Source organism: Scyliorhinus torazame, chromosome 7 (assembly GCF_047496885.1).
Source record: "Scyliorhinus torazame isolate Kashiwa2021f chromosome 7, sScyTor2.1, whole genome shotgun sequence".
In the NCBI taxonomy this organism is placed as follows: domain Eukaryota; kingdom Metazoa; phylum Chordata; class Chondrichthyes; order Carcharhiniformes; family Scyliorhinidae; genus Scyliorhinus; species Scyliorhinus torazame.
The window spans coordinates 219,855,310-220,143,667 of NC_092713.1; the positions used below are offsets into that span (position 1 = coordinate 219,855,310).

At 46.6% G+C, this 288,358-nt stretch overlaps 1 protein-coding gene and 1 long non-coding RNA gene across 3 annotated transcripts; one reads left to right on the plus strand and one right to left on the minus strand.

Annotated features, from left to right (window-relative positions):
* Positions 1–5,381: 5,381 nt before the first annotated feature.
* On the minus strand, positions 5,382–151,512 carry cpeb4b (cytoplasmic polyadenylation element binding protein 4b). Of its 2 annotated transcripts, XM_072512078.1 has the most exons (10): positions 150,202–151,512; positions 104,649–104,739; positions 79,568–79,618; positions 67,275–67,298; positions 33,209–33,382; positions 32,777–32,866; positions 23,930–24,048; positions 23,222–23,336; positions 12,803–12,984; positions 5,382–9,673 (listed from the first exon to the last, which is right to left on the minus strand). In XM_072512078.1, exons 1-10 carry the CDS (start codon positions 151,336–151,338, stop codon positions 9,446–9,448), a joined length of 2,211 nt encoding a protein of 736 aa, XP_072368179.1. In that variant the 5' UTR covers positions 151,339–151,512; the 3' UTR covers positions 5,382–9,445. The 2 variants fall into 2 exon arrangements, with proteins under 2 accessions (XP_072368179.1, XP_072368180.1); XM_072512079.1 differs by lacking the exon at positions 67,275–67,298.
* On the plus strand, positions 149,816–160,465 carry LOC140426849 (uncharacterized). Its single transcript, XR_011948311.1, has 4 exons — positions 149,816–149,930; positions 153,296–153,410; positions 154,075–154,108; positions 160,366–160,465. It is a non-coding gene; the product is annotated as an uncharacterized lncRNA (long non-coding RNA).
* Positions 160,466–288,358: the final 127,893 nt, after the last annotated feature.

Genomic DNA, 288,358 nt, shown 5'->3' on the forward strand with positions numbered 1-288,358 from the left:
GGTGCACCCTATGGCCACCGACCATGGAGTGGCGATGGTGGGCACCAGCTCCCCCGATTTCTACCCTCTGACGAGGCCGCATCTTGAAGTCAGCACACGGGACAGGGCGGCACTGCTGTGCATGTGCCGACAAGTGAGCTGGGGCCCTCCGGCCCCAGAGGCATCAAAGGCCATAGTAAGAGGTAGGCAGCTGGCTGTCTACACCTCTGATGTGTATCCTGGGGAGACACCTAGACATAGTGGTAAAGCTAGGAGGGCCAAGCACGTTGAGGAGCACGGAGGGCAGTGGGGGAGGGGCAGCACCATCAGGATAGTGGGGTATTGTAAAACATATTAAACACCTTTTTGCATAACCATTATGACACCTATGTCACTTTCTTCTGCAATGCAGGCTGACCTCAGATTCCTTGGCCCCTTTCTCCAGGCATCTCCCCCTCCGTGGCACCCACCCTCTGGCCGTGAACATGTCCCTGGAGCTGTGTCCCATCCCCTGGGTGCGCAGATGTTGGCTGCTGTGTTTGTGGTGTTGCCTTCCAGAGTGCTCAAGCAGTGTCCAGGTATCAAGGGATTGATGACTGGAATGCTAGGCAATGACACCTACATGGCTGGCCAACCCATGGGAATGCACTTGGGATGTGTGAAATGCTCACATAACCAGGATTAACCATGATTGCCAATTCCCCATTAGCAGTAGTTTTCAGCTGCATGGCCAGAAACCTCGGCTGTTGGTGAGGCTGACGGGCAGGAACAAGGGATATCCTGGAACAGGTAAAGGATTTTGAGGTTGGCATGGTGGTGCTGTAAGCGGTTGCCTCACCAGCACCCCCCCCCCCCCACCTATGGCGGCCCACCTCTGCAGAGGGTTCCCACAACCCCCACCGAGCACTGGGGTGGCAGGCCCAGCACCCCCGAGCTCTTTCCGTGAGCACCGACCTCCGCTCCCCACGCAAGCCTTTCCGTCAGGTTCACGTTTTTCAGGATTACTAATCGGCGCCAGCATGAACACTTGCTGGGGTGGCCGCTAAACCACAGGAGGCCATTGGATATGGGGTGGCTCTTGTTAATTGTATGGAAATTGGGTTTATTGGGCGATAATTGGTTTCTCGCCACGGTACGGCAAGATCCTGACTTTGCCTACAGGAGCGGGTCGGTTGCATTGAAAACTTTTTTGAGCCTGGCGCGGTTCTCGTTTTTGGCCTCTCTTGCTATTTGCCAGATTTGTTTTGCTTGAGGCCTGAGAATCGCACCCATTCTCATCCCAATATACCCCTGTTGAGCATGTTCCCACTTCTTAAAGTCGGTTTGCTAATGAGGCTGCTCTATGTTTAAACATAAACAAGAAATATGTTTAGTTTCCAGCCTGCAAGTGAACAATTAGAAAAAAGTCATTTCTACAGTTTAAAATCCTATTAAATAATTTATTGAAATTAAAAAGTTAAGACAGGAGCCACAAATGCAAAGGAGAAACAGATGAACAAGTACCAAGGTATGGTGCTATAGGAGGGAGGAATTTGGGTTTACTGTCATGTTTCTGGAGGTGACCAAGGAAAAAAAAACCCAAAGTAAAAAAATACAGTGGGCAAAATCAGTTTTCCCTTACTCCTTTGTACTTCTAATTTGTTGGCTGCAGTTACAAAAACCTGGCAGCAGGTATCTTCCTGCTGTGGATGCGTTTATCGGAATGAGGCCAAAAGTAATTAATATGTATTATGTATCTTAAAACTGTTCTTTTCCAATCTCATTCATGAAAAAAATAACTATGGTAAATCAAAAATTCTCACATGAAGCCAACATCTCCAATCTATATGAAGTTATATTTTGTAATTTCTGAAAAAAGATCAATTTACAATTGACCTATTAACAGTTCTCTTACCATCTGGGACATTCCTTGTTTTATAATCAAGTATAAAACATGCCATGTCTTAGTAATTTAGGGTCTACAGATTGCCTAAAAACAATCACACTTGAAAGCTGGGGTCATTACATTTCACCATTTTCTTTAATGAACAAACATATGTTTGCCACTAATGTCTCCTTCAGAGCCTGAACCAGCACAGAACACTTCATTCATCATTTTAAGATAAATTAATTTAAATGAGATCAATTACCTCTTTAAATAACCAATTTACACAGCATATTCAGTTACTTTGAAAGACTGGAAGCATTTTTGTCAATAGTTGAACTGGCAGTACCTACTACCCTGGTGACATCTGTATTGACTGAAAGCAAAGTGCAGAGTACGGTCTTCAAATACTACTAAATTTAATTATCTTAGATATAAAAGAACTCCATGATTCATTTAAACGTCAAATGAATTGGGAAATAGCTCTATGCTATAATGCAATTGCCATGTATTTAAATGAATGTTTCATTTTGTTTTCTCTGATGTGCTGCAAATTTGAACATTTAGCGATGACATGAAAAAAAGCTCTTGGCCTACATGCTTATCTACCACCCTGCAAACGTGATTAATTAATATTAAAACCTACAAGAACTCAACAAGCCACAATTAGGAGGAACTTGAAGTTCCAGGGGCAGGATTCTCCGAACCCCCGCCGGGTCGGAGAAACGCCGGGGGCTGGCGTGAATCCCGCCTCCGCCGTGTCCCGAAGTCTCCGTCACCAGAGATTCGGCGGGGGCGGGAATCGCGCCGCGCCGGTCGGCGGGCCCACCCTCACCGATTCTCCGGCCCGCGATGGGCCGAAGTCCCGCTGCTGGAATGCCTGTCCCGCCAGTGTGGATTAAACCACCTTTTGAACGGCGGGACAACGCAGCGCGGGCAGGCTCCGGGGGGGGCACAGTGGCCTGGCTCATGATCGGGGCCCACCAATCCGCGGGCGGGCCTATGCCGTGGGGGTACTCTTTTTCTTCCACCTTCATGGTCTTCACTATGGCGGAGGCAGAAGAGACCCCCTCCCTTACGCGGGGATGACGTCAGCAGCCACTGACGCTCCCGCGCGGACGGCAAAGACCTTTCGGCCCCGGCTGGCGTAGCGCCAAAGGCCTTTCCCTCCAGCTGGTGGAGCGGAAACCGCTCCGGCGCGGGCCTAGCCCCTCAAGGTGATGGTTTGGCCGTCTCCACACCTTTGGGGCGGCCCGACGCCGGAGTGGTTCCCGCCACTCCATCACGCCAGGACCCCAACCCCCCCCCCCCCCCGGGTAGGGGAGAATCCCGACCCAGATTTATGAAATATCTTGGAGGAAGAGTTGAATAGCAATTAAAAGAATTTTATTTAGCCTTAAGGTAGTATGTGCACACCAGTTTACAAATTGAATGACAATGTTCTCATTTACAGAGAACTCGCATAATTTAAATTATAAACTTTACTACTGCATGTACTAGTTACATAAATATTTTTGGATCAAGTTTTATACAATTCCTTTATTTAAAAAATGCCAAAAAGAATTAATGAGTCGATGAGAAAAATAAATTCAGCACTACAGGGCATGGTTTAAAAGTGGAAGTCTGCCACAAATTATTTTCATAACTTAAGGGAATGGATAATTAAAGGATAAATCAAAGAATATGGGAAAAGCAGGAGAGTGAATAGGACTAGATTGTCATATGGAAAACATATACTGATTGTTGATGTGGCAAATGTTTTATTTCTGTAACACTCCACAGGGAAGCAATGGCGTAGTGGTATTGTCACTGGAGTGACCTGGGTTTTTTTCACTTATGGTGAAATTTAAATTTAATAAAAATTGGGGTTAAATGTTTAATGATGATCAGAAAACCATTGTTGAAAAAACCTCACCTGGTTCATTAATATTCCTTTCTTAGGGAAGGCAATCTGTCGTCCTTACCTGGTCAGGCATATATGTGACTCTAGACCCACAGCAATATGTGGCGGCACAGTAGCTTCACAGCTCCAGGGTCCCAGGTTTGATTCCCAGCTTGGGTCACTGTTTGTGCAGTCTGCACATTCTCCCCGTGCCTGCGTGGGTTTCCTCCAGGTGCTCCGGTTTCCTCCCCCAGTCCAAATATGTGCAGGTTAGGTGGATTGGCCATGTTAAATTGCCCTGAGTGTCCAAAAAGGTTGGTTGGGGTTACTGGGATAGGGTGGAGGTGTGGACTTGGGTAGGGTGCTCTTTCCAAGGCCTGATGCAGACTCGAGGGCTGAATGGCTTCCTTCCGCACTGTATATTCTATGAATTTGGTTGACTCTTAAATGCCCTCAGGGATGGACAATAAATGCCGACCCACATCTCATGAATGAGAAAAAAATTCATTCAATCTGAACAGTACTAATAGATGCCAAATGTAATTTTGTGAAATGGACCTAATGCACTGACAGTTTTAGTTCTTGAAATTGGTGTCCAACATGTATCTTGTGTATTTTCAAAAGCTCTTCAGTACTACAAAAAAAAAAAAGGTTTGATTTTAAAAGAACATTACAACCGAGATTTATTCTACATTGAACGCCATGGAAAGTACTGGCCCAAATCTTCCGGTTGCCAGATAGCCACGACCCTCTGCAAATGCCTCCGACTCAGCAACTGTCTGAAGTCTCCAACTCTTACCTATGTACTTACCTGAATAGTTACCCAGCAAATTTTAAGACAGATTAAAACCTAGCCTAACCTCTGGGTCACGACACACCGGACTGGACAACCGCCCCCCTCCCACCCGATGACACCCTCAACCACCCACCCATACCAACTAATCCCGACCAGCTGCCACAATACCCACCTGCCACCTTGCCCACCACCCCCAACCCACCTCCCAATTTACCCCATCACCCTACCCACTTAGTTCACCCACTCAATCAAACTGGGCATTTCAAATTGCCATATGGCAGCTAGTGCTATAAAAAGGCAATATGCTCTTATTGGTCCTCCCCCACCCCATGATTCTACTCTGCCTCGACAGAGCTCTCAAGAGGTACACTGCTCTGCATTTCTGGAAAAGTTGGGCTCGGAAGGTCCCAGAAGAAATGTGGAGCAATGTAAAGTTGAGGGAATTTTCAAGCCGAGCAGCAATCCAATGATGAATCCTGCTCCTCGGAAAATCCAAGCCATTATTTGGTGCTAAGACACTACATACATCTCCATTTGGCAGTTCTCTAATTCTACTTTTATACTTGGGCTGAAACCTAGTTATTTTTGAAGTGCAAAGAAACGTGCTACAATTAAGGTCTTGTGTAAACAAGCCCCTTCTGTTGCAATAATTCATATTAAACTTATCTTTAAGGTTGGTCTTGGAGACAAGAGTCAGGCAGGAACACTAAGACGACCTTCAATAAAAACAAGAGTACTGTATTGGGTACATTTCAAGATGCAGTACACAGAGCAGTATAGGCAATGGTTAGCTATATATTCAAAGCAAATAAATAAGTGAAAAATAAGTTGCAGACCAATGTTAGTATAAAGCTCAGACATTTACAGTACATTGAAACACTTTAATCATTCAACATTTCACATTACAAATATTTTAAAATGATTGAGCGTTATAAATAGTTGGCATAAAACGTTAACAACATTATGTTTTACTACCACTTCAACAAACAAGCTGTAGAAAGGGGCATTTTTGTATCAAATAATTTAATAGAGGGGTACATAAAATATCAACTCAAAAAAGTGAACAAATATTAATAAAAATGAGTTTCCTTTATTTAAAATTGTTAATCATCACTACAACCTCCCCAAACACAGTGAAAAGCACGAAGAATTCAGCCACAGAGACACACCACTGATGGCTGACTTCCACAAATAACGATTTTTTCTTTATGAATATTTGCCATACAGTGTTGAATACATAAGCTTTCAATAAAAACTAGACATTTTAAAATATTAAAAAAGCTGCACATTCAAAAAATATTACAACATAAAAAATCTGAATGGTCAAAATGATAAAAAACTAATTGTACATTTCAATTTAAAATACCAAAAAATAAAATGCTGGACAGGATATTGACCCAATTATTATAATGCTGCTGAGAAAAGTAGTCTATGCTACTTTTTAAAGTAAGGTAACAAAAATAAGCAAACAAGCACATTTTTCCTTTAGTCCATATCTAAAAATAACTTCAATTATTTATATTAGTACAAAGATCATATTCTGAATTTACAAATATCAGTAAGATAAAAGGGAATATAATAACAGTAGAAAATGACATTGTGGACAACATATTAATCTGAATGTTTGCAATTAAAAAAAAAATCGCATTAAAGGTTTACACTGTAAAGTTTTTTCAGAAGTTAGAAAAAAAAGTATTGCACATAACAATATGACATTAACTTTCCACAATTTACCACATTCAAGTCTTCTGTAACTTTGTAAGAAATTCTTAAAATCCAGACACAAAGAATAAATTATCAAGTCCTTCCAATGGCATTCATAAAATCCTTTCCTTCTTGAACCACAAGATCAGATTTAAAATCATGCATTCTGCAGAGGTCTGTGTATGAGGATATATCTGCCATGCTATGGGCAAGTGAGAAATGAAATGTAACCTTTGTAAACAACTTTACAACACACAATAAACAAGTAAGTTTTGAAGTTTACATTTTGTTTTTTTTTTTGTTTACATGCATGCTTTTATTTTCTTAATCATTTCAACCTTGCACACTATTATTATCTAGAATTGAGGTAACTCGATGGCAGTTCAACCTGGTTTTGTCCATTAAAAACAGGTAAATCTTTTTTTTAAACCATCAAACACCTAAGAATCCATATGTCAAAGTTTACTGCTAATTGTTCTGTGTGCGTTTTGTATTGTAATTGTGCCAGGTCAGCTACTGTACCATAGATACAGGAACTGCGAGAAAAAGTCTATATGAATATTTTCAAAGAATATTCGCTGAAAATACAGTGCACTATTGGAAGAAACTAGAATCCACATTTAAACAATGGGGATTGGGCGGAGATTGCAACCAGGTTCTAATATCTACTGTATCATTACTTCAGACTTATGATCAACAACAACACCTGGAGCTGGGAGGGTTAGACTTTCTATGACTATAGGTTTTTCTGACTCTGCAGTTTTAACAGCATTGCTGATCCCTAACATTCATGATATTCAAAGTTCTCTTTGCCTTCAAATGTTAAAGGAAAAAAAACAGAAAAGAAAATGAAAACAAAACTGATTGCTTCAACTCGTTTCTTTGCACAATTAAGTTAACTATATGTGCAAATCTTTGAACAAACATAGAAAAACTATTCATCTCTCTTTAGATTATGAAAAATCGAGGTATTGCAAAAGAGATGCCATCAGTGAAAAAGTGATCTTAAAAATATTAACTGTTGGAAAAAACAAGATATACAAAAGTAGTGCATAACAAATGTTGATATATGTATATAAAAAGAAAAGGGGAACTAAAAAGCCAGCTAGAGAAACAACATACCAAAAGGTTCAAAGGCAGATTATGCTACGTAAAAAGGGAGTTAACTAGTAGAAAAGTTATCTTTCAGTGTCAAATTTCAAAAATGTTAATTCACTACACCTACAAACATCAGAATTGGGCAGGAATGGCACAACAGCACACCAGTACACCAAGAAAGGATGATAACCAACACTTTCTATAGCTTAAAGATTGCCACTAAGAATTACATATTCGTTACTTAACAGTAAATCCCTGACGAGCTAAAAGGTAAGCACCCTCACAACTCTCTGCTGCTGTTAGTTTGTCACCACTGTGGTCAAAACATAGATCAAATTTAAACTCTTTAAACTTGATCATTTAACAGCAAATGTCTCCATTTTGACTAGGGTTAATTCTTTAAACCCTCTTACTTCAAAGGAATAGTTACACTGCTATTATCAGTGTGTTACTTGTGGGTCACAAGTCAGCAGTTAGCAGTGAATAATCCAGTCTTTGGTTTGCAGGAGTTGGAAGATGCTATGCACGGTATCAGAAAAAAAATAGCAAGAGTAAGGAGCAATAACCTTTCACAAATATAATTTTTAAAAAACGCACACGAATGCATAACCACCTTTGGCTGAATCACGCAATAATCACAAGGAGAAAATTCCTTCAATGTAGTCCAGCACCTACATTGCCATTGCAAGGGCTGTACCACTTAAAGCCAACCTGCATAGTATACACTTATAGTGTTGTGACACCACATGCTAACCTACAGTAACACAGAAACATGCACCTTGGCACTCTCAAAAACAAATTTCGGTGTTTTGTTTGCTCTATGCCATTTACATTTTCAAAATGTAACTTTTCAAGAAATCTGTAGGCAGAATATAAGTACTGCAGATAATGGAAAAATGTATGAATATATAGTGCATGCAAAACAGGTGTACAAGTAAACATTCAATCATTCATACTATTCCACGTAAAAAATAAAATAAAAAAATCTTAGGCAGCTGAAGCCATAGCCTGTGCTACATCTAGTTGTGTTGCATTGTAGCCTTTTTCTTTGTTATTTTTAATTCCCATTTTACTGGAAAAGAAATGGCATTTTATCATACCATCTAAACAGCAGCAAGGCTCCTATTGTCTCTTGCAATTAAATAGCATCACTAAAAATAAAAAAATATAAATCAAGGCTACAATTGAGGTATTACTTTTTGTGTGTCAAAATGGAGAGCAAAAGCTGACACATGACAATATATTAGTAGATCAAGTCGACTTTGTAAATAGCAACATCAAAAAAATAAAGGTATAAAATCTCTTCCAGCAAGGAAAATGCCTCTCTACAATTAGATTTGTGTCAATCTCAACAACTTTGGTAAACTTTTTGGGGCAGTAGATCTTCGAATTGTGGTTTTTCCATTTCTGAAATAAGTGCACACTTCAACCATAGCAGCAATCTAAACCCCCACTATTTTATATTGTTTATTTTGGGGTGGTGGTAAACAAATGGGGAAGCACCAAAAGCATTTACCCCCACATACTTGTTAGTAAAGCCTGTAGTGTGTTAGAAACTACTTTTTAAAACCACACTGACACAGTTTTGAAACAAAAAACATTTGGGTTTCATATTGTTTGAGGGCAAATCCAAGTTTTCTTACTTCATACAGTGCTATTCCCCTACTTTAGATATAATTTAATTGAAAACCCAAACACAGAAGGGCTTGCAGTATAACTTCACATTAATTTTAGATTCTGTCTATACAACTACTAATGGTGCTTAAACTGGTTCCCTATCACACAATTTCCTCAACATGACATTTTTTATCAAGTACGGCATCAAGCTGTGCAAGTACATGACCCAGAAATATCAATCATGTACACTGACTGAATCTGTATTATTCCATTAAGATAAGGATCAAATATCCAGTGTTATCACAAGTCAGCCGATGTTTACAGAAAACATTGAAACTAGAATTTAGCTCAACCAAATTGTTTTGAAGTGAAGTTTTGAGACATACATTTTGAAATCTGGGATGAGGCAGTAGAAGAATGCACTTATTTATTTTTCTTAGCTAGTCTGGTGTCTGCAGCCCTAGAACACTCTTATCATGCCACTAGAATTATGTTTAATTATCTCTTAGTTCCAACGAAAGGGAACCTGGCGTGGACGGTCTCCTCCTTCTTTCACGAGTGGCTTGTGGAACTCTCTCCCAGCACGAGAATGTATGGCAGCCCAGCAGTATTCACAGTAATACTGCAAACATGTGACATTGGCACAGAAGAATGGTGCAAATTTCCCACCACAACGGGTACCCTGGCATTCATCACACAACTGATCATCAAGGACATATGGCTTCACTTCCACCTAAAAATTAACACAAGACTTCCATTACTCATTGATGAGATAAATAGTACACAAGCAAAAACATAACAAGCTTCGAGGCTGTTACATGTAATCTTTGAAACTATTTCCAGATCAGCACAACATTCTGCTCATAAGAAATAAAAGGTTGCATCATATCCTGTTATTTTCATCAATTAAAATGAGGAAGAAAAATAACTAAAAGTTCTTATATTTACATAATCAGAAAGTGCAGGTCTCAAAAGTGATTTATATTTCGGAATAAAAAACAGAAAATGCTGTAAACACTCGGCAGGTCAGGAGAGGGAAATAGAGTTAATGGGCTGGATTTTCAGACTCAGCCTAGGCACAGGATCAGAGGAGGGTGGGGGTTGAAAATAAAGTCACTGGCCACGAGCTGGTTTCCCATTGCTGTTCCTACCATTTAGAAGTGGTGGGATCGGGATCGGCATGGCTGTCTGCCCCCATGTAGCAGACAGCAGATTAGGCTCCTTAAGGGTCTTGTTGTCCAACTAAAGCAGGTCAATTGAAAATTTCCGGATAGCCTTCAGACTCCTGCACTAGTGGGGGCACTTTAACTGCTTGAAGGGCACCTGGCGGCCACCAGAGCCAGCACTCTGGGCAGGTATGTGACCTCCCTGTCCTTCTGTGTGCGACAGCAGCCACATGTCTCCCCATACAAGGCTTCTTCCCATACATCACCATCCCCCAAGCCACCGCACAGCAGTAGCCTTGCATCAAGAACCATTTTTTAAATTAATGTTTGAAACAAAAGGTACTTCCAACCGCGATTATTCAGCTACCATCACAGCCAGTTCCTCTCAAGCTGTAAGGCTTGTCCCTCCAGCTTTGCCAGCCCGCCCAATGCCTTTAATTGTCTCCATGAAAATGGGGGGAAAAAAACAATGAGTGACTGTTTCATTCAGAGTGCAGCTTCAGGACCTGGCAACAGTCCTGACTTCTGTTTTCTGCTTCCACAGAGAAAATACAATCCAATGATTCAGGTCGATGCCTTTTACCAGGGGTAGTACTGATGCAAGGTCATTGACCTGAAACGATGGAAATAATTCAGCCACCCTCGTTGGGTGTGATCCAGACGACATTTAAATGAGCCATTATGCTCCTTTAAATACCCAGACATTTGCATCCGGGAGTTAACGGTCGTGCCTGCGAAATCTCAGTCAGTCGCAGTTTAGCACGGGTCTCCATCAACGTGGACCAGGCATGACATCACCTCGGGAGAGGGGGGGGGTGTAATCCCAGGCCATTGGAGCCCCCCCCTCGTCTTAAGTGGTCGGGACGTGTCAGGTCGGCACCGCGAGGGGTCAGGCCTGGGGGGCCTTGCCCATGAGAGGGGGGGTTTGAGGGGACAACAACAAAAGGTTGGGGGTGTGGGGTCTTGAAAACAGGTGGGTGGTCTTGTATCACGTTTATTTATGTAGACAAATATTACTGCCGATGTTCAGAGCAAAATCCCAGAAACAAAGGAAATGACCAACAATCTGTTTTTGGTTGTCTTGATTAAGGGAAGAATGACACCTATCAGCACTTGGAACAAAAGGTAGAAATTGAAACAGATGAAATTTCAGCAATTATTCAAGTACCACTATTATCTTTCAATATTTACTGTAATCTTAAATGGTGTGAAGTGTGAAAAAATTTCAAAATATTTTCAAAGCCAAATAATGACAGTCTAGGACCAAAATATAGGTAGCAACACCAACATTTTTCCCACAGCTAAAAAATGAACTAAGAATTTTATAGCAGAAATAACAGATCAAATTTTAGATTTTTATTTAAAAGTATAAAAGCAAGATTAAAATAAGGAAAAAAAAATTGAGTAAAAGTTGGGGCAAATCCTAAATTTTGTGTGATAGCATAAAAAAGGCAATAACAAGCCAGCAGCCCATTTTATAGATCCATTTCCATTGTCGCACAATGGTGAGCATAGCTGCTTCACAGCACCAGGGACTCTGATTTGATTTGCGGCTTGGGTCACTGTCTGTGCAGAGTCTGCATGTTCTCCTCGTGTCTGCGTGGGTTTCCTCCTGGTGCTCCGGTTTCCTCCCACAAGTCCCGAAAGATGTCCTTGTTAGGTGATTTAGACATTCGGAATTTTCTCTCAGTATACCTGAACAGGCGCCGGAGTGTGGCGACTAGGGATTTTCACAGTAACTTCATTGCAGTGTTAATGTAAACCTACTTGTAAAAATAATAATAATAATTGGACTCGCATCGGCTGATTGTTTGGAGGGGGGGGGGGGGGGGGGGGAAACTTTAATACAGTTATGGATCCATGGCTGGATCGGTCAAGTTCGAGGACAGGGAAGATGTCAGCAGCTGCGAGGGGACTAAAGGGGTTTATGGAACAGATGGGAGGGGTAGATCCGTGGAGGTTTGGGCGGCCGAGAACAAAAGAGTACTCATCTTTTTCCCATATACATAAAGTGTACTCCCAGATTGACTTTCATGTTATGGATAGGACGTTGTTGACAGGGGTGGTGGATGTTGAGTACCTGGCGATAGTGGTGTCGGGATCATGCTCCGCACTGGGTGGACTTACAGGTGAGTAAGAATGGGGGGCCAGCGCCCGCACTGGAGGGTGGAGGAAGAGCTGGTGGAGGGCCAAGGAGCCCCAATTGGGCTGTTTGAAGTGGTGGAGGGGCTTGAGGTGATGCAGCCGGGCAAGGCCCCGGGGCCCGATGGGTATCCAGTGGAGTTTTATAAAACGTTTTAAGGAGTGCTGGGGCCCCTGCTGGTGAGGGCATTCAATAATGCTAGGGAGCGAGGGGTGCTCCCCCCAACAATGTCATACGCCTCAATTTCACACAGCCTGAAGCAGGATAAGGACCCGGAACAATGCGGGTTGTACAAGCCAATCTCACTTCTAAATGTGGACCCGCGGGGAACCGTGTACATAAGCCACGTTGGCTGGGTTTCGTTGTTGGTTGGGTGGGTGTTATTTGTTCTGTTTTTTTTTCCCTCTTGAAAATTGTTGTTAAAAACTATATATGCCTTAATAAATATTTGTTCAAAATAAAATTAATAATAATCTTTATTGTGACACTAATAAAGATAATTAATTATTCTTCGAACATGTGTATATAAAAATATGCACTGATCAACACTTACCCGTTTATCAATGTCTCCATGCTGTAACTGGACAAAGCGAGCACTGATAGCAGCAATATAGCTTTGTTGGTTTGAAAAAGCCACACGCCCTGCACCTTTTGGGTACTTCAGCTCAGGATCTGTGTCAATGCCAGCATAGCATACTCCACCATAGAGCCTATCCATGATCATCGCCAGCTCCACTGCACACAAAAATTGTGATAAGTAAGCTAAACAGTTACAAATGTTAGTGTACCAGTGCACTTGTACAAAAGAATGAATTTAAAATTAAGAATTAAAATTATTATGCCAATCTTACTTTGTGACCTGAATTTTTTTAATGAGGTACCATTTAAGCCTAATATCAGCTATGGATCAATTTAGTGAAATCTTGTCTTTGGGGGTGGGGAGGAAATAGGATTCTTCATGTCGGGTCCTGGATGGTAAGTCTACCTAGGGTATTCAATTCTGAATATTTATCACAATGCAACCTGATTTTATCCTCCTTGGACACCCACACAGGCATGATTTTGTGTACAAGTTACCTGATATCAAACAGGCAAAATAATTCTTACATATTTTCCCCCAGCCTCAGGTCACTCAGGCTAATCCCAGCATCTTGCCTGACAAATTAACATAACTGTCATACTGACAGCAATATAAAGAGCATCCTATCCCGGTTAGTGAACAGAAAACTAGATCTATGAATTACAACTTACCAGTGCTTCAGTGTTGAATACACAAACAGATTTTGCAGTTAAATGACAGATATTGAATTCTGTAAAGTGAGATTCTGCAGAAACTTTGCATTTGCAACACAGAAGGAAACATCCAGTCCCATCTTTACAGTGCTGGTCCTTTCCCCAAAATAATGGTAGCTTGTTTTTTTTCTCTCCCCATATCTTTCACTCCTTCAAATATTTATCCACTTCTCATATTCTAAAGAAACGCATTCCTTGCTTTAATCTGTGCAAAGAAATTTCTTCTAAACTTTTTCTCAATCCAGTTGTGGATATTTTAAATTGCTGAACACTTATCACTGACTCCCCTCCTCACCAGAAGGAACAACCTTTCCCTGTTCACTTGATCTGACCAAAATCCTTCATAATAATCTAAAAATCACAACATAAATGACCTCTTAGCTGTCTCTAAGACAGTACAAGGATCTCAATATTATCCTTGTAAGTACAGTGGGAAGCAGCCCAGAGAGGGTTTACTGAACTACACCTGGAATGTGCAGGTTGACTTGAGGAAAGGTTGGGCAGACTATGCTTGTATCTGCTGGAGTTTAGAAAAGTAGGGAGGCAACCTAATTGAAACATACAAGATCCTGAGGGGTGTTGACAGGGAGGACATGGAAAGGGTGTTTCCCCTTGTGGAGAATCTAGAACCAGGCGTCACTGTTTAAAAATAAGGGGCCACCTATTTAGGACAGATCAAAAAACAGTGGAAACAGAGTTGTTAAATATTATTAGAGCAGAATGAGATAGATTCTTGATAAGCAAGGGGGTGAAGGACTATCAGGGGTGGAAAGGAATGTGAAGTTGAGGTGACAAGCAGATCATCCATGATCTTACTGAATGGTGGAGGGGCTCGAGGGGACTACTCCTGTTCCTAGATTGTATGTCAGTGCCCCACCTCTGGCACCATCCAAGGAAGATGATGGTAGGCTAGAGTTGGGAGTCCAAGGGGAGGGCGATGGGTTTGGGGGTGGGAGATGCTCTCTGTTGAACCCACAGGGCCCCCACCCTGTTCTCCAAAAGATCCCTCAGGGTAACTTGCTGGACTGCACACTCTTGGGTTGGGCCTCTCCTGCTGCTGGTTAATTTCTAACATCGGCAGGAGGCCTCACTGGGCATTAATTGCTCTCTCAAGAATCTCAATTGGCCCACTTGAGGGAGGGCAGGCCACCAACACCACCTCCATCGTTGGTATTACTGTGCTGGGGCAGAAGTGGATGGGAAGGCAGCAGATAAGCCTCCTGCTGAATTTGACAAGCCCCTGCACTACCTTACGCGTCAAGTCCAGCCCCATGTGTGGCCTAACTATCGACTTGCGCAAATCTCATTTGACCCAACTTGTTTATAATGTATGAGTTCCCTAAAATTCCATCCATCTCATTCAGCCTTTCAGAAATTTTTTCTGTTCCTATTTCCCATTTGTGCGCATCTAGGTTCCTTTGAAAGCTGCTGGGCTATTAGTAGTTAGGATGTGGAACTTGCTACTAGGGGAAGTGGTTGAGACAGAGTAAAGAAATTTATTCTCATTTCTGTATTAGATTTATTACAAACTACTTTGTATTTATGGCCATTGGGTTATGTGCTCCATCACTGCTGGCCACACTTTGTTGCCCAGGCCCCAAGCACTGGAATATCCTCCCTACACCTCTACAACTCACTTTCCTCCTTGAAGATAGTCCTTAAAATCTACTACTTTGATCAAGTTTGTGGTCATCTGACCAAATGTCTCACATAGCTTAATAAATATACATTTTTGTATATTGTTAAAAATCTATTAGACATCCTTCAAGACTGCACTAAAAAAAGTTCCAAGCTGTTCAACATTAGCAGTAATCTCTCCGTTCTCGTACCATCCTTGCAAATCTTTTTAGCATTTTCTCAAATGCTCCTATGCATTATTTCTAATGTGGAAACTAAAATTGTGCTCAATACTCTTAAGTGAGGCCTGGCCAAGCTCTTAAATACATTTAATATCACTCCACTACTTGTAAATTCTATACCCCTAGAAATGAATGTGTGTTTTGTTAGCATTTTTGATTCTTTGTTGACCTATGGCACGATTTTTTATTATTTGTTTAGCCGAATCCCTAGATCCCTTTGCTCTCAAACCTGTATAGCCTGGTGTAGGAGAGGTTTGTTTTTCTTACTATGTCCTTCACTTCATCTTAAACTATTTTAATGTTCAGTTGCCACTTAACTGCTCAGCCTGTAAATTTTCTCATGTTGTCACTGTAACTTTTCAAGGAGTTATGTATTTGAATACTTTGGCCTCTCTATTTATCCATATATAGTTTTCTATGAAAATACACGCATTCTTTGTTTTCCTGTGGGAATGCCATATTATTGGGAATATGACATCCTTAAAAAGTAAAGCCCCTCTGACATTTATGCATCAAAAAACCAAGGTGGATCCCGGCTCTGGGTCACTGGGTGTGAAGTTTGTACATTTTCCCAGTGTTTGCGTGGGTTTCGCCCCCACAACTCAAAGATGTACAGGCTAGGTGGATTGGCCACGCTAAATTGCCCCTTAATTGGAATAAATGAATTGGCTCCACTAAAATATTTTTTAAAAGGTGAAATTGGAACTATTTCAGTGTGTTTGGTAGCCAAGTACATTACATGGTAATGATAAATGATAATGCACAAGAAATGTAACCAGTTAAACAATGTGCCTTTTATTATAATAAACGAGGAACATAAAGGATTCTCCAGCCAGGTTGTCACTATATTGCTCTTAGTTATGACAAGAACCACAGACAGCTGCGTAATTATTTGATACAGGACAGAAGAGTTATGGGTGCCACTTTGATGTCAGGTGTAGCACTAGAGCACTAAGTGTTCTTGTGACCCCCCTTGGTTATCATTTTGATTACTTCTGGTTACTTTCGAGTGGAGGCATCTGAATGAGAACAAAGTGTGCAGGCAACAATTTGGTTTATACAGAACCTTTAACAAAAAATGAGCCAAGAGACTTCACTGAGAAATCAGACAAAAATGGATGCTGACCAAAGTAAAGATTGAGGGTTTATAAAAAAAATGTTTTTTTCCAAGGGTAAAGTAACACCCTGAAGAGGGAGATGGAGGAAGACAGGTGGAAGTAGTTTTGAGGGAGAATTGCAGTTTAGGGTTAGTACACGCCAGCCAATGGTGGGCAGAGGGATAGGAGAGGGTCTTCCCTCTCAATCCGTTTGCTGTTAAAATCCTTATCCAACATCTGTCACCTACATATTCGAAAATTCAAATGCTTTATTAGCCAATCTCCCATCCTCTTTTTAATGAACTGCTGTTTACAGAAAGTGCTGTCCCATGCACTATCACACGTTACATTCTACGTCCTTACTGACCAACATTGGCCTCAAATTGAACATTTTGATTCTCGTGTTTAAATCTAGCCATGACCTTCAAGCCTCCCAGGCATCTTGTTCAGACTCTGGCCTCTCACTTTCCTCTCAGCGTGGGTGGTTATGCCTTGGATCTTATAAGCCCTCTGCTCTGGAATTCTCTCTCTAAACCTCTCCACTTCTCTCAAATGAAACCGTCCTTAAAATTCATCTTTTTGATCAAACTTTTAATTATCTCTTCTTATTTCTCCTTCGGCCAGTCGTTTTTTCAGCTAATCATCATCTGATAAGCATCTTGATAGGTTTTTGTACTTCAAATATTGTGTACAAGTGTAAGTTGTTGCTCAAAGCTCTCATTTGTCATTACCATTTAATTTTTTTTTTCCAAATTAAGGTGCAATTTAGTGTGGCCAATCCACCTACCCTGCACATCTTTGGGTTGTAGGGGCTGAGACCCACAGGAGAGAATGTGCAAACTCCACATGGACAGTGACCCGCCAGGATTGAACCAGGATCCTTGGTGTCATGAGGCATCTTTTACGATTCATATCCCATATTGCTATAGCAGTAATTACGTAGCAGAAACTGGTTTTTAAACTTTGACTCCAGATTTGATTTTCTTATCGAGCTGTGTGACAGGAGCACATTACAGCAATTTCCATGTAACCTCACAATTTTCCATTTATTTACATTAATGAACGGAAGATGTGGGGGAACACCCAATTGCTAAATGCGTACTTTGACAGACAGTTCCACAGAAATCAGCATTTACCAATTATGTTTTCGCATTCGATAATTTTAATAAAAGTAAAAGATGTGATCAAGAGCACTGCAAAACACTTTGTGGCATTCAAGAATCCTTAACCTCAAAAATCAATTAAATAAAAGTAACAGAATCCAACAGGGAAGATGCTTTTTAACGATTAAGATCTTGCCTGTCAGTAATTCTAAACTCAAACAACATTCTATAGCCATAGTCAAATCGAAAGGCAATTATTTTACTTCAGAATAGTAAGTCTGATATCAGTTAATTTAACTGAGCAGCATATATAGTTTTCTTCTGATAAGATACCACAGGGTCACAGCCAAAGGAGAACAGCAAGTGGAAGGAGGAGAGAATAAGATCAGTTACTTGTGCATTGTTTGGGGGAGGGGACACTACAGGAGGAAGCTCCAGGTCACCAGGGAGGCTATGGCCGAGGTCTGCAATTTTTGGTCTGCAGGAATAACAGGCATTCAGCATCTGCAATGCATTACCAGGAGTATTGGAGGTCACGACTACTTGCAGCTTTTCCACCACTAAGCCCATATAGGAATACACAGCGGATGTCTCCCAAAATACTTCATTTTTCATTTGAAGGATAAGGTTTTCTTTTCTGCACAATTAAATAACCACAAACTGCAAGTTATAGCAAAAGTGAATATGTTTTATTCAAGTATGTCACGTGTTGTGCAGGTCCATTTGCCTGGATTGTATCACAAGTATCTCTGTGTTTGTGCAACTGCCTTACAAAGCAGTCTCCTACTTCAAGAAGTTATTACTGGTGAGCTACACACCTCTAACATTACACAATGACACAGAATAGTTACTAGTTAGTGTCAATCAAGCTCTTCTGTGTTACTCAAGAAACTTCACTGCTGGCAGCCAACTTCCAATAACGCATAGAACAGTGGGTATCAATGATTCCTGAAATCTAGTCCTTGCGGTTGCCTACATCCATTCTTAAAGTGAGCTGAAGTGAATGCAACTCAGTATGTTCGGCATAGGACTTTCAGTTTCAGTGGGAGCATTCATATTAGGAACCTCGCTAGGCTATGTGGATGACTTCACTATAATTGCCACTGTGGTGGTCGACAGCAGTATAGACAAATACCTGTGATATTTATCTGGGGCAAGCCAGGGCATATCTGGGTGTTGGTTACAATCATCTCCAACAAGGGAGTCCAATCCCATGACATTCAATGGCATCATCATCACCAAATGATCATTTTATCAATATCCTGGGGTTGCCATTGACCTGAAATTCAATCAGGCCAGACACATGAATGCCACGCTTACTAGAGCACGCCAGAGACAGGACATTCTGTGGGGAATGTCTCACCTACTGATCTAACCAAAGTACCTCTGCCACCTACAAAGCACAAGCCAGAAGTGTGATGAAATATTTTCCACTTGCCTAGAAGAGAACGGATACAATAACTCTCAAGAATCTTGACACGTCAGGACAAAGCAGTCCACTTTGTCAGTGGCCCAACCAGCATCTCAAACATTTCCTCCACCATTGTCATATTGAGGCTTTGTAGGGTGCAGTGCAGCAACTAGCCAAAGCTTGCTTGATAACTGCTCCCAACTCCCAACCTCTGCCCTCATGAAAGAAAAGAGGGTAAGCTCATGGGAACACCATCACTTCAAGTTCCTCTCCAAGTCTCCTGGGGGCTGGTTTAGCAGTGGGCTAAGACAGCTGGCTTGTAATGCAGAACAAGACCAGCAGCGCGGGTTCAATTCCCGTTCCAGCCTCCCTGAACAGGCGCCGGAATGTGGCGACTAGGGCCTTTTCACAGTAACTTCATTGAAGCCTACTTATGACAATAAGCGATTATTATTATAAGTCTTGGCATGGATATATATTGCCATTCCTTCATCACCACCGGGGCAAAGTCTTTGAACTCCCTACACAATAGCATTGTGGGAATAACTTCATCATACGGACTGCAGCTGTTCAATAAAAAGGCTCAGCACTACATTTTCAAGGACAACTAGGGATGAATAATAAACCGCTGGCCTAGTCAGGGATACTCATCCTGGGAATGAATTATTACAAAACACCCCTGCACAACCATACAATATAATCGGCCAGAATTTCACAAAGTGGCAATCATCATCTGGGGTGGGGAGGAAAGAGAAAACATGCCCCATTTTACAATACTAGCTCCTGCATGGCAAGTTTTAATGCCCAGTGTCAATATTAGTAAATGGATGAACATGTGAATGGATGAATGTTGTGGATGGACGAGGGTGGGTGGGGCAGAGTCAGGTTGGGTCAGGAGGGGTAGTCAGGGTAGGGGCTAGTCAGATCATGTCGGGCAAGAATCGACAGGTGGTTAGGGAAGTAGTTAGGTCAGGAGAGGTGGAGTCAACACGAGTGATCAGGGGCGAGATTCTCCGACCCCCCGCCGGGTCGGAGAATCGCCGGGGGCTGGCGTGAACCCCGCCCCCGCCGGTTGCCAAATTCTCCCCCACCGGATATTCGGCGGGGGCGGGAATCGGGCCGCGCCGGTTGGCGGGCCCCCCCCCGCCGATTCTCCGGCCCGGATGGGCCGAAGTCCCGCTGCTGGAATGCCTGTCCCGCCGGCGTGGATCAAACCACCTCTCTTACCGGCGGGACAAGGCAGCGCGGGCGGGCTCCAGGGTCCTGGGGGGGGGTCGCGGGGCGATCTGGCCCCGGGGGGTGCCCCCACGGTGGCCTGGCCCGCGATCGGGGCCCACTGATCCGCGGACGGGCCTGTGCCGTGGGGACACTCTTTTCCTTCCGCCTTCGCCGCGGTCTCCACCATGGCGGAGGCGGAAGAGACCCCCTCCACTGCGTATGCGCGGGGATGCCGTGAGCGGCCGCTAACGCTCCTGCGCATGCGCCGCCCGGCAATGTCAGTTTCGCGCCAGCTGGCGGGGCACCAAAGGCCTTTCCCGCCAGCTGGTGGGGCGGAAATCAGTCTGGCGCGGGCCTAGCCCCTCAAGATGCGGAGGATTCCGCACCTTTGGGGCGGAGGATTCCGCACCTTTGGGACGGTGTGATGCCGGACTGATTTGCGCCGTTTTTGGTGCCTGTCGGCGAACATCGCGCCGATTACGGAGAATTTCGCCCCAGAGGTCAACTCCATACTTAACCAGGAGTTAGACTAGGAATTTTCAGTCTTACAATGAGTAAATATTCAGCTAAGTCCCGCTGAACTGTCTGAAATCTCGGAATCCAGCTCAGACTCAGACATTCGTGAATGGTCCAGGGAGCAGGGGAATTTCCCGTTGGAAGTTCAAACTTCTTGGGCAACTTCCATGGAAGTCAGCACGTTAGGATATCTGCAAGGACCAGGTGTGCATCTTGGGTCATATGACAGTCTGCAACAATCCAGAGCCCAGAAGGTCTGAGCCAATATGCAAGGGGATAGATAAGCAATTGCTCAATAGTCCCAACCAGCCAAGCATGGAAAGCAAAGCTAAAATTGCACCCCTGCAAAAGTCTGGAGAACCAGTCAGCCAAAAGTCAGCATTTCTGCTCTGTACCAGTTGGCCCATCTTTGACCACTAAATAGGACTTTGTCATCAACCTCAGAATGGATTTTCCTTGCCATATGTTTATTTGTGCTTCAAATGGGGCTAAAGTTTGCATCACTGGTGAACTGAAGAATAAATGTCCCCATCTGAGAACTTTCATCCTCTCTCTCATGGCCTCCAACATGACCCTTCCGTGTGCATCTGAAAATCAAGGGTCGCCATCCCAGACCTAGCAGGGGTGGATGGGATATCGTTGATACAGTCAGCGAAGTATGGTCAGAAGCCCAATCCAGTATAAGGAAAGGTTCAAAGACCAGATACATTTTAGCCAAGTGAGTGCTACCTCCAACCTCAGGCCAGGTTTCTGGGTGTTCAACCTCCAGCAGACACACATGAGGATGAGCATCATGGCACCTGCTTCTCCTGAACATGGGAGGAATATGTGCACTAACATTCTTGTTCATCCTGTGGCCGGTTTCCTCCCACACTCCAAAGATGTGCAGGTTAAGTAGATTGGCCATGCTAAATTGCCCCTTAGTATCCAAACAGTTAGGTGGGGTTACAGGGATAGGGTGGAGGCATGGGCTTAAGTAGGTTGCTCTTTTCAACGGTCGGTGCAGACTCCATGGGCCTAATAGCCTCCTTCTGCATTGTAGGGATTCTATGACTGGCCTCGCCCCGTCCGCATGACGCTGTGAGATATGCCTCCAGCATTTTTTTTAACTAAGTGCCGCAAAGTATGGAGAGAAAAGATGGCTATGCAGATGCTGAGCTGCACAGCAGTTTTCTCACTTCGTCCACTACTTAAGAAGAAAAGGAATTTTTCATCCATAGTAACTTGTTTATAAGGAATGAGCTGTATAATATCTAGGTGAAATCCATCCACTATTCTAGGCTGCCATCTCAGATTATACTCAAGTGCTTAAACATAAGCGAGCAGTAGAGATTGCGGCAATGTGATTGGGCCTGTAGAAATTTCTTCCTGCAATACATTCATGTTCCCATGATGGTATAATTTGCATAACTTTAATTTCTCACTTCTGTTTCCTTAGTTTGCATAACCTTGCTATAATTTCCCTGTTAGTGCAGTATTGATTTTTACATAGAAATTTAATTAACAACTTCCTTTATGATCAGTACAGTTAATTTACATTAATATTTAGGGCTTACCTTTGTGCTCTTCACAACTTCTTGAAGACATTCTATGAGGTGTTCAGAGTTGTTGACTCAACATCAAAATTCAGTCATATACTGATATGTTTATTGCATCACTTACATATCTGGGGAGTGTTCTATCTCATTAGAATGCTCAAGTTTATCCAGAACAAAGTTTAATACTCAAGGTTTTAGCTGTTAAATTGGGCTTTTTCTAAAATCCATTGAGCCATTTTAATTTCAAATTGCACATTCCACAGTTAAATTAACATTTGTAAATGTATAGCAATTAAATATCTCATTAGTTCCTTGAAAATATTAAAGCATTATTAAAGCAAATGGCTGTTATTTTACTAATGAAATTGCATTCTCAGGAAAGGCCCATTCTGTAGTTCAAGTACAAAGAAAGTGGACACTTGTTATTTTATGAACACAGGGAAATTCCAGCCTCGGTTTCTGTATATTGCATTCACATCCATCATGCCAACCTTATCCTTCAAAGTAGCCCTGTGACAAATTCCAAAAACATATCTTTGGAGCGGCGAGTCTGATAGTTGTGGGACTGAGGGAATAGCATAATCCCACTTTGGTCCTCAGAACTAAACTACACAAGTGGGGTTGAACAAAATTATTTTACATTGTCTATGTAGCCATGTTTATATCTGTAATACATTAAAGTCTGATGTTTGTTTGCACTTTCTCTCATTTTCATTATAATTTCTGGCCACATTAATAACAAACTGCCCATATCACGTTGTAATAAGACCCTTCACTTTAAAATACAAATGAAATAGATCTGTATACCATGGTCCAATTGTCCTCAATTCTCTAATTCAATTCCACATGCAGAATGCGATGTGGAATTGACAAGTTCTAAATAATAATGCAGAACACATTTTATAAAATAGGGGTATTTTATGATCTTTTGACTTACCGGCTCTCAGAGGCCTGGGGACACCACCTACAAAAATAGTCTTCCTTGGATCGAGTGGCTGAGAACCATCCATTACAAAATCACTATCATTGAGATTCCATGGTCGTATTTGAACCTGTGTTTTAAAATACGTAAATTTAGAATTCCTGAATGATAAAGCTGATTTAATGGTTTATTCATTAATTTCAGATGACACAAAATATAATTTTGTTCTCATTAATGTGGTTTTCACTGCTGTTGGATTTTTGACCTGAATGCCGCTCTGTTGAAAAATCCAAATAATCCACTGAAGTGCTGGAGTTTGAGCAAAATCTCCAAATGGCAGTCCAATACTATAGCTGGAGTTCAGCCTTTTCATATTTTTAATGAACTGATTGCACTAACTACAGCTTGTAATTTTGCTTCATTTACCCTCCTCTGTACTTAACAATTTTTATGCAATGCTATTATTAAAGAACTGAAACAAATAGGTGGTTGAGTTTTATGGTTCAGGAATACCAGTTTCTAACCAAGGAAAAAGAAAATTCACCCAAAAGTTCAAGTGAAAAAAAAAAGGTGTTTTCCAAGAGGCTCAAATCTGCATTTGTACAGCATTAAAGCCACAGTTCCTGATATACCAGAACCACCAAAAAACGCCACCCGAATTTCTGCATAATTGCTATCAACTATATAACATTTTGACTTATTAGGAAATGTGTATCTACTCACTGGTTTATCCTTGATGGTTGGACTTGACACGCAGAGGTAAAGCTTTCCATCCTCTTCAATGCAAGCATCAATTAAAGCTTGCACAGAACCTTCCTCCTGAAACAGCAGAAATGCATAGCCTACAAAATAAGGCACAAAAGTTAATTAAGTTAACTAGTTTTGTCCATCTCTCTAGCGTCTTATCTTTACAATTATTGGAACAAGTTACTGTACAAAGCTATAAATTTAGAATTTGGAGCACTGCTGCATTAACACGAAACTAATAAAATATACGACAGCATGAATTTCATTATCTTGCCCAATACATTTTCCGCAGTAATTTGCTTTTATCCTCTGCGATTCTCTCTTCCTTATTTTTTTTTTCATACTTCAGCTTTAATTTTATTCTAGCCTTTTACCAACGTATAATCCTATCCTATCTTTTTCCTTCACCTTGTTTAAATGAATTTATCTTGTTCCTCATGCCTCCTTAATGTCATTGTCATAAATTGGATTTAAAGACCAGCAAAATGATCATGACACTATAAATATGTGAAAACAGAAATTCTGAAAGAAAGTTTTGATATATGTCTTTCAAATATCATGGTAGATGATAGTTAACTTAAAATGTTACTTGCAATATGAAATTCTGGAACTATTAACTTGAACTAGAACTGCAATATATTTCCAAGTCAGGATGGTACGTGACTTGGAGGAGAACGTGACGTGGTGGTGGTCCGAAACCATGGCTTCTCTTCTCTTCATACGTGGCAGAGGTTACAGGTTTGGGAGGTGCCATCAAAGAAGTCTTGGCAAGCTGCTGCAGTGCATTTTGTTGATGGTATACACTGCAGCCATGGTGTGCTGTCAACGGAAGGAATGAATGAATGTTTAAGGTGGTGAATAGGGTCCGAATCATGTGGGTTTCTTTGTCCTGGGTGGTGAACTTCTTCGATGTTGTTGGAGTTGCACCCATCCAGGCAAGTGGAGAGCATTCTATTACATTTGTGACTTATACCTTCCAAATGACGGAAGGCTTCCTGGAATCAGGGGGAAAGTTACTCACTGCAGAATACCATATCTCTGACCTGCTCTTTTGGTTCAGTCAAGTTTTGAACAATGGTGACCCCAGAATTCTGATTTAGGAGGATTTAGTGATAACAACTGTAACATCAAAGGAAGGTTGATTAGACTCTCTCTTGTTGGAACAGTTCATTGCCTGACCATTGGATAGTGCAAATTAATGACAAATATATGAGCTTGTGGCAGTGAATGAAAGTGATAGCTTTCGTCTTCCCGAAATTTAATTGCAGATTATGGCTTATCCGGGATGAGAGTTGGACAACAATAGAGTCATAGATGTTTACAGCATGGAAACAGGCCCTTCGGCCCAGCTTGTCCATGCTGCCCAGTTTCTATCACTAAGCTGGTCCCACTTGTCCGCATTTGGCCCATATCCCTCTATACCCATACCCACCCTGTCAAACTGCTTTTTAAAAGGACAAAATTGTACCCGCCCCTACCACTGCCTCTGGCAGTCCGTTCCAGATGCTCATCATCCTGTGTGAGAAGAAACTTCCCCTCTGGTCTCTTTTCTCTCTCCTCTCACCTTAAACCTATGCCCTCTAGTTCTAGACTCCTTTGCCCTTGGGAAAAGATGTTGACTTATCAATGCTCCTCATTATTTTATGGACCTCGATAAGATCACCGTTAAGCCTCCTACACTCCAGGGAAAAATAGTTCCAGCCTATCCAGCCTCTCCTTATAACTCAGACCATCAAGTCCTGGTAGCATCCTTGTAAATCTCTTCTGCACTCTTTCCCATTACAGAAGTAGTGTTCACCGGTCTGTAGTTCCCAAGCTTATCCCTACAGCCCCTCTTAAACAAGGGCACAACATTTGCTAGCCTCCAATCTTCAGGCACCTCTCCTGTGGCTGTCGATGATTCAAACATCTCAGCCAGGGGTCTGTCAATTTCCTCCTAGCCTCCCACAACGTCCTGGGATACATTTAATCAGGTCCCAGGGATTTATCTATCTTGATGCACTTCAATACCTCCGGCACCTCCTTCTCTGTAATATGTACATTCCTCAAGACATCACTTATTATTTCCCCAATTTCCCTAACATTCGTGTCTTTCTCAACAGTAAACACGGACTAGAAATATTCATTAAAGACCTCTCCGCACATGGATGACCTTGTTTATCCTTAAGAGGCCTTACCCTCTCCCGAGTCACTCTTTTGCCGTTTATGTTTACAGATACATAATAATAATAACTCATTGAAGCCTACTTGTGACAATAAGCGATTATTATTATGTATCTGTAAAAGCTCTTTGGATTTCCCTTTGCCTTATCTGCCAAGACAATCTCATGTCCTCTTTTTGCCCTCCTAATTCCGCTCTTAATTCTACTCTGACAAGCCCTATACTCTTCAAGCGATCCACATGATCCCAGCTGCCTGTGCATGTCATATGCCTCCTTCTTCCTTTTGACCATGGCCTCAATATCCCGAGTCATCCAGGATTCCCTACTTCTACCAGCCTTACCCTTCACTCTAAGAGGAATGTACTTACCCTGAATCCGAGTGAACACCCTTTTGAAAGACTCCCACTTACCAGCTGTCCCTTTGCCTGTAAACAGGCACGCCCAAGCAACTGTTGAAAGTTCCCACCTAATACCCACAAAATTGGCCTTGCCCCAATTGAGAATTTTAACTTTTGGGCCAGAACTATCATTCTCCATAGCTATCTTAAAACTAATGGAATTATGGTCACTGGTCCCAAAGTGATCCCTCACTAACACTTCCGTCACCTGCCCTTCCTTATTCCTAAAGAGGTGGTCACATTTTGCCCCGTCACTAGTCAGGCCATTCACATATTTAATGAGGAATTCTTTCTGAATAAACTCAACAAATTTCTCTCCACCCAAACCCCTAGTGCTATGGCTGTCCCAGTTAATGTTGGGAAAGTTAAAGTTCCTTACTATTACCACCCTATTTTTGCAGCACCTAATCTGTAATATCCTTATGAATTTGCTTCTCGATTTCCCGCTGACTATTTGGGGGCCTCTTCTTATTTTTCAGTTCTACCCATATAGACTCAGTGGGCGAACCCTTGGATATATCATCTCTCTGTACTGCCGTGTTGTTGTCTCTAATCAAAAACACAACTTCCCCTCCTCTCCTATCTCCTGGTCTATCTTTCCTATAGCACCTGTACCCCGGAACATTGAGCTGCCAGTCCTGCCCCTCCTTTAGCCATGTTTTAGTAAGAGCTATAATATCCCTGTCCCATGAACTTATCAATGCCCGGAGTTCATCTGCCTTGTCCGTTAGGCCTCTTGCATTGAAAAAGATGCAGTTCAATCTGTTTCTCTGCCTTCCACTTTTCTCCTCACTAGCTTTTGTTTCTATCCCTTCTTTACTACCCTCTGACTTCCTGCACTGATTCCCACCCCCCTGCCACATTAGTTTAAACCTTCCCTTACAGAGGGCAGCACGGTGGTGCAGTGGGTTAGCCTTGCTTCCTCACGGAGCCGAGGTCCTAGTTTCGATCCCGGCTCTGGGCCACTGTCAGTGTGGAGTTTGCACATTCTCCTCGTGTTTGTGTGGGTTTCGCCCCCACAACCCAAAAGATGTGCAGGCTAGGTGGATTGGCCATGCTAAATTGCCCCTTAATTAGAAAAAAAGTATTGGAAAAAAAGAATTGGATACTCTAAATTTATTTTTTTTAAAAACTTCCCTTACACTGCTGGCAAACAACCCCCTAGGACATTGGTTCCAGACCTGCCCATGTGTAGACCATCCAATTGTGATGGTCCCACCTCTTCCAGAACCGGTTCCAATGTCCCAAAAATCGGAATCCCTCATTCCTGTGCCATCTTTCAAGCCACGCATTCAGCCTGTCTATCCTGTCATTCCTACTCTGACTAGCACATGGCATTGGTAGCAATCCCGAGATTACTATCTTTGAGATCCTACTTTTTAGATTAGCTCCTAACTCCCTAAATTCAGCATGTAGGACCACATCCCATTTTTTACCTAAATCGTTGGTGCCTATATGCACCACGACAGCTGGCTCTTCATCTCCCCCTTTAGAATGTCCTGCAGTTGCTCTGAGACATCCAGGACCCTTGCAATATACCAATCTGGAGTCTCGTTTGAGTCTGCAGAAATGCCCATCTACTCCCCTTACAATCAAATCCCCTATCACTATAGCTCTACCACTCTTTTTCCTGCCCTCCTGCGCAACAGAGCCAGCCTTGGTGCCATGAACCTGGCTAATGCTGCCGTCCCCTGGTGAGCCATCTCCCCCAACAATATCCAAAATGGTATACCTGTTTTGGAGGGAGATGACCGCAGGGGACTCCTGCACAGCCTTTCTATTCTTCCTCTGCCTGTTGGTCACCCATTCCCTATCTCCCTCAGTACTGTTTATCTACAGTGTGACCAACTCGCTAAATGTGCTATCCATTACTTCCTCAGCATTGTGGATGCTCCAAAGTGAGTGCATCCACAGCTGGACACACGTCTTGCACGTGAAGGAGCCAGGGACAGTGGACATGTCCCTGAACTCCAACATCGCAGAAGAGGAGCATGACACAGGTCTGGAAAAAAATAGCAATTTGATTATGTAGCAATAGAGGATGACAGCTGTGGTAAAGATGTGGAGCTGTTATGTTATTGTACATGGGAAATTGTATATGGCCCATTGTCACACCTCCAGAGAGCAGGTCCATTTCAACAGGATGAATTTTAGGTCGCATTCCTTAATGGTAGTGGCATTCAGTTAAGTCTTCAAAGGCGGGCAGCACGGTGATGCAGTGGTTAGCACTGCTGCCTCACAGCGCTGAGGTCCCAGATTCGATCCCGGCCCTGGATCACTGTCTGTGTGGAGTTTGTACATTCTCCCCGTGTTTGCATGGGTTTCACCCCCACAACCCAAAGATGTGCAGGGTAGGTGGGTTGGCCACGATTAATTGCCCCTTAATTGGGAAAAAAATGGATTGGGTTCTCTAAATTTCTAAACAAAAAAAAAAGTCTTCAAAGGACTGATCAGGTGGCACAGTGGTTAGCACTGCTGCCTCACGGCTCGGAGGACCCGGGTTCGATCCCGGGTCACTGTCTGTGTGGAGTTTGCACATTCTCCCAGTGTCTGCGTGGGTTTCAGCTGCACAACCCAAAGATATGCAGGGTAGGTGGATTGGCAAGCCTAAATTGCCCCTTAATTGGGAAAAAAAGAATTGGGCACTTTAAATTTGCACAAAAAATAAAATAAATTTTTTCACAGTGCGTCCTCTAGATGCATTGTGAAACTGGAGGAACACTGGCGTCATCATGAGCATCAAAATTGAAGTTGAAAATGTTAGGAAAACATAGGCAGCCTATCAGGGATTTATATTTGTATTGGTAAACATTAGAAATAAGGTTATAGTTTAAAGTGGGTTTAATTTAATGCTTCTGTGCCTGAAAGGGTAAACCCTGTAGTTAGATTCAAGCTGGACAAAGGCATTTGTATGTGTGGGGGTTGGTTCAACTATGTTTCTATTATGCTTAGAGGGGGCTACGGCATGATGAATAAAGAAATAAACCAGCAGTGGTTGCTTAGCAACTGGGGACTTGTAAGGTAGAGAAGCTTTTAACTTTTAGTTCAGTTAATTTGATTGCAGTTAAGATAGGTAGTGAGAGAGAAGGCAGCTCGCACAGCTCTGCTAGGAGGAGTTGGTTTAGAAGGCTAGAGAAGGAACATCGCTCTCAGCTTTGCCAGAAGAAAAGCCATATTATGGAATAATGGTTAAGAAAGCAGATGCCAGATATCTAAGGTCCAGCTAGTTAAAGAACTAGGGAAATGTAGCAAAGTGTCCAAGTAGTCTGAAGTTAAGTGAACAGAGGCCGGTATTGTTCAGAAGAATTCAAGGAAGACTAAGCAGTATTCTGTGTTAAAGAGATAATTGCAGTAACCAGAATTAAAGTTCAAAGGATGCAATTTTAATACAGTTTGGAATTTTTTTTTAGAAAATATTTTATTGAAGCATTTGTAATTTTCACAGTTTAACACATTAACATTTCTTAAACCGCGTGGGCCAACACACGCAAAAAACCTAAAAACATGTCCCCTACTGCCCACGCCCTATTCCCTAATTACCCGTATACGGAGTTCCCTGTCCTTATCTAACACTGCCATGCCTCCTATTTTCTTCCCCACCCCGCCCTTTTCCCCCTCCCCTTACTGCTGACGTTCAATTTTTTTTGAAGAAGTCGATGAACGGTTGCCATCTCTGGGCGAACCCAAGTTGATCCTCTCAAGGCGAACTTAGATTTTTTCCAGGCGGAGAAACCCTGCCATATCGCTGACCTACAAACTTCACTTAGGGTGCTCAGAGTCCCTCCATACCAGCAAAATCTGTCTCTGGGCCACCAAGGAGGAGAAGGCCAGGACTGATCCACATTAGCATATCATGGTGCAATCACACACACACACTGATGGACAGGTAGTTGGACCAACCAACACAAACACTACATCGCAGCTCACCCCCCCACTTTGCTCCCGTGAACCAGCCTTACCAGCTAGACTAGCAGGTCACGCCCCTGGTTCTAGGATTCTACCAGCTGATGGAACTTTATCCCCCAACTCTTAACACAAGTTTTCAAAACAATAGCACCAAGCACAGAAAGCAAACAAACCATCCACTTAAGGTCCAGGCTTAACTGCCCACCTGTCCAGGCTTAACTGCCCACCCCTCCTCCTTTACAACATCTCATCAATCCCATCACCTTCAAACAGAGCCCCAAACAATGGAAGGGAAAACAAGCAGGATAAATGGAAAGACAGAAAGAATTATGCATGCAAAAACTGTCTTTCCTTCCTAGAACATCTCAATTTGAGATCTTTTCTTCACCCCCCCTCCATTTTCTTTTCTTCGTTTTTTTTTTAACAACACAAAAAAAAGGAAGAAACTGTACCTTGGTACATACACTAAAAGGTCAAAGTTAGATAGCTCAGAGAAATCCTTCTCTTCCCGGTCATCATAACTCAAATTACAGTGCACCACAGAACTTTTTGATTTAAATCACTATCGACCAGTTTTTTTCTTTTTTTTTTTAAAAAAAAAGTCCTTATGGGTCCCCCAGGTTGTTGTCTTTCATAAAGACCACCACTTCTTCCGGCGAGCCAAAATATAGTTCACGGTCCTCGTAGGTTATCAAAAGACGGGCTGGGTAGAGAAGTCCAAATTTTATTCCCTTCGCATACAGGGCCGCTTTAACTTTATTAAAACTCGCCCTCCTCTTAGCAAGCTCTGCTCCCAAGTCTTGGTAAACCCGGATCTCGGCTTCTTCCCATACTAACCGTTTTGTCTGCCTAGCCCATCTCATGATGGGTTCTTTGTCCAGGAATCGATGCAGCCTCACCACCATCGCTCTCGGAGGCTCACGACCCTGGAGCTTGCGCATAAGTGCCCTGTGAGCCCGGTCCGCCTCCAACGGCCTGTCGAACGCCTCTGCCCCAATCATTTTCTCAAACATCTTCACAACATATACACCGGCATCCGATCCTTCCTTTCCCTCTGGCAGACCGACGGTCCGAACGTTCTGCCTACGGAGACGATTCTCCAGGTCTTCCACCTTTTCCAGCAGCCGCTTTTGCCGATCCTGTAAAATGCCAATTTGCAGTGCCATCCCAGTGGACTGCTCCTCTTGTTCCATCGCCTGCTCCTGTAGCTTTTGGATCGACTGTCCCTGGACCTCCATCCGGTCGACAGCCTCCTTAAATCGAGGCTACCACCTTGGTCAGGTCCTCCGCACATTCCGTACGGTGCCGGGCAAACTTCTCATCCAGGTATGTAACCAACTGATCCATCGACCATTGAGCCGGCGGGGCCGGACCTCGCTTCTCTGCCATTGCAGCCACCAAGCTCAGATCCTCACTTCCAACCAGCTTTTGATTCCTTCTTTTGCGATTACTTTCTGAGCGTAGTCCCATAGGATAGGGGTCGCCTTCTCCTCCTCCTCATTTTTATCCACTTATGTTAGAAAAAATTTCAGCGAAAATCCAGCTTAAAAGCCGTTAAAAAAACCTACCAAGAGCGGGAGCTGCTAAATGTGCGACTGTTCACAGCATAGTCGCCACCCGAAGTCTACAGTTTGGAATTTGAGAGCTAAAGCAATTGTGAACAGTTTGCAAAGCAGTTCTTTGGGAATCAACCTACATCACTGATTCTTAACCCCACCATCCACACAGCCTTCACCTCAATCAAGTGCTAACTCCCACTTTTAATCTTGGGAGCTAGCCCCAATAAACATACAGCCTGCCACATCCTCAGCGTGCAAGCAATATTTCACATAAATATTCTTTCAAGTTGAAACTACTGACTTAAAGCAGAATGCTAACATAGTTCTTAGTGTTACCTTAATTACTCATGTAATTTTTTTTTTCTTTTTATAAATTTAGAGTACCCAATTCCTTTTTTCCAATGAAGGGGCAATTTAGCATGGCCAATCCACCTAGTCTGCACATCTTTAGGTTGTGGGGGCGAAACCCACGCAAACACGGGGAGAATGCGCAAACTCCACACGGACAGTGACCCAGAGCTGGGATCGAACCTGGGACCTCGGCGCCATGAGGCAGCAGGGCTATACTCATTTAATTTTAGCAAGATTTAAACATTAAAACTGACTCAAGTATCCTTGATATTTATTTTGGTAATCATCAGCTCCTTTCCATTATGCACAATAAAAGTTAAAATAAAAATGTACTGTGCATTTTTAAAGACAATGAAGCTTAAGACAGTACAGTTTAAATGTGACCTTTCCCCCCCCTCTACCAACAGACCAAAAGTAATATCAGATTCTGGATCGAATTTGGCTTACCCTTTGGTGGAAAGTATGACTTGCTTTCTGCTTTATGAGGCCAGTCAACAACCAGAGAACCAAACCGACGAAAGCTTGCTGTGATTTCATCTGTTTGAACAAAAATATGCTTAGTGTCTCCTAGCTACATGGATCACTTTTCTGCAAGACACACATAAAATACATTCCACATCTGTGGCCCTGGAAGAGAATAAATTGCAACAAAGACAGACTCAGATTTCTTGACCCAGAGACCACTATGCATAATACTCCTTGCACTTCATTGTGCAATATAACACGTCTTGAGATTTTATGGACTTTGTAGATGATCAGTTGAATATTACTTGATTTAACGTTGAATAAAGCTGGTGTGCCCAAATATTAACTTGTCATATTTATAGGTTTAAAAAATATTTTGGAACAAACTAATTTTATTTTAAAAAGCACCACTACCTTCATCAATATCAGGTGGTAGGCCACCAACAAATACTTTACGGGAATATCGTTCTACTCGTTCGCCATTTTGATGAGGAAAACAATGAGGAGAACTTAAGCCACCATGAAGACTTTGATCACCACGTCCATCATCAAGGAAACCATCTTCAACAGGAAAAAGTGATGAATGACCTAGAAGAAACACAAATATTAAGCTATTAAACACTTGTTTCTTTTAAGGAAGTAGTTTCCAGAATATTTTTCTTACCAGTTACCCTTCTAAAATGGATGCATAATCAATGGCTCTTTTTAATATAACAAGTTTGCAATATAATCTCTTTTTGTGCATAGCATATCAAAATTTGCAAATTTTCTTTGCAGTTGGTTCACACTGAATCTTGCATAGATTTGCAAGCACAAGTTAAGGCGACAGAAGAATTATAAAATAAAAATAGACAATGTTGACTGCTATCGCAAGTGTCTCTGCATCTAAATTCTAAAATTAAATAGGTTAATGTTTCTTGTAAAAATTTGCCAGAACCCATATTTAATTTTGAGTTTTGTCAAGTCAAATAGATAAGTTATTAACCACTTGGTGTATAACTTAACAATGCAAGTTAAGCATATTTAGAATAGACTTGGAATAGTTGATAATATGGTAAAGAATAAGATACAAGGTACAAGCAAACATTAAGAATACTAAACTGAAGGAGGGCCAACTTCAGCAAGTTGAAAAAGGGTCTGACCAAGGTGGGCTGCAATCCATTCCAACAGTTAAAAACAATAATTCAACAATGGGAAATCTTCAAAGAGCACATAGTTCAGTAGAGAGTAGATGCATTCCACGAAGGGCAAGGGAAAGAAAGACACCCAAAGCCAAATCTCTCTGCATGACTGAAATGATGGAGGTTAAAATGAAACTGAAATAGACTGTTTTTGACAATTGTAAGGTTCATAACAGAGTAGAAAACAAAGGTGAATATAAAAAGTACAGTGGGAATCTATTAAGAAAAGAGTAAGTGGGGGAAGAGAAAGCATTAGAATAGACTAACAGCTCATATGAAAGGGAACCCAAAAGTCTTTGAAGGTAAAAGGGACCAAACATAAATTATTTGTGTAAGGCAGAGGATATGGCTGAGGTACTAAATTAATACTCTGTATCTATCTTCATTATAGAAGATGCTGTAATGTGGCTGTAAAAGAGACAGTAGTAATTTTGGATATAATAAAAAATAAAAAGGATGTAGTTAAAAGGTTGGCAGTGGTTAAAAGTAAAAAGATCACAAACTCTACGGGGTGCTTTCTAGTTAACTGAAGGAAGTGAGGATGGAACTTGTGGAGGTTCTCGCCACAATCTTTCAATTCTGCTTGGAAATGAGGGTGGTGCTCGAGAACTGGAGGGTTGCAAATGTTACACATCTGTTTAAAAAGGAGGAAAGAGATCAACCCAACAACTACAGGCCAGTCAGCCTAACGTCGGTGATGGAGAAACTTTTAGATAAATAAGTTGGTATTTGGAAGAGTATGGACAAATAAATGAAAGGCAGCACATATCTTGTAAATGCTAATAGTGCTTGACTAACTTGATAAGAGCAAGTTGATGAAATAAGATAGGTTGATGAGGATAGAATAGTTGATGTTACATCTATGGATTTTCAAAAGGAATTTTACAGAATAATACTTATTAGAAAGATTAAAGTCCATGGGATTAGACAGTGAGAGAGCATGGATACCAAATTAGCCAAGAAACAGAAAACAAAGGGCAGCAATTACTGGTTGCTTTTCAGACTGAAGGGAAAAAACAGTAATCATAGAATCATTGAATTTACAATGCAGAAGGAGGCCATTCGGCGCATCGAGTGTGTACCAGCCCTTGGAAAGAGCACCTTACTTAATCCCACACCTCTATTCTATCCCTGTAATCCAGTAACCTCACCTAACCTTTTGGACACAAAGGGGAAATTGATCACTGCCAATCCACCTAACCTGCACATCTTTGGACTGTGGAGGAAACCGGAGTACCCGGAGGAAACCCACGCAAACACGGGGAGAAAGTGCAAACTCCACACAGTCACCAGAGGCCAGAAATTAACCAGCGTCCCTGGAGCTGTGAAGCAGCAGCGCTAACCACTGTGCCACCCCAGAGATTGATATTAGGACGACTGATCTTTTTGAGATATATTAATCACCTGCATTTGGGTATTCAAGACACAAGTTTTCAGATGATATGAAACTTGGAAATGTAAAGAAAATGAGGATATCAGTTGGACCCAAGATCATTGAAATGGGACCATACACAACAAATTTAGTGCAAGGAAGTGTTAGAATAAACAAGTAGAAATAATGTAAACTAAATGGTACAATTTTAAAAGGAGTGCAGAACAGATAAATCTGGGGGGTTTATGGACATACATTTTTGAATGGTGGGAAGGCTACTGAAACAGCTCAAGTTATTCTTGGCTTTTTAATAGAGGAAGAGGGTGTGAATGCAAGGAAGTTATGCAAACTCTTTAGAAAACACTGGTTAGGCCTCAGCTACAGTACGTTTTCAATTCCAGCAACCATAGTTTAGGAAGAATGTCAAGGCTTCGGAGAAAGTGCAGAAAAGATTTACTAGAATGGTACCAGGGATGAGGAACTTCAGTTGTGTAGAACTGGAGAAGCTGGGTTCGTTCTGCTTAGAGCAGATTAATTTAAGATAGGATTTAATACAGGTGTTCAAAATCATGAATGGTTTTGATTAGGGTCAATAAGTAAAAACTGTTTGCAGTAATAGAAGAATCAGTAACCAGGGAACACAGACTAAAGGTGGCTGGCAAATGAATCAGAAATGACGCAAGGAGACATTTTTGGAACAGTGTATTATTGTGACCTAGAATACACTGCTTGAAAATGTTGTAGAAGCAGGCACAATACTAACATTCAAAACAGTTGGATAAATAATTTGAGAGAAAAGCTACCCAGAGCTATAGGGAAAGTGCAGGAACGTGGGAAAAATCGGATAAGCTCTACCAAAGAGACAGCACAGGCTTGATGAGCCAAATGTCCTCCATCCATTTTTCATCATTCTGTCGTTCTATGTTGCAAAGATTTTCTTGATGATGCTAATGAGTTCTATTTGAAGAAGCAGAACACTGATTTTTTAAAAAACCAATGGACTTTCCTAATGCCAGGGAAAAGTTTAATGTAGGCAATCCATTTGAAAATATTTAGGTTATACTACGAACATGGATGGAGGCCATCGTAGGTTCGTAAAATATGGATGACCTGAAATACTCAAAAGGTTTTAATTAACATATTTACCACTTTCTAAAAATTCTATGCTGACCAGATTACATTTACTTGTTTTGAGCAATGGAGTTCAATACAGACAAGTGTGGGGTGTTTCATTTTGGAAAGTCAAATCAAGGTAGGACTTTCACTGTGAATGGTAGGACCTTAAGGAGTATCATGGAACAGAGGGACCTTGGAAGTTCAGGTGCACGGTTCTATAAAGGTGGAATCAAGGGTAGATAGGGCAGTGAAGAAGGCTTTTGGCATACTGGCTTCATCAGTCAGGGCATTGAGTATAGAAGTTGGGAAGTCATGTTGCAGTTGTACTGGACGTTGGTGAGGCCGCATCTGGAGTATTGTGTTCAGTTTTGGTCGTCTTGCTATGGGAAAGATATCAGGAAACTGGAGAGAGTGCAGAAGAGATTTACGAGGATGTTGCCAGGACTTAAGGAACTGAGTTATAGGGAGAAATTGGACAGGGTAGGACCTTTTTCTTTCGAGTGTAGGAGACGGAGGAGTAATCTTATGGAGGTGTACAAGATCATGAGGCATGGAGAGGGTGAATACACTCAGTCTTTTTCCAGGGTTGGGCAATCGAGAACTAGAGGGCATAGGTTTAAGTTGAGAGGGGAAAGAATTAATGGGAATCTGAGGAGCAACTTTTTTTTTTTTTTTAAAACACAGAGGTATGTGGAATGAGCTGCCGGAGGAACTGGCTGAGGCAGCGACATTGACAACCCTTAAAAGGCATTTGGACAGATACATCGGCCGAAGGGCCTGTCTCCATGTCATAGATTCTATTCTATGAGAAGGTGGCGGTGAGGTTTCCTGTATTTATTGTGGTGAGAATTTGCACTCGGGCTTTTGGGTTGATATTAAGTATCATTGGGCAGTTTTGTCGCAGAGTGGCTAGTGTCCTTGTCTCAGAACCAGAGGTTCTGGGTTCAAGTTCTGCTCCAGGACTTGATAACCACAGGGGGTGATCATCAACCTGTAACACTTTCAATACGCTTATAGCAGGCAAGCAGGAAGAGCTGGAGAATTTTCTGGCCAACCATTTTAGACGTGGAATGATGCCCCTCAAGCTATTGCCTCTGGCAACAGGCTAGTGACCTGTTCCAGACATCAGCAATTGATTTGTCTGCCTCATGCAGTTATGTGGGAAGAGAATAAGAAGAATTAAATATCACAATGGCAGCACTACAAATTACTTGTGATAGTATTTAGGGATTGACAGAGTAATCATCAACAGGTTGTTTCCCTGACTGGTGAATCTAGAACATAAAGGTACAGCATCAGGATCAGGACCGAGATGAGGAGCAATTTCTTCACTCAACCATGCTGGATGCATTATGAAACTTTGGAACTCTCTACTCAGAAGATAGTCGACGCTCCATTGTGGAATATATTTGAGGTTGAGACAGACATATTTTTGGGGTCTTAGGAAATCAAGCGGTATGGGAAGCAGGTGGTAAAGTGGAGTTGAGGCAGAGGATCACCCACAATAGAATTAATAGAAGGGTAGGTTCACTGGGCCACTTGGTCTACTCCTGCTATTTTTAAAATTAATTCATGAATGTGGGCTTCTCCGGCTAGGTCAGGATTTATTGCCCACCCCTAATTGCCCTCGAGGTGGTGGTGGTGAGCGGTCTTCTGGAACCGCTGCAGACCTTGTGGTGTAGGTACACCCATAGTGCTGTTAGGGAGGGAGCTCTGGGATTTTGCCCATCAACAGAACGGAATAGCGATATATTTCCAAGTCAGGATGGTGAGTGGCTTGGAGGGGAACTTCCAGGTGGTGGTGTTTCCATGTATCTGCTGCCCTTTCCCTGTAGGATGGTAGTAGTCACGGGTTCGGAAAGTGGTCTTAGGAGTCTTGGGGAGTTTGTGCAATGTATCTTCTTGAGGGTACACACTGCTGCTGTGAGTCAAGGTGGCAAGAGTGCATGTTTGGGGAAAGGATGTCAATCAAGTGGGTTACTTTGTCTTAGTGTTGTTGGAGGTGCATTCATCCAGGTAAGTGGGGAGTATTCCATCATACTCCTGACTGGTGCTTTGTAGAATGTGGCCAGGTTTTAGGGAGTCAGGTGGCAAGTTATTCACCACAGGATTTCTAGCCTCTGACCTGTGCTTGTAGCCACATCAGTGATATGGTTAGTCAATTGAGTTTTGGGACAATGACAACCTCTAAGATATTGATAGTGGGAGGGATTCAGTATTGGTAATGCCTCTGAATGTCATGGGGTGATGGGGTGATGGCAAGATTCCCTCTTGTTGGAGATGCCCCGCCCGGAATCCCATTGACTACAGTTTTGCTCGGGTTCCTTGCCATACTGTGTCAAATTCTGCCTTGATGTCATGGGCCGTCACTTTCACCTCATCTCTGGAGTTCATCTCTTTTGTCTACGTTTGAACAAAGGCTGTAATCAGGTCAGGGTCTGAGTGATCTTGGTGGAACCCAAACTGCACGTCACTGAGCTGATTATTGCTCAGCAAGCGCCGCTTGATAGCACTCAATGATTCCGTCCATCATTTTACTGATGATTGAGGGTAGACTGATAGGGCATTTTCCATATTACCAGGTAGATGCCAGTGTTATAAGCTATACTGGAACAGCTTGGCTAGGGGACCCAAGTCTTCAGTACTATTGCCAGAATATTGTCAGGGCCCATTGCCTTTGCATTATCCAACACCTTCAATCAATTCTGATATCATGTGGAGTGAATCAAATTGGCTGAAGTCTGGCATCTATGATGCTGGGGGCCTCCAGAGGAGGCAGAGATGGATCATCCAGTCGGCACTTCCAGCTGAAGATCGTTGCAAGTGCCTTATGTTTTTCACTGGTGTGCTGGGCTCACCCCTCATTGAAGATGGGATTATATGTGGAGCATTCTCCCCCATTATTTAATTGTTCCCCTAAACCGAATACCCCTTCCTTCAATCATATATCATAAAAATTAGCAATTGCTGCTTCACGGAACCAACTGTTGTGGGTGTATTCCATCTTTAAACTCCCTATAAAAGCCCGCCATCTGAAATATTTCATTTAATCCTTTGTGACTTTTCATTTTAGACATCTCATCTCGTGAAAGCAGTCAGTTTCTATATAGTCTATCCCATCTCCATTATTTTATACACCACAATCAAACCATCTAATAACGCACTAGTTCAAATAAAAACAATCCTTGTGAAAACATTTGCTCTCAACTCCCCATCCTCTTTTGACCAAACATTTGTTTGTTGTTTCGAATCTCTTTATTATTGGTTCATCGTCTGTTACTCTGCTGTGAGGCACCATGCAACAATTTTATGCATTAATGCTTCTATATGAAAGTTATTCTTATGAAATTACTTTCTGAAAAAACTTCCTGGAATCCCACTTTGCAATGTTAATGATTTAAGATAACAGTGGTTTACAGCCTTCAAGAACAGAACATAATATTAGCAGTCACAGCTGCTGAATATAGGATCAATGATTTTGATCTAGGAGAAAATTATAAGCTGGGGATTCACGTCTATTGAGGAACTGTCTATTTATAGTTCAAATTCTTGTGGGATACAGAGAACTGGTTCATACATAAATATATTTGCTTAAAATTATGTATGGCATTGTCCGCCTGGCTAAATTTGACTGGGATTTGTAAAAACATATTCATTCCAGGAATAGAATCCCTACAGTGCAGATGGCCATTCAGCCCATTGAGTCTGCACTGACCCTCCGAAAGAGCACCCAACCTACTCCCATGCCCCCACCCCAACCACCCTTATGGACACCAAGGGCAATTTAGCATGGCCAATCCACCTAACCTGCACATCTTTGGATTGTGGGAGGAAACCAGGACACCCGGAGGAAACCCACGCAGACACGGAGAATGCCACCAGAGGTCGGAATTGAACCCGGGTCCCTGGTGCGGTGAGACAGCAGTGCTAACCACTGTCACCCACTGAGCATTGCTGCCACAACCATCCGTGATTGCCCTCAAGAAAGTGGTAAAAAGTAGTTTTCTTGAACTGCTAAAGTCCATGGTCCACCACAGTGCTGTAAGGAAGGGGAGTTCCAGTTTTTTGACCCAGTGACCGTGAAGGAAAGGAGATATAGTTTGTAGTCAGGATGGTGTTGGCTTGGAAAGAAATTGTAGATGGTGGTGTTTCCTCATGACTGCTGCCCTTGTGTTTCTAGATGGTAGTGGTCACAGGTTTAAGTGCTGTCAAAGGAGTTAGCGTGAGTTTCTGTAGTGCATCAGGCCTTTAATCGCTGCTCCTTTGTCCTGGTAGGGAATGTGGTAGTCAGGGAGCCTATCAAGTAGGTCATCCTTTCCTGGATGGATTCCAACTTCTTGACTGTAATTGGAGCTACACTTATCCAAACAACTTGAGCCTTGCAGATGGTGGACAGACGTTTGGAAGTCAGGAGAAGAGTTATAATAATCTTAATTAGTGTCACAAGTAGACTTACATTAACACTGCAATGAAGTTACTGTGAAAATCCCCTAGTCGCCACATTCCAGAGCCTGTTCAGATACACTGAGGGAGAATTCAGAATGTCCAATTCACCTAATAAGCACGTCTTTCGGGACTTGTGGGAGGAAACCGGAGCACCCGGATGAATTCCACGCAGACACGGGGAGAACGTGCAGGCTACACAGACAGAGACCCAAGCCGGGAATCAAACCTGGGACCCTGCCTTATATTCACTGCAGTACAGAAGATTGAGGTGGAATCAAAGTAAGGTCTTTTAAATAATTGAGGGATTCAGAAAAGGGAGCATCAATACTAAAATTGGTCAAACAGAAAATGGGAAAAACTGGGGGGGGGGGGGGGGGGGGTGGGGGGGGCAGGAATGGTGTGAAGATTACTTTCTCGCACCATTTCCTCCTGGTCCATTGCATTCCTCAAATTAGAACTTTCTCTCACCATTTCCTACTGGTCCATTGCATTCCTCAAATTATAACATGTTTGCTTACATGCATTGTAGATTTTTAAAATGTGATATGGACCTGAGCCTATAAATATATGCACCAGAAATTAAGTGGGGGGGGGGGGGGCGGGGGGGGGGCGCTTTAACCCAGCGTTCGGTTCATCCCGCAGCATTCAATACGGTCTTGGTCTTTAACTCTCTGCCCATTCCCCATATTCTGTATTCCCCGAGACCAAACTCTATCCCTGCCTTAAATGTATTCAATGATGGAGCGTCCACAACCCTCTGGGCTCACAACCCTTTGAATGAAGTAATTTCCTCTCGTCTCCATTCTAAATGATTGATGCCTTATCCTGTGACTGTGCCCCATACTTTAGATTCCCTAACCAGCAGAAATGACATCTCAGCGTCTACTCTATCAGCAGAACCTTGTACGTTTCAATTAGATCACCTCTCATTCTTCTAAACGGCAATGTAAATGGATCAAATTTGCCTTAGGTCAACCCCTTCATCCCAGAGACCAATTTACTGAACCGTTGCCATACTACCTCCAGTGCAATCTTTTTTTAAATGAGGATGCCAGAACTGCACAGCACTCCAGATGTGATCTCACCAAAGTCCTGCACAGCTCAGCAGGATTTCTTTATTCCTGTAATCCAATCCCGTTGCAATAAAGGCCAATATGCCATTAAACATTTTAATTGCTTGCTGTACCTGCATGTTAATTCCAAGCATTCCCTGAGTGCACTCGTCTCTCTATACATGTATATGTGCAAATTTCTCACCTTTAAAAAAAATTAGTTCTTCTATTCTTTCAAAGTGATTAACTTCACATTTCCCTATATTATAATCTATCTGCTATCTTGTTGCCCATTCACTTAACCGGTCTTCGCAGCCTTTGTCCTCCCGGTCTCTGCATCCAAGTCATTAATATAGATTGTGAATAGCTGAGGCTCCAGCACCGACCCTTGTGGTATCCCATTACTCAATTCCAATTTACACACACACATATACACTGCTTCCTATCGGTTAACCAATACTCTATCCATGCTAACATATTACCTCCAACTCCATGCACACTTACTTGCCTATTAACGCTTTGTGCAACACCATACCGAAAACCTAGTTACATACTCAAAAAACTTCAGCAAATTTGGAAATAGGATTTCCCTTTGGTAAAACCATGTTGACTAGCTCATACTATGCTTTTCTAACATTGCACAGTTTACACTGATAGAAGACAAAGGTAGTTTTAAGGGATTCATATTTGCATTGGTAAACCTTAGAAATAAAGTATAGTTTTAAGTGGGTTTAATTTAATTTTTCTGTACCTGAAGGGTAAAACCTATAGCTTGATTCATGCTCAACAAAGGCGTTTGTATGCGTGGGTTGGTTCTGTTCAAACTGTGTTTCTATCGTACTTCGAGAGGGTTACGACATGAAGAGTAAATAATTGGCCCAGCAGAGGTATGTGGTGTTGCTTAGCAACTGGGGCCTTGTAAGGTAGAGAAGCTTTTCAGTTTTAGTTGAATTTGTAGGTAGTTGGGAGTGAACATCTCTCAACTCTGCCAGAAGAATGGCTGGACAGGACAGGATCTGCAAAGAGGCAGGCTTCCTAAAGTACAAGTTACAGTCCAGAGAATTGGGACAGAGTGTTGGTGACTGGAGTTAAGAGAGCAGAGATCAAGGTATGGTTCAGAAAAATTTGAGGTAGAGTAAACAAAGTATTTTGAGTTAAAGAGATAATCACAGTAACTAGGTTTAAAGTGGGACTGCAGACTTCAGAGGTAGGTAAAACATCTGATGTCCGTTTAATAGTTTGGGAATCAAGTGTTAAAGCATTTGTGAGCAGTTTGCACAACAGTCAAGACAATGAAATTCTAAAGAGCTTGGTGTAAAATTCTGGACTGGATTCACTGTTAGAAGTGTCATTTGGAAAACCTGGTCTGGATTTCGTAAAGCAAACTGCGAAGATAAAGCATACTTATGAGAGAAGATCTTAAAGCAAGTTTTTAGGAGTGGAGTTCGGAAACCCTCATGTGACAATCATTTGGGGGGGGGGGGGGGGGGGGGGGGGGGAGAAATCTGAGGGGACATCCAAAAACATTCACTTTGGGTTCGGAGTGGAAAGTGTACTTGCCCAGTCATCTTGTGTGCTTAAAGGGGGCTATGTTAAAGAAACACCATTGTAGAATAAGATGTACTTTGTAATCTGTGTAATTGTTATACTAGTGGGGCGGGGGGGGCATATTGTGTTACAACAGTCAATTTTTTCATGTTTAATAAATGCTTTTGTCATGTTGTTATAACTAATTAGGGGTCCCTTGAGTCTGTTCCTCCAGATTTTATTTTGAAAAAGTTAAAGTTATGGTCTTTTGAGAGTGCCATTTTGGGATCTTTCCTTCCAGGTCTATCAACTGGAATTATAACAATACTTCCTTAATAGGTTACAGCATTTTCCCAATAACTGATGTTAAGCTGACTGGTCTACAGTTCCCTTTTAGGTTCTCCCTCATTTTTTGAAAAGTGGAGCAATATTTGCCAACTTACAATCTGATGGGACCATTCCTGAATCTAACAAATTCTGAAAAATCACAGCCAATGCATTCATTATCTCGACAGCTTTCTCCTTTAGAATACTAATATGCAGGCCATTAGGTCTCTGTGATTTGATATAATTTAGCCCCTTACCTTTTTCTCCGTTGATATTAATTTTCCCAATTTCCTCCCTCATTATTGCCCCCAGTTTACTATTATTTTTGGAATGAAGCTAGTCTTCGACTGAAGACAGACAAAATAGGTGTTCAATGCCTCCGCCACTTCCTCATTCCATTCTCCGGTCTCTGATCCTAACTGACCAAAGTTATCTCTTCCCTTTTATACACTTATAAAAGCTCTTGCAAACTGCTTTTATATTACTGGCTGGTTTAGTCTAATATTTGTTTCACCTTATCAACTATTTGGTTGCTCTTTGGTGGTTTCTAAAACAGTCCCAATCCTCAACCATTTTGCTTTTTTTGCAACTTTGCAAACCTCTTCTTTTAACCTAATACTATCACGAACTTCCTGAGTGAACCACAGATTGGTCTTTCTCACCTTGTTTTCCAGAGAATGTATTTTGGTTTAACATTTTGACCAGATCCCTTCCCTCAAAAGTCCTCATGTCATCCTTTACTAGCAGGGTTACAATTCCTCCTCTGCCATTTTGTCTGCGTTTCCAAAATATCGTGTACTCTGGAATATTTTTCTCAACTTTGGTTATCTTGTAACACTGTCTTAGTAATGATGTTTATATCAAAATCTTTTGTGGCCCCAGTTTATATATTTTATTACAGGTGCACTTAGATCAGAAACTTTTAATTTCAATTCTATTCACTCAATGGCCTCATTCATTGATGTTTATTAAATTTTAAGTCATAATGAATAAAAGTCTGAAAAATAGCTTAAGAGCCCAGCAATAATTTAATAAACTTGCATTTGGTAAAGAAAGAAAGGAAAAGGAAGAGGAAGATTTTTTTTAGCTATGAACATACAAACTAGTAGAAGTAGTTAATTCGGCCTCTTGAGCCTTCTCAACTATTCAATAAGATCATGGCTGATCTGCTTGTATGGAGTTCCACATTCTCCATCGACCCCAACAATCTTTGTTTTCTTTGCCCAACAAGAATCTATCTACCTCTACCTTAAAAATATTCAGTTATCATGCTTCCTTCTAAGGCAGTGAATTCCAAAGTCACACAATTCTCAAAATAATACTCTCCATCTCAGTCCTATAAGGGCGACCCCCAAGTTTAAAACAGTGCCCCCCTAGTCTAGACTCACCCACAGGAGGAAACATCCTTTCAAAGTCCATCTTGTCAATATTATTCAGGATCTTGTACACTTCAATCAAGTCACACTTCACTCTTCTAAACTCTAGTGGAAACAAGCCCAGCCTTTTCAACTCATCAGAAGACAACCTGCTCATTCCTGAAAATAGTCTAGGAAAGGCTGCCAAGCTACATAAAAATCCATCAGTGCAGCCTCTTGAAGTGTACTTTATTCTCTCTTCAGCGTAAGATCACATATCCAATTAGTAAAAGAGGGCAGAGTAGACTGCTTCCAATTTAATAGAATAATGCATCTAGCCAATAATGTTGAAAAGACGAGTGCATCTGTCAGAATTTTGGTAAGAGAGATGCCATTTGGTTTGACTGTGACCCTGATTGGCTGGTAGGGAATCTGTTAAATTTGAAAAAATACACTTTGAAAAAACAAATTAAAACTAATTAATTAACTAGGTAGAGGAGTAACTAAACCCGAGGGCAGAGATTAGTATTTAGCATTTAACTTTACAGTAAAAATCTAGCACCAGGGCTATATAGTTAATTGTAACTTAATCTAATAACAATTTAAGTATTTGTTTTAAATTGATTAACTAGTGCTTAAATGTCACTCAGTGGGGTGCAGTGCTCTAACTGTGAGACGTAGGGCAGCACAGTGGCGCTGTGGTAGCACTGCAGTCTCGCGGCGGCGAGGTGGATTGGCCCCGCTAAATTGCCCCTTAATTGGAAAAATGAATTGGGTTTTCTAAATTTATAAAAAATTTTAAAAACCAAAAAACTGAGATGTGGCAGATCTGTGACACTTCCAGCATTCTGGTCGACTACGTCTGCAGCAAGTGTAACCAATGGCAGCTCCTCACAGACTGCGTGGTTCGATTGGAGCAGCAATTGGATGCACTTAGGAGCATGCAGGAATCCCCTGTGGCTGTGCCCCCTCTCTAGGTGCAGGCAGACAGATGGGTGACTGCTAAAAAGGGCAGGCAGTCAGTGCAGGAATCCCCTGTGGCTGTCTCCCTCTCTAACAGGTGTACCGTTTTGGATACTGTTTGGGGGGGGGGGGGGGGGGATAGCCTATCAGGATGATACATTGCCTCTCTGGTGCCTGGGTCAAGGAAGTCTCTGAACGAACACAGGACATCCTGAAGGGGAAAGATGAACAGCCAGAAGTCGTAGGACACATAGGTACTAACGACATAGGCAGGAAGAGTGATGAGGTCCTGCAGGAGGAGTCCAGGGAGCAAGACAGTAAGCTAAAAAGCAGGACCTCTAGGGTTGTAATCTCAGGATTACTCCCTGTGCCACGTGCCAGTGAGGCTAGAAATAGGAGTATAGTGCAGCTAAACACGTGGCTAAACTGGTGGTATAGGAGCGAGGGTTTCAGATTTTGGGACCATTGGGATCTCTTCTGGAGCAGGTGGGACCTGTACAAGAAGGATGGGTTGCATCTAAACTGGAGGGGTACCAATATCCTGACTGGGAAGTTTTTTAGCGTTACTTGGGAGGATTTAAACTAGTATGGCAGGGGGGTGGGAACCAGAATGTTAGCTCAGAAAGTGTAATAACTGAAAGGGAACTAGAGAACCAAAATAAGAGAACAACATCGCCCTCAGGCAGAGCAAAAAAGGTGTCAAGTGTGAGAAGGGAGATGGTCAATGCAGGACTGATGGTGTTGACCCTAAATGCACACAGTATACAGAACAAGGTAAATGAGCTTGTTGCGCACATTGAAATTGGCCAATACGATGTTGTGGACATCACGAAACGTGGCTGCAAGGGGATCAGGTCTGGGATCTAAATATCCATGGATATATCTGTCCTATCGAAAGGACATGCAGTTGGGCAAAGGGGGTGGGGTTGCATTGTTAGTCAGGAATGAAGTTAAATCGATAGCAAAGAGTGATATAGGGTTAGACGGTATAGAATCTCTGTGGGTAGAGTTGAGGAATTGCAACGATAAAAAGACCCTGATGGGAGTTATGTACAGGCCCCCTAACAGTCAGGGTGTGGGGCAGAAAATATATCAGGAGATAGAAAAGGCTTGTAAAAAAGGCAATATTACAATAATCACGGGGGACTTCAATATGCAACTGGACTTGGAAATCAGGTTGGCAGTGGATCCCAAGAAAAGGAACTTGTGGAATGTCGAAGATATGTTTTTTTGGAGCAGCTTGTGACAGAGCCTACTCGGGAACAGGCAATTCTGGATTTGGTGATGTGTAATGAGGCAGACTTAATTAGGGAACTTAAGGTGAAGGAACCATTAGGGAGCAGTGACCACAATATGATAGAATTTACCCTGCCGTTTGAGAGGGAGAAACTGCAATCAGATGTAACGGTATTACAATTAAATAAGGGTAACTACAAAGGCATGAGGGAGGAGCTGGCCAGAGTCGATTGGAAAGAGCCTAGCAGGGAAGACAGTGGAACAGCGCAGGAGTTTTGGGGGTTATTCGGGAGGCACAACAGAAATTCATCCCAAGGAGGAGGAAGGAGGAAACATGCTAAGGGGAGGACAAGGCATCCATGGCTGATGAGGCAAGTCAAGCACAGCATAAAAGCAAAAGAAAAAGCAGACAAAGTAGCGAGGGTTAGTGGGAAGCGAGAGGATTGGGAAGCCTTTAAAAGGGAACAGAGGACAACTAAAAAAGCAATAAGGGGGGAGAAGACGAAATGTGTGTGCAAAGTAGCGAGTAATATAAAGGAAGATAGGAAGAGTTAATATATAAAAGGTAAAGAGGCTAAAATAGACATTGGAGCACTGGGAAATTTGGCTGGAGAAGTAGTAATAGGAAATAAAGAAATGGCAGAGGAACTGAATAGTTACTTTGCACCAGTCTTCACAGGGAAGACACCAGTGGGATGCCAGAGCTCCAGGAGAATCAGGGGGCAGAGGTGAGTGCAGTGACCATCACGAAGGAGAAGGTTCTGGGAAACGGAAAGGTCTGAAGGTGGATAAATCACCTGGACCAGATGGACTAGACCCCAGGGTTCCAAAAGACATAGTCGAGGAGATTGTGGAGGCATTGATGGTGATCTTTCAGGAATCACTGGAGGCAGGAAGGGTCACAGAGGACTGGAAAGTGGCTAATGTAACACCGCTGTTTAAGAAAGGAGGGGGGCAGAAGGCGGGAAATTATAGGCTGGTTAGCCTGATTTCAGTCATTGGCAAGATTTTTAGAGTCCATTATTAAAGATGAAATCGCAGAGTACTTGGAAGTGCATGATAAAATAGGGCTGAGTCAGCAAGGTTTCGTCAAGGGGAGGTCATGTCTGACAAATATGTTAAGAGTTCTTTGAGGAAATAACAAGGAAAGTAGACAAAGGAGAACCAGTGGCATGATTTATTTAGATTTCCAGAAGGCCTTTGCCAAGGTGCCGCATTGGAGATTGTTAAATGTTACGAGCCCATAGTGTTAAGGGTTAGGGTTAGGGCATGGATAGAGGATTGACTGACTGGCAGAAGGTAGAGAGTGGGGATAAAGCGGTCTTTTTCAGGATGGCAGTCGGTGACTAGTGGTGTGCCTCAGGGGTCTGTGCTGGGCCACAGCTTTTCACAATATACATTAATGATCTGGAACAAGGCACTGTTGCTAAGTTTGCAGATGACACAAAGATCTGGAGAGGATCAGGTAGTATTGAGGAAGAAGGGGGGCGGCAGAAGGACTTGGACAGGCTAGGAGAGTGGGCAAAGAAGTGGCAGATGGAATACAAAGTGGAAAAGTGTGAGGTTATGCACTTTGGAAGGAGAAATGGAGGCATGGACTATTTTCTAAATGGGGAAAATGCTTAGGAAATCAGAAGCACAAAGGGACTTGGGAGTCCTCGTTCATGATTCCCTTAAGGTTAATGTGTAGGTTCAGTTGGCAGCTCGGAAGGCAAATGCAATGTTAGCATTCATGTCGAGAGAGATAGAATACACGACCAGGGATGTACTTCTGAGGCTGCATAAGTCTCTGGTCAGACCACATTTGCAGTATTGTGAGCCGTTTTGGGCCCCATATCTAAGGAAGGACGTACTGGCCTTGGAAAGGATCCAGTGGAGGTTCACAATAATGATCCTAGGAATGAAGAGCTTGTCGTACGAGGAACAGTTGAAGACTCTGGGTCTGTACTCGTTGGAATTTAAAAGGATGAGGGGGGAACTTATTGAAACTTACAGGATACTGCGAGGCCTGGATAGAGTGGACATGGAGAGGATGTTTCCACTTGTAGGAAAAACTAGAAGCAGAGGACACAATCTCAGACTAAAGGGAAGATCCTTTAAAACAGAAATGAGGAGGAATTTCTTCACCAGAGGGTGGTGAATCTGTGGAACTCTTTGCTGCAGAAGGCTGTGTGTGTTTAAGACAGAGATAGATAGGTTCTTGATTAATTAGGGATCAGGGGTTGTGGGGAGAAGGCAGGAGAATGGGGATGAGAAAAATATCAGCCATGATTGAATGGCGGAGCAGACCCGATGGGCCGAGTGGCCTAATTCTGCTCTGCTCCCATGACTTATGGTCTGAAAGGAGATGGTTCAATGTTACTACTAAAAATATGTAAGTGATGTCATGATTTTTGTCCAAAACCAAGGCAATTTAGGATATAGCCAGCACATAGGAATTAGAGGGACTGGGGTAATATAGCATTTATCACAGGTTGGATCAAAATTTGGATACATTTTAGATAAGTTAACTTTGGATAAATGGATACGATGTAAGATTTTAAATTGTACCATCCATTTCTTACACATACAGAATAGGAATGTACACGAGAGAACAGACTTCCAGCTACGTTCTGATAAAACTGAAGCAAAATCCTGCTGCAGATTTGAGGTAGAAAGCAAAGGGTAATTTAGTGAAAAGATTAGAGAATATAATATGGAAAAGAACCTCCGAACAAAAGAATTTAGTTCTAATATATTTATCGCTGACTTGGGGGAAATAAAGAAAACTAAGTGTGCAGGGCAGATCATATTTCAGCAAGAAAGAGAGCACAAGTGAAAGGGCGATAGAGAACACAAGTGAAAGGGCGATAGAGCGCACGAGCAGGAAAGAAAACGAGTGAGCGCAAGCAAGCGAGAAAGAAAGAGCTTGAGCGAAAGAAAGAGGGCTAAGGCTTTAATTAGTATCTTGACATTCACATTTAGAAGGGAAAATGGCCAGTATGAACTGCAATGCAGAGGATCCTTATCCATCTTTAAAAGAGACAATAACGAAGAAGGTGGTGATAAGAATTTATTTCCTAAAATTCCATTGGAAATCCATCAGGCCCTGGTGACTTATTACTTTGCATGAATTTAATTGCCTTTAGTAATTTACATTTGTAATGGATAAAGAAATAGACAAGTTGCAAAAAAGGTTGTGTTTGGGGGAAACGGAGTAGATTTTAACAAAATAAGGCAGGATCAGGCCACGGTAGACTGGAAAGAGTTACTTGTGGGGAAATCTACAGAAGAGCACTGGGGGGCATTCAAAGATGAAATGGAGAGGGTACAGGCCAATATGTTCCCTCTAGAGTAATAGGAAGGTGTAACAAACCCAGAGAACCATGAGTGGCCAGAGACATTCAGGATATGATGAGAAGGAGAAGAGAGGCTTTTAACAAGTATAAGGGGAGAAGGCCTGCCGAGGCATTAGTGGAGTACAGAAAGTGCAGGATAGAGTTTAAGAAATCAATTAGGAGATTAAAGAGGGGATATGAGAAAGCTCTGGCTGGTGTCATGTGAGAGTACCTTTAAGATATGGGTGTTTATCAGTGATGTCAGAGTGTGGGTGGAGCTGGGCTGTCTATGAGCATTTTACTTTCATTTTAGGCTGTTTGCTGGAGGGTGTGTTTCAGTTTTGTTTTCAGAGCTGGATAGCTGCAGTCACAGCCAGAAGCGGTATTAGTCTTTCTCTCTGCAATCTAAAGATTGTAAATCGATCCTTTGGTGATTGAAAATTAATAACTGCTCTCAATAGTGACTTTAACCTGATGTGCTTCTGTTTAAAGGTTGTTTTTTTAAAGTCTTATGGATGTTAAAAGGACAGCTTAAGAATTATTTAATGTTGTATTCTTTGGGGGCTGTATTTGAATTAATGGTTGCTAAGATGTTCATTGCATGTTTTAAAAAGGTTAACTTGAGTTCATAGAATAAACACTGTATTGCTTCAAAAAATGCTTTTCCATTTCTGTTGTACCACACCTGTACAGTGGGCCATGTGCTCCCCATACCACAATCTATTAAAAGTTGTGGGTCAGGTGAACTCCATGATACACTTTGGGGTTCTTTAAACCCTGGCCATAACAAATTGGGGGCTCGAGGGGGATAAAAGTCTATCCATTGGATTGGCTTAGTGAACTTAAAGACAGTGAGGGGTGAGCAAATTGTGGTTCCTTTTCAGGTGTGGTATTCTAGTTTAATTGCGGAGTGTGTTGTGGACAATGGCTCTTTCAGAGGCTCTGAAGTTTTTGGGGATGGAGATGGTCACACGCAGTACCTTACGGACAGAGACTAAAAGCAGACTGTTAGATTTGGCAAAAACATTGCAGTTAACATTACCTGACAAAATGCGAAAAGATGAGGTAATTACGACGGTGGCTAAGCATTTAAAGTTGCCTGAGATACAGTTTGACTCATTGGAAATGGCAAAAATGTAGTTACAAATTAAAAAATGGAACATGAGAAAAAATTAAAGCAGCTTGAATACGAAAGAGGAAAATTAAAGAGTGGAAAATGAAAAAGAAAGCGAAAGAGAGAGAACGGAAAAAGAAAGAGAGAGAGATGGAGAGGAAAAAGAAAAGGAGAGAGAAGAAAGGAGAAAAGAAAGAATAGCCCTAGCAGAACAAAAAGAAAGAGAAAGGGAGATACAGTACAGGGAAAAAGATAAAGTGAGAGAGTTTGAACTTCAGAAAATGGCCATGAAACATGACAGTCAGTTAAAATTGGCAGACGTAAAGGGAAACGTACAGTTGGATGATAGTGATGAGGATAGTGAGAAAGAGCGCCAAAGTCGAAGGCTTGGTGGGGATCTATTTAAATATGTCTAAGCATTGCCAAAGTTTGATGAGAAGGAGGTAGAAGCCTTTTTTATTTCATTTGAGAAGGTGGATAAACAAATGAAATGGCCACAGGACATGTGGGTATTACTGATTCAAACACAGCTGATCGGTAGGGCTAGGGAAATGTTTGCATCACTACCGGAGGAGGTATCTGGGACGTATGAGGAGGTGAAAAAAATCCATCTTAGGTGCATATGAACTAGTGCCTGAAGCCTACAGACAAGGGTTTAGAAATTTAAGGAAATAATTTGGTCAAACATACATGGGGTTTGAAAGGCTCAGAGTAATTTTGATAGGTGGATAAGGGCTTTGAAAATAGACCAAAACGTATGAAGCTCTCAGAGAAAATATACTTTTGGTTTAAAAATTCAATTCCTGATGTAGTGAGAACATATGTGGAAGAGCAGAGGGTTAAAACTGCGAGATTAGCAACAGAAATGGCAAGATGATCATGAATTAGTTCATAAATCAAAGCTTGGTTTCCGACATCAGTTTCAGCCTGTGGGGAACTGGGGACATGAGAAATACTCAAGTGGTAAAAGTAAAGGTGATCTGATGGGAGATAATAAGGAGTGTACCTTAGACTAAAAAAGAAATCCAGGATGGTGGAAAATAAATGAAAAACTTCAAATGTTTTCACTGTAATAAACTAGGCCATGTAAAGTCACAGTGTTGGTGGTTGAAGAAAAGCACTGGGAAGGCTAATGTGGTAAAACAGGATAAGACAGTGGGGTTTGTTAAAGTGGTAAAGGAAAGCCCAAATGAAGCGAAGGAGGTGCAAAAGATTGTACAGCTTGATCAAGAGGTGATTGATAAGAAGGTGCCAGATCTGTTTAAAGAATTTACTTGTGTAGGTAAAGTTTACTCATGTGTATCGTGAGGAGCAAGTAAAGAAGTCACAATTTTAAGAGATACGGGAGCTAGTCAATCTTTAATGGTAAGAGATGAGCAGTTATGTAGTTTGGGAAGAATATTGCCAGAAAAGGTGGTAATATGTGGAATTCAGGGTGAGTGGAGTAGTGTTCCATTATATAAGGTACGGTTGGAAAGTCCAGTGAAGAGTTGTGAAGTGGTAGTAGGAGTAATAGAGAAACTATCTTGTCCAGGAATACAGTTTATCTTGGGTAATGATATAGCTGGATCGCAGGTGTGAGTGATACCTACTGTGGTTGATCAGCCAGTGGAAAATCAAGACAACTGAAACGTTGAAGGACGAATATCCTGGGATTTTTCCGGATTGTGTAGTAACAAGGTCGCAAAGTCACAGGTTAAGACAAGAGGAGAAATCAAAGAGTGAAGATGACGTTTAAGTGCAATTATCAGAAACGATTTTTGATCAGATTGTTGAAAAAGAACAAGAGCACGTGGAGGATGCGGCGGATAGAGGATGAGGCGGATATTTTTAGTTCAGGAAAATTGACGGAGTTACAACAGAAAGATATAGAAATAAAACTGATGTATCAGAAAGCATACACAGAAGAGGAATCTGAGTGTATACCAGAGTGTTATTACCGTAAAAGTGATGTCTTGATGAGAAAATGGAGACGTTTACATATGCAGGCGGATGAAAAGTGGGCAGAAGTTCATCAAGTAGTATTGCCGGTAGGGTATAGAAAGGAGGTGTTGTGAGTTGCACATGAGGTACCAGTGGGAGGTCATTTGGGAATAAGGAAAACTCAAGCTAAAATCCAGAAACATTTTTATTGGCCTGGACTACATAAAGATGTAGTTAAATTTTGTCAATCATGTCACACATGTCAAGTGATGGGGAAACCTCAAGCAGTGATAAAACCAGCACTCTTAATACCCATTCCAGCATTTGAGGAACCTTTTACAAGAGTCCTAATCGATTGTGTAGGACCGTTTCCTAAAACAAAAAGTGGGAATCAATATCTTTTGATGATAATGGATGTGTCTACTCCATTCCATTGTGCAATATCACAGCTAAAAGGATTGTGGAGGAGTTACTTAAATTCTTTACTAGATATGGACTACCCACAGAAATACAATCGGATCAAGGATCAAATTTTACCTCAAGGTTATTCAAAGACGTTATGGATAGCTTAGGAATAAAACAATTTAAATCAACTGCGTACTATCCAGAATCGCAGGAAGCGTTAGAAAGGTGGCATCAGACATTAAAGACAATGTTGAGGGCGTATTGTCAAGATTATCCAGGAGGATTAGGTAAAGGAATTCCATTCGTACTGTTTGCAATGAGATGCACCTAATGAGTCAACCAAATTTAGTCCTTTTGAACAAATTTTTGGTCACGAGGTAAGAGGACCACTTAAATTGATTAGGGAAAAATTGGTGAGTGAGAAATCGGAACTTCCATTATTGGACTAAGTGTCATATTTTAGGGAACGATTAAATAGAGCAGGTGAATTGGCTAGACAGCATTTAAAAGGTGCACAACATGTGATGAAACGGGAAGCGGACAAGAAATCCAAAGTTCGTAGTTTTGCCTGTGGAGATAAAGTTTCAGTCTTGTTACCAGTGGTAGGTGAACCTTTAAAAGCAAGGTTTTGTGTACCTTATCAGACTGAAAGGAAATTAAGTGAGGTGAATTATGTGGTAAAACACCAGATAGAAGGAAGACTCGCCGAGTGTGTCATGTGAATATGCTTAAAATGTACTTTGAAAGGGAAGGAGAGAAAAAGGAGGAGGTTTTAATGATTCTAACTCAAAGTGACGAACCAAAGCCAGATGACTGTGAATTTGACATACCTCAAATTACATTGGAAAATGAGGATGGTCTTAAAAATTGGGATAAATTGGTGAGTTACCTTCCAGAGGAAAAACGGACATACCTGAAAGAGTTATTGATATCATGTGGGCAAGTGTGTAGAGATAAATTGGGAAGTACTAAAATGGCTATGCATGATGTAGATGTTGGAAATGCTGTTCCAATCAAACAACATCCATATAGACTTAACCCTTTAAAATTGGCACAGGTTGACAAAGAGATTGAGAGTATGCTTAAAATGGTATAATTGAAGTGGGTTGCAGCCAATGGAGCTCACCCACCGTGATGGTGCCTAAACCAGACGGTAACCAACGGTTGTGTGTGGACTATAGAAAGGCTAATGCAGTTACAAGAATGGACTCTTATCCTTTCCCACGTTTGGAGGATTGCATTGACAAAAGTGGGACAATCAGCTTTTATTTCCAAACTGGATTTACTTAAAGGTTACTGGCAGGTACCTTTATCCGAAAGGGCGAAGGAGATTTCAGGTTTTGTGACTCCAGATGTATATACCAATTCAAGGTGATGCCATCTGCCATGAAAAATGCCCCAACCATATTTCAACGGTTAACTAACAAAGTTGTTTCAGGGTTACCCAATTGTGCGGTACACATAGACGAGCTGGTAATTTTCAGCCAGACATGGAAAGAACATTTAAAACATCTGATGGAGTATTCGATCGACTTCAGGTGGTGTGTTTGATGATAAACCTAGCCAAAAGTGAATTTGGAAAAGCCCAAGTCACTTTCCTTGGCCATACAATCGGACAGGACCGAATGGTCACATGGGATGTGAAACCAACAGTGATTGAGGAGTTTCAATACCCTCGGCACGAAGGGAAATAATGCGATTTCTTGGCATGAGTGGATTTGATCGAACATTTGTGAAAAGGTTTTGTAGCGTGATTGCTCCACTGACGGACTTGCTCAAGAAGCTTAACACATTCCAGTGGCCAGCGTAGTTTCAACAGGCATTTGACTGCCTGAAAGCTGTGATAACCAATGCTCCTGTGTTGGAGAATTACAAGGGATTCTGTGATAAGATTAAACTAAAGTATCTGACTTTAAAGAGAAATGCCGAGACGTAGAGAAATGGATGGATTGTGCAGAGACCTTCTTGCTCAAAGAGACTGTCAATCAAGAAGGACTTCAGTTGGAGGAAGAACAACGAAAAAAATGGACTGTATTATTATACCTGTTTGCGTGTTGTTTTTTTGAAATGATAAAGTATATTTACTGTGTGCATTTCTTAAAGGATGGTGAAAAGGTGAAAAATGAAACCTTCTTGAAGTTGATAGTTTTTTTTTTTCTTGGGGGGAGGTGTCATGTGAGAGTACCTTTAAGAAATGGGTGTTTATCAATGATGTCAGAGTGTGGTTGGAGCTGGGCTGTCTATCAGCTTTTTACTTTCGTTTTAGGCTGTTTACTGAAAGGTGTGTTTTAATTTCGTTTTCAGAGCTGGATAGCTGCAGTCACAGCCAGAAGGGGTATTAGTCTTTCTCTCTGTAATCTAAAGACTGTAAATCGATCCTTTGGTGATTGAAAACTAATAACTGCTTTCAGTAGTGACTTTAACCTGATGTGCTTCTGTTTAAAGGTTTTTTTTAAAAAAAGTCTTATGGATGTTAAAAGGACAGCTTAAGGATTACTTAGTGTTGTATTCTTTGGGGGTTGTATTTGAATTAATGGTTGCTAAGATGTTCACTGTATGTTTTAAAAAGGTTAACTTGAGTTCATAGAATAAACATTGTTTTGTTTTTAAAAATACTTTTCCATTTCTGCTGTACCACACCTGTAGAGTGGGGCGTGTCCTCCCAATATCACAATCTATTAAAAGTTGTGGGTCAGGTGAACTCCATGATACACTTTGGGGTTCTCTAAACCCTGGCCCATAACACTGGTAAAAGTAGATAAAATCCCAAGTTATTCTATAAGTACATCAATGGGAAGAGTATAACCAGGCAAAGAGTAGGGCCCATTAAGGACCAAGGGGGAAATCTGTGGGTGGAACCAGAGGACATTGATATGGTGTTGAACAAATATTTCATCTCTGTTTTCACCCAAGAGAATGAGGAGGTAGTTATGGAACTCGGGGAGAAAGATTGTGAGGTTCTTGAGCAAATTGTCATAGGGAGTGACAAGTGCCTTGGGTTACAGGAAGATATAGACAGGAAAGTGGCAGATGGAATTTAACCCTGAAAAGTGTGAGGTGATACACTTTGTAAGGAGTAATTTGACAAGGAAGTATGCTATGAAAGGTCTGACACTGGGACGTTCCGAAGAACAAAGGGATCTTGGCGTGTTTGTCTACAGATCTCTGAAGGCAGAAGGACAGTTTAATAGGGTGGTGAAAAAGGCATATGGGACACTTGCTTTTATCAATCAGGGCATAGATTATAAAAGCAGGGAGGTTATGATGGAGCTGTGGTGAGGCCACAGCTGGAGTACTATGTGCAATTCTGGTCACCACTTTATAGGAAGGATGTAATTGCACGGAGGGGGTTGAGAGACGATTCACCAGAATGTTGCCTGGGATGGAACATTCAAGTTCTAAAGAGAGGTTGGATAGACTTTTGTTTTCTCTGGAGCAGAGAAGACTGAGGAGTGACCTGATTGAGGTGTACAAGATTATGAGGGGCATGGACAGAGTGAATAGGTAGTAGCTGTTCCCCTTAGTTGAAGGGTCAGTTACAAGGGAACACAAGTTCAAAGTGAGGGGTGGGAGGTTTAGCGGGGATTTGAAGAAAACGTTTTTACCCAGAGAGTGGTGACGGTCTGGAATGCACTGTCTGGGAGGGTGGAGGCAGGATGCCTCACATCCTTTAAAAAGTACTTGGTGTGGGTTCTGTTGGATGTTATTGTTGAAAAGTGTTAAAATTAGAAATGCCTCAATAAAATATTTTCTAAACAAAAGTATTTGGATGAGTAATCGACATGCCATAACATTCAAGGCTATGGGCCAAGTGCTGGCAAGTGGGATTAGGTGGGCAGGTCAGGGCCTTCCATACACGGTGCAGGCTCGATGGGCTGAAGGGCCTCTTCTGCACTGCAGTATTCTGTGATTTCAATTTGGTAATGGGGCATTTCTAACTGATATTGTGAAGTAAACCTGGATCTGAAAGGGAATCAGAGATATAGAGAGGAATAAAAAAAAGTTTCAATTGACCTCCTGTAATCGACAGGGATTACATTGGTGGGAGTGGCGATTTCAGTAATTAAAAAAATATTTTATTAAGGCATTTATGGTTTTAAAACAATAAACAATACAAATACAAATGTAAACATAGTTCAGTGCGTAACACTCTCCCATCTCCCACTGTTCCCGCCTACTCTAGACACAAAATAGCCTAACTCCCCCCTACCCCCCCCCTTATTGAATCTACTGACAGTTTAATTTTCTCCGAAGAAGTTGATAAACGGCTGCCACATTCGAACAAACCCTAATGTTAATCCTCTCAGGGCGAACTTAATTTTCTCAAGTCTAAGAAACCCAGCCATGTCACAAACCCAAACCCCTGATTTCGGGGGTTTCAAGTCCCTCCACACTAGCAATATCCGTCTCCAGGTTACCAAGGAGGCAAAGGGCAAAACGCAGGCTCTATCGCCCCCTCGACTCCCGGATCTTCCGACACTCCAAAAATCGCCACCTCTGGACTCGGCGCTACACTCGTTTTTAGCACCGTGGACATGACATCCGCAAATCCCTGCCAGTGTCCCCCGAGCTTCGGGCATCCTCCCACAGACCCGCCTCTACCTCTCCTCCCAGCTCATCTTCCCATTTACGCTTTAGTTCGCCTATCTGGGTTTCCCCCACACTCCAGAAGTTCTTTATAGATTTCCGAATCCTTCCCCTCCCCCATTCTAAAAGCGATCTTGTTCTGTATGCCCTGTGGCAGTAGAAGCAGAAAGATTGAAACCTGCCTTTGCGCAAAATCCCTTATCCGCAGATATCAAAACCCATTCCCTCCCGGCAATTCAAACTCTTCCTCCAAATCCTCGAAACATGGAAAGCTCCCCATCAATAAATAGATCCCCCAGCCTCTCAATCCCTTCTCTCTGCCACCTCTGAAACCCACCATCGAGCCTCCCCGGGACAAACCGGGTGGTTGCCACAAATTGGAGCCCACGTCGACGCTCCCTCCACTCCCACATGCTTCCACCACTGCCCCCAAATTCTCAGAGCCGCCACTACCACTGGGCTTGTGGAGTGCTGGGCCGGTGAGAACGGCAGAGAAGCAGTTACCAATGCCCCCAAACTTGTGCCCTTACATGCTGCCGCATCCACCCGCTCCCACACCGACCCCTCCCCCACTACCCACTTCCTAATCATGGCTATATTTGCTCCCCAGTAGTAGTTCCTAAAGTTCGGCAGATCCAGCCCCCCCCCCCCCGTGTGGTTCCGCTCGAACAGCACTTTCTTTACTCGCGGGGTTTTACCCACCCACACAAACCCAGATATCAGCCTATTCACCCGCTTAAAAAGGCCTTTGGTATAAAAATAGGGAGGCACTGGAAACCAAACAGAAATCTCGGAAGGACCGCCATTTTTAAGGTCTGTACTTTCCCCGCCAGTGACAACGGGAGCATGTCCCACCTCCGAAAGTCCTCCTTCATTTGTTCAACTAACCGGGTCAAATTTAATTTATGTAAGTGCTCCCATCCCCGTGCCACCTGAATTCGTAAGTAACGAAAACTCCCTCCCACCACTTTAAACGGCAGCCGTGGTCTCCTCTTCTGCCCCCTCGCCTGGATCACAAAAACCTCACTTTTACCCATATTCAATTTGTACCCCGAGAACCAACCAAATTCCCCTAAGATCCGCATAATCGCCCCCATCCCCACTAATGGGTTAGAAATATATAGGAGTAGGTCGTCCGCATATAACGAGACCCTGTGTTCCACCCCCCCCCCCCCCCCCCCCCCCACTAGCCCCATCCAGTCCTTTGATGCTCTCAGCGCCATCGCCAATTGCTCTATAGCCAAGGTAAACAACAGTGGGGAGAGAGCACATCCTTGCCTTGTCCAGCAGTGCAGTCTAAAGTAGTCTGAACTCACCCGGTTCGTCCGCACACTCGCCACTGGTGCCTGGTACAGCAGCTGAACCCAGTCAATAAAGCCCTGCCCAAACCCAAACCACCCAAGGACCTCCCACAAATAATTCCATTCCACCTGGTCGACGCCTTTCCCGCGTCCATAGCGACCACTAACCCAGCCTCCCTCCCTTCGGAGGGGATCATGATCACATTTAGGAGCCTTCTAACGTTGGCCATTAGCTGACTGCCTTTCGTTGGCATTAGCTGACTGCCTTTAACAAACCCCGTCTGGTCTTCCCCTATCAACCTCGAAATACAATCCTTTATCCTGGAGGCCACAATTTTGGCCAGCAATTTGGCATCGACATTCAGTAAGGAGATTGGTCTGTACTGTATGACCCACAAAACTCTGGGTCCTTCCCCCGCTTCAGGGTCAATGAGATCGAAGCCTGCGACATTGCTGGGGGAAGGACACCTCGCTCGCTTGCCTCATTAAATGCCCTCATCAGCTGCAGGCCCAGCATCCCAGAAAACATTTTGTAAAATTCCACAGGGTAGCTGTCCTGTCCCTTGCCCGACTGCATGGTCTCTAATCCTGCTATTACTTCTACAATCCCGATCGGGGCTCCCAGCCCCTCCACTAACCCTTCCTCCACCTTCGGAAACTCCAACCCTTCCAAAAACTGCCTCATCCCCTCCACCGCAGTTGGGGGTTCCGACTCACGGTCAACAATAAAACTCCTTGAACACCCCATTCACACCTGCTGGGTCCAAGACCGTGTTCCCCCCTCTGTCCTTCACTCTTCCCATCTCCCTGGCCGCCTCCCTCTTCCTTAGCTGGTGTGCTAACATCCTACTGGCCTTCTCCCCATACTCATAAACCGCCCCCCTCACCTTCTTCAACTGCCCCACCAGCTTCCCTGTGGATAACAGACCAAATTCCACCTGCAGCTTCTGCTGCTCCTTCAACAATCCCGCCTCCGGGGCTTCAGCATTCCTTCGGTCCACCTAGAACACTTCCCCATCCAGCCTATCCACTCCACTTTCTCCCGATGAGCCCGTATCAAAATTAACGCCCCCCTAACCACTGCCTTCAGCGCTTCCCAAACCGTTGCGGTCGAAACTTCCCCCGTATCATTTATCTCCAAATAGTTCTGGATGGCCTCCCTCACCCGCCCGCGCACCCCCCTCATCCGCTAACAGCCCTACATCCAATCCCCATTGTGGGCGCTGCCCCCCCCGCCTTGCTCACCCGTAAATCCACCCAGTGTGGGGCATGGTCCGGCACAACAATCGCTGAATACTCGGTATCCAACATCGCCGCCAATAAAGCTCTGTTCAAAATGAAAGTCGTCCCAATTTGGTGCATAAATATTCACTAGTACCACCGGCATCCCCTCCAGCTTCCCACTCACCATGATATCCTCCCCCCCCCCACGACTCCGCCACTATATTCCCTACCTCAATTGACACCCACTTATTGATCAAGATCGCAAGCCCCCTAGTTTTAGAGTCTAGCCCCGAATGAAATACCTGACCGACCCAACCCTTCCTCAGCCTAGTCTGATCCACTACCCCAAACGCGCGAACCCTCCTGGACGGCCCATTCAGCCCTCTTACGTTCCATGTGATCAGCCTGGTCGCACCCCCCTCCTGCATGTGCTCAGCCTGGTCCCTCCCGTCAGCAGAACAATTCCCCCCCCCCGCCCCATCAACAAACCCAACCCCCCATATCAAACTAGTCACCTGCTCACCCCCACTGCACTATCATGAGCTAGCCCACCCAGCTAGCCTCTGCCCATGGCGCCAAGCATCCTGCCCCCTATTGTTCTCCCTCCGCCCCACTCACACATATGCAAAACATCACAATCCCCAGCAAACACAGAAGAAAATTCCACCCACCATCCCCCCCACAAGAACAAAGTTAATCCGCAGACAAAACTGAGCAGCTGCCCCAAAAATTGTTACAAAAACACTACATACAGCCCATAAAGAAAAGAAATGTTAGCAGCATAGGCACAGAATTACTCGTCTCCAAGTTCAATGTCCTCCATCAGTTGCCAGTCCCCTGTCCTTAACAAAGTTCATTGCCATCCGGCGATCCAAAATACAGTTCTTGACCCTCGTAAGTGACCCACAAACGAGCTAGGTACAACATGCCGTACTTCACCCCCTTCTTGAAGAGGGCCAATTTAACTTTGTTAAAGCTCGCCCTTCTTTTGGCCAGTTCCGCACCCAAGTCCTGGTAAATGCGCAGCTCGTTATTTTCCTATTTACAGCTCCTTGTCTGCCTGGCCCACCTCAAGATCTGTTCCTTATCCAGGAACCGATGCATTCGTACCACCAACGCCCTCGGCGGCTCATTCATCCGCGGCTTCCTCGCAAGCGCTCTCTGCGTCCTGTCCACTTCCAAGGGTCGAGCAAAGGCACCTTCGCCCAGCAGCTTCTCGAACATACACGCCATGGATGCCCATGCATCCGATCTCTCTATGCCCTCTGGGAGGCCAACGATCAGCCATGAGACGGATCACTGCCAGCCTCCCAGACGTTCTCGATCCACTGCAGTTTGCCTATCACCGCAACCTCCACAGCAGATGCTATCTCCCTGGATCTACAATCAACACTCGACGACCTCCAAGGACACCTATGCAAGACTGCTGTTCATCGACTACAGCTCCACCTTCAACACCATTATCCCGACAAGACTTATAACCAAACTCTGCAATCCTGGACTTGACCCCTCCCTGTGTAGCAGGATCCTTGACTTCCTCACCAATAGACCGCAATCCGTCAGATAGGCAACAGCATCTCCTCCACAAGAGTTCTCAACACCGGGGCCCCGCAAGGATGTGCGCTCAGTCCTCTACTGTATTCCCTATACACACATGACTGTGTGGCAAGATTTAACTCCAGCTCAATCTATAAATTTGCAGACGATACGACTGTGGTGGGCAGCACGGTAGCATTCTGGATAGCACAATTGCTTCACAGCTCCAGGGTCCCCGGTTCGATTCCGGCTTGGGTCACTGTCTGTGCAGAGTCTGCACATCCACCCCGTGTGTGCGTGGGTTTCCTCCAGGTGCTCCGGTTTCCTCCTACAGTCCAAAGATGTGCAGGTTAGGTGGATTGGCCATGATAAATTGCCCTTAGTGTTGGGTGGGGCTACTGGGTTATGGGGATAGGGTGGAGGTGTGGACCTTTGGTAGGGTGCTCTTTCCAAGAGCCGGTGCAGACTCTATGTAAATTCTATGTATCTCAAATAACGACGAATCAGACTTCAGGAGGGAGATAAATAACTTGGTTGCTTGGTGTACCGAACAACATCTCTCTAAATGTCGGAAAGACCAAGGAACTGATCATCGGCTTCAGGAAGCGTAGCACGACACACACTCCTGTCTGCATCAATGGCTCCGAAGTGGAGATGGTCGATAGCTGCAAGTTCCTGGGGGTCACCATCACCAACAGTCTGTCCTGGTCCACTCACGTTGATGCAACAGTCAAGAAAGCCCAACGATGTCTCTACTTCCTACGGAAGCTAAAGAAATTTGGCATGCCTGCTTCGACTCTCACAAACGTCTACAGATGTGTGATAGAGAGCATCCTATCCGGCTGCATCACAGCTTGGTATGGCAACTGCTCGGTCCAAGATCGTAAGAAACTGCAGAGTGTTGTGAACTCAGCCCAACACATCACACAAGCTTGCCACCCCCAAATTGATTCTGTATACACCTCCCGCTGCCTCAGGAAAGCAGACAGCATTATCAGAGACCCCTCCAACCCAGGCATTTCCTTCTTCCAGACCCTTCCATCAGGCAGAAGTTACAGAAGTTTGAAGATCTGCACATCCAGACATAGGAACAGCATCGTCCCCACAGCTACAAGACTCCTTAACGACTCCCCATCAGACTGATCTGTTCCCTGTAAGAACACTACTCACGACGCCCTATGCTGCTAAAGCTCATGTATGTGCTTTGCTTGACCCCTTGTTCCGCACTTTAACCAATCACTGTTTGTCGATGTACCATTTGTCAATGCTCTCTGTTGATTATTCTTTGTCTACTCTGTACGTACGGTACGTTCCCTCGGCCGCAGAAAAATACTTTTCACTGCACTTCGGTACATGTGACAATAAATCAAATCAAATCAAATCCTCAAATCCTGCCTGCTCTCCAGATCCTCCACCTACTCCTGCAGCCTTTTCTGGTAGTCCCTCCATCTCAGATCCATCTCCACTGCCATCGCGGTTAGCTGGTCCTCGTGCTCAGCCACCTGCTCTTCAACCTTCTGGATCGCCAGTCCCTGGGCTTCCAACTTTGCTCCAACCGATCAATCCCAGTCTTAAATTGGGTCCAGGTACTTGCTTGGCTAAGCTCTCCTGAAAGAATTTCACCAACTGCTCAGTTGACCACTGGGCCAGCAATCCCAGCTCCAGAGCCTCCGCCATGTTTTCCTGTGCTGCAGATTCCACACTCTTCTTTGCAGACCACTTCTGGTCCACGACTCCATAAGCTGGTGGGGGATTCCTCTTCACCTCACCAGTCTCCTAATTTACCGATCAAATCCCCCATAAGTCGGGGGAAAATGTTCCAAAAGTCCACCACAAGCGGGAGCTACCAAATAAGCGACCTCTCACTCCATGGCTGCCACCGGAAGTCGTGGCCATTTCAGTAATAAGCAGAGGAAGCAGACAGTCAAATCTTGTGAACTAGGAGTCAAGCAGTTCTTTTGCCATGCTCACAGAATGCATGATGTACAATTTTTGTTTCCTTTGTCCCTTCCTGTTGCATCCACATCGCTGTACACACCGATGCCTCACGTTTTCCCTTTGGATTTCTGAATCTTCTTTTGCCCGAACCCCCCCGTCCCACCTTTAGAAAGTCCTGTCCACAAACATGGTTATACTGTTGGACAGCCTAGCTCAGGTGTAGTCCATCACAATTCATAATTGAGTAGTTCACTCTTCCCAGAGTACTGATACCATGGAAGAGCAAGCTATTCCATTGGAATGGGCAGAGAAATGCATATTTATACACCTACAGTTCAGGATACAAGGTACTGCAATAATTGCAGCGAGACTGTGATCCTGGGTTGGATTCTCGGGCTCCCCAGCCACGTGTTTCTTGGCAGCATGCCATCCGCCGCAGGATTCTCCACTCCCGCCGCTTCTCAATGGGATTTCCCATTAAATCCACCCCACATCGCTGAGAAACATGCAGGCTGGGCTGCCGGCGGAATCAGGGAATCACAACAACCGGAGAATTCCAAGCCCTATTTCAAAAGTTTTAAAAATGACAGTTATGTCAGTGAATTATAAAGGCTATTGGATACCATAGATTAATCATTTCCAAATCAAGGTGTTCCTTATTTTCTTTTTAAAAAAAAATAGAATCATAATTTGACTTTCTTTGTAACATCATTCTAAGAGTGAAAGGTTTGGTGCAAGCTAGACATTAAACCTAAGGAATGAAAATGAAAGCCCTCCGATATGTCTTTGGAGTTATTTTTTAAGAGCATTTAATGAGGACTAATTTTATTCCTTTGGCAGCAGTTATTGACAAAAAGTGGACACTGTCCATCACTGGACGTTCTGGATGGATGGCAATGAACGGAGGCGGAGGAATTATGGCAATCACTAAATTTTAATCAAGAAAATTACAACTGATTAAATGTATGCTCCTTATTTTCTAGCAATGGCCAACACAAACTCGCCTAGAGTTCAAGAATTAGAGGACACATAACATTTTACAAAGTTACAGGCATGTCCTAACTGAAAAACTAAATATGCAATTCTAATTGATTTATATTTTCCTTAAAATGTTGAAAAAGCTTTCTATGCTTTGTGTGAAGTGGTAAAACGTGAGATTGTGATAGATCATACACTTGCAGTGCATAAAGGCCAACTTGCACACAAAAGTAACAATGGTAATTTGCTTTGTGAAATGATCCTCTGCAAAAGTGATGAAAAAAGTTACTATCTAAGCAGAGCTATTTTAAAGAATAGCAACTTGAAAAGCCAGCCCCAAAAGATGAAGGGCGGGATTCTCCGGTCACCAACAGTGAAATCTCATTCGGCGATCAGCTGCAGAATCAACTGCGCCGAAATCGGGAGCGGCGCCGCTTTCATGATGCTCCTCCCCCTCCAAAGCGACATACTCTAGGGAGTACGCTGCACTCTGTATCGATGGCCTCAGGACATTGCCTGACGTCCTCCCCCAACCGGCCGAGTTCCCAGTGGTGTGCATCTCTCATGCTATTATTTGTCAGGAACTCGGTGTTGCGGCTGTGGACTTAGTCCGTAGGGATCCCGAGGCGGCCAAAGGGGGGGCACTATTTGGCAGGTCGGGTCAACGCGCAGCCAACGCGGCTGCTGCAGGCCACTGCCGTGCACATGCGCGGCCAGGGACCAGGCAATTCTCTGGCCGTATCGACAGCTAGAGCCGGGTGCTCTACGCAAACGCCAGCGTAGGACATCGGAGATTCCAGTCCGAAGTCTTTTGGAGGCGTGTTTTCATGCACAGATGAACAACAAGTTTTCCCCCCCTCATATTGGTCCTAATCCCACATGCTGCTTGGACGCTTCGTTAAATATTAACTAGGATAATCTACCTGCAAAATAATCACTGAAAGCGATTGAAAATAATAATACACAGAACATAATAAATTTTCTTGAAGTAGCGAACAGCTTATTGGAATTTTAAACGAAGTAAAAGCTATCTATTATACTTGTTTAATTAAACATGTCACATAGGGTTCCAACATTTTAAAAACACACCATCCAGACTCACACCAAACTAAAAATGACAAGCTTTTATTGGAAATAGCTCCAGAAGCATATTAAACAAACCAAGGTGAAACTGGGTAGCAAGTTACAGTGCTCCAAAGTCTTTGCTGTATTATCAAGTGGAATTCTAACCCAACATTTATTAAATATCATTTTGTAGTAAATAGGCCAGAGGAAATTGAGGACATCTTTACTCATCTTAAAAAAGTTATATGGAGGCAGAGAATGAAATATTATAAATGTATAATGAAAGCATCCAAGCAACTAAATTCAACATCAAAATAAAATTCTGAATATGCTTGAAGTTATGTCACACATTTCCCACTGAAGCTCCTCAAAGTCTTTCACGCAAGGAGTTATTTTGTGTTTTGAAATATTACGACTTGTGGATGAAAAAAATGTCATGACTAAGTTACCGGTCCAGTAACTGTGCTGAAGTACTATACTATGAATACATTATAGTAATTTAGTTTCATAGTTTTACCTCGCCTTCGCCCATATGTCCTTGCTGCATGTAAACAGAAAGAAAACACTTTTCAATCATAGATAAATTTATTTCTTCCATCACACCCATGTAGAAAAAGCACTGCAGAAACTGAGTTATAGCATGGTTTAAATTAGTTTCATTCTCTGCCTTCAAAGGGCAAAGGAATGGGTGCAACTTAATGGATGTTGTTTTAGCGAAAAAGGACCTCATATTAATACAGAAAACCCTGAACATCAGCCATCTATTGTGCTGAAAAGGATGTAATACCAAGTTACCAATAATTTCATCACACATCCGGATACTAGATAACCATTCTATTTCAAGAGGGAGGTAAAAGGAAAAAGAGATAAATTCTACAGTTGATTAAATGGGGATGACTAATGTGCAATTACTTATAGCAAATCCCTCCTTTTGTTTTAGACTTGCTATGCAAAACAGTAAATTAGACTGATAGCTGTAAAAATGCAAAACTCATTCATACTGGTCACCCAAAGTAAACTAGTGCACAAGTTTCAGTCCGATCTAGCAAATCAAAAGAAAATGACATGAAACAGCCACTTATTTGCTGAAACGTACAGTACTTAAAAGTAAAATACTCTAGGATATGGACATTGCTAGTTTCCTAGGATGGTGATGGTGGGACACTGTAGTCCATGTGATGAAGATGCTCCCTCAATATTGTTAGTTTGTTATTTCGTGAGTTCCAGGATTTTAACCTAATGATGATGGGGCAGTTTAATAAGGATGTGTATGACTTGGAGGGAAAATTGCAGATTTAGGAGGTGCTGAAGTCCTCGTCAGTTGCTGCAGTGCATGTAGGTAATAAAAAACTGCAACCACAGTAAGCTAGTGGCAGATGGGAGCAAATTTTTAAGTCAGTGGATGGGATGCCGATCAAATGGCCTTTGTCCTGAATAATGCCAAATTTAACGGCACCCATTCAGATAAATGGAGGATACAGTAATTCATCACATCCCCTACCTTATTCCTTGTAGGGTGTGGGGAAGGGGAAATCAGGTGAGATAAATCACCACAGAACACCTACAATCTGATCTGCTCTACTAGCCACAGTTTGGCAGCAAATTACAGAGCATGTCTGATTAATGCTGTACATTATTCTATTTTAAACAGTGACCTGAAAATCTCAAAAACAGCCAATCGATCCTATAATCAAACTTGAACATGTTGATGTCCTTGAACGTGCACACTGTACAGCAGTAATCTCAGCTACCTCTTATGTTCATACAGGAGATCTCAATTAATCTCACAAGGATTTAAAAGCAGTGCAGTAAAAATGTTATACCAGACCATCAATTAGAGGATGCCATGAAACTAAATTTTAATTCCTGGACGTAAAACTTTTGCCTCAAATGAAAACTTGGTGCAATGAGGAGAAAGTTTAAAAATATACAAAGCTGTACAAGCAAAGCTGGTATAAAATGAATGGGTATTTGTGGCCTCAGCTCAAACTGGTTTGATGGAATAATTCAATTTAAAGCTAATACTGTCCTGCAATGATTATGAATGGTTAAATAACCATTTACTATAAATTTGTACATCTTTGTTATCTTTGCAGGCTTATTTGTAAGTTGCAAGATGGAGGAGACAACTTTCAATTTGCAAAGATTTTCAGGGGGTCATCATATACTTCAAATATCAACAAAATAAATTAAATTTTCTTTGAAATCCATTCTCCATTAAAAGTGTGGATTTGTCCGCTACATAACTTGATATTCAAGAGCAGATGGGAGAGATGGGGGACATGTTATTGGACTAGTGATCCAGATGTTGGGGTACAGGTTCAAATCCCACCAAGGCAGCTACCAAAATCAATTAATAAAGTATAGACCTGAAAGCTAGTCTCGACAATGGTGACCATGAAACTATCATCGATTATTGTAAAGATACAACTGGCTCACTATTGTCCTTTGATATTCGGCAATCTGCAGTTCTTACCCCTGGCCTACATGCGACTCCACACCCACAGCAATGTGGTTGACTCTTAAATGCCCTCTGAAATGGTTTAGCAAGCCACTCAGTTCAAGGACAATAAGGGATGGTTAACCCTACTGCCTCAGTGCAAGGGACACGGGTTCAGTTCTGGCCTTGGGGGAACTATCTGTGTGGGTTTGCTGCGGGTGCGCTGGTTTTCCCCCTCAGTCCAAAGATGTGCAGGTTAGGAGGGTTAGCCATGCTAAATTACCCCTTAGCGTCCAAAGATGTGCAGGTTCGGTGGGGTTTTGGGGATAGGATGGGAGCGGGAATTGGACCTAGATGGGCTGTGGACTGGATAGGCTGAATGGCCTCCTTCTGCACTGTAGGGATTCTATGGTTATATGCACGTCCAACAGACCTTGCCACCAACACACGCACATCCCATGAATAAATGCAAGAATTTTTACTAATCAAACTTTGGAACAATTGGTGAAAAAAGATCCTCCTATTCCATGTGGGAATAGAGTAGACACAGTTTAGTAAACTAATTGACTGTTTGGGAAACTAATGCGTAGGAAAAAAACATTCCCACCAGTAAATCACAATAATGGGAAAGCTCCAATAATTAAGAAAAATAAAGGATAAAGGCTCCCAGAAAGAAATCAAAAATACTTTACGGAATTAGAGGTTTACACCTCATAATTATTCAATTAATGGTATTGACTATCTGCTGGAGCAATCTAAAACAACAGCAAGTCTCCTATCAGTATACAATAGTGAAAGGGTGGTAAAAAGAGGAGTGGAGCCAATTCGGGAACAAAGAGGATTTATTCATGGAGGCAGGAGGCATGAAATGAATAATTCGCACCAGTCTTACTGATGCTGAACAGATCATGGTGAAAGATGAAGTAATTCAGACACTTCTGAGGGTTTAAAATTGATTAAGCAGTGGTATTGAATAGGCTGCCTCTGGTTAATAATTGACAAAGCACCAGGACAAGATGGGATGCATCCAAGGTTACAGAGGGCAGCGTGTGGAAATTTCAGAGGCACTGCCTATAATTTTCCTGTCTACTATAGACTCAGGGTAGTGCTAGAGGACTGGAGAATTGCAAATGGCACTTCCTTATTCAAAAAGGGTGTAAAGACAAGACGACCAGCAATTACAAGCTAGTCAGTTTAACCTCAGTGGTGGGGAAACATTAGAAACAATAAAGAAAGCCAGCACAGATTTGTTAAGGGAAAATCATGTTTAACTAGCTTGGGAGTTCATGTGATGAGGTAACAAGGAGGCTGATTAAGAGAATGTTATTGATGTGTTGCAAATAGACTCCCAGAAAGTATTTGATATGTAGCACAACAGCCTTGTAAGCAAACTTACAGTTCCAGAAATAGAAGGACCCAATTTTAAAGATTTCTGATGATACAAAACTTGGAAAGCATTGTGAACTATGAGGAGGATAGTGTAGAATTTCAAAAGGAAAGAGGCAAACTAGTGGAATGGTTGGACAAGAGGCAGATGAAATGCAATGCACATAAGTATGGTATGGTTCATTTTGTTAGGAAGAACACAGAGGGTCAATATAAAAAAGGGTCCACGTCTAAAGGGGGTGGAGGAACAGAGGGACCGATGTGAAAGAAGAGGTAATTCAGACATGTGCAGAAGTTATTGAAGGTGGCAGGACAAATTGAGCTTGCAGTTAATTAAGCGTACAGTGCCCTTGGTTTAATTAATAGGGGCATGGATTATAAAAGCAAGGTTATGTTAAACTTGTATAGAACACTGGTTTAGCCTCAACTGGAGTACTGTGTCCAGTTCTTACACTTTAGGAAAGACGTGAATTCAGAAGCGATTCATGTGATTAGTTACAGGAATTAGGAACTTCAGTTATGTAAATAGATTGGAGAAGTTAGGACTGCTTCCCTTGAGATTGGGAGGTATTCAAAATAATAAGGGTATCTGGTCAGGGTAGATAGGGGAAAAATGTTCCATTGGTAAAAAAAATAGAGAACAGGAGGGAACAGATTTAAAGTAATTGGTAAAAGCAGCAATGTCATAGAGTAATGGATGTTCACAGCATGGAAACAGGCCCATCGGCCCAGTTGGTCACGAGGAAAAGCTCTCATACGGTGAGTGGTTAGGATCTGGAATGCGTTGCCTGAATGCGAGGTAGAGGCAGGTTCAATTGAGGCATTCAAGAGAGAATTGAGCAATTATCTGAAAAGAACAAATGTGCAGGGCTACAGGGAGAAGGCGGGAGAGTGGCACAGTTTGCTCCTATGGAGAGCCAGCACAGACAAAGACTAAATGGCCCCCTTCGGTGCTATAACATTCTGGTGATTCTGCAATTCCACTAACCTACATTCTCCCTGTTGCCCTCTGTTCAAATACTGATCCAAATGTTCCCATAATAGATAGTGGTCTCCCTCAATTATTTCCTGTGGCAAAGCACTTCATGCCCTGGAAGTCACTACATGAAAATTTTCTGAGAATTTCTCTTCTCACAAATTTAAATTGATGGTTCCTGGTCAATAACTTCTGAAATTGAGGAAATAATCTTTCCTCATTGACTGTGAAAACATTTATAAATCTCATTTTTCCTTGCAACTATAAATTACCATTTTTGGCATCATTCTGATAAATCTACAATGTTAACGGAGTGCACCAGAAAGACAGTGGGAGGTTATAATTTGGACAGAGTATGAACGTAAAAGGGGATCAGTGCTTCTTTTAAGAACTGCACTGGTTTGTGCAAAATTAAGACAGCAGCAGAGCTCATCAGGACAACAGAGCAGCAGACACCAGACAAACAAAAAAGTAAAAAACTCAGGTGATGTCGGGGGGTGGGAGGGAAGAAAGGAGGAGGAGGAAAAGGAAGAGGAGGAGGAGAAGAAGAAGGAATGCCCAGAACTAGGGGTCATAGATTGAGGAGAGGGGTAAACCTTTTAGGACTGAGGTGAGGAGAAATTTGGATTTCGGCGGGAGCGGTGCGCAAGGGACTTCTGGGAGGTAAGTTTTTACTTTAAAAACACTTACCTGGTCCCGTTTCTGTTCTTCTTTTCTGTTTTATTTTTTAATTTATTTTTTAATATAAGGCGGGAACCGGAAGTTCGACCCGCGGACTTCTGGGAAGGCCCCCCCCCACCCCAACCCCAACCAATAAATTCTGGTGGAGAGGAAACCCGAGACACTACACCTAATAAGAAGACCCATTGGTGTGAGGTAAGTGCCATATTATTATTATATTTTTAGAATTAATTTATTTATTGACCAGATCTTGGTTGGAGGTTAGAGGGATGGCAGGGAAGGTAGTGCAATGTTCCTCCTGCAGGATGTTTGAGGTGAGGGATGCCGTTAGTGTCCCTGCTGATTTTACCTGCAGGATGTTTGAGGTGAGGGATGCCGTTAGTGTCCCTGCTGCTTTTACCTGCAGGAAGTGCAGCCATCTCCAGCTCCTCCAAGACCAAGTTAGGGAACTGGAGCTGGAGTTGGAAGAACTTCGGATCATTCGGGAGGCAGAGGGGGTTATAGATAGCAGCTTCAGGGAATTAGTTACACCAAAGATTGGAGATAGATGGGTAACTGTAAGAGGGGCTGGGAAGAAGCAGTCAGTGCAGGGATCCCCTGCGGTCGTTCCCCTGACTAACAAGTATACCGCTTTGGATACTTGTGGGGGGGGACGACTTACCAGGGGTAAGCCATGGGGTACGGGCCTCTGGCACGGAGTCTGTCCCTGTTGCTCAGAAGGGAAGGGGGGAGATGAGCAGAGCATTAGTAATTGGGGACTCGATAGTCAGGGGCACAGATAGGAGATTTTGTGGGAGCGAGAGAGACTCACGTTTGGTATGTTGCCTCCCAAGTGCAAGGGTACGTGATGTCTCGGATCATGTTTTCCAGGTCCTTAAGGGGGAGAGGGAACAGCCCCAAGTCGTGGTCCACATTGGCACTAACGACATAGGTAGGAAAGGGGACAAGGATGTCAGGCAGGCTTTCAGGGAGCTAGGATGGAAGCTCAGAACGAGAACAAACAGCGTTGTTATCTCTGGGTTGTTGCCCGTGCCACGTGATAATGAGATGAGGAATAGGGAGAGAGAGCAATTAAACACGTGGCTACAGGGATGGTGCAGGCGGGAGGGATTCAGATTTCTGGATAACTGGGGCTCTTTCTGGGGAAGGTGGGACCTCTACAGACAGGATGGTCTACATCTGAACCGGAGGGGCACAAATATCCTGGGGGGGGGGGCGGGGGGAGATTTGTTAGTGCTCTTTGGGGGGCGGGGGTTTAAACTAATACAGCAGGGGCATGGGAACCTGGATTGTAGTTTTAGGGTACGAGAGATTGAGAGTATAGAGGTCAGGAGCACAGAATTGACTTCGCAGGAGGGGGCCAGTGTTCAGGTAGGTGGTTTGAAGTGTGTCTACTTCAATGCCAGGAGAATACGAAATAAGGTAGGGGAACTGGCAGCATGGGTTGGTACCTGGGACTTCGATGTTGTGGCCATTTCGGAGACATGGATAGAGCAGGGACAGGAATGGTTGTTGCAGGTTCCGGGGTTTAGGTGTTTTAGTAAGCTCAGAGAAGGAGGCAAAAGAGGGGGAGGTGTGGCGCTGCTAGTCAAGAGCAGTATTACGGTGGCGGAGAGGATGCTAGATGGGGACTCTTCTTCCGAGGTAGTATGGGCTGAGGTTAGAAACAGGAAAGGAGAGGTCACCCTGTTGGGAGTTTTCTATAGGCCTCCAAATAGTTCTAGGGATGTAGAGGAAAGGATGGAGAAGATGATTCTGGATGAGAGCGAAAGTAACAGGGTAGTTATTATGGGAGACTTTAACTTTCCAAATATTGACTGGAAAAGATATAGTTTGAGTACATTAGATGGGTCGTTTTTTTGTACAATTTGTGCAGGAGGGTTTCCTGACACAATATGTTGACAGGCCAACAAGAGGAGGGGCCACATTGGATTTGGTTTTGGGTAATGAACCAGGCCAGGTGTTAGATTTGGAGGTACGTGAGCACTTTGGGGACAGTGACCACAACTCGGTGACATTTACGTTAGTGATGGAAAGGGATAAGTATACCCCGCAGGGCAAGAGTTATAGCTGGGGGAAGGGCAATTATGATGCCATTAAACATGACTTGGTTGGGGGGGGGGGGGGGGGAATAGGTTGGAGAAGTAGGCTGCAAGTGTTGGGCACACTGGATATGTGGATATGCAGGGAGGAAGGCGTCGAGCGAGGGAACCGTGGTTTACCAAAGAAGTGGAATCTCTTGTTAAGAGGAAGAAGGAGGCCTATGTGAAGATGAGGAGTGAAGTTTCAGTTGGGGCGCTTGATAGTTACAAGGTAGCGAGGAAGGATCTAAAGAGAGAGCTAAGACGAGCAAGGAGGGGACATGAGAAGTATTTGGCAGGTAGGATCAAGGAAAACCCAAAAGCTTTCTATAGGTATGTCAGGAGTAGGGCCAGTCAAGGACAGGGATGGGAAGTTGTGTGTGGAGTCTGAAGAGATAGGCGAGATACTAAATGAATATTTTTCGTCAGTATTCACTCAGGAAAAAGAGAATGTTGTGGATGAGAATGCTGAGACCCAGGTTATTAGAATAGATGGCATTGAGGTACGTAGGGAAGAGGTGTTGGCAATTCTGGACAGGCTGAAAATAGATAAGTCCCCGGGGCCTGATGGGATTTATCCTAGGATTCTCTGGGAAGCCAGGGAAGAGATTGCTGGGCCTTTGGCTTTGATTTTTATGTCATCATTGGCTACAGGAATAGTGTCAGAGGACTGGAGGATAGCAAATGTGGTCCCTTTGTTCAAGAAGGAGAGTAGAGACAACCCCGGCAACTATAGACCGGTGAGCCTCACATCTGTTGTGGGTAAAGTCTTGGAGGGGATTATAAGAGACAAGATTTATAATCATCTAGATAGGAATAATATGATTAGGGATAGTCAGCATGGCTTTGTGAAGGGTAGGTCATGCCTCACAAACCTTATCGAGTTCTTTGAGAAGGTGACTGAACAGGTAGACGAGGGTAGAGCAGTTGATGTGGTGTATATGGATTTCAGTAAAGCGTTTAATAAGGTTCCCCACGGTAGGCTATTGCAGAAAATACGGAGGCTGGGGATTGAGGGTGATTTAGAGATGTGGATCAGAAATTGGCTAGCTGAAAGAAGACAGAGGGTGGTGATTGATGGGAAATGTTCAGAATGGAGTTCAGTTACAAGTGGCGTACCACAAGGATCTGTTCTGGGGCCGTTGCTGTTTGTCATTTTTATCAATGACCTAGAGGAGGGCGCAGAAGGGTGGGTGAGTAAATTTGCAGACGACACTAAAGTCGGTGGTGTTGTCGACAGTGCGGAAGGATGTAGCAGGTTACAGAGGGACATAGATAAGCTGCAGAGCTGGGCTGAGAGGTGGCAAATGTCGAGAAGTGTGAGGTGATTCACTTTGGAAGGAATAACAGGAATGCGGAATATTTGGCTAATGGTAAAGTTCTTGGAAGTGTGGATGAGCAGAGGGATCTAGGTGTCCATGTACATAGATCCCTGAAAGTTGCCACCCAGGTTGATAGGGTTGTGAAGAAGGCCTATGGAGTGTTGGCCTTTATTGGTAGAGGGATTGAGTTCCGGAGTCATGAGGTCCTGTTGCATCTGTACAAAACTCTGGTACGGCCGCATTTGGAATATTGCGTACAGTTCTGGTCACCGCATCATAGGAAGGACGTGGAAGCTTTGGAGTGGGTGCAGAGGAGATTTACCAGGATGTTGCCTGGTATGGAGGGAAAATCTTATGAGGAAAGGCTGGTGGACTTGAGGTTGTTTTCGTTAGAGAGAAGGTGAAGAGGAGACTTAATAGAGGCATACAAAATGATCAGGGGGTTAGATTGGGTGGACAGTGAGAGCCTTCTCCCACGGATGGAAATGGCTAGCACGAGGGGACATAGCCTTAAACTGAGGGGTAATGGACAGAGGTCAGAGGTAGGTTCTTTACGCAAAGAATGGTGAGGCCGTCGAATGCCCTACCTGCAACAGTAGCGAACTCGTCAACATTGAGGGCATTTAAAAGTTTATTGGATAAGCATATGGATGATAATGGCATAGTGTAGGTTAGATGGCTTTTGTTTTTTGACTTCCCATGTCGGTGCAACATTGTGGGCCGAAGGGCCTGTACTGCGCTGTATCGTTCTATGTTCTAAATTTCTTCACCCAAACAGTGGTGAATCTGTGGAATTCACTAGCACAGAAAAGTAGTTGAGGCCAAAATAGTGTAACTATAAGGAGTTAGATATAGCTCTTGGAGTTAAAAGGATCAAGGAATATGGGGAAGGCTAGATCAGGGTACTGAACTTGATGATCAGCCATGATCATAATGAATGGTGGAGCAGGCTCGAAGGGCCGAATGGCCTCCTCCTCCTTCTATTTTCTATGTATAGTCTTTATGTAATAGATTATATATAGTTATGAATGCCCTAACTGTGATCCAACTATTGCCTTGTGTCTCATCGCTACTTTTTTAGGCTGTCCTCTCCGTTCTCATTTCTAAAACTCAACAGCAATTCAGTTTTTAACGACTTTTTAAAATCTGCACACATTTAACGAGTTGCTTATTTGGCCTCCGTTTACCCATAGCTTTTAATATCTTTCCAAAGTGTAAACTCACTTTGCATATTACTCAAAATTTAATACCAAGAATTACAGAATACAAAAGACTCCAAATATCACTGCTATACACGGAGCTGATTGACGACTAGTTACAAGGATTATTGTACCAGAATACGTAAACATTTGCATTGAAACCATCAACCAGGCCGGGACAGATGGGGTTTAACGCCATTAATAAAGTGGAACACGGAATATTTTTAAAATTCTATTTAAGTTTACAATTCTGGATGCTGGATAGCACTTCATTATGAAACCCCAAAATTAATAACTCACTCCTTTCAACAGGCAACCCAACTTCAATAAGGTTCCATTCAGGTCATAACATGAAATGACAAAAAAAAACATGATGCCATCTTCTGCTGTGGAAATAGATTATGCACATCCATCAAAAGCAATTTCATGCGGATTATGACCTTTAATCTGCAAATTAAAAAATGAGCTGGAGCACGATTGAGCTTTGATTAACTAGGCATCTTAGATTTAGTGTAAATGTCTCTTCTCTGATGAAAATTCATTGAAAATTTCATGATAATTTTATTACACAAACGTATATTATTTTAGGATAACTGAGGTCATGTGATTATCCAAATTGAAGGAGTGAGCAGAGTTTTCTGATGATCATACTTCAAAAAGATTAACTCATTAACAGGAGAATTATTAATTTGTGTAAATCGATTTACATTTCTTATAATGACTCGTACTTAATTAATTAATCTGCAGCACCATTGCTTACCCTAGTTTAGATCATTTGTGGACACTTCCATTGCAAGCAACTACCACCAATCATTAATTCTAGCTTGTCTTTCCCTTTATTTTCTTCTAAAGAACCACACTATTTGTTGCATTCAGCAAACCCCTGAAAATGTTTTCCACTTCATAACATGTTTTAACCTTCCATCTTCTAGAGTTCTGAAGAGGAGTCATATATGACTCAAATTCGATTTCTCTCTCCACAGGTACTGCCAGACCTGCTGAGTATTTCTAGCATTTTTTATTTACTTTCCAACCATTAAGCAGTCTCCACAGCACAATAGGCATTTTAAAATAAATGAGACCAGATTAGCAACATATGAAGCTAGAAATAGGAATTATGGGTGCGCAATGTGCCAACATAATTCATGCTTGAAGATTCAGAGCCTAAATGCATCAGACATCCATCTGACAAAATAAATGTTGTTAACTTGTGTCAATATACCTCAGTTGTGTATCAACAGAATCCTATATGTATTACGCTATCCAGTAAATTCAAAATGGAGAGTTTATTCCCATAGGTGCTTTGTCAGCCGGTTTTATTCTGCACACTGTACCCACGGACACACTCAGCCATAAAGTTTCTTTTCAAATGCTACTTTTAGTGAATGGTGTTTTACATTTTTTTGTGCAGCTGCTATTCATCACAGAATAAGGCCTGCTTGGTACCTTCCAAGCTGCTGCATCATGCACACTAACGCAATTTAGTGAGAACATTACAACCCCCCCCCCATCTTCAAAAAGACATTTGTGACGTGACAACAAAAATGAGGAAAATAACTTCAGCTATCAGGAAAAGTTGTGTCAATTCAGCCTTTGTGATATAAAACCTTACTAACTACTAATGGGGCATTCTGAATTTTAAGAAATATTTGGCTGTCCTGCTACAGGAAATTTAAATCATGGATTCTATTACATACTACATATAAAATATTATAACTAATATTTGGCACTCAACTACAAACTACTAAAGAGATTAGTTGAAGGAAATGAATGCATCATGTTTTATAAAATCTTATGAACTGAGAAATTGATTTATAGCCTTACCCGTCAAACTAATTTGTTGTACCATGTATTTTATGGTTTTATTCATTTCATCTTGCACTGAATAAAGAAAAGAATCAGCTACCTTGACAGGCTAGAGAAACTGGGCCTGAACTGAGGAGAGGACGAGAAATTTGATAGAGGTGCTCAAATCATGAAGGGTTCATAGGTTGAAGGATTACAGATGTGGAAGTAGATTAAGCACCTTTTACAATGGAATTGAATATATACTTGGAAGGGGAGATATTTGTCAGACTGTAGGGAATGTGCCGAGGAGTGGGGCTAATTTGATGGCTCTTACCAAATGGCTTGTGTCCTACATCATTCTATGTTTCTATTCCAGAATGAGAAAAGGCCAGCCAAATAGGCCAGTCTATAAATGTTTGGTTAATCATTTCTCTTATAGTATATTTTAAGAATGAGTTATAGTTCAAATACGGATAAGGATTTTAAATACTTATTTTATGATAATTTACTTATCCAATTTTTATATATGCAGGTCATTCTACACTATACACTTCAGGTGCAGTTTATGCCTATTTGGCAGTAATGCAAGGCTACAACTGTCAAACTTGTTCTCGGTTTACAATTTCTAATTATTCAGATGCGTGCTGCAATGGATCCTTAAGGTTATAAAATTTTACTTTATAGATGTTACATAAATAAAAAGGATTATTAGTTGTTTTGTTGGCACAGATTTTATATGAATGCCTACAGAAAGTGAAGGGTGGCATTCCGACTTCTGCTCAGAACAGAAACCAACTGGGCTGAGATATTCACTGCTTAGAATTCTAGTGTATCGCACCATAGTGATACGATGCTGGTTGGGCCTGTAATTCCTCAACTGGCGTGTTCCCAATTTCACATTAGGAAATGATTTTGTGTATTTATGACAAATACTCACCATTAATAGGAAGAGGACTGTCCGATCCAGGATGTGCGTAATTTAGACGACCTATATGAAAATAAAACAAAGTTATAGGAAGTTATGAACGGACCAGCCAGTTTTGGGTTACCCTTTCTAGAAAGCATCCTAGATTACGAACACAGATTTTGTTCTGAACTGCTAGTGCAATCCCTGGAGATTTACTAGTGCACAATAATTTGACAATTGTTTACAGCATATTAAAATCTGAAAAGACCATTTCTTTTGTAAGGTTGTCATCAGTATCACCTTAGAATTAAGCCCTTTATAAAGTATCTGATCTATTTAGATTATATATTGCTATTCACATCATGTTGCATATTGTTATCCAATACATTTACAGTTATTGTTGTGCTGGATTTGATTAAAATTTCTAACTTTTGACCTTCTAACTTTTGATCAACCTTTTGCTAAAGTATTCCTGTACAGCTAGCACTACTCTGTAAATATATATATATATTCTGGACCAAGAACATATTGCACAAACAACTGTCAGGTTTGTTCAGATAAGAAATAGTATGTATAGCTTTTTCCATTCACAAGATCTGGGTGTCGCTGGCTATGCTCCAAGGTGGTGATGATGATCCCTCTTCTTAATTTGCTGCAGCTGATGCAGTGCAGGTACTACTACAGTACTATTGGGTAGGGAGCAATGTTCCCTTGAAACTGTACAGCAACCCAAAACATGGTGCGCCAGAGTTAGAAGAGTAGATTTTAAGATGGTGGATGGGTCCGAAATCCTAGATGCTATGAAGCTTGTTGTTAGAACTGCAAAACAAGTGAAGAGTTTTCCATCACACCCATTATTTGTGCCTTTTGGACAGTATAGTGTCTTTGGGGAGTCAGGATGCATTTCAGCTACCATAGATTGCCCTTACTCTGATCCGCTCTTGTAGCTACAGTATGAAGGGGGCTAGTCCAGTTAAGTTTCTGGTTAACGGTGACCGAAGAAGTTGATGGTGAGGGAATTGATGATGGGAATACGATTGAAAGCAGAGAATTGAGGATAGTCATTGCTTGGCACAAAGTATTTGTCGTTTATCTGCCCAAGACTGAACGCATACGGTTTGATGCATGCAGACACCGATTGCTTCATTATCCAGGAACTGCGAAAGGGACAGAACACAAAAAAATGAATCACCCTTTCACGCTCCAAAGTTTATTGCCCCTGTGGTGAAATCTGTGGTCAAAGTCTGCAGTTTTGAGACAGATCTTAATTGAAAAGGGTTATCATGATAAAGAGATATTAGAAATTTGGGTTCAGAAATGGGGACAATCTAAAGGTTTAAACAGATTGAAGGAAAATGCTGTTCACCCGAACACAAAGGGAGATGTCCATACCTGGTTGAGTCACATGCTCCCATTCAGACTTAAACTTGTTAGGAATACATAATGTAATTCACCAAACATCATTCGGGACATTCCTGCAAGACCAGCCATTATCCATTAGCAGAGTCTGATGACCTAATGATCTACCAATGGAAAGTAATTGCATATGAATGGCCGTGCTCTAGCCTTTTGTATAAATGGGAATAGGCTATCAGCCAAATAACGAGAATAGATTCAAGTTTGACTACCTCGAGAAGAAGCTTTGTTTGAAGGGCTGGGCGGAGCTTAGGAACAGGTCCTGGAAACTGCAGAGAGAGAGAAAGATTTGGAAAAGGTATCTGGAAGAGATGCCCTAACAAAAGAAAAATTGCTTCCTAAATGGAAGTGTTGCCTTTGGCTGGATGTGTAAGTGGAGCAAGGGTTATATTTTAATACCAAGTGTTGTTTAATAGGGCATCCTATGTTAAAGTAAAGAAACTGTATATAATCTGCTAGTGTTAGAACTGTGAAGTTTGAATATTTAAATATTCTATTCTTCTGTTTTAATAAAGTTCTATTAATAAAATAACAAAGCTCTATTTCATATATTATCACTCCTGGAACAAATCTATCTTTTCTGCACAGTCTTAAAACCTAAAAACATTACGCAGCTGGCTCTGTATCTTAACCTTTGTTGAGAGCTGACCAGATGCCCGTAACAAGGAAAACTAAAAAGGGAAAGTGAAAGAAGAAAACTGACTAGTCCAGTTTCCTGGGAAACAAAGACTGAAATTGAGATTGGAAACCAAAATTTCTGGGGAGACTAGACCTGGTTGAAAGCTATAAAAGGACTCAACCATCCTAGCACAATAGAAGTAGAGAAGTGCACTGATGCAGTACAGGCAAGCTGAAAAGTCAGAGGCTAGATCCAGAAGCTGAGAATAAGCAAAGATCTAGTTTCTGCAGTTTCTGTTACATAAAGATAACATTGTTATCCAAACCAAGTTAAAAAGTTCTGCAGAACATGCTATGTTTGATGAAGACCGCGCCCATGGAATTCGGGTTGGTTGTGCGTTGCTGTCAGGCGGGGGATCAGGCCAAGTCCTAGAAGAGGAGGAGCTGAAACTCATCATGAGGAAGACAGAATTGTGAAGGACTTTGCCACTGAGATTGACAACAGAAAGGCTCAGTGGATTGCTGAGCCAATTCAGATCTTCTATGTATCTGCTACGGAATGTGTAATTTAGTTTACAATCAACCAGCATTTGCCTCTCAATTCAACTTGTGTTAATTATGGGTTTCAGCATATCGGAGATTTTCCAAGATATCATGTTTGATATAGCAAAAAAAAAAAAAAAAAAAAAAAAATTTTAAATAAAAAATCTCATTTAAACCACCAAATCTTGTGGTTTCATTCTTTACATATCTGAGACTTCAGATTTTTTTGAAAAAAGTTATTGGTTTCAGCCAAGATAATAAGAAAATTGGGGATCATAACACCCCTAGACTAGGATGCAATCATCTACTAAGTTTTGGTTCAGTCCAGCAGTGGGTGGGCTCAGTGTATAAAATGTACAGGAACAATCAGCCAATATTCCGCTCACCTAATATTAAAATACAATTCTTCATACGTTTTGGGATGCTGAACAATATTCTTATTGTAGACCACCTTCCAAGAACTGGTGAAAAGCATTCCTTCATATCATAATAAAAGTCAAAATGTTGGGTATGTCAATATTTCAGAGGCAAGATCTCTGAAGAATGATCCCAGATTTAATTGCTGACAATTAGGGTAGCAATCAAGGTGGCATAATTAACCACAGTTTGGGAGACAGAGTTTGTGATGACTTCTCCAGTCACGCCAGCTAGTAAGGCATATTCATGGCTTCAGATGATAATAGAATATAACTTGGGATGTGATGCACACCCAACTAGCCTTACAGGTAGTAAACTACATGGCTCACAAATTCCTCATAGGCACTTGGGCAAAGTACACCAGAGAGTGACTACAGTATGTGGAATCACATCCTACTGCCTAAATCAGCAATTTTGGAAAAGGAGAGGGAAGAAAAGTGAAGACAGACAGTCTAAAATTCACAGACAGAATAGATCTGTGACGCAAAGCTATTTAGGATTATTTATTTCTCCTCTGGCCTCTGCCCACTCCTTCCACCTCATGTTTACATATCAACTCTGAAGAAGAATAACCCATTATGCTTAAACAAATATTCAGCAACATATATCTTTTTAGTTCACATCATTACGCACTAAAATGCTGTTAATTGGAAATAGAGGAAAAGCAAATAAAAAAAAACTTCTTTTTTGGTCAACTCATACAATAAGCTTAAGTTACCAAGATTACTAGATTTGTTTTGAAGTAAGACTGTAGAGAAAAAAAGTTTAGTTATTCTCTCCAGAAGTTGTATGTTTGAAATCATATCATTAAACCACTTCAAGTCCAATCAAGTGTAAAAACTCAGCTGATTCAACTCATTGAAGCAAATCTCTGAATAAAACATTCATTAGTTATTTCAAACCATCCCAGGTTATTTCAACAAAGCATGCTGGCATGATACTGATCTCAAATCAATGATCTATTATTCATATAAAGAACAGTTTCAATAGTAGAGTGATCTATTTCTTCTTTTCATTTTAACAATAAAGTTTTGTCTACTCTAAATATTCAGAAGCATTATTTTTCCTCCCTGGACTTGTCCCTAATGATTTTTTTTTTTCAACCTTTCCTGAATATTAGGTTCATATTAGTATACAAGTTCCAATCACTGTGCATAGTCCAAGAGCGCATTCTCAATTCATGAAGCTGCATTTGTCCATGGGGAATATCACAGTAGATTCTGATCGAGGTTTCACCTGGTATTCATACACATGAATTTTCCAGCATGGCAGTAGCAGATGTATTAAACATCATAAAACAAAGTAGAATGATCGGTAAATCTTTCTTCAATGTGATAGTTTATTTAATGTGACAGTGTAAATCAACTTGCATAATAAGCCAATCAATTACAAATACAATGTCATGAAACATGGGGTGGCATGGTGGCTAGCACTGCTGCCTCATAGCACGAGGGTTAGATTCTGGCCTTGGGTGACTGTGTGGAGTTTGCATGTTCTCTAGTGTCTACGTGGGTTCCCTCCAGGTACTCAGGTTTCCTCCCGCAGTCCAAAGATGTGCAGGTTAGGAAGAGTTACGGTGGATAGGGTGGGGAAGTGGACTTAGGTTGGGTGCTCTTTCTGAGGGTCAGTGCAGACTCGATGGGTTGAATGGCCTCCTTCTGTACTGTAGGAATTCTATGGAAACTCAATGACCAGGAGATTAATTTGACCTGGCTGCCCTTGCTTTTTAGGTTTACTCTAATCCCATTCCCTGCATTGATTTTTATTCTTTCAAATATGATCTCACCCTTTTAGGACAGTCTGCCTCAATATTAACTTGTGGCAAAACAGTTTCTATTCTAATAACCTTTTTGTAAATAAAATATCTCACTAGCCCCTGCTTGTGATAATCTCAAGGCTACAGGCTCACTTTTTTTCGGGATGTGATCCACTGGAGAAGCTAGCAAATTCCCCTAAAGGTGGTGGTGAGCCACATTCTTGAATCACTGCAGTTAGTGTGGTGTAGTGGAATGGCGTTCCAGGATTTTGGCCCTGTAACAGTGAAGGAACAATGATATAGTTTATGCCAGGATGGTATATGGTTTTGAAGGGAACAGTTGGAGGTGTTCCCACCCTCTTCTGCCCTTGTCCTTCTAGTGGTAGAGGTCGTGGGTTTGGAAGGTGGAAAACTTATGCAGTGCTTCTTGTAGATGGTACACACTGTTGCCACTGTATGCTGGTGGTGAGGGAGTGAATGTTTAATGTTGCAGATGGGGTGCCAAGCAGACTACTTTGCCCCGAATGGTTTCATGCCTCGTGTTCTTGGAGCTGCACTCATCAGGCATGTGAAGAGTAAAGGAATATACCGTTTTTAGGATATACGTTCCTGAAAACCACTACTTAAGTCAAAATATGTTTTCCCAGTCGCATGTATGTAACATCAGGAGGTACGTGTCCAACCTTAGATTTTCAGCCTTAATATGTAACACAAATACCCATACCAGCCTCTCCGAACAGGCGCCAGATTGTGGCGACTAGGGGCTTTTCACAGTAACTTCATTGAAGCCTACTCATGACAATAAGCAATTTTCATTTCATTTTTTTCAAATATGAAATGCACCTTATTTAGAAGTCAAAAATAAACAAGTCACAAAACAATTAACACTCACCATCAAGATGGGAAGGAGTTAATTGAGATTGAAGGAGGGGGGGGGGGGTTCTTCTGTTTCGTTTGTTGGCACCTGTACACCTTGAACAGCTTGGCGAATTGCAGGTTTGAAGAATGCTCAAATGGATTGTTGCACTTTGTGCTTTTGCTTGGTACAATTTCCTGTAGCAGTGGATGACCCTCTTAATCTCTGCTGATCTTCAGACTTCTATAAGAAGGATCATTATCTTTGAAAAATTTTAGTCCTCCTTCGATGAGGTTGAAAGCTTCAGAAAACTGTCGCAATATTAGTTGCTCGATGATGCTTCTTCCTCATCACCTGATGGAGCTTACTCCTGCTAAAGGTGCAACAGCTCCTTGTTGGTCAGTTCTTCCACCGTGGGATTCAGGCACCTTCTCAATATTATATTGGTCCACTTGAAAAGAAGTCCTACCTGGTTGATCATATTCACTATGTCTTGCTCAATAGATTCAATTAGCTCATTGAAACCTGAAGTCATTAACGGCTTCAGGGAAGACTTTGCACCTTTTTCCAACGATTTTGCCTCCTCCGAAGCATTAGCAATGTTAGTTGCATATAATCAGATGTCCTCCTTGGTGAGCTGTGTAAAAGTGCCAAGTAGATAGCAAACCTTGAATGTGGCAATAACACCTTAATCTATTGGTTGGATCAAGGATGTCACATCTTCAGGGAGGTATTCTACAGACTTCTATGGAGAGGGAGTTGAGGTTCAAAGAATGTTCTGGGACATTGTTACTTGTCAAAAGTAACAAAAGCTTTATGAAAGATGTTTTCTGGGCACAATATTTCTTGGCAGCTGAATAAAAATGCACTGAAAACCACTTGAAACACAAGTTCATTGGCACTCAGGGTTTCTTATTCGACGGCCAAATTATTGGAAGATGTCCCCTGCCGTAACTCTTTGCTCTTGGACTTTGAGTGGTCACCACAAACAGAGGTTGAGCAGAGTCACCTTCTGCATTGTCATTCAATAACAAAGTCAATCAATCTTAAGTTGGCTTGAATCCTGGTGCAGTTTTTGCAGTTTAAATAAATGTCCTGCCGGGCAGTCTCTTCCAAAAGAAATAAAAAGGGCCCATCTAATTCACTTTGAAGATGTGCTGTGGTGTGTCGCCTCCCCTAGTGATGTCCTTCAATTCGGCAAGGTAATTACTGGGCACTATGTTGTCCGCACACTCCGCTGAAACACTCATCCTGATTTGCGCACACCATACCATCCCTCAAATGTGTCAAATCAACCATAGCTTGCAATGCAAATTTTGATAGTAGTACAACTCTGACCTTCTGGCTATTTCAGGCTAATTAAACCCAACCTATCCTTGCATCATCAGCCTGTTAACAGGCATGTTCCATGATCCACACTCTCGATCATTCTATATTTGCGAATATGTTGCATCTAGTACAGATAATCTTCGTGGCTATAAGAACAAGAGCACTTTGGGCCACTAGCCTTTACCTTATCTTTATTCTTCTTGTTGGTGTACACAGTTATTAGTGTAAGCTCAAGTGAACTCGCATGTCATCATGTCACAGCACTTTTAATTTTGTTCCAAAGTAATGATATGCCTCTTTGTTTTTTGGAGGGAGTCCTGATCGCTTAATGCACCTTTACGAGCCATCTTGCAGGCTTTTCTCACATATTATAGGGTAAAATAATGAAGCAAATTAAAGCAACACCCACTAACATACCAGATTACTTACCTTGAACAATTTGCACATATTCAGAATTTTACAGATTCAGTGTCAGTAACAAAGTTGAACATAGTCATTCTCACTGCAACAGGTTTGGTAGACATGCAACCTGGTGCTATTGGTCAGGTTACTGCTGTTCCACACACTTGCTCAGCTTGGACATAACAGCTATAGCTTTTGCTAAGGACAAGTTGCTTTTAGTATCATGGAACAGATTGCTGCTGATTCCAAGGACTAGATATGTGATGCTATCATAAACCTTCAGCGTCACATTGTCAATGTTGGTTGATGGCTATTTGGCAACATCTTGAGCCATAAAATTGGTCTTCCCAAGTGCTGAAACAAGCACTTTGAGGGAGTGTCTCCATCCATTTACTGCCGAAGATGTTCCTCTACACAGAATGCTGGTGCAGCATGATCGATGTAGAGCAACACTTTGAAGATTTTACACACTTTCACCTTGGATCGCCAGTGGACAAGGCTGAACAGCTTTACGTTGGCTATGTAGGCACCTTTTGTAAATGAAGTGAAGGCATGTGACAGCAAAGAAAAGGATATGCCCAAGAATTCTGGCACCAGAGGGCAACCCTGTTGTTTGATCCCACTGCAGATCTTAAAGGGTTCCGATATTCCTTGCATAAAGGACTAGATTTGTAGTGAAGAGTGTATGGAATATAACATTTGATGAGAATGATGTACATAGTTTCCCAGAAATTTAAAAACTAGGATATTTAAACTATAATCCATTGGGCAACTGGATGAACACCTGGGTGACAAGCAAGCAAAACAAGGTATGCGCAGCTGCATATTTGAGCCAGTTGGAATTAAGGAGATTAGGAAGCTAGTGAGAAGGACAAGACAAATAATTTGCTGATCTAGTTCATCTAAAATAGGCCCTTTTCATCCCAATAAAGATAGTTAAATTGTGGTCCAACTGCTTTATAATGTACTTTGCTTCCATTTTGGCTTACTGTGAACCTCTAGGCATTACAAGCTGGACAGATTGCTCCCGAGTCGAGCAGGGACCGAGTTCCTTGTGAGGTACTTTGCTGGTGCTGTCAGGAGGACTTTAACCTTACTCAGTGGTGTGGGAACCAAGAGGAAACATTAGAGAGGAATACCAGGATGGGAGGGAGTGAAAGCACTAGTACAGTAAGTTAATAGGTAAAGTCAGAGTAAGGAAGAAAGTAATGATATCCAAGTCAGGCTTACTATGCATGTTTGTGAATGCACAAATAAGATTGTGGAGTTGCAGGTGCAGATTGGGTTGTGGAAATATGATGTTGTGGCGATAACAGAAACCTAGCTCAAGGGCAGGACAGGGCGATGTTAAATATTCCTGGGTACGAGGTGTTCAGAAATTATAGGAAAGGAGGAGAGATGTGGTATTGGTTAAGGATAGCATTACTGGAGAATGGCAGGACAGGCTCAAAGGGCTGAATGGCCTCCTCCTGTTCCTATGTCTCTAAATCCAAAGTTCCCTGAATGATATAGGGGATAGAAATTAAGATAAGGAAGAAAAAGTGCACTTATGACAGTCCTGGAGAAAGATAATGTCCGAGAGGACGAAAGGACAGAATCAACTTGGCTAGAGCGGAGGAACAAAAAGGGTCCAATTACATTGCTTGTGTAGTCTATAGACCACCAGCTAATGAGGAGGATGTCAGTGGGGGAACATTTAAAAGACAGGTGATCTAATGTTTAGGACGATGTTAGGAAAGGGTAATAGGAAATTCAAAGCAAAAATATTAACTGGGGGAGAGCAGATATAAATGGAGCAAGAATGGAGCTGTGCCAGTTAGCCTGACATGGAAGGTTGGCAGGAAAAACTGTAGCCGAACAATGGGCTACCTTCAAACTGGAACTGGTCCAGACACAGTCAAGGTATATTAAAAAGGGAAAGGTAGGGCAAGCAACCCTGGTTAGACCCCACTGTGAGCAGTTCTGAGCACCGCATCTTAAGGAGGATATTTTGGCCTTGGAGAGTGCAATGTAGGTTTACAAAAATGAAACCTGGACTACAGGGGTTAAGTTATGAGGATAGGTTACACAGATTAGGTCTGTTTTCGCTAGAATTTAGAAGGTTAAGGGCTAATCTGATCGAAGTTAGTCAAGATATTAACATGAATATAAACACTGGTTGAAGATTCTCAAACAAGGGGGCACAGTCAAAAAATTAGGGCTAGGCCAGTCAGGAGAGCTGTTAGGAAGCACTTCTTCACTCAAAGGGCGGTAGAGGTTTGGAGCTCTCGCCCACAAACAGCTAGAATAGTTGTTAATTTTAAATTGGAGACAGATTTTTGTTAAGCAAAGATATTAATGGGCCAAAGGCAGGTATATGTAGTTAGCCCACAAATCAGTCTTGATCTCATTAAATGGCGGGACAGGCTCAAAGGGCTGAATGGCCTACTCCTGTTCCTATGTTTCTAAATCCAAAGTTCCCTGAATGATACAGGGGATAGAAATTAAGATAAGGAAGAAAAAGTGCACTTATGACAGGTGGCACATAGAAAATACAGTTGAGAACCAATAGGAAGGCAGACGGTTCAGAGGGGAGGTGAAAAAGCACAGAAGTAAAGACGGATTATGAGAAAATACTGGCAGTCAACATAAAGGGGAATCCCAAAGTCTTCTATCATGTAAGGATCCTCCTGTTTAAAACCTGGTTTCCCCCAGGTATTCCCTTATTTTCTGTTATTTTGGCTTATATAATTTTTGTACCTGGACAAAGATTTGCCTATGCCTTTAAGATGGGCTTCACCTTTAATTTACAAATAAAGGGAATCCAGTTGGATGTGCTGACATCGGTGATGACTCATCTTGATGAACTTGCCTGTTGGTCAATGAGCTGTTTACTTTGCCAGGCTTTTAGCTAATAGTCTGTCTCATTGGTGTTTACCAGCCATTCTGGAATGTTCTGCCAAAAACAGGAAGGCTGCATCTGGAGTTTTTAGTTTCAGTTTGAACTCAGAGCTGAAGGAAGTTCTTTGGAGATTTCTTTCTCCCTAAAAAGGGTAGAACTCTCACACACCTCAGCTGGGGATTACCCCAGGTAAACGGTGCAGCCAGCTTTTCCTCTCTATCCAGCCTGAATGTTTAGTTCTGATCAAGAAGCTGGAGGGTAAAAGCCCTGATCTCTCTCTTACCTAATGGACTGTGTGTAAAGGTTTATAGTAAACACCTTTCGCTCTCTACAATCAGATTGACCTGCAAGGAAGGTCAGTCCAGCTAAAGCTGCACGAAGGGCCAGTTGTTTAAAGAACCCTCTTTAACATCTCATATGGGGAACTCAGTTTTACTCAGTAAAGCTCGGGGACATTCTGGTGGAGTTGGAAACAATAAAAATTGCACAAGCCTGAGGTGGATCTTCTGAATGATGGCCCAGGTCAATAAAAGTGAAGGTGACTCCCCAGAGGGAATCCCACAGATTCAGACCGAATGTTCCAGCCCGAAGATCCCAGTTAGCCACCCAACCGGTTGTTCTCAATCACTTTGTATCCTGGAAGGACACTCAGCTAAAAAGGTAACTTCAACGTTCAAAATAAGGACACTTTGCTTGTGTTTAGGTGGAGGGTGGGACAGTAAAAGCGGGGGGTAGTGGATTAGCTGGCCATGATGTTATTTTGATTATTGCTTGCCTTATCTCTATTCTTGTTATAAACAGTTGTTGTGTTTCACTTACAAATCTGGTGCCTGTAAGTCATTGGAGCAGTCAAGGGCCAAAGATCTTGGAAATTTTATCCAAATTATAGGTTAATTCACTTGGGACTCTGGGGTCTGTGGGGCAGGAATTGACCTTGAACTGGCCCAGGGTTTTGCAACAATAGGCACATAAATAATGAAAGGCTGGTACGAGTAGTAGGGACAATTGGGGACCCAAAAAGGGAATTTACACATGGAGGCTGGGGGCATGGCTGAGGTATTAAATTAATACTTTGCATTTGCCTTTATCAAGGAGGTAGAGTTGCTGAGCAGGACCTGGCAACAGATGAGGAAACGTTGTCCCTGGAAGGGTTCAAAATTGACAAGGAGGAAGAAACGTTGAATAGACTTTTCAATACTACAAGTTGACAGGGTATCAGGACCAGATGAGATGCATCTAATGGTATAGTAGGAAGACGGAATGGAATTTGCAGGGGTGTTGGCCAATACTTTGAACTGTACCTTGGTACAAGCGACAATAAATCTCAATCTAATCTAATCTTCCAGTCTTTCCAGACTCCGGGAGTGGGGTGCTGCCAGAGGTATGAATGTTCAAATGTTACAAATTAAGTTTGTACGGATAGCCCCAGCAGTTAGAGGCCAGTTTAAAATAAGTGGTGGGCAAGCAGGATAGAATTAGAAAAAAGTGGGTTGATTTGGAAGAGCCAGCAAGGATTTCTAAATGGGAAATATTGCTCAACCAACTTGGAAGTTTTTGGAGGTAACAGAAATGGTCGATGGAGGTAAAGCTGTTGATGTGATGTACATGGACTTTCAGAAGGTATTCGATACAGTGCAACACAGCAGGTTTGAAAAAAAGGGTCCAGCTCATGGAATAAACGGGACAGTAGCAATGTAGATACAAAACTATGATGTATATTAATGATCTAAATTTTGGTGCGCAGGGGACAATTTCAAAGTTTGCAGATGACACAAAACTTGGATGTATTGTAAACTGTGAAGAGAATATAAAACTTCAAAAGGACATACAGTGGTGGTTTGGGCAGAGATATGGAAGATGAATTTCAATACGGAGAAGTGGGGGGGTGATGCATTTTGGTAGGAAGAATATGGAGAGACAATATAAAATAAGGGGTACAATAGCATAGATCATTGAAAGTGGCGGAACAGGTGGGGAGAGCAGTTAATAAAGCATATAGTATTCTGGGATTTATTAATAGGAGCAAGGAGGTTATGCTGAGTTTACAGAAGATACTAGTTAGACCTCAGCTGGAATAGTGGGTATAGTTCTGGGTACCATACTATAGGAAGGATGTGAACGTATTGCAAAGAGTGCAGAAGTGGTTTACAAGAATGTTTCCAGGGTTGAGAAACTTCAGTTATCAGTGGGCTAAGTCAGCTGGCTTATAATGCAGAACAAGACCAGCACTGCGGGTTCAATTCCTGTTCCAGCCTCCCCGAACAGACGCCGGAATATGGCGACTAGGGGCTTTCCACAGTAACTTCATTGAAGCCGACTTGTGACAATAAGCGATTATTATTATTACGAGGCTAGATTGGAGGGATTGGGACTATTCTCCTTGGCGAGAAGAAGGCTACGAGGAGATTTGACAGAGATGTTCAAAATCATGAGGGGGCTGGACAGAGTACATAAGAACATAAGAACTAGGAGCAGGAGTAGGCCATCTGGCCCCTCGAGCCTGCTCCACCATTCAATGAGATCATGGCTGATCTTTTGTGGACTCAGCTCCACTTTCCGGCCCGAACACCATAACCCTTGATCCCTTTATTCTTCAAAAAACTATCTATCTTTATCTTAAAAACATTTAATGAAGGAGCCTCTACTGCTTCACTGGGCAAGGAATTCCATAGATTCACAACCCTTTGGGTGAAGAAGTTCCTCCTAAACGCAGTCCTAAATCTACTTCCCCTTATTTTGAGGCTATGCCCCCTAGTTCTTCTTTCACCAGCCAGTGGAAACAACCTGCCCACATCTATCCTATCTATTCCCTTCATAATTTTATGTTTCTCTAAGATCCCCCCTCATCCTTCTAAATTCCAACGCGTACAGTCCCAGTCTACTCAACCTCTCCTCGTAATCCAACCCCTTCAGCTCTGGGATTAACCTAGTGAATCTCCTCTGCACACCCTCCAGTGCCAGTACGTCCTTTCTCAAGTAAGGAGACCAAAACTGAACACAATACTCCAGGTGTGGCCTCACTAACACCTTATACAATTGCAGCATAACCTCCCTAGTCTTAAACTCCATCCCTCTAGCAATGAAGGACAAAATTCCATTTGCCTTCTTAATCACTTGTTGCACCTGTAAACCAACTTTTTGTGACTTATGCACTAGCACACCCAGGTCTCTGCACAGCAGCATGTTTTAATATTTTATCATTTAAATAATCCCTTTTGCTGTTATTCCTACCAAAATGGATAACCTCACATTTGTCAACATTGTATTCCATCTGCCAGACCCTAGCCCATTCACTTAGCCTATCCAAATCCCTCTGCAAACTTCCAGTATCCTCTGCACTTTTTGCTTTACCACTTATCTTAGTGTCGTCTGCAAACTTGGACACATTGCCCTTGGTCCCCAACTCCAAATCATCTAAGTAAATTGTGAACAGTTGTGGGCCCAACACTGATCCCGAGGGACACCACTAGCTAGTAGGCAAGGAGAAGCGGTTTTCGCTCATAAAAGGATCAAGAACAGATGACAGATTTAAAGCGATTTTCAAAGTAGCAAATGTGATGCGAGAAAAAATCTTTTCACACAATGAGTGGTTAGGGTCTGCAATGCATTGCCTGGAAGTGCGGTGGAGGCAGGTTCAATCAAGGCATTCAAGAACACATCAGGCGATGCCTTGAATAAAAACAATGTGCGGGTGTACAGCGGAATGGGAATTGCACTAAGTTCCGATGCTCGTTTGGAGAGCCAGTGCAGACATGATGGGCCAAATGGCCTTCTTCTGCACCGTAACAATTCTGTGACTCTAATCTCGCAAGGTACTCACCTAGGTAATGAACTTGCCTGGTTCTATTATCCAGAAAAATATTCTGCCTTCTCGTTGCTGGTCATGCAACATACTAATTAAGAAAACAATATGCAATGCATTTTGAGCACTTCCCACATTTTGTATTCCAGTTCAATAGTCCTCCTTCCCATTTTTGATAATTACAACTTTTACCATTGGAAACTTCACCAACAATTTGATCCTGGAGCTTTGTGCAAAGGGCAATCTGTGGTGCTTTCTTGAATGAGGAACATTTATATTTTTTAAATGATTGAAATAGTAACACCAATTAAAATGTTCCTTCTGTCGCTGTAATAATGTATTAGCTAATAAAACCACCTGACTTGTAATTTTTAGAGACACTGAAGTTAACTGCACGACAGTAGCAATTTAACTCATTGTATCTGCGCTTACTAAAATTTCTTCTTTCTATTGTGGTAATGGTGCCTCTTGCCAATCTTACTACTCCCCATCCTTTCCCAATGTCCACGTCCTACCAAAAGATCATGAAAACTAATTTGGCAGGGGGGGGTGGGGTGGAAATCAGGACAGTAAGCCAGCAAGTGTAGAGACAGGATGAGCATGGTACCAGGGTCAGATTGGCTAAGAGGAAGGGTAGGCTGGGGAGATCGAGCTCAGTGGGCCTGGAGGTCTGGAGTGTATCTGCTTCAGTGCATGGAGTATAACAGGTAAGACAGATGCACTTAAAGCCTTGATTCACGCGCAGAGCTTGGATGTGGTTGCTGTAACGGAGACTTGGTTAAAAAAGGGACAGGACTGGCAGCTAACTATTCCAGGATATAGGTATTTTAGGGGAGACAGTTGGGAAGGTAAAAAAGAGGTGGGGGAGTTGCAATGATGGTTAAAGAACATATTGCAGCTGGACAGAGGGAGGACACCATGGAAGAATCAAGTAACGAGGCACTGTGGGTAGAAGTCAGAAACAGGAAGGGGGCAGTCACTCTGATGGCAGTGTACTACAGGCCTCCCAACAGCCCACAGGAAGTTGAAGAACAGATATACAAGCAGATTCTGGATAGATGTATAAATAATATGGTTTTTGTAGTGGGAGACTTTAATTTTCCTCATATTGACTGGAAATCCCTTAGGGCTAGGGGTCTGGATGGTGAGGAATTTGTTAAGTGTGTCCAAGAGCATTTTTTGGAACAATGTGGATAGTCCGACGAGAGAGGGGGCTAATATTGGACCTAGTACTAGGGACTGAGCCCGGCCAGGTAATCAAAGTTGCAGTGGGAGAACATGTGGCGAACAGTGACCACAATTCCGTAAGCTTTCGGATATTCATGGAAGAGGACGAGTGTTGTCCTAGGGTTAAGATGCTAAATTGGGGGAAGGCTAACTACAACAAAATTAGGCAGGACTTGGAGGCTGTTGTTTGGGAGAGGCTGTTTGAGGATAAATCCACATTTGGCATGTGGGAGTCTTTTAAGGAGCAGTTGATGGGAGTGCATGTGCCGGTAAAAAGGAAGGACAGGAAAGGAACGATTCGGGAACCATGGATGACCAGGGAAATTGAGAATCTTGTCAAAAAGAAAAAAGATGCATATGTGAGGTACAGGCAACTAAAAACAGATAAAGCACTTGAGGAATACAAGGAAAGTAGAAAAGAGCTCAAGCAAGGAGTTAGGAAGGCAAAAAGGGCTCACGAAATGTCCTTGGCAAACAGGATTAAGGAGAATCCCAAGGCATTTTTTACATATATTAGGAACAAGAGGGTAGCTATAGAAAGAATTGGTCCACTCAAGGACAAAGGAGGGAAATGTAGAACCAGAGGAAGTAGGTGAGGTTCTTAATGAGTATCTTGCATCGGTATTCACAAAGGAGAGGGACACGTTGATTGGTGGGTCTCAGAGGGATGTGTAAGCACTTTAGAACAGGTCGTTATTACGAGGAAGTGTTAGGTGTTAGGTTAAAAAGCATTAAGGTAGACAAATCCCCAGGGCCAGATGGCATCTATCCCAGATTACTGAGGGAGACAAGAGATGAAATCGCTGGGCAGAAATCTTTGTGTCCTCACTGGCCACAGGTGAGATCCCAGAGGATTGGACGATAGCCAATGTTGTACCATTATTTAAGAGGAGTTGTAAGGATAATCCGGGTAATGATAGGCCAGTGAGCTTGACGTCAGTGATAGTGAAATTGTTGGAAAAGATTCTCAGAGCTAGGATCGATGCACATTTGGAAGTGAATGGTATTATTAGCGACAGACAGCATTGTTTTGTACGAGGGAGGTCATGTTTCACTAATTTGATTGAATTTTTTTGAGGTGACGACAAAAATTATGTTGTCTACATGGACTTTAGTAAAGCATTTGATAAGGTCCCTCATGGCAGGCTGATGCAAAAGATTAGATCACATGATCCTCGTGCTCCTCGAGTGCGATGTGGGAGTTCAGGGACACGTCCACTGTCCCTGGCTCCTTCACATGTAAGAAGTGTGTCCAGTTGCAGCTCCTGTTAGACCGCTTGACGGCTCTGGAGCTGCGGATGGACTCACTTTGGAGCATCCGCGATGCTGAGGACGTCGTGGATAGCACGTTTAGCGAGTTGGTCACACCGCAGGTGAAAGGTACTGAGGGAGATAGAAAATGGGTGACCAAAAGACAGAGCAAGAGTAGGAAGGCAGTGCAGGTGTCCTCTGTGGTCATCTCCCTGCAAAATAGATAGACCGCTTTGGATACTGTTGAGGGAGATGGCTCACCAGGGGAAGGCAGCAGCAGGCAGGTTCATGGCACCGTGGCTGGCTCTGCTGCGCAGCTGGGCAGGAAGAAGAATGGCAGGGCTATAGTGATAGGGGACTCAATTGTAAGGGGAATAGACAGGCGGTTCTGCGGACGCAATCGAGACTCCAGGATGGTATGTTGCCTCCCTGGTGCAAGGGTCAAGGATGTCTCGGAGCGGCTGCAGGACATTCTGTGTTGGGGGGGGGGGGGGAAGAGTGAACAGCCAGCTGTCGTGGTGAACATAGGCACCAACGATATAGGTAAAAAACAGGACGAGGTCCTACAAGCTGAATTTAGGGAGCTGGGAGTTAAACTAAAAAGTAGGACCTCAAAGGTAGTAATTTCAGGATTGCTACCAGTGCCACGAGCTAGTCAGAGTAGGAATATCAGGATAGAGAGGATGAATGCGTGGCTCGAGAGATGGTGCAAGAGGGAGGGATTCAAATTCCTGGGACATTGGAACCGGTTCTGGGGGAGGTGGGACCAGTACAAACCGGACGGTCTGCACCTGGGCAGGACTGGAACCGAAGTCCTGCAGGGGGGGGGGGGTTTGCTAGAGCTGTTGGGGAGAGTTTAAACTAATGTGGCAGGGGGATGGGAACCGATGCAGGAAGTTGGAAGGTAGTAAAACAGGACAGAAATAAAAGGCAGTAAGGGGGAAAGTGTAAGGCAGAGAAGCCATAGTCAAAAATCAAAAAGGGCGACAGTACAAGATACAGTGACTGAGGGGAGCTCAGTGAATAGGACCAGGAATACTAAAAGAAATAAAACGGGAAGTGAAAACATGAATGGTAAGCGACACGGCAGGTTGTTACATGAAGATATGGGTTCAACGACAAGGAAAATTAGGAGAAAGGTTAAGAGGAAATATAACTTAGGAGAGGTTACTGATCGAGGTGTTAAGATTCAGAACAGAGGTAAAAAAGCCAACATAAGTGTACTTTACCTGAATGCTCGTCGTATTCGGAATAAGGTAAATGAGTTGATGGCGCAAATCATCGTGAATGACTATGATTTAGTGGCCATTACTGAAACATGGTTAAAGGATGGTCACGACTGGGAGTTAAATATCCGAGGGTATCAAACTTTTCGGAAGGACAGAGTGGATGGTAAGGGAGGTGGTGTAGCTCTGTTATTTAAGGATGGCATCCGGGCAACAGTAAGGGATGACATCGGTGCTATGGAGGATAAGGTTGACTCCATTTGGGTGAAAATCAGGAATAGTAAGGCAAAAAAGTCACTGATAGGAGTAATCTATAGGCCACCAAATAGTAACATTATGGTGGGGCAGGCAATAAACAAAGAAATAACAGATGCATGTAGAAATGGTACAGCAGTTATCATGGGGGATTTTAATCTACATGTTGATTGGTTTAACCAGGTCGGTCAAGACAGCCTTGAGGAGGAGTTTATAGAATGTATCCGCGATAGTTTCCTAGAACAGTATGTAATGGAACCTACGAGGGAACAAGCGGTCCTAGATCTGGTCCTGTGTAATGAGACAGGATTGATTCAGGATCTCATAGTTAGGGATCCTCTTGGAAGGAGCGATCACAATATGGTGGAATTTAAAATACAGATGGCGGGTGAGAAGGTAAAATCAAGCACTAGTGTTTTGTGCTTAAACAAAGGAGATTACAATGGGATGAGAGAAGAACTAGCTAAGGTAGACTGGGAGCAAAGAGTTTATAGTGCAACAGTTGAGGAACAGTGGAGAACCTTCCAAGTGATTTTTCACAGTGCCCAGCAAAGGTTTATACCAACAAAAAGGAAGGACGGTAAAAAGAGGGAAAATCGACCGTGGAGATCTAAGGAAATAAGGGAGTATCAAATTGAAGGAAAAAACTTACAAAGTAGCAAAGATCAGTGGGAGACTAGAGGACTGGGACATCTTTAGGGGGCAACAGAAAGCTACTAAAAAAGCTGTAAAGAAGAGTAAGATAGATTATGAGAGTAAACTTGCTCAAAATATAAAAACAGATAGTAAAAGTTTCTACAAATACATAAAACAAAAAAGAGTGGCTAAGGTAAATAGTGGTCCTTTAGTGGATGAGAAGGGAGATTTAATAATGGGAGATGAGGAAATGGCTGAGGAACTGAACAGGTTTTTTGGGTCGGTCTTCACAGTGGAAGACACAAATAACATGCCAGTGACTGATGGAAATGAGGCTATGACAGGTGAGGACCTTGAGAGGATTGTTATCACCAAGGAGGTAGTGATGGGCAAGCTAATGGGGCTAAAGGTAGACAAGTCTCCTGGACCTGATGGAATGCATCCCAGAGTGCTAAAAGAGATGGCGAGGGAAATTGCAAATGCACTAGTGATAATTTACCAAAATTCACTAGACTCTGGGGTGGTCCCGGCAGATTGGAAATTAGCAAACGTGACACCACTGTTTAAAAAAGGAGGTAGGCAGAAAGCGGGTAATTATAGGCCAGTGAGCTTAACTTCGGTAGCAGGGAAGATGCTGGAATCTATCATCAAGGAAGAAATAGCGAGGCATCTGGATGGAAATTGTCCCATTGGGCAGACGCAGCATGGGTTCATAAAGGGCAGGTCGTGCCTAACTAATTTAGTGGAATTTTTTGAGGACATTACCAGTGCGGTAGATAACGGGAAGCCAATGGATGTGGTATATCTGGATTTCCAGAAAGCCTTTGACAAGGTGCCACACAAAAGGTTGTTGCATAAGATAAAGATGCATGGCATTAAGGGGAAAGTAGTGGATAGAGGATTGGTTAATTAATAGAAAGCAAAGAGTGGGGATTAATGGGTGTTTCTCTGGTTGGCAATCAGTAGCTAGTGGTGTCCCTCAGGGATCAGTGTTGGGCCCACAACTGTTCACAATTTACATAGATGATTTGGAGTTGGGGACCAAGGGCAATGTGTCCAAGTTTGCAGACGACACTAAGATAAGTGGTAAAGCAAAAAGTGCAGAGGATACTGGAAGTCTGCAGAGGGATTTGGATAGGCTAAGTGAATGGGCTAGGGTCTGGCAGATGGAATACAATGTTGACAAATGGGAGGTTATCCATTTTGGTAGGAATAACAGCAAAAGGGATTATTTAAATTATAAAATATTAAAACTTGCTGCTGTGCAGAGACCTGGGTGTGCTAGTGCATGAGTCACAAAACGTTGGTTTACAGGTGCAACACGTGATTAAGAAGGCAAATGGAATTTTGTCCTTCATTGCTAGAGGGATGGAGTTTAAGACTAGGGAGGTTATGCTGCAATTGTATAAGGTGTTAGTGAGGCCACACCTGGAGTATTGTGTTCAGTTTTGGTCTCCTTACTTGAGAAAGGACGTACTGGCACTGGAGGGTGTGCAGAGGAGATTCACTAGGTTAATCCCAGAGCTGAAGGGGTTGGATTACGAGGAGAGGTTGAGTAGACTGGGACTGTACTCGTTGGAATTTAGAAGGATGAGGGGGGATCTTAGAGAAACATATAAGATTATGAAGGGAATAGATGCGGGCAGGTTGTTTCCACTGGCGGGCGAAAGCAGAACTAGGGGGCATAGCCTCAAAATAAGGGGAAGTAGATTTAGGACTGAGTTTAGGAGGAACCTCCTCACCCAAAGGGTTGTGAATCTATGGAATTCCTTGCCCAGTGAAACAGTAGAGGCTCCTTCATTAAATGTTTTTAAGATAAAGATAGATAGTTTTTTGAAGAATAAAGGGATTAAGGGCTATGGTGTTCGGGCCGGAAAGTGGAGCTGAGTCCACAAAAGATCAGCCATGATCTCATTGAATGGTGGAGCAGGTTCGAGGGGCCAGATGGCCTACTCCTGCTCCTAGTTCTTATGTTCTTATTATGAGGTCAAGGGTGAACTAGCTGGATGGATCCAGAACTGGTTTGGCAAAGAAGACAGAGGTTAGCAGTGGAAGGATGTTTTTCCAAACGGAGGTCTGAAACTAGTGGTGTTCCTCAGGGATCAGTTCTGGAACCTCTGCTCTCTGTAATATATATAAATGACTTGGAAGAAAATGTCTGATTAGCAAGTTTGTGGGTGATAACAAGATTGCAGGATAGTGAAGAAGATTGTCAAAGAATACAACAGGATATAGATCGGCTGCAAAATTGGGCAGAGAAATGGCAGATGGAATTTAACCCGGACAAATGAGAGGTAATGCATTTTGGGAGATCCAATTCAGGAGGGAGCTATAAAATAAATGGCAGAACCATCAGGAGCATAGAGACACAGATCTGGGTGTGTAGGTCCACAGATCCTCAAAAGTGGCAGCATAGGTGGAAATGGTGGTAAATAAAGCATATGGCATGCTTGCCTTCATAGGACGGGGTATCGACTATAAAAGCTCGGAAATTATGCTACAATTATATAGAAAGTTGGTTAGTCCCCATTTGGAATACGGTGTCCAATTCTGGTCACTGGACTACCAGAAGGACACAAGAGGCTTTGGAGAGAGTACAGAAAAGGTTTATCAGGATGTTGCCTGGTAAGGAGAGTATTAGCTGTGAGGAGATTGAAGAAACTGGGATTGTTCTCCCTAGAGAGACGGGCTGAGGGGCGACCCGAAAGATGGTTATAAAATTATTAGGGGTATAGATAGGGTGAACAGTTGGGAGGCTTTTTCCCAGGGCATGAATGACAATTACAAGGGGGCACAAGTTCAAGGTGAGGGGGGGGGGGGGGGGGGGGGGAGAGAAAAGGTTCAGTGACGATGTGTGGGGGAAGTTTTTTTTTATTTTATTTATTTATTTATTTTTTTACACAGAGGGTGGTGGTGGCCTGGAATGCACTGCCAAATGAGGTGGTTGAGGCAGATACGTTAGCGACCTTTAAGACTTATCTGGGATAGACACATGAACAGACGGGATATAGAAGAATACAGGCGGATGGTCTAGATAGGACACGTGATCGGCGCAGGCCGGAGGGCCGAAGGGCCAGTTCCTATGCTGTATTGTTCTTCATTCTCTTTATATCTGACTATTTAGATCATGGTCAGGATGTCCTTCAACTGACTCTAATAACACCCAACACAAGTTACCACCGAGTTCTGCAGGACATTTCAGAACAAATGTATTTTCTACAGTTGTAACATGTTTTCATTTTTACCATCATTTGTAAAAACTGCTGCAATTGTTTACTCAGCACCTTCATCAGAGATACATTATTCACACTTGGGCTCTTCCCTTCATCCCTAGATATACTACCCTCTTTCTATAATTTTATTTGTCATTTATCTATAAAAAGTTTATTTCAGTGTCTTTATCATGAAAACTGTTAGCAATTATAATCTCACTTTCACCTTGTTACCAAATCCTTAACTTTACTCATATGTTTCCTTTCAAATTGCAGAACTGTTTTCATCTATTTATACACCGGACTGTAGACGTCACCCCTTTTTTGACTCATTATATTTAATAGTGATAATCAACCCGATTGATAACTTTCTTGCCAATTTAATTTGGATCCAATCCCTTTTTAACTAGTTCTAACTTATACGCTTCCATCCAGCAAATTTGCCAATAAAACAAGTTTATTTAAGGGCAGCACGATGGCTAGCACTGCTGACTCACGGCGCCGAGGACCAAGGTTCGGTCCCGGCTCTGGGTCACTGTCCGTGTGGAGTTTGCACATTCTCCCAGTGTTTGCGTGGGTCTCGCCTCCACAACCCAAAGATGTGCAGGCTAGGTGGATTGGCCACACTAAATTGCCCCTTAATTGGAAAAAAATGAATTGGGTACTCTAAATTTATTTTAAAAAAGTTTTGTATTTGTTCATAGGATGTAGCCATGTCAGTATTTATTGCCCATCCCTAATTACCCTCAAATGATGTTGATGAGTTATCTTCTTGAACCATTACAGTCCAATTCTATTCTTTCACTGATGGAAAGTGACATGGTCACTAATTTCTCCCAACGGTTTCCCTTATCTTGTGTTGTTTGACCTACTTCATTTCTCAGAAACAAATCAAGCTTGGATGGATGCTAAAAAAGCACTTCCTACTGTAACCTGGTTTCATAGATTATCATAGAATTTACAGTGCAGAAGGAGGCCATTCGGCCCATCGAGTCTGCACCGGCTCTTGGAAAGAGCGTCCTACCCAAGGTCAACACCTCCACCCTATCCCCATAACCCAGTAACCCCACCCAACACTAAGGGCAATTTTGGACACTAAGGGCAATTTATCATGGCCAATCCACCTAACCTGCACATCTTTGGACTGTGGGAGGAAACCAAAGCACCCGGAGGAAACCCACGCACACACGGGGGGGATGTGCAGACTCCGCACAGACAATGACCCAAGCCGGAATCGAACCTGGGACCCTGGAGCTGTGAAGCAATTGTGCTATCCACAATGCTACCGTGCTGCCCCCCTGTAACCTGGTGTTACATTTATTGAGGCCCAGTTGAAATCACCCAATAGTTTGCTCCACTGTTCTTGCACAATTTATTTGAATTGTTCACCACCTGTGATCGCCCTCAGAAAATCTACCGGAATTCTTCCAGAATGTAACTAATAGAGTTAACGAGGGGAACCAGTGGTTGTGGTATATTCGACTTTCAGAAGGCTTTTGTCAAAGTCCCGCATAAAAGATTAGCGTGTAAAATTAAAGTGCATGGGATTAGTGGTAGTGTATTGAGATGGATAGAAAACTGGTTGACAGACAGGAAACAAAGAGTAGGAATTAACAGGTCTTTTTCATATTGACTAGTGGGGTACCGTGAGGGATCGGTGCTAGGACCCCAGCTAGTCACAATATAGACTAGATGAGATTTAGATTTAGATGAGGAAACAAAATATAATACCTCAAAATTTGCAGATGGTGCCAGGTTGGGTGGGAGGGTGAACTGCAAGAAGGATGCAGAGATCCTTCAGTGTGATTTGGACAAGTTGAGTGAGTGGACAAATGAATGGCAGATGCAGTATAATTTGGATAAAAGCAAAATTATCCACTTTGGTAGCAAAAACGAGAAGACAGACTATTATTTGAATGGCCATAAATTAATCATTCGGCCCATCGAGTCTGCACCGGCCCTCACAAAGAGCACCCTACTCAAGCCCACGTATCTACCCTATCCCCGTAATTGCCCAGGGGAAGTTTGTGTTCTGGGCAATTTCAGTGCAAACCTTACCTGGGAACATCTGAAGAGGATTCCCCAGCTTCCCACCCCCTCCTCCCTCACCACCCCTAAATCTGCCCACACCATAGGTTATTTTACCAGCTTGTCGTTAGAATCATGAAAATTCAAATTTGAAAATTAGCAACCTGTTATAATACCTGCATTGGTTTCAACAGAAATAAGTAAACAAGGAGCTGATCTGCCACACTAGCACAGTAGTCTTGTGCCTGGGCAGCAAGTTGAAATTCTACCTCCACATATCTGTGTCAGTGTTGCTTATATAATCATATGTGACTATACACAATTCTTCTTAATCCCCAATATTATTTTGAAGATTCACATAGACCATTCAACCCATCTAAAAATCTAAATTATTGTTACATACCACATTAGGGGCAACACGGTAGCATTGTGGATAGCACAATTGCTTCACAGCTCCAGGGTCACAGGTTCGATTCTGGCTTGGGTCACTGTCTGTGCGGAGTCTGCACATCCTCCCCGTGTGTGCGTGGGTTTCCTCCGGGTGCTCCGGTTTCCTCCCACAGTCCAAAGATGTGCAGGTTAGGTGGATTGGCCATGATAAATTGCCCTTAGTGTCCAAAATTGCCCTTAGTGTTGGGTGGGGTTACTGGGTTATGGGGATAGGGTGGAGGTGTTGACCTTGGGTAGGGTGCTCTTTCCGGGAGCCGGTGCAGACTCGATGGGCCGAATGGCCTCCTTTGCACTGTAAATTCTATAATAAACCCAATTAGGTTTTCACCCAAACTAAAACCTGCCAATTCAAATGTTAATTACTTCACTAAACAGTCATCAAGGGATTCACTGACACAAAATAGTGAAAGTCTGACTTCAGCTGTGTCACCATGGACATGTGCCAAGCATTTTCCAACACGTGGGGAGGGGGGCAATAGGAGGGGAAAAAAGGGGGGAAATATTACTTCAGACTGCCCTTGTCAATTTCACATCAGTAAACCAGGAGTGAAATAATGTGCAGCATATCAAGGAAAGGTAGAAAAACAACGTTAAAGTTTAGTCACAGAAGGACACCCAATCAAACCTTCAAGCTAAAAAATCCTTTTTTGTAAACTTTAGCATTGTTATGCTTAATTGAAAAGCATATTTTTCTGGAGTCCTTTCATGTTTGTGGAAGATAGTCTTCTGTAACCATAGAACCATAATTTATTAAAGCAGAGTGCCTATTGTAAAAGTTTCACAACTTCTTCGAAGTTTTCATTTACCTTTTAGTGGGTCCTGTTCAGCTCTCATGATGTCAATCAATGAACTCTCCAGTGAATGCATGTTTAAAGTGTCATATAATCTAGTTCGATCCTGGAAAAGGAACAGAATTTATCTTTGTTTGCTGACCGCTTCATTACTGCAGACAAATTATGGCAAACAGTAAAGTTACCAGGGGTTTACTTAAAAACACAGGCAGACACTCATTTTTTAAAAAAAATTGTAATTACATTTGGAACTTGCATGAACAATGAATTTTGTACATGATACAACTAACTTTTGAAAGACGGAAGTTAGTTGGGCATTTTCAATTAGTGAGATTCAAGTGAAGTACTAATCCTGCATTATGTAAAAATGCAAAATTAGAAATTATTTATCGACCACACACTATTGCAAAAACAAACAATTGCTATAATTTTAAAACATTTCAGTCAACTTGGCTACAGCCTTAAAGTCCAAAATACAATATTAAAAATTTACTGAGAAAATGTACTTCATAGATATTTACTGACTAAATTGCAGTTAAAAATACTGCTCAATGTGTGCAATTAGAAAATTACAAACTTATACAATGCAAACTGCCCGTTACTTACCAAATTGCATATTTCAGATGATTTCTGAGATAGAATGCAAAATTATTCCAAATCAAAAACCAAAACTAAGGACAGTCCTAAAAGACATTCATAAAGGAAGTTGAAATGTGAAAGCATCCTTGGAGAGTAAACTGTATCAAGGACAAGTTCAGCAAATTTATACAGCAAGATCCGAATGAGTTGAAACCTAGGGGGTTCCGCGCACAAATTAATGTTAAGCAGAACTTCATGAAAGCAGAGAATGTCCCATTCCCCCATTAATGTATGCATTAATGATATGGACTGCCAGAAACAAGATTTAAATGCTAAATTTAAACACAGTAAAGCAGCATTTGTGGAAAATGTCTGAATTCTATTTGCTCACACCTTACAATGGCTTGATCTCGCAGAAGATTTTGCATTGCCAGGGTTAGCTCCATAACCTACTTCTACGTACCGTGTGATCTTCCAATGTGCGTAATTCGCCAATACAGTTAAACACATTTTCATGCTCGTGTGAAATCCCGGAACATCTCCACAGTCTTTGTGGCATCAGATAGGGAAAGAGGCGGGTTAGCATTCAGCAGACTCTTCAGGGTTATTGGTCACCTTAGTTGAAACATACTGCCAGTTCCGTTGTGCAGCATATGGCATTGACCACTCCGCACAAGTTTCCATGGTTGGCTCTTCTGAATCCCGCAAGCGAGGGAATCATGTCTCATCATTGGGTTGACCTCACTCTGACTCTCCTCTTTCGACATCTTATGCAGCCATGTGGGTGACTGCCTTTGACGTCAAGGCAGCATTTGACCAAGTATGACATCAAGGAGAACTAGCAAAGAGTCAATGGGAGTAAGGGGATGGGGAAACTCTCCACTGATTGGAGTCATACCTAGCACAAGCCATCTTCAGCTGCTTCTGAACTTTCCTCCAATAGGTCATCAGAAGTGGAGATGTTCATTGATGATTGCACAATATTCAGCACCATTCACAACTCAAATAGTGAAGCAGTCATACCCATAAGCAGCTAGACATTAGCAACATTAAGGCTTGGGCTGACAAGTGGCAAGTAACATTCACAGCACACAAGTGCCAGACAATGACCTTCTCCAACAAGCGAGAATCCAACCATCTCCTCTTGACATTCAATGACATTACCACCACTGAATCCTCCACGAACATCCTGGAGGTTGCCATTGACCAGAAACTGGACCAACCATATAAATACCATGGCTACAAGAGCAGGTCAGAACCTGGGAATTCTGCAGCAAATAGCTCGCCTCCCGACTCCCCAAAGCCTGGCCACCATCTACAAGGCATTAGGCAAGAGTGTGATGGAATACTCTCCACGTGCTTGGATAAATGCTCTCCAACAGCCCTCGAGCAGCTCGATACCATCCAGCTTGATTGGCATCCCATCCACCACCACCATTCACTCCCTCCACCACTGACACAGTGGCAGCAGTGTGTACCATCAACAAAAAGCAATACAGCAACTAACCAAGGTCCTTTTGATAGCAGTTTCCTTATCAGTTAGAAGGACAAAGGCAGCAAATGCATGGTTACACTGGCTGTAAGTTCTCCTCCAAGCCACAGCATCCTGATTTAGAATTATATCACTGCTCCTTCATTGTCACTGGGTCAAAATCATGGAATTTTCTTCCTAACAGCATGGCAGGTATACCTACACCACATGGATTGCAGTAGTTCAAAGCAGTGGCTCATCAGCACCTCCTCAAGGGCAGGACAGTGGGAGTGCATAGTGGTAATATCACTGGACTGGTAATTCAGAGGCCCAGGCTAATGCTAGGGGACACTGGTTCAAATCCCACCAAATTCAATTAGTAAACTCTGGAATTAAAGCATGTCTCAGCAATGGTCACCAAGGAAATATAGATTGTTGTAAAAACCTATCTAGTTCACTCATGTCCTTTCGAGAAGGAAATCTGCCACCCTTAACCTGGGCCAGCCTATATGTGACTCTAGGTCCAAAATGTGGTTGATTCCTAGCTGCCCTCTGAAATGGCCCAGCCAACACTCAGTTCAAGGGCTTTTATAGAATCACTACACTGCAGAAGGAGGCCATTTGACCCATCGAGCCTGCACTGACCCTCTCACAAAGAACACCTTACCTAGGCCCACAACCCACCCTATCCCTGTAACCCAATAACCCCACCTATCTTTTGAACACAAGTGGCAATTTATCATGGCCAATCCACCTAATCTGCACATTTTTGGGCTGTGGGAGGAAACCGGAGCATCCGGAGGAAACCCAAGCAGACACGGAGAGAACGCACAAAATCCACAGAGACAGTCACCCAAGGCGGGAATTGAACCTGGGTTCCTGGCCCTGTGAGGCAGCAATGCGCACCAATGTGCCAACTTATTGCCACTAGGGGTGTGCAACAAATGCAGACCTTGCCGGTGACACCCACATTCCATGAAAGAATAAAAGACATGGGCAAGATCATTTTGGAGCCATTCTGCCATTGCTGCCGCAACAACGACTCACCATGTGGATGACAATGCAATTCTGCTGGCAGGAATGGTTGATGACTTTGACATAACCGACTCATTTCCATTTTCATGTAAATGGCAAGTAAATGGGAAAGACCAAAGGGAAGCAGGGGGCTCAGAGTTCAAATTCAGAGGAAGAATTAGGCCAAGATACTCAAATTAGTTGACCTCTTTGGTTTACCATCTTAGCTGAAAGGTGGCATCTCTAACAGTGCAACACTCCTTCAGTACTGCACTGGAGAGTCAATCACCATTTTTGTGGAATGGAACTTTAACACCGAATCTCTGATGTGGAGGCAAGAGCACCTCCATTCAGCCACCGGCTTCTGACTTTGAGGCCATTTCATCGAAGGCTTTAAGAATCGACGTTAAAGCGGGTTTTGCACTGATCCGGGTATTTCTCTCTCCCCCCCCCCTCAACAAAGAGCAATTTCTCTTGGGTGCTGACATCTGCCTTTGTTCTACTCTCCAGATATAACTTCATCAAGGGCAAATATTTATTTTAATTAAATAGATTTCTTTCCTCCCACAATGAAACTTGAGAATTTGTTCTTATTCATTTTAAGAAAAATCATATTTCTATTGTGGTACAGGAGTTTGTATTGAGTACTGTATAATGGCTTTTCTGTAACTAGGGAATGGGGAGAACCAAGAGTAGTTGTAGCCTTTCTATGTAAAATTATTATCAATCTGTACACACTATTCAATAGTGGTGGTGCCCTGCTATGTACTGGCAGCATGGATTAGATAGCTTAACTCAATCTAATTTGATTATTGAGTCTTAATTAAGGCACCAGTACCGATAGACAAGGTGTATTAAGTAACTAAATTATTTAGGCATGTGGTGAGTGTGTGACACAGTGGTAGTATTCTCCACCTCCTAAGGTTGTGGGTCAAGTCTCTCTTCAGAGACATAAGCACATAATCCTGGCTGACATTTCCAGTGCCAGTACTGCGTGCCATCTTTTGGATGAGCCAACACTAAGGGCATTCAAATGGTCATTGGATAGACATATGAACGATAATGGAATAGTGTAGATGGGCTTTAGAGTGGTTTCACAGGTCGGCGCAACATCGAGGGCTGAAGGGCCTGTACTGCGCTGTATTGTTCTATGTTCTATGTTCAATACAGAGCCAAATAGAGAGAAAGGTGTGACAAAGTGACTAGATGATACCATATTACCACAACTCAAGAGAAGAAATAAAAGTTGAGAAACAGTGAACCTTATATTATTTGACAGAGAGACGTTTTTAAACTCTTCAACATGAAAGTTGGGATGAATGACAATCGAGTTTATTATTGGAGCAAACTTTAGCAATGGAGATATAGGGGTATTATTCAAAGGGTAGGGGACATATTAAGGCAAAGATCATAGAGACACGAAGCGGCATTCAAGGGCCCTCAGAGAGAAGATAGACGTTAGATTTGTAATCGCAATTTTTTTTTTTTTTTTTTAATTGCCCTATTGAAGGATATGGAGGAGATATAGATGCAATGATTCAGTAATTGCACATCAGTAGGATTGAGATTGCAAGTACAGTTTGCACAATGGGCAAGGTCACTGATATAAAGAAGCACTGTAATAGTACAAGCAGACAGAACCTTGGGAAATCCATAGGCTAACAGGCCAAGAGGATGAACCATGAATTCCATCAATGTTTAAAGTAAAGTCACCATAGTCCCAGCTGGCCATAGGCTGCTTTCCCCATTGAGAGGGAGAGCTAACTAGTGGTGATTTAACCAGAGGATCACCACACCTCAGGCAAGAGGCAAGGTTGAGAAGGCAGGCCGTCATGAATAACCTCAGCCGGTACAGGCTGTTGGCCTCACTCTGCATCACGGACCAACCGTTCAGCCAACTGAGCTAAATTGGTCCCAGCAGTGATACCCCAGTTTTGGTCAGGGACCTTATGACAAACAAAGGAAAACAGTACCAGGTTGTCAAAGGTGTTAGGGAAGTCCAAGACAACAACATGATTCATTAAAGCCAACTGCAGGGAACTCCTGAACTAATATTCTCCTGCCATGAACTACAAATGCATGGTACGAGTAGAATTTCAAGTCAGTCGCAATAGAATTACACGGGCATATGGCGTTAACCTTTAATACTGAAGTTATTCTCAGCAGGCAGCTGCAATAACTGACAGGCTGTTTGAGTAAAGGAATGTGACCAGCTCATCATTAGTACCGCTGATTTTTAAAAAACGACTTGTGCTCTCATTTATGCAGAGACATAAATATTGGATGCCAGTTCTAAAGAAAAAAAATGTTCTCCTGGATAACTGGATAACCAAATGGTTATCGTTATTGCTCTCTCTCTCCAGCTGTTTGATAATGAGCAGTTTCAATCTTGAACTGAGGCACTACTGTGGCTTCACAAGCGGACAGTAATTAATACATTTAGAATACTTCCCTGAAAAGTGACTTGTAAAGTATATGGATAACCAAAGAGAAAATGCTGGAAAAACTCAGCAGGTCTAGCAGCATCTGTAGGGAGAGAAACAAGATAACATTTCGAGTCCAGATGACCCTTTGTCAAAGCTAAGACAGAGAAAGTGGGAAATATTTATGCTGTGGAGTGAGAATGAAAGATGAGTCATAGCCATAGAAACCAAGGGGAAAGAGTGCTAATGGCAGTCCCCAGAGAGAAAAGGTGAGAGAGCGAGAAAGAAAGAAAGAAAGAGCGAGAAAGAAAGAGAGAGCGAGAAAGAAAGAAAGAAAGAGAGAGCGAGAGAGAAAGAAAGAAAGAAAGGAGAGAGCGAGAGAGAAAGAAAGAAAGAGCGAGAAAGAAAGAAAGAGCGAGAAAGAAAGAAAGAGAGCGAGAAAGAAAGAGAGAGAGCGAGACAGAGAGAGAAGCTACTGTCTTCCAAGGAAGCAATGTTTTTAAGTGAGGAAGAGACGAGGAAAGATGATATATGGAATTAAAAACTTTATGACTGTTTAAATAAATTTTATATAACAGATTAAATGGAAACAATTTTATTATGGATATCAGGTGAATTCCATTAGCAAAAAGATAAATTCTATGAGCTAAAATTCAGGTGTGTTCTGCAAACTGGAGATAAATTTCCGATAAATGTATTTACTATTGAAATAACATTCAAATATTCAAGTGGCTCAAATGTGAAGTGACCAACAATATAATTAGCGAATACAACCCAACAGTAAAGTTATCATTTTTTAATCTAACAATTCATAATCCTGTTTCACAACTCAAATAAATTTCCAAACCAAAATCAATATCAAAATAAGTTTAGAAGCTTGCAAAACATTACTCTAAACCACCAATAAACAAAATTGCTTAGCTCTAGTACTGTTAAAAAATATGAGTTACACAAGTATGGATTTTGCAATTAATGGCAAAGTGATGGCACCTTCTGACCTTGTGCCAAACTGCCCACAAAGATCTGATGATCGGTGTTGCATGGCTTTCCCCTTTCCAAAGGTTAGTTTGAATCTGGTGCCAATTCAAGGGATTCTAAAGGCATTAAATAATGTGATCATCAGACACCAAACCAGGAAGTAAAAATGCACTGATCATCCTTTACTTTTATTTCTTTGTAAATTTTAATTAAATGGTTGGGACATAATCAAGGGGTTAAGGCATATGAATTATCAAGCAAACTTTATTAAAAAATTAAAATGTGGATTTTTAAAAATATACATTTGACATGCCATAAATATAAACACCAAGGTCAGGGGAGTTTGTTTTTCCAGCAAGAATGATGAAGTTAGTGCATCATTAAAAACCAAATTACACCTCATTCCCCACAGTGCAACTTTTTCAAAGGATTTTACACGGTTTCCTCACACAATATATGGCTAAACCGACAAGAGGTGGGGCCACATTGGATTTGGTACTGGGTAATGAACCGGGCCAAGTGTTAGATTTGGTTGTGGGAGAGCACTTTGGAGATAGTGACCACAATTCGGTGACTTTTTACTATAGCAATGGAGGGGGATAGGAACAAAAGGCAGGGCAAGGTTTATAACTGGGGGAAGGGCAATTACGATGCGATTAGGCAAGAATTGGGGTGCATAAGATGGAAACAGGAACTGTCAAGACTAGGCACAATTGAGATGTGGAGCTTGTTCAAGGAGCAAATACTGCATGTCCTTGATATGTACGTCCCTGTCAGGCTGGGAGGAAATGGTCGAGTGAGGGAACCATGGTTTACAAGAGGTTGAATGTCTTGTCAAGAGGAAGAAGGGGGCTTATGCAAGGATGAGAAAACAAGGTTCAGTTAGGGCACTTGAGGGATACAAGATAGCTAGGAAGGAGCTCAAGAAAGGGCTTAGGAGAGCTAGGAGGGGGCATGAGAAGTCCTTGGCGGGTAGGATCAAGGAAAACCCCCAAGGCTTTTTACACATGAGGAATAACAGAATGACCAAGGTGAAGTTAGGGCCGGTCAAGGACAGTAGTGGGAACGTGTGCATGGAGTCTGAAGATATATAGGAGAGGCCCTAAATGAATACTTTTCTACAGTGTTCACAAAGGAGAGGGACCATGTTGTTGAGGAGGATAGTGCGATACAGGCTGGAAGAGATAGATATTCGGAAGGAAGATGTGTTAGAAATTTTGAGAAGCCTGAGGATAGATAAGTCCCCTGGGCCTGATCCTAGGATTCTTTGGGAGGCGAGGGATGAGATTGCAGAGCCTTTGGCTTTGATCTTTATGCCCCCACTGTCTACAGAGCCGTGAAGAAAGCCTATAGTGTGTTAGCATTTATTAACAGGGGGATTGAGTTTAAGAGCCATGAGGTTATGCTGCAACTGTACAAGACCTTGGTTAGACCACATTTGGAGTAGTGTGTGCAGTTCTGGTCACCTCATTATAGGAAGGATGTGGAAGCATTGGAAAGGGTGCAAAGGAGATTTACCAGGATGCTGCCTGGATTGGAGGGTAGGTCTTATGAGGAAAGGTTGAGGGAGCTAGGGCTTTTCTCATTGGAGCAAAGGAGGATGAGAGGTGCCTTAATTGAGGTGTATAAGATGATGATAGGGATAGATAGATAGAGTGGACGTTCAGCGACTTTTTCCTCGGGTGGATGTAGCTGTTACAAGGGGGCATAACTACAAGGTTCATGGTGGAAGATATAGGAGGGATGTCAGAGGTAGGTTCTGTACTCAGAGTGGTTGGGACATGGATTGCACTCCCAGCTATGGTAGTGGAGTCGGACACTTTAGGAACTTTTAAGCGGTTATTGGATATGGAGTGCACTAGAATGATTGGGAGTAGGTTGATTTGATCTTAGTTTCAGACTAGTTCGGCACAACATCGTGGGCTGAAGGGCCTGTACTGTGCTGTACAGTTCTATGTTCTATGAGACTATCAGTGTTAAGGGCAAGGCCTTACCAGTTCTGTCATTTCTATTTGATCAGTCTGTGGGAGTTTCAACAGCACATCCTATGGGAATGCATTCAATCACTAACAGCAACTTCTGGATTCCACATTATTCTGCACATGTGTGAAAACTGCGCCTTCACCAGAAAAGTACCAGAAAGTACCTACTTATCAAGTGTGGCTTTTTGCATTCCACATGCCATCTAACATGCTGAAATAAATTAGTGTTAAAGTAGGAACTGTTTTGTGCTGTGGTCCATGCACACCTAGAATTAACGAGAGGTTGCTCACTTCACAGGAACTTTCACATCCAGACTATTTTGTCCATCAGATTAAGCTTGTTTGAACTGGAGTCCCAGAAACTATGGTTCAATGTGTTAGGCACTGGCCTATCAAGTTGCGTGCGGCTTTAGATTTGATGTTGTACTGCATTGGTAACACAAGATATAGGTTGGGTGCATTCTGGATATGCCTTGCGTCATAATTAAGCATATGGCACTTGCTACGAATTATTAGGCTCTTCCACATATCCTCCATCATTGGACAGAATTGAACCAAACTGAAGATGTTATGAAGGTTTGAAGCACTGCTCATCTCAAGTAGACTTACACTTCGCACATTAAATACATCATTACAAGATTGTTTGCCTATATTTTAACAGTGTGAACACTTTGAAAATACTTCACTGGTTTTGGACTTCCCAAGGACATGAAAACTACTATTTATTGTCAAGTGCAGTTTCACTATAAGACAAGCAATACCATTAATCTTTGCAGCAAAAATATTCTCCCATTATTGCTTGCTAGGCTTCACAGGTTTGCCTCCCACTATCATTTGCCTTACTCAGCTTTTAAGGGCAAGAACAACTTGGCCAACAAACTTCTAGATAAATGTTTCTCATACCATTTTGGTCAGAATGAACCAAAGCTAAAAAGTAAATCATGCAATTTTCAAATCTATTTATTGCAGCACAAGTTTAAACACCTCCAGGAGAATCAATTTTAATTTCTTCCTCTTCCAGCAATCTTTTTTCACTTTATTTACTTCGTTGCAAAAGTTCCTTGTCAAATTGCTATTAATTTTTCACTATAAGCCCAATACAAAGTTCTTATTTTCACATTAAATCTGACCAAAATACTGAACAGGAATGTCTGATCAGCAGAAGGAATCATAAAACAGTCAGTGGACTCCATTAGTTTTGGAATTTAAGGAAATTTTAGTGAACTCCAAATAACATTTTTAATTGATTTTTAATAGAACCTCAAAGAAGATTCATAGATGGCCATAATTTGGTTGAGTGAAATAGGGTTGCTATGTTTGATACATTTGCTTTTGAGTTTCATAAATTGTAGTTTTAAACTCATGTAGCAATGTTGTAACATCAGATAAAATCAGTTCTAGTTTTCAATTGAAGGTTCGGCGAGAGTAATTTTTGCTCAATATAAGTAACAAAATGATAACAGCACAGGAAGCCATTTGGACCATTGTGCGGGTGCCAACGTTTTGAAAGATTTCCCCAATAACAAGTCCCTCACTCTACACTTACCCGTAGCCCTGCTTATCATTTTCCTTCAAGTATTTATCCAACTTTGATTATTACTACTGAATCTGTTTCTACCATTCTTTCAGGCAGTGCATTGCCAATCATGCAAAATCCTCATGTCATTGCTGGTTCTTTTGCCAATCACTTTAAATCAGTGTCCTCTGGTTACAGATCCTTTTTGCCACTGAAAGCAGTTTCTCCTTATTTACACTATCAAAACCACTTTGAACAAATCTGCTCTAAACCTTCTCTGCTTTAAGGAGAACTTCTCGAGCCTCTCCACAGAACAGAAGTTCCTCTTTCCTGATACTATTCCAGCAAATCTTTTCTGCATTCTTTCCAACATCTTGTCATCCTTCCGAAAGTGTGGTGTCCAAATGTGAACACAATGTTCCATCCAAGGCGTAATCACAATTTTCTAAAAAGGATTATAATGTCTTTGCTTGTGCTCTCTATTTTCCATCATTAAAGCCAAGGATCCTATATGCTTGTTTCAAGAATCCTTCTCAATTTGTCTTGCCACACAAACATCTAAAAACTGAAAATAATTTCCATATTGAGTAGTTCAGTAACTGTTTGTGTCAGGTTGACTGGATCTGATGAATTATCAAATGAATCTAGCGCTCGAAATGCTCACATGGGTTAGATTTAACATGAGAGATTTAGGAGAGCATAGAAATGGTTGCAAGAATATGCATTTTTTTTAAAAATTTACATTTAGTGTCAAGTCCCAGCCAGAATTGACAGGATTGGGTAATTCTCCCTAAACGTGCTTGGGACAGCACTTTGCAAGTAATCCAGATTAATTTTATGCACATAATTTGTATGCAACTATCAAGAGTACCCAATTCTTTTTTTCCCCCAATTAAGGGGCAATTTGGCACGGCCAATCCACCAACCCAGCACATCTTTGGGTCATGGGGTGAGACCCACACAGACACAGGGAGAATGTGCGAACTCCACATGGACAGTGACCCGGGACTGGGATCGAAGCTGGGACCTCAGCCCCGTGAGGCAGCAGTGCTAACCACTGTGCCACCCTGTATGTAACTATCATGTACACACTGCATTTCACTGAAGAAATAATCAGGCTCAGGAGACTACTACAATTTCAGCCACAAGCCCAGTGACACCAAATTAAAACATGTCCCATTGCACCTCCAAATCATTGGTTAGCAATGTACTATGGTGGTATCAATATTCACACTTTTCAATCCATTTTTGGGATGTGGATTACTGGAGGCCAACATAGATTGCCCAATATTAGTTGCCCAGTGAAATGTTTAACAAGGGTGGCACAGTGTCTAGCACTGCTACCTCACAGCACCAGGGGCCTCGGTTAGATTCAGACCGTGGGTGGGTGTGAAGTTTGTACATTCTCCGCATGTGTGTGGGTTCCCTCAAGGTGCTCCGGTTTCCTCCCATGGTCCAAAGGTGTGCAGGTGAGGTGGATTGGCCACGATAAGTTGTCCATAACTGTCCAAAGATGGAGGTTGGGTTATGGCGGGGGAGCGGGCCGTTGAGTTATGGCGGGGGAGTGGGCCTAAGTAGAGTGCTCTTTCAGAGGATCAGTGCAGACTCGATGGTCTGAATGACTTCCGCCTGCATTGTAGGGATTCTATGAATGTAGAGGCTTGCGAGACTACTTTAGAGGGCAGTTAAGAATCAACCACTTATTTATACATAGTTTAGGCCCGTTATTGCACAAAAAAGCCACCAATTAGCCTGGGGCCTGAAACCTATGAACTACTTTCTAAATCGACAAACTGATTAATTGTTAAATAAACACAGGCTTGAATCAGAGTTTATGACTTCAAAGAGACCTCCACGAGAGCCAAAAAAGTCCTTCGTACAGAGCCTTGCCCTGGTGAAACATTTGTGACTTGTGTTAAAATACAATGTTATCTGAAATCTACCAATATGCATAAATTATGCATACAAAAGTATATTCTGGGAGATAATTAAATGACCAAGATGCTCAAGTCACTGGCTGAGCTAATCAAGTCCTGAAAGATATGGTGGCCAAACTGGGCTTGCAATAAGCAGTGGGAGAACTAAGAGGGAAAATCTTATTTGACCTATCCTCAACAACATTCCCGTTGCAGATGACGGTAGTGGTAGGAGTCACCACTGCAGCAGTCTTTATGAGACGAAGTCCGGTATTCAAAATGAGGACACCATCCATTGTAACATGTGGTACTATCACCATGCTAAAATGGGATAGATTAACAGACCTAGGAGCTCAAAATTGGGCACCCATGAGGGAATGTCACCCATCAGCAGTAACAGATTGGCATTCAAACACAATCCAACCTCAAGGCCCAGATAATTACCATCATCACCAAGCCAGGCAGCCAACCGTGGTTCAATAAAGATTGTAGAAAACATTCTAGGAATAACACCGGATGTTCACAATAGAAATATGGTTTCAACTAGTTGAAGCTACAACACGGCAATGCCATGTAAAAAACAGCAGTAGTATGCCAGAGGCCGAGCCAAGAAATCCCACAAACAATGGACCCGATCAAAGCTCTAGAGTCCTAAAACATTGTTGGTGACGGACAATTAAACAACAGGCAGATGCTCCATGAACATGCCCATCCTCAACAACAGTGGAAACCAGCACAAGTGCATGACAAGGTGGTTACAAGCAATCTTCAGCAGTTGTTGAGGATGATCCATCCCCGGCATCACTGATGCCAGTCTTGAGCCAATTCAATTCACTCCGTATGACATCAAGAAATGGTACAGTGTACTAATACACCAACAGCATCCCAGCAGTAGTGAAGACCTGTACTCTCAAACTAGCTGTGACTTCAGTTGAGCAGTTGTTTAAGTACAGTTGTTAAACACTGGCATTCGGATTGTCACAGCAGCCTGGGCTAATGCCCGGTCAATTCCAGCCGCACTTGTCCCAGAGTTACCACACAGGCGAAATTAGATTTTATTTAAAATACCCAAGGTCCTTGGTTGAGCCCAATCAACTACAGTCACCAGGTTTGCAACTTCAAAACATAAGTAACCTTTTGTTATGCACAGCATTATAATTAAACTGACAGAAAATGTAACTTGCTATCTAATACCCTTTCCCAACCACCTCTTCCTAACTACCCCCACACATAAACAACACAGTGGGGAAAGGAAATATGAATAAGATAAAAGGATAAAGATCTTTGATATACTAGACTAACTTCCAGTTAAAGCCTTTCTGAAGTTCAGGCTTTCTTTTTGGTGGTATTTCCTTCTAGGCTTGAGATGGTTTTCTGCAAGTGGAGAGAGTGGAGAGAAATACTTTCACTTCCAAGGTCTAAACACTTCTGCTAAGTTCTCTTAGAAAGCATCACGCAGGAACCAATCACCGAACGTTGTCAGGCAGAACACTGTCCCTGGCCAACCCACCAGTTGCCGGTTAAGCAATGGAACAGGGTCCCTCCAAAGCTGGTTCCTAAGATCCACTCAGCACCGAAGAGTTTGACTTCTCCTTTACAAAATACAAATTCTGGGAACAGTGTCCTGGCAAGCAGGCTGTTTTAACTGAATCTTCTGCTTAAAGACACATCCCAATTATGGGTCCACAGACCAAAAATAATCAAAATAAATGGGTTCAAAGGAAATCCACAGGAAGGACTCTTGCAGAACAAAATGGAAAATTACCCTTTCTACAAAAAGGTAGATAATTTCAATCTAGTCTCCAAATCGGTCTACCTTCAATCAGCATTGTGATGGAAGTATTGTTGACAGTGCAATCATGTGACACTGCTCACCAATACATAGTTTAGGCTCCACTAATCTTCATCTCTGGGTAAGACATTAAAATACAAACAAATGTTCGGGACTTCTGAGAAATTATTAAAATGCAACAGACCTTTCATATGGTTAATGACTGCTCTCATCCAAATAATTGAATAAACTGGTTAACAATGCTTCTTGTACTTTCAACTTTGGAGTAGAATTCCTGTGAAAAAAAACTCTTTTCTATCACAATAATAAGTGAATGGTAAAATTTGGACTCCATTGTTGCCGACTACATCCTCACAAATGGTTGATAACTTGACAAATGAAACACAGGTACTCTGGTTACATGACAAGAACTGGGATTCTTAAGGATATTTAATAAGGCACATTTTTGGAGCAGCAAGGGGAGAAAGATCCAGACCAGTGAAGGAACAGGATCCTGCCTCAGAACCATCAACATGCAGAAAAGAGTTGGCCTTTACCTAGCTGTTTGACAAACCGAACCAGGTTTTCACTGCAGGGGCATGACTGCATCTCAATTGGAATGAAGTAGGAGAAACCTGCTATCTCAAGATAAAGCAGAGCAAGTATCTCATTAAACTCTGGATAAAAACAAATTACTGCGGATGCTGGAATCTGAAACCAAAAAGAAAATGCTGGAAAATCTCAGCAGGTCTGGCAGCATCTGTAGGGAGAGAAAAGAGCTAACGTTTCGAGTCCAGATGACCCTTTGTCAAAGCTAAAAGACAGAGAAAGTAGGAAATATTTATACTGTTTACGTGCTGCCAGACATACTGAGATTTTCCGGCATTTTCTTTTTGGTATCTTACTCCAGACTCAATTCTCAATTCCCATACCTGCCTCCCCGAACAGGCGCTGGAATGTGGTGACTAGAGGCTGTTCACAGTAACTTCATTGAAGCCTACTTGTGGCAATAAGCTATTATTACTATAGGGGCTGGTTTAGCACAGGGCTAAATAGCTGGCTTTTAAAGCAGACCAACAGCGCGGTTTCAATTCCCATATCAACCTCCCCGAACAGGCTCCGGAATGTGGCGACTAGAGGCTGTTCACAGTAACTTCATTGAAGCCTACTTGTGACAATAAGCTATTATTACTATAGGGGCTGGTTTAGCACAGGGCTAAATAGCTGGCTTTTAAAGCAGACCAACAGCGCGGTTTCAATTCCCATTTCAACCTCCCCGAACAGGTGCCGGAATGTGGCGACTAGGGGCTTTTCACAGTAACTTCATTTGAAGCCTACTTGTGACAATAAGCGATTTATTTCATTTCATTTCCTGTCCATAATGCAACATTTGTATGTAATAAATAGGAACAGGACTAGACCATCCGGTCTCTCCAGAATGCTTCACCTTTCAATATCATGGCTGATCTGAAATTGACCGAACTCCACACCTCCTTAGAAGACCAAAATATAATTCAGCTGTGAATGATCCAGTCTCTACTGCTCCGAGGTCGAGAATTCCAAACATCAAATTCATTCTCATCTCCACCTTAAATGGAAGACCCCATAATTTAAAACTCTTCCTTAATTCTAGATTCACCCATGAGGGGAAACATTCAGCATCTGTCAAGCCTCGCCAGAATCTTGTTCCAAACTCCAATAAGTCCAAGCTGCTCAACCTTTCCAGATATGACAACTCCCTTCCTCCCATAACAATACCGTTATACAGAAAGATACTCCACGAGTTGATCTTATTCCAGCTGTTAAGATATAATAGCACAGAACCGTATTTACAAGATAGGAAACTCTCAGGATTGACTGGAAGTTCAGTAAATGTTGAAGAACTCTCATTTCTGCAGTGTCTCTCACAGCATTAGGATGTCCCATGGCACTGTGCAGCAAACATGCACTTGAAGTTAATGGCTGTTGTACAGAAACCCACAGCCAATTGTGCATATAGCAAGATCCCACAGACAGAAATGTGATGATGACCAGATAAACTATTTTTTTTTTTTTGAGATGTTGCTTAAGGAATAAATATTGGCCAGGACACTGGGCAGAAGCCACCTAATTTTCTTCAGAGCATACAAGGGGGGCAAAATGGTCCACTGGTTAAATTTCTTAAATAAATCATAACACCACAATATCTTTTAAATGCCACCTGAAATAAACCAAGGCCCTGCCGCCCCCAATGCCTGATGCAGAAGGTGGCATTTCAGAGTGCAGTGCTCTCTCAGAGCTGTAATAGATTGGCAACCTAAATTTTGTGCTCAAGTCTCCAGAGTGGAACTTGATCCCATGACCTTCTGACTCAGTGGTAATGCTCAGTAAGAATGCTACTACAACTGAGCTAAGGCTGGCACATGCAATAAAAGGAAAACTTGAGAATAATTCTTCAAGTCGAAACAAAACTAGGTGGTGCAAAATGACAACATGTGCAGCTACAGAATTCATTACTTAGCCTATAAAAAGTAAATGATACATTAATTTGTTGATACAAGAAATCTCATGATTAGTGTGATATTCAAGGTATATTTGACAACTAAAGTATTCTGGTGAATATTTTGTTTCTTCCACTTTGACAACACTGGACTCGACAGATTCTCTCAATCCACCTCAGCTTTGATGGACATGGACCTGACCAACCACTAATGTTTGTTGCACTACTACCTAATGATCATAGCAATTATGACATTATGATATAAAAGGACACCATTGAGGCCGTCATTTCTGTGAACCTCTTCAAATGGCACTATCTACTTTTATCCCATTTCTCTTTCCTGTATTCTCTTCATTTTCCCTTTTCAAATACATATCCAAATTCCATCAAAATTAGATCATAATGTGTTTCAAAGCACTCCACATTCTAATAACCGGCTGGAAAAAAAATTCCTCACTTTCCCTTATATGCCCATATTATCAATTCACCAACCAATTTGGAAAATCTGGTGTGACTTATTCCCCAAAGCTTTTCAAACCCTCTTTTAGTCCAAAGAAGAATAGTCAATTTCTGAGTTTCATAAGGAGAACCTCATTTCTGGTATAGTTCCAGTGAACCTTGATGGCAATTTTTCCACAGCTTTAATATTATTTGTACATTGAAGCACACAGTCCAACATGCAAATACCCAACAATAGTCAGTTCTGCAGAAGGATCATTTAGATCCAAAATGTTTCTCTCCACAGATGCGGCCAGACCTGCTATTTATCCAGCTTTAATTTCATATTTCCAGCATCCACAGTATTTTGGTTTTATATGATAGTCTAAATCATACCACTACGAGTCCAAAAAATATCACTATTACATCAATGGCCATACATACAAAATTCAGTCATTTTGTGTGGTCTTTTCCATCTCCAAAGATGCAAGTATCGACTTCATCACAACTTCCCCACAATGCTAAAATTTAGAAGAGACATCCTATAACTGACCGTTTCCCCTCCCTGATTAAAAATCCTTTCAAACTTTGATGCATAGAAGTGCACCTGTCACTTACCTCCTGACTGCACTAATTCCGGCTTCCTTATGACATTCTTTTCTCAGTTTGCCCCAATTTCAGTACCAGCAAACTTCATAAATATTCTGTGTGTCTATATCCAAACCATTTACAATTAAATGGAGAACAGATATATCCCCAGCCTCGATAGAGAAGCACAATAATCTGAAAAATATCCACTTATGATTACACTTTGCTGTTAGTCCCATAACCATCTGGCCATACAGTTCTCTTAATACATGAAACAAGTCTCCTCTCAACATCGCCCGTATTCCTCATATGTGAGCCACATTCTCTTTATTCAAAAATTCAAAGGCCTGTGAAGCACAAACTGCTCCTTAAAAATTAAATGTTCACTGGCCATGATGCTATCTAATACAGAATGAAATGAGTTAATGTACCATGACTCGGGAAGCTAATCACCGAGGCAAACCTAGCAACTAGCTCATAATTTCCTGATTTATCCTAAATCTTCATTGAACAGGGAGGTGATGCATCACTTTCAATCCTTTGACACAATTCATAGCTCTCAAAAATTGAGAACGTGGGCGAATATCTCATCCCAACTTCAGTAATCTGGAATAACCATTATCTTGGCCCAACAACACTTCAATTTTTAGCCCCATTAAATCTACCATTTTCCAGTTATATAACAGCCAGTCTTTGCATTCTGAAGTTCCTCACTTATAAATGCAACAAAACTGCAAGATTCCCCAGATCACAGTTTTATAGAATAATGTGCTGGTTAATGATGTTGAACATGACCATGCAAGGCCAAGAAAATCCTAGCCTCAAGCCCTGATGTATGTTAAGATCCATCTCAGCAGTGGGTTACTACAATTGATATCAGCATTCCTAGGGTTTTTTTGGTGGGTGGGGAAAAGAAATGAGCCAGGAAAAAGCATCTCAAGCAGGAGTTTCCACTTCTGACAGCCATCTAACATCATCTCAAATATAAGGCAAGGACAGGGTCAGGCACATATGTGATGTTTTGAGCTGCACTGAAATATGCAGTTGCAAATGTTCCTTTCATTTTCTCCTGGAGTTGCAAATAGCCACCCAAATTTAGACTAGGACGTCACAAAAGGTCCAAATCCAAGTAATTAAACTTTCATCAACTATTGTGTCTGATAGAATGTTGCACTGCATCTGCCTTTTATGCCCACAGGATAGTCCATTTTTGGATAATCCCAAGATTCACTACTATACTATGCTGCAACAGTGACCACATTTGGAAAATACTTCAAATGACTGAATCACAGATATCTATAACTCATGAAAAGTGCTACAGGATTGCTACAGTATTACGGGTGATGGCTCCCCTACCATGCCTCCACTGGGGAATTTTAAATTCTTTTATTTAAAAAAAAAAAATGTTTTATTCAGGTTATTCATTTTATATTATAATCTTTATTAGTGTCACAAGTAGGCTTACATTAACACTGCAATGAAATTACTGTGAAAATCCCCTAGTCGCCACACTCCAGCACCTATTCGAGTACATTGGGGGAGAATTCAGAATGCACCTAACAAGCACATCTTTCGGGAGTAAAAAAATTTAGAGTACCCAATTAATTTTTTCAAATTAAGGGGCAATTTAGCATGGCCACTCCACCTACCCCGCACATTTTTGGGTTGTGGGGGCGAAACCCACGCAAACACGGGGAGAATGTGCAAACTCCACACGGACATTAACCCAGAGCCGGGATCGAACCTGGCACCTTGGTGCCGTGAGGCAGCAGTGCTAACTGCTGCGCCACCGTGCTGCCATGTCTTTTGGGACTTGTGGGAGGAAACCGCAGCACCCGGAGGAAACCCACGAAGACACAGGGAGAATGTGCAGACACCGCACAGACGGTGGCCCAAGCTGGAAATCGAACGCGGGACCCTGGCGCTGTGAAGCAGCAGTGCTAACCACTGTGCTACCCTGCCGCCTATACAACACAAAATAAACTAAGTCTTTGTAGACGAGATACAATTTACAGAAGCCAAGAAAACATTGGAGATAACCCCCAAGACCTTAGCCCACCCCCCGTTCTTTTTTATTTTACTTTAAAATATTGTTGTTGTATTTTTACATCTGTACACTGTACAATAGGTGAGCAAGACAGTTCGTATGTACACTTTTGTTACTGTTGCACCTATGGCTTTTTTGGGGTGGGGCGGCCTCTGGCCCCCTCCTCTTTTTTATCCTGTGTCCCCCTCCTGATGTTTGCCTGGGTTTTTCTCTTGCTGCTCCCTCCCTCTCTGCTTCCTATCTGTTCTGTGTGGTCCTATCTGGCCTCCCCCATCCCTCTACCTTCCTATGCACTATTGGCCTTGAACAGGTCTTGGCTGATGAATAGCCCCCACGCTTTGTGGAAGCCCTCATCCGACCCTCAGATGGCGTATTTGGATCTTCTCCAGGGGAAGAAATTCCGACAGGTCTGCCAGTCAGTCCACAGCTGTGGGTAGTGATGCTGAACGCCAGCCGAGCAGAATTTCCCAGCATGCGATTAGGGGAGCAAAAGCCAGGGCGTCGGCCCCCTTTCCCATATGAAGTTCTGGCTGGTCCGATACACTGAAGACTGACACTCTCAAGCATGGCTCCACCCTCACCCCCAGAACCTTGGTCAGCACTTCGAGGAAGGCTGTCCAAAACTCAACAAGTCTGGGGCAGGCCCTGAACATGTGGGCGTGGTCCTTGTCCTCCGGAAAGAACCTGTTCTTCCGGGTTCCGGTTAGGTGTGCTCTGTGCACCACTTTGAACTGCATGAGGATTAGCCTTGCGTAGAGAAAGTGGAGTTGGCACTGCTCAGTGCTTCGCTCCAGAGTACCTACCCTACCTACGTCCTTGGTCCGTTCTCCCACTTCTGTCTTGCTCTGTCTAGTGGCGTCCTCGCCCTTTCCAACAGTCGCCCGTAAATGTTCCCAGTTTTCCTTCTCCGTATCGGTGTCTCCAGCAATTCCTTTAGCATCGTCTCTCTCAAGGCCCTAGCGCACCTTGTTGTTGTCTTGCGGAGAAAGATTTTGATCTGTTACGTGTCGGAGCTCCTGTCCGTTCAGTAGCTTCAGACTTTCCATCAACTCATCCAGGGTTGCAATTCTGTCCCCCATGTAGAAGTCCCTAAATCGCTAGCGTCTCCCCGTCCTGTCTACACTTCTTAAAAGTGGCATCCAGCATGGCTGGTGGGAATTTGTGGTTACCGCAGATGGGGGCATAGTGGACTTTCGGAGGGTCATTCCTGTGCAGGACTCCTCCCCATTCATTGCTCGGCTCCCTTACCCATCCCCTCACTCTTTCGGCTATGGCTGCCCAGTGGTAGTGCTGAAGGTTCGGAAGGGCCAGGCCACCCATGTTCTTCTCCACTGCAGTGTATTTTTGGTGATTCTGGAGTGCTTACACCCTCCCTGCCAGGGAGAAAGGAAGTGCATCCCATCTCTGTAGGTCCTTTTTAACTTCCTCCACCAGACTCGTCAGATTCCATTTGTGAATCCCCAATTCCATTTGTGAATCCCCAGGTAGCAGAATGTGTTTTGGGCTAGTTTGAATGGTAGACTCTCCAGCTCCTACCCTCCCTGTTCGGGTTCACAGGGAATATGTTGCTCTTAACCAGGTTGAGTTCGTAGCCTGAGAAGGCCCCGAACTCTTCCAGGAGCCTCTAATTTCCTTCAAGCCGTTCCACAGGTCCGAGATGTACAGGAGAGGTCATCCGCATAGAGTGAGACTCTGTGCTCTCTGCCCCCTCTTCAGATACCATTCTAGCCTTTTGCATTTTGCAGAGCGATCACCAGGGGTTCAATTGCCAGTGTGAACAGGGACAGCGTGCATCCCTGCCTGGTGCCTCTGTGCAACTATTCAGAGCTGGTGGTGTTGGTCTGAACACTCGCCTTGGGGGTGTTGTACAGGAGTTTCACCCACGAGGTGAACCCCGTCCCCAGCCCAAACCACTCCTGTACCTCTACCAAATACTTCCATTCAACTCTGTCAAAGGCATTTTCTGCATCCAGGAAGACGATCACCTCTGGTGTTCTCTCCCCGGATAGGGTTAGTATCACGTTGAGCAGCCGTCTGATGTTTGCAGTTGGCTGTCTTCCCCTTGACAAAGCTCGTCTGGTCCTCTGCGACCACTTCAGGTACACAAGTCTTGCAGTCTCTTGGCCGGAACTTTCGTGAGTATTTTTGCACCTACATTAAAGCAGCGAGATGGGTCTATATGATTCACATTCTGTTGTGTCTTTGTCTTTCTTGGGTATCAGCAATATGGTGGCCTACATTAGCATAGGAGGCAGGGAGCCCACTGCAGGCAAGTCTGTGAACATCTTCCGTAGGTGCGGGGTCAGAGCTGGTGCAAAGTTTTTAAATACAAGTCCACCAGGAAACCATCGGGTTGGGGCGCCTTCCCCGCCTGCATGGAGTTGATGCTCCCCATGACCTCTCAGGGTCCTATTGATGCTTCCCACTCCCTCCGCCTATCGTCCCCCACAACTGGCATGTCCAGTCCTTCAAGGAACAGTTTCATTCCAGAGTCCCCATCGGGGGACTAGGAGGCGTACAGTCCCCGGTAGAAGGCCTCAAATGCTTGGTTGACTGTTTTTGGTTCGGCTACCAGTCCACCTCTGCTGTCCTTTACCTAGGCTATGTCCCTCATGACTGCCTGCTTTCTCAACTGGTGAGCCAGAAGGCGGCTCGCCTTCTCGCAGTGTTCATAGAAGATCCCCATTGTCTGGCAGAGTTGGTGTACTGCCTTCCTGGTGGATAGCAGGTTAAGGTCCATTTGTATTTTTTTTCTCTCCGCCAGGAGCTCTACGGTCGGGGCCTCAGAGTTGCTTCTATTGATCTTCAGGATGGAGTCAATCAGTTGTTGCCTAGCCGTCCTCTCTTTCCCTTTCTCTGCGAGCCTTGTAGGCTATAATCTCTCCCCAAATCACCGCCTTCAGTGCATCCCAGAACGTAGAAGGTGAGACTTCCCCATTCTGGTTGTTAGAGATGTACTATGGCGTGTGATGTTTTCTGGCAGAAGACCTTGTTGGCCGAGAGATCCATGTCCAACCTCCATGCGGGGCATCGGGTAGGGCCCCGTCTCCAACCTCACATCCAAGGAATGTGGAGCGTGGTCGGAGATGACTATCGCAGAGTATTCCGCTCTTACTATGTTTGGAAGTACCGATTTCCCATTACAAAGAAATCGATATGGGTGCATACCTTGAGCACCGGTGATAAGAACAAGAATTCCTTCTCATCAGGGTGTAGGAACCCCCATGGATCCACTGTCTGTCCCGATCGGCTCCATGAATGCTCCCAATTCCCTGGCCATGCTGTCTTTTCCCCACCCTGAGGTTTGATCGGTGTGTCAATGGGTTCTGTACAGTTAAAGTTACACCCCCCCACCCCCGTGATCAGTTGCTGTGTGTCGATGTCGAGGATTTTTGCCGTGGTCTTCTATATGAAATCAGTGTCGTCCCAGTTGGGCACGTACATGTTTACCAGGTCTACCGGTTCCCGCTGACCATGATGTACCATCCCCCAGGTCCGTGATCGTCCTCTTACTAATCAATATGGCTACCCCTTAGTCCTCATTCCCGTAGCATGAATGGTACGTTTGTCCCACTCAGCCTCTTCTTACCAGCAGTCGGTCCTTCTCCCTTAGGTGTGTCTCTTGAAGAAAGACTGCCAACTTCCAAACTTCTAAAAAGGGCGAAGACCCTGGATCTTTTCAGTCAAGTCTAACGTTCCTGATAACTATCATGGTGGGGGATTTCTGTTCCTACCCTCCCTGCAGGATCAATCATACTTACCTGGTGGACGCGCACCTGCACTCTGGGGTTTCCTTTTGTTAGGGGGCCGTCCAAGATGGCCGTTCGCACCATAAGGCCGGGCCCCTGCGCTTCAGTTTTCCCTTTTTCCAGGGGGCACCCAACATGGCCACCAACTGTTTGTACGCCACGTGTGTGCGCCCCTGCACTCCGGGGTCTCCCTTTGTTTAGGACCCTACAAATTAGCTGCTTGCGGCGCCATCTTGTTCCTTCAACCTACACCTTACCTGCTGAAGCCAATTGAGACTCATCCCTTTATTTTCCTTGTCCTCACTCTCCCATCACCCCCGTCCCCCCTGCCCCATCTCCCCCCTTACGTTCCCATCCCTGCCCCTGTGCATTCATACTTCCTGCTCTAGCTTTCCCTACTAGTGTGGTTCCCCCCCACCCCCCCCTCCCAGGACTGATCTTATGCTTGATATCTGTTCCCCGACTTCCAGTGATGGTGATGTGCTAAGCTCACCCACATCAGGTGGTTCCCCTGCGGTCGTACCCCTGAGAAACAAGTATACCGCTTTGGATACTTGTGGGGGGGACGACTTACCAGGGGTAAGCCATGGGGTACGGGCCTCTGGCACGGAGTCTGTCCCTGTTGCTCAGAAGGGAAGGGGGGAGAGGAGCAGAGCATTAGTAATTGGGGACTCTATAGTCAGGGGCACAGATAGGAGATTTTGTGGGAGCGTGAGAGACTCACGTTTGGTATGTTGCCTCCCAGGTGCAAGGGTATGTGATGTCTCAGATCGTGTTTTCCGGGTCCTTAGGGGGAGGGGGAGCAGCCCCAAGTCGTGGTCCACATTGGCACCAACGACATAGGTAGGAAAGGGGACAAGGATGTCAGGCAGGCTTTCTGGGAGCTAGGATGGAAGCTCAGAACTAGAACAAACAGCGTTGTTATCTCTGGGTTGTTGCCCGTGCCACGTGATAGTGAGATGAGGAATAAGGAGAGAGAGCATTTAAACACGTGGCTACAGGGATGGTGCAGGCGGGAGGGATTCAGATTTTTGGATAACTGGGGCTCTTTCTGGGGAAGGTGGGACCTCTACAGACAGGATGGTCTACATCTGAACCTGAGGGGCACAAATATCCTGGGGGGGGAGATTTGTTAGTGCTCTTTGGGGGGGTTTAAACTAATGCAGCAGGGGCATGGGAACCTGGATTGTAGTTTTAGGGAAAGGGAGAATGAGAGTATAGAGGTCAGGAGCACAGATTTGACATCGCAGGAGGGGGCCAGTGTTCAGGTAGGTGGTTTGAAGTGTGTCTACTTCAATGCCAGGAGTATACGAAACAAGGTAGGGGAACTGGCAGCGTGGGTTGGTACCTGGGACTTCGATGTTGTGGCCATTTCGGAGACATGGATAGAGCAGGGACAGGAATGGATGTTGCAGGTTCCGGGGTTTAGGTGTTTTAGTAAGCTCAGAGAAGGAGGCAAAAGAGGGGGAGGTGTGGCGCTGCTAGTCAAGAGCAGTATTACGGTGGCGGAGAGGATGCTAGATGGGGACTCTTCTTCCGAGGTAGTATGGGCTGAAGTTAGAAACAGGAAAGGAGAGGTCACCCTGTTGGGAGTTTTTTATAGGCCTCCTAATAGTTCTAGGGATGTAGAGGAAAGGATGGCCAAGATGATTCTGGATATGAGCGAAAGTAACAGGGTAGTTATTATGGGAGACTAACTTTCCAAATATTGACTGGAAAAGATATAGTTCGAGTACAATAGATGGGTCGTTTTTTGTACAGTGTGTGCAGGAGGGTTTCCTGAAACAATATGTTGACAGGCCAACAAGAGGCGAGGCCACGTTGGATTTGGTTTTGGGTAATGAACCAGGCCAGGTGTTGGATTTGGAGGTAGGAGAGCACTTTGGGGACAGTGACCACAATTCGGTGACGTTTACGTTAATGATGGAAAGGGATAAGTATACACCGCAGGGCAAGAGTTATAGCTGGGGGAAGGGCAATTATGATGCCATTAGACGTGACTTGGGGGGGATAAGGTGGAGAAGTAGGCTGCAAGTGTTGGGCACACTGGATAAGTGGGGCTTGTTCAAGGATCAGCTACTGCGTGTTCTTGATAAGTATGTACCGGTCAGACAGGGAGGAAGGCGTCGAGCGAGGGAACCGTGGTTTACCAAGGAAGTGGAATCTCTTGTTAAGAGGAAGAAGGAGGCCTATGTGAAGATGAAGTGTGAAGTTTCGGTTGGGGCGATGGATAGTTACAAGGTAGCGAGGAAGGATCTAAAGAGAGAGCTAAGACGAGCAAGGAGGGGACATGAGAAGTATTTGGCAGGAAGGATCAAGGAAAACCCAAAAGCTTTCTATAGGTATGTCAGGAATAAGCGAATGACTAGGGAAAGAGTAGGACCAGTCAAGGACAGGGATGGGAAATTGTGTGTGGAGTCTGAAGAGATAGGCGAGATACTAAATGAATATTTTTCGTCAGTATTCACTCAGGAAAAAGATAATGTTGTGGATGAGAATGCTGAGCCCCAGGCTAATAGAATAGATGGCATTGAGGTACGAAGGGAAGAGGTGTTGGCAATTCTGGACAGGCTGAAAATAGATAAGTCCCCGGGACCTGATGGGATTTATCCTAGGATTCTATGGGAGGCCAGGGAAGAGATTGCTGGACCTTTGGCTTTGATTTTTATGTCATCATTGGCTACAGGAATAGTGCCAGAGGACTGGAGGACAGCAAATGTGGTCTCTTTGTTCAAAAAGGGGAGCAGAGACAACCCCGGCAACTATAGGCCGGTGAGCCTCACGTCTGTAGTGGGTAAAGTCTTGGAGGGGATTATAAGAGACAAGATTTATAATCATCTAGATAGGAATAATATGATCAGGGATAGTCAGCATGGCTTTGTGAAGGGTAGGTCATGCCTCACAAACCTTATTGAGTTCTTTGAGAAGGTGACTGAACAGGTAGACGAGGGTAGAGCAGTTGATGTGGTGTATATGGATTTCAGCAAAGCGTTTGATAAGGTTCCCCACGGTAGGCTATTGCAAAAAATACGGAGGCTGGGGATTGAGGGTGATTTAGAGATGTGGATCAGAAATTGGCTAGCTGAAAGAAGACAGAGGGTGGTGGTTGATGGGAAATGTTCAGAATGGAGTACAGTCACAAGTGGAGTACCACAAGGATCTGTTCTGGGGCCGTTGCTGTTTGTCATTTTTATCAATGACCTAGAGGAAGGCGCAGAAGGGTGGGTGAGTAAATTTGCAGACGATACTAAAGTCGGTGGTGTTGTCGATAGTGTGGAAGGATGTAGCAGATTACAGAGGGATATAGATAAGCTGCAGAACTGGGCCGAGAGGTGGCAAATGGAGTTTAATGTAGAGAAGTGTGAGGTGATTCACTTTGGAAGGAATAACAGGAATGCGGAATATTTGGCTAATGGTAAAGTTCTTGAAAGTGTGGATGAGCAGAGGGATCTAGGTGTCCATGTACATAGATCCCTGAAAGTTGCCACCCAGGTTGATAGGGTTGTGAAGAAGGCCTATGGAGTGTTGGCCTTTATTGGTAGAGGGATTGAGTCGGGAGGTCATGTTGCAGCTGTACAGAACTCTGGTACGGCCGCATTTGGAGTATTGCGTACAGTTCTGGTCACCGCATTATAGGAAGGACGTGGAGGCTTTGGAGCGGGTGCAGAGGAGATTTACCAGGATGTCGCCTGGTATGGAGGGAAAATCTTACGAGGAAAGGCTGATGGACTTGAGGTTGTTTTCGTTGGAGAGAAGAAGGTTAAGAGGAGACTTAATAGAGGCATACAAAATGATCAGGGGGTTGGATAGGGTGGACAGTGAGAGCCTTCTCCCGCGGATGGATATGGCTGGCACGAGGGGACATAACTTTAAACTGAGGGGTAATAGATATAGGACAGAGGTCAGAGGTAGGTTCTTCACGCAAAGAGTAGTGAGGCCGTGGAATGCCCTACCTGCTACAGTAGTGAACTCGCCAACATTGAGGGCATTTAAAAGTTTATTGGATAAACATATGGATGATAATGGCATAGTGTAGGTTGGATGGCTTTTGTTTCGGTGCAACATCGTGGGCCGAAGGGCCTGTACTGCGCTGTATTGTTCTATGTTCTATGTTCTATGTTCTCTGCCAAACCAGGACAAAAAAAGGCATTATTAATTCAATTTTGTCCACATTTCAATTGAAAAAATCCCTCAACAACTAAAGGAGGGTAACCAAGAAAAGATGCCAGAGAACAGGAGCTGGAGGAGCCGAAGAGATAGTAGAAGCGGCAGAAAGTGCCACGACCAGCAGGCAGACGAGACGGCGGACCCACGAGGCGAAAGGGCCCCGATCACCCAGGAGGGAGGGCGGCCTCCTCCCCAACACATGGAGATGGATGGAAGAGCTTCCTGATGAAGGAGGCAATCAGGATAGAGATCCAGGTGTAGTAGCAGAGGCATTGGCTACCTTACAGAAGGCAATCGACAGGCTGGGGAAAAAGGTCACAAGGCCTTGACAGACCAGAGCGGCAGAATCATCGCCCTGGAGCCGGAGATAAAAAGGTTGGTGGCGGCCCAGGGGAATCCAAGGGGAAAAGTCGAAGATCACGAGAACAGGTCCCGCAACAAAACATCAGGATCGTGGGCCTGGCGGAAGGCATTGAGGGCAAAGACCCTACGAACTACGTCACCCAAATGCTGGGCAACTTAGTCGGGAGAGAGAGCTTCCCCAAATCCCCAGAGCTCGACGGAGCACACAGGTTGCTCAGACCGAAACCAAAGGCTGACCTCATGGCGAGAACAGTGACCGTGGTCATTTTGGACGGTCCCCTTACAAAGGGATCGGAGTGCAGAGGCGCACCCACCAGAAGCTGGGGGACAAAAGCCCCCACTAGTATTATCATCTGGAATGTCAGGGGACTTAACAGTCCAGGTGAAAAGATCCAGAGCCTTCACCCATCTGAGAAGCCTGAAAGCTGACATTCCTGCAGGAAACACAGCTAAGAGAAAAGAACCGACTTCGGGTAAGAAAGGGCTGGGTCGGACAGATATACCATTCAAGCTACGGGGTGAGGGCTAGGGGAGTAGCCATATTGATCAGCAAGAGGCAGAGGTTCACGGCGATAAGGACGGTTATGGACCAAGGGGGACAGTACATCATGGTGAGCAGTGTCCTAGATGGGGCACCGTAGTCCTGGTTAATGTGTACGCGCCCAACTGGGATGACGCTGGCTTCATAAAAATCCCCGACATTGACATGCAGTGACTGATTATGGGGGGTGATTTCAACTGTGTACAGGACCCATTGATTGACAGACCGATCAAACCCCTGATCGAGGAAAAGGACGGGCATGGCCAGGGAGCTGGCAACATTCACGGAGCAGATGAGGGCGGTGGACCCATGGTGGCTCCCTCACCCCAGTGAGAAGGAATTCTCGTTCTTTTCGCCGGTCCTCAAAGTATACTCGAGAATAGACTTCTTTGCAGTGAGGAAAGCGGTGCTTCCAGCAATTGGAAGAGCGGAATATTCCGTGATAGTTATCTCTGACCATGCTCCACATTACATGGATGGGAGGTTGGAGACAGACCGTGTCCAGAGCTCACCTGGAGGTTGGTCACGGCCAATAAGGGGCTGGATTCTACGCAGCCCCGCGCCAAAATAGCGTTTGGTGCAGGGGTGGAGAACCCCATTTACAAGGAAATCGTAGTCGCCGCTGCTCCCACGATTTTCTGGTCCCTGGAGAATCACTGGCACGCAGATTACGCGGCGCAGCTGAGGGGCCATTAACAGAGGCCACCCCGCACCTCCCGTGATTCTCCGGGTAAAACTGACCGAGTTCCCGACGGCGTGGTTCTATGGTTCTAACTACGTATTGGACGTCGGGAACCTCGGGTGGCGGCTGCGGACTCAGTCCCCGACCGTCCTGGTGGCGGGCGGGGGGGATTGAGCAACGGGGGTTGGGGGCGTGGCGGCGGCTAGGGCAGCGATCGGGAGGCTCGGATCCACAGGCGCGCGCAAACTCGGGGGGGGGGGGGTCTACATTGTCGATGCAGGATGCCGCCGTGCGCACACATGGACTGGCGACCAGAAGTGCGGGGAGGTAGGAGAACAGCTTTTTCTGAGGAAAGTCAAGAGTGAAACTCCAGCGTTTTTACGCTGGCGTGGGGACATGGTCCCATTTTTGGAGAATCCAGCCCAAGGTCTTCCGCCATAAAAAAAATTTCACAAGCCATAGGAGAGTATGTTGCTAATAACCGGAACAGGGAAGTCTCACCTTCCACGTTCTCAGAGGCACTGAAGGCGGTGATCAGGGGAGAGATTATAGCCTACAAGGCACGAAGAGAAAAGAAGGAGGGGATGGCCAGGCAACAACTGATCGACTCCATCCTGGAGGTCGACAGGAAAATTCTCAGAGGTCCCGACCGTAGAGCTTCTGGCGGAAAGGAAAAAGCTACAAATGAACTTTAACGTGCTATCCACCAGGAAAGCAATGCACCAACTCTGCCAGACACGGGGAACTTTTGATGAGCACGGGGAAAAAGGCTGGCCGCCTACTGGCTCACCAGCTGAGAATGCAGGCAACTACGAGGAAGATAGCGCAGGTGAATGATAGCAGAGGCAGGCTGGTAATCTGGCAAAAAGAGTTCAACCGAACGTTTGAGACCTTCTACCGAGAGATGTACACCTCCGAACCACCAGACCGGGATGCGGAGATGAAATGGTTCCTCGATGGACTGGACAAGCCAGTTGTGGGGGACGATAGGAGGGGGGGGGGGGGGGGGGGGGGGGGGGGGGCTGCATACCAGAGGTGGTCGCAGAGGACCAGATGGGCTTAGTCAAGGATAGGCAGCGAACTGCGAATATCAGGCGGCTGCTGAATGTAATAATGACAGTTCTCGGGGAGAGAACACCAGAGGCGATCGTCTCCCTGGACGCAGAAAAAGCCTTCGACCAAGCCGAATGGAAGTATCTTAGAGGTGCTGGAGCGATTTGGGCTAGGGACAGGATTCACCTCATGGTGAAACTCTTGTACAACTCCCCAATGGCGAGCGTTCGGACCAACTCCACCGGCTCTGAATACTTCCAGCTACACAGATTACAAGGCAGAGGTGCCCACTGTCCCCGCTCCTGTTCGCCCTGGCAACTGAACCACTGCTGATCATTCTGCAAGATGCGAAAAGCTGTAAGGGTATACAAAGGAGGGCAGAGAGCACAGTGTTGCACTATGTGGATGACCTGCTCCTCTATGTCTCAGACCCACAGAACAGCCCGATAGCAATCATGTAGCTTGAGAGAGAGTTCAGAGCCTTCTCGCAACCTGGGCAAGAGCGTGACATTCCCGATAAACCCGAACAGGGGAGGGATGGAGCTGGAGGGACTCCCATTCCAACTAGCCCAAAGCAAATTCCACTACCTGGAGATCCTGATAGCCCATGACTGGACACAGATCCACAAGTGGAACCTGGCCAGTCTGGCAGAGGAATTAGAAAAGGAGCTGGGGTGCACTCCTGCTTTCCATGGTCGGGAGGGTGCGGACTATCAAAATGAACGCATTGTTGAGGTTCCTCTTCCTGTTGAGATCTAAATCGATCTTCATCCCCAAGGCCTACTTTCACAAAGTAGACAAAATTATAATGCCGTGTGTGTGTGCGCATGTGCATGTGGTTAAGAACCAGAGGATCCCTAAGTTGACACCGCAAAGCAGGAAAAACATGGGCAGTCTAGCCCTGCCAAATCTATAGTACTACCACCAGGCGGCCACAGCCGAAAGGGTGAGAGGATGGATACTAGAACCAAACAAGGAATGGGCGAGGCTGGAGGAGTACTCCTGCAAGGGAATGACCCTCTGACAATTCGCCACGGCAGCACTCCCACCCCCCCCCCCCCCAATCCCATCCCCCCCCCCCAATCCCATTCCCCCCCTCCCCAATCATATTCCCCCCCCCCATCATCCCCCCCCATCCCACCCCCCCCCCCCCCATCCCATCCCATCCCCCCCCCCCCCCATCCCATCCCATCCCCCCCACCCCACCCCATCCCCCCCACCCCACCACCCCCCGCATGAAGGCACGCATCCAACCCAGTGGTGGTAGCCACATCGAAGACGTGGAATCAAGTGAGGCAACATTTCGGTTTAGCCGAGATGTCCTCCATGGCCCCCATCTGTGGCTACCACAGGTTCCAGGCAGCCATGCTCAACACCACCTTTAAAAAATGGAGACAAGACGGGGAGATGCTACCAGTTAGGGACCGCTACATGGAGGACAGACTCGCCAGGGCAAGACTACCAATGGACTAACTGGATGGAAATGGGGGGAAAAATTAGGGCGAAGCACTGAGCAGGGCCAACTCCATCTCCTTCTGCGCTAGGCTGAGCCTTATGCAGTTTAAAGTGGTGCATAGAGCCCTTCTGACTAGAACCCGAATGAGCAGGTTCTTCCCAGAGGTGGAGGGCAAATGTAAACGATGCCAGGAAGGCCCAGCCAACCACACCCAAATGTTCTGGGCCTGCCCCAAACAAGTCAGGTTCTGGACAGCCTTCTTTGAGGCGATGTCCAAGGCTGTGGGGGTGATGGTGGAGACATGCCCGAGAGTGGCAGTCTTTGGGTTATCGGACCAGCCAGACCTTCATATGGGGAAAAAGAGGGCCGGCACCCTAGCTTTTGCATTCCTAATCTCACGCCGGAGAATCCCGTTTGTCTGGCGATCGGCAGCACCACCCACAGCTGCAGACTGGCTGGCAGACGTGTCGGAATTTCTCCACCTGGTACACCACCCGAGGGTCAGACGAAGGCGCCATTCATCAGCCTGTTCCAAAATCTGTTTGAGGCTCTTTCCTCCTCTGCTTTGCCCTCAGCGTTGCCTTGCCTGCCCGTTGTCCAGGCTGTTTGTCCGAACAAGCTCGTCCGCCTCTGCCGGGCTGTTGAAATAATTTTGGAACATGACCAAAGCCTGGCTGGGAACAGCATTCCAAATCTCACTCCGCTCCTCTGCAGGGCCGATTTCGCCTCGTTGAACTCGGCCCTGCGCTTTGCCAGGTCTGCCCCAATGTTCTGGTAGACCCGGATTCCATGTCCTTTGCAGCTGCTCGCCTATGTTTGCCTTGCGCACCGCAGGACCCTCTCACGATCCTGATCCAGTTTCGCAATTAATCACCCTTGGTTGTTCTCCCGCTTTGGGCTTCGGCCATAGCGATCTGTGCGCCCTGTAAATCTGTCCCTCCCGACTCTGTTGCCCAGCATTTGGGCCACATAACTAGTCGGGTCCCTGCCCTCGATCCCTTCTGGCAGGTCCACGATCTGGATATTCTGATGTTGGGACCTATTCTCCTGGTCCTCGACTTTCCCCATCGAGCTCCCTGGGTCGCTGCCAACCTTTTGATCTTGGCCTCCAGAGCAACAATCCTCTCTCATCGCCATCAGTTTCTTCATCGGGAACGTTTCCCATCCATCTCCAGGTCAGGGGTGGCTGAACGGGAACCCCTCGCCTCGTGGGTCCACCAACCTGTCCATCCGCTGCTTGTGGCCTTTCCCTCCACTTCTGCAGTATCTCGTGCTCCCGTTTACTGGCACGATGATTCTGTCCTTTTCCTTTCTTAATTGTGGGTGAGATACAAACGGATTTTTGGGCAAATTTCAACTAAAAGTGCCTATTTGGCTATGTTCTGGAGGAGAGCAACCTGATGTGTGACTGCTCAGCACATCACCGTCACTGGAAGTTGGGAATTATAAAATTTTTGATATTAAAAAGCATACTTCTCTGGTCATGTTCATAAGTTTCATCATCATCTTCTTATTCTCACTTTCTAATTTTCAGGCTGCATTCTGCTTCCTCTCGTTCTTTTTGTAACACTTATCAATTTCATACCGTACAGCACGGCTTCCCAAACTGAGAGTTGCAGCCCCTATTGGGGGCAAATGATTAGATTTTGGGGTCAAGAACTGTGGGGCAGCAATAATAACTGCAGTGGAGCTCGAACAGAGTGCTAACAGCTGCAAGGTCCCTTTAAAACCTCACTTTTTCTATTGGCCTACTGGACAGACTTTCAAGGCCAGATTTTGGCTATAAAAACACACCTGAAAAGGTAGGTGTTCAAAACAAAACCTGCAGTTTAAACACTTCCCACCACATCCACATCTCGCGCCCCCACCCCACTCTCTTACAAATTCTCCCACCATCACTCTTTCAAATCTGCCTCGCTCCTCCATCCTCACAGCTCTACTCACCCACACTGCTCTCACTCTGGGGTCACAGCAGTTTGAGCTTCAAAATGGGGGTCACAAAATAGAAAAATATTTGAGAAGCACTGGCCTACAGAATCCAACCGAGAAATAGGTAGTTTATAAATTATAAATGGTGGGGAAAGCAGTCATTGCTTTATAATACTCCAATAGACAAATAGTATAAAAAGCCCACTGCATACCAGATGCTTGCATGTGATTTGACTGTCATGTATCAACCATGTACTTCAAAGGACAGTATACAGCCCAATAACATATGCTGTAACCATAATTGGGGATTTACAGCACAGGACAAAAACTTGAGAAATTGGGTTAAAAACCCAAACATGCAAAAATACAACTGTTTTACAAATTTCTGCTTAGCAATGGTTAGATTGTTGCATAGTTTACAGTGATCAAGAGTACTTTCCTACCTCAGCATAAACCACTACAACTTAATAAAGAAAACCCTAACTTGTCGCAATCATCTTAAAATCCAGCTTTATGATTCACTGAGATTCACCAGAACTCAAATATTTCACACTGCAGATTGACCAATGCAGGATCAGCAATGCTTCTAGCTTCATGATACGCAGAACTGAAGTATGAAGTAGATCCCTATTTTCTACTTCTCATTGGCAACCTATTAGTCTCAATAAGTAATGGAGTGAACATCTTTAACCCAGGTGTGGCAAAATTAAATATTTTAGAGTAAGACTTAGGAAGAGAAGCAGGCCATTCAGGCCTTATGCTTATTTTGGCACGGAATTAGACGGAGGCTGATCGATACCTGAATTCCATTTATTTGCCTTTGCTCCATAATCCTTAACCTTGCAAAAATCTATTGATCTTGGGTTTTAAGTTTCAATAACATACATACCCTTTTGGGGAGCAAGTTTAGATGTCTGCTAAACTTTAAAAAGTGTTTCCTGACTTTACTTCTAAATGAACTACAGCTAATATTAAGATTATGCCTTCACGTTGTGGATTCTCGCACAACAGAAAATAGTTACGGTGTACCCTCAAGTATCTTAATGAATTTAAATAGTTTGATGAGATCACCACTCTTATACGCAAGGAAATACAAGGAAGGTTTCTGCAACCTGCATGCATATTTTAACCCATTGAGCCTTGGTATTATTTCAGTCAATCCACATTGTTCTTCCTCCAAGGTCAATATCTATTTCTAGAAGTTTGGTGTCCAGAAAAGTGAATGCAGAATGGAATCCAACCATTGTTTCCCAACTTGCTCTCAATTGCAAATTTAGGATATAGAACTTGCTGTGGAATGCCAAGTTACATCAGCTAGAGACCAAATCCTTTATCCCAACCAATAACAACCTGTCATAGGTTACCTCCAGTTCCATGCACTCATTTTTGCTAACATTGCTTGTGCAGAATCTTATAGAATGCCTTCCAGCAGTCTCAGAAGACAATATTCATAGACACTCGCCTAATCTAACATGCTAGCAACCACTTCGCAAATCCATGCCAATGAACTATCAACTATTTTTCTTTTTGTAAACGCATTTTATTCAAACGTGTATCAAAGTAGTTACAGCAAATAAACACCCCGGGAAACATTCTTCCCAACAATCAACTATACAGTTTGTACAGACTTTCCTCCTTTTTCACCCCCCCGACGAACAGCTCCTCAAACACGGTCACAAACATCACCCACCTTTCTTTTCTCAAACTCCCCTGCTGAGCCCCTTAACTCATACTTTATCTTCTCTAGCCGCAGGAAGCCGTACAGGTCACCCAACCATGTTGCTATCCCCGGTGGCGATACCGACCGCCACTCCAGCAAAATTTGTCGCTGTGCAATCAGAGAGGTGAAGGCCATGACAACAGCCTTCCTCCTCTCCATGAGCTCCGGCTTCTCTGAAACTCCAAATATCGCCACCAAAGGGTCCGTATCCACCTCCTCCTCCAGTGTCCTGGCTAAGACCGCAAACACTCCCGCCCAGAATCTTCCCAATTTTTCACAACCCCAAAACATGTGCGCATGATTCGCTGGCCCCCACCCACACCTCTCACACTCATCTGCTACCCCCTGAAAAGAACCCACTCATTCTCACCCGAGTCATATGCACCCTGTGCACCACCTTAAACTGTATCAGGCTCATCCTTGCACAAGAGAAGGTCCCGTTCACCCTTCGCAGTGCCTCACTCCATACTCCCAAATTGATCTCCATTCCCAACTCCGCTTCCCATTTCTCCTTGATCTTCACCATCCACTCGCCTCCCTGCTCCCTCCCCCACCCACTTATATATATCCCCAATTCTTCCCTCCCCTTCCACATCCGGAAGGAGCAGTCGCTCCAGCAGGGTGTATCCCGGCAATCTAGGGAGCCCCTTCCAGACCTTTCGTGCAAAGTCCCTAGCCTGTAGATACCTGAACTCACTAGCCGTCGGCAGCTCTACCCTCTCCCTTAGCTCCTCCAGACTGGCGAACCCTTCCTCCAAATACAAATCCCTCACCTTGACCAGCCCCCACTTCCCTTTACCTCCTGTATATACTATCCACCCCTCCCCAGCTCAAACCCATGATTCTCGCACAGCGGTATTAGCTTCCACCCTAAAATGCCTCCTCAGCTGATTCCATATCTTCACCGTGGACTAAACGACTGGGCTCCCTGAATACCTCCTCGGAGCCATTGGCAATGCTGCCATCACCATAGCACTCAAACTAGACCCCTCACAAGATTCCTCCTCCATCCTAACCCACTCTACCCCTTCTCCTTCCCACCACCACCGCACCTTGTCCACATTCACCGCCCAATAATAATGAAACAGGTTTGACAACGCCAACCCCCCCTGCTGCCTCTGCCTCTGGAGCAGGGTCCTCCCCACCCGCGGCACCTTCCCCGCCCATACAAAGTCAGAGATGATTGCGTCCACTTTCCGAAAAAAGGCCTTTGGTATAAAGATTGGGAGAGCCTGAAAGATAAACAAGAACCTCGGCAGAATATTCATTTTCACCACTTGGACCCTCCCCACCAATGTTAAGTGCAATGTAGCCCACCTCTTAAGATCTTCCCTGGCCTCCTCCACATACTGTCCAAGTCTCAGTCTATCTTGTTACTGATGGGTTATCGGTTATGGGAAGTTACAGGAACCCGACAAGTCTGTAAATGGCTGGTTTCTCTCCCCTACCCCCTCCCTTCTTAAATAATGGAGCTACATTTGCAATTTTCCAATGCAAAAGGCAATAAGGTGTTACACAAAAATTAAATATTTAAGCCAAGGGCTCCTCCCCCTTTTCTTTTACTGCTCTATGGTGGAGGCCATCAGGCTCTAGAGATACCACCGGGGCTGGTTTAGCACAAGGCTAAATCGCTGGCTTTGAAAGCAGACAAAGGCAGGCCAGCAGCACGGTTCAATTCCCGTACCAGCCTCCCCGAACAGGCGCCGGAATGTGGCGACTAGGGGCTTTTCACAGTAACTTCATTTGAAGCCTACTTGTGACAATAAGCGATTTTCATTTCATTTGGTTAATTTGAGTATTATTTTCTCAACTACAATATTAAAAAATGTATTTTATCCTCCCTTGACCTATTTGTAGGATTCCTTGTACATCGGATATTTTATTAATTACAACCACTGTGAAAACAGATAGAAACGTTAGTAGATTTGCTGCAGTGTCTCATTATCTTGCGCCCATTCTTAAAAGGCCCACATTCCCTTTACCATTTTTAAGAAATATTTTTTATTGTTAACTTGGATATTCTCTTGCAAATATTTCTCCCTTATATATTCTCTTCATGCATCTATTTCTTGCTTTTTATAGCTTCCCCATCCATCAGATATCCACTTTTCCTTGCCTACACGGTGGAACATTTTTGGGAGGTCTTGGGATTCGGTGGGTGGAAGATGGTGGCATAGTAGTAATGTCATTGGACTAGCAATCCAGAGCCTGTTCAGAGTCTAATTAATGCTCGGGGGACACAGGTTCAAATCCCACCATGGCAGCTAGGAAATTTAAATTCAATTAATAAATCTGGAATTATAAGGTGACCATGGAACCATTGTTAAAAACCCTTCTGGTTCACTGATCTCTTTTAGGAAAGCAAATCCACTGTCCTCATCTGGTCCGTTGTACTAGAGACTCCAAACCCACAGGAATGAGACTGAGTCATAACTGCCCTCTGAAATGGCTTAGCAAGCCACTCAGGTGTACCAAACTGCTACAGAAGAGTCAAATTAAATCAAATGAACCACCTGGAAACAGCACCAGCACACCAAGCTGTCAACACTCCAAAATCCTCTTTACTATCGCGCGCGCACTGGGCGGGGCGGGGGGGGGCGCAGGACAGACCCACCACGGTTAGTGGGGAATTGAGAGAATTGCCCTAGGAGTCCTCAACATTGATCCCAGACATAATTAAATATCATGGCCTCCGGTCAAACATAGGCAAACCTCCTGCTGATTACCATCTATCACATCACCCTCAGCTGATGAATCAGTACTCCTATGCAGAACACCATTGGAAGAACTACTGAGGGTAGCAAGGGCACAGAATGTACCATGGTGGAGGACTTCAAAGTCAACCACAAGAGTGGCTCGGTAGTATTACTACTGACCGAGCTGGTTGGGTTCTAAAGAGCATAGCAACTAAATTGGGTCTGTGGCAGATGGGAGGAAACTAAGAGGGAAAAACCTACTTGGTCTCATCCTCAGCAATCTACCTATCACTGACGCATCAGCACACAGTCCCTGTAGAGACAAAGTCTCACTTTCACATTGAGGATAACCTCCACTGTGTTGTGGCACTACCACCATCATAAGGTCAGATGTTTGCTGCTGATTGCACAATGTTCAGCACTGTTCATGGCGCCTCAGAAGCAGCCAACGTCCAAATGCAGCAAAACTTGCGGACAATATCAAGGCTTTGGCAGACAATGACCATTCCAAAAGAAAGTGTAGTGTAGCCTGCAGAAGTTCAAAGCAACGGCTCACCACCATCTTTTCAAGGGTACTAAATGCTGGCCCAGTCAGCAATGTCTATGCCCCATGAAAAAGAATAAAAGTCCCACCGCAGGACATGATGGCCACGGAAGATGTGGTGAAACAAGCTCAGTGTCAACCTGCAAATCCTTCCAACACACACTGAATGACAGGCGTTAAAGAATGCAAAAGATGCCTGGCTCGCTGTGTGATGGAAAGAATGTTGGAGCCTCAACCATCACTATCCATAGCTCCAGACTACAATACAAAGTAAAAAAGTGCCTATTGCCATAGCAACTCTTGACTCAGAATGAACTGTAATATACAGCCAACACATGATTTGAATCATAACAAATACATCCTGAATAATTCTCAATGTTGGTAAGTTTATCAATAGTTCAGAGGTTAATAGTCAATTAATTTTTCATCCTATTGAAGTTGGTCTTACTTAAATTCAAAAGCCCTGTTTGTGTCTCTCCTCCCTCACAAACTTAATATCATATTCAATCATATTATAGTCAGTATTCGCAAGATGCTTGCTCACTGCAGTTAACAAATTCAGTTTATTCCGCCTCACTAAATCCAGCGTGGAATGTTCCCTTGTCAGTTCTAAAGCACATTGTTCCGAGAAGTTGATATCTATTTCTCAAGCTGTTCTGCTTTTTCCAGTCTATTTGAAAATTAAAATCTCCCACTGCAACCAATGCTTTGTTTTTGCTACATGTTTCCTTGATTGCCATATTTGTACATTGTGGGGTAGCACGGTGGCACAGTGGTTAGCATTGCTGCCTACGGCGCTGAGGAACCGGGTTTGAATCCCGGCCCTGAGTCACTGCCTGTGAGGAGTTTGCACATTCTCCCAGTGTCTGCGTGGGTTTCACCCCCACAACCCAAAAGATGTGCAGGTTAGGTGGATTGGCCGTGTTAAGTTGCCCCTTAATTGGAAAAAAGAATTGGGTACTCAATTTAAAAAATATATATATTTATACATTGTTCCACTACATCACTCTCAGAGATCCGTAGACAGCCATAATGGGAGTGTTCATCCTTTGCTGTTTATAACTTTACCCAACTGATCAATCTTACCAAAATATATATTTTAACAAAATTGCTGCAACCCCTTCTTGCTAGGGTCCCATAGGAATAATTATCTTCCATGTATGCTTAGGTTGTAATAACGGCTCTGTAATAGCGAATTCATCATGTCCTCTAAAGTGAATTTGTGCTTTCAACTCATTTGTTTCTTATGCCTGTGCATTTGTGTACTTACCTGGCTAACTGTCACCACCCTACCCAATGCTCTGCTGGTCTTTGGCCTCATACTTAACTTAATGGGATTTTCCCCTCCCACACTGGTTTAAAATGTGACTACAGCTTTCCAGAAACCAATTCACAATTACAGTTAGAATGATGCACTGGACTGTTAGAACACAAAAGCAGGTTTGGATGATGAGGAACTGATGGTAAAATTAGGGTAATTTAATCCTATAATCTTACATTTCAGGAAAAATACTTTTGGTGTACCGCCAGTTCTGTAATTGTTACAAATTACTTTCTGAATAATAATAATCTTAATTATTGTCACAAGTAGGCTTACATTAGCACTGCAATGAAGTTACTGTGAAAATTCCCTAGTCGCCACACTCCGGCACCTGTTCGGGTACACTGAATTCAGAATGTCCAATTTACCTAACAAGCATGTCTTTCGGGACTTGTGTAAGGAAGCCAGAACACCCGGAGGAAATCCACGCAGACACGGGGAGAATGTGCGGAGTCTGCAGTGACCCATATGGGAATTGAACCTGGGACCCTGGTGCTCTGAAGCAACAGTGGTACCCACTGTGCTACCGTGCCACCCAGACGAATGTAGTATTGAAAGCTTCATGGCTATACTGTGAATGCAGCACATAAAATTAAGACTTTTGACGCTAGAACCCACTATTTGGCTGGATCCCCAATAATGTTTTAATGCAAAAACACTTTTACTGCATTAGTGGAATCATGTTGCATGCTCCTGAAGCTTTGCCTTGAATAGGTCTATTAATATCTTCACTTTCACTTCAGAGAATCACAATGGCACTCATTCAACTCTATTTTCCACATTCTATTAACCATTCTTTTATCATCTACACATTTCCATTTACAATATACATTTATATGTATATCAAAACACATTGCAATTCTACTCCAGTCCAGATTTGAATGCTATTAAACTCACTTACTTGTTACACTAAGCTCTATGGCCATGTAATCAGGAAGTATATTACAAGTATTATCTTCCATATTCTTAATGAATAACAGAGTATCAAGGGAGCCAGAACAGAACTCATCTAGTTACTGTACTTACAAAGCCTTTTCATTTATTATGTCTTCTTGCATTTATTCTTAGCCAATTTCCAATCAAACTACTTAAAACATAACATGGAATGTATGAGTGTCAACATTCCTTAAAAGTCCACAGATGGAACATTATCAAATTTTTTGAAACATAGACAAGAGATATTCATTGGATAATTCTGACCTCAAAACAATTCCAGTGATTTGCAAGGCACAATCTTTGTGAAGGAAAATGCTGATTACCTTATGGTCTCTGAACAGAAACAAAATTTTGTAAAATTTTGGCCGATGTCACTTGCAAGTGACTGGGTTAAATGCCTATTATTGCCAGGTTCATACCTTACACCTTTTAGTATCTGGAAAAGACTTGCTTTCTTCTATCACCATACCAAAACCCGGAAAAGACTCCATATTTTCAGCTGGCTACCATCCAATCTCTCTCCCGTCGGTCCCATATAAAATCCTTGAATGCCTCATCCTTCAGAGCATATCGCCCATCGTAGAAGTCCTTAGCCTTGAAAAAGCTGGTTTCTGCAAGGACCGCAGCACAGGGGAGCAGGTACTGGCCCTTACCACTATATTGAAAACAGCTTTCAGAAAAACTTGAAGACAAGTGCTGTATCTCTCAACCTCACAGCTGCCCATGACACTGTTAAGCACAGGGGCCTCATGAAGCCGTCAACCACCGCACCCCCACACGTGGCTAAAAGCATCAGAATATTGTTGAACAATCAAAGGTTCGGGTTCAGAGTTCACCTTAAACAGGCAACAAAAAGTGTGGGGAAAAGACAAACAAATGGACTCTCTCTACTAACCCCCCCCCCCCCCCCCCCCCCACTCAAAGGTTCGGTATTGGCTCCAACCTTGTCCAACTTGTACATAAATGATCTTCCAAAAACTACCCCCGAAAATTCATATATGTCGATGACATCTGCCTCGCAACTCAAGTTCATGACTTTGGCACCTTGAATTGGGCCCTAACTGAGGACTTTCAAAACTTCAGTATCCAGCTTATTCCAAGATTACACTGCAAAAGCCACAAAAGAGCTTAACATCCAAATGAATGGCTCCAAGTTAAAGCACCACCCAACTCCAACATACCTTAAAGTGACTTTAGGTAGGAGGACATGGACCTTCCAGCTGCAGCAAAGGTGCACAATGGTTAGCACTGCTGCCTCACAACCTCAGAAACTCAGGTTCAATTCCAACCTTGGGTGACTGTGTGGAGTTTGCACATTCTTCCCGTGTCTGCGTGGGTTTCCACCTGGTGCTCCAGTTTCCTCCCACAGTCCAATGATGTGCAGGTTAGGTGGACTACGCTAAATTGCCTCTAGGTGGGGTTACAGGATTGGGGTGAGGTTTGGGCCTAGGTAGGGTGCTCAGAGGGTCAGTGCAGACTCGATGGGATGAATGGTCTCCTTCTGCACTGTAGGGATTCTAGGAAAGGTCTGGTCCAGAAACAACCTGTTTGGTCCACACATATCATTACTATCCTCAGCATCAATCTCTTGGCTCCCTCCTTGAAAATAGCACTGCGCCACATATCCGCCAATTTGCAATAGCAATAACCAACAAAATAATAGGAAAAGTTCACGATGGACCCACCGACCACTCTATGCTGATCTATTCAGCCCAGCCAAGGTACGACTCCCATCAAGAAGGCCGATCTGGAAAAGCTCTCCCACACAGGACTTCAAAACAAATTTCACCTGGACATATGAATGGGAATCATTGGATATGACAAACAAGTACCTGGTCTCAAACCCAACCCAACAACTGCCTGGTTTTAACCTTCCAAGTAAAGAGTTGTCCACCCTCAACAAGCTCAGACCAGCCACATCCCCTGCTTGGCCAACCTCCACAGATAAGGCATTAGTGTCAGCCCCCTATGTGCCCATGGGAGAGAGCAAACTATGCACCACATCACAGAAGAATGTCCAATCCACAGACTCATTGGAGGTCTATGCGCACTCAACATAGCAAGACCAGAAGGAACTGCTTGGCTTCAGGGCTTTGCATTCGCAAAAAAAAAAATCATACAATTATTTCCTCACTTGACAAGTCCCCATTCATATCCTTGAAGATTGTACGGTGCACTTTATAGGTTGTAAATGCCCAATGTACACTTATTCCCAGGAGTGTCCTTGAAGATATACTTTACTGATGTCTACATGCTATATTAACCAACAAGGCTGTGTTGACATGCACAGTGAAAGCACTAACACTTCTTGGGATTAAGCAACTGCCTTTTTGGTCCATCAGTGAATACTTTGGGTTTACTGCCGTACAATGTTAGCAGCTGACCATTATAAATACTGCATTGTGTGTTCCATCTGACCTGAATCTTGTATTCATCTTGAATGTTACAATGAAACTGTTGCAAATCATCAATAAAAAAAATGGCACGAACAGCCCAAATTTTAGGAAGTCTTCTGCACAATATCCAAGTCAATTAAGAGAAAAGCAATGTAGTTTCAGAAGACTAAATCTCTGAATCAACTTTATTTCTCGTTTTTGTTCCTGCAAATTACCTAGAAATAGGGCTCTTAATTCAAACTGTCCCTTGGAAACCACTTGCCCAACTGGACATGTTGATTTTTTTCATGTGCAATCTTGTTCCTTGAAGCACATCTAACCCTAACGATATGCTGCGCTTTCTGTTTATCAGCATCATCATTTTTGACATTTAAAATGGAGCTAGCAAAATAGTGATGTGTTCTCCATGTAAATTTCTTCCTGCCACAAAATACGGATCAAAAGAAAATCTTACCACTATGTCATACAGACAACACTAGACTCAATTCTTGGTCTGTGACAAGTTGACGGATTTCAATTAGGCCAACAAAAATACACTTGGGATCAAAGCTCTCTTCTCAGGAGATGATCTTTGTATATTTTTTAAATAAACCATCATTCTCATTTCCTGACATTACTATCTAGGATCATTTAAGTATTGGACTTCCATCTGTGATAACCTCCATGAACAAATTGCCTGCTGAGTCATCACAACTGATCTTGTTGGATAAAATACTGGATCCCAGCAAGAGCCAAAGCCATCAAAAGAGGAGATGAATACTGATTTTTTTAAAAAATATATATATATTTCTGTATATATGTATATATACAGAAATTTCCTGCTATTCACAGTTCAACCATTTGGATCCCCACACCTAGCAAACATAACAGGTTGTGTTGGCCCCACCTATTAGTGCTTCAGTGGGAGAATGAGTGCCAACAGGGAAAACCACCTGAGCCAGGAAATTTGAATACTCATTCAATATACGTTATCAATACTTGAAGCTTCCAATTGTGGAAAATTTTCAATCAATATCCAGAATGCAAAAACAAACTGATAACTACTATTGCCTATGAAATTGCTCACTGTAACATCCATAGACTCCTCCCACAGTGGAGTTCAGAAATAACAAATAAAAGTAGGAAAGTCAGTACACCTAAAGGGGCCAGGACTTTTTTTGGGGGGGGAAATCTGTATATTGGAAGTGTTTCTATTAAATACACACTTACCTATTTCCTTAAATGATCAAATATGCCAACATAACAGCAATGGAAATAACAAAAATAAAATCAATTCAACATAAGTGTTATAAGTGCATTCAGGAAAAAAGGGACCAAAGAATTTATAATAATGCATCACTTTTCACTTCTGCCAATGAACACTAAAAATTCAGATACATGAAATTCTGAAACAAATTAGGCAACAGGCAAAAGGTCAACCTGCAGCTACCATTCCAATGCTAACAAACTCTCCACCTCTGATTAACAGTGCTTTATTTTGTAATAGCTTACTAAGTCATGAAGCCCTTGTACTGTTAATTCTGACCAATGGATGGCAGAGAATATTGCTACTATATATTGACGACATGGATCAACTATGCTCATGATTGCTGGGAACTCTCTTCTGACTGCAAAGGAGCTGAAATTAAAGTGTTTTTCATATTTTGCTTACTACAAACCAAAATGAAGCCAGCAAGAGCTAATTACCTCCTGAAAGGGAACAAGGGTGTAATCAATTTTGCTACACCAAGTCAAAATTGCTACAGGATACTCCATTTGCCTTATTAATATAGGTTTCAAAACAAACATAATTCCACAACCAGCAGCTGAAAAGTCACTGGTCCAAAGTTTGGAAGGTACAAGACTATTATTCTGGTTATACTTTATGCAGAATTGCAAGTAGTTGCTGAAATTAGTTTGTAAAGCTCAAAGAACCATTGTGCTTGCTCTCAAGTCCAGGGGCATGCACTGTGCGCGCATTAGGCCAAACATGCCTTCTCTCACACACATTGCTGAATTTACTGACCTCAGGTAGAACCATCATAAACTTCTGAGCTGCATCATCAATAATTAGAATCTACATGTCTGCAAGTGCATAGGCAAAATATTTTTTTTTAATTATCCAAATTTAAATAGTCCAAGATTGTAAAAAGTTGCATAAGGGTGTTAAATATTTATATTTCTCAATGTCAAGAAGCAAAATTGCTTATTAGCTTCCAGGAAATGTAAAAGTAACTAATTTTTGAATAAGTTATGAAGTGCAGTGAAACAATACTTTCCTTACTTACATCATTAATATCCACATCCTGAGTACTTGAAATAGATTTTTTCTGACAGAGAGTTCTAATGTTTATCCGCACCGAAAAATAATTTAAAGGTTTCAAGAAGCCAATCTGAACTGGTCTTTCGTGTTAATTTAAGTTAAAATTATTTCAAGAGAACTGCACTCTCCGAAAAGGGTCGTTTCCAGTAGTGAATTTGATAAAGATCAGGGTGTCTGTTTGATCTCAGTTTCCAAGTCTCATTGGAAGTTAGAATTTGGGTTCCGCAAGATAAAAGACTGGTAAGAATAAAGGGGATTGGAAGTATGATTGCTGGATTAATTTTGAGGACATTTTACTAATTTATAATATAAAAAGTGAGACGTTAGGAATTCATACTGAAGCATTCATGACGGCAGTCCTTTGTATTTGAAACCTACGTGTACAGTATAGGCCATTGTCGACAAGTTGCCGAATTGTCGAGAACATTTGACATCTCCATCTCGACGCGTTTATCATTTTTAAAAATTGCAGCTTAACCCAAACAGGCGTCAGGCTGCAATAATCGCTCACCTGAAATGGTAAAATATTCTCATTCCTCAGCATACTATCTTCCATCCACGACTTTGGTGGGAAAGCCGAGCTGGATCTAGAGTACTTGTGCGCCGGGATGTGGCTGCCGGGGAAGGGCTTCTTCATCGGGGAGATGGAGTTGAGGCCTGCCATCCCGCCAGTCATTCCTCGGCGGTGATCTCTGCCTTGGGATCCACCCCACACGCCGACCCCGCCGCCGCCGGAGCTCCAGGAGGACGAAGAGGAGGACGAAGGCGACGGGCTTTGGTAGCTGTTCCACGGAGAGGGCGGCTTGCTGATACTGTTGGCCAAGTGGGGCAGCTGGTTGAAAGCGTTTCGGTGCGGAAACGGGGCGGGATGCGGGCTGGCCGGGGATCTCCTCTGTTGTTGCTGGTGATGGTGAGGCGGCGGCGGGTGAGGGTGGTGATGGTGGTGGGGATGGTGGTGCTGGGAGAGGGCCATTTGGGGCGAGAAGCTGCCCCCGAAGCCGGGGCTGACGTGATGAGGGAAATTCTGGAAGAGCATGGCACCGTTGGCGGAGGGGACCCCCTGGTGAAAGAAATTGTCCTCGGCGACGGTAGGAGGAGTCATCGCTGCTGACCAGTTGCTGAAACCGGTCAAGGAAGATGTGGAGGAGGTGGTGAGGGACGCCGTGCCGGTCGTGCCCGCTCCGCCGAGCCCCGACGAGTTGTTGTTGCTGTTGGAGGAGGAAGAGGACGAGGAGGAAGGTGGCGGCGGCGGAGGAGGCGCTGGTTCGTGATAGTCGAAAGCCGGCAGGATGGGCGACTCCATCCTCAGCTTCTCCTTGTTGCAGCTGCCGCCACCGCCGCCCGGATTCTCCTCCTCGGGCTTGGGCGAGTCGGAGAGGAGGACTAGTTCAGGAACAGCTTGATCGAGTCTGGGAGAGAGCTGCTGCTGATGTTGTTGCTGCTGCTGCTGCTGGGATTTGGATTTCTCTGACAGCAGCAGCTCATCCTGCATGGTCTGGGGAGCCGAAGCAGGAAAAAGCCAAGCCGAGCCGGTGGCAGCGTTCTGTTGTTGTTGGTGATGATGTTGGTGGTGATATCTGACTGGAAAAGCGACCTTACTGTTGGTACTATTGGTCTGAACTAATAAACCGAACCCGTAATCCCCCATCGAGCGTGAGTGACGGCCGCACGATTCAAATCCCCCTCCCACCCCCCAAAAAAAACCTTTTGGTTCCTGCCCCCCCCCTTCTTAAATATATATATTTATATTACAAAAAAGGGGGCTAAATGTCGAGTCACTGCCCTTTCGGCACCACTTTTCCTTTGCCTCAGAAATCCAATTAACGGTTTCGAAACCAACAGCTTTTTCCCCCCTCCCTCCCCCCCACCCACCCCCCCGTCCTCTCCGACTGGTTTCTCTCTCACATGTCGGGTTATTACATTATGTTTATATATCCACCTCCTGTCCCTCCGTAAAAAGAATTACAGAAGGGGGAAAAAATAACTTGTCCCTTTTTTTTTTCCCCCTCCTCTTCCTTTTCCCACCCACCCCCGGCGGTTCTCTCGCTCTTCGCCTGCCCGCCTGCACCAACAGACTGAGCGCAATGACAGAGTCGCGAGCTTCTTCCTGTTCGACAGTTTTCAGGCCCCTCCCCCACCGCCGCCCCATTCGCCCTTCGGTCTGACAAGAAGACGCCGGCTTTCTCTTCCGGTTCGGCAGTTTCAAGGTCTCCCCTCTCTCGCCCGGCAAGGCTTCTTTGCATATTCATCTCACGTCACAAACGGGAAATCCGCACGTGGAGGCACGCGCGGATTTTAAATGAGAGGGTTCCAACTGACCAGCGGTCCCGGAAGGGCACCTGGAGCTTGACAGCTTTTTGTTTGATAATATATTATTAATATTGTTTTGCTCATTAGGTTGATCAGACTTTCTTAGTGTGGGAATGCTACACTACTGATTACAAAATATTTGGTCTCATATATTGCAGTAAAATTAGAAGTGGGAAAGTATTTTTTAATATATCAGTTCCCTGATAAGTGGCACATAAAATGCAAGTTTACAGTTCTCTCTTCCCATCCTCCAGTAGCCCATTGACTGAAGAGGTTCAGTCTTTGCTGGACTTCTTTACCCCCAATACTGCCACTGACATGACCCAGACCTGATAATGTCAACCCAGCGCAAAAGGTGCCCCACTCTGCTGCAAAACATCCAATGATATTGCTTTTGTGTGTGCAAAATGACCAAACTTCCTTTCCACAGCCATGAAGAAAATGTAGATGTGGCAAAAAGTACTTTCAGCTTCCTAATGTAAAAAATTGAAATAAAGGTCTAGAACAAAATATCCTTTTTTGACTGTTAAGCACCATGCGCCTTCCACCTTTGAAGTATTATTTTGTTCTCAAGTTACTTTACGTAAATTGCTTTACATATATCTTGCAGTTGGTTTACATTGATTAATCTAAACCAATTTTGGTTTGGTTTGGATGCGGGTCACGGTGGATTAAATTGGAAACAGCCATTATTACCATTCCCAATCAGTATTTATCCATAGTCTTATAGGAAATAGGGGTTCCAAAGTTGCAAGTTAAGACTTTTAACTTCAGCATCTAATAAATATTTCCTAACATACAATGGGCTTCATGAGTTCCTTCTGTACTGTATAATTCTCTGAATACAATGATATGTGACTGAATGGAGCCCTAATTTTGGTACAACCAAGCTTAACAGTTGCTGTTCAGCCTCCTATCCTTTAAAAGGTGTCGCCACTAAATGATCAGGTAAGGGTGGCTCAGCCCAACTCATATGAACCAAAACAAATAAAAGTCATGAAAATAGCAAAATTGAATCAAGATCCAGTGAATAAAAACAAAAGTCTGCGATTGCCCATCAGACCAGATACCTGGTAGGTATCTGGGAATCATGCAGCTGTAAAATGTTACATCAAACATAAATGTTTACTTGGAACGTTCTGCACAGTAATCCTGTATCCTTCATAGACCTCTTTGATGCCTGGTGACATCTTTCAGTATCACAAGATATTGCCTATGCTGTTTCACTTTAACTAACTAAAGTATGAAGTAAATAAAGGCTGCAAGTGCTGCTTATTGCTTTGTTTTCACAACAGAAATGGAAAACTAAAGGATGTAAATGATGCCACGGCACTGTTACAAAGAAGTACTTGGAAGTTCTCCCCAGCATCCTAGCCAATATTTATTCCTCAGACGGCATCATTAAAACAGGTTATTTGGTTATTACTTCACGCAGTTTGTGGAACTCGGTGGTGCTAAATTGGCTTTACTACAACAGTAACTATTCTAAATGAGCTGTAAAGCACTTTGGAACTGGGCTAAATCGCTGGCTTTGAAAGCAGGCCAGCAGCATGGTTCAATTCCCATACCAGCCTCCCCGAATAGGCGCCGGAATGTGGCGACTAGGGGCTTTTCACAGTAACTTCATTTGAAGCCTACTTGTGACAATAAGCGGTTTTCATTTCATTTTCAGAATGTGAAAGATGCTATGCAAATGCAAGACTCTTCTTTCAAGATTTATATCTGAATAACTTTTCAATTCACAAGCAGTAAAGATGAGTGATTTAGATAGGACCTGTTCAAGTAAAATCAGTATATTATACTTAAGGATAATGGTAACATGGAAAAATGAAAGGAATTGTGAAATTTGATCCATCGCCACAGTAACAATTCTCTGAATTTTATATAATAAAAATGTAATGTTAATTTATTCAGTCACAATAAACCAATACCCCTAAATGTAAACAGAATTATGGAAATTGATGCTTAAAACACAAGTAAAAATGAAGAAATCCAATGTAATGAACACAGAAAATGAGCTTGCAATCAAAAATAGTGCCTCGGTCATATTTTTATTTTTGATTCTCTTTTTTAGATTCCCCATCATGTAAACCATCATCTAAGCAAAGGTAACCAAGTTTGTGGAGACTGCCATCCTATGATCAACCTATAGAAGATACTTAAGATCCAGGGTCAAAATACTTTTTTGTTGCACATGTTTCTTCCATTAGAAGTTTGTCTCAGATTTCTATTAGTCATTTATACGAGGTTCATTTTTTATAAAAAATAATTCCATTGGAAATGTAAGCACGATCCATTTCTTTTGGGGCAGGCTTTTTGGAACAGCTAGTCTTTTCATGTTGATCAATTTTGTAAGCAAATGTAGCATCCCAACCTAGATATAATGTACAGTCTACATAGCTGAGCGCATGTAGAATCATAGAATAGTACAATGGAGTGTGAGGCCATTCTTTCCATCAGGTCTGTGCCAGCACTTTTAAAGTTTGTTCCACTTGCCAACTCTTTTCCAATGGTCCTGCAATTTATTTCACTTTCAAATCTTTATCCCATCCCGTTTTGAAAGCTACAACTGAATGTTTCCACTACCCTATCAGGCAATGCATTCCAAATCCATTTTATAAAAAATTGTTCCCTCATGCCACCTACACCTGAAATAGGACTCACCACAGCTTCAATACTGAGATTAGAAAGTGGTCTTTGTGACAATAACATTTCTGGAATCTAACAGTAGGTTGCAGTGAAAAGATTCACAGGTTGGTTAATAGTCTGGTAGGCTATGATGTGAATGCTTCCTTCAAGGGAGGCCTTAACCATTTTTATCGCAGCCGTAAGGGTGGTGAGTCCCATACAACAGGATGATTTTATGGGCCCAGCAAACCAGACCAAATATCCTGTTGGACGCCACATCAGAGTATACAGCAGTAGTCTTGGCCTCCATTTGCTGGCATTGTCTTGAGCAGATTTTGAATTCTGCGCCTTTTGGCTCAGGTAGGGATGCTAGCACTATGCCAAAGGCTCACACCAAAACAGGTTGCAACAGACTTGGACTTGCAGAACAGAAGATTTTTAACACAACCTTTGCAAATGAAACATCGCTTGTAACAATGTATATCCAATGAAGTGACAAGCTCCATCTCTGGAATGCAACAACTGTGGTTGGTATCAAATCTGAAATATGCTAGCTGTAATTATTTTGTTTAAACCATCAGAAAAAGTTAGCAATAAAACTGGGATTTTATTTACCAAGAAGCATGTTAGACTGAAGGTAATGAACAAGGCATGGTGACAAATCTAGTTAAAATAGGAAGAGTACAACTGAAGTACCGAGTTCAGTTTATGGCTTCATATCATCGGAAAAGCATTGACTAACTAAAGAGAGTACGATGGCAATTCAATCGGATGCTGCCTGATATGAGGAAATACAAATATGAAGTAAGTCTTGAGGAAAGATCTCATATTGTTTTTGATAGATCAGAGGGGATTCAGGGGTGATTTGATAGAGGTGTTGAAATTGTTACAGGGAAAGGGATAGACTCGATAGAAACATAGGGCGAGTTCTCCATTTGAGACGCCGGGACTGAATCGCAAGTGTTCTACATGGACGAAAGTGGTGTCAGTCCAGGAGCGATTCAGGTCCCATTAATGGGCTAGCGAAAATCCAATTCATGCCGATTCTCATCTCAGCCAAGATGATGGCACTGGTTGCGCTGGAGCACGGCCACCCCGTTGATGGTTGGCTGGGGATAGAGGGTACCTAGGGGGTTGGCCTGGAGGGGCACCCATACGACCCGTGGTGCTAAGTTCCCAGTGGGCAGTCAACGGCGCGTGCAGCCGCAAGGCTGCCTTACAGGCCGCGGCAATGGCGGTCTGTGCCCGGCCACCCCAACCCCATGGCTCACCTCCTAACCGCACCCCCTCTACTTCCCCTAGCCCTGACAGACTCCCCTCGGCCAGAGCACAACTGGCAGCACACTAAAGCGATATTAGACACGGTTGTACCCTCCCCCCGCACTCTCAGCAGTCATGGTGCCTGTTTTCCAATTTGAAATACCACAAATGAACCTCACCATCGGTAATCCCTCCTGGCAGAGCTGGAGCATCGCAGGAGGCACGGAAAATGCCAGGTCCGGCGTGCGGCATAGAATGCGTTCATGCTGCTGTCGAGGGACCGGAGCATGGCATTCCGTTTGGCACGGTGTGCCCAATTGTGATTCTGGAGTCTGCAGACAGATAATCCCACCCAAGATTTCCAGTGATTACTGGGACTCGAATTGACATAGATATGATTAAATGTCAGAGGTTTGGGATAAAGAGCAGGACATTTTTGTTTTATTACACACATTGTAAAAATTGTGAAATGCACTAAAGGAGTTATAGACTGAAATAGATAACTTACCACCATTTTAGTTGGTTATCCAGGTTGATAAATAAAGGGACTGAAAGCAATAAAGGAATAGAAGTAACACATATGATTCGGATTACTGGTTGTGCAGAGCATAATGCCAACACACACTGGTTAGGCTGAGCAGCTTGTTTTTAAATTGTGATTTCTCTCAGATCAAAACTGAACCCAATTTAAAGCCAAGTTTCTGATAGCTTAGGGACAAAGGCCAAGGTCATGGCAAAACTCAAAGACTAAGAAAATTCATTTATGACTTCAATGTACATGGTGTACAAACAAGCTCTTCACCTATTGTTAGATGTTTGATGTGCATCTTATCTCTCCCGATAAAGATAATCAAACATTTATCCATAATTAGCATTTAAAGACTACTGGGCAATAACATTCTGATGGCGAAACAGTATGTCAAATATTTTCACAACAACTTGACCTTATAATTTGTGTGCAATCTTCTTTATTCGCTAGTGGTGAGCTTGGAGGCAGGAAGGGCATTTACAGGCAAGCTGATGGTGTACTGGGACCTCATCGCCATCCCACCTCCACCAGAAATATGTTCTATGTGGGAATGCCCATTGTTGACCTTCCTGCCCTGCTTCCAATTAAGGCCCATAAGAAGATAATTAATAATCACTTAAGGGCAACATCCCACTACCGCTGGGATTAACCAACGACAAGTGGGTCTGTCACCATGCAACATGCATGATGGGCTAAACGCTGCAAGCCACTTGTCACCTCCGTGTCTGATCAAGGGACTGCACGTGGGGAAGGTTGGGAAGGAGGGTTACTTCAGAGAGCCTCCCCCCTGCCCATGCTTTTGCCCCCCTTCCCTCTTTACCCATGACCCCCATCATGCAAGCTCCCTGCCCATTACTTACTTGTAGCCTGGGTCCTCCACTATCCTAGAACTGTGTGATGTCCTTCAGGAAGCAGCCACAGCCTCCTCAGTGGTGCTGCTGAGCACAAGTAGTCCTGCCAGTGGCCTCACCACTGCCTGACTGGCATGCAGTTTAATGGGCCTTCCTGAATAGAGGCACCGTGGGTCTCATGCCAGTTCCCCAGCTGACATGCGAAACCCCCAATGCCACAACAAAGCTCTGCCCTCGGAGAAAAAAAAGAGTACTACTACTCCATCACGGTGGTCCTGGAATGTACAATACCAGTTCAACTACAAGTTCATCTGATAGTACAGTGCATTTCTAAAGTGATGAACTGAGCAGTACAGCTGGATGGTGGCAAGAACAGTATAATTAAATTCAGGACCACAAGGTTAGGAACCTCACTTCTGTTCAGTACCCAGCCAAGTTTGGTGAAATTGTGTGTGTGATGACTGGATTGGGCTTGGCTTTGAAACCCAGGGAATGAATAGACTATTGATCTGCCAACACTATATGACTCACATATAAATAATTGCCACTCAGGTTAGGTACTTGGAGGGTGTCTAATCTCTGTAGAAATATAACAAGCCAAAAATCAACACCATTACAAAAAAGGGAGGGAAGCAAAATTGGTGAAAGGAAAGAAATATCAAACTTTTATATTAAATGTGATGAAGAAATTTTGCTCTTTCTAAGCATAACAGACAAGTGAATCCCCCTATTCAAGTACATAATCAGAGATATTGGGCTGAATTTTGCCAAAAAGGGCAGGAATCCAACTGCAGGGTCATTCCTCGATCATTAACTTTCTTGAGGAGACTTGTACGCCTTCTAGCTGAATTTTATAGGAGACAGCAAATTAATATGTCATCTCCATATTTACTGTACATTAGGGCTGATGGGTAGGTTCTGGAGGTGGAAGCTTCAGACAGCATGGCCCATTGCAAGCGAGATCAGCAGCCCTGACTCTGTCATCAAAGGGAATGTGACTATGGTCCAAGCAACAGGAACGGCAGGAGCATTTGTGTTGCCATCACTGTCAGAGGAGCATTGTCAGAGGAGCATTTGAGACCTCGAGGCCATGACAATCAGAGTTATCCTTTGAGGGAATTTCAGCCTCAATGGCAAGGCTGTGCGTTAGGAGGCCAATTTCAGCTGAAAATATTTCAATCTGCAATGCAGCCTTAACCTGCTGCACAACTACTTCCTCAGGGTGTGGACAGAGCTGGGGTTGGTGGGTGGGGGAGCCCGGGAGCACCAACAAAATTGCTGGGCTGCTGCAATAATTGCCATTAAGTGGCTGCCTAATTAGCTTGATTACATTCCCGCTGCTGTTGGGAGGATTATCATCGCTTCTGTGGTCTGTCCACCTCTGGGGAAAGTGCAAAGAGGAGGGAGTACATTGAGAAACTGATCTGATGCGTTTTCGTGCAATTTCCCTGGTCCCTCTTCACCCAACCTCAAGGCCTTGGAATATTCTGCCCATCGAGACACCAACTTACAACGAAGAGTGTGCTTGAATGCTGATTTTTAAAAAAAATACAAATGTGCCAGATTCAGGCTTTTTAAAAAATCACTCTTGAATTAAATGGCCTAAAAACCCACCCTAGAATATTTATCTTACATATGAGGACAAGGCAATGCTGTCTTTTGAGTAGCAGTGAGAGTTCAAGAATTTCACAGTGATTTTTATCTCAATTTAGTGAGTCTAGCAAGGTTTGTAGATGTGTGTATGCTTTGTACTGTGATGATGATGTTGGCCAAAAGCTACAGGACAGGAAATATCAAAATACGGAAGAAAACTGCCTGTTGAAAGCAATTGGAATGAAGGGACAACATTGCCAAATGCTTCATTATTGAGTAGCTGTTCCTCTGCTTCACTAGTATGGGCCAGCATCTATGGAAACATTTTTCACATTTCTACAATTGCAATAATATGACAGCATCATGCAAAAGTTTGTAACACTTTACGAACCTTAATATAGTCCCTGACTAAAGCTATATATTTTTTTACAAACAAGAAGAGTCTAAGTCAGAGTAAAGGAAATACTCAATATAATTTCACCAATTAAATATGTATGTTTGTTCCACGTCTATCTAATTTCCATAAAGCCAGCTCTGCTGCTGAATATTTATGAATGTAATTCACTCGTGACCTTGTTGTTCATGAGTTGCCTAGGCAGTCTCACCAAGAAAGGAAAAATGTATTTCACAAGGATAGTCTTCAGTTTCTCTATGTGTTTTTGAATGAATTACATAGACCTCTCTCACTGGGGAAGGTGTACTACATTATACAGAAATATTTTTGTCTTTCCCCAAAATTGAAAACTGGTATTCCTGGCATTGCATTAGTGCTACTAAAACAATGCCAATCTGACAGCTTTCCAAATTATTCGTTTTTGGAAACACAGTGACCTCATCTATTTCTGGTTTTACTGAATAATCTCAAATTGATGCTCATGTCATTCAAAATGCTGATTTTAAAATAGCAGAAAACCCAGAGTCAAACAGCTATAATGCAATTTTCAATCTACTCCTAAATAAACATGACTAAGGATAATTTTGAACGAGTTCCCAGCCCGTGGAATTTCATTTGGGTATCAAGCAGGAAGATTCTTTGTGAATCCGAGGAGGCTGTCTTCGCAAAGTAAGGGGAGACCCATGAAATAAAGGACTAGGCCAGTGGTGGGCAACCTGCGGCCCAGGGGCCACATGCAACCTACTTGCGTTCTGAGTGTTGCCCACAAGACATTTTGTTGGCCATTGCCCAGGACCTGGGTTGTCACATTCCGCTCATTTTCATCCACATGTTTTTTTCCCCTACTGGTGTGATTGAAGTGATACGCACATAAAACAAGGGCAAGTAAAGTGAGGTGAATGCTGATTGCACCAACCAGTGACTGAGAGAGCGTTCTGTGTCCTAAGTGTAAATATTCTTTTGTTTTTAACCATTTGAATTTGATAGTTTTATTAAACAGAAATTATATAGCATTTCTATAACTCATTGTGAAATAATTGGCATGTATGAGATGTATTTAATCTTAATCATGAGGTCATGGTTGGTGAACTTGCCCAATTTCAATCTTAGAGCCCAAGGAGATGAAGGAGGGTCACTGACCAGCCTGAGTGTCCCATCGCTGGACTACGTTGATCTGAAATGACAAATCCAAGGGAGCTATGTATATGCCAATTAAAATATAATTATTTTAAAATATACTGGTTGTGTAATGACTCATAGTGAATTATTTGGAAGATAGCAATAGAAATTAATTGTGCATTTTGTAAGATTAGGTTCTTGTAATATTATGTGGGGAAAACAGAACAGTGATATGTAAATAAAGTAATGTGGATCAATGAAACTGATTTACCAAAGTTATACTGTCAATCTGGACACAGCAATATTAAATTTAGATAGACTGTGTAAAGCTTCCCCATTTATGCTGCACGCTCTCAATGTAGCAAGGTTGCAGATCAGTTCAGGTGTCTGTATTGTATATTTTTTGGAAAATTGTTAGCAGAGCAAGCTGATTGGTCTAAATACCAATGTGGCTGGTTTCAAAGAACCATGCATTATTATTTGTTATGTAGTTAGCATAGGCCAATCCGATACAAGATCCCCAAAGGAAGTGATGACATTTACATCCACCAACTCACAGATCTCAGGTTGACTTTGGACTCAGCCTCTCAATGGATTGCACTCTTCACTCTTGTGACTTCTTACTGCATCTCATCTACTCCAGCTCTTCCCTAAAGGTTGCATTGATGAACCAATTTTATATCTGATCCAACACACCTTGGAATAGACTACTGAAAATAAATTGCACACAATACCATTTCAGGTATAAATAAAGAATACTGCGTTGACAGTGTACGCTTGCAGCTGTGTGCCTCACAGCCATGCTCAAGGAAGTTGATTTATACAGATGAGTTTAGCTGCATGGACAAAAAGTTTAAAACATATACATTTGCTGTACCACAATTCTTTATTCATTTTCTAATAAATGGAGAATATTAACTCCTTAACTCCCCAAACTTATTCTCAATTAATTTACGATCTTATATCTTTTTGCCCAGAAGTATCAACTAAAACTACGTCACAATGTTTTTTTGTCACTGTGTATAATCTCTTGTTATGCTCACTTGGATATCAAGGTCACTGAACAATATTTAGCATGGGCCAAATCAAACGATTTTGTTCAATCATATTATTCCCATTAATCATAACGCTGCTCAAAGCCTCTGGTTGCCATGTACCAAAGATGTATCTAGATAGATACATGAATGGGCAGGGAGCAGAGGGATACAGATCCTTAGAAAATAGGCAACAGTTTTAGATAGAGGATCTGGATCGGCGCAGGCTTGGAGGGCCGAAGGGCCTGTTCCTGTGCTGTAATTTTTCTTTGTTCTTTGTTCAAAAAGCTTTCACAATATAAACTGAAGTCTGCTGAATCCCTGGATTATATTTAGCTGCAAGTCCAAAACATTGAATATCAAAAATGGGGGGGAAAAAATCAGTACACACTGATCTGTAGCCAATGAAATTTATAGAAAAGGTCGAACTAACTATGATTGTTTTTGCAAATGGGATTGCTAGGAAGTGATAAATGTTTAGAATATTCTCATGAGTTATTTTTGTCAGTAAACTGGTTCAAAGATGATTACCTTTCTAGAATATGACAACTCAATCCATATAATCCCATTATGATCATGATTGGTTGATTTTCACATTATGCACATTGCTGTGCATCTGGATGTACTAGACTGCACAATTATTTCTGTTATTAATCAATCATTATATCACAGGTTGCACAGTGGATCCCAAAGCAGGCCAAAGGTTGAACATACTGCAGTGAGTAACTCACCTCCTGGCTCCCCAAAGCTTCTTTGTTATCGACAAGGTTCAAGCCAGGTGTGTGTTGGAAACTCCCCACTTGCCTGGATGTATTGTCAGGAATCTCTCTTATATCCTTGCCTGATCTTTGTGTCCTTTGTTTTTGTAAATTTAGAGGAACCAATTATTTTTGTTTCCAATTAAGAGGCAATTTAGTGCGGCCACTAAACCTACCCTGCACATCTTTGGGTTGTGGGGGTGAGACCCATGCAGACACGGGAAGAATGTGCAAACTCCATACAGACATTGATCCGGAGCCGGGCTTAAACCTGGGTCATCAGCAATGCTAACCTCTGCACCACCGTGCCGCCCCTTTGTGTCCATTTTAGTCCCTATCATGTTGGCTGCTTTTTGCTGGCTGCTGTTCAACTACAGACTTTTACCCCCCCCCCCCCCCAACCCCACCTCATGCTGCTACTTGAACTGGCCCAAGGGGATTCCCCTCCGTACAATGTGCTCCGTGGCATAGTTCTGTGATGTAATTTTGATGGACTTGGCCAGCAGCCAATTGGCTCTTCTGGGATTCGGGACATATTCTATTCTTGATTGTGATTAGTGGAGCACCCCAGATGTTTCTGGGGAGGAGAAGCGCCGGCTCATTTTAATTCAGTTATTGTTGCACCTTAAGAAGAACAGGTTCTCTCAGCTGAGGCTGGCAAGGTTTGAAGCACTCTCTCTATCCAGTCAAGCCTGAGAAGGTTTAACTCCTGATTTAAGTGGTTCAAAGATTCTCTGCCCAGCCAGGCCGGTGTAGTTTAATCTCTGAACAAAAGGCTACAGGCAGACTCCATCCATGTCTGTGAAAGCTAACCCCCGTTTGGAAGGCTGGGGATGGCAGAGTGCTGATAGTTCTCCCCTAAGATATCTAGAGGTCTAGAAGAAAGGGCCTTTTACTTTCTCTTCACTACAGTTAATTGTGATCTGCTGAAAGAGCAGACAATCATTCCAGAGGCAGAGTGGACGGAAAACCCTCTTTTAAACTCTCATGCAGAGGAATCTAATATTGTCTCAGTGAGACTGAGAATCAAGCTGGTGGATATCAGGCAAGTGAAAGTGACTCTCCATAAGAATTCCTGCAGCTTATGAAGTCTAATTGAAGGTAGATCCTAAAATATCCAAACCAATAATTTCAAGATCACTGTCTACAAAGACTACAACCTCAGCAGCAAGAATTAATCTCACACTATTTTAGCCCCTGTTACTTTCAATCATTTCCCTACCCTCTCCATGTATCTGTCTTGTGTGTGTCTGGGTGGAGGGTGGGACACGGTTTGGGGAACCATTAGATTTGCAGACCGTTATTCTATTATTACCATTACATGTTTATCTCTTCTCATGTTATAAATAAACAGTTCTTAAATGTTTTACTTACAGATATTGTGCCTGTAAGTCATTTGAGCAGTTGAGGGTCAAAGATCTCAGGAAAACATACAAATTATTGGCTAATTCACTTATGTTGGGATTCCAGGGCCCGTGGGGCTGGAATTGACTGCACACTAGCCCAGGGTGTTGTAACAGTGTGCAACTCCAACAACATTCAAGAAGCTAAACACCATCCTGGACAAAGCCACCAGCTTGATTGGCACAATATCCACCTCTTTAAACATTCACTCCTTCCACCACTGGATTGCAGTGTATACTGTTATGTTCTGGTTAGGTACCAGTAACGTCTGTTGTAAGATAGACAATAATTGAATTCCCAGGTATTTACTAAGAGAAAAATATTCCATTGCTTTTAACAAGCCAAATAAATTTTACTAGACAAGAGTCAACAAAGCAATTAGTCAATACTATCTACCTTACACTGTAATATCTGGAATTAACATGAGGTAAACATGAATTAACAGGCAAACTGTGTTCGATCATACCAGAAAATGCATATTAAATGGCAGACACTAACAGGACAGATCCCACAAAGCTTCTCAGCAACCCACCCAGATGTCAGTGACCACTACCAAGTTCTTTAAAACTCTGTCTTTCCCATGAGCTGGTTCAGTTCCTCTTCTTCCAGCATATAGCTTTTGATTTCTCTCAACAGTCACCCCATTCCACCCTGGAATCCTTCTTGCTTCACATGATGAATGTAGGAATTTCTGATGTATTGTATTATAGGTACTTGGTGCAGTAAGGGTTAAAATCCTGGGTGAGTGACTGCTGCGATCATTCTTTAAAAGACATCCTAGTTTGAAAGACAAGTATATTTTGGGATCCAGGGGTGCAATTAAACCATTGTAAAAAGGTTGGGCAAATAGAATTCGGTTTTGATTACGCGGATGTCCTGCGGAGTAAATTAGATTTCTGCTTGCTTGGTAAGGTGATGTTGTTGCTGGGTGGAACTAAGGCATATGACATTCTGAGCTGAATTAAGCTGTGTCCAGAAATGAAGCAGTTTCTCTCTCACTGCAGTTCAGTTAAAATACATGAACACTCTTTAAAGTCGTGCAGGCTTGTCTGAGAACAAGGGGAAGCTGAAACAAGTTGAGAAGCAGCTTCCGAAGTAATTCAGCCCAACGTTTCTGCATGGGTCTGACAGGAGTCAGACGCTTTCTTTAAAGCAGTATCAAGAGATCTCTCTTTCTCCAAGAAAATCTCTGTAAAGCAAGTATCCCTGAGGGTCAATGCGATTTAATAGTGGATTAGGAGCTGAGATGGTTTTTCCCTTTTTGTTTAAGTGGGAATAGAGACAGCAGTTAAGTGTATTGTATTCACCGTATTGAGTAGCATTGCTTAAGAGGTTATTGTACATTATTTTCTGGTGTGGAGTTAAAGATTGTAATACTATATTGGTAATAAAGTTTGTTTAAAATACCATACCCCTTTTCCTTTGTGTAGCAAAGTATACTTTCCTCATAGTCTTACAAAATTAAAATCAAATATTAGGGTTTCTGTCCAGTATCGAACCACTTGATACTTCATCAACCTTCAATGAGTTGTCAGGCAGCTGGAATTGAGCTCAAATTGCCCCATGACCACTCACTTCCCAGCTATTCAATCCCTTTTCTGAGAGTGCATCCCATTGGGTAGGCCAGGCTGCAGCCCAACCACCTGAACGATCCCTGCTTCCTGGCTGTCCTGAGCAGACAGCCACAGCTCACCATGGGCTTCTCTTTGGGCTTCTCTTTGCCCCAACTGCTGGTTTCACAGAGCAGACTACTTTCAGCTTCACTGAGCTGCCAATTGCTCCAGGACATCATTGAGCCACAACACCTCAGCAGCGCAGAACTAACTCCTCCAGGGCTTCACTGAGCCCCAGCTGCATGGGGCTAGTCATCTTTTGCTGCCTGTTCAGCTCCAGAATAACCTTGCCCATTGGATTCATCGTTTGTGTGCCCCCAGCTCCCATGGTCAGGTAGCCAGGCCAAAATACTGGTCACCTAGTAATTTTTATTGAAGCCATCTCTTCAACTGTCAAAGAGAACCTGGAACCAAGCATGCACGGCCTGGCCCCTTGCACCGAAGCCCCAGGCATGCCGGGAGTTATGCTCCTTCAACCAGGACCCGACCACTGCCCTGAAAACACACAGAAACAAACCAGCAACATAGACTCCCTCACAATACTATGTACAAGGTCCACTGCGGCAACTCGGCAAAGCTTCTTTGATAGCACCTTCCAAACCTAGAAGGCCAAGGGCAACAGATGCATAGGAACACAACTACCTGCAAGTTTCCCTCCAATCCACACACCGTGACTTAGAACTATATTGTGGTTCCTTCACTGACACTGGGTCAAAATCCAGGAATTCCTTTCCCCATATAAATTGCAGTAGTTTGAAACAGAGGCTCAGCACTGTTTTTGTGGGCAATTAGCTGTGTAATAAATGTTGGGAATGCCAGGTATAAAAAATATGTAAAATATTAAGTAATATTTGATACCACAGCAAGAAAGGAACTCAAGATAAAGTTTGAAAAGTTAAATAGTCTTTGGTAATTTAAAAGAAAACAAAATTTGACATTTTTCATGCGATAAGGGTCATCCTTTTTCTTGTGCAGTAGAAATATTCACACTGTCACAATAGAAATAAACCTTTGAGTTAGCTGACCTTTCCTCTGGAACGTGAGCAGACTCAATGCTGACACTGGGTAACCAAAGATCGATTTCCCCTCACTGACACTCTCAACATGATGAGCACAGCAACTCATTGAAGGTTCAGGTAATATCTAAAAAGCTGGAGCCAGACAAGTAAGCTGATAATTACACCAACGGACTGAGGCTTATTTTGTTAGTCAGCAATGTCATGGGACCAACTGATTCATCCAACAATAAGTTACAACATAGTAATGCATTAAAAGGATTTTAGTAATAGTGCAACAATTTGCTTTTTGCCTGTGATGTCTGAGCTAGACTATTAAACTTAATATTTCGATAATGTTAAATATCGCATTCTTTTTCATAGCCGGAAGCCAAAGCTATCCTCTTTTTGACCGTAGTTTTAAATGTTAATTAATTATTCATGCATGGCAGGGGTTGAACATAGAACATAGAACAGTACAGCACAGAACAGGCCCTTCGGCCCTCGATGTTGTGCCTAGCTTTGTCCGAAACCAAGATCAAGCTACCCCACTCCCTGTCATTCTGGTGTGCTCCATGTGCCTATCCAATAACCACTTGAAAGTTCCTAAAAGTGTCCGACTCCATTATCACAGCAGGCTGTCCATTCCACATTCTAGCCACTCTCTGAGTAAAGAACCTACCTCGGACATCCCTCCTATATCTCCCACCCCGAACCTTATAGTTATGCCCCCTTGTAACAGCTACATCCACCCGAGGAAATAGTCTCTGAACGTCCACCCTATCTATCCCCCTCATCGTCTTATAAACCTCTATTACGTCGCCTCTCATCCTCCTTTGCTCCAATGAGAAAAGCCCTAGCTCCCTCAACCTTTCCTCATAAGACCTATCCTGCAAACCAGGCAGCATCCTGTTAAATCTCCTTTGCACCCTTTCAAATGCTTCCACATCCTTCCTATAATGAGGTGACCAGAACTGCACACAATACTCCAAATGTGGTCTCAACAGGGTCCTGTACAGTTGCAGCATAACCCCACGGCTTTTAAACTCAAACCCCCTGTTAATAAAGGCTAGCACACTGTAGGCCTTCTTCATGGCTCTATCCACCTTCAGAGATCTGTCGATATGAACCCCAAGATCTCTCTGTTCCTCCACATTCCTCAGAACCCTGCCGTTGACCCTGTAATCTGTATTCAAATTTGTCCAACCAAAATGAATCACCTTTTAGTTTAAAACCCTATCTACAGTGGTGGAGGGGATTACAGTGATGGGGAGGGATTTGAAAACATGGATGAGAATTTGAAGATCAAGGGATTGACCAGGAGCCAAGATAGGTCAGGAAGAATCATTGACCACAATCTTTAACCTTTTATGCCACTGTAAGAATATGAGATTCCATTTACTTCGATGGGAATGGTGAAGGAGGCTACCCAAGGACGGTACTGAGAAGAGTCTTGTGCTCACACAATGGCTTGTAACTCTGGTTGATCGGTGGGATGAACCACCAACTCGTCCACCCACTTCCATCCAAACATATTTCAGATTTAAAGCAGGCAGTAGAGAGCTCTATCCTTCTACCACTCTATTTTTACCCCTCAAACACAAAAGGCTGAAATATTTCCAAATAAGTAGCAAGGAGAATTTTGTTTTGTTTTAATAAACAATTTTATTAAGGTATTTTTGGCATTGTAAACAGTTACAGTATACAGTATTGTGCAAATATCAACCCAAAACAGAAACATAGTGCAAAAGGCCAATCCTCTCTCGTAAACAGTACCCGCCTATTTATCCCCCCCCTTGAACGGTTGCCACCTTCGGGCGAACCCTAATACAGATCCTCTCATGGCGAACTTAATTTTTTCCAGCCCCAAAAAGCTCGACATGTCCGAGAGCCATGCTTCGGTCTTCGGGGGCTTTGAGTCCCTCCATGCCAGCAATGTACGTCGCCAGGCTACCAGGAAAGCAAAGGCCAAGACGTCGGCCTCCTTCTCCTCCCGGACCCCCGGGTCTTCCGAGACCCCAAATAAATATTGCCACCACTGGACTCATCACCATCCTAGTTTTCAGTACCAGGGACATGACTTCCACAAATTCCTCCCAGTATCTCCTAAGATTTGGGCATGCCCAGAACATGTGGACGTGATTCGCTAACCCTCCCGTACACCTAGCGCACTTGTCCTCCACCCCCAAAAATTTGCTCATCCAGGCCACCGTCATGTGGGCCCGGTGGATGACCTTGAACTGAATCAGCCTGAGCCTGGCACATGTTGCAGTTGAATTTACCCTACTCAGGGCTTCCGCCCATACCCCCTCCTCCATCTCCTCGCCGAGTTCCTCCTCCCACTTGAGCTTCAGTTCCTCTGTCTGGGACTCCTCCCCTTTCATAAGTTCTCGGTAAATATCTGAGACTTTCCCCTCTCCTACCTCTCCCCCAGAGACTATTCTGTCCTGGATCCCATTTGGTGGGAGGCGTGGGAAGGATGGGACCTGTCTGCGTATGAAGTCACACACTTTCAAGTATCGAAAGTCATTCCCTCTTACTAGTCCGAATTTCTCCTCCAAGGCCCTCATGCTCGAGAAGCTCCCCACAAGAACATATCACCCATCCTTCCCACCCCGCCGCCGCCATGCCTGGAATCCACCATCCATACTCCCAGGGCCGAATCGGTGGTTGTCACATATTGGAGACCAGACCGATGCTCCCATCTCCCCTACATGCCTCCTCCACTGGCCCCAGATCCGTAGGGATGCCACCACTACCGGGCTGGTGGAGTACCTGGCCGGCGGGAGCGGTAGGGGGGCCGTGACCAGGCTTGCCAAACTGGTGCCCCTGCACGAAGCCGCCTCCACTCACCCCCAAATAGGTAGCAAGGAGAAATTGTCTGCGTTTCAAAAAGGTCTGAACCACCTAACTTTGAATAGCCTAGCTAGAGAAGCCAGCCGGTTTATTAATTGGACGGCATGGTAGCACAGTGGTTAGCACTGTTGCTTCACTGTGCCAGGGTCCCAGGTTTGATTCCAGGCTTGGGTCACTGTCTGTGTGGAGTCTGCATGTTCTCGCCGTGTCTGCGTGGGTTTCTTCCGGGAGCTCCGGTTTCCTCCCACAAGTCCCGAAAGACGTGCTGTTAGGTAATTTGGACATTCTGAATTCTCCCTCAGTGTACCCGAACAGGCGCTGGAATGTGGCGACGAGGGGCTTTTCAGAGTAATTTCATTACAGTGTTAATTGTAAGCCTACTTGTGACAATAAAGATGATTATTATTAAGTTGTATGTTTATTATTTTCCATATCTGAGGAGTGTAGAAAATTGACTGTTCTCACCGAAAATTGTACACTGCCTATTCAAGCACTTCACGGTTGGCTTGACGCCTGGGTTATCTCAGCATGATGCTTTTCAGCCTATCTTCAGGAAAGAGAAGAAAATGCATGTGGCAGTTGCCTGTATACAGAGATAAGTTTGTGCAATAAAATACCTGGTTTAACTAGATATTAACAGTAAAAGATGTACTGAAAATCATAAGGACATGAGGTTCTCGTATAGGATTGAATGATTCCTCATAACAAAAATTGTGACAATCATAAACCACAAGAGCTTGTGAACCCCACTGTTGTGTAACTGCATTGGGATGTACTCTAAATGTGTTACTGATGTGCAATATAAATTTACGGGGCTGATTTTAACTCATTAAGCCTCGTGGGAACAAACAGGTCAGGCAGTTAAAATTACTTCAGGCGTATTGCAGCATTTCCACCAACTGCCATTTAAATGTGCAAGTTCTGCAAATCAGCTCAGGCACCCAACAATGCTGGGCAGGCGCCTCATGAGTACATTAAAATCTGGATCCAATGATGTCATGAAGCGATTTTAATGTGATATCGTAGAGGTCCACCTTGCGTCCAACCTGTCAATGAAAGCTGGTAAAAGTGATCTTTTGAGAGCCACTGAAACAACATTTCAAGGGGAATAGTTATTCATGAAGGCCCACTTTCTCAACTTTGCCCCTTGCCTGAGGTGTGGTGATCCTCAGGTTAAATCACCACCACTCAGCTCTCCGCCTCAAAGGGAAAAGTAGCCTATGGTCATCTGGGACTATGGTGACTTTACCTTACCTAATTAAAGGGACAGGTCGGCTGCAAGGAATTGTAGCACAGGATCAGTCTGCATTGTGCTGTTTGAATTACCAGAAGGGTTTCCAGCTTCCAGGTTGCTTCTTTCTGATACTTACTGAAGTAAGTGCAAAGTGCTTATGGGTGCCGTTATTGCCAGTTTGATTTTGTATGAAGTTGGACAAGGAAAAGCAGCTGTAGAAAACACAGGCAAAAATGTTAGGCTACTGGCAGGAAGCCATACCCAGCATACAAGATACATAGGCCAAGGGTCTGCAGCATTGCTGGAGCTGGCGACACACTTTAACGTAGACTGGAGCGAGATGCTGCAATGTGAGATAACACCACAGAGGCTGCAAATGGATTCCGACATACCTTTAGGCATTGCGTTGCAACTCCTTGGCAGGCTTTCCAATACCATATATACCTTGGTTGAAGAAAGCAATATCCTTTTGCTAGCTGGACCCTTAATGTCCTCAACTCCAGTTTGTTCATCAGTGCTAGAAGAGGACTTGGTGTGAGACGATCTGTTTCCTGTGTTGTCTTTGCTGCAAGTCCTTGCTGCTGCTTGTTCATGGAGGGTGTTTCTCTGCATGCAAACCCCTCTAGCTCAGTGTCCAACCCATGCAGTGTGCCATTTCTGTGCTTGTGCTTGGGATGGATGGAGCATGAGGTGGTGCATCCTCATGAGGATTGTCTTTTTAAAACAAGCATTCATAGGATGTGAGTGTAGATGGCAAGGCCAGCATTTGTTGACCATTCCTAATTGCCCTTGAGAAGGTGGTAGTGAGCCATCTTCTTGAACTGCTGCAATCTATTTAATGTAGATACACCCACAGTGCTGTTAGGATGGGAGTTCCAGGATTTTGACCCAGTGACAGTGAAGGCCAATATACTTCCAAGTCAGGATGGTGAGTGACTTGGAGGGGAGCTTGCAGGTGGTGATGTCCCCATGCATCTGCCGCTATTGTTCTTCCAGGTGGTAGAGGCCAAGCGTTTGGAAAATGCTACTGAAGAAGCTTGACCTGATGCCATGAGACTTCATAGGAGCCTGAGTCAACCTTTGGGACTTCCAGGGTCAATCCCTGCCCACTGTATATTACTGCATTACTACCCGAGTGATTCTGCCCTGTCAGTGGGACAGGACTTAACCTGGATTGGTGATGGAGGAATTTGGGACATCAGTCTTAAGTTATGGTTTGGTGAGCATGACTATGTCAGGCTCTTGCTTCCTCAAAGATGTCTTGTTCCACAGAAACCAGGTGCTGAGAAACAGCTGGAGGAAAAAGAAAAGTAATGAGAATTAGTATGGCACTGCTAAGCTGGATATCAGCAGTTGATTGTCTTCAGAATGCATTCTTTAGTCATCAAGTCAACTGTATGTGATATTTTCTGAGGTGATTAGACCACTATAAATAATATGGGTATGCCATTCCTGCCCTGATACTCATAGCTTTAGATGGCCACCAGTCGACAGGACTTGGTGCTCCATTTAAGTGAGGGCTATATCGTCAAGTATTTCTTCCATGTACTATCAACATGTGTGATACTTTGTCCAGAAGAAAGAGAGGACAAGAGCGAAAGAGTGACTTTTGAAAAGAAAAGCGGAGATAATACAACTGCTGAGCACTGGAGAAGAAGCAAGTTGGAATCAGCATAGGAAGACAATGAAAGGAAAATCAAACTCTGGAATGTGAAGTGCAAAGGAATACTGCGGAGATGTTGCTGGTTCTGAATTGCTATAGAGTGTGAGTAAAGAATGATGTTTGTTATGGTGTGAAGATATGAAAAGAAGAAGAAATGTTTGCAATGTGAAAGAAAAGTGATGTAACGTGCATCCTTGTGACTGGATGCTGAAGAATACATCGGAGAGGATGGAATTGTAAAGACGGAGGGAGTGAAAAGAGATACCGTTGAGAGAGATGAAGTGCTATACTCTTCTGTGCTGCTCTCATTTGGACATTGAACCTCCTTTTACATTGATCCCAGGTCCTGTTGTTGATCTTTCTGACACTGAAACTCAGCAATCTCTATCCAGCTTTGCTGGATATTCGTCTTAGGGATTCCAAGGGGTGCATTGTCTCTCTCCTTACATTGCCCCCATGAAGGTCACTGCCTCTCTCCTTAGCCTTCCCCCCCATGAGGAACTCTAGCGAAACATCAGAACGTTTTGGGCAACCTTGTGATTTTCTTTTTGATTTAAAAAAATATATATTTTTGTTCTCCTTTTTCACATTTTCTCCCAAATTTACAACTACCAACAATAAACAATAATCAGCAACAAATGCCAATCCCCATAACAATAACAACAATCCCATCCTCCCACCAAACCCCAAACATTAGCCCGCATGTTTACAAAAACAAATGACAAAAAGGAATCAGGGATCACCCATAGTCACCCTTAATACACACAGCCCCCCTCCCCCAACCCTCCCACCCATCCCCCCGCAACTAATGTTCGATGTTACCCAGTTCTTGAAAATGCATAATGAATAATGCCCATGAATTGTAGAACCCCTCTGTCCTTCCCCTCAGTTCAAACTTAACCTTCTCAAGAGTCAAGAATTCCAGCAGTTGCCCCCGCCACACCAGGGCACAGGGTGGAGAGGTTGCTCTCCAACCTATCAGGATCTGCCTTCGAGCGATCAACGAGGCGAAGGCTACAACATCTGCCTCTGCACCTGTTTCCAACCCTGGCTGGCCCGACTCCCTGAATATGGCCTCCCGGGGGACCGGGTCCAGTTTCACGTGCACCACCTTGGAAATTACCCTAAAAACCTCCTTCCAGTAATCCTCTAGCTTTGGACAGGACCAAAACATATGAACGTGATTAGCCACGTCCCCCGCGCAACGCTCACACACATCTTCTACTCCTTCAACAAATTGGCTCATCCTCGCTCTCGTGAGGTGTGCTTTGTCTACCACCTCCAGCTGTAACAGCCCCAACCTCGCACACGAGGTGGAGGCATTTACTCTCCGGAGCACCTCACACCAGAACCCCTCCTCTATAACCTCTCCCAACTCTTCCTCCCACTTTGCTTTGATCCCTTCCAGTGGTGCCTTCTCCTCTTCCAAAATAGCTCCGTAAACCGCTGACACTACCCCCTTCTCCAGTCCCCCTGTCGTCAGCACCTCCTCAAGCAATGTGGAGGCTGGTTCCTCCGGGAAACTCTGTATCTCCTTTCTGGCCAAATCTCGAACCTGCATGTATCTAAACACTTCACCCCGCTCCAGCCCATACTTCGCTTCCACCTCCTTCAGTCCTGCAAACCAACCACTAAGAAATAAATCTTTTAGCGTCTTAATCCCCTTCTCCTCCCATTTCCGAAAATTTCCATCCCACCTCCCTGGCTCAAATCTGTGGTTCCCCCGAATCGGCATTTCCCTTGACTCTGCCCCCAACCCGAAGTGCTGGCAAAACTGCCTCCAAATTCTCAATGAAGCTATTATTACCGGACTCCCTGAGTATTTCCCAGGAGCTATCAGGAGCGCCGCTGTTGCTAGTGCTTTCAGTCCCGACCCCCTCCACAAACTCTCCTCCATTCTGACCCACTGAGAATCAACCCCTCTGACCCAGCTCCGCACCTTCTCCACATTTGCCGCCCAGTAGTAGTACATCAGGTTCGGAAGACCCAAACCCCCTGCCTGCCTTCCCCTCTGTAACAGCACCTTTCTCACTCTGGCCACCTTCCCTCCCCATATGAATGAGGTAATCCTTCCCTCAATCTCTCTGAAGAAAGCCTTTGGCAGGAAAATCGGTAGGCATTGAAAAATAAACAGAAATCGCGGCAACACATTCATTTTAACCGCCTGTACCCGACCCGCCAGTGACAGAGGGAGACCATCCCACCTTGCCAGATCAGCTTTCACTCTCCCCACCAAACTAGAGATGTTGTACCTGCGAAGCCCCCCCCCCCACTCCTGGGCAACATGCACCACCAGATACCTAAAGCGAGCCCCTGCCCTACGGAATGGCAGCCACCCCACCCCTGCCCCCACCCCCGGTCGAGACACCACAAAATACTCACTCTTGTCTAGATTCAGCTTGTACCCGGAGAAAGACCCAAATACTCAAAGTAGCTCCAGTATTCCCCCTATCAACACACTCGGTTCCGACACGTATAACAGCAAGTCGTCGGCATATAAGGACACCCTATGCTCTACGCCCCCCCCGCACTATTCCTTTCCATGCTCCCGAACTTCTTTATGCGATGGCCAACGGCTCAATCGCAAGTGCAAATAGCAGGGGGGGACATAGGACATCCCTGCCTCGTCCCACGGTGGAGAGAAAAGTATCTCGAGCTGATGTTGTTTGTGTGGGCACTCGTCCTCGGCTCCTTATATAGTAGCTTTACCCAGTTCACAAATCTTGGTCCAATCCCAAACCACTCCAGAACTGCCATCAAGTTCCCCATTCTACCAGGTCAAACGCCTTCTCGGCACCCAATGCCACAACCACCTCTGTTTCCTTCCCCTCCGCCGGTGCCATAACGACGTTCAATACACTCCTAATGTTCGAAAGAGCTGCCTCCCTCTCACGAACCCTGTCTGATCTTCACCTATCACCTTCGGGAGGCACTCCTCCAGCCTACCCGCCAGTACCTTCGCCAATACTTTTGCGTCCACATTCAGAAGTGATATGGGCCTATGCGACCCACACTCCGTCGGATCCTTATCTTTCTTTAGCAACAGTGAAATCGATGCTTGTCCCACGGTTTGTGGCAACACCCCCTTCCCTATCGCCTCGTCAAACATCCCCACCATCAGGGGCGCCAGCTTATCCTTGAATTTTTTATAATATAACCTTGTGATTCATTGCCCCACTTTCTTCCAGCAAGCAAAGTAGGCAGAAGGGAATGCAAACTTGTTTTAAGAGATGCATTCCTGCTTTAAATGGGCTGGGTTGCCAGAAATTACACTGTGTAAATCGCCTGTTTTTTGATGCAATCAAGTCGGCAGCCGATCAGTCATTAAAATGAGACCCAGGCTTTAAGATTGGCAGGATCTTTCATGCTGGCGATGTTCTAAGGGTTTGCCGCTTACCTGTCCCACTACTTATCCAATTCTTGCTCCAGTTTAAAAATTGAAAACTCTTTATCTTCATTTTGTAACTCCATTAGAGAGAAATCGGCAGTGGAGATTCAAATTGCTGTTGCGCTTCTACAAGTGCAGCACATGAATCATACTGCAGTGTTTTGCTGTGTGACTCACACTGTATATGCAATTTCTATTTCACTAAGCATTGCAGTGCAGTAGGCTACACCCATTATATAACACATTCTATTTCTCTAGCCAGTAAAAGACTTTCAGATTTTCCATGATGTTGTGGACAGAGCAGATACACTCTCCTTATAGAAATTGCAGAAGAGAGCTAAAGGACCAAAACTTTGCACAATGCAGTATGAGAATAGAGATGGAAGATGACATGTTATGAATAACAGTTGAATCTCTGGCCAGACTCCATTCCATTCTAGCATTTCATGAAGAAAAAAAATAACTCGTCAGATCAGGCCTGGAAAATTAGCTGAATGGCTCAGACTTAAACAATAAGCCCTGTGGATCAGTAAGGCAAAGCCTTGCCAGTTGCAATGGTTGAGAGAGCAACTTCAGCTCACGGAAATAGCTCAGCAGCAAGGGACAACAATAGATATTGTGACTTAAAGCTTACACAATAGTTAGCCTAAATTCAGTGACATACGTCACTGAAAGGATTATTTGATCATTATCTTACAAACACAAATAAAAGATTCAATTACTATCTGCGGTAGCAACGTGAAGATGGTTGAGGGAAAATGCAATTATTTTACAAGTGAGAAATAAACAGATATAAGCAGTTAGCAAGTACAATTGTTATCATTCAGTATGTATTGTCAGCAACACACTAACAGTATTAACAACTAAAAACTTGCACATATAGCAACATGGTAAAACACCCTGCAATGATTCATGGAAAAAAAAGATTGGAAATAAATCATTGCTAAACCAAAGGAAGACATATTTTGGAGGGCTGATCAAAAAGCAATGTTAACGGGTGGGGTTTAAAGGAGAGTCTTAAAGGAAGATAGGGAGATGAAAAGGCAAAGGTGTTTAGGTAATAAATTACAGAGCTTGGGGCCTAGGCAGCTGAAAGTATGATTGCCAACGGTGGGGCAAAAGTAAATTCACAATAGGGCAGAGTTGGAGGAACAGAGAATTTGGGGATTGTGGCCATTGCTTTTAGGGCTACAGAGATAGGGCGGGCCAAGGTTGAATATTCACAAAAATATCAAGAGTTCTCCCTCCCTAGGTTACTGATGCCATTAAACTGCTACTCTGGGTCAGATGGCTCAGGATGCATACGGATGAGAAGACTGGGGCAAACAAGCAAATGATTACCTCGGGTATTTCTACCTTTCTTCAGGCACACAGATAATGCTGACATTAAATTAGGTCAGGTGGTCACTGCATGTGTTGGCATGGTGCCCATTTTATGTTTTTGCCTCCTGGCTCCAAATTCAGGTAAGATTTTTTAAGGACACTCTCAGTGGTCCCTTTAATAATAATAATAATAATAATCGCTTATTGTCACAAGTAGGCTTCAATGAGGTTACTGAAAAGCCCCTAGTCGCCACATTCCAGCACCTGTTCGGGGAGGCCGGTATGGGAATTGAACCCGTGCTGCTGGTCTTGTTCTGCATTACAAGCCAGCTGTTTAACCCACTGTGCTTACCCAGCCCTTAAGGACCCATGGTTAGGCTGCATATTGGCCAGGTGATCCTGAACACAGCAGACATGAACCTGTTCAGATGCTGGAGGTTAGCCAATTAAATTGGACCACTTGGTCTCGTTTTCCACCACGAGGGCGCAATTTCACCGCACAGTATACAATTTACATCATAAAAGATTAGGGAAGCGATCTACCGGCCATGTCACGCCCTCGTTCGGGCGAACGGGGGTGCGGTGCATCTGGTTGATGCTGAGAGATCCCTCTTCCGTGATCTATCCGGCTCGCCACACCCCGTGATGACATTGCGATGTGAATCCAGTCCATTGTGGGCGCGATCACTTTCTGGCGAATCTGTATATTAGAGTGAGACAGCTAGTCTCACACTAATATGTGTCAGCTGATCTACCGAGGCCCTGGGATTTAACTCCTTTGCCTCGGAGAACTCAGGCAAGTGCTGTTCAGTGCTGGTCCCCACACACAGGGGCTAGATGGAACGACACTTAGGGGGTTTCCCAGGGGATTGGAGGCCCCCAAGTGGTTGCCCTCTGGGGATTGTCGCACCCTGGCACTGCTGGTGCCACCCAGGCACTCTGACACTGTCAGACTGGTCCCTGGAAGTGCCACCTGGGTGCCAGCCTGGCATTGGCATCCCAATCTCCTGAACCGAGGAGTTCTGGTGAGCAGAGATTCTCAATGCAGGATATGGACCATGTGCGGCCAATGCGGACGTTCCCCGCTGAGGCCACAGATCGAACAAAGTCCCGTTAGATAGCATGGTCTTTCTTGGCGCTGCGAGAGCCGGGAAACACCCGGCTAAACGCGCTCGACACGGGACTCTGTTGCAGTTCGGTTAGATCGCGCCCGAGGGCTTCACACTTCTGCCTTTGGACCTTTTCACTTATGTATTCTTTTGTGTAAAAAATAATAGTTCCATTTAATCCTTCTATGCGAATAAACATAAAATAGGCACAGTGCCACATATGAAGTGGTCTCCAGAACTAATTAATTCTGGCATTTTCTAAATGCCTGAAGAAATGAAAGGGCAGTGTAACAACAATTTGCCGTTAAATGGTTCCTTCCAAAATGGTTTTGCATCCATTACAAAAGGAGATATGGATACCAGAAAGCAGACTTAGCTGGCTGCATAAATGTTTTTGACTTTGTCCCATAGCTCACAAGTAGATTGGTAACTGATTTATTGAACATCACACCTCACCTACTCATACAGGCAGTCGATTACTTTATTCTTAGAATGAAATGTTAGGCTGAATTTCACGGCCCTGTCACAGAGGGGTGGAAAAAGTGATAAGCCATTTAAAAGACCACTGTCTTCGGTGGGAGCAGAAAATCATGCTGGTGGAAAATTCCACCCATTGGGCTGAATTTTCCTCCCTATCCACAGTGTGATCTGCCACGATGGAGGGTGGTTCACCAGTAGTGGGCAGATCCTGCCGTTGTCAACGGAGTTTCCCCTTGAACGCACCCCTTGCCTCCCCAAAACACACGCCGGGGTGGGGTGTACTGTTGGTGGGATCATAAGATCCCGCCCATTGTGTTTGAAGAAAATGGGTCACAGTGCAGTGAATATAAACAAATGTAATATCCTTTGCATGACTGGAATATGTGCTGTGCTTGTTATTCATAGCAAAATATTAGCAAACAACATAGAGATGGATTTATGTTTTGTCGACAACTAATGGCTCTAGGATTATGGTAGCAACTGGAAATTACTTGGTATTTGTGGGGGTCTCTAGTTTAAATGTTGTGCCGGAATAAAATAATAATCATGAAACTGCTGTGCATTTATTTCTTAGAAAAGTCATTCATTGCCTTGAACAGTAATATTTGCAGAAAAGCTCTGTGTATTGAAGCGAGGAAAAGAAAAACAACATCTTCCATCACAAAGCTCTGTATTAAGCTGTGTGTATATCTGTATACTTGTGGACCTATTCCTGTGATGTTTCAATTAGATTATTTACTGGAGAAGCTGAGCTACAAAGATCAGAGCTATCACAGGATTGATCCTTAGTCTGCGTTGAGTTAGCTGATCTCAGCTGGGTTGACAGTGGGGTACCATAATTAATTAGCCTCAGTGCCCCTGTGTTAGAAAGAGGACAAATTGGACCAGTCTCCTGTTCCTGATTGCTATCTAGTGGCCTGTGTTGAAATTGTTTTTGCTTGAGCATTGGTTGAGGACAGATTTGGGCTCAGCTGTGGCGCACTCAGCGGTCAAATGCCACACCAATACTTATCAAAATTCAGGCATGAATAATGGACACTCGGGTAGAGACTGGAGAGCACCTGGTGCTTGTGGAGCTGTATCTGTGTAGAATCAACGGTTTCAAGATAAAAGCGAGCAAGGAAATATAACTCGGGGACCATGCCATTTAACGTTCGCAGATTCCGTACTGCCACATTGAAGTTACCAAAAGCTCGATGCAATTAAAAAGCCTATTTTAAATGGTGGCATTTTTGGAAGCCTATTCAATACCTTTGTATCTATTAAGGTCGTGAGTAACACAGTTTGTGAGCTCCTCAAAGGGGTGGCGCAACTATAGGTTTCCGCCTCGTCTTATTTTGATACATAAATTCCAAGCCTGCTGGGATTAAATTGCAACATTTTCCCCGTGGTGCAATTACTTCAGTGGCAAAATGACACATCTCGCATTCAACTGCACCAAATGTGTCGCGGTAATGTCATTTACATAGCGCTTCTGGTCAAACCATAACAGCTTGTGATTTAATGCAACACAGGAAACTGTTAAGAATTATGTTTTTGGAGAAATTTATCTAAACAACATTTGGTATCAATGCAGGCTGTACACACTTAGGGCATAAATACTTTTGAGGATAGATTCTATACAGTTCAACATATCTGTATCTAACTTGAACATTCAGTTGCTAATATGTTTTTCACAATGAAAAGTCATTTAAAAAAAAAATGTAGAATGCCCAATCATTTGCTTTTCCAATAAAGGGGCAATTTAACATGGCCAATCTACCTACCATGCACATCTTTGGGTTGTGGGGGGTGAAACATTCCAAAGTGTCATTTTGGGCATGTTTGGCGGGGTGTTTCTCGACGGCCGCATTGGCGAGACTGCGGCCCGTATATAAAGGCGCATAGTGCGGAAATGATCCCCCATGAGCGTCACACCATTACTGGCTGTCTCGCTGTCTAATTCGCTAGTCTCGCACCTCAGCGTCTCACCGCTAACAAGGAGGAGCTGCTTTTAAATGCTCCCTTACCACTCACTCCAGTCAACACACTAGCATGGCAACCCACAGACCTGCTTTTCGCTTTGGTGATGCCGAATTGGCCAGGCTTCACGATACTGTGGATGCAAAATGGGACCTCCTGTTCTCCCAAGGGGGTCGGAGGACCAGCAGCAGGGTTACCAATAGCGCCTGGGAGGCAGCAGCAGCAACTGTCAGTGCGGACAGCATGAGCACCGTCCAATGTAGGAAGAAGATCAATGACCTGCACTGACCTGCAAGGGTAAGTCATAACCCCTCTCCTGGCATCAATTTCGCCTGCCACCCTTCAAATTCCCAACCCCCCCCCCCCCCACAAATCACTGGCTGACACCTCGCACCCTCCCCACATCCGATCTTTGTGCTTACTCCTCAGCATGCCTGGCACCCACCACCCACAACCCCTTCATGTCCAGGTGCGGTGCCCATGCATGCCACTTTGTCATAGAACCCCTGAACCATCAAGCGCGAGGCTCACATTGCGGCTCCCTCTCTTTGTCCACACAGAAGATAGCCCATAATAAGGGGGAAAGGGCCAAGATGGGGCGGAGTACCAGAGTTCTGAGTCGTCATCCCCTATGAGAAACGCACCCTGGAGATCGTGGGGTTGACCGAGTAGAGAGCAGTCACCGACAGCGAGCTTGGTCTGCACCACAGAGATGGGGATCCACTGCCCCTTCACCCAGATGACCTCTCTCACGTGAGTTGTTCATGTCAGACAAAATGATCCTTCTGTCTCACTGACCAAATGTAATAATAATAATCTTTATTAGTGTTGCAAGTAGGCTTACATTAACATTGCAATGATCTTACTGTGAAAATCCCCTAATCGCCACACTCTGGCGCCTGTTTGGGTACACAGAGGGAGAATTTAGAATGCCCAATTCACCTAACAAGCACGTCTCTCTTGACTTGTGGAAGGAAACCCAAGTACACGGAGGGAACCCATGCAGATTTGGGGAGAACCTGCAGACTCCACACAGACAGTGACCCAAGCCGGGAATCGAACCCAGTCCCTGGCGTTGTGAAGCAACAGTGCTAACCACTATGCTTACCATGCCCATTCTCTTGCAGGATTTGCATCTGATGGGGCCCGGCCATTGGCAGTGATCCCCACCCGCATTACTCAACAGAGCTGCAAGAAGACCATCATCGAGGCGTCACAGTTAACATTTCCACCTTCCACCAGCGCAGAGACACACACCTCGGTGGATGGCATCAGTGGACAGGCTTCTGGGCCACAATTTGGTGAGCACCACACAGTTGCTGATGCAAATCAGGTGGAGACAGGAACATCCAAGGGAGTCAGCAATCGGAGGTCTGCTGGCTTCCATTACTCAGCTGAGTCCCAGTCAGATACTGAGCCACCGGGCAAGGTTATTCCAGAGCAGATGCTCATGGCAGATGCCATGAGATTCAGGAAGGGACGTCAGCAACATTTCAGTGAGTACATAACCGATTAGAGGAGTCCCAAAGGCTATGATGATTTCGGCAATGCATGGTAGCAAGGTCAACTTGGGTGGTGACTACAGTGTAAAGCCTGGAGAATGAGGTCAGCGTCTTGAGTGGGGGTGTCCAAGGCATGGCTCAGTCTTTGACGACCATAGCTGAGGGCCTGGACATCATGTCCCAGTAACTGACGGACGTGTCCCAGACGCAGGTGGACATTGCCGGGACACTGCAGAGCATGGCCCAGTCACTGAGGAGCATTGCTGAGGGTGTCGACGCCATGGTGCAGACAAAGGGGAGCTGCCACGGCTGGCGGAGCCAGATGATGCAGAGGCCTCTGGAGCTCACTCCAGTTGCCTCTCCATCCATGGAAACCCTTAGGGATGAGGACGCGCTGGAGGCCAGACTGGCATCTGCAACAAAGGAGACAACAAAGGCTCCATTTCTTCCGAATCCCCCCCTCTTGACACCGGCGCATCTGAAGGGTAGCGATAAGATCGGATGGCAAGGCGATACCAGTGACACTGGTAAGTCGGCTGGCGCCTTCTGGCTCCAGATACTCCAGAGGATATCTGCCAAGGGTGTCAAAGGCCACAGGGTGGGAAAAGCAGCAGGCTGCCTCCACCTCTGATGTGTAGCCTTGACACACACCGGGACCGAGCAGTAAACCACATCAGATCAAGAAGACTGTGAATCACTCAGTGGACACAGGGGTAGGGGAGTGGGAAAGGAGGTCACAATCTTTAGTTAGGGGGAATGGAAATGTCCAATGTTCACTATTAAAACATGTTACACCTGATACATGTGAAGCCACTGTCACGGTAATCTTCACAGTGGGCCTGCCTGCACCTCTGTTGCCCTCTGCTCGCCGCCCCTGGGCACAGTGGTCCAAGGTCAAACTCCCCCAATGCAAATCCCATTTAGAAGATGAGTGTGAGTGCGCTGACAGCAGAAAGACAGGAGTCAGACTTTGGCATAAACTGAGGAGCACCAGAGCTTATCTCACAGCGAGCGATCATCACTCTCCTGCCTTGCATATTGATCCACTGACAGTGCAGACACAAGCTCATCAGCCTGAGGTGATGTTGCGCAGACCCTGGGAGGATGGAGCAAGGCAGTCGGGGCGGATGACTGGGAAGGTCGAGGAATGGGACAGGGGGAGGAAGGAGGGGAAAGGTTGGGAAAGGGGGCCAATGGGGGGAGGAAGGGAATGGGGTAAAGAAGGGGAATGTGGGAAGAAAGGGGGAATTGGGAAGATGGAGGGGAATGGGGGAGAAGGTGGGGATTGGGGAGCGGGAGGTGGTGAGCTGATGGACAAAATCTTGTTTTATAAGAAGCAGGCGAGGACGAGGGCCTCCCTGGTCCTCACGGCATGCCGGACCCTTGCCGCTGCCTGTCCACCACCCTGCGGCTCCTCCCCTAGCTCGTCCACCTTCCCCTCCTGGCCCGGCTACCCCTCCTCCTCGTCAGATGAGGCCGCTTGTCCCTCTGTCCCCCTCCTCCTCCAGTTTGTCACCTCACTGCTGTGCCAGGTTGTAGAGGGCACAGCAGACCACCACAAAGCAGGAAACCCTCCCGGGGGTGTACTGCAGTGCAACATCAGAGTGGTCCGCGTATCGGAACCAGATTTTCAGCAGTCCGATGCACTGTCCGATGACAGCATGGGTTTCAAAATGGGCCTCGTTACATCGGGTCTCAGTCTTGGTCTCAGGCCTTAGTACTGATGTCATCAAGCAGGACCTCAGCGGGTACCCAATATCCCCCAAGAGCCAACCTGTCATCCTGGGCTGGTCCTTGAGACGCCGGGAATCTTTGAGTGTCCCAGGGTGTGATTGTCATGCATGCTTCCTGGGAAGTGTGCGAATATGTGCATGATTCGAAGGTGGTGGGCACACACGAGTTGAACATTCAGAGAGTGGAACCCCTTCCTGTTAATAAAGGACATTCCCTGACGCCCCGATGTGCGCAAGGCGACATGCATGCCATGAATTACTCCCTGCACCTGAAGATTCCAGCGATGATATAGAATCCTGCAGTCCGGACATCTTGGCAGACTTGGTCCAGCTCAAAGTTAATATAATCTGCTGCCCAGGCATACAGGGCATCCGTGACCTCACGGAATCACTTGTCAGCTGTAGTTTGTGAAATGCTGCACAAATCCACACTCGAGACCTGGAAACAACTGGGTGAGGCAGTGGCATAGTGGTATTGTCACTGGACTAGTAAACCAGAGACCATGAGTAATGCTCTGGGGATCCAGGTTCAAATCCTGCCACTCCAGATGGTGAATTGTGAATTCAATCAAAATCAGGAATTAAAAGTCTAATGATGACCATGCAACCATTGTTGATTGTCGTAAATACCCATCTGGCTCACTAATGTCCTTTAGGGAAGGAAATCTGCCTTCCTTACCTGGTCTGGTTTACATGTGACTCCAGACTCACAGCAATGTGATTTACGCTTAACTGCCCACTCAAGGGCAATTATGGATTAGCAATAAATGCTGGCACAGCCTGTGATGCCCACATCCCATGAACAAATTTTAAAAAAGCATTAAAGCTCAGGGCTGCGGTGACTTTCAAGTGGCAACGGGTGTTCCTCCTCCTCATCGGGTGCCAAGTTCGGGAGGACATGGCACAGGTGCCACACTGTCTCTTTGTTAAGGGGGAGTCTCCTGCAGCACATGCTGTCTGTCATCTCCTCGAAAGACTAATGACACTTGTACACCTTGGGCCATCGCCGGCATCCCCCTCTGGGTTCCTCCTTCGCCCGATGGGCGGCTGGATCTTCAGGGTCTGCGGTAGCCCCCTGCACATGGGATGCTGCCTCCAGCCTACATCAACACTGCTGCCGCCTTCTCTGGCGGTGCCCACCTGGGCTGCCATCTGCACTGCGAGGGCATCCTCTGCGGGACCAACATCACCATCCATTTTGGTATCTGAGAGGAATTGGAGAAGGAGATAGACAGAAAATAAATTAGGGCTTCCACCTCAAAACCCCCAAGCCTCCCCCACCCTGACACATCCAGCCTTCTCTCAGAGTGCAATCCACCAAGCCAGTTGTGCAGGAGAACCTTGCTCTTCACACTCACACCTGGTCACAGCAGGAGCTCCTGGACCACAGACCCCCGAGATCTGCCAAGAACATTTAGGAGACTGTGTTCAGGTGCCCTCCCCTGATCCACATACTTACCCGATGGTCGCAAGTGCTGAAACCCAACTCTTGAGTGTTTGATTGTTGGCTGCTGGCTCAATGGTGCTGACGCCTCTAGAGTTCAGGCAAAGTGCTAATGCTTGAAAGTTTGATTGAAATGCGATACAATAATCATCGTCTGAGACATAGCACGTGTACCCATGAGAAGCCACTTGAGAGTTGTGAAGTGCTCTAACAACTACCAAGGCAATTCCTTTACAGCAATAGTCTTCAGTTGTGAAGCTTGAGCCTGCTCACAGTCAAAGGGAGTTAAAGTGACCTTCAGCATAAAACCAAGCGCAGGGCACTGCCCTGGAAGTGTTTGGTAGGACAGACAGGCAACAGCTGTAGTTGCCTCTGTTATGTGTCTCCACAATATTTACCGATGGCTTTAATGAGCGAAAAAGCCCTCCGCTTCCCCCCCCCAACCCAGAATGCTTTAGACCCCCCCACCCCCTCCGCCCCCCCGACCAAGTCCAACACCCTTGAAAGGTCTCCCCATCTCCAACTCCCTACAACACTGGGGCAGCAGCTCCAGTGCCCTTGAGTTGCATGCCCAAAAATGGAAATGGCTACTCACCTCCTCAGTTCCCCTCAGCAGCCACTGGCCCAGCGTCACGCTTTTGAAAAGGAGCACTAAATGACGCTTGTGTGATTTCTCGCTGGAGAACCGGTTAATTCCTCGGCGGTCATTACATTTGACTTCAATGTTGCAAATGAGATGGAAATCAATGCAAATTGTAGTTAATAATAAGCTCGCTATATTGGGGCATGATCTGGAACATGCCATTGTGACCTGGCCAGTTAGACAGCAAACTGATTTGCACCCAGCACGAATCTTGATTTTGGTCTTTTCCACTATTTGACTGGCCTGTCCAAATCTGCGGCAGGCACAACCGTGGTGGTTAAATCGCACCCAATGTGTTTTGGTACAAAAATGTTGAGACTACAACACAGGGTAGATTTTCTGGTGAAACCAACTGTAGGGAGGGAAGTAGATGCATTTAATAGAACAAGCAATGTGCTCATTCTTCACATTTTAGGAAATTAAAACAATCTCATCACCAGTGAGGCCGCAAATTGGTGGGTCATGGAGCAAGGAGAGCAGCTTGTGCTGAACAGCTGGGGCACGAGCCAGAAATCTCATTAAAGTAAGCTGGTTCTATTTTTATCTGGTAATAGAGCTTTAGAGCTTGATTATTTTCACTAAGGGCAAGTCACTACAAATGTAGAGCTTTCTAACTTGTGTATTAATCTGTCCAGAAATATTCAAAAAAAAAATAAAGTGGGGCTGATATATCGGCAAACAAACAGTCACACACATACCACACACATACACATATATAATTGTTGTTCACATATAACACAAAACATATCCCTTTCTGTTGCAGTTGTGCTAAACCACTGTCGAGCATTACTGATGTGAATGCCTATGATGTACCCTTTATGGGGATAGAGTGGAAGTGAGGGCTTAAGGGGGTCGGTGCAGACTCGATGGGCCGAATGGCCTCCTTCTGCACTGTATGTTCTATGTATGTATGTTGTAAAAAAATGTAATTAGGTGCTTCAAAGCAGTCTGCACTCAAACATTCATGTCCTGAGAAGTTCAAATGCTTCAGCAGCAGTAGACAACACTTTGTAGAGATGTTGACTGTGTTATGTTGGATAAACTGTTTTACAATGATACCTGGAGGAATTTTGTTGAATTTTCTGCGGATAAAATCTGCAGCATTTGCAGACTTCGAAAATTTAAAACAGAGTCACCGACATGGAACAAACATTTCAAAGTGGTGACATTAAGCAATTGGACTGATATTTCTTGTTGCCCAGAAACTAGGGACATATCTCAAAATCAATACATTTAATTTTTTAACTAATGCTAACGGATTTGAATATAGATGCCTGTACAAAGTAAAGGGCAATGAACAGCACAAACACTGAAAGGCAGAGAGGTGGATCCTAAAAAAAGATAGAGTGGAAGATAGTGATAATTACAGGAAGGGAAACACTTTTTCTGGTTCTGTAAGCAATGATAAGCCAAGTATACCAAGGTGTTATATACACCGTATTCAAAAGAAAGTCTTATATTTAGATAGAACCTTCCTCTCAGAAATATTTAGAAGTGCTTCGCATACAATAAATATGCTAATGTGAATGGGCTGTTGTTAGCGAGGAACCGCAACAGCTAGCTTGTGTACAGCACAGAGAACATTTGGATGAACTGCAATTAATATTTTCACATGGTGTTGGCTGAGAAGGAATGTTGAACAGGATACCAAGAAAATTTCGTCCTCTTTGACTCGGGCCCCAGGGAATTTCTCATTCCCTTTTTAAAAAATCTTTTTATTGGAATTTCTCATATTTATAAACAATTGTATATATACATCACATTTTTCTTACCCGAGCTAATTTACTTTGTTGTACAGAGAGGTTTATGTTGTCCTTTGTTTAATTAACCCGATATACATTTCGCCGCTTCTGGATTGGTCTATTGTTCCTCCCCTCTACCCGTTGCCGCCCCCTTCCCTCCCCCGCCCCCCTCTTCCCCTCCCCCACCCTCCCATAGCCATCTGGGATGGCCACTTCCAGAAACAAAATGGACGCTCACAAAGAATGTGGGGAAATGTGGACAATGCTAGACAACAAGCAGACACAGTGCCTGAATGTTTTTTTGGGAAGCAGTTACCAGATGGAATCGAAACTCTGGGTCGATTAGCATTTTGATGGCCCATCTCCGAGGAACAAAGGACTAATGCAGTTGATACTGCCGCAGACATCCTGGCGCCAGTATCCCAACCAAAAGATACAAACAAAGCAAGGCCAACGGCCACCTAGGACACGCCCAGCCATCAGGACACCCACCCCTTTTATTGGTTAAGATCGATAACAATGATCAAGAAGCGGACCAATTAATTGGGACTAAGTTTAAGGCCCGCCTAAAAGCGCGCAAAGCCCCTCCAAGTATAAGAAGGAACTCCCACGAGAGATTTGCTCTCTTGGATTTGGCTCTCAGGCGGAGAGACCCATCCACCAGCATCACCTGAAGCAAGTAAGTTCAAGGTCAACGCTCGCTACCAGATGGACGACCTTAGCTGTTCTCCTGTTTCTCTTCGAACCCAACAGCCTCAGATCCAAACAACAGCCATTGTTCCTCTGACTAAGTGGGCACCCGAAGTTAAGCATAGGCGTTAGCGTTAGAGATAGTTTAGTTTGTTGTACTGTTGTGCATGAGTAGATTTTACTGTGTGTGTAAATAAATAGTATTGACTTTGAACTAATTAACTGGTGTATTGGCTCTTCGATCGGTATTTGGGTTGAACCTTGTGGCGGCATCGAGAGATACCTGGTGACTCTGAAAGTAGAAACGTAAACATAATTAGGATTAAGGAAGGCGACCATATTAACCGCCATATTTATAACCAGATAAACAGAGCAGCATGACTGGCGACTTTGATGGGACTCGACCTAGAAGTGGCTTTGTCACTCCGAGAGAACACAAATTTGAATTAGAATCCAATTGGAAAAAGTAAAAACCACAAGTGTAAGACCAATACCGATCAAACCTCCAAGATTCGGAAGTGTGTTAATGCATGCGTACTAACAGGGATATAAGGTAAACCTGAGAGATTTTGTTGCGTAAAACTGTCGGGAGTTTGTAGACCGGAAAATAGCGTAAGCCGTACCCGTGTTTACATCACCACTTTATTCCCCCCTGTTCCAAATTCAGTAGAAACCCCAGAGATAGCGATAGAAATGGCAATGAAGGCAATGGAATGCCTTATGAACCCCCAGGAATTCGAGGTCGCAGCGACCAGTAGAGTAGGACAGTGTCCCGTATGGGAAGAGGAAATCAGAAAATATCTCAAAGGGAAAGGATGGCCCCTTTGGAGTGAATTTTGTGCGAACGATGAAACAGGTCCTGGAAGTCTCGGGCAGCATGGTAGCATTGTGGATAGCACAATTGCTTCACAGCTCCAGGGTCCCAGGTTTGATTCCGACTTGGGTCACTGTCTGTGCGGAGTCTGCACATCCTCCCCGTGTGTGCGTGGGTTTCCTCCGGATGCTCCGGTTTCCTCCCACAGTCCAAAGATGTGCAGGTTAGGTGGATTGGCCATGATAAATTGCCCTTAGTGTCCAAAATTGCCCTTAGTGTTGGGTGGGGTTACTGGGTTATGGGGATAGGGGGGAGGTGTTGCCCTTGGGTAGGGTGCTCTTTCCGAGAGCCGGTGCAGACTCGATGGGCCGAATGGCCTCCTTCTGCACTGTAAATTCTATGAAAGTATAGGGCATACTTGGTGGGAGAACCTGACAGAGATCCATAAGAAGAGCTTAGGGAAAGCTCGCAAGCCGATGGCAATCATATCCTGCTTGGCACAATTGCGAGGCACAGAGGAGGCTGTGAGGACGCACCGCAGAGAGATTGAAGAGAGAGGTAAGAATAGTGAGGGAGACGTGAGTGAGTACGAGAAAGCAAACAAGGAACTGAGAGAGCAGTTAGCGGCGAAGGACAAGGAGATGGCTGATGTCAAACGGGCACATCAATCTTGTCTCGCCCATTTAAGAAGCTTTCAGTCGCAATATGAAAGGCCTACCAACGCGCCGTGTTGGTAAGAGAAGAAACAGAACACCAAGTCGAGCAGTTACAGAAGCAATGTAACGATTTAAAAGCAGCCCTACGAGCACTCCACAGTTCCATGATGGAACAAAGGCAGAATTCGGTAGACCACGGCAAATGCCGAAAGCAAACTGCAGACCTGTAATCTACAAAATGGATTCCAGAACACGTTTATCCCCAATTAGACCAAGAAAATGGCCCCAATTGGTAGGAGTTAAATGAGACTGCCCACAGATATGTGCATGGAACATGTACACAGGACAAACCACAGAAAAGGAAAGCACCCCCACCCCCGACTGCATAGGCAGAACACAACCTCTATATATAACCCTATGAACCCTGTCACCACACAGCGCAGGGCCACAACAAACGGAGACCCAGATTTTCTGTACACCACCCCATTAACCGTAACTCAATTAAGGGACGCGTGCGATAAGAGACCACCGTTCCTACCCACATCGGACCCACACCATTATTTTGCAAGAGTAAAACAACAGGCAGCCATGTACGGCATGGATGAAAAAGAGCAAGTGAAGCTCACAGTTTTGAGCCTCGACCCCTCAGTCAAAGCAGCCCTTCCCGACCCACAAAATGTAGGTGGAGGCACCCTCCAAGAAATACATGCAGCGATCCTAGATGCGATCGGCTACAACAAAGGAGACCCCGCAGAAGGCCGAAACAAATGTAGGCAGAAAAAGACAGAGCACCCCACAGCATTTGCTGGATGCTTGTGGATTCATTTCTCAGCGGTATTTGGAGAGTTAACCCGCGCCCATTTGACCCCAGACAATATGGCCAAATAGACTTGAATCCTAGTCTCTCATGCGACAGAAGCAGGATAGAGAGCTTGCGCAAATTACGACCCCTCAGACGAGGCCCACAATGAAAAATGGGTACTGAAGAGATTATCCCGAGCTTGGGAACAGTCCATTCAGGGAAAATCCGCTTACGGTAAAGCAGAGGAAGAGCAGGAAGATGCTAACATGCATCCAGTTAGGATGCACCAGAACCCCGCATGGGTAAATGAGGGAAGAAACAGCCCACAGCAGCCTAAATCCCAAGAATGTTACAATTGCGGATAATTAGGACACTACGCACGAGAGTGCAATGCGCCCCAGAAGCAGTAGCGCAACCAGCAGGCAGGCACCCTGAATAAGAATAGGGCCAAGCCAATCCATAGTATTAGCACCCGTTCCGAGAACGCAGATATGAACGGCACCGATTGTCGGTGTTCGGACTCCCCAACTTGGGTCTGCGATACCTTTTGGGACAAGTCCGGAAGACCGGTAGTGGCAGGCACAGTCCGGGGACACCCCGTAGAATTTCTTTGGGACACAGGAGGGCCCGTACCACATTCAACTCCTCCGCAATGTTTCAACGAAACACATGGCCCACCACAGACACCATTACTCTCAGCGGTTTTACAGGGCACCAGCAGCAGGGACACATCGCAGCCCCTGTAGCGATTCAGGTAGGGAACATTAAAACTAAACACCCCGTAGTTCTAGTCGATCTGCCCCAGACAGCCGAACACATTTTAGGTATAGATTTTATGAGCTCCCACAATCTATCGTTCGACCCCGTAAACAAATGTGTGTGGAGAATGGCAAAGACAGCACAAGCCCCCGTCACGCTCACAGTTGGAGACTACGCACACAGAATTAGCGCAGTTGGAGACTTCTGGTTCGACCCTCGAACCATTAGTCAGGACAGAGAAGCTAAGGACGTTTTGTAGCGACAGGGGAGGGGAGGATGAGTGCCGGGTACGGGGGGAGGAGTGCCAGCGAGGGGGACGGGGGGTGAGTGCCGGGCATGGGGGCGGTGAGTGCTGGGTATGGGGGGGTGAATGCCGTGTACGGGGGGGGGGGGGGGTGAGTGCTGGGGGGATGAGTGCCGGGGACGGGTGGATGAGTGCCGGATACGGGGGGATGAGTGCCGGGTACGGGGGGGTGAGTGCCGGGGAGGGGAGGACGAGTGCCGGGTACGGGAGGATGAGTGTCGGATTGGGGGGGGGGGGTGAGTGCCAGGTACGGGGGGATGAGTGCCGGGGGGGGGGGTGAGTGCCGGGTACGGGGGTATGAGTGCCGGGGAGGGGGGGTTGAGTGCCGGGGAGGGGGGGATGAGTGCCGGGGGCGGGGGGATTGAGTGCCGGGGATGGAGGGGGGTGAGTGCCGGGGAGCGGAGGATGAGTGCCGGGTAGCGGAGAATGAGTGCCGGGTACGGGGGGGACGAGTGCCGGTGAGGCAGACGGGGGGGGGGGGGGGGGGTGAGTGCCGTGGATGGGGGGGAGGGGGAGTGCTGGGGAGGGGAGGATGAGTGCTGGGTACGGGGGGATGAGTGGCGGGGAGGTCGAGATGAGTGCCGGGTATGGGGGGATGTGTGCCGGGTATGGGGGGAAGAGTGCTGGGTACGGGGGGGTGAGTGCCATGGAGGGGGGGGATGAGTGCCGGGTAGGGGGGTGAGTGTCGGGTACGGGGGGATGAGTGCCGGGGAGGTGGGGGTGAGTGCCGGGAACGGGGATAAGTGCCGGGGATGGGGGATGAGTGGCGGGGAGGGGGGAATGAGTGCCGGTTACGGGGGGATGAGTGCCGGGGAGGGGGGGGTGACTGCCGGGTACGGGGGGGTGAGTGCCGGGAACGGGGGGATGAGTGCCAGGTACGGGGAGGTGAGTGCCGTGTACGGGGGTGTGCGTGCCGGGGTCGGGAGGATGAGTGCCGGGTATGGGGGGGATGAGTGCCGGGGACAGGGGGATGAATGCCGGTGATGGGGGGATGATTGCCGGTACGGTGGGATGAGTGGCGGGGAGGGCGAGATGAGTGCCGGGTATGGGGGGATAAGTGCCGGGGATGGGGGGATGAGTGCCGGGGAGGGGGATGAGTGCTGGGTACAGGGGGATGAGTGCCGAGGAGGGGGATGAGTGCCGGGTAGGGGGGGTGAGTACCGGGTACGGGGGGGGTGAGTGCCAGGGACGGGGGGATGAGTGCCGGGTACGGGAGTGTGAATGCCGGGAATGGGGGCGGTGAGTACCGGGTATGGGGGGTGTGAGTGCCGGGGTCGGGGGGATGAGTGCCGTGTACAGGGGGGTGAGTGCAGGGGGGATGAGTGCCGGGGACGGGGGGATGAGTGCCGGATACGGGGGTATGAGTGCCGGGTACGGGGGGATGAGTGCCGGATACGGGGGGATGAGTGCCGGGGTCGGGCGGATGAGTGCCGTGTACAGGGGGGTGAGTGCCGGGGACAGGGGGATGAGTGCCGGATACGGGGGGATGAGTGCCGGGGACGGGGGGATGAGTGCCGGATACGGGGGGATGAGTGCCGGGGATGGGGGGATGAGTGCCGGATACGGGGGGATGAATGCCGGGTACGGGGAGATGAGTGCCGGGTACGGGGCGATGATGCCGGGTACGGGGGGGTTAGTGCCGGGGGGGCGGGGGTGAGTGCCGGGGACGGGGGGATGAGTGCCGGGTACGGGGCGATGAGTGCCGGTTACGGAGGGATGAGTGCGGGGGATGGGGGATGTGTGCCGGTAACGGGGGTGTGAGTTCCGGGTACGGGGGGGATGAGTGCCGGGTAGGGGTGGTGAGTGTCGGGTACGGGGGGATGAGTGCTGGGGAGGGGGGGGTGAGTGCCGGGTACGGGGGGATGAGTGCCGGGGAGGGGGGATGAGTGCCGGGGAAGGGGGGATTAGTACTGGGGGAGGGGTGAGTGCCGGGGTGTGGGGGTTGAGTGCCGGGGAGGGGAGGATGAGTGCCGGGTACGGGGGGGATGAGTGCCGGGGTGGGGGGGGTAAGTGCCGGGTACGGGAGGATGAGTGCCGGGGACGGGGGGGATTGAGTGCCGGGGACGGAGGAAGGTGAGTGCCGGGGAGCGGAGGATGAGTTCCGGGTATGGGGGGGATGAGTGCCGGTGAGGCAGACGGGGGTGTGTGTGTCGGGGGTGGGTGTGGGGGAGGGGTGAGTGCCGGGGACGGGAGGATGAGTGCCGGGTATGGGGGGGATGACTGCCGGCGAGGGGGACGGGGGGATTAGTGCCGGTGACGGGGGATGAGTGCCGGGTACGGGGGGGATGAGTGGCGGAGAGGGCGAGATGAGTGCCGGGTATGGGGGGGATGCGTGCCGGGTATGGGGGGAAGAGTGCTGGGTACGGGAGGGTAAGTGCCGTGGAGGGGGGGATGAGTGCCGGGTAGGGGGGGTGAGTGCCGGGGAAGGGGGGTGAGTGCCGGGTACGGGGGGATAAGTGCCGGGGATGGGGGGATGAGTGCCGGGTTGGGGGGAATGAGTGCCGGGTACGGGGGGATGAGTGCCGGGGAGGGGGATGAGTGCCGTGGAGGGGGGGATGAGTGCCAGGGACGGGGGGATAGGGTTCCGGGGACGGCGGTGGGGGGGGGGGTGAATGCCGGGGAGGGGAGGGAGGATGAGTGCCGAGTACAGGGGGAAGTGTGCCGGCGAGGGGGACAGGGAGATGAGTGCCGGGGAGGGGGGGGGGAGTGCCGGGTGTGGGGGGATGAGTGCCGATTAGGGGGGTGAGTGCCGGGTACAAGGGGATGAGTGCCGGGTATGGGGGGGTGAGTGCCGGATATGGGCGGGTGAGTGCCGGGGGGATGAGTGCCGGGTTGGGGGGTGAGTGCCGGGGGCGGAGGGTGAGTGCTGGTTACGGGGGGGGTGAGTGCTGGGGACGGGGGGGGGGGTGAGTGTCGGGGGGGGTGGGTGAGTGCCGTTGACGGGGGGATGAGTGCCGGTTATGGGGGGGTGAGTGCCGGGGGACGGGAGGGTGAGTGCCGGGGACGGGGGGATGAGAGCTGGTTATGGGTGGGGTGAGTGCCAGGGACGGGGGGGTGAGTGCCAGGGCCGGGGGGGTGAGTGCCGGGTATGGGGGGGTGAGTGCCGGGTACGGGCGGGATGAGTGCCGGGTAGGGGGTTGAGTGCCGGGTACGGGGGGATGAGTGCCGGGTCGGGGGGGTTGAGTGTTGCGTACGGGGGGGTGAGTGCCGGGGACGGGGGGGATGAGTGCCGGGTAGGGGGGGGTGAGTGCCGGGTATGGGGGGGTGAGTGCCGGGTATGGGGGGGATGAGTGCCGGGGAGGGGGGGTGAGTGCCGGGGAGGGGGGATGAGTGCCGGGTACGGGGGATGAGTGCTGGCGGGGTGGACAGGGGGATGAGTGCCGGGGAGGGGGAGGTGAGTGCTGGCTATGGGCGGGTGAGTGCCGGGTACGGGGGAGGAGTGCCGGTGAGGGGGAGGTGGGTGCCGGGTACGGGGGATGAGTGCCGGGTAGGGGGGGGTGAGTGCCAGGGTCGGGTGGGTGAGTGCCGGGTACGGGGGGGTGGGGTGAGTGCCGGGGTCAGGGGGGTGAGTGCCGGGTACGGGGGGGTGAGTGCCGGGGACGTGGGGGTGAGTGCCGGGGATGGGGGGGTGAGTGCCGGGTACGGGGGGGTGAGTGCCGGGGGACGTGGGGGTGAGTGCCGGGGATGGGGGGGTGAGTGCCGGTGTCGGGGGGGTGAGTACCGGGTACGGGGGGGTGAGTGCCGGGGTCGGGGGGGTGAGTGCCGGGGACGGGGGAGGGGGGGGGTGAGTGCCGGGGGGTGGGGGTGAGTGCTGGGGACGGGGGGGGGTTGAGTGCCGGGTAAGGGGGGATGAGTGCTGGCTACGGGCGGGTGAGTGCCGGGGACGGGGGGGTGAGTGCCGGGGTCGGGGGGGTGAGTGCCGGGTGGGGGGGGGGGGTGAGTGCCAGGGAGGGGGTATGAGTGCTGGGGAGGGGGGGTCAGTGCCGGGGAAGTGGAGATAAGTGCCGGGTACGGGGGGATGAGTGCCGGGAAGAGGGAGATGAGTGCCGGGTATGGGGGTGCTGAGTGCCGGTGAGGCAGACGGGGGGGTGAGTGCCGGGGATGGAGGGCGGGGGGTGAGTGCCGGGCAGGGGGGGGAGGTGAGTGCCGGGTAGGGGGGGATGAATGCCGGGTAGGGGGGGGGGGGAGTGCCGGGTAGGGGGGGGATGAATGCCGGGGCGGGGGGTGAGTGCCGGGTACGGGGTGGGAGTGCCAGTTCCGGGGGCATGTGTGCCGGGTACGGGGGGATGAGTGTCGGGGAGGGGGGGGGTGAGTGCCGGCTACGGGGGGAGGGGTGAGTGCCGGGGACGAGGCGATGAGTGCCGGGTATGGGGGGGGTGAGAACCGGAGAAGGGGGGATGAGTGCTGGGGATGAGTGGCGGGAAGAGGGGGTGAGAGCCGTGGAAGGGAGTATGAGTGCTGGGGAAGGGGGGATGAGTGGCGGGGAGAGGGGGTGAGAGCCGGGGATGGGGGGATGAGTGCCGGGGAGGGGGGGTCAGTGCCGGGGAAGGGGGGATGAGTGCCGGGGAGAGGGGGATGAGTGCCGGGTACGGGGGGATGAGTGCCGCGGACGGGGGGATGAGTGCCGGGTACGGGGGGTGTGAGTGCCAGGTACGGGGGGGTGAGTGCCGGGTACGGGGGGGTGATTGCCGGGTACGGGGGGGTGAGTGCCGGGTATGGGGGCGGTGAGTGCCGGGTAGGGGGGGTGAGTGCCGGGGAAGGGGGGGTGAGTGCCGGGGAAGGGGGGATGAGTGCCGGGGAGAGGGGGATGAGTGCCGGGTACGGGGGGGGGGTGAGTGCCGGGGTCAGGGGGGTGAGTGCCGGGTACGGGGGGGTGAGTGCCGGGGACGTGGGGGTGAGTGCCGGGGATGGGGGGGTGAGTGCCGGGTACGGGGGGGGGGTGAGTGCCGGTGTCGGGGGGGTGAATACCGGGTACGGGGGGGTGAGTGCCGGGGTCGGGGGGGGTGAGTGCCGGGGACGGGGGGGGGGGGGGGGTGAGTGCCGGGGGGTGGGGGTGAGTGCTGGGGACGGGGGGGGTTGAGTGCCGGGTAAGGGGGGATGAGTGCTGGCTACGGGCGGGTGAGTGCCGGGGACGGGCGGGTGAGTGCCGGGGACGGGGGGGGTGAGTGCCGGGGTCGGGGGGGTGAGTGCCGGGTGGGGGGGGGTGAGTGCCAGGGAGGGAGTATGAGTGCCGGGGAGGGGGGGTCAGTGCCGGGGAAGTGGAGATAAGTGCCGGGTACGGGGGGATGAGTGCCGGGAAGAGGGAGATGAGTGCCGGGTATGGGGGGTGTGAGTGCCGGGCAGGGGGGGGAGGTGAGTGCCGGGTAGGGGGGGATGAATGCCGGGTGGGGGGGGGGGGGGAGTGCCGGGTAGGGGGGGGTGAGTGCCGGGTACGGGGTGGGAGTGCCAGTTCCGGGGGCATGTGTGCCGGGTACGGGGGGATGAGTGTCGGGGAGGGGGGGGGGGTGAGTGCCGGCTACGGGGGGAGGGGTGAGTGCCGGGGACGTGGCGATGAGTGCCGGGTATGGGGGGGGTGAGAGCCGGAGAAGGGGGGATGAGTGCTGGGGATGAGTGGCGGGAAGAGGGGGTGAGAGCCGTGGAAGGGAGTATGAGTGCTGGGGAAGGGGGGATGAGTGGCGGGGAGAGGGGGTGAGAGCCGGGGATGGGGGGATGAGTGCCGGGGAGGGGGGGTCAGTGCCGGGGAAGGGGGGATGAGTGCCGGGGAGAGGGGGATGAGTGCCGGGTACGGGGGGTGAGTGCCGCGGACGGGGGGATGAGTGCCGGGTACGGGGGGTGTGAGTGCCAGGTACGGGGGGGTGAGTGCCGGGTACGGGGGGGTGATTGCCGGGTACGGGGGGGGTGAGTGCCGGGTATGGGGGCGGTGAGTGCCGGGTAGGGGGGGTGAGTGCCGGGGAAGGGGGGATGAGTGCCGGGGAGAGGGGGATGAGTGCCGGGTACGGGGGGATGAGTGCCGGGGACGGGGGGATGAGTGCCGGGTACGGGGGGTGTGAGTGCCGGGTACGGGTGGGTGAGTGCAGGGTACGGGGGGGTGAGTGCCGGGTACGGGGGGATTTGTGCCGGGTACGGGGGCGGTGAGTGGCGGGTAGGGGGGGTGAGTGCCGGGTACGGGGGCGGTGAGTGCCGGGTAAGGGGGGGGAGTGCCGGGTACGGGGTGTGAGTGCCAGGGAAGGGTGGATGAGTGCCGGGTACAGGGGGGTGAGTGCCGGGTACGGGGGGTGTGAGTGCTGGGTACGGGGGGGTGAGTGCCGGGTACGGGGGGGGTGAGTGCCGGGTACGGGGGGATTTGTGCCGGGTACGGGGGGATTTGTGCCGGGTACGGGGGCGGTGAGTGGCGGGTAGGGGGGGTGAGTGCCGGGTACGGGGGCGGTGAGTGCCGGGTAAGGGGGGGGAGTGCCGGGTACGGGGTGTGAGTGCCAGGGAAGGGTGGATGAGTGCCGGGTACAGGGGGGTGAGTGCCGGGTACGGGGGGTGTGAGTGCTGGGTACGGGGGGGTGAGTGCCGGGTACGGGGGGGTGAGTGCCGGGTACGGGGGGATTTGTGCCGGGTACGGGGGCGGTGAGTGGCGGGTAGGGGGGGGTAAGTGCCGGGTACGGGGGCGGTGAGTGCCGGGTAAGGGGGGGGAGTGCCGGGTACGGGGTGTGAGTGCCAGGGAAGGGGGGATGAGTGCCGGGTACAGGGGGGTGAGTGCCGGGTACGGGGGTGGTGAGTGCTGGGTACGGGGGGTGAGTGCTGGGGACAAGGCGATGAGTGCCGGGTACAGGGGGGGTAAGTGCCGGGTACGGGAGGGGTGAGTGCCGGGGGGGTGGGTGCCGGCGAGGGGGACGGGGGCGATGAGTGCTTGGGACGGGGGGATGAGTGCCGGGGAGAGGGGGGTGAGTGCCGGGTACGGGGGGGTGAGTGCTGGGTACAGGGGGATGAGTGCCGGGTACGGGGGTGAGTGCCGGGGACAGGGGGGGGTGAGTGCCGGGGTCGGGGGGGGTGAGCGCCGGGTACGGGGGGGGGGTGAGTGCCGGGGTCGGGGGGGTGAGTGCCGGGGAAGGGGGGGTGAGTGCCGGGTACGGGGACGGGTACGGGGGGGTGAGTGCCGGGTACGGGGGGTGAGTGCCGGGGACGGGGACGGGTGAGTGCCGGGGACGGGGGGGTGAGTGCCGGGTACAGGGGGGTGAGTGCCGGGTACGGGGGGGTGAGTGCCGGGTACAGGGGGATGAGTGCCGGGTACGGGGGTGAGTGCCGGGGACGGGGGGTGGGTGAGTGCCGGGGTCGGGGGGGGTGAGCGCCGGGTACGGGGGGGGTGAGTGCCGGGGTCGGGGGGGGTGAGTGCCGGGGAAGGGGGGGTGAGTGCCGGGTACGGGGACGGGGGGGGGGGGTGAGTGCCGGGTACGGGGGGTGAGTGCCGGGTACGGGGACGGGTGAGTGCCGGGGACGGGGGGGTGAACGCCGGGTACGGGGGGGTGAGAGCCGGGGACGGAGGGGTGAGTGCCGGGGTCGGGGGGGTGAGTGCTGGGTACGGGGGGGTGAGAGCCGGGGACGGGGGGGTCAGTGCAGGATACGGGGGGGGGGTGAGTGCCGGGGACGGGGGGGTGAGTGTCGGGGATGGGGGGGTGAGTGCCGGGTACGGGGGGTGAGTGCCGGTGTCGGGTGGGTGAGTGCCGGGTACGGGGGGATGAGTGCCGGGGACGGGGGGGGGTGAGTGCCGGAAGGTGGGGGTGAGTGCTGGGGACGGGGTGTGAGTGCCGGGGAAGGGGGGACGAGTGCTGGCTACGGGCGGGTGAGTGCCGGGGACGGCGGGGTGAGTGCCGGGGTCGGGGGGGTGAGTGCCGGGTGGGTGGGGGGTGAGTGCTGGGGAGGGGGTATGAGTGCCGGGGAGGGGGGGGGTCAGTGCCGGGGAAGAGGAGATGAGTGCCGGGTACGGGGGGATGAGTGCCGGGGAGAGGGGGATGAGTGCCGGGTATGGGGGGGCTGAGTGCCGGTGAGGCAGACGGGGGGGGTGGTGAGTGCCGGGGATGGAGGGGGGGGGGGCGGCAGGGGGAGGGGTGGAGTGCCGGTTCCGGGGGCATGAGTGCCGGGTACGGGGGGATGAGTGTCGGGGAGGGGGGGATGTGTGCCGGCGAGTGGCGGGGTGAGTGCCGGGTAGGGGGGGGTGAATGCCGGGGACGGGGGGATGAGTGCTGGCGAGGTGGACAGGGGGATGAGTGCCGGGGCGGGGGGGGTGAGTGCCGGGTACGGGGGGGGGCGGCGGGGGGGAGGGGTGGAGTGCCGGTTCCGGGGGCATGAGTGGCGGGCACGGGGGGATGAGTGTCGGGGAGGGGGGGATGTGTGCCGGCGAGGGTCGGGGTGAGTGCCGGCTACGGGGGGGGGGGGGTGAGTGCCGGGGACGAGGCGATGTGTGCCGGGTACGGGGGGGTGAGAGCCGGGGAAGGGGGGATGAGTGCTGGGGAAGGGGGGATGAGTGGCGGGGAGAGGGGGTGAGAGCCGGGGAAGGGGGGATGAGTGCCGGGGAGGGGGGGTCAGTGCCAGGGAGGGGGGGATAAGGGCCGGGGAAGGGGGGATGAGTGCCGGGGAGAGGGGGATGAGTGCCGGGTACGGAGGGGTGAGTGCCGGGTACAGGGGGGTGAGTGCCGGGTATGGGGGGGTGAATGCCGGGTACGGGGGGTGAGTGCCGGGTACAGGGGCGGTGAGTGCCGGGTACGGGGGGGTGAATGCCGGGGTCGGGAGGGTGAGTGCCGGGTGGGGGGGGGGGGGGGGGGTGAGTGCCGGGGAGGGCACTCGCAGGCCGTCATGTTTTCTGATCAGCCAGCGATGTTGGCCGCCGTGGCGGCAGTCGTTATTCTCCATGTTGCCCTGGAGGAGGAGGAGGAGTGTGCCAGAGAGGTGGTGCAGGTTGCCGCAGAGGAGCATGCCGCAGACGGACAGGCGGCAGCCACCCAGGCTGGAGGGACACCCGACCGACAGGGCAAGGAGCAGGCGGAGCACGTAGTGGAGGAGGAACACGAGGAGGGGGAGGAGGACGTCGCGGCTCCACGGCAACAGAGGCACCCAAGGGGGCCCCGTGTGTACCGACCCCAGCTGTCATACCAGGACCTCACAGACCGTGAATGCAGGAGGAGACTCCGGATGAGCTGGGAAACCGTGGCACACATCTGCCACATGCTGGCACATCTGGCACCGCGTGGCACTGGAGGGGGGGGGGGCCCTCTCCCCGTGTCCGTCAAGGTTACAGTGGCCCTGAACTTTTATACCACGGGGTCATTCCAGATGCCAGGTGGGGACCTGTCCGGCATCTCGCAGACATCGGTGCACCGGTGCATCCGGGCAGTGACAGATGCCCTATATGCCATGGCGCACCGCTACATCCGCTTCCCTGTGGACCGGGACAGCCAGGATGCCCGGGCCGTGGACTTCTCTGCCGTGGCCGGGTTTCCCACGGTCCAGGGCGCGATCGATGGGATGCATGTTGCTGTGCCGCCACCTGCGGACAACAGGGCTGTTCACCAATAGGAAGGGGACATATTCGATGAACATACAGGTGGTCTGCGATCACCGCATGATTATCCTGCACGTCTGCGCCCGGGTACCCGGGAACTGTACATGACTCATACGTGTTGTCGCGGTCTTACATCCCCGGCATGTACGAGGGGCGCCACCCCCCGGCTGAGGGGCTGGTTGCTGGGCAACGGTCGTGGCTGATGACGCCTATACGGAGGCCACAGAATGACACGGAGAACCGCTACAATGATGCCCATGCAGCGACAAGGGGTGTGATAGAGAGGTGCTTTGGCGTGCTCAAAATGCGTTTCAGATGCCTGGACCTCCCTGGGGAGGCCCTCCAGTATCGTTCAGATAGGGTCGGCCGCATCATTATGGTGTGCTGCGTCCTGCACAACGTAGCCCAACAGAGGGGCGATGTTCCGCAGGCAGAGGAGGGCAGAGTGGAGGAGCAGCAGGAAGAGGCGCAGTCCTCCCCAGATGAGGAGGACGGGGGCAATGGTCAGGGCAGACGGGCTAGACATGGGCAGGTGGCTGTCCACCGTTACCGGCTGGGCCAGCGGGCACGGGACAGGCAGATAGCCGCCCGCTTCACTGACTAGGGGCGTGGGAATCGGCGAGCATGGCCATATACCGCACACCATGGCAACACCCGAACACCCTCACCCCCCCCAACCCAGCCACCCACCCAGCACCCTCACCCCCCCCAACCACACCCACCCCACCCGCATGCACACACCACCTCTCCACTGCAGATCCACCTGCGGCACAACGGCCGGGCTCTCACGGGCGCCGATGGAAGCGTGTCTATTGCAGGCCATGGAGGATGATGACAACCCGCTCTGCAATGAGCTCCTGCCTCCACATCATTGGACAATGTCTGACCCATGACAACAGTACCACCATCCACTCGGACCATCCCTGCATGCGGCTGTGACACTGCAGCGCACGGTCCCGTCCTCTACCCGGCGAGGTGGTCAGGGTGGCCCAGGGGGAAGGGGGCAGACTCACCTGAGGCCGACGTAAGACCACCCCTCACACACACACTGGTGCTCAACGTACATGACACTCCCGCACGCTTCGGACAGAGCACAAAGGCAGCTTCTGTACGTGTTAAAGTGATTTTAATAACAAACAGTGCATACACGTGCCCTAGCCCCTATAACGAGTCTGTGCCCTGCACCCGTGCCAACTTACTCAGTGTCTAATTGTTTGGCCTTACGGCCCCTTTGACTACACCGAGGTGGTTCCCCAGACGGTACAGCAGAACTGGAGGTGGACTCCAGTGATTCCTGCCCTCTGACTCGGGATCCCTTTGGCGGCCGTTTCCTGGGGCGTCCTGGCCTAGATGGGCCAGGCTGCGGCCCGGGTGACCGGGATGGCGAGCTGCCAGCCTGTCCTGCCCGTTGCCCACCTGATGCACCTGGGACGGAAGGGGGGTCCGAGGTGCTGCAGTGTTCCTGGACTCCCCTACAGGGGGACCAGGGATGAGCGCCAGCAACTCCTCCTCCCTTCGGGGTGCCCAATGGCCCCCAGGCCTCTACATGCCCTCAGCGATGGCCTGCTGAGACTGAGCCATGGCCTGCAGGGATTGGGCCATTGCCTGTTGAGACAGGCATTGATGACGCAGGGATTGGGCCATTGCCTGTTGAGACAGGCGTTGAGCGCCTCTGCCATCTGGCGCTGGCACTGGCTCATGGCCCCCTGTGAGAAGGCAGCCATGTCCTGGGCCACAGGCGCTGCCTTCATGGAAAGTCCCAGGCCTCGCATACTGCTCCCCATGTCTGACACCGTCGCACCCATTGCCTCCACCGCGGACGCCACCCGTGCGGTGTCGGCCTGGGTGGCACGCATGACCGGCACCACTCCAAGCTCCTGGACGCGGGTGCACTCCTCCACCTGCAACTGCAGCCGCTGCAAGCCGGCCGTCACCCTCTTCGCTCGTCCCAGGATCGGTGGTTGAATCGGGGCTATGGGTGGGTGTGGTAACTCCAGGAACCCGGGATCCATCTGAGTGGCAGATGTTCGCTTGCGCCAGGATGCCCTCCGACCTCCCGGCCCCTCTGCTGCTCCTACCTCCACCTGCTGTACCTGTACAGCTGTGTTGTGCGCACCAGTGAGTGTACCAGATGCCTCATCACTAAAGTGCCCAACCAAGGTGAGTGTCTCTGCGATGGTGGAGGGTGTTGGAGACAGCAGTGGCGCTGTGTGGTGCGCATCGTCCGACTCTGAGTCGATGGTACTTTGGGGTGGCGGTTCGTCTCCACCCATCCACTCTGTGTCACTGTCCTGTATTTTGGTTTCCTGGGTAGGGGTGTCCTGGGTAGGGGTGTCCTGGGTAGGGGTCTCCTGGGTAGGGGTGTCCTGAGTAGGGGTGTCCTGGGTAGGGTTGTCCTGGGTAGGGGTGTCCTGGGTAGTGGTGTCGTGGGTAGGGGTGTCCTGGGTAGGGGTGTCCTGGATAGTGGTGTCGTGGGTAGGGGTGTCGTGGGTAGGGGTGTCCTGGATAGTGGTGTCGTGGGTAGGGGTGTCCTGGGTAGGGGTGTCGTGAGTAGGGGTGTCGTGGGTAGGGGTCTCCTGAGTAGGGGTGTCCTGAGTAGGGGTGTCCTGGGTAGGGGTGTCGTGGGTAGGGGTGTCGTGGGTAGGGGTGTCCTGGGTAGGGGTCTCCTGGGTAGGGGTGTCCTGAGTAGGGGTGTCTTGGGTAGGGTTGTCCTGGGTAGGGGTGTCCTGGGTAGTGGTGTCGTGGGCAGGGGTGTCCTGGGTAGGGGTGTCCTGGATCGTGGTGTCGTGGGTAGGGGTGTCCTGGGTAGGGGTGTCGTGGGTAGGGGTATCGTGGGTAGGGTGTCCTAGGTAGGGGTGTCCTGGGTAGGGGTGTCCTGGGTAGTGGTTTTGTGGCTCGGCTGCAACGGGGGCCTGTGGCTGCCCCGCTCGTCGCTGGGTGGCACACGCCTGCCTCGCCGCAACAGCACGAGACGGGGGCGTCGTCTCCCTATTGTTCCAGATCTCTCCGTCTCCCCTGGAAATGATCCCCTGCTGCTGCAGCCCCTGGAGCTGTTCATTCAGGCGTCTTTCAGTGGAGCCGGGAGCCGGCGTGGTGCATGGACCACTGGCTTGGCATCAGGTCGTAGTAGGATCTTGTACCGATATGGCAATGTGCCGATCCCATCAAACACCTCTGGATACTGAGCGAGGATGTCATCAATGCCAGCTTGAAGATCCACGTTGGAGGATGTTGTTGAATAAACCCGCTGCCCCAGGTTTAGCTTTTTGCAGGCATTTTTTTTTTTTACTTTAAAAAAAAATTAATTTAATGTACCCAATTTATTTTTTCCAATTAAGGGGCAATTTAGCGTGGCCAATCCACCTACCCTGCACATCTTTGGGTTGTGGGGGCGAAACCCACGCAAACACGGGGAGAATGTGCAAACTCCACACGGACAGTGACCCAGAGCCGGGATCGAATCTGGGTCCTCGGCGATGTGAGACTACAGGGCTAACCCACTACGCCACCATGCTGCCCAGCTTTTTGCAGGCATGCGCGCCCTGTAGGGATGTCCTATCCGGCTTGACAATTTCAAACCTTAGCCGTGCATGGGTGATCCGGTTGGAGACGAATAGATGGCAGGACCCCAGTGCCGTAATGGCATTACCGTTCTAGTCCAGGAGCTGGCAGGCTGCTGGAAGGACCTTGGGGGCTGCTTGATGCGTTTGAAGTCTTCCTGTGAGAGTAGGTTGGCAGAAGCACCTGTGCCCAGCTTGAACTGGATGCAGCAGTGGTTGACCTGCATCACTGCACGCCATTCGTCCTCCGAGTCCACAGCGAGGATGGACTGAATGCGAGATGAGTAAGGTGTGGCATGTTGACGTGCGGTAATGATTCCCACTCGGTAGGCAGACACCTGGCACTCATCCTCTGGATCCGTTGTACTGCCAGGATCAGAATCCTGGAATCGTGGTTGCACATTCTGGACGTGCCGTCGTCAGAATTGGGAGTGCTGTCCTCTGACTGGTGGTGCAGACCTGCACAAGGCTGCATAATGTCCAGGCTTCCCGCAGTTTAAACATCACCTACCTCTTGCAGGGCAGTGTCCCTTTAAGTGGGCGTTGCCACAGTTCGTGCACATCATGACCTCGGTGTCGTGACGCGGTGTACGTCGTCGCACATGCGCAGTGCGGTCGGCAGACGTCTGCACCTGCGCAGTGTGGGTGTCGGCCGCTTCGTTATCCCGTCGCATCGCGGATGCGTGGGGCTCCGGGAAAGCGCGCGAGATGGCCGCTGTCTTCAATGCTGAGGCGCTGCATCCGGGAGATGGCCTGCACACTCCCTGCCTCATGGGAGGCAAGTTTCTCATTTTCAGCCGATTTGTAGTGGGAATACCGATTTTTTGCGTGCTCATACACTGTACATGTTTCAATCGCGACTGGCAGGGTCATAAGCTTGATTTTTCAGAGCTGCTCTCTCAGAGGATCAGAGTGAACTCCAAACACGATTTGGTCTCTGATCATGGAGTCAGCAATATCACCAAAGTTGCAGGACAGCGCTAGCAGGCGGAGGCTAGTTAAGAAGGCATTGAAAGATTCATCTTTACCTTGAAGACGTTGTTTGAATATGTAGTGCTCGAAGATTTCATTGGTGTCCACTTCACAGTGACTATCGAACTTGTCCAGGATGGTCTGAAACTTTGTCTTGTCCTGGCCTTCGGTGAAGTTAAATGAGTTGAAGAGTTCGATGGCTTGATCACCCGCTGCTTAGAGGAGAAGCGCATTCTTTCTTGCATCAGACGCACCTTCAAGATCTGAGGCTTCGATGTACAGCAGAAAGTTTTGCTTGAATGCCCGCCAGTTGGCACTGAGGTTGCCGGAGGTTCTGATCTGGTGAGGAGCCTGAATCTTCTCCATGGTGCCGGGATACATTTGCTGGTCGTCACGGAACGGACTGAGGTAAACCACCTTAAATTAGTAGTACCTGGTATCATGCCGTGTTAGGTACACTGGTCTAACACTGGCTGCAACTGGATACAGCTTAGATCAGAAAGATACTCCAGACCTTGAAGTTAGTTTAATCAGGTTTATTGAACTAAAGCACAGTTAGCACAGTTCTCTGTGAGTTCGACTCCCTGCTAACTTAAGAATGGTTACTCTGTCTGACTGAACCAGCCACGTTCTTAACCACGTGGTGGGGGTGTGAGATTGTAACAACACCCTTGACTGACTCTCTAGATGTTCAACAGTGGAAAGAGGCGGAGTGTGAGTGCCTCGTGTCTTTTATAGTCAGATCCCACCCCTGAGTGTCCTGCATGCTTATTGGTCATGTCCTGTTCTCTGCGTCCATTAGCTGCTTGTCTGTATATCAGTATGTGTGTGTCTGCATATCATGACAGGTTGGACGCAGAACTTGGTGGGAATTCAGCTGGTCGACCACGGAGGTTTGCCGCGATTGGCGCCGATTCTCCGGTCGCCGGAGTATCGCGTTCCGGCGTGGCGGGAATTTCCCGCGTCACCGTCGATTCTCCGACCTGGCGCGGGCTTGGAGAATCCCGGCCAAGTAGTTTAGATCAGTGTTTTACAAACTATTTTTCCTGGGACCCACTTTTACCAACAGGCCGACTTTGAGGATCCACGCCCACCGGCCTTCGCGGCCCACACCGGCCGACCTTTGCGGACCACGCTGGCCGACGTTTGCGACCCACGCGAGCCGACTTTTGTGTCCCACCATTTTGTCTTAACTTTAACTCGACAGGGGTGAGCCTGCATGGTCCTCCCAATCTCACTTGCTTTGTCCTTCAATGTTAGATTTCTGCTAGGGACTTCAGCTAATGATTTAAGTTCTCACTGCATTCTTTGAAAAAGAATTCTTTGAGGTTTATCCTTGAACTCGCCATGCTTACGTCTTCAAATGATTTTGAAGTATTGAGGGTTTTAAACTCTCATTTGCGTGTACTTAAGACCATAAGACCATAAGACATAGGAGTGGAAGTAAGGCCATTCGGCCCATCGAGTCCACTCCACCATTCAATCATGGCTTATTTCAACTCCATTTACCCGCTCTCTCTCCATAGCCCTTAATTCCTTGACAAATCAAGAATTTATCAACTTCTGTCTTAAAGACACTCAACGTCCCGGCCTCCACCGCCCTCTGTGGCAATGAATTCCACATACACACCACTCACTGGCTGAAGAAATTTCTCCTCATCTCTGTTCTAAAGTGACTCCCTTTTATTCTAAGGCTGTGCCCCCGGGTCCTAGTCTCCCCTGCTAATGGAAACAACTTCCCTACATCCACCCTATCTAAGTCATTCATTATCTTGTAAGTTTCTATTAGATCTCCCCTCAACCTCCTAAACTCCAATGAATATAATCCCAGGATCCTCAGACGTTCATCGTATGTTAGGCCTACCATTCCTGGGATCATCCGTGTGAATCTCCGCTGGACCCGCTCGAGTGCCAGTATGTCCTTCCTGAGGTGTGGGGCCCAGAATTGCTCACAGTATTCTAAATGGGGCCTAACTAATGCTTTATAAAGCTTCAGAAGTACATCCCTGCTTTTATATTCCAAGCCTCTTGAGATGAATGACAACATTGCATTTGCTTTCTTAATTACAGACTCAACCTGCAAGTTTACCTTTAGAGAATCCTGGACTAGGACTCCCAAGTCCCTTTGCACTTCAGCATTATGAATTTTGTCACCGTTTAGAAAATAGTCCACGCCTCTATTCTTTTTTCCAAAGTGCAAGACCTCGCACTTGCCCACGTTGAATTTCATCAGCTATTTCTTGGACCACTCTCCGAAACTGTCTAAATCTTTCTGAAGCCTCCCCACCTCCTCCATACTACCTGTCCCTCCACCTATCTTCGTATCATCGGCAAACTTAGCCAGAATGCCCTCAGTCCCGTTATCTAGATCGTTAATATATAAAGAGAACAGCTGTGGTCCCAACACTGAACCCTGCGGGACACCACTCGTCACCGGTTGCCATTCCGAAAAAGAACCTTTTATCCCAACTCTCTGCCTTCTGCCTGACAGCCAATCATCAATCCATGTTAGTACCTTGCCTCGAATACCATGGGCCCTTACTTTACTCAGCAGTCTCCCGTGAGGCACCTTAGGCCTTTTGGAAGTCAAGATAGATAACATCCATTGGCTCTCCTTGGTCTAACCTATTTGTTATCTCTTCAAAGAACTCTAACAGGTTTGTCAGGCATGACCTCCCCTTACTAAATCCATGCTGACTTGTCCTAATCCGACCCTGCACTTCTAAGAATTTAGAAATCTCATCCTTAATAATGGATTCTAGAATCTTGCCAACAACCGAGGTCAGGCTAATTGGCCTATAATTTTCCATCTTTTTCCTTGTTCCCTTCTTGAACAGTGGGGTTACAACAGCGATTTTCCAATCCTCTGGTACTTTCCCTGACTCCAGTACCTGTTGAAACATCATCACCAACGCCTCCACTATTTCTTCAGCTATCTCCTTTAGAACTCTAGGATGTAGCCCATCTGGGCCCGGAGATTTGTCAATTTTTAAACCTCTTAGTTTCTCTAGCACTTTCTCCTTTGTGATGGCTACCATATTCAACTCTGTCCCCTGACTCTCCGGAATTGTTGGGATATTACTCATGTCTTCTACTGTGAAGACTGACGCAAAGTACTTATTCAGTTCCTCGGCTATTTCCATGTCTCCCATCACAAAATTACCAGCGTCATTTTGGAGCGGCCCAATGTCAACTTTTGCCTCCCGTTTGTTTTTAATGTATTTAAAGAAACTTTTACTGTCATTCCTAATGTTACTGGCTAGCCTACCTCTCTTTCCTTATCTCTCTCTTTGTTATCCTCTGTTTGTTTTTGTAGCCTTCCCAATCTTCTGACTTCCCACTACTCTTTGCCACATTATAGGCTTTCTCTTTTGCTTTGATGCATTCCCTAACTTCCTTTGTCAGCCATGGCTGCCTAATCCCCCCTCTGATAACCTTTATTTTCTTTGGGATGAACCTCTGTACTGTGTCCTCAATTACACCCAGAAACTCCTGCCATTACTGTTCTACTGTCTTTCCCACTAGGGTCTGCTCCCAGTCGATTTTCGTCAGTTCCTCCCTCATGCCCCTGTAGTTACCTTTATTTAACTGTAACACCTTTACATCTGATTCTACCTTCTTTCTTTCAAATTGGAGATTGAATTCGACCATATTATGATCACTGCCTCCTAAGTGCTCCCTTACTTTAAGATCTTTAATCAAGTCTGGCTCATTACATAACACTAAGTCCAGAATGGCCTGTTCCCTCGTGGGCTCCATCACAAGCTGTTCCAAAAAGCCCTCCTGTAAACATTCAATGAATTCCCTTTCCTTGGGTCCACTGGCAGTATTATTTACCCAGTCCACCTGCTTATTAAAGTCCCCCATGATCACTGTGACCTTGCCTTTCTGACATGCACTTTCTATTTCGTGGTGCATCTTGTGCCCCTGGTCCTGACCACTGTTAGGAGGCCTGTACATAACTCCCATTATGGTTTTTTTGCCTTTGTGGTTCCTCAACTCTACCCACACAGACTCCACATCATCCGACCCCATGTCGTTTAGTGCTATTGATTTAATTTCATTCCTAATTAACAAGGCAACCCCTCCCCCTCTGCCCACCTCTCTGTCTTTTCGATAGGTTGTGAATCCCTGGATGTTTAAATGCCAGTCGTGAACCCCCTGCAACCATGTCTCTGTGATGCCTACCACATCATACCTGCCAGTCACAATCTGGGCCACAAGCTCATCTACCTTGTTCCGTACACTGCGCGCATTTAAATATAGCACCTTTAATTCTCTATTGACCGTCCCTTTTTGTTTTCTTAGTGTGGTGGACCTTGGTTTACTGAGCCTTTCCATACACTGTGTCATATTTTGTGGGATGGGGACTATCGTAACCTCTCCTGAGTTCTGTCTTTTTGTGCTTTTTTGTATTCCTAAGCAGCTACGCTTCCCACTGATTACTTCACCTCTTGGTTCCCTGACTTTCCCTTCCCCCCCAATCTTTAGTTTAAAGTCCTATTGACCACCCTATTTACTCTTTTCGCCAGAACACTGGTCCCAGCTCGGTTCAGGTGGAGACCATCCCAACGGTATAGGTCCCCCCTGTCCCAAAACTGATGCCAGTGTCCCATGAAAAGGAACCCCTCATTCCCACACCACTCTTTCAGCCACGTGTTAACTTCCCTTATTCTTGCCTCCCTATGCCAATTTGCACGTGGCTCGGGCAGTAATCCGGAGATTATGACCCTTGAGGACCTGTTTTTTAATTTGAATCCTAGCTCTTTATAATCTCTAAACAGGTCCTCTTTCCTAGACTTGCCTAAGTTGTTGGTACCAACATGGACCACAACAACTGGATCCTCCCCCTCCCTCTCCAGTATCCTTTCAAGCCGGTCAGAGATGTCCCGCACCCTAGCACCGGGCAGGCAACATACCATGCGGGACTCTTTATCCTGCTCACAAAGGATACTATCTATCCCCCTGATAATAGAATCCCCTACAACTTGCCTATTTACTCCCTCCCCTTGAATGGCCTGCTGAACCATGGTGCCTTGGTCAGCTGACTCATCCTTCCTGCAACCGTGTTTGCCATCCACACAGGGAGCAAGTGCCTCATACCTGTTGGACAGAGTCAAGGGCTGAGGCTCCTGAGTTCCTGACTTCCTGGCATATAACACACATGGGCTTTGTGTCCTGATTTGCATTGGCACAACTAACAAAGCCATACCTCAAGAAATAATATTTATACTACTGTGCTCCCAATTTCATTTTTTTCTTTATTGGCTGTTCATCAGAGGCCCTGGAGCTCTGTACAGAGTGAACTCTAGCATTGTTTTGTCCCTTGCCAGGAGATACACTGCCTGTTTGTGTCTCTGGCCCTCTCTTCCTTGTAACAAAATGATCCATCTTCTGTTCTTCCCAGTTTCCTGCCTTACCAGCCTGCAGCTAGGAAATGTTTCAATCCCTCCTCTGTGATTTTGCATCAAAAGCATGGACATACGTAACGTAATGTTTTTTTAAAAAAACAAATAAATTTAGAATACCCAATTATTTTTCTTTCCAATTAAGGGGCAATTTAGCATGGCCAATCCACCTAACCTGCACATCTTTGGGCTGTGGGGGTGAAACCCACACAGGCATGGGGAGAATGCGCAAACTCCACACAGACAGTGACCCAGGGCCGGGATTCGAATGGTGGCGCAGTGGTCAGCATTGCTGCCTCATGGCGCTGAGGTCCCAGGTTCGATCCCGGTTCTGGGTCACTGTCCGTGTGGAGTTTGCACATTCTCCCCATGTTTGCGTGGGTTTTGTCCCCACAACCCAAAGATGTGCAGGCTAGGTGGATTGGCCATGCTAAATTGCCCCTTAATTGGAAAAAAATGAATTGGGTACACTAAATGTATCGAGAAAAAAATGAGAGTGAGGAAAACAGTTGCTTTCAAGTCTGAGACCGGATAATATTTACTTACAAAGGGTATCAAAGAATATGGAACAAATGAGACAAAATGGAGTTGATCAGCCATGATCTAATTGAATAGTGGGGCAGACACACGGAGTTAAATAGCCTACCCTTTTTCCTAATGTTCCTATCTGAACCACAGAAATAGACAGACAGAATCTTGATTTAAATATCAGTGTCTGAGGATGGTGTCACTGGCATTCCAGTACTTCCTCAGCACTGTAATGTTTTAAAAAAATGTTTTTATTAAGATGTTTTATGTTATACAGAACAAAGTTAGTTGTGAACGTACATCGAAAACAAAAATATATATTGGTTGTCTTTTGTTATTTACAACGGTTGCAGCTTCTTGTTTTGCATTCTCTAGTGGACACTTACTTCTAGCCGGGCCCCCAATCTTCCTCTCCCCCTTTTCTTCTGACCCCCCCTCCCCTTCTAATTGTCTGGCTTGCCCTCTTCCCTCTTCAGCTCTTATTTCTTGTTCCTGTTTGGTTGGGGTGACGCCGTGTATTTTGTTATTTGCTGAGCATGGTTGGGTTCCATGTTTCTTGTTCCCTCCCCCTCTCCCCTCCTCCTTTCCCCCCATGACCCTTTTGTTTGGGTTCATTGTGGTGCCGTGGCTTACGGGCTGTTGGCTGCAAACAGGACTTGAAACAACTGGGTGAATGGCTCTCACGTTTTGTGGAAACCTTTTTCCGACCTCCGGATGATGAATTTAATTTTCTCCATCTGGAGAAATTTCAATAGGTGGGATGGCCAGTCTGCAGCTTTGGGTGGTGCTGCTGATCGCCAACCGAACAGGATTCCATAGTGGGTGATTAGGGAGGCAAAGGCAAGGGCATCGGCCCTCCTCCCAATGAAGAGATCTTGCTGTTCTGATACCCTTCTGAAAAGGCCTTGGGGAAGTATATCGGTATGGATCTGAACAGGTAGAGGAACCTGGGCAGTGCGTTCATTTTTATCGCCTGCACTCTTCCTGCCAGGGAGAGTGGGCGCGTGTCCCACCTCTGCAGGTTTTTTTACTTCCTGCACCAGACTGGTCAGGTTCCATTTGTGGATCCGTGCCCAGTCATTGGCGATTTGAATCCTCAGTTAGCGGAATTTGTGTAGGGCTTGTTTAAAAGGCAGTCACTCCAGCTCTGCCCCTCCCCCTTCCCAGTTCACCGGGGAGATCTCACTTTTACTTAGGCTGAGTCTGTAGCCCGAGAACTTTAGTCCAAACCTTTTAAAGAACACCATGATTTCTGCCAATCTACTTTGTGAGTCTGAGATGTAGTGGAGCAGGTCATCCGCATATAGCGAGACTCTGTTCTCTGTCTCCCCTCCGGATCCCCTTGTAATTCGTTACTGCCCTGAGCGCAATGACTAGTGGTTTGATCGCTAGGGCGAACAGCAGCGGGGACAGCGGGTTTCCCTGCCTTGTGCCTCTGTGCAGCTGGAAGTATGAGAGCTGGTGGTATTTGTCTGGACGCTCGCTGTGGGAACTGTAGTGATCTGTACATCTGTACATACATCTGCACATACACCAGGGACTGCAGCACAGATGTGACAGCCACAGCATCACTAAAGGGAGCACCAGAGACGGGTATAAAGGGTCGAGCCCAAGGTAGGATCCACCTCTTTTAGAAGCACAGAGCTAGTGAGCAGCAGCACACAGAGACAGCTCAGCATAGGCAGCTTACCTTAGCTTCACTGGTCATGCCTCTTGACTGTTTTACATCTAGTTGAGTTCTGGAAGCAGAACAAACCCTTTGAATAAAGTGTCTGTGTTAACTGTAAGTCTACAGTCGTTATTCAGAATTAGAGAATAACATATAGTACCAGGAGTGGTTTCAGCAAGTCAGCTAGACAACAGCAAGAGAAGAGAACTTAAACCAGACATTCGACCAAGGAAGGCCTCGCAGCATTCGGACCCTTCATATACCAATCGGCACGATGGACCCAATCCAACCTCCACGCCTGCTCTAGACCACTGGTAATATGCATTCCAATTGGAAACTTTTTATACAACAGTTCAAAATATATCTAGAAGCTAAGGATCTAACCTCAGCGCCTGATGCCAGGAAGATCGCCTTGCTCTTATCCCTGGCAGGTCCACAGGCATTAGAAATATATAATTCCTTGACCTACCTGGAAGGGGAGGACAAGGGCAAGCTGGAAATAATCATCAAAACATTTGAAACCCACAGTCAATCTGAAGTCAATGAGATATTTGAAAGATTCAAGTTCACCAGACGTTTACAAAAACCGGGAGAATCTTTCACAGTTTTGTAACAGATTTAAAATTACTAGCTCAATCCTGCAACTTTGAAAACCTCCGTGACTCCCTCATCAGAGACCAGATAGTCAATGGTATATCTGATGAGGGACTTAGAAAATCCTTATTAAAACAAAAAGACCTAACCCTAGAAATAGCCATGCAAAGATGCTCTACTTCTGAAAAAAGTAAAGAAGAATATGAGGAGTTTACTTACCGGGACCAAGGCCTTCACCACGAGGTTGAGCCCGTCAAAATGGTGGCCCAGGCATCCAGAAGGCGCTCCTCTAGCGGCAATCCCGCGCCCGCGAACCTGGATGCAGGCCACACGCATGCGCAGTTCTCCCGAAGATTTGACACGGAAGAAAGGCCTACTGCGCATGCGCAAGTGTGGAGGGACAGCGCCATGATGTGTCCCCGCTGCAGACATGCCCATTTAAAAGGGCAATGTCCAGCTTCTGGAAAACAATGTTTAAAGTGTGCCAAATACAACCACTTTGCCTCACAGTGCAGAGCTGCACTGCTAATGAAGAGAACAAGACCGAAACTTTAACGTACAAAGCATAGACTCAACGGAGCACAAAAAAAACCAACGATGAGCATTCCTCGGATGAGGACAACCTCGCTTGCGACAACTCGCTTGTTTTGGACACAATCGAGACAATTGAGGAACATGAGGCAACAATCGCCACGCCTCACCCGGTCAACAGCATTGATTCCAGCAGTGAGTGGACTGCGTCTGTGCAAGTCAATGACTTTCCATTAGTCTTCAAGCTTGACACTGGGGCCTCAGCTAACCTCCTCACTAGCAAGGATCTCCATTCGATTCCAGGAGACCATGAAATAATACCCGCTGCATGCCGGCTGAAGGACTACAACGGCAATCAGATCCCTCAAAGGGATCGTGCCATGTCCGGGTGGACAACAAGACGATACACAAGCAGCTACGATTCGAGATTGTAGACGACAATAAATCATCACTGTTAGGCGCTCAGGCCTGCAAAGACTTGCGGCTGGTGCAACGCATTTACATGCACACCCAGGATCCATCAAGCCTGGAAGCTAAAGTCCACAGCATGCTACAAGAATACCCCGACGTATTTAAAGGCATGGGCACCCTACCCTGCCAATACAAAATCATGCTGAAGACAGACGCCAAACCTGTCATTCAGCCACCCAGGAAGGTTCCAACTCCACTGCGGGAGAAGTTGAAAGCGGAACTCAACAGACTGCAGTCACAAGGTGTGATATCGCGAGTCACACAGCCGACTGACTGGGTTAGCTCCATTGTCTGTGTTCAGAAACCTTCTGGAGATCTTCGCATATGCATAGATCCGAAGGACCTGAACCAGAACATTCGCCGTGAGCACTACCCCATCCCCAAGCGTGAAGAGATCACATCTCAGATGGCGAATGTTCGTATCTTCACCAAGCTCGACGCCTCGCAGGGATTTTGGCAGATACAGCTCGATGACTCGAGCAGATTACTGTGGACGTTCAACACGCCATTCGGACGTTTCTGCTTCAATCGCATGCCCTTTGGCATTATCTCTGCGTCAGAGATCTTTCACAGGATAATGGAGCAAATGACCGAGGGCATCGAGGGTGTCAGAATCTTTGTGGATGACATCCTCATATGGTCCACCACTGAAGAAGAACACCTCTGTTGTCTGAAGAAGGTGTTTCAGAGGATTCATAAATACGGTTTGAAACTGAACCGGGCAAAATGCACATTTGCAAAGGAATCTGTAACCTTTTTGGGTGACACCATATCATCTCAGGGTGTCAGCCCTGATGAGGTGAAAATCACTGCAATATGGACCATGAAGACACCACACGACAAGAAGGCGGTGCTACGATTTCTGGGCTTCGTCAACTTCCTCGGCAGGTTCATCCCAAACCTGTCCGCACGGACGGCAGCTTTACACAATCTCATACCAAAGACCACTGCGTTTGAGTGGACACAACGTCACCAAAATGAATGGGTGGCTCTCAAACATCAACTAACAAGGGCACCGACCCTTGCTTTCTTTGATGCAACCAGACCCACCAAGATCTCCACTGACGCCAGCCAGGACGGGATTGGCGCCGTTCTCCTCCAACAGGCTGACCAGTCTGACTGGGTCCTGGTGGCATACGCGTCCAGGGCCATGACCGCAACTGAGTGCAGATATGCACAAATCGAAAAAGAATGCCTCGGGCTCCTTACTGGGATTCTGAAGTTCCATGACTATGTGTACGGCCTGCCCACGTTCATAGTGGAAACTGACCACAGACCATTGGTCCATATCATAGACAAGGATCTAAATGACATGACACCTCGTCTGCAGCACATCATGATGAAGCTGTGAAGGTATGATTTCACCCCAGTATACACTCCGGGAAGAGATCTTGCCATTGCCGACGCACTGTCCCGATCCATTGGCACTGACAACGCACCATCAGCCCCTAGCAGAGAAATCGAGGCCCAAACACAGTTATGCATGGAGAATTTGCCTGCTTCGGATGAGAAGCTTTGCCTAATCCGACAGGAGACGCAGAAAGACGTAACCTTATGGAGGGTGCTGCACCTACTCCAGCACGGTTGGACGAGGGGACAATGTCCACAATTTCAGAATGTCAAGTCAGAACTGATTGAAGTTGACGGCCTGCTGCTACGCAATGCGCAGATTGTGATTCCGGCCACACTCCGCGCCGAGATGCTTCGTAAGATTCATGAAGGTCACCTAGGCATTGAGAAATACAAAAGGCGAGCACGACAGGCTGTGTACTGGCCTGGCATGAATCAAGACATAACGGACATGGTCATGACATGTGACACCTGTCAAAGACATCAACCCGCACAGTGTAAAGAACCACTGCAGCAACATGAACTCACAATGGCGCCGTGGACAAAAGTGGGCATTGACCTATTTCATGCCACAGGGTGTCATACGTCTTGATCATGGATTATTACTCAAACTATCCGGAGGTACTGAAACTCCATGATCTCCCATCTTCATCTGTCATCAAGGCGTGCCAGGACACATTCGCGCGACATGGAATCCTGCGTGTGGTGATGTCTGATAATGGTCCCTGCTTCGCGAGCTGGGAATGGAAAGTGTTCTCAGACTGCTACAGCTTTCAGCATGTAACGTCCAGTCCGCGCTACCCACAGTCAAATGGGAAAGTGGAAAAGGGTGTCCACATCGTTAAACGGATTATTAGCAAGGCAACAGATTCACGCTCGGACATCAACCTAGTGCTGTTGTCCAACTGAGCAACCCCATTGAGCTCAGGACTGTCGCCAGCACAGATGCTCTTCGGCAGGGACATCCGGACAACCCTCCCGGCGATTCAATTCCGAGACCCCAATAACGCTTTGGTACTCGACAAAATGCGGGTACTACGGTCCAAACAAAAACAATACTACGATTAACATGTTATCCCACTCAAGCCACTGAACATGGGCGACATCGTCAGGATCAGGGACCCAGAAGGCGGATGGTCTGAGCCAGCCACGGTGATCAGGCAGGCGGCGGGAGTACTCTTTCGCCGTAACCGCCGGGATCTGTTAATGCTTCGGTCTACAACGCCGGTGTTTCCCACACTGGACTTGACTAAGTCCATTAGTCCACAGGACGTTCCTCGCCACACAACGCCAGACAGTACTCTTGATCACATCAGTCATCCCCACCACCACCGTTACGACGCTCCAGCACAAGCCGTAAGGCACCCAACCGGCTAGATTTGTAACAACACTTCAACACACCCACTAGACAAATATGAACATTTCTCACGATGGACTCATAACACTGTTAATTGTTTCTGTATTACTTTATCATTTTCGCAGTGTGCAGCTTTGCTCATTCTCACCACTTGTTATGTAGAGTTTTCTTGAGGCCAGTCTGAAAACATATCAAGTCAAAAGGGGGGGGGGGGGGGGATGTAGTGATCTGTACATCTGTACATACATCTGCACATACACCAGGGACTGCAGCACAGATGTGACAGCCACAGCACCACTAGAGGGCAGCATCAGAGACGGGTATAAAGGGTCCAGCCCAAGGTAGGATCCGCCTCTTTTAGAAGCACAGAGCTAGTGAGCAGCTGCACACAGGGATAGCTTAGCAGAGGCAGTTTACCTTAGTTTCACTGGTGATATCTCTTGACTGTTTTACATCTAGTTGAGCTCGGGAAGCAGAACAAACCCTTTGAATAAAGTGTTTGTGTTAACTGTAAGTCTACAGTCGTTATTCAGAATTAGAGAATAACATAGGAATGCTAAACAGGAGTTTCACCCAGGTGGTTAACCCTGCTCCAAGCCCGAATTGCTCCAGGACCTCTATGAGGTACTTCCATTCAACTCTATCAAAGGCCTTTTCTGCGCCCAGGGAGACCTCAGGTGTTCTCTCCCTGGATAGGGTTATGATCACATTCAGCAGGTGCCTGATGTTCGATATTAGCTGTCTCCCCCTGACAAAGCCCATTTGGTCTTCCGCTACCACCTCTTGTACGCAATTCTCCAGTCTCCTGGCCAGGATCTTGGCCAGTATTTTCGTATCCACGTTTCGCAGCGAAATGGGTCTGTAGGACCCGCATTCTGTTGGGTCTTTGTCTTTCTTGGGTATCAGTGAGATTGAGGCTTGTGCTAGCGTAGGTGGCAGGGTGTCCCTTACTAGTGAGTCTGTGAACATCTCCGTCAGGTGTAGGGCTAGTGCCATCGCAAATGTTTGTAGAAGTCCACCTGGAATACATCTGGTCCTGGCACATTCCCTGCCTGCATGGAGTTAATACTCTCCATGACTTCTTCCAGTTCTAATGGTGCTTCCAGACCCTGTTTTCTATCTTCCCCAACAACTGGCATGTCCAGTCCATCGAGGAACTGTTTCATCCCAAAGTCCCCTGGGGGGGATCAGAGATGTACAGCCCCCGGTAGACGGTCTCAAATGCCTCGTTGACCTGTTCCACCTCCGCCACTAGTTTGTCTTTACTATTTCTGACCTGAGCTTTTTCCATCGTGGCTGCCTGCTTCCTCAGCTGGTGGGCCAGCAGGTGGCTGGCTTTGTCTCCATGTTCCTAGAGGGTCCCCTGTGCCTGGTGGAGTTGATGCACTGCTTTCCTCGTGTAGAGCAGGTCAAAGTCCATTTGTAGCTTTTTCCCCTCCACCAGGAGTTCTACGGTCGGGGCCTTGGAAGATTGATGGTCTACTTCCAGTATGGAGTCGACAAGCTGTTGCTTTGCCCCCCTCCCTTCCTTATATCTACGTTCTTGTAGGCTATAATTTCACCCCTGATCACAACCTTCAGTGCCTCCCAGAACATGGAGGGTGAGACCTCCCCATTACAGTTATTAGTAATATACTCGTCTATGGTCTGTGGTATTTTCTCACAGAAAGCCTTATCAGCCAGGAGGGCCGTGTACAACCTCAATGGGGGGTGTTGGGCACAGCCCGTTTACAACCTCACATCCATATAATGTGGAACTTGGTCGGAGATTACGATCGTGGAACATTCCACTCTGACTAGCCCTGGAAGCTCTGATTTCCCGACTACAAAGAAATCGACCTGTGTATATACATTGTGTACCTGGAAGAAGAAGGGGAATTCCTTCTCCTCTGGGTGGGTGAACCGTCATGGGTCCACTGCCCCATCTGCTCCATGAATATGCCGAGTTCTTTCGCCATGTTGGAGGTCTTTCCTGTTTTGGGGTTCGACCTGTCTGTCGGTCCTGTACAGTTAAAGTCCCCCTCCATGATTAGGCCGTGCATGTTAATGTCAGGGATTTCCACAATGACCTTTTTAGTAAATTCTGTGTCGTCCCAGTTGGGAGCGTACACGTTGACCAGGACTACCGGTGCCCTGTCTAGGAACTGCTGACCATGACGTAGCGTCCCCCCCTTATCGCAATAAATACCATCCTCTTATTTAACAGTATGGCTGCCCCCCCTGGCTCTCGTACCTTAGCCGGAATGGTAGGCCTGTCCCACCAAGCCCTTCCTTATCCACAGTTGGTCCATCTCCCTCAGATGCATGTCTTGGAGGAAGACCATGTTGATTTCATACTTTTCAGGTGGGCGAAGATTCTGGAACTTTTCACTGGGCCGTTAAGTCTGCTGATGTTCCAGGTGACTATTCTGATGGGGATTTTTTTTGTCCCCCCCCCCTCCAGTGGGTTCAACCATACTTACCTGGTGGACGCGCCCCTGCACTCCGAGGTTTCCCTTTGTTCGGGGGGCCATCCAAATGGCCACTGTCATCGTTCTCCCCATGAGGCCAGGCCCCTGTGCTCTGGGGTTTACCTTTGTTCAGGGACCCTCCAAAGCGGTTGCTTGCGGTGCCTTTGTGTTCCAAGTAGACAGGTGTGGCCGGTTGTAGCTAGCCTAATGCCCGGACTATCTTTGCTCCTATGTTCCTCCTATGGTATTTTCTTCCCTACCCCTGTCCTCCCCCCCACCTCCCTCCCTCTCCCCTGGAGCCGCCCCCACCCCCATCCCTCTGTTTCTTCCCCTAGTCGTCCCCCTGTTGCTGATGTTTCCCACCTTTGCCAGGCGCTCTCTCCCATTCATGAGATGCCTCCCGGTGCTAGCTTCCCCGCTAGTGTGGTGGCTCACCTCCCGGGGTTGGTTATGTAACCACCCGTCGCCAGCTTTCTGTTCTCCCTACCTGTTGTTCTTTTCACCCTTTCCCGTGCTCTGCTGCCCTCACTCTTTCCTTCCTCTGTTGCCACCTCCCGTCCTCAGAATAAGGCAGCGCAGGCCATCCTCCGCAGGGCTGGGCCGCCATGTGAAAGGGGTGGGAGGAGCTGGGCGGGCAACCACGCACGGCACCTGCATGTCAGCCCCTGGATCATGTGTACCCATTGCGGGGGCAACCCTAGCCCCTGCCCGTCTGCCCCACTGTCCACCCATTGCCCTCACTGTCTACCGAGGTCTCTGGCCATGCGGCTGAAGGCTATTTCTGATAGGAATTGCCAATCATGGTTAAGTGAACATTCACACAACCCAAGTGGATTCCCATGGGTGGTTGGGCTGTGTAGCATGTGGGAGTCATTGCCTAGCAACCACATCAGAGTGCAATGCCTGGACATTGTGCCTGAACATTGCAGGAGGCAACAACACACACGCAGCAGCATCCAAACATCCAGGGGATGGGATGCAGCTCAGGGACATATCCATGGCTGGAGGGTAGGTGAGTGCAACGGGGAGGGGGCGATGCCTCGAGAGTTGGGCCAAGAGTTCGGAGGTCGGGCCGTATTGTGGAAGAAAGTGACAGAGCGTCATACTGCCTGTGGTCCAGGGTTTATAATGTGTCACAGGAGTCCAACAATGCCCACCCTCCCGTCGGTGACGCCACAATCTCCCCACCACCACCTCACCCCCTACCTACTACAGGCATCACTCCTGGCCTCCACCGCATCGAGGAGCCTCCCCAGGTCTGCATCCCTGAATCTTGGGGCTGGTTGTATCGGCGCCATGGCTGCGAGCTGAGTGAGGTTGGCTGTGCAAATGCTGTTTAAGTGCTGCTCGACCTTGTTAGCGGGGGGCTGCAGAGCTCAGTCCCGGTAATCAGCTGGCAAGCCTTCATTTGCAGCGAGAAGCCAGTGGGAGCTCATTAAGTGGACCAATTAACATTGAATAGCATTCCTAGCCTTATCGGGCCGAGCGCTTAGAAGCTCACGGCAGTACCCACTACTATACATAAACATCTTTCCAGAGAATCGTGTCTTGTAACTCTTGTAATTGTGGAAACAAATATAAATTAGGCTTGAAATGTGTCATGATATGCAGACATGCAGATAATGATATACAGACAGGCACAGACAGGCAACTAATGAACACAGAGAACAGGACATGACCAATGAGCAGGCCGAACACTCAGGGATGGTATCTCACTATAAAAGGCACGAGGCACTCTTTCCACTGATGAACGTCTACAAAGTGAGTCAGGGTGTATGTACAGTATCACACCTCCAGCACGTGGCTAAGAGCTAGTCTGGTTCAGTTAGACAGAGGAACCACACTTAGGTTAGCAGAGAGTCAAACTCATAGCGAACTGTGCTAACTGAGCTACTGGTTCAATAAATCAGATTGAACGAACTTCAAGGTCTGGAGTATCTTTTGGTTAAAGCTGCATCCAGTTGCAGCCTATGTTATCCCAGAGTGCATAACACATCATGCTACCAGGAGACTGCTTAATCTAGGTGGTTTACCTCAGTCCGTTCCGTGACGACCAGCGAATGTATCCCGGCACCATGGAGAAGATTCCGGCTCCTCACCAGCTCAGGACCTCTGGCAATCTCAGTGCCAACTGGCGGATATTCAAGCAAAAGTTTTTGCTGTACATCGAAGCTTCAGACCTCGTGGGTGCGTCTGATGCAAGGAAGATCCCGCTTCTCTCAACATCGGGTAATCAAGCCATCGAACTCTTCAACTCATTTCACTTCACCATAGGCCAGGACAAGACAAAGTTTCAGACCATCCTGGACAAGTTTGACAGTCACTGTGAAGTGGACACCAATGAAATCTTCAAGCGCTACATATTCACACAGCGTCTACAAGGTAAAGATGAATCTTTCAACTCCTTCTTAACTAACCTCCGCCTGCTAGTGTTGTCCTGCAACTTTGGTGATAGTGCTGACTCCATGATCAGAGACCAAATCGTTTTTGGAGTTCACTCTGATCCTCTGAGAGAGCAGCTACTGAAAATCAAGCATATGATCCTGCCAGTCACGATTGAAACATGCACAGTGCATGAGCACGCCAAAAATCACTATGCCCAGTACAAATCGGCTGAAAATGAGAAACTTGCCTCCCATGAGGCAGTGAGTGTGCAGGCCATCTCCCTGATGCAGCGCCTCAGCATTGATGAAAGCGGCCATTTTGCACGCTGTTCCCGGGGCCCCATGCATGCGTGATGTGAATGAGATAATGAATTGGCCGACAACCGCAATGCGCATGTGCGACGACGCGCGGAGCGTCAGGACGCCGCCGTCATGAGGTGCTCAAACTGCGGCAACGCCCTCTTAAAGAAACACTGCCCTGCAAGAGGCAGGCGATGTTTAAACTGCGGGAAGCCTGGACACTATGCAGCCTTGTGCAGGTCTGCACCACCAGTCAGGGGCCAGCGCTCCCAATTCCGACGACGGCGCGTTCAGAGTGTGCAACAACGATTACAGGGTTCTGATCCTGGCAGCACAACGGATCCAGTGGACAAATGCCTGGACTCCGCCTACTGTGTGGGCATCATTACCAAATGTGAATATGCCACATCCAACTCATCACAAATTCAATCCATCCTCGCTGTGGATTTTGTAGACGAATGGTGTGCGGTGATGCAGGTCAATCACTGCTCCATCCAGTTTAAGCTGGACACAGGTGCTTCTGCCAACCTCCTCTCACAGGCAGATTTCAAACGCATCAAGAAACCCCCGAATGTCCTTCCAACAGCCTGCAGGCTCCTGGACTACATCGGATATGCCATCACGGCACTGGGATCCTGCCATCTACTCGTCTCCAACCGGAGCACCCATGCACGGTTACGTTTTGAAATTGTCAAGCCAGACAGGGCATCCCTACTTGGCGCACATGCCTGCAAGCAGCTGAACCTCGTGCAGCGGATTTACACAACGACATCCTCCAATGTGGATCTTCAGGCCGGCATTGACAACATCCTCGCTCAGTATCCGGATGTGTTCGACGGGATGGGCACGCTGCCATATCGATACAAGATTCTGCTACGACCAGATGCCAAGCCAGTGGTCCACGCACCATGTCAGGTCCCGGCTCCGCTGAGGGAGCGCCTGTAGGCACAGCTCAAGGATCTTCAGCAACAGGGCATCATTTCCAAGGTAACCGAACCGACTGACTGGGTCAGCTCTGATGTGTTATGTACTCTGGGATAACACAGGCTACAACTGGATGCAGCTTTGATCAAAAGATACTCCAGACCTTGAAGTTAGTTCAATCTGATTTATTGAACCAGTAGCACAGTTAACACATGTTATAACCTGCCTGCTTACCATTGGCTGTGGACTAATGACAATTCCACAATCCTGTGGGAGTATGAGCTTCCCCAATCAGGGGGGCAGAGAAATCATTAGCAGACTCCCTGTATAAATAAAGCTGGGCAGTTTGGAACCAGCCAGGAAGGAGTGAGCAGCAAGCGAAGTTGCTGCTGCTGTTTATATATGTTATTGTAAATAAATGTTATTTCTTTGTATCCTTAAAACTCATGCTGGATTCTTCGTGGCCCTCACAAAAGCACAGTTCTCTACGAGTTCGACTCTCTGCTAACCTAAGTGTGGTTACTCTGTCTGACTGAACCAGACTAGCTCTTAGCCACATGCTGGAGGTGTGATACTGTACATACACCCTGACTCACTCTGTAGATGTTCATCAGTGGAAAGAGGCGGAGTGTGAGTGCCTCGTGCCTTTTATAGTGAGATACCACCCCGAGTGTCCTGCCTGCTCATTGGTCATGTCCTGTTCTCTGTGTTCATTAGCTGCCTGTCTGTGCCTGTCTGTATATCATTATCTGCATGTTTGCATATCATGACATCTCCCCTTTTTTTTTGTATGTTCTGTTGGCATGTGGGAATGTATTTACATGTGGTGGCATATGCTAACATATGTACAAACGGTGGCATATGTGAACATATTTACATGTTGTGGTAATACCAGGTATTGCAGTACCTGAGAGGTGGATGCCCATTGGCTAGACCTAGGAGTCTACCATTGGCCAACGTACGTAGCTCTGCCCTGAGAGGCGGGGTATAAGAACCCATGCCATCCCAGCAGCCTTCACTTTCTGTATCGAAGTTGCTGGGTACAGTTCTAGCTGATTAAAGCCGATTAGTATGACTCTCCTTGTCTCACGAGTAATTGATTGTGCATCAATTTAATCAGCTATTACTTCTGAAAGGATGGACCGCCGCATCAAGCCGGAGTGCCTTCAGCTCAGTCCCCACGGAGACAACTCCACCGATATCTTCAAGCACTGGCTGGCGTGCTTTAAGAGCTTCGTCGACACAGCTGCCGACACCCCCACGGAAAGGCAGAAAATGCACCTTCTACGCTCCCGAGTCAGCCCTGCGTTCTACCCTCTGATCGAGGAGGCGGAGAATTATGCTGCAGCTATGGAGCTGCTAGAAGGACATTACATCCGTCCTCTGAACCAGGTCTACACCCGTCACCTGTTGGCAACTAGAAGGCAGAGTCCTGAAGAAACACTGGAGGACTTCTATCGGGCTCTACTAGTGCTGGGACAGAACTGCGGCTGCCCACCAGTCACGGGGAACGAGCACACGGAACTCTTAATTCGGGATGCTTTCGTGGCTGGTATGTCTTCCCCCGACATCCGCAGAAGGCTCCTTGAAATGGACACGCTGGGCCTCACTGAGGCACGGGCCCTGGCAGGGTCTATGGACGTTGCGTACAAAGACGCACTGGCTTTTGCTCCCAGGCGCACGGCGCCCCCCTGGGCTGCATGGCACCCCGTCGCGGCAGCCCCCCAGACTTTCCCGCTAACCCCGCAGGCCTGCGCCGCTAGACGGCCTGTTTTCACCGCCGGCCAACGCTGCTTCTTCTGTGGCCAAGCGAATCATCCCCGCGTGCGTTGCCCGGCCTGCACCGCCACCTGCAAAGGGTGCGGCAAGAAAGGCCACTATGTCGCAGTCTGCCAGGCCCACGCCGTGGCAGCGGTCGCCAGCGACTATCGGCAGCCTTTGTTCCAGGTCCCGGCCGTCCAAGGCCCACCGCCGCCCTCCTACCCCCAGGCAACGGGCGACCCACGGGCGCGGCCATTTTGCCCCCTGGCCACCACGCTGGATGTGTGGGCGCCGCCATTTTGTCCCTCGCTAACGCCATCTTCTGTATCCCCGGACTCCATGTGCGACCCGTGGCTGACGCCATCTTGGATGGGGCCTCAAGCCTCCAGCACTACCAACTCCACGCTGCCTGACCAGAACTCCCCCTTGCTGCAGCTAGCCTCCGTTACCCGGAACCGGCCTCAAGTCCCCAGCACCGTCGACTCCACGCTGCCTGACCAGAACTCCTCCTTGCTACAGCTGGCCTCCGTTACCCGGGACCGGCCTCAGGCCCCCAGCACTGCCGACTCCACGCTGTCTGGCCAGACCTTCCCCTTGCTGCAGCTGGCCTCCTGGACCAGTGACCCTGGACCAGAGTCGGCCCCGGATGCTAGCGAAAGCCACCACAACGATCGCCATCAACAGCCATGTGACGCCGTGCCTGATTGACTCCGGGAGCACGGAAAGTTTCATCCACCCCGGCACGGTAAGGCGCTGTTCCCTTGTCACCCATCCCGTAAACCAACGGATCTCCCTGGCCTCCGGGTCACACGCAGTGGAGATAAAGGGGTTCTGCCTAGCGAACCTCACTGTCCAAGGCAGGGAATTCCGCCTGTACGTTCTGCCGCACCTCTGCGCAGCCACCCTTCTTGGGCTGGATTTCCAGTGCCACCTACAAAGACTGACCTTTCAATTTGGCGGCCCTATACCTCCCCTTACTGTCTGCGGCCTCGCGACCCTTAAGGTCGACCCGCCTTCCCTGTTTGCGAACCTCACCCCGGATTGCAAACCCGTCGCCACCAGGAGCAGACGGTACAGTGCCCAGGACCGGACCTTCATCAAGTCCGAAGTCCAAAGGCTGCTGAAGGAAGGGGGGAAGGGGTCATCGAAGCAAGCAACAGCCCCTGGAGGGCTCAAGTAGTGATGGTAAAGACCGGGGAGAAACATAGGATGGTCATCGACTATAGCAGACCATCAACCGGTTTATGCAGCTGGACGCGTTCCCTCTTCCCCCGTATAGCCGACCTGGTAAACAGGATTGCGCAATACAAGGTTTTCTCCACGGTGGATCTCAAGTCTGCCTACACCAGCTGCCCCTCCGTCATGGGGACCGCCAGTACACTGCCTTCGAAGCAGATGGGCGGCTCTATCAATTTTTAAGGGCTCCCTTCGATGTCACGAACGGGCATCACATGTGGAGACAGCTGTCTAATGTGAGAAAACAAAACATAGCAAACAAAACAAATGTTCATAAGTCCAGTCTCTGGGGCTTGCGTCTGATCCTTGTCGACCGCCGGAGAGGTGGTGGTGAGGACCACGGCGCCTTGGCAGGTGGGATGGAAGCCTGACTGGTGGCCTCGTAGTTCGAGGTATCAGGAGGTGGCAAACCAACGGACGGAATCGGAGAAGAAAGCGGTTGCGGGCAGGCAACCTTGCGCAGTGCCCGTCTGTTTCGTCGTACAACAGAACCATCAGCCAAACAGACAACATATGAGCGGGGCGCAGCCTGTCGAACAACAACAGCTGGAGCAGACCAATCACCATCCGGTATCTTGATCCTGACAGTGTCTGCCGGGGATAACATGGGCAAATCGGTGGCATGAACATCATAGCCCTGCTTTTGCTGGTTTCGGAGCTGCTGCACCTTCTGCAGCACCGGGAGGTGATCCAGGTTGGGCAAGTGCATGGCTGGAAGTGTCGACTGCAGGTCCCTATTCATCAGGAGCTGAGCTGGCGACATGCCAGTGGAGCGTGGGGTTGCCCTGTATGCAAGCAGCGCGAGGTAGATGTCAGAAGCAGAATCTGTGGCCTTGCAGATGAGCTGTTTCACAATGTGCACCCCTTTTTCAACCTTCCCATTGGACTGCGGATAGTGTGGGCGGGAAGTGACATGTTTGAAATGGTATGACTTGGCAAGCATAGACCACTCGTGGCTGTTGAAGCACGGGCCATTGTCACTCATGACAGTGAGTGGGATACCATGCCTGGAGAACGTCTCCTTACAGGTCTTGATGACGGTCCGAGATTCTGAATTTGCACCAGGTGTCGTAGGGCCGTGTTGTGTGAGGCCAGGTTTGGGATGAACTTGCCCAGAAAATTGACCATGCCCAGGAAGCACAACACCACCTTCTTGTATTCAGGGACCTTCATGGCTTCAATGGCCTTGAACTTGTCTGTGTCCGGGCGCACGCCTCTTTCCACTGATGAACATCTAAAGTGTGAGTCAGGGTGTCTGTACAGTATCACACCTCCAGCACGTGGCTAAGAGCTAGTCTGATTCAGTCGGACAGAGTAACCACACTTAGGTTAGCAGAGAGTCAAACTCATAGAGAACTGTGCTAACTGTGCTACTGGTTCAATAAATCAGATTGAACGAACTTCAAGGTCGGGAGTATCTTTTGATTAAAGCTGCATCCAGTTGCAGCATGTGTTATCCCAGAGTACATAACACATCAAAATGTATTTTAGATCTATGATCCAGGTGAGCCAAGCCCCAGCCTGTGAGTCAAAAGGCCATGGGTTTATTACTGAGGAAGTTCTGCATTGCTGGAAACCTGTCTCTGGGTTGAGATATTGATACCTCATCTACTTGTTTACTTTGATGTTAAAAAAAAAACCTTGATTGCGGTTTGAAGAAGAGGAAGGAGTTCTACTGGAGTCTTAACAAATCAATGCCTACAAAAATAAATAACTGATTATTTGTCTTATTTGCGGTTTGCGTGGCCTTATTGTGTACATTTGGCTGTGATGTGAGCTAAATTATGACTGCATTTCATGAAATAATCCATTTGCTGTAAAGCATTTGAACACCCTGAGGATGTGAAAGATCATCATGAAAAGTTCAAGCCTAGTTGGAAGTAATTTTAACCTGCTGCAGTGCTGTATGGCAGTTTGCATTCTGACGTTGAATATTTTGGGTTCTACGAATGTACAAAATGACATTTGATAAAGATATTCCTGTTGCAATAGGGCAGGGCATCTATATTTTGCCTCCCATTTTCACCATCTTTTAGAATAAATGTTGATGGAGGGGAGAGAAAATGGTATCTAAGCTTCTTCCAGCAAAAAGGTGTGTTGTGACTAAACCTGTGAAATAATTTTCCAAGAGAAAGAAAACGTGGCTAGCATATTTATGAAATAGCCTGAGTACTCCCGTTTGCTTAGTCATGCTGTCCATTTGCATATAGCTTCTGGCATGCCTAAATTAAAATGAGAAGGCCTGCCATACAGCACAGCACACAAGTAAAATGAATTTGATGATATATTCGTAGGAAGCCTTCAAACCTTGGTCTTGAAAAAAGTGATTAACCGTATGTGCGCTGACGTGACTGGTTCTAGAAGTGAGGGGAAATATTATTCTGCTTACTTACAATGCAAAGTTTCATCAAGCTGTCCTTTTGGATTGTTGGATAGAAGTATTAAAAAGAAACATTTGTCCTCTTGCAATATCTATGGGGGGGATTTTCTGTAGACACCATTGATGTGTTGGGTGTTCTGGATCACATACAGGTTACCAACGCTTGAAGTAGTGCAACACTATTTTATGAAAAAGTTAACTATTTAAACATACTTGAACTGTGGGTAAATACAATATTAGCTTCAACTAAAGACCTTTGCCTTGTCCTAACCAGTTGATGCACTCAGCACATGGTGAATGTCTGTGTTGCAGGCTGTGAGCTCTGTGCTCCTAGCTAGCTGCAACTCGAATGAGCGGGAACTCTGATGCCCCCTGTCTTTATAGTGCGTGTGCTCTCACTGGTGATTGGCTGCGGTGTTGTGTATTTTGATTGGTCCCACTGTGTGTCCATCAGTGTGTGTCTGCACCATGATATACTGGTGTATATTATGACATCCCCCTTTTATATAAAAAAATGTGCCTGCGTGACAATAAATAGTGTGTGGTGAATGTTCCTGACTACGTGTGTGTGAAATATTTACAGGACTATGTACATAAAACTAAGCTATTTACATGGGAAGGTGCCTGGTGCAGAAAAAACAGTGTCACACAAATAACGAACACTATATACAAACCACTTGGACGATTAAACGGAAGAACAGAATAGACCAGAGCATCCATTAGTGCACAAAGTTCACAAATTAAGTCTCTGAAGTGGGCGACGAATTCTGGTTGACCGCCTCAAGGGTGGGTCAGGAGCCACTGGCTGAGGAGCGGGCTGGGCTTGTCAGAGTGAGGAGGATGCAGAGTAACCGGAATCTCCGCATAGTCCAGGTCAGGGACAACAGGAGGGCGTGGCATGGGCGGAGGATCACGTAGCGAGCATGGAACGAGACAAAGGGCACGTCGATTACGGTGCAGAATGGAACCATCCGGTAAACGAACCAGGAACGAGCGGGGAGCCACCTGCCGAAGAACCACAGCAGTTGCAGACCAGCCACCATCCGGAAGATGGATGCGGATGTTGTCATCTGGAGCCAGAGCAGGGAGATCAGCTGCATGGGAGTCATGAGCCGCCTTGTGCTGTGCACGAGGCAGTTGCATTCGTTGAAGGACTGGAACGTGGTCGAGGTCTGGGACGGGAATGGACGGCACCGTTGTCCTCAGGGTGCGACCCATGAGCAGCTGGGCTGGCGACAGGCCAGTGGACAGTGGGGCCGAGCGATAGGCCAACAGGGCGATGGAAAAGGCAAATCCCGCATCGGCAGCCTTGCAGAGGAGCCGTTTGACTATGTGGACGCCCTTCTCCGCTTTGCCGTTGGATTGGGGATACAGGGAACTGGATGTCACATGCACAAAGTTGTACCTCCTGGCAAAGTTGGACCATTCCTGGCTTGCGAAGCAGGGGCCATTGTCCGACATCACAGTGAGTGGGATGCCGTGACGAGCAAAGATGTCCTTACAGGCACAGATGACTGCAGACAATGTGATGTCGTGCAAATGTACCACCTCCGGGTAGTTTGCAAAATAGTCTACAATCAGAACATAGTCCCTGCCCAGCACGCGGAACAGGTCGATGCCGACCTTGGACCAAGAGAACGTGTCCAAGTCATGGGGCTGTAGGGTCTCACGTGGTTGGGCCGGCTGGAACCGCTGACAGGTGGGGCAGTTGAGCACTGTGTTGGCGATGTCGTTATTGATGCCGGGGCAGTACACGGCCTCTCGGGCCCTCCGTCGGCACTTCTTCACGCCAAGATGGCCCTCGTGTAGCTGTTCCAAGACAAGCTGGTGCATGCTGTGCAGGATAACAATGCGGTCCAGCTTCAGGAGGACACCATCCACTACCGCCAGATCGTTTCTGATGTTGTAGAACTGAGGGCATTGGCCCTTGGGCCACTCGTCTGTTAGGTGGTGCATGACACGCTGTAGCAGGGGGTCAGCCGCTGTCTCGCGGCGAATTTGGACGAGGCGTTCATCCGTGGCCGGTAGACTGGAGGCCACGAAGGCCACATGGGTGTCAACCTGGCAGACGAATCCCGCTGGGTCACACGGGGTGTTGACTGCCCTGGACAGAGCGTCGGCTATGATCGGGTCTTTGCCCGGGGTGTATATGAGGTGGAAGTCGTATCGCCGGAGTTTGAGCAGAATGCGCTGGAGGCGAGGCGTCATGTTGTTCAAGTCTTATTGTATTATATTGACCAGCGGGCGATGGTCGGTCTTGACGGTGAATTGGGGAAGGCCGTACACATAATCATGAAATTTGGCGACACCGGTCAAAAGGCCCAGGCACTCCTTTTCTATCTGCGCGTAGCGCTGTTCCGTGGGGGTCATGGCACGTGACACATATGCAACGGGGCCCATGATGAGGCCTCATCGCGTTGCAGGAGCAGTGCTCCAATGCCAGATTGGCTGGCATCGGTCAAAATTTTTGTCTCTTTCGCTGGATCAAAAAAGGCCAATACCGGGGCCGTGGTCAGTTTGGTTTTAAGTTCTCTCCATTCGCGCTCGTGGGCAGGAAGCCATTGGACGTCTGTCGGCTTCCTGACCAGGTTCCTGAGAGCTGTGGTACGAGAGGCGAGGTTAGGGATGAACTTCCCTAGGAAGTTGACCATGCCCAGAAATTGGAGGACCGCCTTCTTGTCCTCTGGCTTTTTCATGGCTGTGATGGCAGCCACCTTGTCCGCATCCGGCCGCACACCCAACTGGGAGATGTGGTCCCCTAGGAACTTGAGTTCCATCTGGCTGAAGGAGCATTTGGCTCTGTTGAGGCGTAGGCCCTGCTCCCGTATGCATTTGAACATGCGCTGGAGGCGACTAATATGCTCTTGCATATGGAAGTGGACCAAATGATTATGTCGTCAACATAGATGCGAACACCTTCAATGCCTTCCATCATTTGTTCCATGATCCTGTGGAACACTTCTGACGCCGATATGATCCCAAACGGCATCCTGTTGTAACAATATCTGCCAAAAGGGGTGTTAAAGGTACACAGTTTCCTGCTGGATCTGTCTAGTTGAATTTGCCAGAATCCTTTCGAGGCGTCGAGTTTGGTGAAGAGCTTGGCGCGAGCCATCTCGCATGTGATATCTTCGCGCTTGGGGATTGGGTAATGCTCCCTCATTATGTTGCGATTCAGATCCTTTGGATCAATGCAGATTCTGAGCTCGCCGGAAGGCTTTTTTACGCACACCATGGAACTGACCCAGTCGGTTGGTTCCGTAACTCTGGAGATCACTCCTTGGTCTTGGAGGTCCTGCAGCTGCTGTTTGAGGTGGTCCTTGAGGGGTGCTGGGACTCTGCAAGGTGCATGCACCACAGGCGTGGCGTTCTGTTTGTGTAGGATCTTGTAAGTATATGGGAGCGTGCCCATGCCTTCGAAGACGTTGCGGTGCTGGTCGATGATGGCGTTGAGTTGCGCCCTGAAGTCAGCATCCTGGAAGGCAGACGCGTCATCAGGAGAGAGTGAGTGAACTCTTTGAATGACGTTTAGCAGCTTGGACGCCTGTGCAACCAAGCAGAGAGTCCTTCGAGGAGCCCACAATCTTAAAAGGAAGGATGGCTTTTCGTGACTTGTGCGTCACTTCGGGTTGGCATGAGCCAGTAGCAGGAATGATGTTGTCATTGTAGTCCAATAGCTGGCAGGCTGATGGAAGAATGCTTGGTTTGACACAAAGGCTTTGGAAAGCAGACCACGCCATGAGATTGGCGGAGGCACCAGTGTCCAGGCGGAATCGTATTTGGGACCGGTTGACCATCAGAGTGGCACACCACTCAGCGTCTGGATCGATGCTATATACCGACAGCGGCTGGTGTCTTTGCTTCGGGGACCGCCTGTTTTTCGTTACGACACCGACTCGAAAAGGCGCCTTCGGGTCCTCGGTGTCACTGCTGTGCGGGAGGTCGGAATCGGACTCGGTGACCATGGGTTGAGTTGCCCGAACATTCCTGCGAGGCTGGCTGAAGCGATATGAATTGGAAGGCTGAGCTGCTCGACAGCAGGCAGCATAGTGGCCAAGTCTTCCACATCGTAGGCATTGTCGAGATTTTGCAGGGCATTGCCGCTTTAAATGGGCGGAGCCACAGTTGCCGCACGTCGTGGCGTCAGCACGTTCGCTGCGCCACCGCGCATGCGCGGTGCAGTCATGCATGGTACGAGCCTGCGCATTACGTTCCTCCACATCGCCGTCCCCTCGTTTGGTGCATACAAGCACAGGAGTCCACAAAAAGCGTGCGAAATGGCTGCCCTCATCCAGGCTGAGCCCCTGGGGGTGCTCAATCACTTGGACCCGTTCCGCCTCGTGGGGACCTTGCCGCGCCGTTTCAGCCGCTTGTATATGGGAGTACCGACTGGTGGCATTTTCATGTAAGACACATGTCTCGATGGCGGTCGCTAGGGTGAGTTGCTTTACTTTGAGGAGCTGCTGACGTAGTGGGTCCGACTGAACACCGAAAACGATCTGGTTGTATATCATGGAGTTGGAGGTGGACCCATAGCTGTATAATTGCGCAAGGATGCGGAGGTGCGTTAGAAAGGATTGGAAAGGTTCGTCCTTACCCTGCAAACGCTGCTGGAACACGTAGCGTTCAAAACTTTCATTCACCTCTACGCTGCAGTGAGTGTCAAATTTGAGGAGAACCGTCTTGAACTTCGTCTTGTCTTTGTCATCTGCAAAGGTGAGAGAGTTGAAAATGCGGATGGCATGGTCCCCGGCCCTGAAGAGGAGAAGAGCAATCTTTCTGGTGTCCGAGGCGCCCTCCCTGTCTGTGGCTTCGAGGAAGAGCTGGAAGCGCTGTTTGAAAATCTTCCAGTTGGCCCCGAGGTTGACGGCGATGCGGAGCGGTGGCAGCGGGCTGATGTTGTTCATGTTGCAGGATGATGGAATGCTGGCGGAAGAGGCAGATCACTTGCAGGTAGGTCTAAGAAGTGCTAGTGTGCAACCACTCCTGGTATCATGATGTGTTGGGTGTTCTGGATCACATACAGGTCACCAACACTTGAAGTAGTGCAACACGATTTTATTAAAAGGTTCACTATTCAAACATACTTGAACTGTGGGTAAATATAATACTAGCTTTAACTAAAGACCTTTGCCTTGTCCTAACCAGTTGATGCACTCAGCACATGGTGAATGTCTGTGTTGCAGGCTGTGAGCTCTGTGCTCCTAGCTAGCTGCTACTCGAATGAGCGGGAACTCTGATGCCCCCTGTCTTTATAGTGCGTGTGCTCTCACTGGTGATTGGCTGCGGTGTTGTGTATGTTGATTGGTCCCACTGTGTGTCCATCAGTGTGTGTCTGCACCATGATATACTGGTGTATATTATGACGACCATGGCATGCCTCTCGGAGGTGAGAGGCGGCCTGTCGTTAGCCGGTGGCGGGATCTTCCCATTGAATCCTCCTCCTACTGCCGGAAAACCCACAGCAGGGGTTCGACATTGGCGGGACCGGAAGATCCCGCTGGTGAGAATGGCCCTTCCTTTTCCTTCTCCACACTATGCCATCCACCTGCTCCTCCTACCACCCCCTCCCCCACCCTCGCCTCTCCACTCTGCACGCCACCCTCTCCTCTCGGAAAAAATCTGCTTTGGCTGAAAAAATCAGAGAAAATCAATATTTCAACTGTAAAGTAAGCTCTCTGCAACTCGGTAAAATTCAGCTGCATCTCTTTTATCAGGGTGTTCTGTTACAGGAATGAATATACAATATTCTTAACTGAGTTGGAGCGATATCCTGATACTGTTCCTGTCACTGTCAGGCTCCTTGACAAGACATTGATGAGTTCAAAATTGTTGTTTAAAGTAAAATAAAATGTTTGCTCCTCCAGGAGACTGGGCCACGGATTGTGCAGTAACAATAAGGAGAGATACTCGAATAAGGCAAACATCTTTTTTAGGTGTTTTATGTTTTATGAGAGATTTTCTTTTCTTTAACCTTTCGGAGGTTTTAACATCTGCGTCTGACAAATGTGATGAAAATAATGACAATGCATGTGTACAAGAGATTTTGTCTGAGAAATGATAATCGGCAGGAAATGACAAGTTGTGACATAAAAACAACGGCATCTGTTTAAAAGCTCAGATGGTGAAATATGCAAGGGATAAAATTCAATAGCCCCCAAAACCAGGTGTGGCGATTGAAATGAACGATTATCCTGCACCCATTGGCAACAATGCAAGTTCAGTAAATGTACTTGCTGCTGTCTGCTGTTTCTTTTTTTAAATAAATTTAGAATACCCAATTCATTTTTTCAATTAAGGGGCAATTTAGCGTGTTCAATCCACCTACCTTGCACATCTTTGGCTTGTGGGGGCGAAACCCACGCAAACACGGGGAGAATGTGCAAACTCCACACGGACAGTGACCCAGAGCCGGGATCGAACCTGGGACCTCGGCACCGTGAGACTGCAGTGCTACCCTGTCTGCTGGTTCAAATGATTTAATCATTGATCCAGTGCTAGCTGTGCTGATGATTGGCTGTATGTCTTGGTAGAGGGGCCAGTATTGTGAGTGCCTTGTGTCAATTAAAGGTAACCCACACCTCTTCAATGGGCAGTGCAGTAAGGCTGGAGCAGGTGCTGGCAGTCTTATGGGAGCTGAATCTGACCCGTGAAAGACTGAAGAATAGCTCAAGGTGGGAGAGAGTAGGCTCTAACTTTTTTCGATGCTACACTGGAGGCTTTGTTGCTGGAGGAGGGGAAAGGAGGAGAGATGATCTAAATCTGGTAGAGGAGTCATGAAGCTCTCCCCCATCACCCCCAACAGCCGGCAGTGGGAGCAGTTAGGGGCTTGGCGCCAAGCCAACCGGCTCCGAAGGGCCTCCCAATTCTCCCGCCCCCCAAAAACTGGCGTGGCGTGAGTCGCGCCGCCCACCTCGTGGAATGGCGGTGTCCGGCGCGACTCAGTGGGCCCCGGGGCTGTACGGATTCTCCGGCCTGCGATGGACCGAAGTCCCGCCCGTTCTATGCCGGTCCTGCCGGCGTAAATTGGAGTTGGTCCCTTACCGGCGGGCCTGGCGGCGCGGGGTTCATGGGGGGTTGAGGGGGGATCTGGACCCGGGAGGTGCCCCCACGGAGGCCTGGCCCACGGCCGGGGCCCACCGATCCGTGGGCGGGCCTGTGCCATGGGGGCACTCTATTCCTTCCGCACGGGAGGCCGTGGTCACAGAGGTTGGGGGATCCCTGTGAGTCACAGGGTGTCCAATCACCACCCTGAGCCCACAGGAATGCTGCCAGATTTTAATGACCAATCACCCCATATGGCAGGGGGAAGTGGCCTTTAGTTGGCCACTTAAGGGCCTCAAGTGGCTTCTGGGTGGGAAGGTTGTCCTCCACCTACGCAGTCACTGAGATAATAGGCAGAACGAATGGTTAGAACAAAATAATTTAAAAAGACAAATGGAATGGTGCAGTCCCAGCAGTGACCAGCACTCCCAGAGCAGCTCTTGAGGTTGGATCTCCTGCCTTAAAGAGATGAGAGACCTAATTCCAGGCAGTTAATTGTCCAATGAACATAGAATCAAATTGGGGCTCACAGAAATAGCTGAGGAGGGGTAGCCCTGGGCTTTTAGGCCTGCCTTCAGGACCACTGCACCCATATTAAGTTCAGTCCTTAATGAAATGAAATGAAAATCGCTTATTGTCACAAGTAGGCTTGAGATGAAGTTACTGTGAAAAGCCCCTAGTCGCCACATTCCAGATTCATCAGTGTCTCGTTGGAACTTTTGACTCTGATCTACACTGTCCATAGATACTCCCTCATCTACCACATTAGTTAACTCCCCAAAATATTAAATTTGATTTGTTACAATTACATTATGTTGCATATATTTTAATAATATAATTATATATAATTGCCTACACTGGTTTTTTTAGCACATACTTTAATCAGTATATGCTTATTTTTGTAAATAATTTTTTTAAAGGTTGAATAAGATCAATAGAATGCATTCGATCGCACTTGTCATCTGTATTTTGGATCAGAATGTGAAACCCCTCACATCACCATTTTTGTTTCCAGTCCATGAGAGCAACGTATACTTTTGCTGACTCAGAAACTAGGATTTAGCTATCAAGTACGGTTGCCAATGGTAGTGACATTAATTATTTAGAGGTTGTTCCAAAGCTACACAGTTCCCAAGAGAGACTCATCCTTTCATTTTGTTTCCTACTCACTCTTTTGAAATGCTATCCTGATGGAAACTACTTACACTGGGCTTGAATTTGAATTAAAATATGAAAGGAGACTTTATAAATGGAATTACATTCATGCCTACAAGGAATAAAATGCAATCTCCGGCATAACCAGAAAAAGTAACAATGTGTATATTTGATAAAATTACTTTTTTTGTTTGTAGATTAGTGCAATGTGCCTTGGACAAGTAATATGCAGGTTCTCCGTTGTAAACCTGGTGAGATGGGTTCTTGACTGAGTAAACAGTGGGATACGACTGAGAGAAAAGAAAAGCACTTTACCATGCTGATGGAGTACGCTTTCTATTCACTGTTTAATAAACAAGAGAGGTGCAAAGCATAGATCATCTGTCCAACCCTCTCAGTCAGGATAAGATGGGTCACATGAAGAAACAAAAAGAATCAGAAAAATATCCATATTACTGATAAGCAGAAATAATTTGCTTTTATTTAATGCCTTTGACATAAAAAAAGTCTCAAAGAATTTTGCAATCATAACAGTACAAATGACTGGGTCAAAGAGATGAATATTAAAGAGGGCTTTAAAGGCAAGTGGGACTTGGACAGGCATTTTAGATGTGGAGATGTGGAGATGTCAGCGTTGGGTTGGGGTGGGCACAGTAAGAAGTCTTACAAAACCAGGTTAAAGTCCAGCAGGTTTGTTTTGAATCACCAGCTTTCGGAGCGCAGCTCCTTCATCAGGTGAGTGAAGAGGTGGGTTACACAACCACATATATAGACAAAGTGAATGATGCAAGATATTACTTTGAATGCGAGTCTTTGCAGGTAATTAAGTCTTTACAGATCCGGATGGAGTGACTGGAGAGAGGGATAATCACAGGTTAAAGAGACATTTTAGAGGCAGCATTCCAAAGTGTGGGGTCTGAGCGACTGAATGTACCGCTACCAAGAGTGGGCTGAAGAGCAGCAGAAAACATAAGAGCTCAGAACCAGAGGAATAGAGAGAGTTGGTGGGGGGGGGGGGGGGGGGGGGGGGCGGGAGGGGGGAGGGGGGGGTGCTGGTGAGCAAGTGAGAGGTATTGTAAGGGCTGGAGGTTGCAGAGTTGATGGAGGAATGTGAGTAGATGAACTCACAATGGTTCAATTTGAACCATTCAGAGGAGAAGAGGTAATGGTTGAAATGGGACTTGCTGCAAGATAAGGAATGGGCATCAGAGTTTTAGGCGAGGTAAAGTTTACAGAAGATAGAGTTTTTGAGGTCAGCCAGGGAGCATTAGAAGAATCAGGCCTGGATATATCAAAGGCATGGATGAGAGCTTATTGGTATCTAGTCTTAGGTAAGAGCAGGGGGCAGCACGGTGGCGCAGTGGTTAGCATTGCTGCCTCACGGCGCCGAGGTCCCAGGTTCGATCCCGGCTCTGGGTCACTGTCCGTGTGGAGTTTGCACATTCTCCCCGTGTTTGTGTGGGTTTCGCCCCCACAACCCAAAGATGTGCAGTGTAGGTGGATTGGCCACAATAAATTGCCGCTTAATTGGAAAAAATGAATTGGGTACTCTAAATTTATAGGAAAAAAAAGGTAAGAGCAGGGGTGGGTGAAATTACAGAGATGGAAGTAGGCAGTCTCTGTGATGCAGGGGATAGTGGGCCAGTTACAATGCTGTGGTTCTGAACAGTCTGGCTCAGCCTAAGTCAAGGACCTTGGAGGGGGATGGAGTAAATTGCAATAGTCCTGAGTTTGTGGGGAGGGCCCAAGAAATGGCTTCAGAATTCCACCCATTCACCAGGTTTGTAATTTAATAGTCTCGTGAATAGAAATTCGTTGAATGAAAAAAATTAATTGAAAGTTTATTTTATTCAGTATAAATTGAATGTTATAACTGGCTAATTTCAATTAGAAGAGTATCTATTCATGTCAAAGCTAAATTTACCTCTTAAAATTGTCGTACTTCGTAAAATTATTCACTGAGAAGGTCACTTTTTAAACAAAAACTGTGAATAAAGCACTCTAATAAATTAAACAGCATTAAAATCTGTATGAATAGAAAGGATAAATTCATACAGGCTCTGTAGCTAGCTTTTTTAAAATATATTTTTATTAGATTTTTAAATTTCTGACAAATGACACAACAAAAAAACATTGTCAATACAAAACAGATACAATACAGAACAAAAATTGTTGCAAATACAGGTATAAATAAGACAGGATTACTTTAGAATAACAGACTTTATGGAGCAGTACTCCAGTTTTAATACCAGATCAATCAGAAAAAATAATTTTGGGGAGAAAAAGGATAAGGCCTTATAAATAGGATTGGATAACATCTCAGGCTGTATACTTTTAGGTATTGCGAGATCAATAAGGCCAAACAATTAGACACTGAGTAAGTTGGCACAGATGAGTTTTAGGGGCTAGGGCACGTGCATGAACTCCTTTGGTTATTAAAGTCAATGTTACACCTACCGAAGCTGCCTTTGTGCTCTGTCCAAAGTGTGCGGGGGTGTCATGTACGTTGAGCGCAAGTGTGTGCGTGAGGGGTGGTCTTACCGCAGCCCCAGGTGAGTCTGCCCCCTTCCCCCTGGGCCGCCATCAACATCCCCCGGGCAGAGGACGGGACCGTGCGCTGCAGTGTCACAGCCGCATGCAGGGATGGTCCGGGTGGATGGTGGTACTGTGGTCATGGGTCAGACATAGTCCAACGATGTAGAGCCAGGAGCTCATCGCAGGGCGGGTTGTCATCATCCTCCATGGCCTGCGATAGACACGCGTCCACCCGCAACTGTGTGAGCCCGGCCCGTTGTGCCGCAGGTGGATCGGCAATGGGGGGGGGGGGGTGGTGTGCATGCGGGTGGGGTGGGTGGGGTTGGGGAGGGGGGTGAGGGTGCTGGGTGGGTGGATGGGTGGGGGGTGTGGGTGGTCGGCTGTTGCCATGGTGTGCGGTCTGTGGCCATACTACCCGATTCCCACGCCCATCTAGTCAGTGAAGCGGCCGTCTATCAGTCTGTCCCGTGCCCGCTGGGCCTGCCGGTAACGGTGGACAGCCACCCGCCTGTGTCTACCCCGTCTGCCCTGACCATTGCCCCCATCCCCCTCATCTGGGGAGGACTGGGCCTCTTCCTGCTGCTCCTCCACTCCGCCCTCCTCTGCCTGCGGCACATCGCCCCTCTGCTGGGCTATGTTGTGCAGGACGCAGTACACCACAATGATGCAGCCGACCCTATCTGACCGATACTGGAGGGCGCCCCCAGAGAGGTCCAGGCACCTGAAACGCATCTTCAGCATGCCAAAGCACCTCTCGATCACTCCCCTTGTCGCTACATGGGCATCATTGTAGCGGTTCTCCGCCTCATTGCGTGGCCTCCGTATAGGCGTCATCAGCCACGATCGCAATGGGTAGCCCCTGTCGCCCAGCAACCAGCCCCTCAGCCGGGGATGGCGTCCCTCGTACATGCCGGGGATGGATGACCGCGACAACACGAATGAGTCGTGTACACTGCCTGGGTGACGGGCGCAGACGTGCAGGATCATCATGCGGTGGTCGCAGACCACCTGTACGTTCATCGAATAGGTCCCCTTCCTATTAGTGAACACGGCCCTGTTATCTGCAGGTGGCCGCACGGCGACGTGCATCCCATCGATCGCGCCCTGGACCATGGGGAACACGGCCACGGCAGAGAAGTCCACGGCCCGGGGCATCTTGGCTGGCCCGGTCCACGGGGAAGCGGATGTAGCGGTACGCCATGGCATATAGGGCATCTGTCACTGCCCGGATGCACCGGTGCACCGAAGTCTGCGATATGCCGGACAGGTCCACACTCGGTGCCTGGAATGACCCCGTTGCATAAAAGTTCAGGGCCACCGTAACCTTGACGGACACGGGGAGAGGGTGTCCCCCGCCAGTGCCACGCGGTGACAGGTGTGCCAGCAGGTGGCAGATGTGTGCCACGGTTTCCCGGCTCATCCGGAGTCTCCTCCTGCATTCCCGGTCCGTGAGGTCCTGGTATGACTGCCGGGGCCGGTACACACGGGGCGCCCTCGGGTGCCTCCGTTGCCGTGGGGCCGCGACGTCCTCCTCCCCCTCCTCGTCCTGTCGGTCAGGTGTCCCTCCAGCCTGGGCGGCTTCCGCCTGTCCCTCTGCGGCAGCCTGCGCCGCCTCTCTGGCACGCTCCTCCTCCTCCTCCTCATCCAGGGCAACATAGACATGAGCGGCTGCCACCACGGCGGCCAACATCGCTGGATGATCTGAAAACATGACAGCCTGGTGGGGGGGGAGGGGAACGACGACATGTCATCATTGCCCATATCCCCTCCTCCCCCCAGCCAGGTGGCATGGACCGCATGGGTCCAACTGTTGGAGGCTGGCACCTGGCCAGGTGGACCAACTCACTTGCCCTCCCATCCCCCTCCTCGGCATGGACCCCCCCCCAACCTCCACCCCAGCACGGACCCCCCCCCAACCTCCACCCCGGCACGGCACGGATCCCCCCCAACCTCCACCCCGGCACGGCACGGACCCCCCCCGCAACCTCCACCCCGGCACGGACCCCCCCCCCAACTCCACCCCGGCACGGACCCCCCCCCAACCTCCACCCCAGCACGGACCCCCCCCAACCTCCACCCCGGCACAGACCCCCCCCCAACCTCCACCCCGGCACGGCACGGACCCCCCCAACCTCCACCCCGGCACGGACCCCCCCCCCCAACCTCCACCCAGGCACGGACCCCCCCCCAACCTCCACCCCAGCACGGACCCCCCCCAACCTCCACCCCGGCACGGACCCCCCCCCAACCTCCACCCCGGCACGGCACGGAACCCCCCCAACCTCCACCCCGGCACGGACCCACCCCCCAACCTCCACCCCGGCACGGATCCCCCCCCAACCTCCACCCCAGCACGGACCCCCCCCAACCTCCACCCCGGTACGGACACCCCCCCAACCTCCACCCCGGCACGGCACGGACGCCCCCAACCTCCACCCCGGCACGGCACGGACCCCCCCCCAACCTCCACCCCGGCACGGACCCCCCCCCAACCTCCACCCCAGCACGGACCCCCCCCCAACCTCCACCCGGCACGGCACGGACCCCTCCCCAACCTCCACCCCCGGCACGGACCCCCCATCCACCTCCCCGGCATGGACCCCCTCCCGGCACTCCCCCGGAGCCCAGCCTACTCTAACCACCCCCCCCCCCCCCTCCCGCCGCACACACACAGACACAAGCCGAGACACACCTCCTCCTCCTCCTCCTCCTCATCCAGGGCAACATAGACATGAGCGGCTGCCACCACGGCGGCCAACATCGCTGGATGATCTGAAAACATGACGGCCTGGTGGGGGGAGGGGAACGACGACATGTCATCATTGCCCATATCCCCTCCTCCCCCCAGCCAGGTGGCATGGACCGCATGGGTCCAACTGTTGGAGGCTGGCACCTGGCCAGGTGGACCAACTCACTTGCCCTCCCATCCCCCTCCTCAGCATGGACCCCCCCCCCCCAACCTCCACCCCAGCACGGACGCCCCCCCCCCCAACCTCCACCCCGGCACGGCACGGACCCCCCCCAACCTCCACCCCTGCACGGACCCCCCCCCAACCTCCACCCCAGCACGGACCCCCCCCAACCTCCACCCCGGCACGGCACGGACCCCCCCCCCAACCTCCACCCCGGCACGGACCCCCCCTCAACCTCCACCCCGGCAAGGACCCCCCCCCCCAACCTCCACCCCAGCACGGACCCCCCCCAACCTCCACCCCGGCACGGACCCCCCCCCAACCTCCACCCCGGCACGGCACGGACCCCCCCCAACCTCTACCCCGGCACGGCACGGACCCCCCCCCAACCTCCACCCCGGCACGGACCCCCCCCCAACCTCCACCCCAGCACGGACCCCCCCGCCCAACCTCCACCCCGGCACGGACCCCCCATCCACCTCCCCGGCACGGACCCCCTCCCGGCACTCCCCCGGAGCCCAGCCTACTCTAACCCCCCCCCCCCCCCCCGCCGCACACACACACACACAAGCCGAGACACACCTCTCCTCACGCATTCAGACTGCGGCCACGCCACAGCCTGCCCAGAGCCAACCCCCCAGGCCGTCACTCACCTCCACGCTGGTCGGCGTGAGTCTGGAGCACCGGGTCACGCCGATGAAAAGGAGGTTTAATTTACATCGACATGAACGGTCATCACGTCGACGGGACTTCGGCCCATCCGGAAGGGAGAATATCGGCAGGCCGAAAATCGGCTGCCTTGCGCAGACCCGTGACATTCTCCGCGCCAGCGGCGACATTAACGCCCCGCCGACTTTTCTCCCTTCGGAGACTTCGGCAAACGGCGGGGGCGGGATTCACGGCGGCCAACGGCCATTCTCCGACCCTCTGGGGGGTCGGAGAATGACGCCCAAGATGTGCAAAATAATATAAGTAACATTCGAAATTAAAGCTCTGTAACCATATAAATTTGACCACAGAGAATCTCCAGTTGGTTCAAAAGTAACTAATCTGAATAATGGATTAATGCTAATACTGTAAATGACTTGAAATCAGCTAAACATAATCCTTCAAATTAGATTCACTTTATTTAATGAGTTATTAAAATATTGGAACAGCAAGATTTCGATTTGAGAACAATATGGATCTGTTTGAAACATCTTTAATTACAGATAATGGTAATTGGAGATTCATTTGTTTTATTTAATGTACAATTTATTAAATACATGATAGTCCATTTGAATTTAAATCAACCGAATTGCAACACGTTAACATCAATTTGCATTTAGATGATGGGTTATTTGACACGTACTGACAGGATTTAAAATGTCTTATTGTGTTTTATTATTTACAACCTGCTATCTACCTCTAATCCTTCCACCCTTTCTACCTAACAGTAAAGAAGATGATCTCCAAATACCCTTAACAGTAACTCAACACCAAATTAATTCCCCATGGTTTTCCAACTGTACCAAAATCAACATCTCAATTGTTCACTAACTACCTTGACACCCATTCAATGCCCTCTTCACAAAAGCTCTCAGGGGGCGATCTAGTGACCGTGTTATGCCCAAAAGGCAGTCGAGCCTGGCTGGTAGAGTCCTTCTCTGGGACCTACCCAGCTCGCCACGTCTCACGAGATCTAACGCGATGTGATTCCCCCCCCATTAAGCGCTATTTCCATACAATTAATGGGAGCCACCCCATATCCAATGGCCTTCCACGATCCAGTGGTCTTCCCCAGCAAGTGGTCATGCTGCCGCCCATTAGAACTTATTTTGAAAACGTGAACCTGGAGGATGGGCTGCTCTGAGGAGGTGAGCAGCCATCTTTGCTCACAGGCAATGAGCTCGGAGGCACTAGACATGCTGCCTCTGTGCTTTGGGAGGGGGGGGGGAGGTGAGACAGGGGGTTCGAGCACGGGGGAGGGGGGGTGGCGCCATATGGGAGCAGGGGGTCTCGGATCTGGTGGGGTATTCTGCTGGAGCGGGGGTGCCAATGGGGCACCTCATGGTGTCTCATGGGAGACTGCTAAGTAAAATAAGGGCCCATGGTATTCGGGGCAAGGTACTAACATGGATTGATGATTGGCTGTCAGGCAGAAGGCAGAGAGTTGGGATAAAAGGTTCTTTTTCGGAATGGCAACCGGTGACGAGTGGTGTCCCGCAGGGTTCAGTGTTGGGGCCACAGCTGTTCTCTTTATATATTAATGATCTAGATGACGGGACTTGGGGCATTCAGGCTAAGTTTGCCGATGATACAAAGATAGGTGGAGGGGCAGGTAGTATGGAGGAGGTGGGGAGGCTGCAGAAATATTTAGACAGTTTAGGAGAGTGGTCCAAGAAATGGCTGATGAAATTCAACGTGGGCAAGTGCGAGGTCTTGCACTTTGGAAAAAAGAATAGAGGCATGGACTATTTTCTAAACGGTGACAAAATTCATAATGCTGAAGTGCAAAGGGACTTGGGAGTCCTAGTCCAGGATTCTCTAAAGGTAAACTTGCAGGTTGAGTCCGTAATTAAGAAAGCAAATGCAATGTTGTCATTCATCTCAAGAGGCTTGGAATATAAAAGCAGGGATGTACTTCTGAAGCTTTATAAAGCACTAGTTAGGCCCCATTTAGAATACTGTGAGCAATTTTGGGCCCCACACCTCAGGAAGGACATACTGGCACTGGAGCTTCACACGGATGATCCCAGGAATGGTAGGCCTAACATACGTCTGAGGATCCTGGGATTATATTCATTGGAGTTTAGGAGGTTGAGGGGCGATCTAATAGAAACTTACAAGATAATGAATGGCTTAGATAGGGTGGATGTAGGGAAGTTGTTTCCATTAGCAGGGGAGACTAGGACCCGGGGGCACAGCCTTAGAATAAAAGGGAGTCACTTTAGAACAGAGATGAGGAGAAATTTCTTCAGCCAGAGAGTGGTGGGTCTGTGGAATTCATTGCCACAGAGGGCGGTGGAGGCCGGGACGTTGAGTGTCTTTAAGATGGAAGTTGATAAATTCTTGATTTCTCGAGGAATTAAGGGCTTTGGAGAGAGAGCGGGTAAATGGAGTTGAAATCAGCCATGATTGAATGGTGGAGTGGACTCGATGGGCCGAATGGCCTTACTTCCGCTCCTATGTCTTATGGGGGAAAGGGTTGACTATGCGTCGGTCCTCCATGCTAACACCTGGACCTTGTGTTCCCATTCCGGGGCAACCCCTGTCCCTGCCTGTTTGCCCAACAGTCACTCATAACTCCCACTGACCACAGAGGTCTCTGGCTGTGTGGCTGACGGCTATCGCAAATGGCAATCATGGTTAGTGAGCACACGGCCATGCCCATCTGAGAGCGGGACATGTCCCTCAACGCCTCATCAAGGTCAGCATGGTACTGGGTAACATCCCCCAGTGAGTCGGACATTCTGCCCAGGACCTCAGCCATGGCCGTCACCGACTGAATCACGTCTTGGACACCTCCCCTAATGTTGCTGACGTCGTTCACCAAGCTCTCCACTGCGGTCGCCACTCTAGCTGTGTTGGCCTCGGTGCCACACATTGCCGGCGACATCACCTGTGCCCGTAGTCTCTAGGACTCCTCCATTCGGCTATGGACTGAATGACATTGACATCTGTCTCTGGATGTCCCGGCCACTCACTAACGTCTCCATTAGCACTGGGTATACATGTTTCATAGGCTCAGCATCTGGCTGGGACCCAGCTGGGTCCTGTTGCTCTCTTTGGTTGGCTCTTAATTTGGCTCTGTTTAATTACGTTTGCTCAAGAGTTGCAGGTATCTTTAGACACCGCCACAAGGTTCAGAACCGAATACTGATCAATCACTCGATACACCAGTTAGTAAGTTCAAAAGCAATGCTCATTTATTTACACACAGTCAAATCTACTCATGCATAAACTCTACAGACTAATCTCCCACTATTACTAAAGCCTATACATAGCTTCGGGTGCCCACTCAGTCAGAGGAACAATGGCCGTTGCTCGGTTCTGAGGCTGCTGGGTTGAGCTGTTTACAGGGTAGCAACTAGGAGCATCTATCTCGTTGACTTGGAACTTACTTGGTCTGGTGCAGCTGCTAGGCTGGTCTCTCTCTTCGTGGAGAGCCAAAGCCAAAGGAGGCAGATTCTCCCTTGGGGAATATCTTTTATACTACAAAGGGCTTTGCGCGCTTTTGGGCGGGCCTTGAACTTGGCCTCAACTAATTGGGTCTTTCCCAATCAGTCGTATCGATCTTCCTCCAATAGAGGGGTGGTTCCCTGATCGCTGAGCGTGTCCTAGGTGACTGTTGGTCTGCTTTGTCCTAGTCTCTTCTGGTGCCGGGGAATCTGCCTTAACATTATGTATCTAAATGTTTCCCTTTTGTCCCCGGAGATGGCTCATTAGTGTGTAGATTGCTCGGCAGTTTCTGTCCTGTCTGAGAGTTTAAACTTCTAATCAACAGACAGAGCTTGCACCTGCTTGTTTCTTAGTATTGTCCAATTTTCCCTGCATTCTTTGCAAGTGTCCATTTTGTAATTGGGACGTGGCCATCCCAGATGGCTACACTCTCTCCTTGTGATCCTCAACGCGAAGTGTGAAGGATCACACTACTATGTCGTCTTCATCCTCTGACCAACCGGGGCACCCATACTTAGGCTCTACACTGTCCTATCCTATGCAACACAATTTTACCTAAACCATTTTTAATACATTCATTATCATAAAAACTCTACGGGGCACTATGACATTAATACATGCATTACAGAAAAATAAAAAAACTGGAACTTCTAACTATTCTCAATAAGCTATCCTCATTCAAACAATCCAAAAATAATCTATACATCTTAAATTGTACAAAATAGCAGCACACATATTTCTCTGGCCTGGCAGTCAGACACAGAGGTTTACATCTCTTTATTCCACAGAATACATAAAGAAAATGGATGCTCTTTAATCCATCCCAACGGGTTCGGGGGTCTGGTGAAATCCGAAAATGGGGGACCTAAATCTCTATACCGGGGTGCGAGAGCGATATGCTCTCTTTCGCCATTTCCTAACTCTAAACGTTTGCACGACACTGCAAAGTATCGCCAGCACTAAGAGTGCTTCGACTACATATGAGAGTGAGTACCAGGTGATAAATTTATCACACCAGGTCGGTGTATTGCTAGCTGTCGCTGGGCAAATTATCTCGGGGTTCCGTGTATTGCAGGGGTGGGAATCATTTACGGTTTGTGTGGTAGGGGTCAGGGGGGTAGCGTCCGCGCACAACTGAAGGGATCCCGCTAAGATCCATGTGAACACGAAGGCTGTCTTCATCGTTGTCGGTCGTCTTCTTTGTCTTCCTCTGGGATTCCTGGGTTTCTGGAGTTCTGTGAACACAAGCATAATTATCTTGCTTAAGATCTTGTATGTCTGTCTGTCAGTCCTTTATTGCCAATTTCCCTTTATAATTGGTCACCATCTGTGACTCCCTCATTTTTAAAAAAACCGAATATTGGACTAGACATCTAAGAAAATACTGCCGTACTGCGAGCCGTCCCGCAGCCTGTGTGATTTATGATCCCAGTGTTTGAGGATATAAATAGCATAGGGAAGCAACCTAAGGGTTGCCAAAACCAAACAAAAGAATTTTGAAAGTAACGAGCCAAAATGGGGTGCGTATGGGCCGCGTCGGATAAGAAATGGGTGGGATCCCCGGGTAGGACGGTGATCAATGCCGTTTTGCTCTACCCGAGCATAGCTGACCAGAGAGGGGGTCCTCAGGCAGGGCGGGGACCAATGCTGTTTCTCCACTGCCTGAGCAACTGGCAAGAACGGGTAGGAATGTGGTCGTCGTGGGGGACTGCCTCTCAAATTAGGAGGGCAACTATGAGTTGTGTTCTGTCGACAAACTAGTTCCTCTGAACTATTGTCTGGGGACAAACTTGTACCTTTAAACTGGTTTCTGGTGACAAAGGAGTGGTGACGTGGGGCCGGGAAAACTTTCGAGTTTACAAACAACACTTAACGTTAACACTAACGAACAAACATTCAACAAACATGGTGCAGGTTCCATCAGAAAGGACACCGTATCTCTCCATCAGTTCCTTTTTTCTCCATCATCTGGACACCTCACTGCTCAATAGCGAACAGGGTCGCAAAGGGATTTGTTTGGTGGGAGTCAGACTCTAAATCATCATCTTCTCCCGGCTGCCAAACTCTTGACTGTAGTAACCGTGCTAAAGCTGCTTGGGGTGAATTGGGGTCCATCTCATCATTCCGGATGAGCCTGAACGAATTGTCTCGGTGCCAGAATCGTGTGTCGAGGTTGGAGCTACTATGCTTCAATCCGTAATCGTCGGGCGGTGGGTCTGGGTCAGGGGCTTTGATATAAGTGATCTCAAATGGGTCAGTGGAATCATGCGCAAATTCGCTGGGAGTGGGGCCTGGTGCAGGGGTATAGTCGTAACGTGGTGTGCTGTGGCTATCGTCATCGTGATCGCTATCACTGTCACTGCTGGTTGAAGGAAGGGAGAGGCAGAGTCGTGCTTCTGGGGGCGGAGTTGAAGTTGTGTCTGAGGGCGGGCTGGAATGGTTGGGGGAGGGTAGGAATACGTCATCTGTGGGCGGCGCATGCTCATCTGCTGCTGCGAGCAGGATGTGGTGTGTGTGGTTATTCTGCAAGCCGTAAGCCTTGAGCTGGTTTATATGAAACCACGCAGACTTACCATTTGGATAGGTTATTTTGTATACTGAGGGGCTGACTTTGTCCGAAATGGAGTACGGTCTGGAAAATTTTGGGGAGAGGAATGAACTGAGGTTGTAAAGGGAAAGCATAACTTGTTGCCCTACTGTAAACTCAATGGCGTGTACTGTTTTGTCGAAACAAGCCTTGCTCTGTTTCTTCCTGGTTCCAAGTCTCACTGCTGCTGCGAGTTGGGCTGCCTTTATGTTTGCTAACAATTGTTTAACCGCATTTTCATGCGTGAGGGCTGTAACTGCGGGGCTGGCCAAATCCAGTCCTAATAAATACTCAGTGCCTTGCATGGGGCGTCCGGTCATGAGGGTGTGGGGGGTGTATCCTGTGGACGTGGATATCGTGTTTCTTAAAACATTAACGCAAATGGGAGAACTGAATCCCAGGTGCTGTTGTTCTGCTGTACCATCTTCCTGAGGGTGGTTTTCAATGTCCTATTCATCCATTCTACAATACCACTTGACGGGGGGTGGTATGCGATATGGAACTTTTGTCTAATGCCGAAAATCGTGAGGACGTTTTTCATTACACGTCCGGTGAAATGGGAGCCTTGATCGGACTCTATACTGCATGGGAGGCCCCACCTTGTAAAGATGTGATGTGTTAATATTTTAGCCATTGTCTTGGCCATATTAGTTTGTGATGGAAATGCTTCCAACCATTTTGTGAAGGTGTCTATGACCACCAACACATACTTGTAACCATTTCTGAATGGGGGTAGGGGTCCTATATAATCTATCTGGAGATTTGTCCAGGGTCCATTAACGGGGCGGGTATGACTAAGTTGAGCCTTTTTAGCATATCTGTCCGGATTGTTCTGGGCACAGATTAAGCAATTCTCAATGTAGTGTGTGACATTGAATTTTAAATCAGGCCACCAGCAAAGCGATCTGAGGTGGGCGAGAGTGGGTTCAATTCCTTGGTGTCCATGATTGTCATGGAACTGACAAATAATCTGGTCCCTGTCCTGGCTGGGAACGATATAAATGCCATCCTTTAAAATCACACCGTCGTGTGTGGTGATTGCGTTTTTAACCTTGTCGTACGGGGCAGTATATTATGGTGCAGACACACACTGATGGACACACAGTGGGACCAATCAACATACACAACACCGCAGCCAATCACCAGTGAGAGCACACGCACTATAAAGACAGGGGGCATCAGAGTTCCCGCTCATTCTCGCAGCAGCTAGCTAGGAGCACAGAGCTCACAGCCTGCAACACAGACATTCACCATGTGCTGAGTGCATCAACTAGTTAGGACAAGGCAAAGGTCTTTAGTTAAAGCGAGTATCGTATTTACCCACAGTTCAAGTATGTTTAAATAGTTAACCTTTTAATAAAATAGTGTTGCACTACTGCAAGTGTTGGTGACCTGTATGTGATCCAGAACACCCAACACATCATGGTACCAGGAGTGGTTGCATACTAGCACTTCTTAGACCTACCTGCAAGTGATCTGCCTTCCGCCAGCATTCCGTCATCCTGCAACATGGACAACATCAGCCCGCCGCCGCCGCTCCGCATCGCCGGCAATCTCGGGGCCAACTGGAAGATTTTCAAACAGCGCTTCCAGCTCTTCCTCGAAGCCACGGACAGGGAGGGCGCCTCGGACACCAGAAAGATTGCTCTTCTCCTCTCCATGGCCGGGGACCATGCCATCCACATTTTCAACTCTCTCACCTTTGCAGATGACGAAGACAAGACGAGGTTCAAGACGGTTCTCCTCAAATTGACACTCACTGCAGCGTAGAGGTGAATGAAAGTTTCGAGCGTTACGTGTTCCAGCAGTGTTTGCAGGGTAAGGACGAACCTTTCCAATCCTTTCTAACGCACCTCCGCATCCTTGCGCAATCTTGCAGCTACGGGCCCACCTCCGACTCCATGATACGCGACCAGATCGTTTTCGGTGTTCAGTTGGACCCCCTACGTCAGCAGCTCCTCAAAGTAAAGCAACTCACCCTAGCGACTGCCATCGAGACCTCTGTCCTACATGAAAATGCCACCAGTCAGTGCTCCCATACACAAGCGGTTGAAATGGCACGGCAATGGCAATGGCACGGCAGAACGGGTCCAAGTGATTGAGCACCTCCAGGGCCTCAGCATGGATGAGGGCGGCCATTTCACGCGCTTTTCGCAGACTCCCGTGCTTGTACGCACCAAACGAGGGGACGGCGATGTGGAGGAATGTAATGCGCAGGCACGCATGACCGCACCGTGCATGCGCGGTGGCGCAGCGAACGTGCTGACGTCACGACATGCGGCAACTGTGCCTCCGCCAATCTCATGGCGTGATCTGCTTTCCAAAGCCTTCGTGTCAAACCAAACATTCTTCCATCGGCCTGCCAGCTATTGGACTACAATGGCAACATCATTCCTGCTACCGGCTCATGCCAACTCGAAGTGACGCACAAGTCACAAAAAGCCATCCTTCCTTTCGAGATCGTGGGCTCCTCGAAGGACTCTCACAGGAGCATATCAGTCGCCTCCAGCGCCTGTTCAAACGCATAGGGGAGCAGGGCCTATGCCTCAACAGAGCCAAATGCTCCTTCGGCCAGATGGAACTCAAGTTCCTAGGCAACCACATCTCCCAGTTGGGTGTGCGGCCGGATGCGGACAAGGTGGCTGCCATCACAGCCATGAAAAAGCCAGAGGACAAAAGGCGGTCCTCCAATTTCTGGGCATGGTCAACTTCCTAGGGAAGTTCATCCCTAACCTCGCCTCTCATACCACAGCTCTCAGAAACCTGGTCAGGAAGATGACAGACTTCCAATGGCTTCCTGCCCACGAGCGTGAATGGAGAGAACTTAAAACCAAACTTACCACGGCCCCAGTATTGGCCTTTTTTGATCCAGCGAAAGAGACAAAAACTTCGCCCGATGCCAGCCAATCTGGCATTGGGGCAGTGCGCCTGCAACGCGATGAGGCCTCATCATGGGCCCCCGTTGCATATGCGTCACGCGCCATGACCCCCATGGAACAGCGCTACGCGCAGGTAGAAAAGGAGTGCCTGGGCCTTTTGACCGGTGTCGTCAAATTTCATGATTATGTGTACGGCCTTCCTCAATTCGCCGTTGAGACCGACCATCGCCCGCTGGTCAATATAATACAAAAAGAAAAGACTTGAACGACATGACGCCTCGCCTCCAGCGCATTCTGCTCAAACTCCAGCGATACGACTTCCAGCTCGTATACACCCCGGGCAAAGACCTGATCATAGCTTGTACGCACCAAACGAGGGGATGGCGACGTGGAGGAACGTAATGCGCAGGCGTGCACCACGCATGACCGCACCGTGCATGCGCGGTGGCGCAGCGAACGTGCTGACGTCACGACATGCGGCAACTGTGGCTCCGCCCATTTAGAGCGGCAATGCCCCGCAAAATCTCGACAATACATACGATGTGGAAGACTTGCCCACTATGCTGCCTGCTGCCGAGCAGCTCAGCCTTCCTATTCATATCGCTTCAGCCAGCCTCGCAGGAATGTTCGGGCAATTCAACCCACGGTCACCGAGTCCGATTCCGACCTCCCACACAGCAGTAACACCGAGGACCCGAAGGCGCCTTTTGGAGTTGGTGTCGTAACGAAAAACAGGCTTTCCCCGAAGCAAAGACACCAGCCATTGTCGGTATACAGCATCGATCCAGACGATTAGTGGTGTGCCACCCTGACGGTCAACCGGTCCCAAATACGATTCCGCCTGGACACTGGTGCCTCCGCCAATCTCATGGCGTGGTCTGCTTTCCAAAGCCTTTGTGTCAAACCAAGCATTCTTCCATCAGCCTGCCAGCTATTGGAATACAATGGCAACATCATTCCTGCTACCTGCTCATGCCAACTCGAAGTGACGCACAAGTCACGAAAAGCCATCCTTCCTTTCGAGATCATGGGCTCCTCGAAGGACTCTCTGCTTGGCGCACAGGCGTGCAAGCTGCTAAACCTCGTTCAAAGAGTTCACTCTCTCCTGATGACACGTCTGCCTTCCAGGATGCTGACTTCAGGGCGCAACTCAACGCCATCATCGACCAGCACCGCGGCGTCTTCGAAGGAATGGGCATGCTCCCATATACTTACAAGATCCTACTCAAACAGAACGCAATGCTTGTGGTGCATGCACATCGCAGAGTCCCAGCACCCCTCAAGGACCGCCTCAAACAGCAGCTGCAGGACCTCCAAGACCAAGGAGTGATCTCCAGAGTTACGGAACCAACCGACTGGGTCAGTTCCATGGTGTGCGTAAAAAAGCCTTCCGGCAAGCTCAAAATCTGCATTGATCCAAAGGAGTATTACCCAATCCCCAAGCGCGAAGAGATCACATGCGAGATGGCTCGCGCCAAGCTCTTCACCAAACTTGACGCCTCGAAAGGATTCTGGCAAAATCAACTGGACAGATCCAGCAGGAAACTGTGTATCTTTAACACCCCCTTTGGCAGATATTGTTACAACAGGATGCCGTTTGGGATCATATCGGCGTCAGAAATGTTCCACAGGATCATGGAACAAATGATGGGAGGCATTGAAGGTGTTCGCATCTATGTTGACGACATAATCATTTGGTCCACCACCCCGCAGGAGCATATCAGTCGCCTCCAGCGCGTGTTCAAATGCATACAGGAGCAGGGCCTACGCCTCAACAGAGCCAAATGCTCCTTCGGCCAGATGGAACTCAAGTTCCTAGGGGACCACATCTCGCAGTTGGGTGTGCGGCCGGATGCGGACAAGGTGGCTGCCATCACAGCCATGAAAAAGCCAGAGGACAAGAAGGCGGTCCTCCGATTTCTGGGCATGGTCAACTTCCTAGGGAAGTTCATCCCTAACCTCGCCTCTCGTACCACAGTTCTCAGGAACCTGGTCAGGAAGACGACAGATTTCCAATGGCTTCCTGCCCACGAGCGCGAATGGAGCGAACGTAAAACCAAACTTACCACGGCCCCGGTATTGGCCTTTTTTGATCCAGCGAAAGAGACAAAAAGTTTGCCCGATGCCAGCCAATCTGGCATTGGGGCATTGCTCCTGCAACGCGATGAGGCCTCATCATGGGCCCCCGTTGCATATGCGTCATGCACCATGACCCCCACGGAACAGCGCTACGCGCAGGTAGAAAAGGAGTGCCTGGGCCTTTTGACCGGTATCGTCAAATTTCATGATTATGTGTACGGCCTTCCCCAATTCACCGTCGAGACCGACCATCGCCCGCTGGTCAATATAAAACAAAAAGAAAAGACTTGAACGGCATGACGCCTTGCCTCCAGCGCATTCTGCTCAAACTCCGGCGATACGACTTCCAGCTCGTATACACCCCGGGCAAAGACCTGATCATAGCCGACGCTCTGTCCAGGGCAGTCAACACCCCATGTGACCCAGCGGGATTCGTCTGCCAGTTTGATGCCCATGTGGCCTTCGTGTCCTCCAATCTACCGGCCACGGGTGAAAGCCTCGACCAAATTCGCCGCGAGACTGCGGCTGACCCCATGCTACAGCGTGTCATGCACCACACAACAGACGGGTGGCTCAAGGGCCAATGCCCGCAGTTCTACAATATCAGAGATGATCTGGCGGTAGTCGATGGTGTCCTCCTGAAGCTGGACCACATTGTTATCCCGCCAGCTTGTCTTGGAACAGCTACACGAGGGCCATCTTGGCCGACGGGCCTGAGAGGCAGTGTACTGGCCCGGCATCAATGAGGACATCGCCAACACAGTGCTCAACTGCCCCACTTGTCAGCGCTTCCAACCGGCCCAACCACGTGAGACCCTACAGCCCCATGAGTTGGTCACGTCCCCTTGGTCCAAGTTCGGCATCGACCTGTTCCACGCGCTAGGCAGGGACTATGTTCTGATTGTCAACTATTTTTCAAACTACCCGGAGGTGGTACGTTTGCACGACATCACATCGTCTGCAATCATCCGTGCCTGAAAGGACACCTTGTGCTCTGTCACGCAGGCACATTGTTTTACATAAAAGGGGGGCTGTCATAATATACACCAGTATACTGGCGTTCCTGGAGGCCACGTCCAGGGAGCCTACAAGGGCCCGTGCCTCCCTGAGACCCAGGGTATCCTTCTCTAACAGGCTCTGGCGGATTTGTGACGAAAGCATACCTGCCACGAAAGCGTCCTGGACTAAGAGTTCCGTATGTTCGCTCGCCGAAACTTGTGAGCAGCCGCAGCTTCTGCCCAACACCAGGAGTGCACGGTAGAATTTCTCCAGTGATTCCCCAGGGGTTTGTCGCTTTGTTGCAAGCAGGTGCCGGGCGTAGACCTGGTTTACCGGGCGAATATAGTGTCCTTTTAGCAGCTCAATTGCTGCATCGAAGTCTTCCGCTTCCTCGATGAGGGTGTAAATCTCCGGGCTCACCCTTGAGTGCAGGACGTGCAGTTTCTGCTCTCCCGTGGGTGCATTTTTGGCCGTCTTGAGATACCCTTTAAAACACGCCAGCCAGTGCTTAAAGATTGCCGCTGAGTTCGCCGCGTGGGGGCTAAGTTGCAGACACTCCGGCTTGATTCGGAGCTCCATCCTTTCTTCTTAAAATTCCAGCTTATTAAATTGATGCACGATCAATGACCACTAAAGTGAGGTTGTAGTCCAACTGAAAGCTTTAATAACCTAGATGTTTCCCCCAGCAGCTCAGGGACAGAATGAGGGCTGCTGAGGCGGCACGGATTCTTATACCCCACCTATCAGGGCGGAGCTATTATACACTCTAGCCAATAGAAAGCATACAGTTTCCACCAATAGTGCTTTAGCCTATCAGGTACCGTAATAATACACAAGCATGTCGTCGGCATATGCTATATTCTAGTGGGTAATGGAGAACATCCTGCGAGAGTTAACGCATTAGACAGTGTGCTGTTCGCCAGAACAACTGAGCAGAAGCATCTGGACAATCTGCCGGATATTCTCTGGCGTTTTTCGGAGTCTGGCGTCCGCCTCCGAAGGGCAAGTGTGTTTTTCATGCCAAAAAGCTGGTGTATTTGAGTTATTGGGTGAACTGCGAAGGCTTACACCTGGTCACAGAGAAGGTGCGCGCCATTCAACAGGCTGCTGCCCTAATGAGCGCCACAGAGCTTCGATCCTTTTTAGGGTTAGTGAACTATTATGGAAAGTTGAACCCAAATCTCGTTCCGATGCTGGCCCCTCTGGCATCTAGTTTTGAAGAAAGACCAAGATTGGGCATGATGCAGGCCACAGGAAACGGCTTGCAAACAGGTGAAGTAACAACTCTCACCTTCCGTGTTGTTGGCTCACTATGATCCCACCAAGCCTCTCATCCTCACGTGCGACACATCACCATACGGCATTGGGGCAGTTCTCTCTCACAGGATGGCAGAGTGCGGCCGATTGCTTTCGCCTGCTGGATGATGGCCATGATCAAATGCAAATATACGCACAGATAGGAAAGGATGTCCTGGCGGTGGTTTTCGGAGTCATGAAATTACACCAATGTGTGTACGGGAGCCATTTCACCCTCATCATTGACCACAAACATCACTTGGTTAGTTCAAGGAGTACAGGGCCATCACTTCCATGAGGTTCCAGGGGTGGACCCTTTTATTGGCTGCCTACAAATACTCGTTCGAACATAGGCCGGCCATTCAAATTGCATAATGTGTTGAGCTGGCTGCCCTTGCTGACTAGTCCCCCAGCTCCTCCCTCCCAGGGTGGATGAAACTGTCGCCTTCCTGAACTTCATGGACTCGTTGCTGGTCACTATGTCCAGGATCCGTAAGTGGACCCAAACTGACCTTATTCTTTCCAAGGTTCAACATCTCGTGTTAGATGGTGGACAGCATCGACAACTCCCAGGTGAATTACGGTCCGAATTTAGTGTGGAGGATGGTGTCTTGCTTTGAAGTATGTGTGTCATCATCCTGGAGAAGGGCCACAAGACCTGCACAAGGGATCCCGGGGGTGTCAAAATTGAAAATGTTAGCGCATCTACGTCTGATAGCTGGGCCTGGATGCTGACATTGAAAGATTGGCCCAACAATGTTCCGTTTGTCAGGAGCACCAGAAGCCTCCGCCGGCTGCGCCCCTCCACCCTTGAGAATGGCCAGGGGTTCCATGGGCATGGTTGCACGTTGAGTTCGCTGGGCCGTTTCAAAGTTTAGTGTTCCTCCTCCTAATTGATACCCATTACAAATGGCTGGAGGTCCACAAGATGGGGGCAACTACCTCCAGGGCTACGATCAAAAAGCTGCGTTTGTCTTCTTGTACGCATGGCATGCCTGAGGTGTTAGTCACGGACAATGGCACACCTTTTACAAGCGAAGAGTTCCGGGGTTTCTGAAGGTTGGGTGGTACGACACATTCGGACTGTCCCGTACCACCCAACTTCGAATGGGCTAACGGTGAGGGCAGTGCCCACATTCAAATGAGGATTATGAAAACTGTCTTCGGGTCAATGGAGACAAGGCTGGCTCGGTTCCTGTTTCGTTACAGGACCACCCCGCATGCTGTGACTGGGATGGCCATGGCTGAGATACTGATGGGATGGATACTTCCCTGCCATTGACGGGAAGGTGAACCAGAACTAAGACCTGCAAGGGCGTTGCCCCGTTCGTCATTGACCGTCTTGGCTCTTTGTACCAGGTGACGCAGTGTATGTCTGAAATTTTGCAGACAGCACCCAGTGGATCTCTGGGACCATAATCCGCCTGAGAGAACCATCTTCCATCTAAGTACAAATCCAGGTTTGGGTTATGCATAAGCACGTGTATCACATTTGGTCCAAGTCACCAATTCTTTGTAAAGTTCCTCGTGAACGAAAAGTTATTGTCCAGCTGAAGCTGATGCCTGAACGGGCCAGATCAGAACCCCAAGGGAGTCTAGATGCTGACATGAGAGCGGTCGCCGACTCAGATCCAGAGATGGAGAGCCAACCGTTGGTGGTCTCTGATGGAGGGTCCACACTGCTGCAGCTTCCGGCAGAGATTCTGATTCGGCATTCCAGTCTGAAGCATCATTCACCTTCCTGGTACACACCGCTCGATGCTGCGCTGAGGGCGCAAAGCCAGAGACGAAGCGAGTCCAGCATTCTCCATCGCCACAGTCATCAGAGGATTCTTCAGACTTTGGGGGGCAGGGGTGTCATAACCCGCACAGGACTTGGGAAGTGGCAATGTGAAATTCTCACGAGCCTCGCTGAATACGAGCTCCCCTGTTAAATGAGGTGGGGAACCTTGAACCATGTATAGCTAAACTTCTATATAAGGTCAGTCAGTTTGGATATCGACATACAGGAGAAACCTGACGGGGATCTTTTGTGCTATATAAATAATACTTGTTGTGATAAAACTTTATTTCTTTCTACAACTCAGTGTCGACTCCCTTTGTGGTCTACTAAAGCTCCTTAGTATTTATTTTCAGATTTGGTCATGTTCTGCATGAGTTCAATTTCACAAGCAGGTTACAAGCCGGCCATATAACCTATCCCTTACATTGCAAAATCCATTGTCTCATACAAGCACTTACAAAAGCAAACCTCACCCACTACCCTACAAAATGATACATTTTTGAAATTCTTTCTGGCACCACTTGACGTTTTATGCATAATTGGCAGGGTCATGAACCTTGACTTGTATGAGATTGAATTTTCAAAGCAGGCAGAAGATATTGACTGGCTTATATCATAATCTATTGTTATGTAGTTGCACAACCAAAATCTGGACCTAAAACCGGATGCCAGGCATAGTTTGTACATATTCCGTCATATTGCTGATTTTACAGCAATGGGAATTCTTTGATTTTGGGGAGACTTTAACTTTTTTACTGGTGGTTACTCCCAAAACATACATTTTAATGAAAGCAACACTTCAGCATTGCTCAGTTGCCACTCAGAATCAGACAGGCCGTGCCAAACTAGGAAAGGTTGTTGAATCTGCAGAGGCAGCTCAGGAATGATATAATCTGCAACTAAGCAGATGAATGGCAGTTGAAATCTAATGGAGACATGAGTAGAAACTGCATATAAAGTAGAAAAAGGAGAACAAAGGTATGGCATAGCTGATATGAAATAGTTAAAGGTAAAATTATAAGGGCCTTGTTCAATGTCGCCAATCAGATGTACAATCAACAATGCAAACAGGTTGCTGAACTGAATAGTCAAAATAAAGTTGGAGGAAATCTTGCTCAACCTGTCATTCTCTGGGCAAAGCATATTGTATTGGCCTTTGATCACAAGGCAGGAAATTCAAAGAAGTGTGATCTGAGAAATCCCGAAAGTCAGAGGCTGTGTAGAAGGAATGCTACAGGAACAGGAACTGTCCAAAAGTTCTGACTAGTAATAGTCATACTTAGGGCTAATGTCCAGATCACGCCATTCACCACCTTCAACATTTACTCCTTCCAACACTGACGCACAGTGGCAGAGGTGTGTACCACCTACAATAGGCACCTAAGCAACTGACCAAGGCTCCCCTGATTGCACCTTTGAAACCCGCGGCCTCTCCCACTTCGAGGGACAAGGGCAACAGATGCATGGGAACACTGCCAATGGCAAGTTCCCCTCCAAGCCATACAACATCGTGACCTAGAATCATATTGCCTTTTCTTCACTGTTGCTAGGTCAAAACCTTGGAACTCCCTCCCTAATGTCACTGTGGATGTACCTGCACCACATGGACTGCAACGGTTCAAGAAGGCAGCTCACCGTTACCTCCCCAAAGACAATTAGGGATGGGCAATAAATACTGGCCAAGCCTGCAGCGTCCAAATCCCGTGAAAGAATAAAACAAAACCTTCATTGTACAATTTTCTGATAGAATAGGGAAGGTAGAAACTCTGGGATGATTTAAGAACCAATTGACTCTTATTATGGCATCTTACTCAATGGAAAAGTTAAAATGGGTTAAATGGTCTTCCTCGTCTGTACCTATCTTTTAATTAGTGCATTTTTTGCAATGTGCTAGATACAGTCAAAATTATACTGCATCATCTGCAATCAGCCACCCTTTGCAACCTCAACATTTGTGTGTTTTTTTGCAACCATTTGTTTTTATCCTTGTTAATCTGAGGCTTTTGTTTATGTCAGTGACTGTGCTGTGTGGGTGAATAGATCAGCTATTTCACCTTTTGCTTACATTGGTCATATATTATTAAATCTAGGGTGAACATTTTAGCTGAGCTGGTGCTCTGAGAGTAGCCAATACTTTGTTAGTTTTTTTTTGTCATTTCTGCAGTTAATGTATTATTGTCTGATCATTCAGGGGAAAAATACACAATAAACAACTTAGTAATCAAAATGACACAAAATGCTTGTACTGACTAAATTGTCTGTGTGGCAGAAGGCAGCTATATGTTTGAAAGAACTTCAATGTAGTTTACAGAACTCTGGTGGCAATGAAACCAAAGGCAAAGCACAGATTATATCTTGATGAAAAAGTTCATGCAGCAATACCTAAGGTACAAAGATTTGTTTCAGGTATCAAAAACAGAAGGTTATCCATAGGCATAGTGCCAAAGTGTACATTGCATGAACAACATTACTAAAGTCCAGTATGATGCAATTAACTGCTTGAAGTGAGTGAATGATTTGAAACATGCTCTGATGTTTAAAAGCAGAATACTTCTACATCTATAAGTTAGAATCCTCCACCAAAATGAAATGGAACTGAGCAAAAGCAAAATTGGCAAGTCACCACATTTTGGACAATGCCTCTTCATATTCTGCTAAGTGATTTTGTATTAATTTAAGAAGATGGGAAAAGTAGTATGCAATGTTCCTGTTATGGGTACGCAAAGAAATTTTAAGGTACCACATAATTATAGGCTATGTGCAAAAAGAAATAGAGGTGATGTGGAGATGCTGGCGTTGGACTGGGCTGAGCACAGTAAGGAGTCTTACAACACCAGGTTAAAGTCCAACAGGTTTGTTTCGAATCACTAGCTTTCAGAGCACCGCTCCTTCCTCAGGTGAATGAAGAGGTAGGTTCCAGAAAATAATATATATACAAAGTCAAAAATGCAAGACGATACTTTGAATGTGAGCTTTTAAAGATAATTAAGTCTTTACAGGTCCAGATGGAGCAGGTTACAGAGGTGTGAATTGTCTCAAGCCAGGACAGATGGTAGGATTTCGCAAATGGAAAGAGAGGGACGTTGATATTTGACCATTCATCTTCTCAAACCTACTCTGCCATTTAATTAGATTATATCTGTATTTTAAGTACATCTATCCACCTTGGCTCCCTACCTCTTTATAGTCTTACCTAACAATATATAAATGTAAACTTTCTGACCAGAATGTCAGGAGTCATCTCATGTCATGTAATATGATCTAAAACTGTTCACCATGTTGTGCCCGTACTGAATCTTGCTGCCAGACTGAGCATAATGTTGTCTAGAAGGAATCACTGTTGCACACTGTGTCATGCGTGTTTCAATGATATGAAGGCACGAATCGCTCACATAGGGTTGTGAAAACATGTTTTGGTTTCATTTGCTAATTCTAAGCACATGTAGTCATGTATACATGGACCAAAATCGTGAACGCATAAGAGCTGTGCCTTTGTTCTGCTCCAGACTGAAGTGAAACTGAGCCTGGCTCACATGACACACTTCCCATAAAGTGATGACATGTTGCTATCCCATAAATGCATATTTCAACATTTAATCTCATCAACATTCTGGCAGAGAGAGTTCCAGGTTTTCATTAAACATTGTGAGAAGAAACTCTGACTGACACCACGCTGTCTGGCCAAGCACTAATTTTCAAATAATGTCCTCATGTTTTGGACTCCTCCAATTTGCTCATAAACAAGAAACACAGTAATTCACATAATCTCATTTAAAGTGTCCTCAACAATGGTAAAGTCTTCCAGTTGTGTGCTAATGCAGGCAGAGGTTATCTATGTTACTGTACAAAATGAAACTATTCCAGATTGTATACTGGTTCCAATGCATAAATTGCATTTAGACAAGGTCAACTTGCCTTTTAAAAGCAATATTTCCAGGAAAGTAATCATTATATATTAAATAAATGGGTGGTTAATAGAAGATAGAGTAGATTTAATTACAGACAATGGTAAAAGGTTCTCTTGCCTTAAGTAAGTTACTATCAGATGAAGTTAGTGCATTCATCTGAGATAATGTAATGATCTCTAGTTTCTGTCTGCTGCAGCTCAGTTGAATTTTAATAACATAATGTTTAATTTACCTTGTTATGGTGTGATCGCTCATCTTTTATGGTGCAACACCCCAAAAATCCTGTTAGGAATTATGGAAATTGCTGTACAATTCGGCAGTCTTAGTTTCCAATCAGCATGGTCTTTTTCTGCCCATGAAAGAGAAAATCTATACAACACAATGAACTAACAAATAAAAGCAACATGGATGATTTTCCTGAGCTGTACCTGCCTCAGCAAATGCAACTGACAACGATTGGGCACAATTAACGGTTTGGATGCAAATTGTACATTTGTTTTATGAAGGTTTTTTTGCTCAAGAGTCCATGCAAACTAATTTGCATATTGTTGAAAATCTTTCATGGAACCAGCATAATTGAACAATGATTTAAAGAGAATTTATTTTTGTAAATTGCATTAAAGATATTCCTATTTAAAAATGGTCGCCTTGTGCAGTTATATTTAAACAGCCGAAAAAGGGCTTATCGTCAAAAAAATAAATAGTTTTAATCAGCATCTAGTCTATCATTGATGTATTGGGTGCTCTGGATCCGTGGAACACATACAGGCCACCAACACTTAAAATAGTGCAACACTATTTTATTAAATCAAAAACTGTTGAACATACTTTCACTGTGGGTTAACACGATATTAGATTGAACTAAAGACCTATGCCTTGTCCTATCCAGTCTATGCACTCAGCAACATGGTGAAGATCTGTGCTGCAGACTGTGGGCACTGTCCTACTAGGAGGCTGCAGCTCGAATGAGTGGGAACTCTGATGCCCCCTGTCTTTATAGCGCGTGTGCTCTAACTGGTGATTGCCTGCGGTGTTGTGTGTGTTGATTGGTCCCGCTGTGTGTCCATCAGTGTGTGTGTCTGCACCATGGTATACTGGTGTATATTATGACATCCCCCCCTTTTATAAAAGAACCTTTATGTGTGGCAATAAATAGTGTATGGTGAGAATGTTCCTAACTACGTGTAGGGTGCGAAGACATATTTACAGGACTATGTACATGAGAACTAAGCTATTTACATGGGAAGGTGCCTGGTGCAGAGAAGCAGTTTGCAACAAGAAAAACGAGATGAACACTATATACAAACCAGGGAAACGATCAAACAAAGCAACAAAACAATTCAGAAAGTCTATAAGTCCGCAAAGTTCATAAATTAAGTCTCTGAGGTGGGCGATGAATTCTGGTTGACCGTTAGGGTGGCACACCACTCATCGTCTGGATCGATGCTGTATACCGACAGAGGCTGGATTCTTTGCTTCGGGGGCACCCTGTTTTTAGTAACGATATCGACTCGAAAAGGCACCTTCGGGTCAATATTGGGTAGCAGGTCCGCATCGGACTCGATGACCGTGGGTTGAATGGCCCGGATATTCCTGCGAGGCTGGCTGAAGCGATATGCGTAAAATCTAACACCTGTCCTGTTTCATTAACCAGTACCAAATCCAATATGGCCTCGCCTCTCGTTGGCCTATCTACATACTGTGTCAGGAAACCCTCCTGCACACATTGGACAAAAACGGACCCATCTAAAGTACTCGAACTATAGCGTTCCCAGTCAATATTTGGAAAGTTAAAGTCCCCCATAACAACTACCCTGTTGCTTTCGCTCCTATTCAGAATCATCTTTGCAATCCTTTCCTCTACATCTCTGGAACTTTTCGGAGGCCTATAGAAAACTCCCAACAGGGTGACCTCTGCTTTTCTGTTTCGAACCTCAGCCCATACTACCTCAGTAGACGAGTCCTCATCAAACGTCCTTTCTGCCACCGTAATACTGTCCTTGACTAACAATGCTACCCCTCCCCCTCTTTTACCACCTTCCCTGAGCTTACTGAAATATCTAAACCCCGGCACCTGCAACAACCATTCCTGTCCTTGCTCTATCCATGTCTCCGAAATGGCCACGACATCGAAGTCCCAGGTACCAACCCATGCCGTAAGTTCACCCACCTTATTCCGGATGCTCCTGGCATTGAAGAAGACACACTTTAAACCACCTTTTTGCCTGCAACTTTGAAACCTTACTCATGACCTCACTACTCTCAACCTCCTGTATACTGGAGCTACAATTCAGGTTCCCAAGCCCCTGCTGAACTAGTTTAAACACTCCCGAAGAGCATTAGCAAATTTCCCCCCCAGGATATTGGTACCCCTCTGGTCCAGGTGTAGGCCATCTCGTTTGTCGAGGTCCCACCGACCCCAGAATGAGCCCCAATTATCCAGAAATCTGAAACACTCCCTCCTGCACCATCCCTGTAGCCACATGTTCAACTCCTCTCTCTCTCTATTCCTCGTCTCGCTAGCACGTGGTACGGGTAACAACCCAGAGATAATCACTCTGTTTGTCCTAGATCTAAGTTTCTACCCTAGCTCCCTGAATTCCTGCCTTACATCCCTATCCCTTTTCCAACCTATGTCATTGGTACCTATGTGGACCACGACTTGGGGCTGCTCCCCCTCCCCCTTAAGGATCCCGAAAACACGATCCAAGACATCACGCACCCTGACACCTGGGAGGCAACACACCAACCGCGAGTCTCTCTCGTTCCCACAGAATCTCCTATCTATCCCCCTAACTATGGAGTCTCCAATGACTAATGCTCTACTCCTCTCCCCCCTTCCCTTCTGAGCAACAGGGACAGACTCTGTGCCAGAAACCTGTACCCCATGGCTTACCCCTGGTAAGTCCCCCCCCCCCCCCAACAGTATCCAAAGCGGTATACTTGTTACTAAGGGGAACGACCACAGGGGATCCCTGCACTGACTGCTTCCTCCCAGCCCCTCTCACCGTCACCCATCTATCTTTGTTCTTTGGAGTAACTACATCCCTGAAGCTTCTATCTATGATCACCTCTGCCTCCCGAATTATCCGAAGTTCATCCAGCTCCAGCTCCAGTTCCCTAATGCGGATTCTGAAGAGCTGGAGAGGGGTGCACTTCCCACAGATGAAATCAGCAGGGACACTGACGGCGTCCCTCACCTCAAGCATTCTGCAGGAGGAACATTGCACTACCTTCCCTGCCATCCCCTCTTGATAAAAAAAGAAAAAGAAAGAAAGAGCTTACCTGTTATTCATTCCCCTTCTCAGCAAGCACTCACTCAGCAACCTCTGCGCCCCGCACGATAACACCTGAGGGAAAATAAAAGAAAAACTACTTACCAGTCACCAGCCAATCCCTTACCTGCAGGCTGTGACGTCACGGTTCAACTTCTTTCTACTTCTACCTGCCCTCTTATAGATGGAAAGACTTTCGGAATAAGGAGGTTAGGCAGTCTCTGTAATGCTCTTGTAGCCACAGTATTTATGCATCTGGCCAATGGTAACTCTCAGGCGGTTGATCGTGGGAGATTTGATGATGGCAATAACATTGATTGTCAAAATTAATTTGCAAAAAGGTATGGATATCTCAGATATGACCACATCCGTGTTGTAACTTGATTGAATTTAATATACTGGCATGCCTTGAGAAACCGAGAGTCATTTTGCTGGAGAAACTTCAAAAGATGTTGGCCACAATTCAGCCGAGTGCGACGGGTGAATTCGCTGTACGATGTGGGCCACACACTTAATGGACGTGATCGAGATAATTATATGGCTTATTTAAATATACCACACCGCATTCATCTGATGCCCGGGAGTCACCGGCCGCACCGGCGAGACCTCGACCGGGCGCAATTAGTACTGGTGCCCATAAGCGGAGACCAGTCGTGATGGCCACTCAGGGGTCTTCAAGGCCGTTTGATCCTCCCGTGTGGACAGAGACAGGGCATGGGAGTATCCTGGCACTCCCCTAGCACCCAGGAACCATGGCAATGCCAACCAGGCACAATGGAAGTGCCAACATGGCACTGCCAAGATGCCAGGGTGCCAGTGGCACTGCCCAGGTGACAGTCTGGCATTGCCAGGGTGCCCAGGTGCCAGGTTGGCACTGCTAAGGATCATGCCCATGAAAGGGGGGATGAGGGTGGGAGGCTAAAGAGGGGGAATGAAGTTGGTCTGTTCTCACTGGAACAACGGAGGTTGAGAGGCGACCAGATAGAGGTCTGCAAGGTTATGAGTGGCATGGACAAAGTGGATAGTCAGATGCTCTTTCTTAGGGTAGGAGAGTCAAGTACTAGGGGACATAAGTTTAAAGTTTGTGGGAAAATGTTTAGAACTTGCGAGGCAAGTTTTTTACACAGGGATGATTGAGGTGGGAAACAATTAGTGGGGAAGGGGTTCTGGGGAACTGTGTATGTGAGCCACGTTGGCAGGGTTTGGTTGTTGGTTGGGTGGGTGTTATTTGTTCTGTTAATTGGTCCTCTTGAAAATTGTTGTTAAAATTATATATGCCTTTACAAAATATTTTCCCAAAAAAAAGGTTTTTTACACAGAAGGTGGTAAATATAAACGCGCTGCTTGGGGAGGTGGTGGGAGCAGGTACGATAGCGGCATTCAAGGGGCATCTAGACAAATATATGAATAGGGTGGGAATGGAAGGATACGGACTCCGTAAGTGAATACGGTTTTAGTTCAGGCAGTTACCATGGCCGGCGCAGGCTTGGAGGGCCAGAGGATCTTTTCCTGTGCTGTATTGTTCTTTGTTCTTTGTTCTTTGAAGAGTGTTCTTTTTTTTGTTCTGGGCCAGGGTTTAGAGAACCCCAAAGTGTATCATGGAGTTCACCTGACCCACAACCTTTAATAGATTGTGGTATGGGGAGCACATGGCCCACTCTACAGGTGTTGTACAGCAGAAATGGAAAAGTATTTTTTAAAGCAAAACAATGTTTATTCTATGAACTCAAGTCAACCTTTTTGAAACATACAGCGAATATCTTAGCCACCATTAATTCAAATACAACTCCCAATGACTACAACACTAAGTAAACCTTTAAGCTTTCCTTTTTAACATCCATTCGACTTAAAAACAAACCTTATCAGAAGCACATCAGGTTAAAGTCACGACTGAAAACATTTATAATTCTGAATTCACCAAATGATCAAGAGATAGTCTTTTGATGGCAGAGAGAACAGCAGTACCCCTGCTTGGTCTGGCTTCAGCTCCAACACTGAAAACAAAACTAAAACACACCCTGCAGCCTGCTCAAAACGAAAGTAAAATGCTGACAGACAGCCCAGCTCCACCCACTCTCTGACATCACTGCAGTAATAAACACCCATTTCTTAAAGGTACTCTCACTACAGATATTTATATACACACCCATTTATAAACACCCATTTCTTAAAGGTACTCTCACATGCCATTTTTTTTACAAATTTAGAGTGCCCAATTATTTATTCTCCAATTAAGGGGCAATTTAGAGTGGCTAATCCACCTAACCTGCACATCTTTGGGTTGTGGGGGTGAAACCCAAGCAGACATGGGGAGAATGTGCAAACTCCACACGGACAGTGACCCAGGGCTGGGATTTGAACCCGGGTCCTCAGCGCTGCAGTCCCAGTGCTAACCACTGTGCCACATGCCACCCCTGAAGGGTGTTCTTAAAGGGGGGTCTCTCAGCCACCCCATAGTGGGGTATTGTCAATTGAGGGGCAGAGGGGCAATGTCCATGTCTGCGGGCATGGCATTGCCAGTAGGTGTTGGGGGTCTGGGGGACCGTCAAGCTCACTTAGTGATCGGGGCACCCTTTCAAAATAGCACCCTGATCTCTGAAGATCTAGTCTCATTGGCATGTTCAGTTCCCCACTCCTGAACAAGTTTCTACCGGGCGTGGCGCGCCAGAATTGGGGTGCCACACAGACGGTGGATGCCAGGAGAGGCCTCTTCCGGATTTACCTGGCTCACCATTCCTTACCAGAGCTAACCGGCTCGCGCGCGATGTGACGGTCTGAATCCTGCCCAGCTTTTGACAATATGCATATCAGAGTGAGTAGCTAGTTTCACTCTAATATGCAGCTTGCCTGAACTACCTGAAGCATTGGGATCTAACCCCCTCACCTTGGAGACCTCAGGCAAACGCCGTTCAGTTCTGGTCCCCACAAATGGGGACCAGGCAGAACGGCACTTGGGTGGTCCCGTAGGGGATCAGAGGCCCTCAGGGGGTTGGCCTCCAGGCAGAGTGATGCCTGGCATCCAGCATGGCACTGCCAAGGTATCCAGGTGCCACTGCCAGGGTGTCAGCCTGACAGTGCCAAGGTGCCAGGCTGGCATTGTGCCGGGATTGGTACTGTGGGTGCCCGGCCCATGTGAAGTGGGTGCGGGGGAGCTCCAAGGAAGCCCATATTGGTGAGCTGGGGCAGGGGGTTGCGCTGGGGTGGTCGTGACATTGGGGCAACATTTTAAAAATGGCCTCTCGACCTCCTCCTGTTCTGAGGAGTTCGGGTGAATGGAGCTCCTCAGTGCAGGAAATGGGGCTAAGTGCAGCCTCGGCAGGGTGTTCCCCACTGATGCCCCAGATTGTAACAGAATCCTGTTAGATAGTGTGGTTTTTCCTAGTGCTGCAAGTGCCGGGAAACACCTGGCTAAACGCATTCGATATGGGACTCTGTTGCAATTCAGTTCGATCGGGTGGGCTGGACTGGGGACAAATTCCCCAAGGCCCAAAAAACAATAAGTGTGGGTGAATACTGGTCTGGCTGTCACTCAAAAATCTGGCGGGAAACACCCCACCAAACCCACCCAAAATGAGACTTAGAAATGTTTTGGTTGAATTGTGCTGCAGTTTCTGGCTATTTTTTTTACTAATCTAAACAGTTTGTGTGATTGAAATGTTCAAGCTGTAGGAGCAGCACAATTGTTTGTGGCAAGTTATACAGCCAAGTTGATTAGAACTAGACAATGGAATTAGTCTAGTGTCATGTGAGGGAGATATTAGGAAATTGGATCCAGAAGTGATATCGAAGCTGTAGCAGGCAATTAGGAGTTAAGCTGACTGAGGAAACATACTGCTAGCACAGATTCAGAGGGATACGCCCACATCTGGGTGAGTTACTGGTCCCAGTCAGACTTAAATTTGTTAGGGGGGATACACAGGATGTCCCAGATCCATTGTAATTTGGGACATTCCTGTCTGGCCAGCCATTAGCCCATTACAGAGTCTGATGGCCTATTTGTATGTTAATGCAAGGTTAGTTGCATATCAATAGCATAGTCTGTTCTTCTGTATAAACAAGAGTGGTCAATCAAACAATCAGGATAACGATGATAAGTTCAAGTCTGGAAGCCCCAATGAACATTTATTTGAGGGGGCTTGGCGGAGCTGAGAGATAGAGAAAATAATTCTCTTTTGAACAGATTAGGAGAAGGCTTTAGAAAACGACCGAGAGTGGTCATGAAATTTGCCACCAAGGCAGGCTTTGGTAAAGGGTTCAGAATGAATGTCCTTACAGAAGAAAAATTACTTTGTGAATGCAAGTATTGTCTTTGTCTACCTGTTTAAGTGGCATGAGAGCTGCATGTTCTGTTAGCATGCTGTTTAATGGGAACTAGTGTGTTAAGGTTAAGAAACTACATGTAATCTGCTATTGTTAGGGTTGAATTTTGAAAGTTTAAATATTGTTTTGTTTTCTTTTGTTTTCATAAAGTTTATTTATAAAAGAGCTAAGACTTATTTCTTATAATATCACCCCTGGAATGAATTGATCTTTCCAACCCGTCTTTAAACTCTTAAAAGGTTATGGCTCTGGTCCAGCCTCTTAGCCACTGTTGAGAGCTGACCACAGAAAACCACAAGGCTGCAGTTGGGACATTTCCATCTCAGATAAGAGAGCAGATATGGTGAATTTTGCAAGACAAACCTTGTTGCAAATTGAGGAAAATCTGAATTCCATGTTGAGGTGGCATTGAGGACTCACTGGCTACAGATAAGAACAAGGGGCGAGATTCTCCGACCCCCCGCCGGGTCGGAGAATCGCCGGGGGCTGGCGTGAATCCCGCCCCCGCTGGTTGCCGAAGTCTCCGGCACCGGATATTCGGCGGGGGTGGGAATCACGCCGCGCCGGTTGACGGGCCCCCCCGCGCGATTCTCCGGCCCGGATGGGCCAAAGTCCCGCCGCTAAAATGCCTGTCCCGCCGGCGTAGATTAAACCACCTACCTTACCGGCAGGACAAGGCGGCGCGGGCGGGCTCCGGGGTCCTTGGGGGGGCGCGGGGCGATCTGGCCCCAGGGGGTGCCCCCACGGTGGCCTGGCCCATGATCGGGGCCCACCGTTCCGCGGGAGTGCCTGTGCCGTGGGGGCACTCTTTTTCTTCCGCCTTAGCCACGGTCTCCACCATGGCGGAGGCAGAAGAGACTCCCTCCAATGCGCATGTGCGGGAATGCCGTCAGCGGCCGCTAACGCTCCCGCGCATGCGCCGCCCGGAGATGTCATTTCCGCGCCAGCTGGCGGGGCACCAAAGGCCTTTTCCGCCAGCTGGCAGGGCAGAAGTTAGTCCGGAGCGGGACTAGCCCCTTAAGGTTGGGGCTCGGCCCCCAAAGATGCGGAGCATTCCGCACCTTTGGGGCGGCGCGATGCCCGACTGATTTGCGCCGTTTTGGGCGCCAGTCGGCGGACATCGCGCTGTTTCCGGAGAATTTCGCCCAAGATATCTATGATGGGCAGTCATTAACGAGGTCAATGACATATACATATTGGGAGGTCAGCCAAATTTAGGGGTATAAAAATAGCAGTCTGTGGGCTCTCATGGCTGCTGCAGAGATTGGGCAACAGGATTGATTGCACAGAAAGAAGAACACACTAGTCACTGCCCAACTGATCACTCGTTGGTGACGATATGCAAATATGTATGCTGATACTTGATTGTAATCATTTTTGATTTTAAGAAAAGAAACAGTTATCCTGATTCTTTGCCCTTGAGTTGATTTTCCATAGGTCCGAACTCTTATGTACTGCTATACTGAAGTAAAAGTTTTAAATAATTAGTTATGAGCTTTAAGTTGTTGAAGATAATTACTGCCTGGTACTTATGTGACACAAATATTACGTGTCGTTTATCAACTCAAGCCTGAGAAATGTCCAGATTTGCTGTATGTGGGCATGGACTTCTTCAGTATCTGAGGTGCTGTAAATTGAAGTGGAAAGTGCAATCATCAGCAAACATAACCACTTTCTGAGCTGCTGATGATAGAAGGCCATTGATGAAGAATCTGAAGGTGGCCGGCTATAGGACAATGCTTTTGAAGGACCCCTACAGCAAAGTCTTGGGGCGCGATTCTCCGACCCCCCGCCGGGTCGGAGAATCGCCGGGGGCTGGCCTGAATCTCGCCCCCGCCGTGTCCCGAATTCTCCGCTACCAGAGAATTGGCGGGGACGGGAATCGCGCCGCGCCGGTCGGCGGGCTCCCCCCGGTGATTCTCTGGCCCACGATGGGCCGAAGTCCCGCTGCTGTCAACCCTCGCCAGCCGGTGTGGATTGAACCACCTACCTTACCGGCGGGAGCAGATGGCGCGGGCGGGCTCCGGGGTCCTGGGGGCGGCGCGGGGCGATCTGGCCCCGGGGAGTGCCCCCACTGTGGCCTGGCCCGCGATCAGGGCCCACCGATCAGCGGGCTGGCCTGTGCCATGGGGGCACTCTTTTTGTTCCGCCTTCGCCATGGTCTTCACTATGGCAGAGGCGGAAGAGACCCCCTCCACTGCGCATGCACGGGGTTGCCGTGAGCGGCCGCTGACGCTCCCGCGCATGCATTGCCTGGTGAAGTCCTTTCGCCGCCGGCAGGCATGGCGCCAAAGGCCTTTCCCGCCAGCCGGCGGGACGGAAATCACTCCGGCATGGACCTAGCCCCTCAAGGTGAGGGCTTGGCCCCTAAAGGTGCGGAGAATTCCGCATCTTTTGGGGCGGCCCGACACCGGAGTGGTTCCCGCCACTCCATTATGCCAGATTCCCCTGCCCCGCCGGGTAGGGGAGAATCCCGGCCCATGGTTTCCAACAACCACACCATTTTCCTTTGTGCTAGATATGACTCCAGTCAGTGGAGCGTTTGATCTGATTCAATTGACTTTAATTTTATTAAGAATTTTTGAGGTGAATTTTACAGCCCTTCTGCCGGTGTATTTAAAGGCAGGGCTCCGAAAAGCAAACAGGTGACCTGTCCGCCACCTTCCCTCCCACCCCTAACCTGCCTCCCATATTATGATGGGCAAGCAAGGTATTCAGCTGCCTATCGGCACTTAAGCCTTTTGAGGCCATTAAATAGCCAATATATGTTCACTTAAGGACCTCATTCTGTCTCCACCACAATTTTCAATCCAGCTGGGGAAGGTGGGGACTCGAAGGGCAGTCCAACAGCCTTCACTGTGCGGCCTGCCATCAGGCAGGAAGGGAAATGGTGTATCTTCTTCATGGTGGGGAGGAGGGGGGACACTGTGACAATTGGGGGCCCTTCCCCAAGATCGTACCTTGCTAAGTCGTGAATATGTAGTTCAATTCTTCACCCTAAGCTCAGGGGTAGAGACATTCTGGGAGGCTTCCAGGCAGAAGGGAATCAGCCCATCTGAAATTTACACTTTCTGGGTAATTCCCACGTATGTCCACATGTCAGGGCTTCAACAGGATGCTGACGTGCATCTACCAACCAATGTATCCTCTCCAAAGATCTGGAGACAGGAAAATTTGCTGGACCCTGTTTTTTTGTTGTCAAGACATAGCTGGACAATCTATCATGTTGTGTGGTGGATGCCAGTGCTGTAACTCTAGTGGAACAGCTTGGCGAGAGGTGCAGCTAGTTCTGGAGCACAAGTACTACAACTAGGATGTTGATGAGGCCCATGGCTTTCTCTGGCTGCAGACCTGATTCTGTTATGCTGGGGCCTTCAGGAGGAAGTCAAGATGAATATCCACTTGATACTTTGAGCTGAATATGATTGCAAACTCATCAATCTTGTCTTTTACACTCACTGCGAGGTTCTTCCATCACTGGGATATGGATCCTCCTCCTGTTGACTAGATGCAGTAGGACTGCAGTGCTTTGACCTGATCTTTTAGTTATGTGGTTTCTTAGCTTTGTCCATTGCATGCTACTTCTACTGTTTAGCATCCACGTAGTCCTGTGACACTGCCTCACAAGGTTAGCACCACGTTTTTAGGCATGTTTAGTGCTGCTCTTGGTATAGTGTCCTGCACCCACTGTTGTGCCAGTGTTGGTCCCTATTTGATGGTAACTGATATGTCAGAGAGGGTGTGGATTAGCACTTCAAATGAGCTCCCACAAGGAGACAGCCACTGTCACAGGGAGCTGCTGACCCATGAAAAATAAATAGCAATGGAAAAACTATGCCACAAGAGTCTAGGCAGCACAATCATGCACAGACTTCAACCCCCAGGCTTTTAGTTCTGGCTTCTCATCCCATCCTAGATCAAAGTTGCAGCTTAAACATAAAGGCTGCCTTACCAATCTGCCCATCTACAAACCGTAAAGGCAGACAGGAAAAATTCTGGTCAGTTGGTGTTTAATCAACTTAAATTTGTTTCTTGATTGTCGCCTGCCGACCAAAATACCACACGTGTATGCAAAGATGTTGGGACACAAGCCCAACATCTTGTGTGATTTCACATGCTTCTGGGTCAGGCACACGCCTGAATTATGCATGTAAATTCTGGCCATGATGTTACAGATTGTGCTGGAATACAATTGCTGCTGATGACCCATACAATTTCCTGGTTCACTAGTTTTGAGCCACCGGATCTGTTCTGAATCTTTCTCACATTGTGCAGGATCAAGACCCGGAAATGATTCTGACATCGGACTTTGATCCCAAAAAGAAAAATCCTACCCACTGTGTGTGTGATGGTTTTGTGATTGTTTGTTTGCCTTTGTGGGGATTAATGAGAAGTAATCAGACGTAAAAACTGAATTGTGTTCGATCTGAGCTTGGGCTGCTGTTCGTTTTGCTCAACTCACTAAACCGGAAAATCAATGGCGGCCTTTTCTGAGACAATCTCGGGCTTTAGGTTTAGTCCCCTTTGTTCAGCCCTGACCAGTGCCCTTGAATTTTATTGTGTGTGCAAACAAGTAGCCTTGAGATCTATAATTGAAGGACAGCAAGTAGAACGACAGGCATGTCTCTGAGCTGTAGGCCAACATAACTCTTGATAAGTGACAAGTTTGTTTCAACAAATTGAAACCTAAAACTCAATGAAAATATCAAGTTGGCAAGGCTTACATAGGATTACATAGGATTACATATGATACACATCTTCTCTATGGCCTCTCCAGTGCCCCATATCAATTTTATAATATGGTGACCAGGATTGAATGCAGTAATCTCAGTATGGTCTACATTCAACACTCGTTTAGCATAACTTCCCTACTTTTCAATTCTAACCAGATAGCAGTAAAGCTCAGTGCTTGGTCTGCTTTTTTTTAAACCAACCTGTGGTGCAACTTTTAGTGATTGATGTATTTGTACTCTGAGATCCCTTTACCCTGGACCCCACCTAGACTTGTACCTTCCAAGTAATAAACCACCCTGTTCTTCCTACTAAAATGTACTAACTCACATTTATCTGATTCAAACATATGCAATTTGTAATTTAATTATGTGCCCTGCTGAGATCTAAGTATGTGCGAGATGCAGTAATAGAACTGTAAGGTAATGTGACCAGTGATTATAGAAGAGATTGACACATGACACGTTTTTGGAGTAAAGTCTTGACCCATCTCTGTCATACATGGTACATTCCTTAAAATGTGCCACAGCATATCCATATGAATACAAACTCTTCCTTTCTTTTCACATTTGTACACATGTGCTAGTGCTTTGTACAATGACAAACCTGACAGCTACTTCCTGCAGGCATACCATCCTGTGGATAAAAATCATTTTGGGGCCTCAGCCCACTGTTCCACCAGCACTGTGGTGGCTGTCCTCCATGTGAGAAGCCACGCAGTAAAAGCTGGCAGCCTCTGTACAGGTTTGGAGGAGGCCCTCCTGATCAGGCACGCAATGGTTCACAGACATCCCTCCCACCCCCATAGTGGCAGGGCTCATTCAACCACCCCCCAATAGCCCTCGGTGGTGACCTCCCCCCTCTCCCATGGCGCCTGACTGGCCCTGGCACGCCTGAATCACTTACCTCCACTCTTGGTCTCCACTGTTTTTACTGACTCGGTATGGCTGCAGTTACACCAGTGGCTACCAATCCCTAGGTGCTGCTGGGACAGATCAGATGCTGTCCCTTCCATTGGTGAGCAGCTCCTGGAGGCGCGATCTTCACTCTGAAAGGAACTGTAGCCAAGATGCCAGGCAGTTAACTGCCTGATTGATGTTGAATTGTACCAAGTCTCCTAGAAACAACAGTAGCGGGGTTGTCCCCAGCTTTCTGGCACACTATTGGGGCCATTGCAACGGCTGTTAAATTCAATCCTAACATTGCACTGTTTTAGCCCACCGGTTCCATTTTGTGTCTACATTTTGCATTTATAGCTTTTTATTCTTGTCTGTTACTTTTAATCTCCAGACAACATTTGATTTTAATTTTTAAAAATCTATTCTGAGATAATAACATATTACTGCACATGCCATTATTAATAGAGTCATAGATGTTTACAGCATGGAAACAGGCCCTTTGGCCCAGCTTGTCCATGCCTCCCAGTTTCTATCACTAAGCTAGTCCCACTTGCCCGCATTTGGCCCATATCCCTCGGTGCCCATCTTGCCCATGTAGGTGTCTAATTTTTTTAAAGGAAAGAATTGCACCTGCCTCTCCATTCCAGATGCTCATCACCCTTTGTGTGAAGAAATTTCCCCTCTGGTCTCTTTTGTATCTCTCCCCTCTCACCTTAAACCTATGCCCTCTAGTTGACTATCTACCTTATCTATGACCCTCATTATTTTATAAACATCTATAAGATCACCCCTAAGCCTCCTATGCTCTAGGGAAAAAAGTCCCATCCTATCCAGCCTCTCCTTATAGCTCAGACCATCAATTCCTGGTAACATCCTCGTAAATCTCCTCTGCACTCTTTCTAGTTTAACAATATCCTTCCTATAATAAGGTGACCAGAACTAAACACAGTATTCCATGTGTGGTCTTACTAATGTCTTGTACAGCTTCAACAAGACGTCCCAATTCCTGTATTCAATATTCTGACCAATAAAACCTAGCATGCTGAATGCCTTCTTCACCACCCTGTCCACCTGCGACTCCACCTTCAAGGAGCTATGAACCTGTACTCTTAGATCTCTTTGTTCTGTAACTCTCCCCAACTCCCTACGATTAACTGAGTAGGTCCTGCCCTGATTTGATCTACCAAAATGCATCACCTCACATTTATCCAAGTTAAACTCCATCTGCCATTCATCAGCCCACTGGCCCAATTGGTCAAGATCCTATTGCAATCTTATATAACCTTCTTCACTATCCACTATGCCGCCAATCTTGGTGTCATCTGCAAACTTACTAACCATGCCTCCTACATTTGCATCCAAATCATTAATATATATAACAAATAACAGTGGAACCAGCACCGATTCCTGAGGCACACTGCTGGTCACAGGCCTCCAGTTTGAGAAACAACTCTCCACAATCACCCTTTGGCTTCGGACGCCAAGCCAATTTTGTATCCAATTGGCTACCTCACCCTGGTGTCCGTGAGATTTAACATTTTGCAGCAACCTACCATGCAGTACCTTGACAAAGGCCTTGCTAAAGTCCATGTAGACAACGTCGACTGCACTGCTCTCATCTACCTTCTTGGTTACCCCTTCAAAAAAATCAATCAAATTGGGGAGACATGACTTTCCCCTGACAAAGCCATGCTGACTTTCCCTAATTAGCCCTTGCCTGTCTAAATTCCTGTAGATCCTGTCCCTCAGAATACCTTCTGACAATTTGCCCACTACAGAAGTAAGGCTAACCTGTCTGTAGATCCCAGGCTTATTCATACAGTCCTTCTTAAACAAGGGCACAACATTTGCTACCTCCAATCTTCAGGCACCTCTCCTGTCGCTGTTGATGATTCAAATATCTCAGCTAGGGGGCCAGCAATTTCCTCCCTAGCCTCCCACAACGCCCTGGAATACATTTCATCAGGTCCCGGGGATTTACCTATCATGATGCACTTTAATACCTCCAGCACCTCCTTCTCTGTAATATGTACACTCCTCAAGACATCATTTTTATTTCCCCAATTTCCCTAACATTCGTGCCTTTCTCAACAGTAAATACTGATGAGAAATATTAATTTAGAACTTCTCTCATCTCTGTGGATCTGCACATAGATGACCTTGTTTATCCTTAAGAGACCCTATCCTCTCCCTAGTCACCCTTTTACCCTTCAGGGTACAATGGACCTGAACTCCCAGATCTCTCTGTACATCAATTTTCCCCAGGACTCTTCCATTGACCATATAGTCCACTCTTGAATTAGATCGTCCAAAATGCATCACCTCGCATTTGCCTGGCTTGAACTCCATCTGCCATTTCTCTGCCCAACTCTCCAATCTATCTATATTTTGCTGTATTCTCTGACAGTCCTCCTCGCTACCTGCAACTCCACCAATCTTAATATCATCTGCAAACTTGCTAATCAGACCATCTGTACCTTCGTCCAGATCATTTATGTATATCACAAACAACAGTGGTCCGAGCACGGATCCCTGTAGAACACCACTAGTCACCTTTCTCCATTTTGAGACACTCCCTTCCACCACTGCTCTCCGTCTCCTGTTGCCCAGCCAGTTCTTTATCCATCTAGCTAGTACACCCTGAACCCCATACGACTTCACTTTTTCCATCAACCTGCCATGGGAAACTTTATCAAACGCCTTACTGAAGTCCATGTATGACATCTACAGCCCTTCCTTCATCAATTAACTTTGTCACTTCCTCAAAAAATTCTATTAGGTCTGTAAGACATGACCTTCCCGGCACAAAACCATGCTGCCTATCACTGATAAGTCTATTTTCTTCCAAATGTGAATAGATCCTATCCCTCAGTATCTTCTCGAACAGTTTGCCTACCACTGACATCAAGCTCACAGGTCTATAATTCCATGGATTATCCCTGCTACCCTTCTTAAACAAAGGGACAACATTAGCAATTCTCCAGTCCTCCGGGACCTCATGTGTGCTCAAGGATACTGCAACAATATCTGTTAAGGCCCCAGCTATTTCGTCCCTCGCTTCCCTCAGTAACCTGGGATAGATCCCATCCGGACCTGGGGACGTGTCCACCTTAATGCCTTTTAGAATACCCAAAACCTCCCCCTTCCTGATGCCGACTTGACCTAGAGTATTTAAACATCCATCCCTAGCCTCAACATCCGTCATGTCCCTCTCCTTGGTTAATACTGATGCAAAGTACTCATTAAGAATCTCACCTATTTACTCTGACTCCACTCATAAATTCCCTCTTTTGTCTTTGAGTGGGCCAATCCTTTCTCTAGTTACCCTCTTGCTCCTTATATATGAATAAAAGGCTTTGGGATTTTCCTTAACCCTGTTAGCCAAAGATATTTCATGACCCCTTTTAGCCCTAATAGCTATAATATCCCAGTCCCATGTACCTATCCATGCTCTGAGTTCATCTGCCCTGCCCGTTGGGCCTCTTGCATTGAAATAAATGCAGTTCAAGCCGTTTCTCTGCCTTCCACTTTTCTCCTTACTAACTTTTGTTTCTATCCTCTCTTTACTACCCTCCGACTTCATGCATTGGTTCCCATCCCCCTGCCACATTAGTTTAAACCCTCCCCAACAGTGCTAGCAAACTACCCCCCTAGGACATTGGTTCCAGTCCTGCCCAGGTGTAGACCGTCAGATTTGTAATGGTCCCACCTCCCCCAGAACCGGTTCCAATGTCCCAAAACTCTGAATCCCTCCCTCCTGCACCATCTCTCAAGCCATGCACTCATCCATCTATCTTGTCATTCCTACTCTGACTAGTATGTGGAACTGGTAGCAATCCTGAGATTACCACCTTTGAGGACCTACTTTTTAGTTTATCTCCTAATTCCCTAAATTCAGCATGTAGGACCTCATCCCATTTTTTACCTACATCGTTGGTGCCTATATGCACCATGACAGCTGGCTGTTCACCTTCCCCCTTTAGAATATCCTGCAGCCGCTTTGAGACATCCAGGACCCTTGCACTCGGGAGGCAACATACCTTCCTCGAGTCTCATTTGCGTCTGCAGAAACACATGTCTACTCCCCTTACAATCAAATCCCCTATTACTAGAGGCCCTACCACTCTTTTTCCTGCCCTCCTGCGCAGCAGAGGCAGCCATGGTACCATGAACCTGGCTACTGCTGCCTTTCCCTGGTAAGCCATCTCCCCCAACAGTATCCAAAATGGAATATTTATGTTGGAGGTAGATGACCGCTTTCCTACTCTTCCTCTGTCTGATGGTCACCCATTTCCTATCTCACTCAGTAATCTTTATCTGCGGATAAATCAACAGCAAGTCTAGCAAATGAAGAGGTATACCATGAATTGTGAATCTTCACAATGTGTTGGTTAATTTACGCTGCTCCATCATTTGCCAGTAGCCTCTGCAGTTGGTGGGGGTTATGGGTGGTTGGTAAGCCAGGAGGGCAGGGACAAAGCTTACGCCTGGAATGGGTAAACATGACCCAGGGTTTGCCATGGTGGTGCCGCAAGCAGTTGCCCCCCCAGTTGCCCTCCCAGCACTTCCCTCCACCCACCCCCACCCCCCATGGCAGCCCACAACAGCCAGGGCTGTCTTTCCCAACCCCCCCGCCAGCCGAGGGTGCCCCCCCTCGTCCCCCGCCAAGCACAGGGGCGACAACCCAGCACCCTCAGGCTCTTTGTGAGCAACCATGACTATTCAGCTCCCCACAGAAGTACCTCCGCCAGTTTCATGTTTTTAAAAAGGAGTATTAATCGGCGCCAGCGTGACCACTTGCTGGGGAGGCTGCTGAATGGCGAGAGGCTGTTAGATATGGGTGGCTCTCATTAATTGTATGGAAATGGGGCTTAAGTGGTGATAATTGGTTTCTCGCCATGGTACAACGAGATCCTGATTTCGCCTATGGGAGCGGGCCGGTTGCATCGCAAACTGTTTGGCGCCAGGCATGGTTCTCACTTTCGGCCTCTCCCACTATTCACCAGTCTTGTTTTGCGTGAGTGAGAGCATAACAAGGCCGGAGAATCGCGCCCAGTGTTTATTTTAGTGCAATTCATGAGCCAGGCTGATGTGCCATCAATTATAACAAAGACAAGTTGTGGAACAAAACTATGGCTTTAATAAGCTATATGAGAACCTGCTGGTAACTGATCCCGAACTGGGGCAGAGCCAGAGGTCGGCCACCTTTATACTGAGCCTGAGGGGAGGAGCCACAGGTGGAGCCAGCAGAGACAACAAACAATATATACAATACAGTAACAGTGGTTTACCACAATATATATAATACAGTAACAGTGGTTTACTGGTACACTGGGCTAGATTCTCCATCCCGCTGTGCCGGATTTCTGGTTCATCACGCCAGCGGGATTCTCCGTTTCGCTGGCTGGTCAATGGGGTTTCCCATTGTGGGGCAGCCTCACACCGTCGGGAAACCCCCGGGCTGCCGGCAAAACTGAACATCCCGATGGCGGAGAATCCAGCCCACTGTATCCTTTAATGCTTTATTGTTCTGGTGGGCACAGTGACCCAGCACTTTTTAGCTGGGATTGCAAAATTGACAGTTGATGCTATCTATCTTATAGTTATAAACAGTAGTAAAGTGAACAACTTTTTACAAGTTTTAAAATATTTATCAAAAAAACTAAAATATTCCAAATGGGATTGAAGTGCATGCTGATGAGAATAAAACATCCATGCAGGTTTCCTGAAGCTGTTTACATTGGAAATAAACAACTTAGTACCATTACCATTGACAAACAAAGAAAATTGTAGTTACAAATGCAGCAACTTAATGCAAGTCAGCATGACTTTGGATATGATTTCACCTCTGCTGCTGAAAATCCTGAAATTCACCTGAGGAAGGAGCTGCGCTCCGAAAGCTAGTGATTTGAAACAAACCTGTTGGACTTCAACCTGGTGTTGTAAGACTTCTTGCTGAAAATCCAGGTATGACAGGTGTTGAACTGCAGGTTTTACTACAGAGTGTTGGTGTAGATAAAATGTGTATGTAACTGCGAAGGAGTCGACATGACAGAGGGCTGAACGCACCGTTCTTACTTCATTTCTAATTACTTTGTAGTTATTTGGTTTGAAGTGCTGAATTAATTGGGGACGGAACTGGCATTTATATAGCATCTTTGATGACCTCAGGGCATTCCACAACCAATCAAACACTTTTGATTGTTGTTCATATCGGGAAGCATACCAGATAATTTGCATAAGAACTAGTCCCACAAACAACAATGAGGTACTGGACCATACAATTTGTTTGAGTAATAGCTATTGGCAAGGTCATTGACAGAAGTCACATCGACATGAAAATATCTTCACGTGACAGAGCTGCAGCACCTGGTCAGTTCACATTTAATCCAAGCCTCCATCTTGGTGAAGAAGATCAAACATTTGCTAAGAACTGCTTCCTTGAGAATGATTAGATCAGGGTTTTTCAAAGTGCTGGTCGCGACTCACGGCTGCATCGTGGGCGGGCGTCGGAAGTGTCACAAAGTTAAGGGTCGCGGTGTTCCTGAAAGAAGAATTTCTTCTCGGTGTGCCCATCAGCCGATAACGGCATTTAAAATGAGAGCCGCTGATAATCTCCCTTCTGACCATAAGAGGCAACAGTGAGTGGGTCAGCCCTGCACGTTCACATCCTGTATGTATGTGCTTTTGCCGCAAAATCAATTGGAATGACAAACTTCATTCACTTTCGAGCAAGGCAGGAGGCCTATAAACATGGATCATTTTGTTACAAGGAAGAGATGGCCAGAGACACAGAGGCAGTGTACCTGCTGGCCAGGATCTTACATCAGAATCTGCTGGAGAGATCTGCTCTGGAACGTCCACAGCAGGACACAGCAGTTCTAGTGGTAGCTCTGATAGCCAATTCTACCACTGCCCTGTCACCAGAATTAGTCTTAATCCAGAGCAAAATAAACAATAAAAACATTGGAATAACTAACAGCACTTACAAACATTGAACTATTAACACTGATATTTATCCTCAGTGTCTATTCTGCAGCTGCTCTTGCCTAATCTGATGATTCTACGAAATGCAATCAGAGTAGAGCAGCAAGCAAGGTTAATGACTGCTGAGAATCTGAAGAGGGCAGTTCACATATTCTCCTGGGATGCTCTGGTGAGGCTGTGGGCTGTGATAGCCCTATCTCAGATTGCAACATCACAGCATGAGCTTTAACAGTCTGAGCTGCCTGGTTGACAGGCAACTGCAAAGGTAATAGTCGAGTGGTAGAGAGGGAGCAGGAATGTTTCCATTCAGAGGGACGCCAGTTAGTTCCTGCTCCATGATTAACCAGGCTACGAGCTCAATCGGGCTAGAGGACAGATCGTTGGGCATCCAAGACATTGTGAACAAGTTCCTTCCAAACGAGGAGCCCAGAGCCCAGTTGGCAGCTGCCTGGGCTTCCACTTTGCTGATCCATGGAAAATGTAAGGAGTTCAATCAAAGCTATTTGGGCTCCTGCTGCAGCTTCTCTGGAAGCTGTTGCGACTGCAGTGCAAGTTGTGACCTGAGTCATCATACACTGCGTGATGCCTGATACAGGTCACTGGCTGGAATTGACCAGTCTCCCCACACTTCACAGGATGAGTATCAAGCTCTGCATTAAGCAACTGGCCAAGCTAGAGCAGACTCCTCCATTCCCCGCACCTTCTGATACAGGGCTGTAAAGAATTACGGCCTGTATGTGTACCAATGTGAGAGTGTGTGTGCATGTGGCTCTGTGTAAGAGGGGGGGGGGGTATGTGTGTGTGTATGTGTGGCTATGTGTTGTCTGTGTGCATGTGTGCAGTTTGTGTGGTGCATTACATAGTTGAATAGCTGTAACAGGTGTCAGAAATGCATGCATTGCCCGTGAAGGATCCAATAGTGTGGGTTGCGTAAATGTCAACGTGGAAGAAGTGTTGAAATTGTGCTGCTGGTAGTAATACAGTTTTTTAATTCACTGAAGTGAAGGATGGCACGATACCACAGTGGTTAGCACTGCTGCCTCGCAGCGTCAGGGACCCAAGGTCAATTCCAGCTTTGGGTGACTGTCTGTGTGGAGTTTGCACGTTCTCCCCGTGTCTGCGTGGGTTTCCTCCGGGTGCTCCCTTTTCCTCTCACAATCCAAAAATGTGCAGGTTAGCTGGATTGGCCATGCTAAATTGCCCTTAGTGTTCAGGGCTGTGCAGGTTAGGTTCAGGGGATATTGGGTAGGGCGGAGGAGTGGACTTGGGCGGAGTGCTCTTTTAGAGGGTCAGTGCAGACTTCTTGGGCTGAATGGCCTCCTTCTGTACTGTAGGAATTTGATGATTCAATGATTCTATGTAGGTGTCACTGGCTAGGCCAATATTGCTTGCTCATCCCTAATTGCCCTTGAGAAAATGGTGGTAAGCTGCCTTATCGAATTCCTGCAGTCCACAGTTACTGAAAAGAGTGTTGCTGCAATCATATCTTAACTTGATCACTTATCAAGTTAGTAAGTTTCTTGTAGCACTGGAGCCACATCTTGTGAGCAGTGCTCCTCGCTGTGATCTCCTTGGTAAACTCCTCCACATTTCTCTCTATATAGGCTTGCAATTCGTAAATTATGGGATGGTTTGGGAGAAACAAAATCTGTTTTCATATACAATATTAACAACCATGTGCTCTGAAAGCAACATATTGAAGGGGAAGCTCTCTATTCTGTCAGATATGAGTTACACTATTTACCAGTTAAAAAATGATCTTTTCAATATTTCACATATTTTTCTGAATGTTAGCTGCAGCTATCTATTAGATTATTGAAAATGACATTGTTCTGGAGATTACTGAGCTTGACAAAGCACCTGACACACCTACTGTTCCTGACAAAATAACAGCTTGGGGCTGAAAATCAGAACTATAATTTCTTGTAAGCATTTAGTGGTTGAATGAACAGTTCCATGAAATATCTGGCATTATGCAGAAAAGCTACATTCAATGATAAGATGACAATCCTATATGTATTGACTTAAAGAAACATATAAATGATATTCTATTGTAATGTTTCCCAACATTCTCAGATGTCACCTCACTGTTTTTCAACAAGAAAGAAAATCAATCAAATAATCTAAAGTTTCAGATTATGTCATTTATACATTAATTTTCACACTTTGCTTTTCTTAAAAAAGCAATTTATTTATATATGTGAATTATAATTATAACGTTCAGATATCTACTTGTTCATTGAAGTTAATTTAGAGGGAAATGTGAGTCGAAATATTCCCCTATTTTATAGCAAAAAACTATAAACAGGGAAAGACAATGAACTCATGAAAATCTGTTTCGGCCTTTCTGTACAATGCAAGTTAAATGGACCTTTTTTAAAATGAGGAAGCATTCTGAATGAAAATTACTCCCCACAGACATGTCTTTCACGCAAATGTGAAGTGCCATCATTTAGATCAAGGAGATATTATTGATTTTTGTTTGTATAATGCACTTAAATGGATCATCTTAGCTCAACTAGAAACACTCTCACCTCTTAATCAGAAGGTTGTGGGTTGAAGAGCGTATAATCTAGGTTTGGCATTCAATGTAATACTGGGGGTGTGCTACATTGTCAGAATTGTCATCTTTTGGGTATAGATGCTCACCTGTGAGGAGGCATGTAAAAGTTTAATCAGAAAACTTGAAGAACCAGGAGTTCTCCTGATCTCTTGATTTTGAGGTTAATACTCCTCTTTCAATCAACACCAGCAAAACATACCAAACGGAATTCTCCCAAAAAATGACTAAGAGCTGGGGGCGGGATTCTCTGGGCGCCAATTCTCCCATCGGGAGACTAAGTCCCGACGTCGGAGTGAAAACCAGAGTGTTTCACTCCGGAGTCGGAGGTCGCTCCCAGCCCCCTATTCTCCTGACCCCGGGGGGCTAGGAGCGGCATCGCATCATTTACGCGCGCCGGGCCTTGGCGTCACGTAAAAGTGGCGCCGCATAAATGATGCGGCCGGCGCCGCGTAAATGACATCACCCATGCATGCGCAGGTTGACCGGCGCCAACCCGGTCTTGCGCGGTTGCCGTCTTCCCTGTGGCCGCCCCGCAAGAAGAGGTTGGATAGACTTGCGGGCCGGCGGAGGAAAGGAGGTCCTCCTTTAGAGAGGCCGGCCTGCCGATCAGTGGGCACCGATCGCGGGCCAGATCCCTTTTGAGCACCTCTCCCGGTGCAGGAACCCCCCCCCACCACCACAGGCCGCACCCCCCAGCGTTCCCGCGCTGTTCCCGCCGGCAGCGACCAGGTGTGGTCGGCGCCGGCGGGAACCTGTCGTGTTGGGCAGGCCATTCGGCCCATCCGGGCCGGAGAATCGCCGCTCGCCCATTGCAAACGGCGAGCGCCGATTCTCCCAGCGGCCAGCCGTGATTCTCGCCGCACTGGTTTGGGGGGGGGGTTGGAGAATCGCGTGCGGGTGCCGGGACGGCGTGGCGGGACTCGCGCGGCGCCCCGGCGATTCTCCCACCTGGAGTGGGGGGGGGTGAATTCCGCCCTCTGATCCTGAAGCTAAGTGTTGACGCCGTTGGAAACACCGGGCGGGATTCTCCGACCCCCCACCGGGTCGGAGAATCGCCGGGGGCTGGCGTGAATCCAGCCCCCGCCGGTTGCCGAATTCTCCGGCACCGGAGATTCGCCGGGGGCGGGAATCGCGCCCGTTGGTTGGCGGGCCCCCCCCCCGCGGCAATTCTCCGGCCCGGATGAGCCGAAGTCCCGCTGCTAGAATGCCTGTCCCGCCGGCGTGGATTAAACCACCTCTCTTACCGGCGGGACAAGGTGGCGCGGGCGGGCTCCGGGGTCCTGGGGGGGGCGCGGGGCGATCTGGCCCCGGGAGGTGCCCCCACGGTGGCCTGGCCCGCGATCGGGGCCCACCGATCTGCGAGTGGGCCTGTGCCGTGGGGGCACTCTTTTCCTTCCGCCTTCGCCACGGTCTCCACCATGGCGGAGGCGGAAGAGACTCCCTCCACTGCAAATGCGCGGGGATGCCGTGAGCGGCCGCTAATGCTCCCGCGCATGCGCCGGCCGGCAAAGTCATTTCCGCACCAGCTGGCGGGGCACCAAAGGCCTTTCCCGCCAGCTGGCGCGGCGGAAATCAGTCCGGTGCGGGCCTAGCCCCTCAAGGTGAGGGCTCGGCCGCTGAAGGGGCGGGGGATTCCGCACCTTTGGGGCGGCGCCATGCCGGACTGATTTGCCCCGTTTTTGGCGCCGGTCGGCGGACATCGCGCCGATTAAGGAGAATTTCACCCACCGTCGTGGTTCTCGACGGCATCAACACGGCCTCAGGATCAGCAATTCTGGCCCCTACAGGCGGCCAGCACCTCATTGGAGCGGCCTACGTCGCTCCAGCTGCTGATCCCAGCTTCAAATAGGCACCGCGGGGTCTGCGCATGCGCAGTGGGGCCGGCGCCAACCCACGCATGCGCGGTGTCTCTCTTCTCCGCACCGCCCCGACACAACATGGTGCAGGTCTATGGGGGCCGGCCGGAAGAAAGGAGGCCCCGAGCCAGAGAGGCCGGCCCGCCGATCAGTGGGCCCCGATCGTGGGCCAGGCCACATCGGAGGGCCCCCCCCAGGGTCTGACCCCCCTCACAGGCCCCCCAACCTTTCCACGGCGAGTTCCCGCCGGCTGAGAGCAGGTGTGAACGGCGCCGGCGGGACTCGGGTTTTTTGACATGGCCGTTTGGCCCATCCCGGGCCGTGAATCGCAGGGGGGGTGCCCCGTAGAGCGGCCCCCGGCCGGCGCCGCACACCGACCGTGCCAGCTCCAATGACACCGATTCTCCGCTCTCTGCGGAGAATCGTGTCCCAGCATCGGAGCGGTGTGGCGTGATTCGCGATGGGCGCGGAGATTCTCCGGCATCGGTCTGAGAGAATCCCGCCCTGGATTCTTCTGCCTTGCCCACCGCAAGATCGCCACGAACGGGACATAGACCATATAAAGGTCCATTGACTTCGGGCGGGAATTTCCAGCTGCTGGACAGGAGCGGCCAGGGAATCCCACCCTAAGTGTCATTTCGGGCGGGATAATGGTGAGAATCATGCCATTTGTTCCAGTGCGGTTCCCATCACAATCCACCCTCACTTCTTGGAGCTTGGGGAAATTCCCGCTGGGAAAGAGATGTGCAGGACCTAAAGACGCCAATCAAGTTGGCTCCTTGGAGATCGGGGCTCAATTTTCAAAAAAGGGGTTTTCAGACAATCCTACAGCTACCACCCCATACTCACCGGCAGAAACTGCTCCCTCCACTCACAAGCACCAGCCGCCCCCCCCCCCTTCCCCACCACCATTGATGGTACCAGCGCTCCACCCCACCTCAAGAGACCAACACCCCGCTATGGGGTCTCTGAACGCTCCCCATTTTTAAGGTTCTCCCCCCCAACCACCTTTAAGGCCTTCCCTCCATGCCCCACCTCTTCATGTCCCCCCCTTACATCCTCGCTTCAGGCCACTTTTTATGAACTCCCCCCAATCCCTCACTTCATGACCATGCCCTCTCTCAGGTAATGCCCCTTGGCATCCTGGAAGTGCCTCATGGCATATTAAAATTAGTTTAATACCCATTCAAGTATACGAGTCTGGTTCATGCCCAGTGAGATCATTAACCAGATTTCATCAGGTGCTGCAGTGCAGGGGCATCCTACACCGTTCGGCACCCGGTACGAACCCTGTTTAGGGGCGCTCCCGTTATTCTCCGGGAATAGCAGGGGGTGCACCAGTCGGTGCGCGGGGGGAGAGTCGCCCCATTACCTGGTCATCATGTGCTATGTGTTAATTTGCTGCTGTGTTTGCCTACATAGCATGCGTGACAATATTTTAAAAAGCGACACAAGGATTAATTGGCTTTATTTTTCCTTTTAAGGCGCAATTTAGTGTGACCAATTCACCTAGCCTGCACATCTTTGGGTTGTGGAGGGGTGAGACCCATGCAGATACAGGGAGAAAGTGCAAACTCCACACAGACAGTAACCCGGGACCGGGATCAAACCGGGAATCTCGGCGCCGTAAGGCAGCAATGCTAACCACTGTGCCGCCCGATATATTGACTTTTTTACACTTGAGTCAA

Coding starts and splice junctions, on each gene's coding strand:
- cpeb4b (XM_072512078.1), bottom strand. CDS start 151,338: ATGGGGGATTACGGGTTCGGTTTATTAGTTCAGACCAATAGTACCAAC. Junction 104,740..150,201: donor AGAATATTTTACCATTTCAG/GTGAGCGATTAT, acceptor TTCCTTTTCCAG/GATCGAACTAGATTATATGA. Junction 32,867..33,208: donor ACCACCTGATATTGATGAAG/GTAGTGGTGCTT, acceptor TTGTTCAAACAG/ATGAAATCACAGCAAGCTTT.